A 262,744-nucleotide genomic window follows, 5' to 3' on the forward strand; every position below is an offset into this window, starting at 1 on the left:
GTTTTCTGCATCTGAAAATCATCACATCGGAGATCGAAGAAGGATTAAAAGAGCAGTTCCATGTCATACCAGGGTTAGGAGAATTTGGTGATCGCTACTTTGGTACGGACGATTCTTAGTTTGAAAGCAAAGCAAAAAAGATTACAAGGAGAAAAAACATGAACAAGTTGGAATTTATTACTATGTATAATATTCATCTGAATTACTAAACACACATATAATCATGAGCAACTACACACCAAGGAAGGAGAAATTTGACTTAATTGTCCAATTGGAACTTGACGAGGGTCGGGCATCATCACTTCATGTTTGTTAGTGAGCTTCGCTTCTGTTTTCCTTTGTTTCCGCCTCGGCTAAAAAGGGTTAACTTTTTGGATTCTTTTTAGTCTTTGATATGTATTTTTTGGAATTTTCTTTTGAAATGAGCCAACCCGGATCAACCGACAGTTGGTGGATTCAGTCAAGGTGGCCTTTTCCTTTTATATTATGTATAGTGTTGATTTGATTATTAAACATGCACATAATCATGAATAACTACACACTAAGGAAGGAGAAATTTGGGTTTATTATCCAATTGGAACTTGATCTGGGTCAATAACTACACCTTTGTGTTTGTAAGTTTCACTTCTGTTTTCCTTTGTTTCCAGCTAAGAAAGGTTCTTACTACATCATCAATTCTGTAACTGGTCTGATTGTAGTTGTACACCCTTGGTTTTTTGGTTTCAAATGAGTCAACCCGGATCCTATCAGCGAATTGATTAGAGTTTTTTTTTTCCGCCTTTGATACTCCAAGTGAATTAGGTCATGGGAGAAGTACATTTTCGATACCTATTTTTGCGAGGCAAAAAAGTTGTTTTGCTACCCCAAGATTCATTTTAACCTTCGTTTCAATTAATTTTAAGGGTGTAGACTTATTGATATTAAAATTAGAGTCTTTAAGGCGCAAACAAAAAAATGTTTAGCCTTCAACGCAGTAAACTACCGTAGAAAGGAGATAAAATGATTCTGGAACTAAATCGTGCCTTCAACGTTGAAAACTGTCGTATAAAGGAGAGAAAAAAATGTTTACCTTCAACGTTGTAAACTACCGTAGACTTATTGATTCCAATACATCTTTACCATTTCCTTGATCCGACCAGAGGAATCGTTATATATTCTGGATACACATTCAACGCATCAAAATTCACTTGAAACTCAATTTATTCTGGCACTTGGTAAATTAAATTACAACAAACAAACATTAGTGGGTTTGGTAGGAAAGAAAAACAAAATAAGAATGGTAAAAATAGAAAATAAAAATAGAGTGAGTAAAATAAATGATAAATCAAGTAAATTTAGGTGTGTTCAATTTAGGAAAAATTAAAGAAACAAAAAGAAAAATAAAGAAGAAAAAATACAAGATAATCAATTGTTTTTTATGACAGTTGTTGAAATGAAAACAATGAATTATTAGTTTTCTTTACGCTAAGACAGTTAGGAACGTAATCAATCAATTTTTTTTGTGAAAAATGTGATTACTATTCATTTCTGCCCCATTTTTTAAGAATAAAAAAGTACGAGACCCACTATTTTATTTCTTTTCCCCACCATTACCCCTTTACCAAACAGGCCATTTTCTATTTCTCACTATCTTTCTCTCCTTTCTATTTCTCCGCCATTTCTCTGCAACCAAATGAAGCGTAAGGATATACAAAACTATATTTCAATCTGCCAGACCATAAGAAAAAGTTGGGCGTAAGTTTGCAAAAGCAATTTAAAAGAATGATGATAAGAAACACAATGCCACAATCACACATCTGCTGTCGTAGTAACTACAGACAGAACCTTAAAGATAACATTTACGAGCAAAATAATTTTTCCTTTTAAGACCAATGATAACTTGTGATTATTGTGTAAGGCTATATTATGGATTTCAAAATTAAGTTACAAAAAGAAACTCTTGCCCCAGGAAGAAAACAATCTACAAGCCGCCGCATCAACTCCATACGAGCAAACGTTTTCTTAGAGATTAATTGTGTTTTGCCTATCTGCAGGAGCCACACATTGCCATAATGAACGGTAGGATGCAATATTGACTGCTTCAACCCCCAGTGCAGAGAGGTTACGGGCATACTCCTGGTGACAATTTGCAAGAGGAAGGTTACGTAAATGAAAGAACTAACAGAAAGGTTATGTAAATGAAAACAGTCAGAGTTTGCTGGACAATGACTCAAATTCAGAAGCAATGAGTTACGAGTTGTACTTGTACATGCAAGAATGAGAAAGATCACACTGAAAATGGTAATAATAAGTATCATGCCAACCTGAATATCAAGGAACAACTGCATACAGATTTTATCAGTATCAGACACATTGTTATCTGAGATATCTGAACTTGCTCCAGCTCGTCTTTGTGCACTCTGCCTAATTTTCTGGAGTGAAGACTCTGTCTTTCTTGCCTGCTCATGATAAAAGTTTATTAAAACAATTTCTAACAGAGAATCCAAGGGACCCAAAAATTCCATCAAGGCAATTTGGATTTGGACACTTACCACGCTAACAAGGTCAGAAGCTAATTCATAATAACGGTCAGTAATCTCAGTTGCAGCACAAAGGAGTATTTTATTCCTAATTTCACTGGCCAAATATCTTGTAGCTCTCTCCCCATCCAAAAAAGCCTGGGATGTATTGGAATGTCATCAATATACATTAATGCTTTTAGTTTTAGGTATAATATATGCACTCCAATTGAAAATTAAAAAAAAAAAAAAGCAAAAAAATATCAACACATTCGTACTTAAAACTTTTGGCTTTTTTTTTAAGAGGTCTATTGGATATGTTGATTGTAGACAACAAACTACCTTTCCGTTTTTTAGCATATGTTGTTTGTAGCAACAAAAGAGGGCTTAAAATTGTTGGGGAGATTCGAGGGGTACACCTGTGGACCACGAGCCACCACATAAGGAGACCTGACATCACACTCTAATCCAAAACCTTAAGGCTCAGGTTTATAGGTCTTCTCCTCACTTATATGGTGCTCAACCTTTCCACTTCTACTCGATGTGGGACTTCATCTCACACTTGTAACCCAACACATCTCCCCCTCAAGTGTGAGTCTCTTCCACATGGTAGCCTCCCCCTCTAGCGGAATACTTGCCCTGCCCGCTAGCCATTCTGGCCACCCCGCTCCACCTGCGGGGCACGCTGTACCGCTAACCATTCTGGCCACCTGCGGTACTTGCATACTCGTCTAAGCCGGTCACCAACTTGAACCATCGACTCTGATACCAATTGTTGGGATAGATTCGAGGGGTACACTTGTGGACCACGAGCCACCACATAAGGAGACCTGACACCACACTCTAACCCAAAACCTTAAGGCTCAGGTTTATGGGTCTTCTCCTCACTTATATGGTGCTCAACCTTTCCACTTCTACTCGATGTGGGACTTCATCTCACACTTGTAACCCAACACAAAAATTGGGCGCATGAATCATAATTCCCAACCACCATATCAAATTAGACTAAATTTGCATTGCATGAATGTAGTTTCACTAGATTCAGACAACCGGAACCAATAATGACTAAAAGTGACTTGCATTCCACAATGAAATGTTTAAAGGACATTATGTCAAACATGCTAAATTATAAAGCTTGCCCTATGATCATGCTATCAAGCTCAACCTTCTACCAAAAATTGATTTAACACTTTTAAAGTGAGATGTGTAAAGCAAGAAAGTAAAGATATATCCACCGTTGATTGGAATTGAAATTCATTGAAAAATTACATACTTTAAATTAAAGGTGAAGGTGAATTACACATCTTCTTACTTCAGAGAATCCAAATCCATTGGAGTATATCACCATTGCATTAGTTTGAAATGAAGCTACCCATGAAAAGATGGAAAACAGGGGAAAATAAAATAAACCATAATATTAATACTGCATACCTTAAGGGGACGTAATACCCCTGAAACATATGGTGAAGGCCTCACAGGTAGAGGTTTATTAGTCATCCTATAGGTTGCTGTTATCCCCTTCATTTGTCTCAAGTCCTAAATTATTTTTGAACAACAGAAAGAAATGAATGAATTGAAAAGGAAGAGAAGAAAAAAAAGGTATTCTCGAAGATTGGAAATATATATAGTTATATACAACCCCATATCTGAATAATGCAACCAATTTAAAGAATAAGCATAGACTATAACCTACCTCAACTGACTTTTCAACTAGTGACTCCACCACTGCTTTAATGACTAAAGGCTCTAAAGATTTTAATGATTGACCACCCAGTAAAATGCTCTGCCTTATTGGTTCCAGAACATCAGGGGAGCATGAAGACAAAAGCTTAAGCACATGTTGAAGGTAATCACCACGAACCTGCTCCTCCAAATATCGTATGTCATGAATAACCTACAAACAATTTAACATCTGTTATATTTCAGGTAAAGTACAGCCAATATCTTCATTTAGCATATCTGGCAAACAATCCAAGTAACGCTAATGTTATTTCATCATAGTCATTGTCAGAATTTTTTTTACCAATTCCTTACATGGAACTTCAGGAAAAGTCTAGTAGAAGACTTGAGCAAAATTTTGGGCATGTGTAGGTATAGATTATTTGAAGCAGCAAATTCAAGTTTTATTTCGACATACATAATGTGGATTAAATTAACACATGATGCATACAATAATAAAGTGAAGGCATGATGCATACAATAATAAAGTGAAGGCATGATGCATGCAAAAATAAAGTGAAGGCATGATGCATACAAAAATAAAGTCATCTATGACAGCTGAAACAGCCCATTCACACCCAGGGCTAGTGCTTGTGTTATGGTTTTTGCGAGCAGTCAGTCCAGATGACAGCCAACTTGAGTATCTGTAAGTTAAAAGAGAAGTTGGATTTTGTTCTGTCAGCACCAAAAAAACTTCACAGATTCTTAGCATCCCATCTTAAACTGACCTAGAAAGAAGCTGCAAGGATAGCCGAAGGAATCTGTCAGAACAAGAAAGAACCAGAACATCTTCTCTCCAGCATGATCTCAAACTCTCCAACAGAGTAACACTTTGCTTTAATGTTAAACCTTGATAATTTGCTTCGCCAGCATCTGAATTTAGAACAGGGACAAGACTGGATGTTGTAAGCACAGAATCTAGAGACCCTGCTATTTCCTGAAACCTGGAGCAATTGCAAATAAGATTTCCATGTCACAGAGCAATACAATTATTCCAAATTTATGACCATTGTAAAGCGGCATAAGCACCTCAAAGAGAAATATACTCCAATATTCCATCTCTTCATGAATTCAGTATAAATTGCTTCAGATCGAAATTTAGCAACAGATAATCTGGATGGACAGTAGCCTTGCATGAAATTAAATGTTAGAATATTAGTCAAAATATATTCTTAAAGACATGTATCAATAATAAAATTAGCAAATGAACTATCAAATCATAAATTAAACCAACAAAGTTCTTTGAAACTTGAAGCCCATGTTTTCTTTGTTCTTTTGAGTTTCTCAAGGTGAAAAGATGTATAAGGGAGATATGATTACTACCTTCTAGATAAGCCAAGAAATCTAAGCTTGATTTGTAATTTTTCAAGAACTCTGTTGGTCTTCCAGGAGAAAATGCACCTGGCTTTCCCTTCTGAATTGCAGAGAGAACCTCTTTAAGGATTGAATTGGCTAAGAAGTCAAAGACATGCAAACCTGAATTTTCTGCACAAGAGACCAAGTTTCAGATATGTAAATATAGTGGTCTTATATTTCAGTCTTTTTTATACATAGGCATGACATTTTCAGCAAAACCACAACATGACCACAAATGATCTAGCTAACAATACATGTAGATTAAAAAGTTGCTGATAAAAAAAATGTAGATTAAAAAGTTTTAACTTTTAAAGACCAAGAAGAACAGAGGAATGCCATAGCAAGGATTGACAGGGTCCAAGAAATCATTCCAGTTATGACAGCACAAAGCTCATATGGATGACTGTGGAAATGTAATGATCAAAAAGGTTCAATTTTTTCTTGGAAAGTATAGTAGCAAGAAAAAAGTCTGACAACATACCAGCTGAAGAAATTTCCAATAAAAATTTACAGTCTTTATCAATGCACTCCTTAATTAATTGATAATCATTTTCAAGACCATCCCCAGATGATCCAGCAACCACAGCTGATGATCCATGTGGGATAATCCTCTGTACCAATGGAGCCACAACAGTAGCTCGAAAAATTTCTTCTGCATTCTTGGTGTTATCTATAGCAGCATATGCACGTAAGCAATTGAAAATTGCAGTTGCATCTCGGTTCTCCAAACCATTTACAAAGCAATGTCCCAAGCTTGCATATACTGTTAGGCTTGCATTTTGAATCCTCTCCTCCATATTCTCAATAAAAGGAAGGTTCTGTACTGGCATAATAGAGAAAAAGAGATGAGCACAGAATGTACCAAAGCCTTAAACAAAAGGTCTATTTTACAATGAATCACAAAACTCAAACACTAGAAGACAAAGAAAGTTAAAATGAATAAATACATTAGCATTCATAAAACTTCCGCAAAATTTCAAGGCACGTATCTTCTATCATTTTAAAATGAATAAAAACATCAATATTTCTTTCAATCTATCTATATTTTCATCTATCCATGTGTATTCAACAAACTTAAAAGGCTACTAGCTAATGTAGGATCCAATAATGTGATTCTTAAACCAATTTTTTTTTCCAACATATCACTTTACAAATTTAAACTACCTTGTCTACACACAATTTAACTACTCACATCTCACAAACCTCAAGTCAAATCCTCAAAAAACGAATTGCTTATTTTCAATAACATAGCAAATTATACTGTATCAATGACAAGAAACAGTCTTCCTGAACATAAATGCTTCCTTTCTAGACTTCTCCACTCAATGTTTTACAATTTTTTCTGGAAATTATCATTCTTAGTATCAAAACACACACACACAAAACAATCAATAAAAGTGGAAAAAAAAAATTAAAACAAACCTTTGCATGTGTAACGTAGTACTTTAGTCGGTTCATCTCACTGGCAATTCTTTCCAGCAGCATGCTTTGAGTCTCTCTGATACTCATCTCATTCTCAACATGCTGCACAGAAACTCCATTGCTAAAGTTATTCCTCTCTGACAAATTTACATCTCCATTTGACCAATCGGTGGGTACACTAGGCAGCTCTTTTATTAGCTTCTCAACCTGCAATCACACAAATTTATCATATACAATATCCAAAGAATTTTGAGCAAACGCCTTCTGTCTAAATCACAACATTTCAAAAACCAAACCAAAACACAATTTATCAAACGCAATATCCCTATGATGAATTTACCCAGCTCTAGAAACCTCCATCGACACAAACAACATCCAACCTAAACCTAGCAATGAAATTGACACTAGAGACCCTCACTCATACTACACAAGTAAGAAGAAAAAAGAAAAATAGCATAGTCTATTATGCTGTGTTTGGATACGCGTCAATTCATCTGAAATTCACGTGCAATTATAAAATAACGCAGAAGCTAATACTAGCTACTTCCGTTTTGAAGCGAATCTATGGTTGTCAAATGAAAAAACCAAACACGCATTTAATCTTCCAAGTCAAGCAAATACAACGCATCATAGTTAACAAACAGTGAGATCAGACTAAGTTCATTGTGAAGAATTTCCATCAAAAACATAATAAATTCCATCAAGATCTTACATCAAAGATCCTCAATAGTCAATTCCATTCTACTAAATCTAATAAACAATTAGAGTCAAAACAAGTAAGGTGCTACCTTAGAAACGACGTGAAACGCATCGAGAAGAAGCTCCAAAGTCTCTCTAGCGGAGGCCACCTCAGATCTCTGCCGCAAGCGGCTCTTGATGGCGACAAGAGAGACCTCGACGGATCCTCTGAACTGCTCGATCTTGTCGCGGAGCTCGACGAGCGGGGCCCGCATTCTCACGACGACAGCGTCGACGTCGACGAGCTTGGTGCTGAGGTTGACGAAATCGGCGTAGTCGCGGTTGATGAGGTCGATGAGCTCGTGGTTGAGGGAGGAGAGGTAGCTGTTAAGCTCGGAGCGGAGCGTGTCGAAGGGGACGAAGGTTCGGAGCTCCGAAATGTAGGATTCGGAGTCGAAGTCGGGGGAGAGAAACGACGCCGGTTTGAACCACAGCGGGTGGGCGTCCAGCGGATCCGAGAAGAGTTCAGTGGCGGATCTTGGTGGCGCCGGGATCGGATCCGCCATTTTCGATTCGCGCGGGTTTGCGTGTGTTTGGTTTACGAGAGAAAATGGATTTTTCTGTTATATAGTTAGGACTTGGAATTGGAATCAATAACTGCAACTTCACGCTCGCTCGCTCGCACTGCACGGAAGCCGTAAACTTACCGGAGTGTACCTCTTAAGTCTTATATCTCTCTATGCTCCAACTCTATGGGCAATTTTATTTTTTATTATTGAATTTAGGATCTTGCTTACAAGTATCCTACGGGTATTATTTAACAAACATGAATTTTGTAATTTTTGTTTTTCAATGAAAATATTTATTATTTTAATCGATATCGTTAGAACATTAATTAGTATTTACCTTAAATTTAATAAAGTAAATGTACAGATAAAAAAGAAATAAACTTCAATTAATCATTTACTTTGTGTTGGTTAATTTGAAAAATCGAGATGATACTGGATAAATCTGAAGTCGTGTATAACACTTTCATATTGAATCAAATTTCGGAGTTCAACTAAAATTGTTCAATCGGATAAAATCAGAAGATTATAATTGAAGAATTTTGTTTTGGTCTTGTATGTTTTGTCACCCGTTATGCTTTCTGAACCAGAATGATTATTTATGATCAAAGAAAAGGTGGTTTTTAGCGGTTGATGGAAGTTATTTCTTTTTAAAAATTGTCGTTGATGAAAGTTTTAGTAACTTCCATGTAACTTCCAACCGTTGATGGAAGTTTTAGTAACTTCCATGTAACTTCCAAAATTTGCCTAAACCGAACATCTCGTTATTACATTAAAACAAGCGTGCACTCTTATTTTAACATAATAAAGAGATCAATTACACTAAAATGTCCAACAAACCTCCCCCATTTTAGTATAATTACCGATCAAATCACCAAAGTCATAACATACCACAAACTACTGCATAGATGAAATATCGTGACGATTGAATTTCATCTTAGCAAATTACACGTTTCAAATATTCGAATATCAGGGTGTCACTGAGGATTGAACCATTTCTATTCATAATGAATACATGAAGATAGTCTGCACAATAGTTTATAACATTACTCTTGCTCGACACTAGTTTACTAGCCTGTGTCCCTATCCTTCATAAGCATATCAAAGCCAAGTCTCAGCTTCTTGAAGTGGCTAAACTTCATGCTTATATAGGTAGCTCTTTTCTTTCTTGCACCTGCAAATGCAATTTTTCAAAAGAACCATTGAGGAGTTATACTCCAACCTCCTTAACTTACAGAACCGAACACATACCTTTTGGGATACTTTCGATGATGTGTTCCAATCTCTACATGTTAAGCTTTCCACATTGAATTCAGCACCTAATGTCATATTAGATGGGAATTGGGTATCTTAACATAAGAGATTTCAGATGGACTTTAATCCTAATCCCACAGCCGACCTTTTCACGAGATCTCTACTTAACCCTTTGGTTAAATTATCGGCCAAATTATGCTGAGTTCTCACAAACTCCACTGATATCACACCATGCATGATTAACTCCTGAACCATGTTCTGTCTAACACCCAAGTGTCTAGACTTCCCATTATACACTTGACTATATGTCTTAGCCAAAGTAGCCTGACTATCGCACCTGATAGACATGGGAGGTATAGGTTTGGGCCACAATGGAATCTCATAGATCAGATTTCTTAGCCACTCAGCTTTTTTACCAGCTGCTGCTAAAGCTACAAATTCAGATTTCATTGTTGAATTTGTAATGCAGGTTTGTTTCTTGGATGCCCAAGAGATAGCACCTCTTCCAAGGAGGAATACCCAACCACTTGTGGATGAATAATCTTCCATATTGGTTATCCAACTTGCATCAGAGTAACCTTCAATAACCGAAGGAAATCCAGTATATGTCAAACCATAGTCAATGGTTCCCTTTAAGTACTTGAATACTCTATTCATAGCTTGCCAATGATGAGTACTGGGATTACTTGTAAACCTACTAAGTTTAGCAACAGCATAAGCTATATCAGGCCTAGTACTAATCATTGCATACATGAGTGATCCTATCGCTCTTGAGTATTCAAGTTGAGACACTGCTACACCTTTATTAGGTAATAGCTTCAGGTTAGGATCAATGGGAGTACTTACCGGAGAACAATCTTTAAAATTAAATTTCTCCAATATCTTCTCAATATAATGTGATTGAGAGATGGAAATGCCATTGTTTCCACGTTTGATCTTTATTCCTAAGATCACATCCGCCTCCCCCATATCTTTCATATCAAACTTAGAAGACAAAAATGCCTTAGTTTCATCAACTTGATCTTGGTCGGTACCAAAGATCAACATGTCGTCTACATACAGACAAATGATAACTCCTTTGCCATGAGTATCAAACTTGTTGTATAGACATTTATCTGCTTGGTTTAGAACAAAACCACTAGACAACACAACCTCATCAAATTTTTGATGCCATTGTTTAGGCGCTTGTTTCAAGCCATAAAGAGATTTCATCAATTTACACACCTTATTTTCATTTCCTGGCATAACAAACCCTTCAGGTTGTTTCATGTATATCCCTTCATCCAATTCACCATTTAAGAATGCAGTTTTCACATCCATTTGGTGAATCACCAGATTGTGGATAGCAGCAAGTGCTAACAACAGTCTAATAGTGGATATCCTAGCAACAGGAGCATATGTATCGAAAAAATCAATACCCTCATTTTGCCTAAAGCCTTGGATAACCAATCTGGCTTTGTACTTGTCAACAGTACCATCCACTTTCATCTTTCTCCTAAAGATCATCTTACATCCTAATGGCTTACATCCAGGAGGTAAGTCAACCAATTTTCAGGTATTATTTTGCATGATGGAATCCATCTCACTTTGGATTGCTTCTTTCCAGAATACAACATCCCTTGAAGCCATTGCTTCACTAAAAGTCTTTGGGTCTTCCTCAACATTAAGGCAATATTGATATTGAAATTCAATATCATTCCTTGACCCTTCAACCAAATAGAGTTGAAAGTCATCACCAAATGACTTAGCCTTTCTTACTCTCGTACTCTTTCTAGTTTCAGTACTAGTTGAAGGTATATCCTCAATATTAACTAAGACTTTCGACATGGAATTCATGTCCTTTGGCCTAGGTATAGATGTAAATCTTTGTTCATCAAAGATAGCATCCCATGACTCTATAACCGAGTTCACAGCAACAGAATCATTAGATTCTAGCACATAGAATCTATATGCTTTAGAATGTTCAGCATATCCAATAAATATGCAATCTATACCTCTTTCACCTATGGTTTTCCTTTTAGGTTCTGTAAGCCTGACTACAGCCCTACATCCCCAAATTTTGAGATAACTCAAATTTGGTGTCTTTTTGTACCAAAGTTCATATGGGGTAACCTTATTCCTTTTGTTAGGAATTCGGTTCAACAAGTAACAGGCTGTCAACATAGCCTTACCCCAAAATCCTTCACTTAAACCCGAATAGGATAACATGGAATTCACCATTTCTTTCAAGGTTCTATTCTTCCTTTCGGCTACACCATTCTGTTGTGGTGTATAGGGAGCTGTAGTTTGATGTATTATTCCAGTAGACTGAAAATAAACCGGATCATAATACTCACCTCCCATATCCGTACGAAGAGTTTTGATTAGCCCATTTTGATGAAGTTCTACCTCTTTCTTATAAATTTTAAATTTATCAAGAGCTTCATCTTTTGTATTTAATAAATATACATAACAATACCTTGATGCATCATCAATAAAAGTAACAAGATATTTTTTATGACCTAATGATGGAGTAGCATGCAAATCACACAAATCACTATGAATAAGGTCTAAGACTTTAGTCTCACTTTCAACATCCTTAAAAGGTTTCCTAGTGATCTTGGTCAACATGTAAGTTTTGCATTTTTCAATGTTCATATCAAAAGGAGGAATCATACTTGTTTTTGACATATCTTTTAATCTTTTGTAATGAACATGTCCTAATCTAGCATGCCAAATTTCTGATTTTGTCATATTAGTTATAGAACTACACGAGGCCATACAAACAGATTCATGAACAAAAGGAACATCAATGTTTAATTTAAACATTCCATTACAATGATAACCAAATCCAACAAACGAACCATGTCTTGACAAGATGTACTTGTCACTTTCAAGTACTTGCTTGAAACCACAATTATTTAAAACCATTTCAGACAATAAGTTCTTACGAATACCAGGTACAAATAAGACATTATCCAGATACAAACTTTTTCCGGAAGTAAAAACTAAATTCACACAACCTAATCCTAGGATTGGTTCAGTTGCAACATTGCCCATCTTCACAATAGAGCCATCATCGATTGGTCTAAATTCCTTGAACCAACGACGATCTTTGCACACATGGCTTGTTGCTCTCGAATCAAACCACCAAGCAACGTCATCATCCTGCACATAGAATGCATCAGATATTAGTGATACATAATTTGAATTGGTATTCGAATTAAAATTATTCACTACAATCTGACCTTGTTGCTTTTCAGGATCATTAGACCCACTTGGACCAGCCTTGTTCTTTCCTTTGAACACCCGGCAATCCCTCTTTAAATGACCAGGTTTCCCACACTTCCAACATGACAATTTTGTCTGTTTGTTTGAACCTTTGTTCTTATTTCCTTGAAATTTTCGTTTGTTACCTTTAGCATTGTAATTTTGCTTAACTGTTCCACTTTCCTCTACCATATTAACGGAAGAGGAACCTGCTACGTTTTTATCATTGACTTTGTCAATTTCCTGAGCCCTCAGCGACTCCTCAATCATGAAATGACTACCGAGTTGAACCAGAGTCAACTCTTCCTTCTTATGTTTCAAGGTATGCTTGAAGTCTTTCCAAGAAGAAGGCAGTTTATCAATTATAGATGAAACTGCAATGGATTCATCCATTTTCAAATCATGTTGAGTAAACTGACCCAAAATCCGCAACAGTTCATTATATTGTTCCATAACAGGCCTCGAATCAATCATTTTGTAATTAAAGAAATTACTAACTAAGAATTTGTTACTTGAGACATCTTCTGCCATATACTTGGATTCAAGAGAGTCCCATAATTCCTTAGCAGACTCAACATTTTGATAAATATCAAAGAGAGAGTCAAACATACCGTTTAGAATGTGTCCACGACAAATGTAATCGTCATTCTCCCATTTCGAACACTTCCTTGTTTGATCCAGAGTTTCGTCTTCCATAAACACCGGCATCGGTGTACTCAGCACATACACCACATTCAATGTTGTCAAGAGAAAGTGCATCTTCTTCTGCCATCTTCTGAAATCCTGCCCTTCAAACTTGTCCAACTTCGCAAACTTGCTTGTCATCTTCAAACTATCGTTCGTCATCTCGAAAGATTTGATTCAATCTTTTGTTGGTTAATTTGAAAAATCGAGATGATACTGGATAAATCTGAAGTCGTGTATAACACTTTCAGATTGAATCAAATTTCGGGGTTCAACCAAAATTGTTCAATCGGATAAAATCAGAAGATTATAATTCAAGAGTCTTGTATGTTTTGTCACCCGTTATACTTTCTGAACCAGAATGATTGTTTATGATCAAAGAAAAGGTGGGTTTTGGCGGTTGATGAAAGTTATTTCTTTTTAAAAATTGCCGTTGATGGAAGTTTTAGTAACTTCCATGTAACTTCCAAAATTTGCCTAAACCGAACATCTCGTTATTACATTAAAACAAGCGTGCACTCTTATTTTAACATAATAAAGAGATCAATTACACTAAAATATCCAACACTTTGCGTCAATTTGTTTATCCTGCGTCTAAAATCTCTATATTTTAAGGTCTTGTATGAGTAATTTTTTTTATATTGTAGTCTTTGTTGTTAGTTTTTTTTAGTATAAAGATACCACAAAATAAAGAAATAAATATATAAATATATAACGACTAAAATGTAAAATAAAAATTGTTTGTATAAAGACTAAATCGTAGAACTTTTAAGTATTTGGACTAAAATGAAAAATTAATACAAATATGAGGATCAATTGACAAATTAAAATAATATAACTTTAAAATTTTTATAAAAGATGGGAAAATGTGGAATAAATACATTAGGCCATCTTTGAATTGATGAAAAGAAATAGAATGGAATGAAACCAAAAAAAATTATCATGTTTAAATAATGAATAAAACAGAAGAAATTATTTTTTTATACCTAATTATCCTTAACATAAAAAATAAAAATATTATGTGTTTTTTTTGTTGTGACCTGCTAAATGCCTGCAACGTGTTTTGTAAAATATTCTAGAAACTAAAACTGCACACTGCACATATCATATTTTAAACAATCCAACTACAAGTAACAAGGAGGGCTAGAGAGTTAGATTTGTAAAATGGTGTACTAAATGGATGGTTTTAATTTAGATGCATGAAATCTAGACTTTGTAAGATATGATAAATGAATATTTATTTTATTTTAATAATTTTCAATTAATGAAGAATTTATTTAATTAAAGATGACAAAAATATTTGATCCAATTTTTAATTAAAATTTCACATTAGCCATTGCCAATTGAGACTTGATTCCTTCAATGGAAAATCAATTCCTTGGATTTATTAGGATGTATTTGGTTTACATTTTTATTTTTTGTTTTTATTTTTTGAAAATTATTTTTATTTTCAAAAAATTAGAATTTTGAAAACATGTTTTGTTTTACGTTTTATTTTTTGTTTTTAAGAAATAAAAATACTAAAAATGCATTTTCAAAGAGAAATATATTTTTAGATTTACTTAAAATTATATTCTTTGTGCTCGCGTTTTCATTTTATCTAAAATGAGGTTCTGGTTTCAATTGAAAACACTACAAACGGGATTTTATTGTTTCCAATTTTTGGTTCGTTTAAGAAAATATTTTTCCTGAAATGAAAATGAAAACAAAAATTTAACGAAACACATTTCCATCACCATTTATTTTGAGTAAAAATAAAAATAAAAAACAACTAAATCAAACACCTTCTTAAAAATCTAAATCAATTCATTGCAATGAAACACCGCTCAAACACGAGATTTTTGCTTGAATAACTTTTTCTTTCAATTATAAATTTTTAAAATTAGTTTTAATTTTTTTTACTTTTACTATTGGAAAACCTAGTTTTTATTTTCAACACTCATTTTAAACTCTTAAGTCGGACTCATATAAGAGCCGAAAGTCTTATACAAAAAGTCTTTGACTTTTTTTTTGTCTTCATCAAGGTTGTCATATAAAATATATATTTGTTATTATATTGATTGTTTTTATTTTGGGGTTAGAAGATATGCAATTAAAATATCATTTCTTTTGATTTTTAATATTTTTATTAAATATATCATTCTCTTTTTATAGTTTGTATTGTGAAGATGATGACATTTTTATTTATCATTTATTGTGAAGATAAAATATTTTATCTTTTTACATAAATAATATTTTTTGGTATAATTAGATAAATAATCTATTTCTCTTTTGTAATATTTATTGTGTTTTTCTTTTTAGACAGAATACTCAAATACTATTTATTTTTCTTTTCAATAGTACTTTTTTATATCATCTATTATTGCTATTTTAAAGACTACAAATAATTACATTTACAAGACTTTATTTTCGTTCTCTTTATATGAATTTGATTATAAATAATTTGATAACTAAATGTTATTTATTAACATTTGCAATAGGATAAACTTAATTAAAACACTATATAAGATATGACAAATTGAGGTTTAAGACATATTAACAAATATCTCCTCTTTCCAATCACTCTTTTGTATATATTTTTTCTTTCTTTTCTCTTGTCTTTGTTTATTTGGACATTGTTAATATATGAATCCAAACACATTGCTGAATAAATCTTGAGAAACAAATCAAATATAAGTTGTACTAGAAATATGTCAAAATTCCAAGGCACTGACAATTGTCTTGATATCACATTATTATTCTTCTAATTATCTTAAAACTGTATTAATCTAAACACTAATTTTATTATAAATTTATGAAAATTCTTTATAACATGTTAGTGATTGAATTTTGTAATCTTAGGTCTTTAAAAAATGTTTAGTTTATTTTGTTACAATAAATTAAATATTTTTTAATATTATAATAAATTATCGCTATAATTAGTATTTTAGAACATGTATGAAATATAAAATTTGATATACATATGAATCATAATTTTCACAGTTTACCCCCCAAACATTGAAGTTTGGGTCCACCCCTGCTTGTTTTTGATTCGGTCTTCTTCAAAACTAGCAACAAAAGGTCATGTACAATAATCTTTCCTTTTTTTAATGACATACCAAACTTTGTGTTGATAAAAATATAAGGTATAGTAAGAAACTTCATAACTTTTTTTATGAAAAAATAAGAAAATTATTATTTATTGATTCTTATATAAAATCCTTAAAAAACACTTTAAAAATTGAAGGTATTTTAATTTAAATAAGTACGGTAATCATTTAAATAGGACCTTTACTAATTTCCCCAACTTGCTAGTAACATCTCATTTGACAATTTATAATAATAATAATAATAATAATCTCATTTGGTAAGATTGGGGATGTCGTCCCTTTACCATATTTCCAGAGAGTATTGAAAGTTATTAATCCAATACTTTCTTCTAACTCAAGGTTGAACGAGTATTCTGTATTCTTTTTTATTGATAGGAATCAAGCTCAGATTTCAATAACCCATACACATTACTCAACCAACTAACGGAGCAAGCTAGACCACTTGATACATTTTACATATAAGGGGAAACAAATCAGTCTATACAACTAGTGAGTAAAACTGAATAAATGCTTATTCGGACTAATTTCACTATTTTCTACCCTCTTCCAAGTTAGAGCACAAGTCATGAGTATCGTAATTTGATGACCAAAGAAATCTAACTGATTTATGGAAATGACAATTTTTTTCCCTCTCGGTAAGTGTATTATTGTCTGTAACGCGTGATATTATCACCAATTCATTTTAAAAGATAAATTCAATTTCTTGGGGAAAAAAAATCAAAATTGACCATAAAAGTCCTTACCTATTGACTTTTACAATTTTCTAAATATGCCCATAATTTAAAATAATCAACACAAGAACATGCCTCCTTACTAGGCGTTCACATTAACGCTATCCAACTCCAGAGTGGAATTTGGTGGCTAGTATCCCCGCAGGAATCAATTAAAAGAGGGCTCCAACATATGAGATGTACATGAAAGTGATAAAAACAGATATAAAAAGGATCTAAATGCTTATTATTCCAGAAAGAGACAACAAATATATGCACAGGATCACCTGACTACTTTATCTTTTCATCTAGTAGAACTTTTATAACTTGAAATAAAAATAAAAGGGCGTCCTTTTGGGATGATGAACAAAACAAAAGCAGCAGAACAGACCAAAATTTTTGAAGGCTCCACTCCTTAACTCCTTTCAAAACCCATCATCCCAAATGTAATAAAAGTAACTATAAATAAAAACCTATATTTCATTTTAGAAACGAAATGGCTCAACAGCAAACCCTTGGAAGCGATAAACATTAGCAAAACTACAAATGTGCAGGCTTCAGGAGATGGAGGCTGCAGGGGAGGGGGGACATGTCAGCAATAGAAAAACTCTCACATGAAATAGCTGAGTGCTTTCTTTACTCCTGAACCCCCTTCTCCATATAATTCATTCCATTGTAAAAGCTCAGTCATATTTACTGATTCAGAAGAAACACTTGCACATACCTGATTCAATATAATGTACGAAGTAACATATTACTAAAAACGAAAAGTCGGAGAGCTCAAAGGACTGGAGAGGGCTTTGCTTAAATGAAATTTCATTTCATACCTGCTGATGAGCATATTTAAAGTCTTCCATGTTTAAAGATCTAACGTCCCCACTGCTGCATAATGCTGGAGCTGGTTGGCCTTCTGCTAGAGCAGCAGCACGTTCCTGTCATGCATCAAACACATTAAGCATACATTAGCTCCTTTTAATCATAAACCCATATATTTTGTAAAGGATACAATAATTCCCCTTCATTAAAATTACTGGCTAACAACTTAATCAGAAATGAGTTCAAAATCTAAGATCATCAAGAAATAGAGAACTCTCCAAGTCTATTGTTGCTTTGTCTCAACCAAGGTCATAAGTTTAGAGCGTAATTTTCAACACATGCAAATAGCATGTAGACTTTATGGAAAGATTTATGCATGCAACCCAACTATAACTTACCATCAAAAGCAGTGACAAACCCATGGATACCAAGCATAACACTAACATAAAGAAGAGACATACCTTTTTTTCCTTTTCTAATATCTCTTTAATAGGCCGATGTGCTGCAGTTACACACAAATTCTGCAGTATAAGGGCAAGCATCAAATATTGAATAATAGTAACATTAATTTCAAAGAATAAGGTAACAGGAAAAAGAACACCAGCAACCTTAAGATCACTTCCGGAATATCCATCAGTCATACTTGCTACTGCATCTAAATCAACATCAGGAGACAATTCCTCTTTTGCCAGGATAACTTTCAATATTTTCGCTCTATTAGGAGCATCTGGCAAATTTACCATCAATCTGCCAAAGACAATAATTACAAAAAATTTACTTATGTTGGGCCTCCCCCTTACAAAATAATAGGAAGGGGAATTGAAGCACAGTTGAATATATTCACCTTCTTGGCATCCTCCTTATGACAGCCTCGTCAAGGTCAAAAGGCCTGTTAGTGGCTGCCAGCACAAGAACTCGCTCTGTTTCCTTCGTGCGTAAGCCATCCCAATTCACCATGAATTCATTTTTCATCTTTCGCATGGCCTCATGCTCTCCTGGGTTTTCCCTACGACCCAACATGCTGTCAACCTGAAACAAAGCTAGTAAAGTTACATCCAATGAATCAATACAAAACAATACCCTTAAGTTAAAAGGCTTACCTCATCAACAAATATAACACTAGGTGAAATTTTACTCGCCAGAGAGAAAACAGCTTTCACATATTTCTCACCCTCCCCAAACCACTGAAGCAAAGAGGGGCAAGAACATGAGTTGATATGCACAGCAAACTAATAAAGGTGAGATCAATATACACTTGGAGAGGGACAAATTTAACCTTAGAGGTAATACTTGACATAGAAATGTTGATGAAGTTTGCACCAGCTTCAGTAGCTATTGCCTTTGCGAGCATTGTTTTACCAGTTCCAGGGGGACCAAATAATAGGATTCCTTTGCACGGCTGCACAAAAGGTAATTCAAAGTTGAGATAACAGAATGGATAATATTTTGATAAAGAGCAAGTTAGATGGTCATCAAAATTATATTAGATTTATTAATTGTTGTATACCACAGAAATTATTTTAATGATTATGGATATAAAGATCCAAATTCTCTCCAAAAAAAAACACTTTCCCAAAATCAATTGCCTATCACAGAAGATTTCAGCTTTTACATTCCATGGAAAATTTCAGACAACAAATGAATTGCATATCCAGCAGAGTGCAGATGCCAATATCAGATATAAATGCAACAAATCCTAGATGTCTAGGCCAATCAAACATAGTTAAAAGTGGTCAGCAGATTCCACTTCCTTCTTTTTCCTCTCTTAGAGTGGGGACAAAGCAAGGGCACTAAAACATTAAAGCACATTAAAAGCGTCACAAAATCAATCGATCTATCAAATCAACAAATAGTCAACCAACATAAAGAGCATAAGCAAAAAAATCTGTTAAACAATAAAAACAAATTTCAATCTCTAACAGTATGTTTGGATGGAGCAATTCAGCAGGGAAATTCATTTTTTCAAGGAATTTAAAATGATTCATAATAAAATAGCTTGATTGGATAAAATATTTGAAAGGAGATTTAATTTTTGGTATTTTTATGAATCATTTTGATTGACTAAAACAGTAGGATTTCAAATTCTCTCAAAAAATATAAAATTTGAAATTCTATTTTCAGAGATGCTCACTCTAACTCACGTTCTTACTCGCGACCCTTTCTCGCTCAACACTAGCAACTACGGGTGACCAAAATTTTTACGGCCGACATCGATATAAGTTGTTTTTCATTGACGTTGGTTGAGGTTTTTCGGTTAGAATTTTTTTTTATGTCAACCAAAGTTATTTTTTGTCGATATCGGCTAAGATTTTTTTTTTTAGATGATGTTGGTTAGGGTTATTTTCTCACTGGCGTCAATCATGGGAATTTTTTGCTGACGTTGGTCAAGGATTTTTTTGACCGTTGTCATTCAGGTTTTTTCAATTGATGTTGACCAATGATTTTTAGCCAACATCAGCCAAGGCTATTTTATAACCGATGTTGGGTAGGGTTTTTTGTCCGATATTGGTCAGGACTATTTTTTAGCCAACTTTGACTAGGGATTTTTCGGTCAACGTTGACCAATGATATTTTTCGGCCGACATTGGATAGGTTCTATTGGTCAGCATCGACCAAGCTATTTTTTAGCCGATATTGGATAGATTTTTTTGTCAACACCTGCTAGGATTTTTTAGGCTGACGTTGGCTAAAAATAACCTTGGTCAATGTCGTTCGAAAAGACCCTTAGCCGGTGTTGGTCAAACAAACCCTAGCCGACATTGGTAAAAAAATCTAGCTAACATCAGCTAAAAATTAGACTCAACCAACGTTAGCCGAAAAATAGCCCCGACTAATGTCAGCTCACAAATATTCCCGGCATACTTTAACAAAAAAACCTTATTTGATATCGACCGAAAAATAGTCTTAGTTAATGTCGGTTTAAAAACATCACTTGTTGTGGTCAGGAAAAACAACCCTAGTTAAAATTATCAATATTTTTTATTTTTAAATTATTAAAAATTGAAAAATATTTTTTAATTAATATTTCAAAATTAGATTGTGTTTGTTTTCTATAAAGTTTAGTATTAAAATTTCATCTATTTAAAATATAAAATTGAGATTTTGCCCTATCCAAACAAAGAATTTAAAATTAAAGAAATTTGAATTGATTTATCCGAACAAAGCATTTGAAAAATGAAGGAAATTAAAATCAAAGCAATTTAAATTCTAGGCATTTCAAATTCCCGAAATTCCTAATCCAAACACAAGTAAAGGAAATGAAACCTTGGTTAATTGCCCCTTGCAAAAAAGTTCAGGCCTCTGTAAAGGAAGCATCACCAACTCCTTCAATGTATCCTTGACCTTTTCAAGAGCTCCAATATCATCAAAAGTAACATCGATGTCACTAGGTGGAATAACATCAGCCAAAAGCCTCTTTTCAAATTCATTTTCTGTCACAACATCCTGAGCAAGCAAAATGATTTAGAATACAGTGTTTATGAACTCTCCCGACAGAATAACTTGTAATAAGCAAAGCTGGAATCACATGTAAGTAGCAAAAGGGCACAAACAATCACCTTAAGAGATTTCTTCAGGCTCTTAGACTCATTCTGGATAGACTGCAAGATCCCAATTCCATACTGAATGCTGGAGGAATACCATATAATATCACCATTGTAAAATTACAATTTAAGTACATATAGTATTTCAAATAACAAGCAGTGTAAGCTAGCAATTACCTCTCACAGGACAATGCAAGCTTTGAATCAGGCTTAGCTTCTGAATTCTGCATGAGGTGGTGGCTTAAAGCCCAACCAATTATCTTCTCTGCATCTGCATGTAGCAAAAATGATATAGGAGAGAGATTCTAGAGAGATCCTAAAGCACTTAATGCTTCGAACATACTTTCATTTGTAAGTGTCTGATCCTTAATGCACAAGGTCTCAAGTCCTTCACATTCCATTCCACAACGTCCCAAAACCTATAAATAAAATTAGCTAGTCTGTAATTACAGTAAATTTAAACACCTCAACAGCAAATGTAAAACATCAAGTTTTACGTCACTACACAGTTCTACATCTGTCACATAACCCTATTATGCACCATTATCCAAAAAAATAATTGACTCAAGGGATTGGCTTTCAACTGAATCTGAATCATAAGAATGAACCTCATCAAATTAGTAGTTAGAAATATATTGGAGGATTTATATCAAAACAAACCAAATAAATCAACGGTCTAAATTCTCCTATATAGATTTGCAATTACATAATCAAATAAAGACCAGAAGGGATTCTAACTCGCTTCTCATTTTCTTAAATTTAAACCAAAAATGAAAATTCAAAGCAAAATGTCATCCTTGAAATAAAACTTAGAATGGGCAAATTATCAAAGATGGAAGAGAGAATGAGAGATGATATAGACAAAGGTAAAGCCCTTAGAAAAAATAAAATTCCCAGACCCTCCCAAACATCCTTCCACAACTGATACAAGAACACCATCTTCCATGGGAAAGCATAACTTGCATTGACTGTTTAACTGGTATCCCATCTATTCATATATAAATCATACTTTGAATTACTTAGTACCACAATGGAATAACATATTAAGTCAGGTACTATATAGCCTCCAACGCTGTTTTTGCAAGAAATATGTAGATGTTACCATAAAACATGCCTTTTAATCTGAATGAATTAAATTTACAAGCAAACACAAGGCACTCACTGTGCGCAGGTGATGTAAATTTCCTTTGATTTTGAGAGTCTCAACATCTCGATCCAGTTGCTGCTTCCAAGATGCTAGAAGAGCCTCATCCTATACCAGGAAATATATTATGAATACTGTATAAGGAGAGCAAAATTCATGGCAAATATTCCCCTGTATATACCTGTGGCATGTGAATTGTAATTTTATTTGGGAAAAGCTTGGTCAAAGTTCTATTTTGTTTCGGGACTTCCTTCCCCCTGTCATGCAATCGTCCAAAACTATCCTGAAAAGATTGAAGAGAGATAAGGTTTATTTACTCAGATAGCTTGAAAGAAATAATATAGGTTGCATGTAAGCATAATACGTGAACAAACATATGTCAGCAATTCCTGTTTCTCTGTTTCAAATAGAAGTAATAAAAGTGAAAAGGAGATTTAGTCATTACTGGGAAAGCCAAGTCAAGAAGGGCAGTCTGATTGCTACCAAATTTTGTAAAAAGCAAACCACCAGGATGTGACTGCAGGGAACAATAGTCATATATCAATAAATAATCACTTATGGAGAAATTTAGACCAGTGATGGGAAGGAAATTCAATCAATCAAATATATAGAATATTTCAGATTGTATCTTATAGCACTAAAGCATAAATCATTCACAACTAATGCAGAGCAAAAGGATACAGAAAGCCCACAACTACTAAAAAACAGTTCTTTGGAGACTGATTAATTTATTCTTTCAACAAAAGTTCATGCCAATAAACCAAATGATATCATACAAAGATTTCCAGGGTATCTTGCAATAGACTGTTGAGATTCAAAGCTTCTAATGCCTTTATATGCATGGCAACAAGTAATCTATACTTGTCAATTGCACCAAAAAGCAATGGTATAGCAGGACCACACGGCCGAGTGGCTCCTGGGTGCTACAGAACTTGAATAGTACCACAGTTTAGAATAGCAGCCGTGATAATGCTAGAAATAGCAGTATTTTGTAGCTGGAACCAGCACAACACTTTACTGGGAGATATTTACAAACAATAAAAGCAGAGACCTAATTGAAAATCACAATATAGGGTCCTACAAACTACAGATTAATTTAACCCAAAATACAATACCTTTTCCTTGCGACTGTCATTTTGTGTGTGTGAACCTATTACGACCACATTATCCGGAAGATTTTCAAGCTTACTTTTAAATGAATGTGAATCTCCATTTCCTACAATAGACTTCTCAGCATCTTTCATGAACAAAATGAATGGTGCACTTCTACTCTCACTAAAAACAACCTGGGGAAAAAAACAGAGTATAAATCTAATTGTAAGATTGAAGCCAAAATGATTACAGAACATTCTTAGACTACATGGTAGGGTAAATGGCAACCTCAAACAATGAATGAATAAGTAATTTGTCCAGTTCTTCTACAGCACTGCTTTCCAAACGAAGATCGGTGACTGGAAACAGAAAAATAGTAAGATACAAGACTATAAAAGATATATAGATCAAAATATAATAATATAGAATATCTAAAAATATAAAAGTTGTATTAGAGAAGTAACACATTACCATTGCAGAAAAATCCTTGACCTCCCTCACAGGCACCACCAAGATCAACTCCATCAGGTATGGGTTTATCAAATCTCACACCAATTTTAGACAAGGGATTATCATCAAATAGTAAGACAACCTTCCCCCGACTTCCATTAGACGGTCCCCTATATATGAAACCGCTAATCAAAATTATAATTTAAAAAAAAAAAAAACATTAACACTTGAGCATAGTTATCAACCCAGACAGCAATGCAGTGCAGCTAGTCCCAAAAATGCTGTAGTGGGACAACATATAGAAGGATGGCCACTATACCAAAGAAATCGTTATATTTTTACTAAGATAACCTGGTTCAAGACTTGAAGAAGAATATATCACTACATGGTTTACCCCTAACACGTTTCCTCTTTCAAAACAAGCAACAATCTGATACCTTAAATTCCTCCTTCAGGTCTGTCACAGCACATGTATAAAACACTATGACTGTCACACCATAGAACATAACTTCCTAATACGAAATTAACACAAACATTACTGCTCACTTAACAAAAACATAGCTTCCGAAGAGAACTTGGCCAATCAACTATACACATATTGATAAGCAACAGATAGTATACACGAGGAAACATGGTAAGGGAAGTGTAGGGGATCATCCCACTAGAGGAGTAACTAACTTAGTGGGGAATGTGTGATGGGACAGGTGGCAGAGAGAGAAAGGAGGGCTGTAACGTTATATGCTGAGGGAATAATCAGTAGTGGGGGGCATGTATGGATTCAGTTAGAAACTGCATGGGAGTTTTCTAAGCAGCTCGAAATGCTTAGCCTGTTTTCTGCATTTTTCATTTCCATTGTCCATCCATTGTAATTCACAAGTTAGATCCCATTTGAACTCTAACTTGATTTACATCAATAATATCTCCCATTTTCATCTTAAAATTGTTATTTTACTGTTTTATTACTTCTGGATATCAGATTGAGTCCTATCAATTTGGTATCAAGAGCCTCGGTTTCGATCTAAACGGTGGATGGTGGTTACGAGACACATCATGGAGAACAGAATCGATACGATGGAAGAGCGATTGGGAAACGTGGAAGCGACGGTGGTAGAAATCCGTCAACTGCTGCGGGAACAGAACGAGAGACCTCGCCGGAGACAGGGAAGACCTCTAGGTCGGGGAGATCCACGTAACAATGACGACGACGGGAGTGATAGTAGCACGTTATCACATGGATCACGTTTCCGACCACGACGGCACGGTGGTGGTAACGAACGGAGGTATTTTGGCGGGAGAAGGAAGTTGGAGATCCCTGTTTTTAAGGGTGATGATGCTTACGGGTGGTTAGTTCGTGTTGAACGGTACTTCAGGCTGAATGAAGTACGTGAACATGATAAGGTGGATGCAGTGATGATTGCGATGGAGGACAGAGCGTTGAATTGGTTCCAATGGTGGGAGGATCAAACACCATTGAGGAGTTGGGAAGAGTTTAAGGAGGCAGTGATTCGAAGGTTTCAACCGGGAATACTCCACAATCCCTTAGGACCTTTATTGAGTCTGAAACAAGATAGCACCGTCATGGAGTATAGAGAAAAATTTGAGATGTTGGTAGCCCCATTGAGAAGGGAGGAGAGGGGAATGCTTGATAGCATTTTCCTCAATGGATTGAAGGAGGAGTTGCAGGCAGAGATGAAGTTGTATGACTATCATGATCTTGCTGACATGATGGATCGTGCATTGTTACTAGAAGAAAAAAATGAAGCTCTGAGGAGGAGGGGAATTACTGGGAGAGATAGAACAGAATGGAAGGATAAAGGTGGAGGGTCCAAGTTTCGAAATCCTGGTGATTTTGGTAAGGACAGAAGGGAAATACTTAAAGTAAGTGGAGTAAGTGAGAAGGTGGAAGGAAAAGGGGTGGAAGGTGTGAGAGGTAGGAGACTGAATCCTGCAGAGTTAGAGGAGAGAAGTAAGAAGGGACTGTGTTTTAAATGTGGGGACAAGTGGAATAGAGAGCACATCTGCAAGTTCAAACATATGAGCTTGAGGCTGTGTGAAGGAGGTAGTGAGGAAGAAGAGATGGAAGAGGAGATAGAGAAGGTAGACAGTGAAACAGATGCTGTTGGGGAGTTGAAAACCTTGCAATTGTCATTACAAAGCAAGGAAGGTTTCACTTCTAATAAATCATTTAAAGTCTGGGTGACCATTAAGGAGAGGCAGGTACTTACCTTGATTGACTCTGGAGCTACCAGTAATTTTATAGCTTCAAAGTTAGTGGAGGAATTGGGATTAGAACTGACAGAGACACCTAGTTATGTCATTGAAGTAGGCAATGGTGAAAAGGTAAGAAATCAGGGGGTATGTGAAGACCTGCAGTTCCAAATTCAAGGTGTGGAATTCAAACAACATTTCTTCTTGATGGAGTTAGGAGGGTCAGAGATGGTGCTAGGAATGGATTGGTTGGCTAGCTTAGGCAATATTGAAGCTAATTTTGGAAATTTGTGCCTAAGGTGGGAGGCTGAAGGGAAGAAGTATAGCATTCAAGGTGACCCAACTATGTGTAATAGGCAATCATCTTGGAAGGCTATGATGAAGGCTCTAGCTGATGCAGGGGTAGGCTTTTACATACAGTCTATGGAGGCAGAGTTGGAAGAAGTAAGGGAAGCAGAAGGGTTCAATCAGTGGCAGCAGATACTGGGAGAATTTGCAGCAGTTTTTGACATGCCAACAGGTTTACCACCCATCAGAGAGCATGATCATCCTATAATGCTCAAACCTGGGGCTGTCATTCCTAATATCAGGCCTTATAGATATCCCTATTATCAGAAAAATGAGATTGAGAAGATTGTGAAGGAAATGATGCAAGCTGGAATAATAAGGCACAGTACCAGTCCTTATTCAAGTCCAGTTTTATTGGTTAAAAAGAAGGATGGAGGATGGAGATTCTGCACTGACTACAGAGCTCTCAACAAGGTGACAATTCCCAACAAATTCCCTATACCAGTAATTGATGAATTATTAGATGAATTAGGGGGCTCAGTTATTTTTCCCAAACTTGATTTGAAATCTGGCTATCATCAAATTAGAATGAAGGAGGAAGATATTGCTAAAACTGCCTTCAGGACCCATGAGGGCCATTATGAGTACTTAGTTATGCCATTTGGCTTAACTAATGCTCCTTCAACATTCCAGGCTCTAATGAATGAAGTGTTGAGACCATATCTGAGGAGGTTTGTGTTGGTATTTTTTGATGACATCCTTATTTACAGCAAGAGTGAAGAAGAACACAAGTTGCATTTGAGGGAAATACTGCAAGTGTTGAGAAGGAATCAGTTATATGCTAACAAGAAGAAGTGTTCCTTTGCCCAGAAGGAAGTGGAATATCTTGGCCATCTGATATCTGATAAGGGGGTGTCAGCTGACCCCAAGAAGATAGAAGACATGCTCAAATGGCCACACCCTAAGGAACTCAAGGGCTTGAGAGGATTCTTAGGATTGACTGGGTACTACAGGAAATTTGTAAAGAATTACAGTAAAATAGCGTGGCCACTCACCCAGTTACTGAAGAAGGATAGTTTCTTGTGGAATGATGAAGCTCAACAAGCATTTGACCAATTGAAACAAGCAATGACTACTGTTCCTGTGCTAGCTATGCCAGATTTTGACAAGGAGTTTGTGATAGAAACTGATGCTTCAGGGAAGGGTATAGGTGCAGTACTTATGCAAGAAGGAAGACCAGTGACATACATGAGCCAAACCTTATCTGACAGGGCTCAAGGTAAATCTGTTTATGAGAGAGAATTAATGGCAATTGTCATAGCCATTCAGAAATGGAGGCCATATTTGTTAGGGAGACATTTTCAAGTGCATACAGACCAGAAAAGCTTGAAATTTCTCACTGAGCAAAGAGTCATGGGGGAAGATCAACAAAAGTGGATTGCTAAATTAATAGGGTATGATTTTGAAGTTAAGTACAAACCCGGAAAGGAGAACAATGCAGCTGATGCATTGTCAAGACAAATGACTTATGCCACTATCACCACTGTGCAATGTGAAGTATGGGAGGGTCTGGAAGATGAAGTGCAGAATGATGAGAAGCTGAAGGTTCTGGTGCAAGCCTTAGTTGGTGATCCTCTCAGTCACCCAGGGTACCAGTTGAAGGGAGGGAGGTTGTATCATGAAGGAAGAGTAGTGATTCCCAAGAATTCACCCAGAATTGCTTGGTTGTTACATGAATTCCATGCTACTGCTGTGGGAGGTCATTCTGGGTACCTCAAAACTTATAAAAAAATTTCTGGATTAGTCTATTGGGAAGGCATGAGAAAGCAGATCAAGGAGTATGTACAGGCCTGTGAGGTGTGTCAGCAGAATAAGTACCAGACATTGAAACCTGGAGGGTTACTCCAACCCCTGCCAATCCCTAAACAAATATGGGCTGACATCTCAATGGATTTCATAGGTGGGCTACCTAAGGTGCAAGGTACTGATACCATTATGGTGGTGGTGGACAGGTTAACTAAATATGCTCATTTTTTACCTGTTAGTCACCCTTACACAGCTAAGGATATAGCTAGTTTATTCATTAAAGAAATAGTCAGATTACATGGATTTCCTACTTCCATAGTTTCTGACAGGGACAAGGTCTTTCTTAGTAATTTCTGGTCAGAATTGTTTAAGCAGGCAGGCACTAAATTGAAGTATAGTAGTGCATATCACCCTCAGTCTGATGGACAAACGGAGGTGGTGAATAGGTGCGTGGAAACTTACTTGAGGTGTTTAACTGGAAGGCAACCAAAGCAGTGGCCTAAGTGGTTAGCCTGGGCAGAATATTGGTACAATACCAACTACCATGCTTCACTCAAAACTACTCCATTTGAGGCACTATACGGGAGAGAGCCACCTATGCTAGTCAAGGGTGATGTCAGTCTATCTGCAGTGGAAGAGGTTAACAAACTCACAGCTGAGAGGAATGCGATGTTAAAGGAAATGCAGGAACAACTATTGAGGGCACAAGATGTTATGAGAACTCAAGCTAATAAGCACAGAAGGGAGGTTGTTTATCAGATCGGTGACATGGTATATCTGAAAATTCAACCTTACAAGTTGAAGAAACTAGCAAACAGGTTCAATCAAAAATTGAGCCCAAGATACTATGGCCCTTATGAAGTAGAGCAAAAGATAGGTGAAGTAGCATATAAATTGAAGTTGCCAGCTGACAGCAGAGTCCATCCAGTGTTTCATGCTTCATTGTTGAAGAAAGCTCTAGCACCTAATGTTGAGCCTCAGCCCTTACCAGCTTGCATGAATGAAAACTGGCAATTAGAGCCTGAGCCAGAGGAAGCTTTAGACACAAGGAAGAATGAACAGGGAGTAGTGGAAGTCTTGGTGAAATGGAAAGACCTTCCAGACTTTGAAAATTCCTGGGAGCCAGTGGAAAAGCTCAGATCAGAATTTCCTGGATTTCTTCTTGAGGGCAAGAAGAGTTTTGAAGGCGGGGGAATTGATAAGCAACAGATAGTATACACGAGGAAACATGGTAAGGGAAGTGTAGGGGATCATCCCACTAGAGGAGTAACTAACTTAGTGGGGAATGTGTGATGGGACAGGTGGCAGAGAGAGAAAGGAGGGCTGTAACGTTATATGCTGAGGGAATAATCAGTAGTGGGGGGCATGTATGGATTCAGTTAGAAACTGCATGGGAGTTTTCTAAGCAGCTCGAAATGCTTAGCCTGTTTTCTGCATTTTTCATTTCCATTGTCCATCCATTGTAATTCACAAGTTAGATCCCATTTGAACTCTAACTTGATTTACATCAATAATATCTCCCATTTTCATCTTAAAATTGTTATTTTACTGTTTTATTACTTCTGGATATCAGATTGAGTCCTATCACATATAAGTGCTTAAAAATAAAATTATCCAAAAATAAAGGCATATTTATAATTCATGATTGAAAAGTAAGTCTTAAAAAACAGAACTGTGAGAGATTGAGCAGTAGCACAGAGGGTGAATAAAAAAGGTGAGAGACCTACAATCTGCAACAGAAGTGTGAACAGCAGACAGATTAGAGATGGTATCATTGAGATCAAGAAGCAGGGGACACTGGAGCCTGGAGACCAGAGGGTGCCAGAGAAAGCCAGAAGTGGCTGGAGAATGAGATGCCACAGGAAATCAGTGGGTTAGAGCTCCGAAGTTGGACTCAGACAAGATGAACAAAGGCATGCTTCAAACCTGAATAACGGTTGGAGACAAACAAAGGAAGGCTTTTGATTTTTTGAAAATGTTGGGGAAATGACGAAAATACGAGAATTAGGGTTGAAAAAATCAGACAAAAATGGGGCTTTACCTTCCACGATGTAATAAGGATGAGAATAGAAGCGATTTTGGCTGTGAATCACAACTTGACAGGCACAATATAAAACCACTGAGTGTAGCAGCCTCTAGCCACATTGCCATAATTCACTGAAACAGCTACTATGCTATTACAACAATGCGCAATTGTAAACTAGGGTTTAGAGTTGGTGAAAATGAAGAAATGTTAAGAGACCAATGGAAATTAGGGATGGAAGTTACATTAAATGGTTCAGAAAACAACAGAGAATATGGCCGAATGAAATAGAAAAGACTAGCAGACTTGGAAACTGAAGTGAAAAAAAATAACGAAGTTGCTTAAGAAAAATTAGCAGATTGTGAAAATACAATACTTTTTATCTCCACTTTCTTGTTCCTTGTTTCATTTGTATGAGGTCCAAACAAGATAAGACAGTTAATTTCTAATACCTTATTTTCATCATACCAATTTTATTTCCCATCAGAGGTCATGGGTTCAAATCCTGAAAGTAGCCATTCCACTTTCAGGGGTAAGGCTATGTACACCTTCCCTCCCCAAATCCCCTTATGTGGGGCCTCGTGCACCGAGTTGCCCAATTTTTTGCTTCTTTCCCACCACATTTTCACCCAAACATGGGTTTAAGTTGCAACCTAGAATGCGAAGAACAGGAGAGCAAGAGATATACACAGAAAGAAAATGTGAAATAGGCAGTTATCAGCTTGTAGCACCATCCCTAACTTAACAACTAAAGGATCTATAGTAGTTTCAATTTTTGTACCCCAGTGCAATCACCATAAAGTAATTCTCCTCTCTCATTCTTGTTCAAATCTCCCAAAAGTGGTATAATCATTACATTTTCAATTAAATAGAAATTGCCATGTCATAATGTACAGTTATGCTTCGGTTTTGACATATAAAGGTCCATTCATTACACTACTTGTCTTACATAAAAAGTTGGGCCTGCATAGGTAGGTAGGTATTCATGATAACTAGGGCTCTATAGTTCATCTGACATGCAAAATAAAGTATAAAGCAATGTGTATCAATGAGAAAAACAAACTATTCAGAAAAGGTTTTAACAAATCCATACCTTGGAGATGTCTGATATACGCCACAAGAAGATGAACAGCTAAATTTCACCCTATCACCTGAATGATTATATATAGAAAATACAAACAGCTTCAGCTGAAAGTACAAAGCACATGCTCTGACACAATATGATGATGCAAATATTTAAAATTTAAAAATTAAGATTCATAATATCATAAATAGGAATAAGTTTCAAGATTTACGATATCTAGAACTCTAGATATATGTCATCTGTACCAAAATGAAATGAAAAGCAAATGAAATTGATATATGACAAAAGCACCCATCTCATTTCCTTTTTTATTATTAAAATTGGCTTAAAAGTTAAAAACTGGCTCAACCTCTGCATGGTATTTATTTATTTCACATATTCTAAATGGACGTGTCCTGGTGGCTGAAAAAAATTAACTTATATTAAGCACACGTGTTATATACATGCCCAACACGTGAACACCGGACCACAAGCCACGCTTGATGTAAAACCAAAGCAAAGGGGAAGAAATCTAGAAGAGCACACACCTAATTTGAATGAGCAACTTTTAGCTGTCCCAGAGGTGGATGGCGTGTTATCGGTTTCCAACTTAGGTTGAGACTCAAAGCCATATGATGTAGGTGCATTTGAAGGGCTAGGTGTCTCTGTTTCGCTAGCTAATGGATCCATGATCCTAGCCATGTCTTCTGTAGGACTTAGTTTAGTGCAGCGGAAGGATTTTTCAGCATTAAGTCCATCTTTGAGTAGCTCAGCTTCCTTGGAAGATAAACCCTATCATAACACAGCAAATGAAGATTCTTGTCAGAGTTTTAAGCAAAAAATACTTCAAGAAATCAGTCCATAAAGGAAGTCTTATCTTACACCCAAAAGCAAATGACTATCAAATATGAGCAGCTTAGCTCCAAAGTATTTTGCAAGTGCTTTTACCAACATCTCCTGATATATTTCAGACCCTGCAACCAGACAAAATTGGCAATTAAGGGAACAAATACTTACAGAAAAAGACGGAAAGCAGTAATATAATACTCACACACCTGCAGGTCCAGAGAGTAGAATACGAGGGTTTATGGTTGTAAGATCTGCAGTAAACTTTTCATGTTCTTTATGCATGAGGTGCATAAAGCAAGCAGCCACCAGGACATTTTTTGTATTCTCACTACAAAAAGACATGAATACAAACATAAATAAAGAACAAATTAAAAGTCCATTAAATAAAAGAGTATCAAGAATAACTTCAAGTCACATAAAGAATAGTCTTAATATCATTTAAAATTAAAAAAATCAAAGGAACCTAAGTAAATAATTTAAATTAAATGTCAAAAATTATGTCCTAGGTTCCTAACATACTAAATACATTGATATTTCAAGAAAGCAACATGAAAAGTGAAAGCTAATAACAAATTTGAAATCATCATTTATAAAAGCAGCACCAATGACTGACACATGGGATAGATTCAATTATTAAAAAGATAGGTTGCCAGATGAAATGTATTTTTGGGGACTTTTATGCAACATCATAGTAGATATAAAACAGAAGAAAAGTATACCTTAAATAGTAAGGGAAGTTGTCAAAAGAAACATCTATTTCTTTTCCATCCAGTATCGCAGCATTTACATCTTCTTTAAACACTGCACAGCGCACAGATGTACCCAAAGTCGATGCAGCCTGCATATCCAGTGTCCCATTTCTTTCTTCCAATACCTGTTTACAGATACTTTTGCTCAATTTCAGTTTACAACTAGGTCGTGCTAAGTTCCTTAAGAAAGGCCTTAGGAAATCATTCACCCCATAGATTTTAGCATTGCCTGCCTCTGCACCAGCATCTGGATTGCAATCCATTGTTGAATTATTATCACTTGTTTGAACATCTGCTGCTTTATCACTCCGCACATTTGGAGTTGATTCTGAGCCATCAAGCTCAGTTTCTGTACAATTATGATGAACAGTACGACTAGAGACATCGGTACCCTGGTGAGGTTTACTGGAGGTCTGAGATGGAGATTTCCATCTTGTAAGGTCCTGTCTGTTGGAAAGAGAAGCCAAAATAGAGGCCCCATCCACAGCTGAGGGGTCTCCACTTCTCCTTTCAAGTGGCAGAAATTTCCCAATACCACTTTGAGCTTCTGCACCCCTAACAGCAACCTCGGTATTTAGTTGCTGGAAAATCTAAGTTAAAACTTAATTAAGAAAAATAACCCACATAAATATACGTTTAAAATAAAACACCTTGAGAAAAATGAAGCAGATGATAATTGACAAATTCTATAACTGATACTTCTCATTTGAAAAAGAAAAAAGAACATTCAACTGAACAAATGAAAAGGATACATAAGAATGATTTCCAAGCACACCAAAAACCACTTCATCACCCGAGGTAAGTACACAGCTGGTATTCCTCTTGACATGCGTCCCATTTACTAGCACAGATCCTTTGCTACCCATACTTTCTAGCACAGCTACAGCACTCCCATCGCCCTGATCATTTCCAGAAACAACAGTAATCAAACTGCATATGCATATCGTACCGTATTCACCAACTAAAAACAAAAGACCAGAAAAAGCCATCCAAGAACACAATTCCAGAAAAGCTTTTATAGTGATTACTGTATATGAAAAACTTTGCATAGTAGAAACTGGGTAAAATGATCCACTACCAAGTGCATACTTTTGATCATAAAAAAAGAGCCTAACCACCCAGAATCTAATCCATGATCCAAAGTTTCATGAAGTAAACTTATATAGTCTTAAAATGTACCTGTGTATGTTTGATCCTGCATAAATTCCCACTTATAGTTTGATCATTCAGTGGAAAGTTGCAACCTCTATTAGAACCAATCGTGAAATTGGGTGTGCAAATAGCAACATTAGGATTCTGCAGCAGTAACACAAATTCCAAGTTAAAAAGTTGTGAATTAAACAAAAACACCACGCGCTTCACGTGGAGTTGACACTCAAAAGTGTGAACAGTGACTACTACAATCGCCACTTTTCTGATTCACTTCACTCGAACGAATTTACCTGTGCAGACTGCGACAAGAACCTGCACCACGGCGCACCTTCGATATTCGGATTTTGTTTCTGATAATTAATCCACGAAGAGAACGACGGACCTGCAAAGTAAACGACACAAAAGTATAAAAAAAAATTGTCCGAATCAAATTCACAACACAAGTAGCGATACCGAAACTAAAAAAATAAAAAATACAACAACAAAAAACGAACATATTTGAAGAAAAAAAGATCAGAGTGCTTACATGCGGCATCAGCAATCGGCGCCGTGACAGGCACAGCCGGCGTAGCGTCACCCTTGCCGGAGCTCACTCCATCGTCGGCAACCGCGCCGGCGATCTGAGCTTCGCCGGAGCCACATTCTCCGGGATCAAGCACGGGCTCCGGAGTAGATAAGTCCTTGGAATTTTCCGCCGGCGTCGGCACCGGTTTCTCCGACGAACCGCCATTGTCGACCTTAAAAAAATCGGAACAAATCGAAACGCGTCAATCGCAGAAAGAGACGCTAAGTGACGGCTCCGACGCCGGAAATCTCCGAAACCGAAACGCTCGGAACAAAGTGAATCGAAAATAAGAAGGGAAAGGGGAAAGGGAAGAGGAAGAAGAACCTTTTGGCGCTTCGGCGAAGGAGGTTTATCTTCCGAGGAGGAAGATCTTTTGGCAGAGACAGATCCACTGCGTCTCGTCGAAACCATGCTCCGTTTGTTCTTCTCCCTTCTGTTACTTCCTTTTCTCCTCTTAAGGAGGAGGGGATATCAATGATTTAACGAAATAACAGTACCTTGTAATAACTTTGTTATGATTATTATTATTATTATTAGTTAAAATTACAAATTTGATCCCGTTTTATTTCCTATTTAATCAAATCAAGTCATGTTAATTCTCAGCTCTCACAATTGGACTTTGATTATTATAAAAGATGATTGACATTTGCCATATTCATTTTGATTGCATGTATATTTGGATAATTCCTTTATAATGTCCAATTATATGTTTTATGGTTTAATTAAATACGAGCATAAAATTGATTCATAATTTTAATAAGAGACAAAATCTGAAATTAGAAGGAACACAAAAATATAATTTTACCTTATTATTATTATTATTATTATTATTATTATTATTATTATTATTATTTACTCTTTTAAATGGTGTGTCTCTCGCGATATGTGTCTTTGGACAAAATTAATTTTATTTTTTATTAAAATTTATTTTAAAAATAATATCATTTATATTTAGATATTTTTATTATAAAATTAAATTAAAAATAAAAATATTATAAAATTTTTAATTTAACGTATAAATTATTTAAAAATATTTTAACTTAAATTCAATTATAAATTCATAATTAATTTTAAATTCTTCTTTAATATAAAATCAAATATTTAAAAATATATTTAAAATTAATTCTCAATCTCAAAACCAATTTTTAAACTACCCAAATTAATCAAACATGTATGTAAAGTTAGTATTTTGGCATTTGATGGTTGTGCAGTTTAGGCAAGTACGTGCAGTGTTCGTCATTGTGATTATAATACGCTTTTTTATAATAAAAAAATACGAAATTAATTCGATAGAAATTTGTACCTTTACTAGTTGGCGTGATTTCCATGAAACTTTTATTTGTCTTTTATTATTATTATGTTCAACCACAACAAATACAACTAGTATAATATTCTTGCGAACAGACTTTATTCATATTTTAAAATTATCTGTGTATACATCTAAAACAATTTATTATTATACTATTATACATGTTTTAAAATGACATATTTTTAAGCTTAAAATGATTATTTTAAATATAATTTAAAAACTAAATAGTATTAATGTAAAAAGATGGAAGTGGAAAAAAGTAATATTAATGTAAGAACTAATCCTTCTCAAATAATTTTAATGTAATTTATTATACATATAACAATATTTACATTAGTTTCAACAAATGAGTTGTCATTGTTGTTTTGAAATATTAAGAATCTTTAAAACTTTACAAATTTAGAATGTCATAATGATTTGGATAGTTATTTAATTTGTTCATTATCCTTAACTAAGTAGTTTTTTAAAAATATAGAGAGAGATACTACGCGTATTTAGGATAGTTTACTGGTTGGATTGGTTAAAGTTTAGAATGAAATCAAATTAAAACCGATCATATTTAATTTATTTGGTTGGAATTGGATTTTAATAAAAAAAATTCACGTCCAATCCAAATTTAATGTCTTCTTTGTTAAGAAAAGAAGTCTGAAGTCTTGTAATGTTTCTAGTCATATAAGAAAGAATATATTTATTGGAATAAAAAGAATATATTTCAAAATAATATATAATAAAAATGATCATATATAAATTTCTGATTAAATAATAAAATGAAATTAGTAGATCGATTATAAATAAAATTTGAATATAATCATTACACAAATAAATATTTACTGTTATACTTGTATATTTGTGATGTTATTTAATGGTAGTAAAAATAAATGTAAATACAAAAAAGGAAAATATATAAAAAAAAAAAAACATAAAAGATATAAAATAAAAAAAAAGAAAAGAAAAGAAAAACATAAAAAGAAGATAAATGTCAAAAAAAAAAAGAAGAAGAAAGAAAGAAACATAAAAAAAAAGTAAAACATGAAGAAAAAAACAAAGATAAAAGATAGAATTAAAGTAAGAAAGACAAAAATTGAGAGAGAAAGAGAAAAAAAACTTTCTCAAAGATTGAAAAGTGTTCCCTTAAGAGGTTACCTTTTTTATAGTATACTCTGTATCTCTTTAAATTTTTTAAATAATAAAAAATAGAAATTAAATAGAATTACTAATAATATAAAAGTAATGAAAAGTTAATATAAATTAGAAGAAAATTTAAAATGTAAGACGTAGTTTAAATATAAAATTGTTCAATAAAATGTATACAATAAATAAGATAGTTCTTATTATTAATAGTTATAGATATTGACCGATACTCACAAATTTTAATGAAATCTTATATAATAATTTTGATGAGATAAAGACAAATTTTGTGTAATAAATATATTTGGAGGTCATTTTAGCTTAGTTTATAAGTTTTAATTCAAATAGAGATATTTAAGTCATTTAAAAAAAACGAGATATTTAGTAAATGAATTAATCTTCCTACCCTAAAACATTTTTTTTCAAATGCTGCCTAAATAGGCATTAGCTGCATGTATTGTTTCCTTTAATATTACATTATTTTGATTATTACACTACATTTTTAATAAAATATTGGCCTTTTAAATATCTTGTTATGTAGAAATATACACAATTTTCACATAACATCATGTGAAAACTTACATGATCTTTTAAATTGACACTTCATTTAAAATTGTGTGATCATATAATTTGATGTAACAATGAAATAATATGATAACGAAATTTGGTATAACGATAGTAATGAAGTTTGGAATAAAGGTAGTAATGAAGTTTGGTTCATGCATACTCCCTTACTCTAATGCACTCACAGTTTAGTACCATTCAAGCCCTGGTCCAATTTTAGTGGCTTCTAATGCACTCACACTGAATGATAATTAATGGTTTAATTAAATTTTTTATATTTAAAAAATAAATTATTTTTAGATTATTATTTAATATTTATTTTTTCAATCAAATACTTAAAAAAATTATATTTCAATTTAGTATCTATCATTAGTCTCATTCTCTTAAATAATGATATGACATATAGAATATTATATCATTAAATTTTATTATCACTCTATCACATCATAATTTCAAATTATGAAGGTACTTCTTTCTTATTAATAATATTAATATTAATATTTAATATTTATTAATAAAATCAAAACACCTTAATGTCTATCCCAATCCATTTCATGTTTTTAAAAGTGTGTTGATATCTTCAATACTATAAATAAAGAAAATATAATATTATGGTGTACATTTTTTTTCTATTTTATTCCTAAAATTATATTTTTATTTTTTTTATTTCTATGACTATTCTCTTTGACCAATCCACATTTCACTCATATCCTAAAAATTATCCAATAATATTTTTATTTTTCAAAAAATTTAGAAAGACACGAAATATCTTTTTTCCTACTTGATATCGTGACATGGAATCATCTTTTCAGTTGACGAATTTGGTTATGTTTTAAAGATTATCTATATACTTATTATAACATTTTTTTCACAAACACACGTCTTTTATACTTTTATTTATATATTTATTATAAAAACAATATTTTTCGATTATTAGTTAAATCAATATTAAAAGTATCAATAGTCCAGTATAATTCCCTGTATAGTAGAAAACAATCACCAAAAGTTTTAGAAATACGTACAAGAACCTATTTGATTTTTTTCCCTCGTAGTGCGTGAAAGTACATATTTATAGTTTGAAAATTTAAGTTTGATTTGCTTTACTTTATAAATTCAGCTTCCAGAGGCAACTATATTTTTTATTCTATTTCAAATTGAGTTTTAAGTTATAATTAAAGCAAAAATCAATTTGTAATTAGACCAATACAAAATTAAATAATAAGTATTTTCAATTTTACTTTTCGAATGTATGTTAAAGTCTCTCAACTAAAAACCAAACACATCTTCTACTTCATTTTCTTTCTATATAAAAACTATAGTTTTTGTTCTTCTTATATTCTGTGTCCTCTTGGAGGCATCACGCCCAAAAGATTTTGTTGTTTTGGGTCAAATGTGTCATGCTAAGTCCTTAAATTATTTATGACAATTTAAAATCACAAAAAATAACAATTGAGAAAGGAAACCAAAGACATTGAATAATAAGCACATATTGACTTCTCTTCTCTTTTTTTTATTGTGAAAGGAAACAAAAGACAAAATCACAACGCCATCAAGCATACTAAAGAGACATCTCTAGCATAAGTTGTCACTAGAGAATCTAAAATAAGCAATCATTGGCAGAGAACTGTGAAATCTTGATGACCCATATTAGTCAAGTGATCAACACACTAGTTTTCTTCCCGAAGAACATGCTAGATAGAGGTAGACCAATGATTATCTCGGAGCTTCTTCCTAATTTCCAAAACCAAAGAAGCCGAAAACGATGATTGAAACTGTTGTGTCTGAATGATTTGAACAACAATCGTTGAGTCCATATAAAAAATGGCTTGTTTGATGTTCAGACTCTTAGCTACATGGATACCAAGTTTTGGGCCCCAAACTTTAGCCCACAATGAGTTGCATGTACCTAACTTGAATAAAAACACTTGACCACATTGTCATGGTGGTCTCTTTGATAGGGAATTATCCAAGGAATAAGAGTTTGACTTGGATGGACTCAACATGAATGGACCAACCACTTGAGCAAGGAGTAAGAGATCTCAAGAAAAGTTTAATGGGAGACTAAATTCTCACATGGAGGAAAGAAAATAAGAAGTTAAGCCTATAAATTTTAGTCAATTTTTAGAATAAGATTTATTTTCGTTTTTAATTATATTTCAGGCCTATTTTTGGACTTGTAATGAGTTGCTACCTTTTTATTGTCATTTTTAAGTGTTTTAATTATTCAATTAGTTATTGGACCTTCTACCTAATTTAGAATTATTAGTAAAATCTATAAATAGACTCCTTAAATACTTTGTTGATAGTTTTTCATGAAATTTCATATTAGACACAGGTAGGAAAGTGTTTCTTTTGGTTCTTGTGTAAAACCTTGAGTTCTTATTAAAGAATTTTATTCTTTGTGGCGAATCATTCTCAACTTATCAATATTTAAGATTATGGCGTTATTCTTTCCATCTCCTTTTTTAATTTCAGTTTTTTCTTTTTATTTTTTCCAATTTTAGAGAGTCTCAAATAGGTTCCCCAGTTTGTTAATGCTAAAAATTGGATTCGCAAATTAGGATTCTCTCAATTGGTATACGCAAATGGCACAATGATTATGGGATTGGTAAGACCCACCAACATTTATCTTAAACTAGTTCGCGGGAGGTGTTGTCCAACTACTAGGAATTTCTTGCTTATGAGAGTAAATCCTAGAAGTAAAAAAAATGAAATCTCTATAGATGAAATTTTCCTATGCCATGACTTGATGATAAAGACCTAAAGGTAAGTTTGATTGGTTTGAGAAGATCAATTTGTTTCTATCACTCTAAATATAGTACACTACTACCCCAAGAATAGGAGGACCAAGCTATAACATCCATAATTCATGTATATTAATAATAATATATAAAATAGAGACCTTTTTATGGGATAGTCTTTGTATTTAATGGTAAAAGGAGACATTTTTAGCATTGTTAATGATAATTACCTCGTATTAGGAATTGATGAAAATAAGATAACAGGACCCAAATCAGGAGTTGAGGCCCAAGATGGACCAAGGTACACCCCCCTCCCCCCCCCCCCCCCACACACATAGGAGAAAGGATAGTTAGAGAGAGAAAGAAAAGGAGAAGAGGAAAAAGGAGAAGGACAAAGATCTTGATGCCTAGTTCCCATAACTCATTTCCATGTGTTCCTAGAGGTGAGTGCTTCCTTTTTTCCCCTTCCCTTAAGTATTTCAGTGATCCTTCCTTTTTCCATTTTTCACACTATCCATAGGGTTTAGAGACGATGATGATTTTGAGTTATTTTGCTTAGATAAGGAGTTTTATGTTGGGGTTTAGCGTTAGGAAACATTAAGGATGATTATTTGTGTGTTATTGTGAGTTTGGTAGCCTCATAAATTGTGTTGGAAGCTTGGATTCACAAGTTGCTGAAAACACAGTTTGGCTAAGCAACAATTTGTGACTAAGCCAAATTTTAGGCCAAAAAGAAGTCTATAAAAATTTGGCAAAGCAATAGTTTATGGCTAAGAGAAACTTGTGGCAGAAATGAAATCTAGAGAAATTTGACTAGGCGATAGTTTGTGACTAAGCCAAATTTGTGGCATAATAAAAGTCTTAAGAAATTTGGCTTAAACCGAAATTTGTTGCTAAGCCAGAATTTAAACATAATGTTTTTACCTTGAGTACTTTTTTTAGAGTTTCCAAACCGATTCCAAATGGGCATATAATTGTTTTATGAACTATATAGAAGGAGTAAAGTTACTTTTATGAGGATTATTCTTTTGTTTTGGATATTACCTTTCAAAGATGAATGTAGATAATTATGAATGCTATAAATATTGAAATAAATGTAGTAGAATTATCTATAAGATAAGTACTTTATTGTTGAGATGATTGGATGATTATTGAAATGTTATATCTTGAGAAGAAAAACTTGAATGAATTATCTAAATGTAGTATGTTGTCGATGAGATGATTATATGTATGACGTGAGTGTAGACTTAATGTTGGAATCAACCTTAGATATATTGAATGAGTTGTTATTGTTGTTGTTGTCATTGGTACATGTGTGTACACAAAAATGTACTCATGTTGTCGTTAGTACACAATGGGTGCACAAAAATGTATTGTTGTAGCCACTAGTACACGGTAGGCGCACAAAAATGTACTATTATCATTGGTATATGGTGTGTGCACAATTGGTGCATAGACATATGAGTATACTCGTAAGTCGAGGTGTTAGATGGGTTTTTAACCTAGTGTTGGAGGTTTCGTGGTGGTTAATAGGAATGAACCTATAGAATAGATGAGTGGGCAAATCTCATAGATGTATGATCTTGCAAACCTGCAAAGGTTAGCCCATATCCACACTTGTCTATATCCAATAAAACCACACTTCCTCCATAGGGTCGGCCTAAAAGACTCCCTAAATATTGTGTTGAAAATTTGTGGAGTATAGTCAGTGTTGAGGTTTAAGTTTGAGGTGACCTAGTTGGCTGCTAGTGTATGTCAGTTGTGATGACAATGACCTAGTTGGTTGTTGGTGTGTGACAGTTGTGATGTTTGAGTCTGATTAGAAATTTGAGGATTGATTGTTATATATGTGATTATGTTGATAACAATATGTCAGTTGTTGATGATGTTATTTAAGTCAGATGTTATGATGAATTTTGATGATTGGATGATGATGAAAACTTTGATAGTTGATGTATGAATTCACATGGTGATTTTTGGTGATTGATATTTAATGTTATGGTTCGCTAGTATATATTGATGTATATGTATAAGATGACTTTTTATGAAATGAGTTGGGTTATAAATTGTTGGTTTTTATATGCCTTTTTTTTTTAAGTATATCAACCCTAGTTTTATTTGTTCTTTCCTTGATTGGAATTTGCTTATGCTATGCGTATGGATGAGTCTAACTTAGGGTTATTATGCAATTGACTTGTAGAAAGGAAATATGCTTAATAGAGAGGTGATATGAGTCATAATTGTGTAGTTAGAAAAAAGAAGAGGTCATGCATATTTTCCAACCAATGAAATAATGAAGTGAGATTATAGTGAGCTGTAAAAAAAAAACAAAATGATGTTGATGTGTCATATGACACTAGTGGCCTTAAAGTTAGCCAAAGTGATTAACTTTAGGTACCTAACTAAAGTTTAAGGTATGGTCCAATGAGATGGATATGATAATGATTGATGGGATAATAATTGTGAGATAAAGTGCTTGAGAAAAGAAAAGGAGAAGCCATGAAAGTTAAGAAAATGATGTCTAAAATGAAGAGTCAATCTAAAGTCCTTAGAGCACTCACAACCTAAAGTCCTTAGTTTTCATGTTTTTTTTACAGGTTAACAGATGGATACCTCATGGGAGAAGCTTGGAGTTTGGAGCTACTTGCTTGGAGGAAGATTAAAGTAGTTTTGTAACTCTCAATGTATGGGAACTTGGTTCATCTTGTATGTACCTTGCTTCTGTTTTGTAAGGCATATAAGTGTTAATAACTTTGTTTTAAACTTGTTTATGTTATACATGTTTTAGTGTCTACACAATTAACTTTGACACTCTTATGTTCTAAGTTTACAAACTTTAGTAATATAAGAAGGGAAAAGGTAACATTTTTTAGGGTGTTACACAAGCAACACTATTTGTATGAACGTCCTGGATAGCAAGGTCAAAATGTAACCAATCATGCATACCAAGAGTAAAAATCTTTTCCCAATTACTAGGTGGGATAAAGGATGACCAAAACTCTCTGACCTTATCCCAGTTACACATAGTATGCCTGATGAACTATGGTTGGAGTGGGTAACGCAAACAAATATTCATGGAGACCATACGACTATATTTCCTTTTTGTATTAGTAAGAAGACGACCATGCGCCAATTTCCAAAGGAATACCCCATTCTTTAAGGGTCACTCCATCTCCAAACCATATGAACACATGTTTGAAGAATTTGAACCAAGTTGAACCTCTCATGAAAGAAAATCATAAGCTACTTTTAAGGAGAATAAGCCTAAGAAGAATTATGCCATATAGGCTTGTCTTCAGTACGCGGAGAAGGTGAGGAAATAACACTAATCTTGGAAATCAAGTTTGGTGGAAAGATATTTTGAAGAATCTCCAATCTTCAATTTGTCTTAATAGCACAAGTGAATTCTTTTATATAACAATAATATCATCATGAATCCTGAAATCCAAATATCAATCCAAAAGAGAGAAAACAAGTTTAGAAAATAAAAAATTTGGTGAAGTATAGAGGCGACAAAATAATTAAATATTTTTTAAAATATATTCTTATAAAATTAACAATATGTTTTTATTATTAAAAATCCCATTAAAAACATATTAACATCACAATACATTATTAAAAATATTTTTTAATTTGTTAACTATTAACACACCGTTTAAAATTTTTGTTATGTATGATCAAGAATTGAAGACTCGAGTTGCGAAGTGGGCGTAACGGGATCCCTCTCGTCAAAGGAAGAGTCCACAAACATTACTACAATTACAAGGTCCACCGGCCTTCGCTGTGTTGGTCCACACATATATATAGAGCAGAAAGTTAAGGTGTTGTTGGCGTCGCTTCAGTTTTCAAAGTGTGACACTTCCAAGAACCAAAAAAGACGCCAAGTCGTCCGTTCCAGTGGTAGTAATGGATGCACTGAATCCTTCTTCTTCCGGCGCTTCTCTGTTCCTCGCCAATCTTCCCTCTCGCGGCCTCTTCTCTTCCACCGTCGTTTCGTCCAATCCGGTACTGCAATTTCCATTTATCTCTTATCTTTTTCCGATTTCCGATTTTGAACATACCTACATTCATTGCGCTGCTTTCGATCTGTGTACTTTTGGAATGTTTTCCCTGCTTTTTTGCATGTACTCGCGAAACTAAGCGATTTGTTGTTTTAGGTTTTTTGTGTTAATCATCTGTGGATGGTTTTGTGTTTGTATCGTTTTCTTGCTTTTAGTTTGTGGAACTGCAAGATCACTTTGCTTGTTTTTAGTAGGGCAAAGTACTAGGAGAGATTGAAAGAACCGAAGTTTATTTTAAGGGATTCTTGTGGAATTTCAATACAGGCTTGTTGATAATGTTAAAATTTGTGGTGTGTTTGTGATTTATTTCACCGTGACAAAATTACTAGTTTACCTCAAAGAGAATTCGAGTTTTATATTAGATAGTTTAAAGGATCTTATTTTCGTCCTTAATTAGCATTTGTTCTATCTTGTCTTCCTTGTTGAGTAGTAGGCAATAACAAAGTAAAAGGTAATGTCTGATGTAAACTTGAGTAAGTAGGCAATGTATGATATGAAGTTTTCCATAAGCACTTAAATGAACTTGAGTTAATCAACTTATGTACTTCAACTTTCAGAGAAGTTAGATGAGAGAGTTTTTATAAAACTTAGTGCATAAGTTATTTTAACTTACAAGAGAAACTCAATTCATTTTACCTTCTTATTTTCTTTCCCTTAGTGTTAGTGCTTATGGAGAAGTTTATTCAAACATGGCCATATGACAGAATAGCTACTTAGCTATCCCTACTTTCTTCGTTGTACATGCTTTTTTTATGTTGAGTTGTAATGTTGTGGTGATTTTTTCTTTTGCCATAGAAAATTAGATTCCCTCCAATTGGTGGGACTTAGGATACCTGCTGCTGTAAAATTGAAGTTTATCTTTTAATATTTTCATGAGGTTATTAGTTATATGAGACATTATGTTTGAATTTGACCTTTTGACTGCAGGGTGGGATGCGGGTCTACGTATGCGATCATGATACCTCACCACCAGGTCTTCTCATTCTTTACCTTGTAGTATTTCAACATGCTGTTGCAACTTGTAAAGCGTATTGTAACAGTTTCAAATATTTATATTAGCTTGCCCCCAAGCCGAGACTTTAGGGAAGAAACAAACAAAATATTTTATCCATGTAGAAACTTTCTCTTCCCTAGAAACACCTGTAAGCTAAATAATATATTAGTATAATGTGTTGTTTAGTCACAATTTTCCTTATCATCACTATAGTTATTAAGAATGGATCTTTTTCATCCATATGGGACATTTTACTTTTCCAGATTGAAATGGTATTTGTATAAATATAATTTAATCTTAGAGGCTTGTCCACTGACTGCAACTTTATAACGAAATAGTTTATATGTGAACATGTGAGTTCATTATGTATTGGCATGCTAGTGTTTAGCGTATTTATTGCCACTTACCTTTGATTTGGTAGTCTTAATTTAGAGAATTCTTACATTATAAAATTTAGGTTTGAAAAATGCTGCCAACTTTTGAAGCATGCTTAGAGCTTTATCATCTTTGTTTCCCCAGCAGTGTATATTATGACATTGTAATTGAATTTCCATTCCTCTATTATGCTTTGTAGAAATTATGGTATCATTTAATATTGATGGATAAAAGTTCCTGCAATCCTCTTGGTCATAATGTCATAATATATACTCATCCTATAGATTTTATCTATCTCTTTATTGTTTTTTTAAATAGATAATTGTTGTAAAATAGAAATTTTGACTCCCTTGTTACTTGTTTATGCAGAAGGTCAACATATTAAGACAAACCAACAAAACATACTGATTAGATCACTCACCCTCAAGAAACAAAGGGGTGATTCCAGCTCAAAGGATGGATCTGATGGTTCAAGAAAGAGGTATTGTTCACACCTTTTATGGAAGAGTGATATTTCAAGTGTATGATATGAATCATATGATCCATTTACAAAATTCCCAATCATTTTTTGGCATTTTCTTTCTTTTGGTGAAAACTTATGAGATAATTTCTCTTACAGCTTGGTTACTTGTGAATAAGATATGGCATCTGTCTCTCATTCGTTATATTTTTTTATCTTGGCCCATTTTTATTAAGCCCTATCTCATCAAACTTTTTATCAGGAATGCTGAAAAGGGTTTGGAAAGAGCATCAGCCAAGAAAACAAATAACCAAATAAATTCCAGACAAGGTGGGTTCTTATGAGTTATAATCATTATAATGTGTTAGCATCGGGTGAAATCTGAAATAAAGATTTTTGTCATGAAATTCTTACACCTATATATGCATACATCCTTTTGTTTATGATAAAAATGTTCATTTTTTCTTGCGATTACTAGTTCAACTTCCTAATTCTCAAGTGGGTCCAGCATTACTCATATCTCACGGCTACTTTTTGAAGACTCTGATACATGTTCAGACATGCACATTGACCTCATTTTAAGTACATTAATAAACGTATTTCTGTCATTTTTTTTTTTTGTAAATATGGATTGAATAGACGAAAAATTCATGTTTGGTAATTTGTATTGAGTTCTATAAGGCATGTATTTATTAGTAGTTTATAAAAAGATGCAAGAGAACACGGGAATGTGAGGATGTTCTCAAATGATTGTGTAAGGTCATTTGATAACTTGCTTTTAGGTTCTATGTCCTCAAAGTGCACATTGCATCCCAAACTCTAGGAGTGTTTTGACTGATATGTACCAAATCATGTTTGGTACAGTGTATCAAGCTGTGTTCTTGAAAGGAAATTTAATTATCAGTAGTCTAGGAAAAATTTAAAATAGAACCATGGTCTGGTCATTGGTGCTGTGTATGTCCTTGTGAATTCAAATTTAAAATTTTCTCGGGGAAGACTTTTGTGTTTGAAGAATATAGAAGTCAGATTTCAGCTTGCTGGTTTATACTTTGAGCTTAACCTTCGGAATATAGAAGTCAGATTTCCATGCACAACATCATATTCTTTTCCTTTACTATATGTTTTGCATCCTAGAGATGCCTGTTTTTGTGATAGAAATTCTTATCAAAGTGGAGTTTTCACGTTTAATTGATTCATATAATTAAGAGTCACTAGTTGAATCTAATGAGAGGCAAGAACAACGACATTTAATATTAAAACTCTTTATAAGGCCAACGAACTTTCAGCTTGCTTTGCATGGCATGATTTTTCATGACTTTGATGTGGTGGATGTATTGGAGGTTCAATGCTCTAGCAGGGCTACCTATCCCCTTCTCTTTACGCATGCTTGCACCTCTAATATACCCACCACTTATGCACCTCTAATATACCCACCACTTATCCACCCACAAGGAGAGACTAATAAAGAATAATGTAAACAAGACAAGTTAAGTTGCCTCTTGAGCTTAACTCAGGTGATTTTGAACTTGTGATAGGTAAGGATTTGAGTTGAGTTCATATGTTCAAGCCATAGCAATGGTTCCTAATTTTGGAAGAGACTTGGTAGGCTGGATTTGTTTTATTCCACTATATATCAATTTTGTCTTATTATAATTTTAAATCATGCAGAGGGATCAAACAGTCAAACAACCACTAGGGACTTCCACAACCTGACTGTAGAGAGGCTTCGTGCTCTTTTGAAATCTAAAGGTCTTTCAACCAAAGGAAAGAAGGCAAGTATTTCTACAGTTTTAACATACATGCATACAAAAGTTGCATTGAAATAGAATATAGATAACAGGCATTTGGAAGAGACCGCTCACTAATTTGCTTGATGGTATTTTGTTTACTGGTCGCCCACATATGTCCCAATGTAATGGTTGCCAACTGGTATATTATGATCAATGATTGATGTTTGTCAAAGTCCTTACTTTCTCACGTTATCATCATTTGTATTTTTTGGGTGTTTGCTGTTCTAATGCGTGAAATAAAATCTTCAGGAGGAGCTTATTACTCGTCTAAAAGATGCAACTGGTTAAGCGTAGCATGGTGGAAGGAATACTCTGTTCATTAAGCATCCAAATGTAAGAGTAGCTAGTGTTTAATGTAACTTAGGATCTGGAACTCTAATATATATAAACCCAGTGCAAATTACAGTTACAGTTGAATATTATCGTTTTGGTGCTACTGTTTCATGACAATCAGCATTAATTATGTTTTTTGGTGCGTGAATTATAGAGGGCAACGGTGGCTTTCAAGTAATATTTACGATCCACAGTTGCATATTTTCCTTTTTCTATCCCATCTCTTGTTAAGTTAGACATGTAAATAGGTTCTATGGTGACCTTCAGTGTCTGTATTTTCTTGCATTAATCATTGTGTTAAGATTTGTACCAACATCAATTGTGCCATTGCATTTTTAACGCATGCATTCACGCCTTTAAAGGGTTTTACTTTTTAGCGGAGGCCGAAACTATTGGGGAATGCCATTACATTTTTAACGCAGTCATTTAAAAATAGGTCTCTTTTATTTTTATTTATTTATCAAACACTGTCTATAAAGAGGCAGCTAAAATTTACGACAATTTTGCGGATTTTAATAAATTTCAACTAACAATGATGCAACTGAAAGAGTTTGTTAACATTCTTTTGAAAGAAAATCTATATGATAATTGTGTCTCCTTGGCAAACATTATTAAATAAGTCTTACAAAATTTTATGAGTGACTGACTATAAAGAGAGAACCACAATTTTCGTACAATTGTGATTTATTTAATAAATTTTAGTTAATAATAATTTTATTGAAAGAGCGTGTAATAATGTTTAAAAACAATCTGTTAGCTTTTGTTTGTCAAAATTCCTCTCAATAAAATTATTTATTAAAATCACAAAATTATACGAAAATTCCTTGGCAGAAATTTGTTAGATGTTATTAAAAATCACAAACATTAATAAATCTCAAACTCATAATGAAAGGAACCATTAATAAATCAGAAGTGTTAACTCTCCCTTGACAGAGAAAATCTATAATGATTTATTAATAATTTACAGAAAAAAAAGTTAAGAATAAAATAGAAAATCAGAAGTATAAATAATTATAAATTAAAATTTATTTCCTTTAATGATTATAAATAAAATTAATAAAAGTAAATTCCTTTTTTTCTGTTAAGATTAATGATAATTTACAGTTTCTATTTTATTTACACTTCTGATTTTCTATTATTATCAATAAAAATCACAAACATTAATAAATCAGTAGTGTTAAATCTCCCTTGACATAGAAAATCTATAATGAAAGGAACCATTTTCATATTGGATTAATAGCAAAACTTTAGATGTTTATTTTTTTTTCAAGATTATAATTATAATTATAATTATATTGAAAGAAAAAAGTGGAAGTGCTATTATTTTGATAATTTAGATTAGTCCAAGATTATAATCTTAACAGGAAAAAAAGGAATTTTGACAAACAAAAGTTAACATTATTTTTAATAACTTTTGATTTTCTATTTTATTCTAAACAATTGATTAATGTAAATACTAAATTATTACAAATAGTTTCATACTCCTATTGCTTTATATATATATAAAAATATTTTAACCAATTCAAATAAAATTGGTAAGCTTAAAATTACTTTCCACATTCATTTATACTTTCTTACTGTTGACTGTTGAGTGACAAAATGATCAAGCACTTTTACAAAAGCATTTATCCTAACAGACATCTCAAAAAACGTGGCAATATGAAACACTCTAATAATTGTTAACTTGTTCATCTCCAAGCCATGAATTTGTTTTAGGGTACGTTTGTTTGCAGAAAAATAGTGAAATGGAGTGGGACTCAAACTTTTACACTCTACTTTGATTCAAAATATTCATCTCAATTCCCGAACGAACGGACCTTGTAGATTCAAACTATCAGATAGGCCGTGAAGAGCTTATGCCTTATAGTCTTTGATGCCCAGAGGAGAACAAATAAATAATAATATATAATTTAAGTAAATACAGTAAAATGAAGCTTCCTGAAGTGCGGAGACATTAGTGTAATCCTTGCATTCTACATGCCTGGGAAAAAGGACAAGGTAGATATCTAATCCATCTCAAATATACCATTGTGAAGACTTGATGCTCTACATATATTGTTGTTCTTGGCTCATTTTACCAAACTAGAATGGGTGAGTAGAAGAGTGGATGAGAAACAATAGGTACAGATACAACAGTTGAGGGACTCCAAAAATGAGCCAGGGGCGATCAGAAAATTCTCGAGTCAACGTACTGTCAGTACTCTACTCCAAAACATAAATATGAAGGATGGAATAGAAACTTTAGCAATGTTGGGACAAGACCTTAAAGTGGTATCAGAAAACTAACCACCTCCACCACCCAAGTGAAAAACAATTACTATTTCACAATTATCTCTCAGATGTTTCCAGGAGCATCACTTCGAGCATTTTTTCGGGTCAGGTAGCGAACAACAGCATCCTCAACCCTGAAAATATTAATAAAAGAACACAAACCAATTAGAAATAGTTTTTGAAATCTAATATATTTGAAGGCCTACATTACATCAAATGAATAAAAGATGCAAGACATCTTTGTCATATATTCTAGTTTTCCTCATATGTGCATTAGATAAGCTTTGAAAAATTTTGCTTGTATATTTATCAACTTTTGAGAATAAACACTAAATCTTTTGTTATTTATCAAAAAAATTGTCTAATTATTATAATTAAACAAACCAAAGCATCGGTCCTGATAAACCCCTTTATATCAACTACACCTACCCCTCAACCCATTCTAAAAAAATAGGATTTCGCGAAATAAGTTTTTAATATTGAACAATTCTTCTTAAAAAATAATTGTAGAAATCATAACATTTATCTATCCAACCATAAGGAAGATCAGACGCTCCTCCCCCGATATTAAAAAAATTATGATGAATCCTAAATCTCCAGTACTATACTATTGGATCTATATTAAATGCCAGACTACCTTTATTATCCCCAAATCAGACCTAAAATACACTAGTGTTATAAAATGGATTCCTCTGAAATGAGTTTGTATTTAAAGTAAGCAGGGGATGTATCTACTTTTTAATGTACTTCAAATCAAATCAATGGCCTATTCACCCTTGCTCATTTTGTAGGAAGCTTGTCAATTTCCTATCAGTAGTAGTTACCATCTAAGAAGCATGGAACAGACACTTAGCCTACAAAGTGCTGCGTTGCGTCTATAATCAGTGTCACACAGACACACTTTCTTTCTTAAACTGCCTGTTTCAAAAGTTGCCACTCTCTTCATTCTTCAACTCTCAATTTTAGCAAGCAAATGAATACCAACATTAAGGTCATATGTCAACTGAAATATAAAGCAAATACTATTCATGCATGCCTCACAGGCTCACACCACAAATGAAAATAGCCAAATAGGTAAGTAGCATAATGCTTACCACGGTTGATTGTAGAATTCAGCACATTGTTCATTTTCAGTATTCTGGCTAACATCTCCAGCAACGAGCTTCAGATCCTTGCTCTGAGAAGCGATCAAGGCATTAATAAACTCTGCTGGGGACTGACTAAAGCCGAGAAAAAATGCCCGTCTCCTATGATGTTCATGAATCTTCTTTATTGAATCACAGATCAGTTCATCAAAAGCATCAATATCTTTGTGCCTCTCAGTGCTTGCCAAGAATGCAGACATATCCTTCTCTAGGGGAAGAGGCACATCAACCTGCACATCATAACACGTACTTCCGGCTGGACCATTTCCAGAAAGCTTGATTTTATGCTCCAGGTGTATAGGCCGTGGCTGTGACAAATGCTGCGATATCTTCTGCGAAGCCACAGAGAATTTCATCTTGTCTTCCCCAAACACCTTCTGGAGAGAAGTGTCACACATGAAGAACGAAGGGTCATTCGGGCTCTGCAGTTTCTTAGCCTTCACATAGTGCCAAAGAGCAGCTATGATCCTAGCTCGCGAGTCAAACTCAACCCCTAAAACTCTAGCCAGTTGCGGAGAAACCACAAACTTGTCAGGCGAATAATTCATCGCCATCCTAACCACCGCAGTGAATTCCTTGTCTCCTTTCCTCTTCACTTCAAAACCATCGCGCTGCTGTGCAGCCGCAGAACGGGCACTATCCCACACAACAACATGGTTATCCTGGTACAAACCCTGATCCAAGTATATGGTAATCTTCTTGAAAAAAGCCGAGAATTTTGGATATTCCTTCGTCGAAATCCCTTCCGCCACAGAATCCTTACCATCTTCCAACACCCTTCCGGTTATCCTAAGCGCCCAAGAAGGCTCCTCCACACCATTCTTCCCAGGCTCCACTTTCACCTGATTCGAAAAAGTGTTGTAAACATAAACTCTAAGCGTTTTCCTAACACAGCGAGGGTTCCTAACATTCTCCTGCACATCGATTTTCTTCCTAGCCAAAGCAGAGTCTATTTGAGTCTCGAGTCCCAGCAACTTGGCGTAGATTGCGGATTCTGGCACAAGCTTTGCCACCTTTTCCGGAACCACCTTATTATAGGGAAAGCTTCTCTTTTTCCGGGGCGGCGCCACGGTAAGTTCCATGGTCTTGAACGCAGAGGATTGGCTGGCGTTGGAGGAGCCCTGAGGGCGTGAAGGGGGTTTCTGACTTGCACGCTTGGGAGGTGTGGGTGCTGCCACGTGGGCGTTGGTGTTTGCATTGTTGTGCACTTGAGGATGAGGATGAGGGTGTGGCTGTTGTTGTGGTGCGAGCACGTGGGTTTGGGGTTGTGAAAGCTGAAAGTGGCCGTGGAAGTGTGACGTGGCACCTTGTGGTTGAGGCTGCGTTTGGGAGAGAAGGTGGTTCATGGGGATGGAGGGTGTTCCAGGGTTGGTGAAAAACGACGGCGTTGCAGCATTCTTGGTTGGGTTGGTGTTGTTCATTGCTGAAAAATCTAATCTTAATCGCTTCTTGTTTGGGAGAGCATGGAAACCCTAATTAGATGGGGGATCGAGAATTGAATGAACCAACGAATGAGAATTGGTTAATTAATGGTTTTGAACTTCGTTGGTCTTTCTTCTTTGCGCCATTGCGCATCTCAAATTTCTTTTCCTCAAAACGACGCATAACATGCGGTTCCTCTCACTCACCCAATCATATGCATGGGCGTTGAAATGGGCCTGACCCATCGGGTCAGTCCATTTAACTTGCGCTAATTACCTCCTGCACCTCCTTATTTTCAAATATCCCACGACTGTCCTCCATGGAACCTCCGTCTAAAACTGCCACTACCGTTGCTCCCTTTTCCTCCGTCTGAAAGCGTCCAACACCATAGTTGCCTTCCATGGGTCATTGTGTGACATCGTTCGTTGCTCTACGTCGAAGAGGTAAATTCTAAGTTTTTTTTGGATCTGGTTATAATTCTGGATTGGAGAATCTAAAATAGAAAAAAATAAAATAAAATAAAGCACTTCTACAATGATTATTCCGAAAAATATGTAGCACTTGATTTGAGTGGTACTATGTATGATTCTTTTAAGTAAAGTTGTGAGTCAAATCTTGTGAATGAAAAATAAAGATCTTACTAAAAATAATCAATTAATAGTTAATCATCAATCAAATTAATGAATCATAGTGACCCAAAAAATATGTTTTTTTCTTCTTCTAAATTGTCCATTCTGAAATCATGTACAATGAACAACTGAGTTATGCACATGCATACATAATTCTGAAACGTGCAATCCAAGATTATATATGCATAATTTCGAAAGCAATTGCCTTAACTTGTTTCTTTTAGTGGGCTGCGCTAGATAGGATGGATCAAGAGGTCAACTTCTCTGGTGCTAATAATTTTCTTTTTAAATTAGGGTTAAATACTTTTTTTCCCCTATAGTTATAACTGCTTTTCATTTTAGTTTCTATGGTTTAAATATGCTTATTTGACCAATATAATTGCCTTTTTTTTTTTTTTTTAATTTGATCCTCGTCGTTAAAAATGCAAAAAATGTGGAACTCAGTATGCATTATGCAGTTCACAGTATGTATTATGTAGTCGATCAACAAATAAATACATTATGCAACAGTCACCACAATATACCTGAAACACACAATGCATTATAAGCCAAGGCCATGTACCTATTCATCCTTCTTAACTACTCATAAAATCAAGGGACGTTGTATTATTATCCTATTAAAATTTTTAAAAGAGGAGTAATGGAAAAAGCAGTCAAAAGAAAGGGATGAGTTGGTCTTCAATCCTTCTTTATCTTCTACCTTTATCATTTTTTATTAGAGAAAAAAAAAATAAAAAACTATCATGTCAATGTCCAATTCATTGAATTCAAATAAGGATATTTTTTTTTCTATAGCATATAATAATATGACACATCATCTCCACTTCACTGTAAACGACGTCACATCACAAAATTATGTAATCAGTTAGTTGCAGCGCAACCTCACAAAGGGTTAATATAGTAGTATAACAGTAATCCTAAAGTTATTTTATATTGTGTTTGGAGTAACGTTGGAGCTTACAAATGTAAAACCCATGCCCACTAATTACGAACGTGGTTTTCTAATTTTTTTGCATTGTCAGTTCAAATAGCATGTTAAAATCAAATTTATTCTTAAAAGTGCTTTTGATTAAAGATTAAAAATTTAACTCCTGTAATTATCGAGATTTTTCTATTAAGTTTTAGTATAAAATTATTTTTGAAATATTTTTTTATATTTCATATTAAATTCAACATTAATTAAAATTAATTTTACAAAATTAAGATTATTAAACACACTAACAGTCTCATACCTTTAAATTTCTATAAATAAATATACTTTTTCAATAAGTTTAATAATAATGTACTACCAGTATAAAAAAAAATTATTATTTAATCATAAATTATTAATATGTGACTTTTGAAGTGATTTTGTAAAAAGTTAAAAAATTATCATATATAATAATCTTATAATTAAATTAGAGTTTAAATTTATTAATTTTATATTGTCAGTCATGGTTTTTTTTCTTTTTTAATTTTTTGTTCAATTTTATTTAATGTGAAATCTTTTGATTCAGAATCCTATATTCTCCATTTGGTAGGAGGGAAAGAAATACAACAAATAGAAATAGGGGAAAAGAAAAATAGATAAATAAAAATAAGTGAGAAATAAAATAAATTCAAAATAGTTTGTTTTAAGAGAAATAAAGAAAAAAATAGATATGAAACAATCTCAAATAACAAAGCAATTAATGAGATTTATGGATGACATGTTTTTACTTTTCAGGAAACAATGGAGATCAAGTCGAAAGAAGAAGCATGCAGAGTATGGATCCATTCAATGGTACGAGATGCAAGTGACCAATAGGTGTCAACTCGTAGGATAGTGTAGTGCAAAATTAATTATATGTATAGTACATAAAAGTTGAAGTACATAAATTTATTTTAGCTTCTGAAAAATTTAATGCATTTTAATTTCTTGTGAGCATTTATTGAAAAATTCATCCAATCAAGATAATAATTTATAATCGCAATAGTAAATTTTTTAAAGGACTTCATTTTTCAGCCAAAGCTAATTGCTTCTTTAAGTAAAACTCTTACAACAACAAAATAAATAAATAAAAAACAACAACAACGGAAATTAAAATTCATTTAGTATCAGTTTTCTTTCTTCCACAAAAACAACAAAGTAAGCAATTCTGTATTAAAGTGAAACAGCGTTAAAATTGTACATTTGATTTCATTAAGTTTTTGCTATGTACGAGTACGGAGTACCAAAAGTAAGACAAATAAAGACAATATGCATTTGACTGATATTCAATTTAAATTTATGAGCTATTATAACTTTCTGATATTATTTTTTATTTTATGAATAAAAAAACTTAATTAATTAAATTAAGTGCCACTTTAAATTAACGTCCCAAAAATAACTGCAGGTTTATCCGTTTATGTAAAAGAGGCAAAAGAAAGTAGTAATAGACATAAAAACCAATGAATCATAATTATTTATGAAGGAAAAACACCCATCAATCATTACTGTCTTTTAGAATGAACAAAAAGTGTTTCATCCTTAAGATTCATGCACGATTTGATGACCAATAATTAACCAGCAGCACGCATATATAGTGATTCAATTATTACTCAATTCTATTTCTATGGGGGCGCAAAGCCCTCCCCGGCTCACATTAGTGTGGCCCATAGTAAAAACCGGACGAGGAACTAAGGTGTTTTTTTAATAATTAATGCAAATTTGGATAAGCACAGCGAACAGTAAGGGGAACATGCTCATCAATGCTGACAACTACCATGCATCGCACAAAATGTGTATCACCCTCGTGTCCGTACGATCTTACTCAAGTCAACGGTCAAGGTTAAAGTACAAAAATCAAACGGTGAAGATCTAAGGTGTAGGGAAGTTAATTTGTAATGTCTTGGTAGATTCTATGATCCTATTTCTTAGTTAATTATATTATAGTAATGTGTTGGAGAATAGTGATCTTATAAGCTTGTCAGCATCGCAGTTACAGAGAAAAAGAGAGAGAGAGAGAGAGAGAAAGTGTAATGGCAATGGCAACAATGGGAGAGAGTCCACGAAGCCCAGAAGCGAAGTTGGGGATGCGAGTGGAGGATCTTTGGGACGTTCAGGAGCCACAGTTGAGTCCCACTGAGAAGCTCAACGCTTGTTTTGAAAGCATCCCTGTCTCTGCTTTTCCTTTGGATCCTTCAAACACAGGTACTCATTCATAAAGCATCACCTTTATTCACATATTCATCTTTGATCATCAAAACCACGCCAAGGGTGATTGAATTACAAAGAAAAAAGTGATTTTGATTCTGCCCAGATGAAAATTGACACAGTATTTGATGAAAGTTATCTGATAAATTGAGTAGTCTCACGAGATTGGTTTAGTGGTGAAGAGAGGAGGAAAAGAGAAAAAGGTTGCAAGTTTGAATCTTCTTCCGCTAACAAAAACTAACAACTAACATTTGTCTATTCAAGAAAATACAAATTGAGTCATCTTATATAAGTTACGGTGTGTGTGTCCTTTATGGTTTGTTTCCTTTGGATTAGTTCTGAACGTGTAAATTTTTTTATTTTGTGTTTAGAAATTGAGATTAAATCAGACGCGACCCTAGCAGATGCTGTTAAGATATTGGCGCGACACAACGTATTCAGCGCACCTGTGGTGGATGTTGAGGCGCCTGAAGATGCTAGTTGGATGGATAGATACATCGGAATTGTTGAGTTTGCTGGAATTGTTGTATGGATTTTGCATCAGGTTAGACATATATCATATGTGTTACATATCAATTCAATTTTCTCATACCAATTCCTTTCACAGCCCTTAAACAAACAAATTTTGATTTCCTTAACTAATAATTAACAACTAATATTAGTCCATAAAAAAATAAATAAGGATGGGGAGGAGCACACATGAATCTGATACTTTTTATCACTGTTTGTATTTTTCGATTTATTTAATTCAAAATATGCCGCGAATTGAATCTAGTACTACAATTATATCTGCTATGAATGTACAATTGGTGCGTGATCAGTGTTTTTTTTTTACCTCCTCTGAGGTCATGGATGATTGCATTTATACTTTTTTATTGAAAAATTACATCTACCTTCCTTATATCTCTATTGTATTTTCAAGGGTACCATGTGTCTGGTTTGTGAATAAAAATAAGATGTGTAGTTTTTTAAAAATCATGAGTGTCAACGTGTAAAAATAATAATACATAAAATAAGAAAAGTAGATTTAATTTTTAAATCAAGAAGAGAATAAGTGTAATTAATGCTAAACTTAAGGGATGTTAGTGTAATTATCTCTTAAAAATGATATGATATACCTGATGCTGGTGGTTGAAGTCATTTTCTTTGATGTCTTAATTTTCACACTAAACCAATGTCACGATATTCTTGACAGTCTGAACCTACATCTCCTAGGTGTCCATCCACTCCATCCAGTGCAAGGGCTATTGCAGCTGCAGCTAATGGAGCGGCTTTTGCTCTAGAACTTGAAGCCTTAGGCCTCGGATCTGCTGCAACAACTGCAGGAAACTTTTTTGAGGATCTCACTTCTTCTGAACTTTATAAGAATACCAAGGTTATATATCTGCCTTTGCAATGTCAACCTAGAAGAGTTTTTCTTTTAAATGCCTCTTGTTCTAGCTATTTACTTATTTTGATTAATCTCATTTATTTATTTAATTATGAGTTTAATGGTTATGCATTGTCATGGTAAAAACTTTTACATTGTCAATCAATCAAAAATCATCGTTGGTATGACTTTTGAGATCGTTAGTCAACAAATTTATCATATACGTTGATTTGTGATTAGATCATTATGGAAAATCATTTCACACCATCAGTGCATAACAAATTTTCTCTATAATTATTTCACTAGCTAACTTTTTTTTAAAGAGAACATTAGCTAACATTTTAGCAAACAGGTTCGTGATATTTCAGGGACATTCCGCTGGGCGCCGTTTCTTGCTTTAGAGAGATCAAACTCATTTCTAACCATGCTCTTGCTGCTTTCTAAGTACAAGATGAAGAGTGTTCCTGTGTTGGATTTAGGCTCTGGTACAATTGATAACATTATTACACAATCTGCTGTGATTCATATGCTGGCAGAATGCGCTGGACTTCAGTGGTTCGAAAGTTGGGGAACCAAGAAGCTATCTGAAGTTGGTCTTCCCCTGGTGACAGGAAATCAAATCATCAAGGTATGATCCTGTCTTAAGTAGGAGTTTGGCATCAACTGATTGGAACTGGCATATATTAGCATCAAAATTAGTTAAGCCAAATTATATCACAATACACCTTCCACAATTTAAAATAGGACCGGTATAATGCTATACTCTACTGTAAAAAATTATCATATGGTGCATTATAAAATAATCCTTCTTACAGTATGCTATGCCTATAGTAACTATAATCCATTAATCCACTAACCCTCACAAACACATCCTTGCCTGCATGTACTGCATAGGCATAGTTTAATGCCTTTCTTGAACTACACTTAAGATGGTATACTTTACGCTCTCCACGGCATTGAACCATGTCAGGTGTGAATTTTCCATAATTTTACTGCATTTGGAGTTAAACCTATCCTACAAATCTTAAATTTGTATACATAATGACAAATACTCTGAACTTGGAAAAGTAAATTACTTCGTTTTTCCTTTACAAGTAAGCTTGTTGATCTTGATGAACTTCATAGTGGGCAATTTCTTTGTTTTCAGGTTTATGAGGATGAACCAGTCCTCCAAGCATTTAAAGTAATGAGGAAAAAGAGGGTTGGAGGGGTGCCTGTAATCGAAAGAGAGACCAAAAAGGCAGTTGGTAATATAAGTTTGCGAGACGTTCAATTCTTGCTAACTGCACCAGAAATCTATCATGATTATAGGTAAGTCATCACATTGAATCTGACAGAATGAGCTTGTTTAGACTGCATTGCCCATATCTTCTTTGTTTTGTTCTATCTATCTGTTTCATTTCTTGCATACTCATTGGATATTCACACTAAAACAGAGGTATTACAGTAAAGAACTTCCTGACTGAGGTTAGAAGCTACTTGGAGAAGAATAAAAATGCATCCCCAATGTTAAGTGAATATGTCACATGCAAAAAGGACTGCACAATCAAAGAATTGATTCAGCTGCTTGATCAAGAGAAGATTCATAGAGTCTATGTAGTGGAGGATGATGGGGATCTGCAAGGACTAATCACACTAAGAGATATCATCTCAAGGCTAGTACACGAACCGCGTGGCTATTTTGGTGATTTCTTTGATGGCGTTCTACCGCTGCCTGCAAACACCAGAGTTTAACAGGCAAGGTTACAAGGGAGAATAACCTGCTGGTGCAGCTTTTTCTTTTTTGTTTTTGAAATATTTTTTTCAAGTAAAAAGGGAAAAAAAATACAAATAGATCTATGTGCTTCTCTTCAGGGTTGAAGACGAGTGGTTGGATCTTTATATAACGTGTAGGCAGTTTGCAAGTTAATTGCATCACTTTTATTAAGTGTTAGAGTGAGATTTGTGTGTACTGTAAATTCTGGTGTAAGTGTAAGTAACCATAAGTTTTGTTAACTTTTGAAATGCATTTTCTTTTCCCTTCACTATGTGTTTCCCTTGCTACGATTTAGAATAATATTTGGCAAATTATATCACCTCACATCTTATTAAGATGACAGGGTGCTTAAACAGAAAACCAAAGCGAGGTCATTGGCCTAGGAGCTTATAGAACCGCAGTTATTGGTGACCTAGAAAATGAACATTTTGTAACCAATCATAACGAAACAAACTCATTTTTCTTGAGGGTTGGATTTGGAGCGTCTGTGACTTATGTTTCGTATAATGTATTCCAAGCAGTTGAGACTCCTTGTTTAGCATCCGTCGTGCGCGATGTAGGAAGTTGACAAAAACACAGAAAAGGATGACACATGAAAACCAGGAAAACTATCGTGTAAAAGTTGCATTGAAACTATCCCACCCTCCCCTTCCTTTCCTTTTCAAACTAGACTCTTAAAGTGAATGGTTCAACATGAAAAATAAAATAGAAAATTAAACTGTTATTATTTTCTCTCTAAAATGCACCCTTTAATTTAAAGAAAAATGCTAACCAGAATCTTAAAAGATACTAATTAAGAAATAAAAAAAATATAAGTATGATGTTTCATATTACTAAGATATTTATAATTTATTGATTTTTTATCCATAAATGTTGACAAGATTGTGCATTAAAATTGTCAAATCCGACTCTTTTTTTCCCAGTTACCAGTAGACTAGGTCGAATAATACTTCATCAATGACGCGGCAAATGACCAAAAACTAAATCGACGTGGTGTTAGGTTTACACAAATTAAGACACAACTCGTGTGTAATTTTGCTGCTAAGTGTGACTGGTAGCTAGCTAGGATGCGGACAGGTGGACAATGCATCGCCATATCATGCCTTCTCAGTTCTCACCGTGTAAAGTTTCTTAACCTAAACAGGACCGTTTCTTTCCTAACAGAAAACATGGTATTTTAATTTAATTGACGGTTCAACATCAAAGAATAATATGGTAAGAGTCCGAAGCCATTACATCTTGATTTTCCTGAATGAAAATGCAGATGCAATGAACATGCAACAATCTCTAGCTATTAAAACCGTAGGCAAACTTGACAAGACTTTCAACAAGTAAATATCCACTAACTTGCTAAACACGGGAGAGAATTCCACATGGGAAAACGACTTTTTATATTCCAATGCACAACTGCCATATCGGCAAAAATGAAGATTCATAAAAACAATAACGAAGAACCCCATTCACAAATGAACAGACAAATTATCTAGTTTCAGCAAGTCCGATGCAATAACATGAAGTCTCAATTCAGGTAAATGACTGGCTAATGTATACTTATGAGAGTTCATTTCAGGAGGAAAAAGTAAACAGAGTGCAACCCCTGACGAGTTTAAATGTTGCTCAGGTAAAACCAGGAGGCAAAGGCAAAGTAGCATTATCCACATGGCCAGAGCTACTAATTAAGATTTTAATATGAAGGAAGTCCAAACTATTGCCAAGAAAGGTGCACAAACGCATCATCTGAAAGTGCTGTTAGGTGTTGAAAGATAGTGAGATAAACAACGAATGGACAAAGAACATCATCGAATTAATAACTAATGCATAACTTCCAACAATCAATCTTATTGGATTATTGACAACATTAAATATGCAAGCTTTTCATGAGCAAATTTCAATCCTGAGTAGATTCAGTCTTCACTACTCCTATCATCAGCTAAACTATCCAGTACCACTACCAGGTAAGAAAATCAGTGTCCTTTGATTATAAAGAAAGCTGGCAATTATGCAAACTGCAGATATGTAAATACACAGGATCTGAATTTATGATAGCTAATGAGTGTACTGTTTCAACAAGTATAAACAACACAGATAACCTGTATCAGACACTATATACAAAAGATATTACAGTATTCGAAGAAACATGAAAAAAAAAATCTTGTTTGGATTTGGGGAAGGGGCTTGGAAGAAGAGTCGAATGTCACAAAATCCCATTCTAACATTAACACCTGTAAAATATAACACCTATCCAAGTAGAAATACACATGACACAGGAAACCATTTTCTAGTAATCCTCATAAAATGAGTTCACCTGCTAAAAGCATCTTTTATGATATACTATGTACTTTTCCTCCTTATGTGATGCAATACAGCCGGGGATCCTTCAAATAAATCTAATAGATAGGTCTCTAGATCCTCTGGTGTATACTTAATGTACTTCCCCACATGCCTTCCCTCTAACTGAATCCTAAACCTTCCCACAAACGAGCGGTATGCAGGAATCACCTTCTCTGATATAGATATCCGCAGCTCCTCCCGAAGCTGATCATCCGGTACCTTCCAAGCTGTCTGAACCCTGTAAATTTCTTCAAAACAAGCATTGAAACTCTTGAACCTCTCCTTCAAAGCCATCTTCGATGCATTATTGGAGCTCCCTCCAATCCCTTCATCCTTCAAACAAGATAAGGCCTTGCTCCAAGAGGCTCTGAGATACCCTGTAGCATACTGGCGTATCTGACCACGGCGTTTCCTAATCCAATTATCCCCCAAGACCCTCCCAAGGTCAGAGTCCTTCACTTTCCGCACGAGGTAATACAGATTGTTCATCAAAAACACCTGCTGCATCGCACTGTCTTCATAAAGCTTTGACTTCTCCTCAAGATTGTACTCAAGCTCAGACATGAGCAGCAGAATCCACTGTCCCAAGGGCGACATGGCCTCTAACTGCGAACCATCACCACCAAGATCATTTTTAAACCGATAGAGATCCTCCTCACTAAGCTCCAGAAGTGAATCCATAGGGTCACCATAATCAACAAGCAACCTGAGATAATTCATAACATAACGAGGCAAAGGATGAACATCCCCGGTTATGACCGGCTTCTTGGAAGTCTCATTCCTAATACAATTCTCAAACTCAGCAAAAGTCCCTTTTGCAGCCTCACCAAGCCCACTCAGCACTCCATTGGCCTCACCAATCACAAACTCATCAGAAACCATTGCCTGCAAATCAGGCATAGCATCCCTCAAAGCCTCATACATGTCCAAAATGCGAAACAACTTCTCTGGCGACCGCTTACAAATCGCGATAGCCTCACCGAAATTCAGCAACTGCATCACACAGCCCTTAGCAGTCTCATTGAAGCAAATCTCCTTCAAATCATCCAAATCCCCAAACAAACCATCACACAGCCTCTTCTCACCACTGAGAAGCACTCCAACAACAACCTTAACAGCCTGAACCCAATTCTTCATCTTCTCATCCAAACTCCTCCACTCAACCTTCTGAACCTCTTCAATACTCAACCTCTCAACACCGAGAATAATCAAACACTCATCCAAAGCGTCACGACGGACGCTACTATAAACCTGAAGACACTCTCTCTCATAACCAGACCTAACCATGCGATCGATGATTTCTCTGAGGTCCTGAACGGCCTCGGGACGCACCAAATCGACGAACAAGTCGTCGCCGAGGCTGGCGCCGCGGTCGTGGAAGCGGCTCGAGTCGACCTCGCCGAAGCTCTCGAGGGGGGAATCGTCGATTGCGCCGTCGTGCGAGCCGAACGAGAGCGAAACCCTCTTGATCGAGCCGTAGCGGCTCACGGCGTCGAGGGGGATCGTGTTGCAAATCAGCACGTGCCGCAGCTCCTCCTCGAGCCGCGACATGGCGAGCTGAATCGCGTTCTCGGCGCGGTCCGCAATGACATGGACGGTGCGTCCCAGGGCGGATGAAGGCGGCGGCGCGATCGAGAACTGCTCCATCCAGTGTATGATCTCGTCGACGGCAGAGAAGTACTCCGCGGGATTGTTCGGAGGGTTGAAGAGCGACGTGGATTGACGCGAAGGCTCGCCGGAGAGAGAGGCATCAGCGAGAATCACTTTCTCCGCGGCTTCAAAGCGGTCGAGGTCTTCTTCATCAGAAGACTTCGAATCGTCGCCGTTGATGAGGTCGGAGATGCCGGAGAGACGGTTATCGAAGGCGGAGAAGATCATAAGCATGTCTTCGCGATCCTCTTTCGCCGCCCTGAGACTCTTCACGATCTGCTGAGCCGTGGCGAGGACGCGGTCGTCTCCGCCGACGCCGCCGCCGAGACTGGTGGTGGTGGTGGCCATGTTTTCCTCCACCCAAACACGGTTCTAGGGTTTCTTAATTATTTTTTTAGTTTTTTTTTTTTTTTTGTCTGAGATTGGTGTGAAAGCAAAAGAAGAGGGTGAAGAAGAGTGAAGAGTTTGGGATTAGGGAATTGTTGGAGTGAGAAGGGAAAAAGAAGATACGCTGTTGGTGAGCATTATTCTCTGATATGTCAGAATTTTGTTTATTTTTTTATATATATAAAAAAAGGTGTTGTTGGGGATTGTTAGGGAAGAGAGAAAAAATGGGGGAAGAAATAAAGATAAAGAGTATTTTGGCCGGCTTAGTAATAGTTGTTGGTGTGAGGCATTGCTAATCACGCAGTGGACTTTTTATGGGACTTTGAAAGATTTTGCTTGCCTATACGATGACGTGCCTTATGGTATCGGTTCTTATTTATTTTTTGGGTAAACAAACTAACCTTTTCCTTTTACTAAACTCACACGAATCACAATGCCTTCTACACTTCTACGTACAAAATCTAAATTCTTCATTTTTTTAATATCTAAAAGTTTAGATAAATTGAGGCTAGAATTTTTATTTTCTTTGATTTGATTTTATTTCATTCCCTCTTGACTATACTTATGCTCGATTTGATTGAGTCAACTCAAGATAGACACAAAATGGTAATTTTTTAAAAAATTAGACTTGTTATTTCACTCTCAAATCCAAAACGAAAGTCTTTTTGTTTTGCTTTCAAAATCAATTTCCAAATGAGTGGAAGACCAATTAGTCCTCAAGCAAGAAGAGAGGTTCGTGATATAGATATTATCATCCAGTAAAGGAGAGTGAAAGACATTAATAAGAAGATCTTAAGTTCCCCCTAGCTGAGCGAGCGGATTAAGAAGGGGGTGAGTAACCTCTTCCTCCTCTTACCCTAAAACGTTGTGCCATTCCTCTTGAGGGCTTTGCTACTAAAGAGACTTATGAAACTCCGATTGACTTGTTTGCTTTACTCTATGCTAAGAAGCTGATTGTGCAATTTCATCTGTTGGAGGTGTAATCACAATAGTTAGGTCTACTCTAAATGTAGTTCCATTTGAATTTCCTTTTAGTTTTATATAATATCTTTTTATCACACGCACTAAACGTAAATATCATCCAGAATTTGAATTGTTATGGCTTTTTTTTTTTTAATATCCAATATATACTAATACATGTTAATCGAATATCTATCTACTTATATCTATATATCGGAACTCATCCGACAAAGACATGTCTCAAGTTTACTGGACACTTGCAAATATACTTACATATTACCAATCAACAAGATTATCAGATTTTGTAAATACGAATTTAATCCTTATCAATTAGACAAATATTTTAGTGGTTAAATTCTTCTTTTTATTAAAACAAAATCTCAATTCTAGACTTTTTTTATTCGTTGGAAATAATCTAAATTCTTTTTATATTATGGAAATATTCTAAATGCTGGACTATGAAAATTTAAATTAGATTATATTAATAATTAATTATATACATAGAAAATATAGTTAGAATTAATTTTTGCTTTGGTAAATCTGTTAAAAAAATGATTTTAAGACAATTTATTTTTAGATATAATAAAAAATCATTGTAAGTATATAGAAAAGAGCATGTATGACAATGAAAGAGAAAAAAATTGTTGGAAAATTTGAAAGTAATTTGAGGATGACGTCTAATTAACAATGAATAAAATCAAATACTAATAGTGATAATACTATACTATTAACAAACTTATAATCAAATCATAATAATAACTAGATATTCACAATCATATTAAAGATCATGTGTGACATTTATAAATATTTAAATATGCAATCTTAAATTTTATAATAAAATATTACTATTATTGTGATGCTTAAAGCATTTTTTTTCAAATTTCTTATGACTAGTTTAGCCCTTAAATGAGCGGAATTTTGAGCCGAAAAAAGAATTATGTGTTAGTAATAAGAAACTTTTAATTCAAACTATTTCAAATATAAGAAATTTCACATGATCAAACATGAGTCTACGAGCATGTCTTATAAGAGGAAAGGGGAAGGGAGATTTTTTGTGATGGTCCTATTTGACTGCAGTAAGATTGTTTTTTTTAATAGAAGATATATGTATTTATTTTAAAGAAAAAAGAAGAGGGGATGGAAAGAAAAGGGTTAAGAAATTAAAAATGAGCGAAATTCACCGTAAGAAATCAAGCTCATGCACTATTTCATCAAAATAAACATTTTTAGAAAGTATTTAACTTCTTTTTTTTGGAGAGGTTTCTTCTCTTTCAAAAAAGAAACGAGATCAAATATGCTTTTTAAAAGACTCTTTAAAATAATTGTTTTTAATAAATAAAAAATTCCAAAAAAATAAAATTTCTACTTAAAAAGAAGAAAATCTTTTTTTTTACCAAACACCACTAAGATGTTTGGACAGGATTATTTTTAGGGAATCTTTTTGAGGATAAAGTTTTTTTTTTCAGAAATTTATGTTTGAGAAAATAATCAAAGTGATAAAAAAATGTTGTTTCCTATGATATAAAAAAACGTTTTTGTTATAAGAAAAAATGCGGAGATTATAATTAAAATAATGTTGTTTTCTACCACAATTAATTTTTAATTAAATGTTAAGTCAACTGCTATATATATTAATTTTGTTTATACGATCTTAATAAAATAAATTATCTAAAACTCATTTTCCCCTAATATATACAAATATAAATCTTATTTGTAAAATTTATTCTAACAATAATTAATTATAGATAATTGATTGATAAAATAAATTTTTTCCATGGTCAATCTGAACACATGCCAGTAGTATTATCTAGTATTAGCACATGACTAATAATCAAACATAATGCTTATCCTAATATGCACACTGGCTTACATATTTTTAGTGTCCCTCCTTGTAAGTGTGGCATTATTTTGTGAATGGCACTTTATTTGACTTTCATGCTTTAGTATTGTTTTTAATTACTACTTATGTTTTGTCTACTTATAAGATTATTTTTATAAATTTTTTTAATATTATTTTATCATTTTTAAATGTATTAATTATTTTTTCTTATATATTTTTATTTAATTATTTTTTTTAAAACATTAATGAAAAATAAATAAGTGGACAGAGAGATAAGAAAATGATAGTTTTGAAATCATAGTATAATTAATTGATAGATTTAATGTGATTAAGTAAATTAGTTACTTTTTTAAGGAGCATGAATTAATTAAAAAAAATTATATTTAATGATGAAAGTAATATACTTTTAAATTATATTTTTACCTATCAATCTCACTTGATTAAATAAAGTACATAAGTTATTATAAATCTCATCACGTTGTCTTGCCTTTTGATTCCAATAAATAAAAACTATATTTTTACCCTATAAAACTCGTTTCTCTATCCTCTTTATTTTTTTTTCATGCATTTTTGAAACTCGTTGAAACGGCACAGGGCAAAACTCCCACGAAGCAACTAAAAACATTGTGACCAAACTTTTCCGAACTCAAGCCTCGACACCATTCATGCTTTCTCACCATTTTGTTCTCAAATTTAAGAATAACTTTTTTCTCATATTTTAACACTATTTTGTTACGCCGGAATTATCGAGTATATTGATTTTTTATTTTCCGTGAGGCTAATCCTGTTTAATTTTGTAACATTAATCTCTGATAATTTCTTTCTATCAATATTTATCGAAACATCATCTTTGAAATGTTAAAAAACAAAAAAGAGATAGAGCATGGAACCATGGTCAGCCACTGTAGTAAATAAATAATTGAAAAAAGAAGAGAAAGTAAGAAAATTACAAAGTCATCATCGTTGGAAACCTAATATGGTTTTGTAGGGTAGAACATAGAAGGACCTCTTTCAAATGTGAGAGAAGACGAAAGGAGAGAGAAAGGGATTTGCATTCATTAAGACGTGAGATACGAGAGAGAGAGAGGAGAGAGAAATAAGATTTTTATTTTTAAATTAAATACTAAATTATTATTTTATCCTTAAAATAAATTAATGAAAATAAAAAATAATAATTTTTTGGTGTAGATTGTTAATGCACTTTAACTGAAAAAGAGGCATGAGTATATTAATAATCGCCTTAATTATACTATCTATATTTATATAATACAATTTACGAAAATTATTACTTTAATTGTGTATATTTTAAAAGGTGAGTAAATATTAATTATTAAATTACATAATTATAAATGTCTATTTTATCTAAATTATAATGTGCATTATCATCTGAGTCAATACTAGAATATTCACGGCTGAAATATATATATAAAAAATTGTAAATAGTTTTTGACTTGAATAACTTTACCTACAATACTTTCCTTTCTTTAAATTAGTCTAAACTAATGGAAAATTATGTAATTTTATTTTTGAGTAAAGCCTCATTTTCTTGCCAAGTTCCGTTATTTCGTCTTTTCTTACATTATTTTCGATGCACCATTCTGATTCAACTGCAACCCTTGCCCTTTGCATGTAAATTTTTATTTTTTTAAGCTCTCGTACCCTATGCTGCTATAGATAATCAGAAAGATAACATCAAATAGATTAATAGTTAGATTTATTAGTTTTTTTACAAAAAAAATATTATGTAGTGTAAGAATAAAAGTTTGACACTTGAAATCAATTAATCTTGTTATTCTTAAAATATTTTATATTATTGTGAATTTTATTTAATTCACACAGCTTAATTTATTTAATGGGATTCACATTGAATTTATCTTAATGTGTTAGAAAGAATTTATTGTTAGTGTTTTAATTTTACTATTATAATTAGAATATATTTGTTCAAGTAGTTATATTAAATATTAAAAAAATACCGTTCAAAGTAGTATTTATTGTTTTCCAGGTATTTATGATCTCTAAGAAAATATTAATAGGATAAATACTTTTTAAATTATCAATTAATTATAAATTGACATATCATTAAATTTTTTTGACTTTGTAATAACTATTTTAAAATATATAATTAATATGCCATTTTATTAGTTAATAATATTCCAATTTTGATGCTAACAATATATCAAAGTTAGACTCTTTTTACCACTGTATATTATTTAATAAGAATTCATGCTAATTATACTTACCAGGATGATATTGATTTAAAAGCAATATATAAAAGAGTGATGCAAAATAATATATTAGTATTTTTTTTCAAATTTTAGTGTGTTTTTTTTACTACTTCCTCCATTTCAAAATAAAAATACAAATTAAACAATAACTTTTTTTTATTGATAATGTTATCAATATATTATACCATAATTTTTAATATATCTTTAATATAATTCATAATATAATTTTTTAATATTAATTCTTTGATTAATATTTTTGCAGTACATAAAAAGAAAAAAAAAACACTTTAATTTTAATAAAAGTTGGAAATAAAGTGCAAAATTTGGTTTTCGAATCGATCCAATTTTAGAAACTTCTAAATCACATTCTGAAATTCTAAGTGTGAAAGCATAATTGACAAGCTTGATATTTTTGGAACAAAGTTGATTCCGTCAAACATAAGAATCACTGAATTCATTGAAACATGCAAGATATGGAGTTTTAATTATATACGTATAGCATAGAGTTGACCATTGATTGATTGAATGCTCTTTGATCTCAATTTTTATTAATCAACCAACTTTCTGGTCAAGGGTCTATTTCAATCTTATCCTTCTCATCTGTTGCATTTATTTTATTTCTGGTAGAATAATTGTATATTAATTTTTCTAGTCATTCGATAAACAGTTTCACGCTAGGAAGTGATGATTTTAAGAATTATTAATAGTTTTATTGACTTACACAACTTTTTGTCCCGAATATTTTTTTTTTTAAAATACTATTACATAGTTTTATTTTCTGTTAAAAACCATGGTTTTATTTCATTATATTAAAATTTTATTAAATTAAAGATATCTTTATAGATTAAATTTGAAGATTATTATAAAATTAAATAATCCTAATTTGAAAAATATAAATTTTATTATTTAATAATTAAAAATAAAGTAAAATATAACAGTTTATTTAATAATTATTTTTTACCAAAAAAACTCTTTGTCAAAGTTTAGAATTATATTAGTATTTTCGTCGGCCCCATAAAAAAATTTGTTTAGGAAAATATTATCATGCTAGTATTTTATATTTAATTTAATAATAATAACAATTTTTTAAATTATATTTGATTAAACTTTTATATTTATTTATAATTTATCTATGTTTTTTTTCTTGATTTTAAGTTATAAAAACCACCTCGATCCTATATATATAAAATAAAAGGTAACATTTTTTTTCTAATTATAAGAAACATACCATTACTATATTATTAGATTTTTTAACCCCTAATTAATTGCAAGACGTATTAATGATTATATTCATCTTTCCATGGAAGCGAATGCATTTACTAAGCTGTCAAAAAAAGAAGAAGACATATTCATTAGTTGAAAAATAATCCTCTCTTTAATCATTAATATAATAGATAGTTTTAAATTAAAATTAGAATTTATGACAAATTAATTAATCTAACTATCTTTTATTAATTTTAATGAATTAGATAATTGTTTTTTTATAGGTGCGAAGGTATTACCATTTAGCAGCAGCCTGTGTTATTGTCTTTTATCTTTTTTTCTAATCTAATCATAAATTTTGCAACTTTCTTTTCTTTAGAAGGCATACGAGTTACATGTATCATAGTTACATGCAGTCAGAATTGTCTCAAAATTTCATTCTCTTTTATCTAAATGTAAAGTCGTCATAAGTACTTTTCAAAGTTTTGAAAGAGATAAATCAATCAAGTTACTCATTCTTTAATTAGAGTATCTAAGTTTCACGCTAATATCCAATTGTTTGAGCATATACCTCTTTATATTTATGAATATTCATAATGAAATGAAATAAGTATTTTTTTTAAAAGAGCATACGAAATCCTAGTCAAAATAATAATATGGCTTAGAGGGGTACTATAGCACTCCGGTCTTTATAATTTTCACCAAATTAGTTTGAAAGCTTAATTTCAATCTATATATGTTTTTCACTTTGACTTTTGTGTTTATCAAAATATCAATGACCTCACTTAAAATAGGTTAGGAAATACTATTTTCCACCCGAGTCCTAGCAACGCATTCAAATATAATCATTAATATAATAGAAAATGAAGTATTAAGATATTTTCTTTAGACCAAAAGTCTCCTCCAATCTACTAGGTTATAGATTAATCTTATTTACCGTGCGAATCTGTCATTAGTTCAAGAAAATCTTGCACATGAAAAAAAATTAAAAAATATAATTTTTTTTTCATTAAATAGATTGTTCCTCTATATATAAATGCAACAACTTTACACCATTGTGTCAATCCTATGATTATATTAGACTCGAATTGGTCATCGACTCGATTAGGATACTACTGAGTCAAAGGTCAATCCAATAAGTCACTAATTTACTTATATAACCTGATTTATATTGAAAAAAAAAATCTAAATACTTTCATAACTTGCAAACTTTTACACTTAAAGTTTAACTTAAAATGAATTTTCTCATATGAGATAATGTTGTTCAGGTAAAAAAATAAAATAAAATAAAAAAGAAAAAAAATTAAAATTAAAATTTAAGTTAAAGAGAAACCCATTTTATTTTATTTTTTCTCCTAAAAATAATTATGAAAAAATTTATCCAAACAAACCATCAAATACTTGTTCTAACCTAGTATGGACAGTGTATACCAAACGACTCTTCTAATTCAATAAGTTAATAACTTTCAATTAAAAATTAATTTTTCAGATTTGAACTATTTTTCTAACTATTCTCTTGTCGAGCTTATCCAAACACCAACTTGAAAAACCTACATTCTATCTAATTTTGCAGAGAACCAACTCCAAAATTTCATTTTTATAGGATTCAAGATATTCGTCAAAATAAGAACCAACTCTTGTTAGGTCCTTACACACATTTTACATCTGGTCTCACTTGTTCCAAAACTTCACTTGTAACTTTCATGAGTTTGCTTCTTGGGTTAGGTGGGCTAAAACTTTTGTATCCACATCAGTACCGGTATTTCCAGCATAACTCCTTCATTTGACACAAACGGGAGCTCTATATACTATATAGCCAGAGCATTTAGTCAACCAAAAATTCTCATATTTTTTGTTTTCTCTCTCAAGTAAGATAATGATAAGAAATTAAATGGTCCAAGGATTACATAAGATGAAGTTAAATATGTAATTTATAAAACAGTTTTTATTTTACTTGTGTTAAAATAATACGATGTTGGCACTTGATTAATTATTACCAGTTGATTGATATTCTTATAACTATATAAATATACTCAACTTTACCCATCATCAATCAATGAATGAAATATCTGAGTTTTATCTTATTTTCGTTAGTTTTCTTTAGCTTTAGTGGTAGTCTTTTAGGTTAATTTCCAGTAGATAGAAAATTGCTTTGTATCAGATAATAAGTTAATGATCATATAGGCAGAGCTCTATATGTGCATTCACGATAACAAGTTTATGATCTATCAGCTATTACTGGTATGAAGAGTAATTCAGCCCAAAAGTTTATGCTGATAAGTTGTAACTAAAAGCAAATGAATGCTTTTGTTGTATCTTTAACTGGCCAGAGGTATGTAATCCATCTACCCACTGTTATTTATTACTTAATAGTATATTAGTATTGTATTAATTTGGTATATATTGTACTATTGCAGCTATATAGTCTATAAGTCTAACATGAACAATAAGAATTGTACAGACCATGCTTACTCCTTGAATAAAGTGTAACTAATAACTTTTACTTGAGGGTACTTAAAAATTATAAATGTTTAAGCCATAACATTTGTTATGGCTACATTTTTTTTTTCAAGAAAAGAAAGACCAGAAAAGAAAAGCTACTAGAACGTGCATGTGTACAAAGAAGCAGTTCAAGTTGCTGAAGTGGTTGCTTCACAGCTATCATGCACACAGGCTAAGACATCTTTGTAATCCCTTGAAATGGTAAAAGAATCGTAGACCTTTCCATCACTGCTTTTCTTGTATTCAAAGAGGAGAGATGAATGACTGAATGCTGTCAACTTGACAAACCCAAAATCGTAGTCTCTGTAAAGACTCCACTTAGGGGTTACTTGGCTGAAATTTGACAAGTGGCTTCCTGCTCCTCCAGCAACAACATGAATTGTTCCATTCACAACACCGGAATAGTGAGACCTTTCATCATTCACACATTGATTCTGTATATGGATTTTGTTCATAAAAAAATTAACATTTGTATGGAAGTTATTAAAAGCTCACCATTGTAACAGTAGGAATAATAAGTTTACAAAATGAATGAAGCAACTATCCATAGACCATTTCAATAATTTTGATAAGGATAAAAAGCACACCACGAAATGCATACAATGAGGAAAACAAATCATGGGCTTACCAACTGTGCAAGTTGGTTTGAATTTAAATAGAGCCATGACATATTTGGCTGTTATCCTTACCTGATAAATGGGGCATGTCCTTTCGTAGTTATGGACATGGCCATAAAATGCAATATCTACTTTATATTTCTGCCAAAGTCTCTGCAAACTCTCTCTTCCCATTGGCTCTTCAAATGAACCCTCCACACCATACCAAAAATCAGAGGAATATCCAAGCACACGGTGAGCAGCAAAAATCAACCAGGGTTGTTTCTGTCTGTCTACTGTTGCAAGACAATGCTCAATGAATTTGTATTGTTCAGATCCTTCCCTCCAATCATGTTCAGTGTCAGCTATGCAGAAGCGAAACATGCCATAATCCGTTGCATACCTGGATATCCAGAATCTCGTTTATTATATATCAAATATGAAAAATATATTACTATATATCATTAGAATTATTGACACACATTTTTGTATATAACCAGGAATTATTCATTTAGAATACTAAAACATTTTTATGTCACAAGACATTTTATAAAAAAACTCTCACTGAGTTTAAATTAACTCAACTTTATACCACCTTTGTAACAAAAGCCAAACATGAATTTAAAATTTAAATAATTTTGTGGTGATATGTGTAGCATCATTCTTGAGGGCGAGTCCTGGTGCAGCGGTAAAGTTGTGCCTTGGTGACTTGTTGGTCATGGGTTCGAATCCGGAAACAGCCTCTTTGCATATGCAAGGGTAAGGCTGCGTACAACATCCCTCCCCCATACCTTCGCATAGCGAAGAGCCTCTGGGCAATGGGGTACGAAGTTTTATGTGTAGCATCATTCTTATAACTATTTGTAAACTTCAAATTTAAGAGTGTTTGTTTTGGATTAGTTCATATTGTGTTTGAAATGGGTAATCAGTATAATTTTAACAGATCTTTTGATGGGGGAAAAAAGATTATCCCTCAAATTTGATGTAATCCAAACATACATATAATTAAATGGTCAAATTTAAATTTTTCATGAATCTGAGTTTACCAAAAGTTTGCTCTGTTTTCAGCTGGAACAAAAAACATGTTCTGCGCCAAAACTCCGCATTCACCACCTGAATCTGTAGTGCTATAAAAGGATCCTGTGTTGGGCCAATCACGTTCATGATTACCACTGCATGATTATTAGACAATTATTGTTCAATATATATGTAATACATGAATCTAATTTACATGGCAACATAAGGTGAGGACAATAGGACAAACCTGGCAATCATATATGGCACTGTTGATGCAATTGGTTCCACTTGAGCTGTGAATTGGTCCCACTGCGAGAGGTATCCATTTGCATAAGTAATATCTCCTATGTGGAAAACAATGTCAATATTTTCTAAATCCTTGATGAGCTGGTCAGTGGTGTTAAGTGAACCAGGTTGATAGGCATTATACTCATTTGAACCATCACGTTCGGCCTGAAACAAAATGAAAGAAAAGTAAGTGCTTTTATCAATAATCATGCTCAACAGTCATCTTGCGACTTCATCATTTTTAACCTGACTATTATTCCAAATTATCAACAATTGTGCTCGGTTTGTATTGTACTTTTGCAGCTATGTAGTCTAACGTGTACAATAAGAATTTTACAGACCATGCTTAGTTTTTGCATACTAGGTTCTTCCTCCCAAAGACAGTTTCAGAGGGTCTTCTTTCTTCATATGAATTTTATTTTGAAAATTAACATTACCTTCCCCATGTCACCAAATATGATAACACGTTGCAATGAGTCCTGTCCAGGATATGGTGATGACTTGAATGAATATTTCTTGCTCCAAATATAAGAACCATTAGACAATAGATGCCCTAATTGATATGTATACCTGAAAAATATTTTTAATAAAAAATATAGAACAAACTTTGCCAGATCCGCATTGTGTTATAAACAGAAATGAATATTTGAATGCATACACTAAATTTGGCCAAAGGTTTTTGAGAAAACTTGTGTGTATGAAACCAGGGTCACGCCAACCAACAGTTCGTGCAGGTGAACCTGCAAGGGAGAGTAACAAAAGAACCACATTATGCTGCTATAGAAAAGCCTACTCCCAATTTTTCAAAAGAATAAAAAAGCAGCAATAAGAGTTTCCAACATTTACTTACTTCCAGCTGCAAAAGAATGCAATAACTTGCAATGAAATGTTGCAAATTCTATAGAAAAGATGAAAACGAGATTTGATGGCAATTTAAACAGGAAAGCCATTACTGGTTATGGACTTCTGGTTACTGAAAGCTACTTCTACTAAAACTTAGATTTTCAGTTCGTTATTTTGTACCCTCCCACCCTCCATTTCATAAGATGCTACTCTGGTATAATTTTCAAGAAATGAAGTTTGTTCTCCTTGATATATTCTGATGACACATTATGGGGAACATTATAGAAGGGGAAGATGTAAATAAACCAAGTGATTCCAGTTTATTCAGTTTTAAAGTAATTAATGCTTATGATGATTCCTAGTCAGGGTTCATACAATTTACAGAATGCTAAGCAGAGATTCAATTTAACATTCAGGTTTTCTAAAAAATATTAACTGGATCAGACCCTGTATGCAATAAAAACCCATTGTTGTGAGATGGCATTATGACCAAATAAACCATACCACACATGCTGTTACGACCGAATGTCAATGTTCCAGCAGGAGATTGCACTTGCGTTTTGCCCTTAGGACCCCACTCAACAAAGGGTGTAGCTTCATTTATGTCATATCCACTAGTCCAAGTAACTGTCATCTGCATAAGACAGGCCGAAAAATCCTAAAATCACTTCTGTAGTCCTAATAGTGGTTTCAGAGTGTTAAAACAAAATAGCATCAATTCCTAGTTCCGAAGTATCAAGTCAAACTTATAAAATCTAATAATGACATAATGTCAAACTAATAAAATCTAATGGTATCGTGTCAAACTTATAAAATCTAATGATATCTTGTTAGAACACTATCATCATTGGAGGGTTGTGCTCAAAATCTATTAATTCTATATAGGATACTTGTTAACTTGATGCTTCATATATAGCAACTGCATTGCTGAAGAAAAGCCATTATAGGAGAAATAGAAGTAATGAATCTTATTACTTGGGTGGGAAAAATATCAAGAACCTCAAAGCATGAAGATAAACTTACTTCATCCCAAGACTTTCCCTGAGCAAGTCTTGGATATAGAGGCACTTTAGGATTGACAAATGATATGAAATTGGAAACTGCCACAAGCTTAGGCTGTAGTGTTCAATCAGAAGACCATAAGTCAGCCCACAAATTATATACAAAGTCTGAATGAAGATAGGCTGGTTTCCCTATTAAGTGCATTAGTGTAAAATAGTGGCTGCAATGCTACATATAAGGTGAGAGTCAATTAACATGAGCATGCTTTAGTTAGCATGAGAAGGAGATACTAAATATAAGAACAGCAGAAAGAGTCTGGAAGCACATTTAACAGTCCGCCTGAAAATAGCGCAAAGGAGAAATCTGCACGTTGATTGATCAACTGGAACTTCAAAGAAGCTTTTCCTGTCTTCGTATAGTATGAGTTGGAGTAATTCATAAACTTGTACTGGTACAAAGTTTCAAACAAGTTACATGAGTAATGCATCACTTAGAAAAATAATCCAACCTGCCCTTTAATTCAATCAGAGATTTATGACACATACCTTAATTGGGGCTGAGCATATGTATGGAATCACTTCTTTTGGATCATTCACAGGTGGACAGGTTGATGCACTGCCATTTATAAAAAAGACTTTCACTTAGTTCTTTTAGCAATAATTAGATGCAGGCTTTGGAAACAACTAGATTTGAAAATTTCAGTTATTGAAGATTACTGCTAGGTACAGAGTTGAGTTCTAACTTTGCAATATTCAATATATGTCCATTTTGAGAAAGAGATGTGTAATTATTACTTGAACTTTGCAGGAGAGAAAACTCCAACCCAATCATCTGCAGATGGGTCAGGGTAATCAATATCTACTGTCACCCATTGTGTATCCTCACCCTGAAATCATACACATCAAAGCACAATTCAATGGTTGAAAGTTTTACATTCAACCAAACTATCAAGACTAACCGTTCGCAAAAAACAAATCCAATTATTTAATTTGTAAGAACTATGGCATGGTCCAACATAGAGTGTAACAAACTCTTTGACGCGAAAAATTATTAAATGGTTCTATAGTTCCGGTCAATCTCTACCTAACACTTAATCATGTCTTGTTAACTCTTTCATAAATTGAAATACTCAATTACATATAACGTGGAGATTGATCGAGACTATAGCATTCTGGTGGTAGTCTGAGACCATGTAATAATTTCTCCTCTAACAGACTCTTTTAAACACCTGTTTCACTATTGACGGATATATATTGAAAATCACAAAATTTGGTGGGTATTACTTCTTATTTAACGAGTGTATGAGTGTATACAAAAGAGTGTGTTGTTAGCACTCCTCTGGTTAAATTAGGAAAGTTTAAGGAACATGTTATGTTATGTTTGCTACCTTTGTGCCAAGAAGAGAAGGGGTGGCTGTGATGGAAGCGCTACTGTGGAGTGAAACAACAGCCTTGTGGATGGCAATCCTGGAGAGTGGTTGCTCTCCAAAACCATGAATGTGAGCAAAGCCATAAACAATGTTCAACTGGACCAACCAGGCCACTACCAGAACCAGATTCATGTTAACACGTTCTTCTATCTTCATCTTCATATGCTACTATTAGTCAAATTCACAAGAGATTGAATAAATAAGGTATCAATATGCATAAGAAAGAATCATTCCAATTTGACTTTTCTTCACAGTTGTGTTTATCACTCAACTATCACATGCTTCGGCAATACAGCGAGTAAGAAATTTGTGGGTCTTAACTTATTATTGCAGAATGCAGAGTTACCAAAGTATAGTCAACGATGACGGAAGTCCCGAAAGAGATGATGTTTTTTCTATTTTGGCTGTACCTCGTTTGTGTTAAGTTGCCCTAATTGCTTTCTGCATCTTCTTATTTATTTTTATTTTTAAATTTTAAATTTTATTTCAATAGTGTTACTATATACGAGTTTAGTTTTATTGTTTCAAAATTTAAATTCTACAAATCTATTTGTATATCTCAAAATAAAATTTTCAAAAGTTTATTTGTCATATATTTTCAACTAAACTTTTGAAAATTTATTTGTATATTTCAAAAGTTTATTTATGATACATCTCATAAACAAACGTTTAAAAATCTATTTGTATTTTTAAATTTGAATTTTAGAAAGTCAATTTGTTACATATTTTAGAAATAAAATTTTGAAAATCTATTTGCAAGCTTTGGGAAGTTCATTTTGATTAATTAATAATTTAATATACATAATCAAAATAGAAATTGAATATTTGAGTTGCATATATTTTTAAATCACTCGTGAAATAAGAATAGAATTTTCATAATATCTTTTGAATTTTTTAACATTAGTTTTTTTGGTATAGACATTTTTTAAAATTATTTAAATCTGGAAGATAATATTCACATTTTCTTAATGAATTTTAGAATTTTAATCATCGCAACTATATCACATTAGCTTTCTTGTAACATGAAATACGATATTCATTCAAACAACCAGATATAACTATAATGGATATTCTATTATTCAGTTTTATTATTATAAAAAACTATCTTCATCCAAATTAAAGTTTTAAAGATTGAAATTTCATAAAATAATTCTTAAAAAAAAACAGCAAATGAGAAATGAAAAGTGTAATGCTCGAAAATCTCATTGAATGAATGCAAGAGTGTCAAATAAAAACAATGGGGGCCATGTAATTAATTGGCAGTGACATTAGCAAAATACAAGGTGAAACTATTTTTTTTTTTTTATCAGCAAGGTGAAGCTAATTCTACTTAAGCAAGCTAACAGTGTCTTGAATCTTGCTGCAAAAAAAAAAAAAAAAATCAGGTAAATTTGTTTCATCTAAATTTATCAAATTTTTTTATACAAACCTATGACTGGAGTGGGTTTGTATTAACAACAGAACAGAATACTAAAGTACAAACAGAAAATTTTGACAAAATTTGGTTAAAATTTGCTTGAAATGTTGGTAACTTGGTAAATCAAAACACTAAATTTGTTATCATAGGGGAAAAACGAGTTTGATATTTTTCTAAATAAAAATCATGACAAACATTTGCTTGCTAGATAGTTTTAAACAAAAATCAAATTAACAATAAGTCATTTGTCCAAGTTCTCTTGGGCTCGGTCAGTTTAAGCAAGATCTCGGGTTCGAAAGTGGATAGAAAAAACATGATTGAGAGGAAAGATCCCACTAAAGATGCCCGTCAGGTTTTCTGACAAAAATTAATCAACAATAAAAACTAATGAATACTTCACACTAATATTATCATTGATAAAAAAAAACAAAAATCAAATTTAGTTGAAAGTATCATGTCTACATAAATTCTATTTCCCATACACAGACTTATTATTTTTTGACCACTTAATAATCGAAGGTAAGAAGATATTACAGCAACAGTATATTGCAAAAATTGTCCAGGAATATAATGTAGTTAATGAAGCATGTGAAGTCATCAACCCTAATCATGCATTTTTCCTTTTGTTTACGCAATATTTATTTCCCTCCGTCTGATTATTTTTTTTTGTCTTTGGATCGATTACACCTTTTATCTAATAAATTGACTATTAAACTAAAATATTTTTTTAGCTATTAGTACTCAATGTAATATAGTTGATGAGGCTCTGAATGTTCTTCCATCTATTGCTAGCTTATTTGAATCAATTTTTATGCTCAGTGTCAACTCGCTCTGCGATTTGTGGTAGGTGTTTGGTCTGAATCCAAGAATTTTAGTGATGAAGGGTGAGGACCCATCCCAAAACGGTGGCGTGGAATCTGTCAAGCAGAAGATAAATTTCACTGCAACAGGTTGATTTTTTTGTTACTCTTAAGATATCCCATCTCATACAAAAAAACTACGGCCTTATTATTACATGCTTGAACTAAGTTTGTAGACAGAGTTTACAAAAGTATCTCAAGTCCTACTTCTCTGAAATTGAGTTTTGAGACAAATATTTACTCTTAAACATATTTCTAAAGGATAACCAAACACGACTCCAAACTGATTTTATTCTCAAACGTATCTTTGGAACCCTCTTACCAGAAATCCAAACACACCCTTAGTCTAATGGGCATAGGTACTAATATATGAAAATTCCTTTAGGTAGGTAATCATTCTTTACGTGTTAATATTAGTTCAATTAGTATCAGCTTCAGTTATAAATAGATGTTTCGGTAGGCATTTGAATTAACTTGCATCATGAGAAAATTCATTAAGTTTTAAAGGTCTTTGATATTTGAATTAAATTGACGTTTTTACTATATGTAGGAAGCTTATTGGAGCAAGATATTTCTACAAAGGTTATGAGGCAAATGCAGGTACAAAACTGAATGCCTCAGAGCTTAGTGTACGTGACTATGAACGTAGCTGGTTCACATACTTTATCAACCGCAGGTGGTAACTTTGTTCCTGGAGCTAGTGTATTTGGCTTCGGCAATGGAATTGCAAGTGCTGGATCACCAAAAGCTCGAGTTGCAGTGTTATGAATGAAAACACAGAGCATGATGCAACAAAGCTTGAGGCAGAAGCAAAAGAAGAAGAAGAACACAGAAGGACAAAAAGGGTAATTAGTAAACCACGGTACCTCGAGGATTATGTAACCAAATGACGCTGAGCTGGCAATCCTCTTCTAGAAGCAGAATCCAGGAATTCCCCTGTGCCGTTAGAGGCTGTCTCCATGATTAGCGCAATGTTTATTTTCCTCCAAGGCATATAATGTCAAATTCTGTTAGAATATGTATCTAGAATGTGCACTGGAATATCTACATATATGAGGATATGTAATTCTTATAGAGGCAATAAAACAGTTTTATCCTTACCTTCTTCTCTGCTATGGAGGTCCTAGACCTCGAATCCTAGGTTAGCTCTGTAGTCTACAACATGCAGCCTAAGGCATGTTGGCCAGCTACGTTCGGTGGTGGATGTTTAGATGCAGACATTTTGGCTACTTTTTAGGCTGCCATAAGTAACGGCATTAACGCGATTTAGGTGTCGTTGGGTTCAGATATTGCATCGGAATGTTTCTAAGATGCTACTTCAATAGGGTCCTTCCATGCAGTTGCCAACGACATAACAGTAGTGGCTTCTGGAGGAAATTCAGGACCTTCTCCTGGAACTGTATCCAACAACGAACCTTGGATGCTCACAGTTGCAGCAAGCACAATTGATAGAGACTTCGCTGGTTATGTTACACTTGGCGACAAGAAAATTATCAAGGTAAACTATTTATTATAGAACCTTGTCTTGTTATATGAAAATATGTCACTTTAGTTTGTTATCTTTTTTCGTTTTCAAGTCAAAATTTCCAATATCAAGTACAAGCAGAAATCTTTTATCAGGATGCTGAAGAGGATCATGTGACATAAGGCACTAACCTACACTCCTGTTCGTTCTGTTATTGTTAGGGAGCTAGTCTTTCGGAGCATCACTTACCATCTAATAAGATGTACCCATTGGTTAGTTCTATTGATGCCAAAGCTAATGATGCATCTATTGTGGAAGCTTAAGAATATGCATACCAACTTGGCCTTCTAAATTAACTTTATATTGGGGATGTTCTCTTATAATTAGTCCATTCTTGCAGCGCTTATTGCGACTATGGAACTCTTGTTCCTGAGAAGGCAAAGAGAAAAATGTTGGTCTGTTTTGGTGGTGGAACTGACAAGGGTGTGGAAGTTATTAGGCGCTGTTGGATTGATTTTGAACCTCCATTTGCCTTCCTCTTAAGAAAATTTGATATTACATTTTAACTCAAAATTTTAACACTTGGATTTATGGGTCTTCTCTCTACTTCTATGGGATTCAACTTTTTCACTTTTATTCAATGAGAGATTTCACCTCACACTTGTACTCCAACATTGCAGACCCTGAACTTGTATATGACCTCAATATTACTGGCTATTTGAACTTTTTGTGTGGTCGAGGCTACAACAGTTCCCAGCTTGTTCTACGGCAAGCCTTACACCTGTCCAAAGTCGTTCAGTTTAGCAGATTTCAATTATCCAGCAATCACAATTCCTCAGTTAGACCCTGGACATTCTCTGAATGTTACTCGAACTGTTACCAATGTTGGGTCTCCAAGAACGTATAGAGTGCACATCAAGGCACCACCACAAGTTGTAGTTACGGTCGAGCCTAGGAAACTGAGGTTCAAGAAAAAGGGTGAAAGAAAGGAGTTGAGAGTTACCTTGACCTTGAAGCCGCAAACTAAGAACACCACTGATTATGTTTTCGGGTGGTTGACGTGGACTGATCACAAGCACCATGTCAGGAGTCCCATTGCAGTCAAAATAGCACATTAAGTGAGATTTATGTTGATGCTGCATTTATGAGTATTTGGAGTGGTGTGTACCCTTTTTTTATCTTTGCAATAAAGGTTTTTATTAAATTGTAAAAGTTTTCTAGAAATCTAGAAGTGAATATAAATAATCATGTTCACCTAGTGTTAAAGCTTCAAGATCTACATTTTCTTGGACTACAAGTATGAGATAAAATCTTATATCAAATAGAAGTAAAAAAAGTAATTACCATATAAGTGAGGAAAAGACTCATAACGTAATTCTTAAAATTTTGAAATTAAAGTAACTCTTAAAATTTTGAAATTAAAGTGTGATCGCTCATAGTTGGTGTCTCATTGCCATCAAGAAAAGGAAGAAGAAAGAAAAAGCTCAAACCAATATTAAACGCGAGCAAGCTATTATATAAGGTTGTACACAGTTTTCGAATTCATTCATTCATATTCCATACACATTATACTTAGCCCCAAAAATAATAGTGAAAGGAAACCGAATAGAAAACGCAGCAACGCAAGGTAGAGAGGGAAGGAAAGCTCATACGGCGAGAGAGATATCACCCAACTCAAGCTGAGCAGCAATATCCTCAAGCTGCTTTCTCACACTCATGTCAATCAATTTGGAGCCGGAATACCTGACAGTGAAACCCGCGACCAAACTAGGGTCAAGTAGCGTCTTAATCCTCACGTTCTTCGTCCCAGTGAGCTTCTGAACCTGCTTCGCGATCTGCGCCAGGTGCTGCGACTCCAGCTTCACCACCGACGTCACCACCGCCAGCTCCGTGTCGGTCAAGGAATTGTAAACCAATTCGAACTCTTTTGCGATCTCGTTGATGAGGTCGATCCTCTGCGCGTCCACGAGGATGTAGAGGAAGTTTCTCGTGTGGGGCTGGAACCCCGAAGATTCCGCAATCTCATCTATCAGCTTCCGCTTCTTCTCCACGGCCAAGGTGGGGTTGGCGAAGTAGTCCGACACCTGCGCCTCCGAGAATATCTCGTCGATTTTCTCGATGTCCGCGGTTGTCGCGTCGAGCGTGTTGTTCGCGGCAGCCACGTCGGCCAGGGCAGCCGCGTAGCTGGAGGCTGCGGTGGCTGACATTCTGGCTCCCGAGGCGCCGGTGGAGCGGCGGACGGCGCCGCCGCTGAAGAATTTGAGCTTGAGGGGGGTGAAGGTGGTGCCCGGGAGGGAGGAGAGGTTGAGGATGGGTTTCTGGGTAAGAGTGTTTCGGGGGATTAGGACGTGTTTGGATTGGAGGGAAGCTGTGGGGTGCTGCAAAGACGCCATTTTTGTGCGGGAGTGGAAGAATGAGGAATGAGTGTGTTGTGGGATTGAAACGAAGGGTCTTTGTGCTGTCTCTTGGTGGTCATCAACCAAGAGAGGCTGTGAATGTGATACGAAGGATTGAGAGGATCACCGTTGCCTTATCTCGCGGATAAGATAATAAACTTTGGATACGTGGACGCCTATGTGTGGAAGGAGGGTTTTTTTTTGGTTTTCTGATTTGGATTTTTATATTTTAGTGTTGGACTAAGTTTATTGAAAATTCTACCAAAGAGAAAAGGAGATAAGAAATGAGTTGGATTGAATCAATGTGTAGTAGTATCTTGTTTTGATTCAGTATATACCAGGAAGTGGCCCGCAAGCATTGCACGTTCAGTCATGGACAACAAAACTCAGCAGCAGATATACACTAGGAAGTGATCACCCGTATGCATTGCACTATGACAACAAAACTCAACAGCAGATAGAGTGAAGAAAAAAAATGGCTCAGCCGCTCAACATTGAATTACCGTTTGACACGCGTCTAGTAGCCAAAGAGATTTAATATAACTACTACAATGCTTACTTAGGGGGGTTGTTACGCTTCGTTCCATTGCATTTTTTTTTAGTATTGAAAATCAAAGTAAAATATTTTTTTTTTGAATGTTTGAAAAATGAGAATGTGAGATGAATAAATTGACTTTAGTTGGGGTGCATCTAATTTAAATTTAAAATTAATTTTAAATATAGTTAAATTGTTATTGTAAACTATAGTAAACAATATATATTTATAGAAAAAAATATATTTAACAGCCAGAAAAAATAAATTTCTATATTTGAATTAGATGATAATATTGTTTACTTGAGTTATAGTTCTACATGAATTCCTACCAAAAGTTAAAGAAGTAACTCAAGTCCTTGTTGCTATCTAGCAACACCAAATCCCTTACCGAAGAAAAAAAAATAGTCAAAAAAATTGCACTTTATCCATGATATTATATATAAGTAAACTTGATGTTTAATTGTTACAGAACATGTTCATTCATTTTGTTAACTAAATACTTACATATAATTTGAGTAATTAGCATCAACAAAAGAATAAAAAATACCTAGTAGCTTACTCTTTTTCGTTTTCTTGGAACATGTCTGCTCTTCAATTTAAGCATCATCTGACATAGTTGCTAGCATTGTGATCAATGGACATGATGTATGAAAGATCTGATGTTACCTTTGAAAAACTACATTTATGACCTTAGTCCTTACCATATGGTCTAGAGAAATATTTATTGGAATTAAGACTGAGAATCCTTGGGACTTCCAAAGAATCCTGGAGATTAATTCAAAGAGAAAAAATAAGGAAAAAAAAGTAAACATTAGATGGATATGAGTAATTATAAAGAGCACATGTTACAGTATTTATTATATAACTCAAATACAAGTAGCATTCTTGTACTCAGAATGACCTTCCAGTGACAAACTACATGCATTTCTTATATCAATTAAAATGTGTCATACCACCATGGAAATGATATTATGTCTAATAATTTATGTAGCTAGTACAACTATTAAATCCCTTGGCCCCTCCTCCCAAGTTGAAACATATATGTTAGCCAATATAGTTGTTTTTTTTGTTCTTTTAAAACCTGGCAAAAGAGGCTAAAATGCAGTTGTTTGTTTTCGTAATCATTTCCTGTAGTTGGTCCATAAAGTTTTTGTCTAGTTTTTCCCCATACCTTGAAGTTCAGTTACACTAACCAGTATCTGAAAGCAAGACAATGAGTATATAGTAGAAAAAAAATAAGGGATATTCCAACCTTTTCAAGAAATCAAGGGTGATCCACAAAGACACAATCAACTCCAATCTCTTGGTAATCATTTCTAATCTATCTCCTACTTTCACCTGTAATAGTAGCAAAACACAATGCATTTAACTATTGAACAACACAATTAGGCATAAACCTCTTCTACTAAGATAAAATTAAAAACATGACTTCATCACAAGATTTGCAAAATAAAGTTTTTTTTCCAAGTTACTGCTGAACTCGTACATACTCTCATAACAAACTAGTTAAAAACATTACCTGGGAGAAGGTTTCAAAGTTTCTTACATGCTTTGTTTTTTAACTTGTAATCTCTAATCATTTTTTTTAACTAAATCATTTTAAAGGCTTCAAATTTTCAAAAATATTCAAGAGAGAAGAAGAGTGAAAAATGATGAAAGGCCTCACCAAAAAATCTAGAAGGACCACCCAATAACACCAATAGGTTGCTAGAGAAAAAATGAATATAAAAAGGAGTTAAAAGCAATTAGAAACCTCAAACATGAAGAACAAAAAAGACATGCACTGAATGAAGGAAAAGAAGAAGCTCAACCATAAATGTTCATAGGTCAACATTCTTTGTTTTTAGAATTTCCTTTTCTCCCTATTGGAGCTTTAATTGCAAGGAGGAAAATTTATTGATAGATGAACATCAACATAGGATCATCCTTTTTGTTTTAAAGTTGATTAATTGATCTTGATAATTTATTTTGAATTATTGAACATAACTAAGATGTGTGAGTAAATTAATTTCAGCCACAAATTTTACATTAAAAGTTATGTCACGAGAGGAATTGATCCTAAAGATGCAAAATAATATGTCAAGTGCAGCAAAATTTATGATTATACCTGGAAGAATGATAACATATTCCTCCTTAGCAAGCTTGAAACATAAATCAATATCATCCCTAATATCCTCCAAAATTGAAAGGTTTAGTCTTACCTGTATTTCATTCAAGAATAAATATAAAGAAATTAATTGAATAAATAATATTAGAGTTCCTTTATTAAGACATTTTATTCTCTTCTCAAAGAACATCAATTGTGATAAATCCTTAGTTCCTCGCCATCATAGCCATAGTAGGACATTCACAATGAATTTTGTTGTGTCCTAAAGATTCAAACCTTGAGGAGCTAAGGATACAATGTGAACACTCACCATCACCATTCCAAATATGATCGGTAATAGTGCTTCGACAACAAGGTTAAATCATTTCATTTGTCTCTAGGAGGAAGCCCATCATCATCCTAATAGAAAGTTTGAGAACATAGACAAATAAACCACGTCTTTATCTGTTAATTACAAAACCAAAGATACTGTTGCTGGACAATTTTTGCAATATACTGTTGCTGTAATATCTTCTTACCTTCGATTATTAAGTGGTCAAAAAATAATAAGTCTGTGTATGGGAAATAGAATTTATGTAGACATGATACTTCAACTAAATTTGATTTTTGTTTTTTTTTATCAATGATAATATTAGTGTGAAGTATTCATTAGTTTTTATTGTTGATTAATTTTTGTTAGAAAATCTGACGGACATCTTTAATGGGATCTTTCCTCTCAACCATGTTTTTTCTATCCCTTTCAAACTCGAGATCTTGCTTAAACTGACCGAGCCCAAGAGCATTTGGACAAATCACTTATTGTTAATTTGATTTTTGTTTAAAACTATTTAGCAAGCAAATGTTTGTCATGATTTTTATTTAGAAAAATATCAAACTCGTTTTTTCCCTATGATAACAAATTTAGTGTTTTGATTTACCAAGTTACCAACATTTCAAGCAAATTTTAACCAAATTTTGTCAAAATTTTCTGTTTGTACTTTAGTATTCTGTTCTGTTGTTAATACAAACCCACTCCAGTCATAGGTTTGTATAAAAAATTTTGATAAATTTAGATGAAACAAATTTACCTGATTTTTTTTTTTTTGCAGCAAGATTCAAGACACTGTTAGCTTGCTTAAGTAGAATTAGCTTCACCTTGCTGATAAAAAAAAATAGTTTCACCTTGTATTTTGCTAATGTCACTGCCAATTAATTACATGGCCCCCATTGTTTTTATTTGACACTCTTGCATTCATTCAATGAGATTTTCGAGCATTACACTTTTCATTTCTCATTTGCCTTTTTTTTTAAGAATTATTTTATGAAATTTCAATCTTTAAAACTTTAATTTGGATGAAGATAGTTTTTTATAATAATAAAACTGAATAATAGAATATCCATTATAGTTATATCTGGTTGTTTGAATGAATATCGTATTTCATGTTACAAGAAAGCTAATGTGATATAGTAGCGATGATTAAAATTCTTAAATTCATTAAGAAAATGTGAATATTATCTTCCAGATTTAAATAATTTTAAAAAATGTCTATACCAAAAAAACTAATGTTAAAAAATTCAAAAGATATTATGAAAATTCTATTCTTATTTCACGAGTGATTTAAAAATATATGCAACTCAAATATTCAATTTCTATTTTGATTATGTATATTAAATTATTAATTAATCAAAATGAACTTCCCAAAGCTTGCAAATAGATTTTCAAAATTTTATTTCTAAAATATGTAACAAATTGACTTTCTAAAATTCAAATTTAAAATAACAAATAGATTTTTAAACGTTTGTTTATGAGATGTATCATAAATAAACTTTTGAAATATACAAATAAATTTTCAAAAGTTTAGTTGAAAATATATGACAAATAAACTTTTGAAAATTTTATTTTGAGATATACAAATAGATTTGTAGAATTTAAATTTTGAAACAATAAAACTAAACTCGTATATAGTAACACTATTGAAATAAAATTTAAAAATAAAAAAAAATAAGAAGATGCAGAAAGCAATTACGGCAACTTAACACAAACGAGGTTCAGCCAAAATAGAAAAAACATCATCTCTTTCGGGACTTCCGTCATCGTTGACTATACTTTGGTACTCTCCACCTGTATATGTCGAAGACCGAGACGTACTGTATGGAATATGTGGGCAATGTCCGAAAGGGTGCTCGACTTCATAGGGTATGTTGTATCAAGTGTCTGTATAGGGATCTTCTCATCGTGTTCAAATGTTTATCCAGTATAGTTTATAACCACTTATTCATATGCAAATGCAACATACAAATGCACAAATTCTTGAAACCCACAAGACCTCTCACATACCCTTGTAGAAACCCACTTCTAGAACCTTTGAGTGGCTCACTCAAAGAACTTTAACAACATGTAAAATTGAGTATGAGAATGATATCATCTAATATTAAATAATTTAGACAATTAAGAACACTTAGCCATTTCTTCTAGGTTGAGTCCTCAAAGCTCCATGAGAGATCCATAGCAAAATACCAAGTTTAGGCCCACTTTTCTCTCAGAGTAATTGTAAAATGGGTGGTATTTGATGATTTAGACATTTTTTTCTCAATTTTAGATCAACTTTGTGTAACCAAAAAATGGACTGACTCCTATTCTAAGAACTTGGTCACAAAGTTTATTATTTTTAAGTCAAAACTAAAAAAATTGATTATTTTGATTTGATCATCGATTGATTAAATCTTAAGATCTACTGGCACGAAACAAATTAAAATAATTAATTATATTTAATTATAATAAATTATTTACACACATAGAAATTTCTTCTTTATGAGATAATCAATTATCTTAAGCACTCATCAATTATCTACTCAACTCAAGTGAGACAATTCTCATATACATGACAAACAAATACAATCTATTATTTTATTCTTTGTTACAGTTTTCACAATTTTTGAAACATTAGGTTATCAAACTATAAGGCATCTACCCTTTATACATGAAACACACACGTAAAGCAAAAATAAACTAACACATATTATAGCTTGTGATTTCATTAAGAAGAAACTTGTCAAAACCATATAAACTAAAGAACACTATGATTCAACTTGATCTTGGTCATCACATTTTATTTAAAGCAACACAACATTTTCACCTTTAAAGAATTTATCTTTAATTTTCAATAATATTTACAATTTTTTTGGCGTGAAAATATTTATTAAATACTAAATTAATAAATAATTTTTTATTTAAAGAGAAATTCAATAAAAAAAACCATGGTTAACTATGTTTTTAGTCCTTCAAATTTAAAGTTACTTTTTTTAGACTTTAAAATTCTCAAAATATTCTCTTTAATCCTTCTGCACAAAAATATAATCAAACATAAAATAAAAAATCCACAATTTGTGACAATTGTTTATCACCAAAATTTAATTTTTTATTTTATATTTTAAAGTATACTTCTGGTTATTAAAAAATATCATAATAAAGTCATTAAAAAATTAAAAATCCATTAATCACTTTAAAAATTACTTTGATTTTCTTATTGACTTAATTTTTATAGTTTTAAACTATCAGAAAATCGTATTTTAAGATATAAAGTAAAAAATTAAATCATGATGGTAAAAAATATCAAAATTTGTGAGTTTCTCATTTTATGCCTGACTCACACATTGTAAAAAAAACAAAAAAAATATTTTATGAATTTCAAGAACTAAAAAAATAACTTTAAATTTAAAGGACTAAAAAAAATGACTCACATTTAAAATATTAAAAACAAAAATCATTTTTAAGCCACAAGATCATAAACGGTTAAAGAGTCATGTCAAATTCTTGAAAAAATTTAATCAAGTCTTTAGCTTTAAATTTAATTTGTTTGAATAAATGAATCAAATTTAAATAATATTTTTTAAGTCAAACTTAAACTTAAATTCCGTCAAAGTGAACTTAATTATATTCTTAAACGTCATGTATATCATGAAAACAAAATATTTGTACCCATATAATTATAGTCTTTGCATTTGCTGGATAAAAAAACTAATTAATCCCAATTGAATGGATCATTACATGTTAACTAGTATATATATAACTTTTAAGTGGTATTTTAATTTATCATGCTAATTTTATATAGCTAGAATTTATAATAAATAAATATTTTTTATATATAAATTATATTGTAATTGAATTTTATGAATATTTTTAACATATAAATTATATTTTAGATTTATGATATAAAATTATATATTATAATATAATATTAATTTTAACTATTGATAACTTTTTAAAAAAAGCATTAAAACTTAAGATAATTTAAAGAGAAAATTGTTGACTAGGAAGGAATATAGTGTGTGAAATGCACAATATTTAATTAATTGAGTGAGTAATCAAATCACATGATGCACATATTCAAGTAATTTCTTGTGGTGTTTATATGTGAGAAATGATTTATTTAGTGATAAAATTTATGTTTAATTTCCAAAAAAAAATCTCTTGAATTAGTAATAATTATAAATTAAGAGCCAGATTAATCTCTGATTCTAAGGATCAGAAGAAACTCATGATTTGACTCGGGAACAAAAAAATTAAGAGAGTAAACAATGAATAAAAAAATTAAAAAATTATTGATGAAATGAAGAAGTTGAGGTAAAATTATTTCAGCTTTTGCAATATTTTAATTTATAATTTATTTGTAATACAAAGATATAGTTAAGATTTAATATTTGTTTTCTCTAAATTTTTTGAATTTTTATTTTTAGTAAAAAAAAACAAAATTACACAAATAATTATTACTCATGAAAAAAAAATGTTTGATTTGATAAATCTTACAGGGGAGAAATCGTTAGTGCACTAAACAAATAAATGTAACGGCGGCCACGGGGAGGCTTGAACTTAGAACCTTTGCTGACCCTCGTGGAGTGATCCGGTGGACGCAATAACTGCAGGCAGCTCTGACTTCAGTGCAAGCAAGCATCAAAACATTGCTTTAAAAGCATCAATTCAGCGTTTCTGCAAGTTCCAATTTTCCAACTATCCACAGAAACGGTCGTTTGAAAAAAAGCTGTTAATTCGGGAGCGATATGGAGGTCGAACTCAAAGAGCTGTACGCCGATCTTCAATCTCTGAGCCAATCGCTTCCCGATCCATCTCACCATGATTTGCTCCGCAAGGTATTTCTTCTTTTCAATCCTCACTTTATACTCCGATCCCCTCAATGAAGCCGAAGATTCCGAGTTGTTTTGCTCACGAACAATTTCATTCGTTTATTTGATTCTGTTATGGTACATTATTAGATCCGATTGATATATATGATATTTTCGCTTTTATGTTTTTGAAGATTCAATTGCGTGTTGGGGACCTTGCGAAGCTTGCAGAGGCAGCACCTGTTCGACGCTCTAAAGTTGAGGTAATTGAATTGCCTATTGATCTGGAACATTTCTACTGTAATTTATTTGATGAATTTCTAGGTTTAAGTTTTATTGATTTATTGCTCCTCTTATTATTGTGTTGCCAGGATATGAGTGCTGAGGTTGTAGATAGCAATCCTTATAGTCGGCTTATGGCACTTCAGAGAATGGGTATTGTGGACAACTATGAAAGAATACGCGATTTCTCCGTTGCCATAGTTGTCTGTATTAATCTCCTTTACCACTCTTTGTTGCTGTAGCATAATATTTGAGACATGCATGCTTTTTTCTTTTAGTTATTTAAATATTTAATAATCATTTATTTGTATTATCAATGGCATAAATTAGTAAATTTCAAAGACCCAAGGGCATGTTGAATTACATGAGGACAAAACATTAATCGTCACCCTTCACTTGGGATTCATATTTTAGTTAAGGTCTCTTGTTAGTTCCTCTAGGAATCACCTTAACTTTGGGATACTACTTATAGTGACGTTATTATTGCTTATTAATTATTATGGTGATATGCTTTATAAAATGAAATTAGGAATATATTTCATCCAATTTCTGAACCAAGATAATAATAAGCTTGTTGGTGTATTTTTTATCCATTAGTACAATATCTTTCCAATATGACATGATTGATAGTGAAAATATTATTGATATGGAGGAGAACCTAATCTGTTGCTATTGGGACATATAATTAGAGTGTCTTTGGCAATCTTGTTTGAGTATGTTTGGAAATAATTCCATGTTGTATTTGTACTGAAAGGACTGTTAGGTGTGGTATTCAATGAGAATCACTAGCTAGCTATACTTGGATATAAACTTTAATCCACTTCATACTCACTGAGAGAATAGTCGATTTATGCCAAGAGTTTCTGTGGCCTTGCTGAATTTGTTTACTAAAAGGATAAACCTTTTGGTCATGAACATAGACAATGGATGAATAATTTTTTAAAGGATAAATAGGCAATCCGCGATCCTGACTATTTTAAATTTATCTTAAAGTTCCTCTCAATATATTTCTTCTTGGTGCTGGTTGAAATTGCTGGTTTTTGGTCAATTCTTGCACAATCACAGGGAGTAGGTGGTGTAGGAAGTGTTGCAGCTGAGATGCTAACTAGATGTGGTATAGGTAGACTTTTGTTGTATGATTATGACAAAGTGGAGCTAGCAAACATGAATAGGTTGTTCTTTCGTCCAGATCAGGTGAGTATCCAAATCTTCATTTTCTTGTTTTGAATTAATTTTTTGTATGTTTATTATTTCCACTCATTACGCTTTGAAACTGAAAGGGCTAATCAAATGAATGATTTTTAACATAAGTTCTCTTGGTTGACAGTAAAAATGTGAAATTTGATGCTAATAGCTAACTGTAAGAGTCGGAATTTCGTACAGACAAAGCTATATGTTAAATTATTAAATTATATTTTACATCCTAAAGTTTCAAGAACTTCCCTGTATCCATACCATAATTGCGCAATATAATGTTTTAACTTTCCAGGTTGGTATGACAAAGACGGATGCAGCTGTACAGACTCTTTCAGACATAAACCCTGATGTTGCACTTGAGGCAAGTATTTTGCATTGTATATAGCCACGAGTTCTTTTCATATATCTATGTGATTATAAGTATGAATCTTTATAACCAATTTGTTGATTGGTAGTTAATACTCTTTCCCTGCTGACATATTTCCTTTTTCCTTTTGATGCAGAGCTATACACTGAATATCACCACCGTCACTGGTTTTGAAACCTTTATGTCAAGTTTGAAAAATAAGTCATTTCGCCCAAATAAACAAGGGAGTGGTGTGGATCTGGTATTAAGTTGCGTGGATAATTATGAAGCAAGAATGGCTGTTAACCAGGTATATAATATAATTTCAAATAAAAAATTACTTTTCTTCTTTTTTATTTTCCCTGGGAATTCTCATGTCTGATTGATTTCTGTAAGCACTGCAGGCTTGTAATGAATTGAGCCAAACCTGGATGGAGTCAGGTGTTTCTGAGGATGCTGTTTCTGGCCATATTCAATTACTTATTCCTGGTGAAACTGCCTGTTTTGCGTGTGCACCTCCTCTGGTATGGCTCTTATATGAATTTGTGTATGATTCACAATTGATGATAAATGGCCTTTAGGGATTAAACTTGATTGAACCTGGTGTTATACAAGATCTCTGAAACTCAGCCATGTGATATAAATCACTATGCTATTTAATCCCAAGATATAAAAACTTCGGACGAATCACTATGTCACTAATCTATTGATGTGTGTTATTACATCCACTTTACAGTAAATGTGAAATTTTTATGCAGTATGTACAACATGTGAAGCATACATTTATGTTTTCCTTTTAGGTTGTTGCATCTGGGGTAGATGAACGCACGCTCAAGCGTGAAGGGGTTTGTGCTGCATCTTTACCCACCACTATGGTAAACTATGAGTCGCTGTATCTTACATTGGCTGCTTTTCTTCTTTATAGTTTAAAATTCAAATACTTTGCGAGGTTACATTTTTTCTTTTCAGTATAGTGAATCTTAGGGCTTGCAGACTTAAAATGTAAATTATATTTCTTTATAAAATTTCAATAAACATCTTGACACTTTCTAATGGCTTATTTATTTTCTGTTCATTGTTTTGAATGTGAGTTTATTGTTATCTAACGTTACAAAATCTTATTTGATTTCCCAGGGGGTTGTTGCTGGTCTTCTAGTCCAAAACACACTAAAATTATTGCTAGGCTTTGGACAAGTTTCTCCGTATTTGGTAAGTGCTGGATTGGTGCTTCCTTTGTTCTCCTTTCCTGAGTTGTTGCAAATGGTTCATCATATTTTAAAAATCAAATAAACAAACTGAGTTTATTCCTCAGAGGAATCTGGTGAGGCTACTTCAATGAAAGACAGTCTCTCTTTCATAAAATACATTTATTGTATGCTTATGTCCTCAGACTTTGGTCTGTTTATCTCTAGGGATATAATTCTCTTAAGGATTTTTTCCCAACTATGCAAATGAAGCCAAACCCTCAATGTTCAAATGTAGCTTGTTTGGAAAGACAGGTAAGTTGTTTATGTTTGGAATTTTTTAAAATAGTGGCAGGAAAGTTGTTTACAAATTACAACCATTCCCTAGTTGCACAATTTTGAGGTCATCAACAAACTCATTGCTCCTTCCAACTATGAAACTACATGTTATGCAGGAAGAGTACCTGCTTGCAAAACCAGCAAGGGATGCTGCAGCCAAAGCAAAAATGGAAGCTGAAGCACCATCAACTGAGGAAGTGCCACTTCACGAAGATAATGAATGGAATATAAGGTGTTTAATGATCTTGTTCTTGATCATTTTCATGTGTGTAACAGAAGATACAAAACACTTATCAATTGAAATTGATTTAATCCCTGATTTACTTGTTGCAATCATTTATGCTAAGGACCTAATAGTATCAAACCTCATTCCTTTCTTGAAATTTTAGCCTTCACATTTAGTGATGTTCTTTTGCTTAATTTCCAGTGTTGTTGATGATGTTGAGCTGGTTGGTCCGGATACCAGAAGTTCAGGTATTATCTTAATTTATATTCTGAAAGTTTAAATTTGTAAATCATAAGCTCGGAGAATTTATCCTTTCCTATTATAAGTGAATAAAGTGCTGAGTGTTTTTCTATGGGGTTGTTTTATTACTAGACAATTCAAGAGGTAAAAAATGTTGGCACTTAAATTTGCAAGGCTTCAATTTTTATGGACTTGGGCAGCTTGGATAAGTTTTTTTAACAAGTGTTTATAGTAGATGAAAATAAAATAAATTAAAAAGATAAAATGAATATAATTTCTCTCATTTTAAAATTATGAATCTCAACTTTTTCAGAAGTAAAATGAAAAGTTGAAGTACCTATGTTGATTTTAACTGGTAAAAGAATGATTCACTCTATTTGCATAATTCAAGCTTAATCAAACTGGGCCAAAGATGCATTTGTTGGTTTCCTAGTTTGTTGGAGCACAGGGGAAATTCTTCTCTTGGCTGTGGGAGGTTTTCTTTCTCATCCGGCTCCTTCTTGGAAATGTTTTGACACAAAAGTTGCTTTCTCTGTTCCTCCTTTACTGCGAAAACAAAAATTTCTATCCCCTTATAACATTTTGGTTCCTCTAAAGTAATGGTAAATTGCTATTGACAATATTAATTAGGAAACTGGGAAATCATATAGATTTTCTATCTGAAGGGTTCAAGATCTGTTTTATTTCCGTAGCTCATTTTCAATTAATATTTATATTAACCTTTTTCCAAAATCTACTTCAGATGTTCTGCCGGAAGGTCTCACACATGAACTTCCTACTGCTGACGAGTTTCATAAGGCAACTCTTGACGCTCCCGTAGTTGACAATGACGACCTGGAAGATCTTCGTAGGCAACTTGAAGCCATTAATTCTCCATAGTGTCAGCCAAGTTTTTTTCTTCTTATTTTCAGAAAAGAAAAACTTTTGAATTTCAAAGTTCAAACTGACATCATTGTTCAAGTAAGCCAGTTTAACTTAGCATCAGTTTGTTTTAAAATTGAGGAAAACTAATTTCAAATTATTGACCATAATTACAGTCTCAAAATTAATTTCAATTATAAATTTATATTAATCATACGTTTTTTATTAAAAATATTTAGAAAAAAAATTAATCAAAACAAAAGGCTTAAAAGTTTTAGTTTGAATCATGTCTTGCCCTTTTCAGAAAGTGGTTCTTACATGTATTGAAGCACAGGAGTTGCTCAGTTCATCATACTTCCTATATAAAACCAAATCAGCATATTGGTGAAGCGTTTGATTTTATATTCAATGATAACACTGAAATATGTTTAGTCCCTTAATTTTGGATAATGTTCTTTTTAGTTCCTTTCCATAGGATGAGCCAAAGAGAAAATAAGAGATTAATTTGTGATGTCAAAACAGTTAGAAATTGATTTTCTATTTTAAATTTTAAAATATAATTTCTTACTGTTTAAAACTGTTAGAATAAAATCAATAAAAAATAAAGCAAATTTTAAAGTAATTAATGAGTTTTTAATTTGTTATTCACTTGATTCTTGGGTTTTTAATTGTCAAAAGATCGTATTTAAAATAGAAAATAGAAAATCAATTAAGACCAATCAAAAGATGATACAAATTATGAATTTCTTATTTTATATTTGATTCACATTAAACAGATTATTATGCCAAATTTAGGGACTAAAAAAAATACCTTTAAATTTGAGGGATCAAAAGTAAAATGATTCAAATTTTAAAGAAAAAAACATACTTTTAAGCCTAAAAATAAACTTAACAACACAATGTTATTCTCAACAAAAAGAAAAATACAAAGATACGACTTTTTTGCGAACTTTATTGATAGAGCTGAATTTACTTTATTTACCGAAGCTTGAATAGCTCTCTGCACCGTTCATCTTGTAATGTTCTGGATTGCAGCCACGATATCTGCAATTGGAACAATCGTAAAAGGGCCAAATTTGCCTATCACCATCGGGAAAATGTGATATATATCAACAGAGGCAATTGTAGTTAGAAAGGGTCCTCAAGATACGGTTTACTTGACCTTATGCCCTACTACGTTAAGACCGTTTAGCATATGGGCATGGTTAATTTGCACTATATTTGCATTGGTCCAATGTTGAGACTATAGATGGGGTTTAATTTCACTTTGCAGCATGAGTGCACAAAGCAATAATGAAGGGCCACAAAGTGTTCTAACTGCCTTCATTGTTGCTTATAAGTTGCGGAGAAACACGAGATAAATGAACTCTTCTGCAATATTCAGAATCGATAAAACTATTATCCAGTAATGACTGTGATAAGAACCTTTCTCAGCAACAGAATTTAAAGGAAAGAGTTGCTGGAAAATTTCGAAACTCAAACCTAAAAACTACCCCAAACAGAGCCTTAAGCTAATTTAGTATGATGTTTTACATTGTACCACGTGGCTGAATAAAGACAACCGTTTTGTCCTGGGAAAGTTTCTGCCTGGGCGATGGCAGTGGTGAATCATGAATAGTGTGGTTGCAATGCAAATATTCATTCGTCCTCTCCTCCTCCCAGAGGCACAATAGCATGGGCTTCTAAATTTTGTTTAAATAAATTTATTGTAATTTTTTTCAAAATAATCCCACTTCAAGGAAGGTACGAGTGCCTCATATTCCCCCTTAGAATTAATTATCTTGAAATTTTATTCCTTTGACACACCAGAGAATTGTAACACAATTTGATGAATTACTAGAAGCTAAAGCTAGCCTAATAAAATAAAGACACGACACAGACAAAGAGCTTTCCTCAGCTTAATCCTAGCAAGTCATTCATTGACTTGTGGGGCAGACTCAACAGTTATTGGTTGACTGACCATATCCAAGAAAATGATGTTCACTAACCTTAAAGTGAAGCCATCATTCATAAAATAGCTTATTACTCATTTCATCACTATAGTAACCCTGCACTATATCATTCTCATTACCAGCACTTCAAATTACTCATTTCCATAATTCCGTTGATCCACTCCCTTTCCTGTTCCTACCATGGCCCTGATTGGTTGGTGGTGCTCTTCTTTCTGCTTTCCTTCAGGTTGCGGTTGACAGGCTTGCTTCTCGTCAAGTTCTTGACTTCTTTTGTGCAAGAAAACTCGATGAGATGCTGCTCGGCAAGCTGAACATCAAGCTGCTGTCCATTGATGCTCTGGCTGATGATGCAGAACAAAAGCAGTTCAGAGATCCACGTGTGAAAGCATGGCTTTTTAAGGTCAAAGATGCTGTGTTTGATGCAGAGGATCTCTTGGATGAAATAGACTATGAACTCGCCAAATGTGAAGTGGAGGATCAATCTGAGTCTCAAACCTTCGCTTACTAGGTATCAAATTTCTTCAATGCTACTTTCAGTTCATTTAACAGGAAAATTGACTCAAGGATGAAACAAATCCTTGACAAACTAGATTTATCTTACAAACCAAAAAGGTGCTCAAGGTTTGAAAGAGGCTACTTATTCTGGTGTTGGATCAGGTAATAAAGTGTCACAGAAATTGCCATCAACATCTTTGGTGGTTGAAAATGTTATTCATGGCAGAGATGATGACAAAGAAACAATCTTTAAATGGCTGACATCTGAAATTGACAGTCATAACCAGTTATCAATTTTTTCTATTGTGGGCATGGGTGGGGTGGGTAAGACCACACTTGCTGAACATGTGTACAATGACTCAAGGATGGAGGAGGCTAATTTTGATATAAAAGCTTGGGTTTGCATTTCGGATGATTTTGATGTTTTGACAGTGACCAAAACAATTCTTGAGGCAATCAATGAATCAAAAGATGATAGTGGAAACCTTGAAATGGTTCATAGAAGATTGAAAAGGGAATTGTCAGGAAAGAGATTTCTTCTTGTTTTGGATGATGTTTAGAATGAAAGACGAGAAGAATGGGAAGCTGTTCAAACACCTCTCAACTATGGGGCTCCAGGAAGTAGAATTCTTGTCACAACTCGCAGTGAAAAAGTTGCTTCCACTGTGCGGTTATGTAAAGTGCATCGCCTAAAGCAATTACAAGAAAATCATTGTTGGCAAATTTTTGCTAAACTTGCATTCCAAGATTATCACCCCAGTTGAATGCTGATTTGTAGGAGATTGCTACAACGATAGTTGAAAATTGCAAAGGATTGCCTTTGGCATTGAAAACAATCGGAAGTCTTTTACATACAAAGTCATCTATTTCGGAATGGAAAAATGTATTGAAAGCAGCATATGGGACTTAACCAAAGAAGAAGATTGTGAAATTATCCCTGCTCTATTTTTGAGCTATCACCACCTTCCTTGTCATCTCAAGAGATGCTTTACTTTTTGTGCCTTATTTCCCAAAGATTACGAGTTTGACAAGGATGGCTTAATTGAGTTGTGGATGACTGAGAATTTTATACAATGCCCTAGACAGAGCAAGAGTCCAGAAGAAGTTGGTGAACAGTACTTTGATGTTCTATTATGGAGGTCTTTCTTTCAACAGTCAAGCAGATTCAAAACATGTTTTGTCATGCATAGCCTTCTTATCGATTTGGAAAAATATGTTTCTGGGGAGATCTATTTCAGGTTGGAAGTTGATAAAGGAAAATGTATACCCAAAACAACCCGTCATTTTTTCATTTTCAACCGAAGACGTTAGATATTTTGACGGTTTTGGGAGTTTAATTTCTTACTTCTTACGTGTCTTATCTTTCTCTCATTGTTCTGACCTTAGAGATGTTCCTGACTCATTATGCAATCTTAAACATATTCTTTAGACCTTTCAAGTACTGGCACACAAAAACTACCTGATTCAATATGTTCTCTCCATAACTTGCTAATACTAAAGCTGAACTTTTGTCACAATTTGGAAGAGCTGCCCTCGAATCTGCATAAACTCACCAATTTGTGCTGCCTTGAAATTGAAGGTACTAAAGTGAAAAAGATGCCAATGCATTTGGGAGAACTGAAGAATCTTCAAGTACTCAGTAGGTTTTGTGAGGAGGACTCAATATTCATGGAAAGCTATCTATTGAGGAGCTGTAGAATATTGTGAATCCATCGGATGCATTAGCAGTAGATTTGAAAAATAAAACACACCTTTTGAGGCTAGAGTTAAAATGGAATTAAAACCTAATAGTATATAGTAGATACAGCTGAGTCATTGCTGGCTCAGCATAAGAGTTAGTTAGTTAAACTAACTACTTTTGTAGTTAGAATCTTCTGTATATATCCTACTGTGTAATTCTGTTGTAACTAACTAATTCAGAAATACAATAACAGCTTCACAGTAGTTTAGTTTTCTCTCTTTCTTTCTCACCTCCATGAATTTCTACAAAACCACATCCCTGATGGTCCAAGGAAAGAAAAGGAAGTACTTGAGAATTTACAACCTTCCAGACTTTTGGTGGATTTGTCAATCAGGAATTACGATGGTACACAATTTTCAAGTTGGTTATTTGATAATTCATTATTGAATTTGGTATCCTTACGGTTGGAGGACTGTAAATATTGCCTTCTGTCGGGCTTTTGCCATTTCTCAAGCACCTGGCTATTAGAGGGTTTGATGGGATAGTGAGTATTGGTGCTGAATTTTATGGTAGTATATCTTTACCATTTGCATCCTTAGAAACATTGATATTCAGTTCTATGAAGGAATGGGAAGAATGGGAATGTAAAGCTGTTTTTCTATGTCTTTAATATCTTACTATAGTAGAATGTCCGAAGCTGAAAGGTCTGTCAGAGCAACTTCTTCACTCAAAGGAACTAAGTATTCATAACTGTGGGAGGCTCGAAAGGATTGGGCACATCATATCTGATATTTCTCTTGAAGAGTTGAACATCATTTCTTGCCCATATTCGAATATTCCCATGAGTCGTTGCTACGATTTCCTCCAAGAAGTAGGGATCAGTGATGCCTGTGACTCTAATGATTTTTCCGTTAGATTTCTTCCCAAAACTTTGTATTCTTCGACTGTTCTGGGGTCATAACCTACAAATGATTTCAGAGGAGCACACTCATAATCATCTCAAGGAACTGGAAATTAGCGGGTACCCTCAATTTGAATCATTTCCCAATGAAGGATTATTGGCACTGTGGCTAAAGATATTAGTATTCGGGTATTAGAGAATTTGAAATTATTGCCTAAACGCATGCATATCCTCCTTCCATCTATTTTTCACCTATCTATAGAGGATTGTCCACAAGTGAAGATGTTCTCAGATGGAGGTTTTCCATCAAACCTAAATAACGTGCAACTCTCTAGTTTCAAACTTATCACCTCACCGAAAGGGACCTTGGGAGCCAACACCTCTCTAAAAAGGTTGTATATTCGAAAAGTGGATGTGGAGTCTTTTCCAGATGAAGGATTTCTGCTACTGTCTCTTACTTTTCTAGAAATACGTGATTGCCCAGATCTTAAAAAACTGGACTACAAGGGTCTCTGCCAACTTTCCTCTCTCAAGGAATTGAGGCTTGAAAACTGCCCCAGCCTCCAATGCTTACCAGAGGAGGGTCTGCCCAAATCCATTTGAACTCTTGGAATTTCGGGTTGTCCATTGCTCAAACAGCGTTGCCAGAGACCAGAAGGCGAAGACTGGGGAAAGATTGCCCACTTTGAAAAGCTGTATATTAAAAGGTACCGATGTTAAGAGTAGGATCAAGCAGTCAAGTGTCACAGAAATTGCCATCAACTTCTTTGGTGGTTGAAAGTGTTATTTATGTCAGAGATGATGACAAAGAAATGATCATTAATTGGCTCACATATGAAACTGGCAACTATAAGCAGCTATCAATAATTTCTATTGTGGGCATGAGTGGGGTGGGTAACACAACGCTCGCCCAACATGTATACAATGATACAAGGATGGAGGAGGCTGATTTTGTTATCAAAGCTTGGGTCTGTGTTTATGATGATTTTGATGTTTTGACACTGACAAGAACAATTCTTGAGGTAATCACTAAATCAAAAGATGATAGTGGATACCTAGAAATGGTTCATGGAAAATTGAAAGAAAATTTGAAATGTTATTAGTCTTGAAACATTTATTTTATGATTGGTTTTTTAGCTTTTTTATTTTATTTTTTAGCTTTTAGATTGATTGTTAAATCAGTTTAATCTCAACTTGTTCGATCCTGCAGTGATCAATTTTTGAACTTATGTAGATGAATAAAGGCAAGTGATGATGAAGGGGGCGTGGCAGACTAGGGGAGCAGAGCTGTAGTAGAGGATTATGATTATAGACTACTAATTAATTTCTGCTAAAGGTAAAAATAATACACCATCTTGCTTTTGTTGGTGGGTCAGGTTCGGGGTTCATAACGACACTACTTTCCTTTTATCACCTTTGTTAGGGGCTTTGAACTTATTTGTTCAAGTAAACAAAAGCTTTGCAATACTTTTACCAAATAAAATTCCATATGAATTTAACCAAATGGACTACTTGCTTACTACTAGTTGTGTACACATCTATGAGTGTGATTAACTTGGCCTTCCATTCAAAAATTTCCTTTTTTTTTTTCTTTTATAGATATGGTTTCAGTTTTGTTCTTTTAAATGTGCAATAGGTGACATCCAGGAAAAGATCAATGGCACCCTTACGTGAGCTTTATAGCTTTGTTACTGTCAAGGATTTTGCTAAAGCCTTTCAGATTTCCAGTGACTTTTGTACTGTCAAAGGATCCTTTGTGGGCTTATTCCCCTCCACCTTGGATCCTCAAATTACCAATAACCCCTTGTAGAAGTTGCTATCTGGATCTGGAAATGATTCTTTTATTACGATTGTTTAAAAAAATTGTATTGCTACTTCTCTTCCGGATGATGCATAAATTATTGGGTTTATGTACTTGTATTTCTGTTTATTGTGTACTCATTCCTTTTATGTACTCTCTAAAATCATATATAAGCAAAAATAATTACTTTCATACTCATTAAGAAAATTAGTTAAAATAATTTAATTTTATCAAATTTCAAATAAAAAATAAGGTTATTTCTCCTTCATTTGGAATTTGGTATTATGAATAAAGTAAAGTCCCTAAAAATAGAGTTACAATTAAATGAAGAATATTTTAAGAATGATATGATAGGTGAAATTAGTTAAATTTACTTTTTGAATCCAAGATACAAGATGTTTTTTTTTTCTTAGTTCAGAAGAAAAAGTACATCTGAGGGAATCAAAACCTTGTATCGGACAATTGATCCGAAGAAATTAAAATGGTCCAATTCTATTAGTCTAATGGCTTTGAAAATTTGAGTAAACAAAAATTCTATTTTTACCCTCTTTATTTCTCTTTGCTCTCTATATTTTGTAATTTTTTTTTACAAAAATACTCTTTGCAAAAATGAATTGCTGCAACCTATATTTAGAAATTTATAAACTTTCGTCATTTAGTTTCCGGGGTTTTACAATATTCTGGAAATTAATTACCAAAATGTATTAAAATTAATAACATTTCAAAATTTAGTTTTTGAAACAGTTAACATTTCAAAATGTTCCTAGTTCCATAATTGATGAGCTCACAAGGCTTCTTGATGTAAAGGTGGTTGAGTCATGACAGGTAGCTTGGCCTACCCACAATCATTGGCATATCAAAATCACAGGTCTTCCAGTTTGTAAACGGGAGTGTGGAAGAAAGTGAAAGGGTGGAAGGAGAAGGTTTTGTGGCAAGGTGGAAGGGAAATCCTCATTAATAGTGCAATCTATTCCCTCTTGCATAATGGGGTGCTTCAAGCTTCCACAGTCCTTGTGGGATGATATTGATAAGATGATGGCTAGATTCTTCTTGGGTGGGTCAGTTGATGAGAGGAAAATTCGCTGGCTTAGATGAAACAAACTAACAAGAAGCAAGAAAGGAGGTCTAGGTTTCAGAGTAGCAGCGGCGTTCAATAAGGAGCTGTTAGCTAGGAAGTGGTGGCACCTTATTAACTTTGAGGACTCTCTCGTGGCTCCTCTACTTAAGGCCAAATACTACCCTCATAAGGGTCCTTTGGAGGCCTCCCGTGGACATAGACTGAGTTACATATGGTCTAGTATCATGTCCTCTAGAGATTTGATGATGGATGGTGCAATTTGGAGGGAGAGCAATGGGAGCCAGATTCATGTCTACAGAGACAGATGGATGGAAAAAGATGGCAAAGGGATGGTCCTAGCTCCTCTAGAGGTACACGAGTATGATAATCCCTATGCAGCGGATCTCATAGTTCATGAGGTGACGCAGTTGAATATTAAGTTGGAGTCTTTGTTTTCTCAAGAGATTGCTAGACACATTATTCAAATTCTCCTACAAATAAAATTATCGACATTCACAAAAAGAATTATGACAACACAACAAAGATTATATTATAGAAAAAATAATAACAAACACAAAAATTTAATGTGATTTGATACCTCTTGTCTACATTCACAAAATCGTCTACAAAATATTTTCCTTATCACAAAAATGATTACAAGATTATAACTGACTCTAAATTATAACTCACTCTAAATAATGTATCACAACAAAATAAATCTTCACAAAATAACTTTGTTTCACAATCACTCTTCTCACACACTCTCTCTTCATGTGTTATTTTTCCACTAAATATCTTCTCTATTTATAGTAAAAATTGTCACTATCTATAATAAATAAGTTATCTTGAAAGTTAAAATAAAAATAACTTCCAATACATTCATTCAATTAAAATTCATCTAATAAAATATAATATTTCACTTTATATTTAAGTCACCTATATTTTAATTATAAAAATTTAATTCTTAATATGTATGCATCATTATTTTTTGAATTAAAACTCTACAATACAAATATATCACAGAGAGACACCTAAATCAAACCAGTTGATATGAAGACTATCTAGTGATGAAATTAAATCATTCAAATTGATATGATTTTCTAATATAAAAAAATTATGCATACTATGAACTAATACACATAATTATAAATCAAAGTGTGCATAATAAAAAAGAAACCATTTCTAGTCAAAATAAATTAAAAGAATAATTAATATTTGGTCATAATTAGTATTTCATAAAGAGAAGTGTTAAGTCAATCATTTAGAGAAAAAAATTATATTAAAAAAATACTTGAAAAATAAACTAAATCTGCGTTCAACAAGTGTGTTCGTATCATCGTTTGGAGTGGACTCACTTGCACAAGGTTACATAAACAACTAAATATACTGAAAAACTATCTTCGCTCGTCCATGAAGTGTATTTATAGTATCCTACACACAAGGCCTAAACAACTACTTCTACAAATAAAGAACTCTTTTACTGATGCTGAACATGATCATGTTCCACTTCTTTTCAGCCTGCACTATAGCAGTGGTGAGGTTACTATTGACTTGGTCAAAACCTTCTATCTGTCTTCTTTTCACTTTTTAATATATTATGAGCATAACTTTAATGTGAAGAATTTCCTTACAAAGTGAAAATTTAAGCCAAGCTTCAAAATCTAGTGCTCCTCAAACTTCAGATGAATTTCATTCATCAGTGGTTGATGTTTCCTGACCTGCATATAAGGAAATTCTTCACATTAAAGTTATGCTCATAATATCTTCTACAGATTGGCTAGAGATATTAAACACAAATATAAGGAACTAATAAATACAGAAGTTAATTATATTGAATCATTATCAGTAGGTATCCCTAAGCCAATTGAACTGAGACAACAATTTATTTACGTCCAAAAGTTTATGAAAATGTTACCTTTACACCAGCCAATGAAAGTAGCTTGTGAGAGGCAATATATGCAGTATCTGAATTTTCTAGTCTCTTCTCCACAAAATAAATCACTTCAGAAACTCCTGACTGCAAAAAGAATTTAATATATAATGCCCTTCTAAAGATTGAATAGCAAGATAAAGATGCCCCGCAATATGTATTAGTAGTCTAGTGGTGATAGTGCCAAAGAATCTTCCAAATTTATATAAATCAGACTAGTATTGAATATGATTATCAGCTAATACAAAAATCATAAATTTATTTATTATGTCATCAACATAATAATAAAGCAAAGCACTTTCTCATAAAAGTTATATTCTTTGATATAAAATGCAGATCTGATCTGCAGAATGATTCATCACAACATATTATACGTCAAGCAGAACAAGGTTACCAACCTGGATTATGATCTTAGCACATTCATTGCACGGAAACATGGTCACATATAGCCGCTGCATTGATCAGATAAGATTAAAAAAAAAAGTGTTAAGTGGAATATCTTAGTATCAGGTGGTTAAAAAACACTGTTTGCTTATAACTCAAAAGGAATCTTTAAGAAAATTCTTTTGTGTGCCAACTGGTGTGGGTGGTGTGACATGCTCACTGTGTGTGCCAATATATAGTCCAATTGGAAATTACGAAAGGAAAATGATAAATTAACCATAAGTCAGTATTTTCAATTAAGTAAGACACTTAAATGATATGTTTAACTAGAGAGTGCAGTGGAACTCACTTGTCCAGCAGCAGAGGCATGATTAGTGTTGAGAATAGCATTTACTTCTGCATGACAAACATAACTAAAGTAGACCAACAAAAAGAAAAACACAGTCAACAAGATCACATTTGATGAAAAATACAATAACTTGAGCAATAAAAGAATCCGTCTATTTAAAACAAGCCTATGGATTTAAGGTTTCAATCAACAAAAGTGAATGGACAAAGGAAAACACTTACGGGTACTTTGTCTCCAAAGGATTCCCAGTCCTGGATTTCTGAAACACGAAGAGATTTCTGAATGAGAATGTTTAATGAATACTCCAAAAAGAAAAGAAAAAGTCATTCTCTTAAATACCAACCTTTGCCCAGGGTAGCTTGTCATCAGAACAACCTCTTGGAAATCCATTATAACCAATTCCTGACAGAAGAAAAAGCAAAGTAAGAAACCTGCGTTTCAGAGAGAGAAAAAAAAAGAGTGAATAATTGGGATATGAGAACCTAATGAACTTACCAAGAATTACACCATCTTGACTCACCAAACAAGCCCCAACCTGAAATGTTAACAACACCAGATGCACAAACTTTTAATTTAAAAACCAACCCAAGCAAGCAAACCAAATTCCAAAAGCAATGGCATTTACAAAAATGAAATAAACATTACCTGCCTATTAGGGTCTTTGGACCTCTCAGCTGACAAAAACGCAATTGCCATAAAATAGTCATCCCACGATAAGTATCTGTAAAAATTATAAAATGTAAATTAAAGACAAAAAAAAAAGTCACATTTATCCATTTTTTTCAACACGAGAACTAAAAATTTACCCATTGCGCTTGGAGGGGTCGAAAGGGTCGCGGGGAGAGAAAACGGTGCCGTTTAGAGAGGATTTGGCGTGCGTTTGAGAACGGTAGAAGAAGCGGAAACCGATTGCGGAGGCCAATGCGCCAATCACCGTTGCCGTGGCCGCTAAAGTAGCCTCGCGAGAGTTCATGGAGTTCCCAACTATGAACAGCAAAGGGATTGGATTTGGGGCAAATTGAAGTTTCTGGGTTCAAATGAAAAATAAATAAATACTAGAGTTGGGAGCGGGAAAGAGCGCGGGAAATTTTGCGAGGGAATTCGGTTTACGGTAGTATGTAATAATGTAACTAGTTTGTTGTTTTTTCATATAATTTATATTTGATAACAATTAAATTGAAAACATAAGTTTAAAATCAATTAAAAAGTTAATATACTAAAAATTAATTTAATCAATATGTTCATTAATTTAAGTATTATAAAAGTTAGGTGTAATTTTTTTAATGTTTTTATTATTAATGTTGTTACCTGAATTCACACGTCTCTATAAGTTCTTTTTCTTTTTCACAATTGAGAAAGACATGCATGACCAAAAAACTAAAAGAGAAGAGAGAGATTGAAAAGAATGATTAAAAGGATTTGAGAATATCAACAGTAAAAATTAAGGTTTGAAATAATTATTGACTAAAAAAGTTAGTAAATCATGGTTAATTATGATTAATTTAATTAAAAGAATTAAATTCTATGAAAATTCTTCTCATAAACGTCTAAATAAGTTTTTGAAATGTTTAATTAAATTATGGTTTAAAAAATTAGTAAATATTGAATAATTTAATAAAACGAATTAAATTTCATAAAAAATAATTTTGCTAATGGGTGAAATTTTAGCGTAAAGATGTAGATGGTAAAAGTAAACTTTTTTATATATTTTAGATTATAGATTGTGGATAGATTATATATAATAGATTATTATGAAACTTTTAAAAAAATATTATCAATACAAATTACAAAGAGAAGCAATGATAAAAGTGTAAAATCTAAAACCTTTAATATATTTTTTTTGCTAGATATTTAAAACCTTCAATTGTAAACATTAAAATCAACTACAAATTCAAGAATCCACGGGAGAGAAATAATTAACGTGTTACTTTTTTATAACTAAATAAATATAAATATTTTTCTACCAAACAAACATGATATTTTTTCAACTCAAGATAAATGTTATATACATTAACACAAACAAATAATAATTAAATATAAAAGGGAAATATATATAAAAAAGTAAAAATTACAAAGAAAATTAAATAATTATTGCTTTGCTCTATTCAATTACTTTTTTCTCTTTTTATTTTGAAGTAGTTTTCAACTTACCAAATCTCTCACAATTTCATGCGTTAAACTTGCAACATTTCATTGGAGGAAACACCCAACAGATATTCAATCTCATCTCCCTTGGCATGATAATGTTCCTAAAAGATAAAAAATAATGACACACATAATCAATTTCTAATATATACGTGTCTTGGCAAGAAAAACAATTTTATTAGGCCCGAGAATCATATGGTGAAATGCAAAGTTGTACCTTATATCATATTTCATCCTTCGTGGCAACAAACATTACTAGAAAAATAACAAATAACATACAACGACCATTTTAAAATACATTTAAAAATGGTTTTAAATCGTCTTTGAAGCCAACGTCGTCAAAGGTCAAAACTTCCGATGACAATTCCATTAAAAATCATCATTCTATGATGGTTTTAAACTAAAAACCGTTTTAGAATTGTACTCTTCTAAGACAGTTCTAAAGTAAAAATTGTCTTAAAAGGGAATCATTCTAAAATGGTTTTAAAATAGTACACGATTTTTAGTTAAGAATCATCTTAGAATGATTATTTTTTAAGACTGTTTTTAGATAAAAATCATCTTAGAATAATTACCTTCTAAAACGGTTTTAAACAAAAAATCGTCTTAGAATAATTTATTTTCTAAGATGGTTTATTTGAATATCATCATGTATTCAATTGTTTTTTCAATAAAATAAATATCAAATACAATAAAATTAAGTACTCATTTAATTATTTTTTTTCCTTATCAAACATACATTAGATTTTAATTAAGTATTTGAATTTAGCATATATTCTATACCATTAATCCACAAAAAAATGAGTTGTGTGAGAATAAAAAATTAGACTAAACATATAAAAATACTTAAAACATTAAAAATACCTAAAATTAAAGACAATTCATATTTCATAAGAATTAGACTATACATATGTTAGTGTTTGGCCACTTGAGATTGTAGTGATATTCTTAGGTTATACACAAAAATAGTATTTCATGAGCACATAAGCAAAGAAAAAGGGAAGCTCACCGAACGAAGACAGTGGTGCAGAGTTGTAGGTCGCAGCAGAGTCGAGGGCACAAGCGTAAGGCCAGGGGACAAGAGTGAGGCCACGACGCGAGACTGAGGCCATGGTGTTGTAAGAGTGATGGATAACTAAGGTATTGTTACATAACACAGTGGATGCGAGAGTGAGGGATTTCTAAACGAGAATAAGTGCGAGAGAACAGTGTCAAAATTAGATATATATTAAAACTTAAAGACAGATTTCAAAAACCGTCTTTGTCTTCATGGTTTCTAAGACGGTTTTAGCACAAAATTGTCTTAAATTAACTTCCACTTAATTCAAAAAATGCCACTGATTTTTTATATAGTGATTTCTATGACAGTCTTAAAAGTAACCTTCATCATAGAGTTCATTTCAACTTCATTCCAGAAGCATTATATTTATGAAAATGTCACCGCTTTATATACTAAGATGATTTTCTCTCGATCGTCGTTGAAGGTGTGTCATAAAAAAACTTTTTTTTAATAGTGAAATAAGGTTGTTCAATGCTTATTTTATAAGTTATTATGCTATCATTTTTTCATTCATCAGGATACAAATTATGACTCTTAAAATTGGAAAGTACAAAAGATCATTACTACAAAATAATAAACCTGAAGGTTACCAACAAATGGCAATACAAATAATGGAATTATTAAATAGCAAAACCTTCTCTATCTTTAAAGAGTCTCTTGATATTTTCATCTTCAATTTATTATTAATGCAAAATGAGAATGAAGAGTTACACATGTATGGAGGATTGAAAAGAATTTAATATTCATTCAATATCAATAAAAAAAATAGAAAAGTAAGAGTTGCACATTTGTTGAGAAGTGTGGTAATTAATTGTTTCAATATCACTTTAAAGTTTCAATATGAAGAGATATTGTTCACATTTGTTGTGGAGTTCAATGCTGTCATTAGTTTTTTTTATTACATTTTTAGGTTCAACTAATTATCAAACTTGATAGTTAATTTACAATTGTACCTCCAAAAATAAAGATTGTAGAAGTAGGAACTTATATATATATATATATATATATATATATATATATATATATATATATATATATATATATATATATATATATATATATATATATAGTTGTGTTTTCTGATAATTTAGGTCAACTTATATTTTAGTAGTACATGTTAGAAATGGTCTTTTTGTGTGTGTGATTTGAAAATTTTAGGTGAGTTTGATCTTATAAGTTCATCCAGATCAGGACAAGTTTTAAAACTCAAAAAACACTTACAAAAATATTTATAAATTGTCCGCTAATTATGTCCTCACATTGATATTAAAAATCAAATTTACGTTCTTATGAGATATAAGTATATTTTTTACCAACTGATTCATCTTTGTTAGCTTATTTTAGAAAGGATTTGATTAGCTTTTAGTTATGATAAAAAAAAATACAATTTATATTATCTAGTGTGTAATTAAATTATGTTACAGAAGGCTAATTTAATTTTCGATGCACTTTACTTAAATTCAATTTTAAATAGTATAAGCTTCCTTTTTTCTTTAGATCGTTGGCCTTGTTAAATGGCAAGCTCTATCTTATGGCCTGTTTGGAACGGCTTTCCAAAATCATGTTATAGTTGATTGGCGTCAAAGTTAAGTACACAATGATTAAATAGGTGTATAAAAGGAACCATATAACACGGTGCTAAACATGGATCCAATACCAATAAGTTGATGATTCCAATAATATTAGACTTAAATTCTTCAACTAAAATTTTAAATTTAACTATTATAAATGAAGATACATGGTTGAAAGGAGAGACAATCATATCTTTTGTGAATCATATTTCCTACCTCACTCTCTTAGGATTCTATATTGCATTAGATTTATTTTCACCTACCAATGCCCACTTTTTATTGAGGCTCACTCTATGCATCTCAAGGATGCATATCCAGTCACAATAAATAGAATTCATTGGCCATACACATCACCTATTCAGAAAAGGAAAAAAAAAACAATAATGGGAGGTATCCCACAACGTGTGCCTATGTCCTTTTCTTACAAAAAAAAAACTTGTAAATTTGAAAAAGAAAACATATAACATCAATTCATTATTATTTAGAAACTACAACCAGAGACATGGCTGTTTTATTATACCTAGCTATATCCTCTTCAGTCTTTACAAACTTTATTGAGAGGCTTTTTACGCTACTTTTCCAATTATTAAAAGATTTCACTAGATTTGAACATCAACTGGTTATATTTTCCACAAAAAAGGACACTAAAAAAAGTAAGTTAGAAAAATACTACTGTTTTGTCCATATTTTAAAATTTAAAACAAAACCCATAACAAACAAACTCGGAACTTTGTGAGCTAATCATCATCGAAGCTAGAGATGCAAATCATGCCAGCTCCCGAAAGCAATTTGTACAAGTGAGCATATGGAGTATAGATAATGATGGCAAAACATAATAGAATGAACTTTTTAAGTATGAAAGCTACAAACTATTTAATCATCAATTAGAGGGCACCATAAAGGCAAAGAGGCCAACAAGTTCAAGATATGATAGTGCCAATAGGACAAGGAAATATCACTTTCGGAAAGGTTTTACAAAGGGTTGGGTGGGCATGATGCATGATATATTGATGCATGTGAAAGTTTGGGAGGTTTCGAGGTTGAATATAATATGCATATGCAATCTGCCCTAGCAGCATTGCATTGAATCTAACTCCATTATCAACTTTAGGAGCCTAAACCGCATAAGCACCATTTGAGGGAGTGATGGAGGCCACTTTAGCACAATGATTCATTTATCATGGCCTCCAACTAAGCCTTGTGTAACATATTGGTTCCTTGGGACCCAATTTCGTGAACCCCAAAGTCCTTTATGTTCAAGCAGAATTCTTTAGGTGCACTTTGCCAGTTGTAGCATAAGAGTGTCCTTAATATGGTTTTCAACTTTTCACAAGAACGGATAGGAAAAAGATCCCGTTGTACCTCTTCTTTTTGTTTCTTTGTAAGAAACTTTCCTATTCCCTTTGTCTGCGTTCCCAAAGAGTAACAACTTGTGACTCTGAATATTAAGGAACGGTGTAAAAATACGCTTTATTGGTTATAAATAAATAAAACCGCATATTCATTGTAACATAGTTAATAGTTTGATAAACTTTATCACATCTGGGTTTGATAATAAAATATGTATGTGTTGTATCTGAACTTTTTAATATATACGTACATATACAAATTAGTCGGGTGTTGAATAAAAGTTTAATATCTCCTCAATAAAAAAAAATTTAAGAATTTTTTTAAGGAGAAAATGTAATAAAAACATTTAGGTTTAATGTTGCTTTTAGTTCATTATATTTTATAGTTATTTTTTATAAATTAAGTTTTAAAAGTTTCATTATTTTTTATATTTTTGAAATATATCATTTTGGTCCTTTATCAATATTTCATAAGAAACATTAGTAGTATTTTATTAACTTTTAAATTTAAAAAAATCAAAATGATACATTTCAAAAGCATAAAAAATGATAATAAAACTTAATGTATGAAAGCGAAACAAACACAAAATATAATGAACTAAAAATAATATTAGACTTTTTAAAATAATTAATTTCACAGATTTTTTAAAATAAACAACTAAAAAATTATCATGTCTTCCAATCTCTTCCAGATCTAAAAAAGTAAAGAATACAACATTACACAGGTCGAACAACATCAACACATAATCATCTCATGAGAATCATCCAAAATTATGGTTACGTAAGGAGGTTGCAACATAGACGAACAGGTGAAACATCAATCTTTTTGAGTCACTGGCTAGAGGCGAAGCGACGGAAGGAGAAGAGACTCTTATCCATTATGATTGAGAATAATTAATGAATTAAATTATTATTGTTATTAAATAATAAGCTAGATGAAGAGAATAATACTAATAATAATATGGGAGTGAAAGTTATTTTTGGGGTTTTAGATTCATCTCTTCATTATTTACTTAGTGACTTTTAATTTTTTAAATAAAAAAGATAATAATGGACTTTAGTTGTCATTATATTAACTTAATTATTCTAAAATGTAAAACACTGAAGAATCCAAAATTTCTAACAAAAAAATTGAAAAAATATCGAAATGATACATTTTAAAAATATAAAAGAATAAAATGAAACTTTTAAAATATAATATACTAGAGCAAAAGAGCAAAATAACTGTGAAATCATAATGAACTAAAAATGACATTAAATCATTTTAAAATTTAAAAATTAACCGAACACTAACATTTTTAACACAAAATTGAAAAAAGGATAAAAATAATATTTAAAAAACACAAAATAAAACTTTTAAAACTTAATATATCAAAATAAAATAATTACAAAATATAATGAAGAAAAACAACATTAAGTCAAACATTTACGAATAGTTTGAATTAGTGATAGCAAATTAATTACTTGAGGTGTGGGTTTGACTAGTGTTCTGATACATCCAAATTCATGGATCGTACCGTAAGCTTTGCCGCGATTATACCACCAAAACGCCTACACATCCGTGACTAAGGTCATGGTTAAGTTTTTAGACTTAATCTCTATTGATTTATTTAAAATACGTAGGGAATTTCTGACATCATGTTGAGATGGCCGAGTTGGTCTAAGGCGCCAGATTAAGGTTCTGGTCCGAAAGGGCGTGGGTTCAAATCCCACTCTCAACAAATTATTTAGGTGTTTGTTTTTCTCAATTTGTATTAATTATTTTTTTATTTAATTTTTCTTTCTTTCTCCATGAACATGAAGTTGAGATGGTCGAGTTGGTTAAGGTGCCAAATTAAAGTTCTGCTTCGAAATGGCGTGGGATACATCCCACTCTCAACAAATTGTTTTTTAGATCCATTATATAAAAAGCTTCCTACCATTTCGTATGAACATAAAAGCTTTTTGCAACTTCTTAGTGATTGCAATTTAAATTGACTCTACATCTAAAATGTAATTTTTTTTTCTGCTTCTATTTCAGTAAATGCACAAGAGTCGTACCTTATTCTTCTTCATTAAACATATTATTTTTCCTAAACCAAGCATCCTATATTCCTGATCTTATATTATTAATTTATTATACTTAACGAAGCTAAATATAGTGATTTGGCACGCGGCAAGCACACAAAAACAATTGTTGTATAACTAAATAAAATTCCCTACTTCAATAAATAAAAAAAAAGACAACATACGAATGTAACCAATACTTTTTCTTCCCTTTTAACTAAATAAAATGGTAACACTTTTTTTTTCCAACTTCATTATCAAGAATATTTCATTATATGAAACATAGATTTAATTTAGTTTTATACGCAATTACAATTGGAAATTTATATTTTTTTATCTAATGTGAGTTCATATTATAATGATAATTATATTAATTATTTATATTTAGTAGCTACATTTTAAGTAATCTAATTATGTGAGTCCACATGTTTTGTTAAAATATTTAAAAAGATGTTATATTAACTTAACGTAATATCCTAATTTTAATATAATAACTGTTATTAGTTTTGGTTTAAAAATTATTAGTATAAGAATTTATTTTAATTAAAATGATTATGATTATGATTATGATAATATATATTTGAAATCAAGAAGTACGCTGAGCTGGAGGGTGTCGCCAGTGGCACAGGCGAGACATGCTGCTGACGTGCACTGATCTCGCTAGTTTCTCCTGCGAGACACACCCATATTAAAATGCTGGAAGCATGCCGCCCATCTAATTGGCAGTGCCAATGTAGAATATATATATTTGTCATTTTTGTATGTCGCCAATAACTTTGATTCGTGCGTTTTAATCGGAAAGCTTAAAGGAAATTGCTTATTGGTGGTACCAATTCGAGTCGCATGAAATGCTGCAATAGCTGATCACCCATGATTTCTGTTAATCGTCTTTTTTTACATTTACAATTGAGCTAATTACAACAAAAAATCTGCTCGTAAAGCTTTAGCAAATAACTCTCATAATGTGTTGATACAGAATGAATAGGAAAAAGAGTTATTTTATTTTATTGTGTTGATGCAGCATAATAGTATATAAATTTTTTGGTATTTTTCTTCAATTTTTATTATATATATATTTAAAAAAAATTGAAGAAAAATACCAAGAAATTTATATACTAAAAAAAAAACAGGAGCAGTAGCTCCTAAAGTAGAAATTGAAAAATGTTCTTTTTTGGTCCCGTAAGCTAAGAAATAAAAAAACAGAAAAGATAAATTCCTCACAAAGAACACTATTATGTTATATTTATTTCTTTGTAAATTTTCATCTGGCCTCCACCCCTTTTTACTCCAGCTTTCTTTTATATAATGTTGTCAGTAGTATAATACACTTTTATTTATTTATTTCATGTTTGGTTAAAAAAACATTCAAATCATATTGAGACAAAAGTAAATTAAGTGGAAAATGGCAAATTTACTGTAAAATGCTGGAAGCATGCCGCCAATCTAATTGGCGGGACATGCCCAATTAGATATGAATACGAAGTAGAAAAAAGAAAACATGTTATAACTTAATTTACAAAGAAATAAATAAATATATATAAAATGCTGGAAGTAAATTAAGTTATAACATGTTTTACAAGACTAAATTGAGTAAATTAAGTCCTACGACTTTCCTATCCAAACAAATACACATTAATTAAATTTACCTCCTTTAAAAAAAATTAATTAAATTTACCCCAAGTCCCAAACACTGCAAGGGAGATATACTTTAATTTTCTTGAAATATATACAAAATAAACTACAGCCATATAATTAAAATTATTATTTTTATATATAAAAAGCAATAGAAAACATGTCCCGCCAATTAGATTGGCAGCATGCTTCCAGCATTTTAATATGGGTGTGTCTCGCAGGAGGAACTGGCGAGATCAGTGCACGTCAGCATGTCTCGCCTGTGCCACTGGCGGCACCCTCCAGCTCAGCGTACTTCTCGCCATCTGCAATGGCGGAACACCTATGTCGCCAGTTCTTCTGGCGGCATCCATGAAAGAACAGACCCCCCTCGTAAAAAATTTAAAAATAGACCCTTTTTCGTAATTAGTTTTTAAAAGTACCCCCCTATAGTAAATTTGCCGAGTTTTCACAAGTAAGAGTTTGTTTGTGTGAGGATGTTTTACAAGTAGCTATAATATTGTTTTATGTTAATGATTGATTTATATGATGTTATAATGTTTTAGGTATGCCATTGTAAATTATTGTTGAATGTTCAGTGCATGGAATTAGAGAATTTATTGGTTAGTTATTTGGAATGATATTTTGTAATTATGTGTGAGTTGGTCATAACTTTCTAGGAATGGATGATGATGTACACTCTATTTTGAGAAATTAACATGAGATGTCTTCAGAGAAGAGGATGAGATCTATAATAGATACCTTCGTTTGTGATGAGGACGAGATTTACATAAATACCTTCATCTTGGATGAGGAATAGATTATGGATACTTTCATTTATAATGAGAAAAGTAGTAAGACATATGAATATGAATTCATATATCCTTTTAAGAATTTGAGATTTATATTTGTTCTAAAAATAAAAAAGTTGAATTTAATGATTATAGAAATCATTGAGTTGTATATGTAATATTTGTTTGTTAAAGAATTGAATACAATGAAGTTTTTATGTTTATTTGTTGGAGTGTTATTTCATTGTGCAAATAATTTGTGGTTGTTTTACAAGTATGTATCTATTATTTTTAATTTAATTTTACGGATATTATAGTTGAATTTTTTCGCTTATTGCATCAGCTAAGAACATTACTTTGTGAACTCTTTTAGAACTTGTTTTATTCATTAGGATTAGTATTTCATTAAAATTGATGTTTTTAGATACCAAGAAAAAAAATTAGACAAAGGAGAGTTGAAGATTTAATTTATTATTAATTAAACTTTGTACATGTAAATATTTAAGAATAAAATTATTTATTCATATAAAAACTCATTTATTTATAATATTTGAAATATTTCAAATCATTAAAAATTTTAAATTCTTATTTTATGCATGTTTTAGAGTATATTTTTCGTTACATATTATTATTGTAACAAATTTCGTTATACTTATAACAAGTGAATATCTTTATTGGTTCACTTTGACGTAATGAGAATTTTAGTGTCGTTGATAAGTAAGAGATCTTTTTGTTCCCTAATATATTAAGTGACACAATGGTTTATTTTATCTCCATTTGAATAATTAGAAATGTTTTCATTAAAGATGTTTTGATTGTGGAAGAATCACAAGAACATTACTCATGTTTATGGTTGATTGTTGTAAAGATTTCAAAAAAATTGTCAAAATTAGGTAAATTAAGAACCAACTATCAATATATTTATTTTAATTCTTAATAATTATGTTATAAATCTTGGAACCTTTAGTATGTTTTCTAGTTGTAATTTTTGGCTTCCACACAGATAAATAAATAAATAATACATGCTAAATATGAATTAAATTTTCAACAATTATTTTTTAGTTTAGATCCAATAGTTTTTTTAAAAGTTTACTCCTTTTTTTTATTTAAAACATTATTCGTATGCATTAAATTAGATTCGTTTAATTTGTATACATTATTAATGTTAAAAAAATTACATTTTCAATTAATTAAAAAATAATTTAGATATTTTTTTAGAATAATTATTATAGAAATTAATAATTTTATCAAACACATCAATTCATTGAAAATGGTATAAAAAAATAACTACATTGTCAGTACGTACTAATTAGATTCAAATTATAATTATTACTCACAAGAGAAATTAAATATCTTTGTTTATCTTCTTTTAAATTTGTGACGGTGTTTTTTTATAACATTTGCTTTCAAAATTTATATTTAAATTATTTTAAATTAATTATGTAATTTTTCTTATAATTTCAAATATCACTTCTTTTAAGTTTTGACTATATTCTTTAATCGCTCGCTTATTTATTTGAGGAAATATATTAAGCTGTAATATATATATATATATATATATATATATATATATATATATATATATATATATATATATATATATATATATATATATATATATATATATATATATATAATACATAAAACAAATGTTTCTTATTAATATACTTTATTTAAAAATAAATAAATATTAACATTTGTAATTGCTAACAGTGGCGGATCACACTTTCTTGAGGGCTCACTTTTAAAAAGTTACATGTTGAAGGTATATATTTTGTCTTTTCTAATTTTATATATTTGAACCTCATGTCTCTAATTTTTTCCTCTTTTTCATAATAATAATTATTAATTTTTTTTATAAATAATTTGTTCTCTCTAACTCAGGTCCTAATCCGTCACTAATTGTTAACATCCTATGTCTAAAAATAATAATTATTAATTTTTTTATAAATAATTTATTCTCTCTAACTCAGGTCCTAATCCGTCACTGATTGCTAACATCCTATGTCTAAAAATAATTTATTATTACACTCAAACAATCATATTTTTTTTATCAGATCAAGTCAAACAATCATATTAAACTTTATCAACAAAATAATAACTCAATAACTTGATGATACTTGTTAAAACAGTCCAGAAATTTTTAAGTCATATTTTTTTTCTCTTTAAATCTTTCTAACATTTAATAGGAGATAAAAAGGTAAAAATTTAATTCTCACATGTTTTCTCTCTTTAAAATCTTTAATATAAACAAGAGGCTTATTATAAAGTTTCTCTATCTCTCTTTCTCTCTCTTTTCTCTCCACACAACTAAACACTATGTTACATATTGCCATTTATTTTTAAAAATAATTTGATTTTAACTTGACAACAAATTATAAGCAACATGATAAAACTAGTAAGGATTCTGCAGGGTGGCAGTACAGGTAATTCTATCTTTTCACATTTTGTTGTTGTGCATTAGATTCTTTAACAACTTTTATTGGCCAGGTTTTCTCAATTAAGTTACATTACCTTTTTCTCATGCTAACTAGACCACACAGATTTGATCACTACTCTGCATGCATGTACCTTGTTTACATGTTGGCATTAGAAAAAAGAAAAGGATCGTGGTGGATTTCCCACCCACATGATGCTTAGATTTAGAAGATGAAAAAGAAATTGTAGGACCCCTACCCCTCAGATGAAGGGTCCTAAGTGTGAGAGTCAGCGAAGCACAATGATCAATCATGTTTAGCCCCTCTCTATATTACTAATATTAGGCTATTTGCCACTCTCCCACGTGCCAACCTGCCCAAAGCGTGGGCGTGGGTTGCTGAATAATTACGTAGAAAGTGTCTTTCCTTTTTAGCTCCCCACCCCAACCCTATACCATAAAGCTATAAAATTTCATTCAACCAAAATAAAATTTACACAACCCACAGTGCAATAAAACTCGACGAGGAAAATATATATTAATTTAAACATGAAAAATATATTTTTTTTAACATAATATAATTTTAATGATTTTGTTAAATTTTTTTTGCTTGGATTTTTTTTTGGGGGGGTGGGGGAAGGGAAACATATTTTATGAAATGTTATAATTTAGTTATTTTATACAATATTTACTGAAAAAACAATTAACAAAAGTCACAACATTAGATGTCTTAAAGTATAGTTTGTATTCCTTCTCTCCGAAAAATAAATTAAACACTTGCTCTAATATTTCGAATTTTCATTAAGATGATCACCACCTGAAAGCAAAGGACCAAGCTTATATTTTCAATAACTTCTAAAATATTAATTTTGATATGTTAATTAAAAGGTAATTTCTAGTTAACTAAGTATTAAGTCTACATGAACTAAACCAAATAAGAGAGTTTAACTTAATCAAGTTGAACAAATATATATAACTCAAAATACCTCGTGTTTTTTTTCCGCGGGTGTTTTAGTTTGACTAATGATCTTAAATTTCAATCTTGAATAAATAGTTGTATTAAATACTAAAAAAGAAAGTTTTATAACTTTTAATAATTTTATCCAACTTAAACAAGATTATTTGTCATGAATATATTTATGATTGTAAAAAAAAAAAAAACTAACTCAACCTGAATTCTATCTAGAATGTCCGGAATTAGAATTTTGGAATCATCACTTTAGAAAGGAACTTTATCAATGGCTAAAGATTCACGGCTATGTTTGTAGAGATACTTAGCAGGGGAGTAAGCGGATCAGGCATACTTTGTCCGATCCAACTCTACCTAATTAAAATTTTTGGATTTGGATTGGATCATTGAATTGATTTTATTTTTATGAATCTAATTATAATTGGATTGAATAATGGATTCAAAATTTTGAACTCAATCAAAATTCAACCCAACCCAACCTTCATGTACTAAAACAAACATAATAAGATACTAATTATATTTTATATATTAAAACTTAATAGTAATTTAGTAATATAAAAATTATAAAACTCTAAAGGCTAAAGTCACTTGGTCTCACAGTGACTTTATCACTCATTCTAACAAGCCGCAACAAAGTTTCTCCTTAAAACCTACTAGCATCGTGTTAGTTGCTAGTCGTCGCCGCCAGAGTTGTAAAATCATAATTGAAGGAGGCATGGATCAAAGGAACAAATGAATGGAGTTGATTGGCTTATCTTTTGTAAAGCAATATATTTATGGTTTAACTTCTTTCTATTTATCATATGAGTATTACAATGTTTTATGGTTGAGTTGGCCATGAGTACACTATACATGATGAACATCTGTTTTCTTGATTAATAATATATAAAATAATATGTTTATTATTTATATTTAGATTTTACATCTATTTTATACCTCTTTTAAAGAAAGAATGTAAATGAGTTAAATTATTTATGAACTATTTGGATTTGAATGTTCATTCAAGTTTTTTTTGTTTAAACAATGGTCAACCGCAAGGCTATCAAACTCGAGAGTTTATGCAGACTCATGAGAGTTTCATAGACTTGACTCGCGACTCAACTCGTAAATTCGTAAGAGTTTATTTCGTATAAAGATAATATCTATAAATAATATATTAATTAAACATTTCAACAATATAATAAAATAAAATAGTAAATTATAAAATTCAAAATATTTAATTAACCAAGCCTAGTAATAATACAACACTATTAGATAATAACTTAAAGATGTTATAGTAGTGGTAGATGATTCTCATCGAGAGTTTGTTGTTATTAGAGAATAAAGGTTTGATATTATTAAAGGTGAAAATTTTGTATTTGAGAATAATACACTAAATGAAGGTATGTTGAATACTATACAAAAAGAAAACAATAAAAAATGACTTACATTTTGGTCTAATTTTTTTAACTTGCTAACTCATTGACTTGGTGGTAAACTTGAGAGTTTATCGAGTTTACTCAGAGTTTATAGAGTTTGCCTAGAGTCTACTAAAAAAGAGTTTACTCGAGAGTCAACTCGCAGAGGACAAGTGAATTTGTAAACTCGTAAGAGTTAGCGAGTTAACTCGAGAGTTTGATAACCATGATCAACCGTATTAGTTCTTTCACTTATGCATGCTCATAATTGAATTTATTTGATCTAATAAAAAAAGCTCTTTGGAAAAAATGAACAAAATTGAATAATTATTTTATTTTTAAAAATATTTTGTTTGGTTTAATTTTCAATTTTTATTTACAATACTGAGGGAAACCAAGTGTTACTATTAGTTACACATTTTCTACAATTTACGTACTCGTAAAATAATAAATTTTAACCAATTATTTTTTATTAAACTTTGTTATGTTTTGCAAAGTAAATGCACTTATCTACAAAACAATAAAAATGAATATTTAAAACCTTAAGTATCATCTCTAGGACTTGTTTATATTTATTAAGTCAATTAATTCTTAGTTTTTTAGGATAATTCTTTAAAGAATAAAAAAAATGGTGTTAGATTAAAATACGATCAAAGAAATTAAGATGGATAAAAGTAAAATGAAGAAATATTCCAAAGATCGATTTCCTACAAGCAACTATTCACTATGGAAACCTGAGGTATCAAGTTTCATCTATGCAATCATTGACATGTTACCCAAATCAACTTATAATTTAATTTCTTCTTAAATAACAATCACTTATTCCAAAACTAGTAGCATCCAATGATTACGCAATAATGTTAATATTTCCCCCTAAATTATTATCTTTTGATGATCGTGCAAGACAATAATTAAGAACAACAACCCAATAAATTCGTTAATTAAATAAATGATTGAAAGTAAAAAAAAAAAAAAAGGATTTATTGAGGATGACAATTTTTAACATACATTTTATGTAACTCAGCAATTGAACCAAATTGTGCAGGTACTATAGAGTGAGCAAGAGTAAGGGATTTATTATGAAATTACCACTATTTCATTAATTCAAGTGAAGGAATTGATTCGGTACAAAAAAAGTGAGGGAATTTATTACAATTGTCAAAATTACGCTAAATTAGTTTAAAACAGTAGAGATTTATAAGAATAAAACTAACTTAAGTGACCAAGATATTGAGTATAACTTTTTTCAAATTTTACTCGAGTAATCAAGATTCAACCTAAGATATTGCAATTTCCCATAACGGCGTCAAAAACTTATAGGAGAAAATTGGAAGTGTGAAATTATCGTCGAATAACATATATTGAATCCACGGTTTGACTTTGCAAACAATATAATATATATATATATATATATATATATATATATATTCGATTGAAACTAAACAAAAATGAAAGAAATTTAACTGCATATTTGTTTGAAGAAATTATGTTGAGAATCAAATTAAAAAAAAAAAGAAGCAAGTAATTAAGTTGGAGGAAAATTCAAATAAGAGAAAACCTCAAAGATTTAGAGTTGACATCATGATTTCCTATTGACTAAATCTTTTTATCTTTATGTTCTTGTTGGTTTTCTACGAAGATAAATTAATCTAAGATAACATATTTTTTCTTTTAAGATATTAAGGTATATCTAATTAAATTAACCCATACTTTTATGGTAACTTTGTTAAAAATACTTTTGTGTTTTAATTCCTAAGCTTCCTGCCTAATAATGTTCCAACATGAACTTTTACTATAGTACAGTATTAAGTTATGAGTTTTCATTTTTCACTTCTCCACCAGCGCGCACGTGCGGTCATAATTATTACACACCCACATTCATATTCTCCATGTCCCTGCTCATCTCGTCTCTGTAAAAGAAAAAGTCAATATTAAGAAAAACTAAAAAGATAGCACCAACTTTTCACCATTTGAATTCTGAAATCTCAAACCCACGGGGTCCCTCTCTTCCCAATAACGTGATCCGTTATTTTCCCTCCCTTTTCCTCAATCTCATAACGGATTTTCCCACCCTTCCAAACCCGCATCCCTACCTTTTACCTAAATTACTCTCTTGTCCTCATGCATTTTTTATTCTTACTATTTACGGTTCTAAAGAGACAACCACAACATAACAAAGTCAAAGAAATCAGATTAATTATTGGGTGTAAAATGTTTGTGTACTTTTCCCCCTCACTTTTTCACGTGTAATAAGATTATATAAAATCAATTATTTATTCCTTCACCAACTTTTTTTTATACTTAAAAACGTTTTAAATTACCTTTAATCAAATAACTTTTTCCCCTAGTCACAACTAAATCAAAATATTTGAAAAATACAATTTAGCCGAGTGCAATCAAAAAACAACTAATAAAAATAGAAACAAATAATTAAGGGCGTCAAAATTAAAACAATGCCACTATATATTCATATTGCATCCCAAATTCCATATAACCCAATTATGAAACTCATAAGTTTTTTTTTTTTTTTTTATCATTAACGGCAAAATGACCCTACCAACAATGTCCTTGATTAATTTTTTTAACAAAAAAATATAATAGTTTAAATTTAACTAATCCCTTAATAAATAAAAATAAATAATTCTTATAGCAAATCTAGATAGAATATTAGTTATGTTGACCGTAGTTAACTTGCTACATACAGCTTTTCTTTTTCTTCATAAACTACAACAGTATTTTATTAGCATTGAACACATGATTGACATTAATTAATTAGTTTGTTAAAATTTAAATATTAATTTTAAGTTTGATTGAACATAATTACTTCTATAAAAAAATACTTGTGGTCTCTAAAAAATAAAAAAATATTTTAAATTTCTTATGTGATAACAGATATAATTATAATTAATAAATATTTAACTCTTTTATACGTTGGTGATAGATTTCAACTTTCACCTTGTAAACAATTTTTGTTTTAAGAAAGTAAATTTTTTTTAGTAGCACATTTTGGTGTCTGGAAATATTAAAATTTAACTACTTTCTGATAATAATTTTGGTTCGTACTAGAAAGAAAAAAATAAACAAATTCTATGATGATATTCTAAGAGGAAATTAACAATGCAAAACAATAATTAATTTTTCTCATATATATATATAATCTATGATGATATTTGTGACCATTTAATTTAATTTGATAGTTCTCCATTTAATCGAGATGATTAACCATATAAACTATTTTTAATAATAATAAATTATTTAGAGACTATTTTTTTTTTAAAAATAGTTTAAGGATTAAAAATTCAAAATCTCCGGCAGTTTAGGACTAAAAACTTAATTAATAAGGATAAAGTGGTAATTTAAAGTGGCGAAGTTGTTTATATATAGCTCCCGCTACGGGGATTCGGTAGTCCTAACTCCCTGTTTTCGTTACACTACTACTACCCGATCAAAACAGTTTCCTTCTCCTTCTTCTTCTCTCTTTCAATGGAAGACGAAGTCAACAGAGAACTCGACCTTCTGCCATCTTCGCGCTCCAACTCCTCCCTCCTCCGCCTCTGCTCGGCGGTCTCCTCCTCCTCCACCACAGACTGCGGCGGAGGCGGCGGCGGTGCCCCCTCGCTCGACCTGCAGCTCTCCATCAGCGTGCGGCCGCCGGCGGCCGTGCTGATGTGCGACGGCGTGGAGGCACTCAAGTGGCAGGCCGCGGAGCAAATCCGCCTCGCCGCGATGGAGAAAGCCTACGCGGAGCGGGTGAGGGAGCTCACCCGGCGCGAGATGGAGATGGCGCAGACGGAGTTCGCACGTGCGCGCCAAATGTGGGAGCGTGCGAGAGAAGAGGTAGAGCGAGCCGAGAGAATAAAGGAGCGTGCCACCAGACAGCAGGTGGATTCCACGTGCATGGAGATCACTTGTCATTCCTGTAGGCAAAGGTTCAGGCCCGCTTGAATTCAATTCATCCACCAAAATAAAAAAAAAACCATTCCAATGGTAAAACATTTCTCTGTTCCCGTTTTTTTTTTTTTTTTTATCTCTGTTTTCTAACCAACAAACTCGACCAAGCAGAATAACACCCCCTTTAATTAACCGTTTTTGCTTCATCACAAATTAGTTAGTTAGTTAGGATTGGTTAATTAGCATGTGTCTCTCTCGTGTGTAAATGTTTTAATTTAATTTCCTTTATGTGTTTTTGTTATATGTTTGGCGATGAACAAACAGACAGGACAATTAATACTCAGGTACCCGAGCAAGGTCCCATGAGAGAGGATGGGAGAGTTAATAATACCGAATCATTAATCAGTTTTCTTTAATTTTTTTCTGCGAATGAATCTGTTCTTGTTTACCTTTTTGAGTTAAAAGGATAAATCAGAGTCCAGAAATTGAACAACAGAACAAGTGTGATCGTAACTAGTGCAGGACCTGTAGTTTTCAATTTTTTCGTAAACTTGTTAGTTACATTACATCGTTATTATTACATATCTCGAGATGTTATAACTAGTACAGAATTTTCTGCGGATAGTTGAATTAATGCAGAAAATTAAGAACAAGGACGATCTTGGCTCAAAATCATTTAGATGGCTGTCTGTTCTATCTTATTCATCTGCGCTATGGTACAGTACTATTGTATTGATATTGGCCTTTTAAGCAAAATTAATATTTAAACATATAGCTATGTTAAAATTAAGGTGGTAATATATATATACACAGTAGTGAGAGACTGATCGCGAATAACGGAATGATGATAAACTTGGTGAGACAAGACCCCAAGTTGAGAACTTCGATGACGATAGAACAAATGAATCGGAACAAAAAGCATAGTATAGCACCAATCACCACAAAGACGAGATAGCTGTATCCACTTGTATTCAACTTCTTAACTTTTGCACAATATCACAGACACACCGAACACCCACTGTCCCTGTTCATTTTGGATCGGATTACTGACTAAAAGCATCAATATCAGAACAGTGAACAGTAGTGCTCCTTTTCGAAGATGTTGCAAGACTGGAATTAGCTTGATATGTCGGCAACCCCCCTTTTTAATTTTCTCTGTACCAAAAAAAAAAGGTTTAGATAAAGGAAAGTAAGCAAAGAAAGACAACTAATTTTGGTCTATATATATATATTTATCTATTGTATTCTCTGGGTCGAATTGTAATCTGATCCAATGATTTTATCAGATTCAAATCCAATCCAATTACTTTAAAAATGTCCACGTATCGAGATCCTCAGATACATGATATAACGTCTTCATACGCTCAACTTATTATGATTCCGGAATATTGGAATGGGGGAGAGTGGATAGTAGGATAACATAAAAACCTTCACTTTAACCTAGGAATGGAGATTAGACGTTACACTTCATTTAAATACTCTGGATTCCGTTGCCTCCACGTACTAGAAAACCTTTTCTAAAAAATCTACTTATCCTCAAATTCAATATTAGAATTCCAACTTAATTTGTAAAGAAATGAAAGTAAACCAAGAGAGTCAAAATTCGTAGTTTGCGATTGTCAAGCAAAGCAACCCTCTGAGTAATATAACACTCAGATACGTACAGTGAAAACGGTCAACAAGGGTGTGACACAATAATACAGTAGCCACTTTGATTCTATTATGAACTGAAAAAGTATCCAGTGGGCGCAAATCATAGACTTTGCGAAAAGTACGTTTGAGAAACGTTAGGGAAGGCATGGAGTCGCAATCCTGATGATAAGTCAAATTTGTATCTAGTCCTCCATTTATTTCCATATGATTTAATTTTATCATATTGAGTAATAATCCAGATATTATGTGCCCATCAATTGGCTTACTAACTACTACTGGTCTTTGTTACTAACTATTGCACGACATGCTTCAAAAGTAAGTTACTGCCTCGGTGTCCTTTTGATAAAACAACAATGGTAATTTTACATTATTTATTTATAGTGACGAAGGAAAAAGAAAAAAAAAATAGTGGGTTCGAATTTTTTGTTTATAAAAAACTAATAATATTAATAATTAATATTTGTTGATAAAAAATATTTATTTATAATATATTTATTTATATAAATTTTTAAAATAATAAAAGAAACATATATTTTAATAAATTTTTATTTGATATTTTCCAAATATGAAAGTTCAAAGAGTGATCGATGAGAAAAAATTATGTACAAGAATAAATAAATGGGGACTTAAGTTACAACGTTTGTTTGTTCTGCTTCTTTGTGGATGTTGGAATATTTAACAAATTAAAATGGCTTATTTTCTGCTCTAGGGTACTGAAATCAGCATTTGCTTTAATGCCACTGTTCTTTACATCCTAGAAACGTATCACCCATTAGGTATTATCATCAGAAGCAGATCTTTGTTTGCAGATAGTTGGCTCAACAGCTTCAATTATTATTTTTTCTTCTTTTGAAAATTCAAACTCATCAGAAAATAATGTATATATATAATCAAAACGGTTTCTCAAACAAAATAATTATAGTCTTTCAATATCAACACAGAAAACACAATAATGCTTAATTTGTGAATCCAAATTAAACTTAGATAAAACATTCATCTCGCCTTGGTCATGAATCATGATCAAACCGTACTCCGACATATGTCCAGCTGAATCACAGTTACATTGTCTTATATATTTTATTTGGTTACAATCATAGAAATGCTAGAACAATCAATCAATTTCGTTCAGAAAGTCGATAGCACGATAAAGATATATGTAGGACATGTTTTCCGATCCATCAAACTAGTCATCATGACAAAACCTTAACATTTGTCTTTTCAGGTTGTCCGCATATAATTGTCAAGCGATACTGTTTTGCTTGGATTGTGGAGAATCATATGTATATATATACGATGCTTACACATGCATGAACCATCACATATATATAGAGAAGATATCTTCTTTTAATATTTCATTGTTGATATCTGGGACAAGCAAATCTTCATCGACATTGCAGGGATATGCAGTGTACAGTTCACAACACCCGTACTTATGATTAGTAAATTTTCTTTAGAGTAGTGACATTCATCCACCCCATTTTGGGGTGGACTGAGGTGGAAACATGAGAGGTATTGTGAAAGAAAAGAACAAAAAGTTGAGATACAACATGATAGATGTAATAAATGATGTGATGAAAAAGATAGAAAAAAAATAGATAGAAGAGATTATTCATTTATATAATAACACCATGAAGACGAGTAGTATATATATTTTGCCACGTATATATGACATTTAAGTTCAATACAGTTAACAACAAATAATTTGCTTTAATTAGAATAAGAACTACTTTAACTACTAGAAAGTTGAAAAAATCTAGCTACCTAGGTATTTGTTAGGTTATAGCAAATAAGTCTGCTACAATCCAAGCTTGTCAATTAAGTACTTTGGATAGGAGAGGAAAAACCATAGCAATAAAAAATAATAATGAATGTTCATCTTGTCATGTGCAGATTCAGGTTCAGCGAAGATGATAAAAAGTTCTCTCTCTGACATAAAGGAGGAAAATATTTCCAAAAATGAGGGAACCATTTTTCATCTCTATCTAGGCAGCGAAGAAGAAAAGGAAAAAATGGAATGGAATGAGCAAGATTGTTCAATCAAATCATTTAGCCAATCAGGTAAAAAAGGTGGCTAGTTTTGGAAAGTATAGGAAAGTTCGGATCCTGTTAAACTAAAACCCTTGTAGAGTCACACCATGTGAGATTACTGTGGAGCACCCTTTAATTTCATTATTGGACTTTGCAAGTATTTGCTCTCTGGGGATGCTTAATTACGAAATCCAGGAGGAAAGAGATAAACTGAAGGTCTTGTTACGGCCACGTACATATTGTCGTGTAGGGATATCGATTTTACAAGTATAATATATATGTTCATTTATATAATGCCTCTTAATTTATTCCTTTCATAATACCACTATATATATCCATCATAGAGAGGGCAGAATAGGGGCTTGGGGCAGAAGAAGATGAGAGACAACTAAAAATATCAGCTACATTTTTCCCTATTAATTAATCATACTGCCACTTACCGAAAATTTAATTGAAGTTTTTCCCCATTAACTAATTATGAGATATAGTAGGGTACATATGATGTATATGATCTGAGTTCGGCAATGTAGGGTACATATGATATGAGCTGAGATATTTTGAGTTGCAGTAAGAAGTATTAGACGTAAGTTTCCCTTTGACATGTATCATGACTTCATCTCCTTTCATAATTTGTTTCAACCCAAATTAGTTTAATTAATCTGATATATAATTACTTATAATATTATTCAATTACAAATTTTTATATATAATAAATTTATTAAATTTTAAAATAACACTTTAAAAAACATTATAAGAATACTTTTTTTTAATAGATTGACAGCGTATAAGTTAAAAATATAAGATTAATCAGGTGGTTAAGAAAAAAAAAGAGAAAAAAGTTGGAAGTTTGATTCCTCTTATTAAAAAAAATTAACAAACTAAAAATTAATATTTGATGATAAAAAAATAAATTGATAATATATGTTTAAGTTTATTAATTCAAATTATATATATTTAACTCTGAATTTTCACCCTAAAAAAAACTTTGAATTTCTGATACAATTTAAACTTAGTTGTACTTTTTTTTGTCCCAAAGATTCTCAAGTCAACCCTTTAGATTGGTGCATAACAATGTAAAGTTTTACACTATTTGTATTTACTAATACGTTTTTATCGTCAACCCTAGCTAGCTAGAGTATTTCCATAAGAAAGTTGATTTTCTATTTCTCAGTCATAATCTTTTATATTGTAAACTACACAGAGTCAAAGATTAACCACGTTTTTTTCCTACATCTCATTCTTATATATCTTTTGCACATCTTGTGCTAAGTTGTGTACAAGTCATAAATAAATTCGTTTTGGCTTAACCAAAAAAAAAAAAAAAATTGCCACGTTTTGTCATATAGAATATTGCGGCCTTATTAGAAGTCTTTTCAGAGAGGTCCACGCCTCAAGCATTTTTCCTTTTCAACACCTACACTGAGAGATTATTAAGTGTTATTCCCCAATTGAGATTCATCAAAAAGTATCATTAGTCGTGCTTAATTGATTGAATCCTAACCCACCCAACATTTTAGGAAGACAAAGAATCTCCTATTTTACCATATGATTTCTACAATGATCATTTGTACTCTCCCAAATGAAATTTCTTTATCACTCCTCAATGTCTTTACATATTCCTATAGGGATTTTGGAATGTTGCATCAGGTTGGTCTTGGTCCCCAAAGCAAACATAGCCAAGAGCTATTTCATGTATCCTTTTCAAAATATGTTGTAATCGGATTTCTTTTTTCTCCAATCGTATCTTGAATGGAAGGGAAGAGAGAAAAGTTTAAAATAATAGTTGAAAGAAAGATAAAAGGAAAGAAAAAAAAAGTGAATTTTTGTTTTTAGAAGTCAACATTTTTCTCAATTTTCTTTTCACTTTCTCTCCAGTAGAAAGAAAAAAATAATATTGTTATCTATATTTTCTTTTTCTTCTATCCAAACATTACATAAATGGTAAGAAAATGAAACGGATTTGGTAGAAAAAATGCACTAAAACCGAAGCCACAAAACCCAAATGAATGTAAAAAAGTTTGGTAATCCTTCTTAAATGCTTTCAACTACAAAAGCAAGTCCAAAAAGTCGCGTTCAAGAGACCCAAAAATCTATCTTTTAGTTTACTATTGAAGATTTATGACTTTTTATTTTATTTTATTGGAGTTCCTCTTATTCTTTTATTGAACATAATGATGAGAACCAAGTTTTAATGAGTTTTCTTCCGCTGGCACATCTTGGACACAATCAAGATTTTAAACCTCTTTTTACAAGGATCATCCTTCTTTGAGTAGTGTAAAAGGAACATTTAATAGGATGAAAATAACTCACTCACTCTACTTCCAAAACGTTATTTAACATCGATTAATGGATCTCTCTTACAAGGTATGCTTTCCTTATGAGCTTTTACACTCTTCCATTTGAACATAGGTTACTTGAGCGTCAAAGTGCTAATAGATTATCACTTGTTACTCATCGTACAACTATGGAGTTCCTTCATTTCTATGATATTGAAGTGTCTCTTTGATTGAAGCTCCCCAAGCCTCTCTAACTCTATGTTCAAGCAAAACAAGTTCTAATATGTGACATCAAGCAATTCCGCTTTCTTGATATGAAAAACACATTGTTCAAACTAGATTGGAATGCTATGTTACTTTACATTTAAGGGTTTGAGCAACATGAGAAACACACCATTTATACCATTTGTTTTTGTTTTTTTTTATTATAAAAAATATCGATACTCTAAGCATTCGATTAACTACATTTCAATGTTCGAACAAAAATACGTACATGACTTAAAAAAAATACTTGCATTATCTAAAAAACTCTTAAGTTTAGCGAGAGGTAAAGCCATATAAAGGGGACAGATTTTAGCACATGGTATTACTCTGGTTGGTGGTGAACTGGTTTTGGAAAAAAAAATGTATTAATAGCACTATTTGTTGTAGAAAGGTTATAATTTTGAAGGTGTGTAGTTTTTATTATAAGTAAATGTTAGTTGTTAGGTTTTGTTAGAATATTAATAAGGGGATTTGAGGTCATGACCTCTCCCCCTTTTTCCCTTTTCCCTTCAAACCTTAAACCCACATTCTCCACCAAGCTAATAATCTTGTAACTCCTTGAAGGTTTGTAAATTATTGATAGGTTTTTTGGGAGGATTTAATTTCATAATATTTGGATTTGATAAATTGTTAAATAAATCATATTTGGTTTATGCTTTTGTTATGTATATTTTTTCAAATACTCAATCAAACAAGCATGTATAAGGTTATTACGTTATCTTTGAGGAGCAAATGTGCAATCATTTGCAGAAGATAGTGAAACAAGCTCAGGTGATCACGGAACAAAAAGCAGGATATTCAAGTGGCCGAAAAATTATTTTCCAAATTTCACGGGGGATGCCACCCAGCTCACTGTGTAGGATGAGACTCAAGCACCATCGAACAAGATGAACAATTACGTTACACTGCTTACTGTTTAGGATGCCTCACAGGGTGAAAAATATTTTGCTCTTGTACAAAGAGTGATACCCTCTACTCCCATATATATATAAATAAATAAAATATATAAAAATATTGGTAAACAAATTCACGTGGGTAAAAGGTTTACATTTACTTCATTATTATCAAATAAAATTTATTAAAAATATATTCGGTTTAAAACAAGGCCGTCAAAATTTACAAAAAATGTTTTGTTAAATCAGCGAGATAAAATAAAATAGACTACCATCATGCAATTAATATAGAACTTATGCCCTAATGTTACATTCTATTAAAGTATTGTGTCCCGACGTCTTTCAGCACAAGGTTCCTTAAAACAATTCACTAGTCATCTCTTCCCCCGAACACAAAGTTCAAGATTATCACAGGATCCAAACACAAACAACACACGGGGAGTGAGCTATAATATTCCTAACTAATAGAGAAATAAGACAACTAGATATACATATCATATAAATGAGATACAACTTACTTAAACATAACCCACGTAATTCCACCACTTTGTCATTTAGAATTCACTTTTCAATCATTAATCACATTACACATGAATCACACACTCCGATCAAGATATAATAACACATCAATTTCATAATAAACAATTAGCAAGCGTATGCAACAGTTATGCTAAGACTCAAGCCTACATGCAATGTAGTACTATGTCAGTGAAAAACCACATTGGGGCGCTTAGGAGTACATAACAAGACACACCACACAATGGGTATCTCAGGTCACTCTCACTAAGTAAAATCATAAGGAGACCAGTCAGGGTCACGCTGTTTTGCGAAAATGCTCCAACCATGTGGGATCGGCACAGACTTAAAGGAGCACTCAAACCGGGTGACCCCCAAGGCCTATGCTCCGAAGAGTCCGTCAGGGCCTCTCCCTCCTGACTCAGGTCCAACTCCTAAAATAATTTTTTTTACATGCAGACGCTGCTCATGAATTATACAATACCCACGACCTCACACTCGTGTTTAAACACGTTTAACACAATTGCGCTACAATTTAGCACTGGTTCCTAAATAGGAAACCTACATTTTCTCTTTAATACTGCGCATCAACACTTTTCTCAAGATAACACTGGTTGAGTTATTGTACAATTCACAACTTACAACACAAGTAATGTCACATTAAGTGTTAACCACACATTAATTCACAACCAAAACTCATTCACAATTTCACATCTCATAATGTCACAATCTACCATCACATGTTTACACGTATCTCACAAATTAACACATGTTCAACTTTACACTTATACTCAATCTCAATAACAATACTATAATCTCAAAGTAACATGTTATTCCATAATTCGTCATATATTTCATTTATAAACACTGTTCATGAATTATACAATACCCACGATCTCACACTCGTGTTTCAAACACGTTTAACACATTGCGCTACAATTTAACACTGGTTCCTAAATAGAAAACCTATATTTTCTCTTTAATACTGTGCATCAACACTTTTCTCAATATAAACACTGGTCAGATTATTGTATAATTCGCAACTCACAACATAATTATTGTCATATAAGTGTTAAACACACACTTATTCACAACCAAATATCATGCCCACAATTTAATATCTCATAATGTCATAATCAATTATCTCATGTTTACATGTATCTAGCAAATTGACACATTCCACTTTGTACTACTCAATCTTCATAATAATATTATAATGTTATTATAATAATTTATTACACCTCATAATTCATATACACATCACACAGTAATCATATTTGCATGACACAAAACACACACACACACATATATAGTAAATCAAGCTACATTGTTTTTAATCAAAAGAGCTTTTATAACAATTAATTTAATATTACATCAAAAGAAATTATCACTAGGCATTAACCTTAAAACTTCCTTTAATTTATTAATCGTCGTGGAAAAATTAGAACAAGATAATAATTTGTATAAAATAAGTCATTGGATAATATTATTTAGAATATAATTCACGCTAATAAAAAGAACTCAATTTTTTTAAGGGTTCACACTCAACACAAGAACACATTAATTTCACAGTAATTTCTCGTTAGGACATCATTGGTTCATCAAACACATATAATTCACTGTTATAGTTATAAGGATAAAATAAAAAATTGGAGAAACACCCAAAAACTCATTCCAATTGATACTCTAAGGATCACTACACATGTTCTCACTAATTCCCAATTGTGAATAACTCATCCTTATCTCTAGGGCTCACGTGTGCATTGTGACAGCAATAGCGGCATCTCTAGCGGTTTCCTGAGATTCCTCCACTTTTTCCTTCGACTGCTCTGATAGGGTTTCCAAACGTAAGAGAGAAGGAGAAGCGATTGAAGTCTCCATTTTATATTGTCTTCGTGCGATTCAGTTTTCTTTCTCCATGAATATTATTTCACAAATCTCAACGTTGAAGGTGTGAGGAATTGAATCGTGAACCACACATCAAAATTTCACGACAATCCAACGGTTAACGAGTCCAAGATTGTAGTTTTACTGAGACAATTTTGGATTTTTGCGGGAAAATAAAAAGTTGCGATAAAAAGAATTTTTCTCTCAGTTTCGACATCTTTTCGTAATTCCCAATGGTGAGAATGTTTGGAAATGAGTTCCGACCATGGTGCTCAAATTTAATGACGATCCAAAGGTAAATGAATCCGAGATTATCATTTTTTTAAGATAAGTTTGGTAGTATGCGGGAAAAAGAAAGAGTTTTGGGAGGAGGAGAGGGGAAAACGAAATTCAGAGAAAGAGAAGCATCCTGACCTAAATAAAATACTCTTTTTTATTTTCTCTCAAACCATTATTTTAATTAATAAAGTTATTTCTCCTTACTTATTTGATTATAAAAAAAATTATCATTTTTTAAAATAACAATCCTTTTTAAATTAGTTTACGAAAAATGGAATGAAATGTTACAAACTCTCATCCTTAATCACATTACTCTTGACAGTGAAAAAAAAACTCATTATCTATCTTAATATATTCACTAGATTTTGATCTTGCGAAAAATTTGAGTATTTTAATTTGAATAATTTTAATTTTTTATTTAACTATTATTTATTTTATTTGATTTTTTTTATCTAAATGATGTCAGAATTTTATCTTAAATTTGACTTAATTAATTCTAGTTTCATTTAGATTGACTTAATTAATTTGTTATACTATTCTGTTTATAGTCTTTTTTTCAAGTAAAATTCTGCAACTTACTCTCAACCATGGCAATATTCATGGATTCCTAAATGTTTATTCCCATTCTGCAAAATCCTGTCCTTCATTGGTATCATTGCCTATTATAATCGCCTTATACAAAACTATACAGATAACTGGATATCAATGTCCATCACTTTGGAAGCATGCTTTGATGTAATAACAAGAATTTTCTGATATGTATGCATGCATATCCTGTCTATTGTAAATTCCATTTATTCTTTAAAGTTATCCTCCAAATGGGATTTCTTAAAACTGGGACTTATCTTCCGTGTGCTTTCAGTTGCCATGAGAAGCCATTCTCTCCGTTGTACTGAAGGCAATAAAGTAATGGTTACCCTTTACTCCACTAATAAAGGGGTAAGTTCCTAGCTTGTCTTTTTCTGTTTGTGTTTGTGATAGTGGGTATAACACTAACTGTTAATCATCAAAATCTGAATGTAAGTCTCTGCAGTCATTTGTGGGCAATTCCATATGGTCCTTTTCCTGTGGGTCTTTTTGTTAAATTTTGATATTTTGTTACCTTTATGATTGGTTTGGTTGCAAGATCATTGGATCTGAAGGTTTGCCTAATTTTTAGTTATATAATTGCATGTCTTGATGATCATACTTTTCATCTTAAAAATGTATTCTTGTACTTTTATATCTCTGTTTTTACTTTCTTTGATATTTTCTGGTTTTTTTCTCTTTTCTTGTATTGTATCTATCAAATGTGTTATTCCAACATTATATGATTTAGTGTTGCGTTTGTATGAATTTACCAGGTCAGTGATGATGGTAAGTCTACTCCATCGTTGTTTGGCTGGTGTAGTAGCTATTAGTGTAGATCAGATTGTAAGGAGGGAAGTTTGTTAGAGTTGGATGTCTATATAATATATAGAGAGCATAGAGGCTATGTCCTCCATTTCTAACCACGAGTTTTATCTATTGAGAATCACATTACTACTTTGAGAATAGGAGAGAAAGCTTAATTCCTCAAGCCAATCTAGATCAACACAGTCATAGATGATAAAGTTACTTATACATGATGTATTTTTTTTGGTGTGGCTTATACATGATGCATGATCTGTAGTGTTTTATAATCCTATACGCCTTTTCAGACTAAATCTTACACGGTCTTGTTTGGAGGTCAAAAGGAGCTCAAAAGTATAGGAGACATCTATTAATGGGTTAAACAACAGATCTAATTGAGGGTTTGACACCACAGCCAAAACTTTAACACAAGGAGTCTGTGAATCTTTTACCTGTGGTCCTCTCAACCCATTTTGGAGTTTAGACCAATATGGAACTTCATTACTCGCACTCTATTTTCCAACATTACTCCTCCCCCCCTCTCTTTTGGTTATTGTTTTTGCTTCCATATATTCCTATAATATAAAGCTTTGAAGGTGCTAAGTGAATACGTAATTATGTATTAAGTGGCAACATGGCATTTGTGCTTATATGCAAAATACTTTTAACTTTTTTCTGAATCGCTCATGGATAGGTAGCTCAAAGAAGGTTGAGTGTGGTGGTGAACATGATGCATTTTCTATCTTATGGTCCTTGACTCTGTGTTGCATATTAGTATGCAGAGTCCCACCTGAACCTCTTATATTCTTACTGAAAATGTTAGTGCAAAATGTCATTACTTAAAGCGACATATTGTGGCTGCTGCAACTTTTATTATGGCTGATCAGCACAAAATTTTGTGCAATAACTGAGTGTTTCAGCGTGATTTTCAGTCTGGGGTTCTATTGACAATCTTACGTAGACATTGCTTTGCAACACGTTTATATTTTCCACTGGGCGCAACACTGTCTATAGTAGTATATAAAATACTGCAATATTCCCAACAAGTTACTTAAATCTAATTTCACTGTTTTGTTGATAAATGATTCATGTATTTTTTCATAATAATTCTTATTTTGTAAAAGCAATAGATATGCCAAGTTACCAACACTTATCAGTCACCTTGGAGGAAGTGATCTCTTTTCATCTGAAAAGAATTTTGCCTCACACTTTGTATCATGTGAGCCACTGTAATTGTATAGGCTCGCCTCTTCTAGATAGTCAGGGCATTGAAACTGAAATATAGTTTATCCAGTGGCACGTTTAGGGTGAAAAATGCTAATTGATTAGTGGTTTCTGTTTCTGTTTGTATATCATCTTTATAACAAAAAAAATTAATACTATTTCCCTATAGTACTACCTTCCTCAGCAGGGCAGAATCTTGTGGAATTTGAGTGAACTTTGATTCTGAAATGCCATAACTTCCCTTTAGAATACAACAAATTCCCATCACACAAGAACTCCCATGAAAACCATTTTTCTATCATACGATCTACATCATGTACTACTACATCTGAAGTATTTCCAGATCTAGCTAGTACACTAGCAGTGTAAATGGACCCCATCCTTCCTGGTGACTCTGGTGAATCCCCATTGGGACCATCTACCACCATGACATCCCATTTCTTCTCATACACTTGCGATGGCAAGTTTTTCAATGCAAGCTTGCATTTTGATTTTTGAAGGAATCTAGGATTTGGTACACATGTCGCTGGGTTCAGCCTTGCGTTCTTGAGAAGTTTGTAACCTGCTTTTGCTGGCATGTTATACTCAAGTTTGTATATTTGAGTGTTGTTGGAGATTTTTCTTACCTTGCTTATTTTATCAGGGTCTTCGTCGAGAAAGATGGTGCTACCAGCTGCATTCATGGAAGAGAGGATAAGGTACTGGGGTTGAAAGCCAAATATGAGGAGGTTGCATGGGGATTTAAGAGCAATGAGATCAGAAAGAACTTTGAATTCTTTCTCAGTCAGGGTGGTGGTGATGTTGGGAGTATTTATAGGCTGATCTGAGGATTCAGGTGCATGTGATGCAGTTTTGTTGCAGGTGGACAAAGGTTGAGAACAATTGTGTTGAGGAGCTGGGGACAAAACAGATATCCTAGCCGAAAAAGGCAAAGTCTTGACATTGAGGCTCAGAAGTCTGAGGATTGATATGACTGAAAGGATCAAAACAAGGATAGGGATGAGTTTCTTTTTGGTGAGATTCATCCCTTTCATTCCTTGCCAATATTTTTTAACACAAGGTTGATTTTCTAGCGCCCGAGATTGAGTGAAGGAGAAAATTGAACAAGAGGTGATAGGAGAGGACGAAAATGAAGCACATCTGGGGGCATCTTAATCTATTTTTTTTAATGCTCCTTTACTCTCTCCTTTGAGCAAACTGCTATTACATTACATCCCTCTCATAGTGTTGTGATATTTTTTGGTGATAATAACTGATCTTATGTGGTGCTTTGCATCTTGTTGAGTAGGGAGGAAGGGATGCCTTTGCTTCTATTATAAGTGTCAGTGTGTCACCTTTCTTTTCATCCAGCTGCTGGCAGCTACCTTATTGTTGCGGTTGAAGGTTAAGCTCAAGAAATTTAGCTCCATGTGTCGCATTTAGGAAAAATGTTTTCAATTGAATCATTTGTCTGGGCGCTGACATGCGTCCTTAAGTTTGGTTTGTGGTCAAATTTTCTTTTTGGATGCTTGTTTGGTGATCTTGAGTAAGCTTTAATATGGCTGGCGGGTTGTTGGTGGGTCTCTTTTAAATTTCACCCCATATGACTCAAGAGTCTTTGTCCTTTCATATGTTATGATTTGAGATTTGTGATAGTGAGCAATGATTGGTTATTATTTTACATTTCCCCTTTCTGGTGTTAGATTTTTCACTTGCAAACTGAATGCTCAACTAGCTAAGGTTTCCATGGGAAAATGGGCTAGGGGTTCATATCAAATGAAGAACATCTTGTTTCAACTAACTCAACTAGTCAATATGAAGTGGCAAACTTGCTTCAATAAGCCGAGTAGTACATCGTACCTCTTTTGGACTTCTGCTTAAAAAGAAGGCAGAAGAAGAAAAGAGAATAACAAAGTTTCATATCATAAAACAGCTTGTTATGTCTAGGGAACAAATACTTAATATGAGCACTTAATACAACGAGTAGTTGAAGTCTGTGTTGTTATCAATCCAAGATGTGAGAAATCATGTTAATTCTCAAATTCAAGGTGGTACACACGGAATAAATATATAGCATCTTGTAGAAAACAAAGGGTGCTAATATAATAAAATTTCTAAAGAAATGATGGCCAAAATTCTCTTTATAGTCCTTTTCAAGGTAAGCTTCGTGGAAAATCCTAAAATATAGTACTGTAGACTAATATAATATAGCCCGAACATTTTGTAATTTGTGTCCTCCAACAAGAATTATGGCATTTTCTAAATTCTTTTTGGGTACAGCACCAACGTTTGAGCCTAGTAACCGACAGCAAACTATTTAAATTTCTTATTATTAGTAACTATACTACATCCTAAACAATTTATTGGTAAATTTTCTTCAAAAAAGAAAAGAACTAAAAAGTCCAACATGGAATAAACATTTGAGCAGTTTACCTACAGCAGCGGGTAAGTCATTTCCAATCTGGAATCTCAAATTTCCCATTCATTGAATTATGCAATTGCACATAGTCATTCACTCATTTGTTTTATGTTTATGCCTGTTTGTTTAGTTTTATTAAATATAGAAGTTGGCATTATAAACGGCCAAATCCCCTCTGTCTGACTTAGTAAAAATCGATATATATATATATATATATATATATATTGGTGTGGAAGTTTTTCTGTTTTTTAATAATTTAGAAAGATTGTCAGTGGTCTATTATGGAGTGAGAAACACTACTGAGGAGGACGAACATACCCCTAACAATAACATATTACTTTGCCGGAAAAAAAAAAGCCTTATTTGTGGATTGTGTGCGCAACATTTAGCGCGAGACCGGGGAATATTTTAATAATCTCTCCTTCCAATTTTCAATTGATTATTATGCACCTCTATTATAGAAGCGTTGGTTTTTCATATCAGAAAATCATAACACTTGTATAGAAAAAAAAATCATAACATTGTTGACTTTCCTTTGGAGAAGTGTCTAAAATAATTTCTATGAGATTGTAGTCTTATATAATACTACTACCACCTTTGATTATTTTTATAAGAAACAAGTCATTTGTTTCTTTAAAAAAAAAAAAAAAAAGAAGAGAAGACAGGAGGTAGAATGTGTTTACTATTTTATACGCAATCTATCCAAGGAAGGTTCAAGTAAAAGTAACAATACGTTACTTCTCACAAAATTATATTTTGAAACATGTTATTTTAGTTACAAGTACTAAAACATCCTATAGGATATTTGAATAAACATTCTTTTTTAGAAGATTCAAGTTCTAAATATTGTTTTGTGAGGAGTAATAAATTATTATTTTTTTGTAATGGAACAAATTAATATTTTCTTAATTCACAAAAGCATCTGAAAATTTGAGGTTTTTATTGGATTTGAATCACATTCTAGAAACTCAAATTGAATCTGTTTTTTAAGCTGACTTGTTATAGTATGTAACCCATATCACGTCGAGAAGTTATTTTGCCACCAAATGTTGTAAAACTCAAGAATTGTCTTAGTAAATTTATTCATAATTAATAAAGAGAAAAACCAACAGTGAATTGTGTATATTAAATGTTGGATTGTGCAACCGACATAGTCCCATCAAGGTTAATTCATACATATACGTTTAAGCACTCACTTAAATACTCAATGCTTGGTGAGATGTGAACTATCTAACTAAGATTGTATCACCAAAGTTTACTCTAACCAATCAAAATAGTGGAACAGTTGGATATCTAATATTAGATCTCAGTTAGATTCCATAAATAAGGATGATCTCTCTCTTCTCATCCTAAGTACACACATTCTAAGATTTTGTGACGACTCTAGAACCTCGGCTTAAGGGCCTTTTGGACCCAGACATGAACAAATGTAAATAAAAATTTAAAGTAGGAAAATATTCCAACTAAGAATCCTTGCTTTGGTGAAAGAGTGCGCTATAAATTAATTCACTTTTAAGACTAATTTATTATACAAGATAGATTATTACCAAAATGTGGTCTTATCGCCCAAAACAACACTTTTTCATATGATTTTATATATTTCTTATAAGTTAAATGGTTTTTTCATTCATAGCAAGCATGCAACATCACCATTATGGGAATGTACATGCCGTAGAAAAATTACCCCAATCCACTAAAATATGGTATGCTACAAGTGAATATTTTTTACAAGAACCAAAGTGACACATTTTTTACGGTATACTAATTTCAGTGTAAGTATCAGTTTTAGACAACTCTTTAAATAGTAACAATGGATTTACGGTTGAATTAAATTTATGGAATCTGAATTAGATTTGGACAAGAATGTAACCAGCACATTGGTTAAGGAACTAAAAAGAAAAGAAAAAAAAGAATTATTAGAATATATAAAATTACACTGTCATGACTTTTTTTTACTCTCTCTCGTGATTTTCTCACTAAATATTTTCTTCTTTTAATTTCTTAACTAACTATTTAGGAAGACCCTTAGTTTTATGTTGAAGTTCATTGCATCATGCATGGAGTTTTAGACCAAATTTCTTTCCCAGTCAATTCCGTTCAGGTTTTTTTGCCGGGATTTCATCTTTAGCAGTCGCTGAAAATTACTAAAGAGTCTCTTTCAAGTAGTTAATCAACCAACTTTCCCAGTAATTAAGGAAAATTATAACAGTAACTCTGATATAACGCTTAGCAAAAAGATTCCGTCACACAGTTTCCTTGGAATCACACATGAGATGAGGCCATGGCTTTGTTGACATTCCCCCATTATTGTCAAATGGTCATTTTCCATCCAAAATATAAAATTCCCAGAGTGACGTTAGTGTACCAAAACCAATAAACAAAAATGGTGATGCCGTTGCCATTGGAAAGCCTCACCTAAAAACTCTCACTCATAACATTTACCTCAATTAATGGAGTTGGGAATCAAAGCAAGGTTGAAATTTTAAGGCCTAGTGTGAAAACCAATAATAGGTACAAATTTACAATACGGGAGAATACTTAGCAAACATGCTTATAGCAATAGAAGATGCCACCAGTTCATCATCACCTACTATCCTAGAGGGTTGCTATTGTCTTTGTCGGCTTAATCATTTTCTTTTAATTTGTTTAATATTTGATCATTGGATTCACTTCTTCAACAAGAAATGTCATTTTAGTAAGTTTGGCTGGACCAGGTCCTCTTTTCACATATGCTTGTTTTCTTCATATTTTCCCCCCTAATTCTTCTTTTTTGTCCATGGTACCCCCATTCTAATTAGCATGATTCCCTACCTTAAGCAGGTTTTCAATTAGATTGGATTCTGGCTGTTTATGGGTATTTGTTGGTCCAATTTTGCTAGGGGAAGAAATCGAAGTAGTGAAGACTAAAGACAAATATTGCTATGGGAACAAACGGCAAGGAGGGAGGATCTGGGGTAAAGTGATCAAAATTCAAGGCTATATTATTCATTTTATGCTTCTTGCTACTTGTTGGTTTTATTTCTACTGACAAAGCTTGAATAATTCTATACCTATATCAGGTAACATATCAAGAAATGGTGGAAGATGAAGCCAAGGACATTAAGAATGTTCCTTTAGGACCTATACACAAACTAATAGCAGAGAACACCAAGTCAAACAGTTTGGTTATAAAGGTAACTAGCAAACTCAGTTTCCTTGTTTCTTGTATAGACACATGATTTTTTTCTGTTCCATTGAAACTTAACCAATGGACTTAATTGGTACCAAAACAGAAACCACATGTGGTGATTCCTCCTCATATCATAGCAGAAGCCATATCAACGATCCGTGATATTGACATTAGATGGTCAGGTCCAATAACACAGAAAGAAATGGAATATGTTGAACAGTATGTCTTGGCAAAGTACCCTGAATATGCCGGCCTAATTGAAGGGGATGGGAATGGTATAGACATGTCTAGCTTTATTATCAATGAGGAGCCTTCAGAACCCTTATCAGATGACAGGAAGAAATCGCCAAGAGGGACCTTTAGAGAACCTTTGTTTGGCAGTAATCTCCCTGAAATGGATAAGACTCAATTGGAGCCATCAAGACTACTAGATATTCTCAACAAAAAGTCCTCCTTTCCAGGAAGTTTCATCTCAATCCCTGAAATCCAAGCCCAAAACAAGGTTTTGAAGCATTGTGGGTTGCCTGATGATGAATATCTGGTTCTCTTCACTCCAAGCTACAAGGATGCAATGATGTTGGTGGGGGAAAGCTACCCTTTCGTTAAGGGAAACTACTACATGACAATTCTTGGTGAAGAGAAAGACTATATCAGGGAATTTGCTTCTTTTAAGGAGTCCAAGGTGATTCTGGCACCCAAGACTTGGCTGGATTTGAGGATAAGAGGGTCTCAGCTTAGCCAAAATTTTAGGAGAAAGTGTAAGGTCAGCCTGAAAGGTTTATTTGCTTATGAAGCAGACGTGAACGGGACAAATCATTGGGTCTCAGAGGCTCATAGGAACTACTGGCATGTTCTGCTTGATGCTTCTGCATTGGTGCTGGGAAAGGACAGGCTACATCTTGGTCTTCACAGGCCTGACTTCTTAGTCTGTTGTCTTCATAGCACTCACTCCAATCCTTCAAGAATCACTTGCCTCTTGGTGAGAACGAAATCTTTTGGCACCTCCACTGCTTCTTCTCAGGTCAATGGCTGAGTGAGAATGAATACATGTCTGATACTCAGACAAAATTTGAACTGCAATGTCTTAACCTGTATCATGAACTCTCAGTTTAACAGTGAAATATCCTGGCGTACTTTGTAGATTGAATAAAACTTTTAACACAATCATAGAAAAAACCACTTATTACTGGTTTAGATGTAATATCGGTATATGTACTCGGGATTCCTGATCATTTGGGTGGTTTACATTTACCAGTTGTTGATACTGTCATCCATGCTTGGTTTTTGTGGCTAAACGATTTCTCCATCACAGTTAATCTGTTTTAAAGAATTCTTATTTCTTACTCTTTAACTTATAGGAAATTACTCAAATGGTCAAATCATATGCTAGTATGTTTGAAAATTCGTTAAGAAGGAAAAATTCATGTTTTGGACCTGAAAGTTATAACTTTTTCCTTATATATATATATATATATATATATATATATATATATATATATATATATATATATATATATATATATATAACATTCAAATTGTGAAACCAAACACGCTATGCAACTGACTAAAGACTGGTTTAATTACCACCAGGAAGATACTATCGTTAAAAAATGGAGGTGCATCTACCTGAGTTGTGGAAGAGGATAAGATGGCTTGACGGGAGATCAAACCTGACTCTGACAACATCATCACACCCAAGTTTTTTATGGAAAACGCAGGAATGTCTCGGATCATCATACAATCTCAGACAATAACACACCAGAACTAAGAAAAGTTCCATCTTTTATATAACTTAAAACGGATACTAAATGGAGATGAACAACAAAGCAACAGATAATGCATCAGAATTTCAACATGTGAGAAAGAACAATCACGGGACTTAAGTAAAAAAAAAAATACATATATCATTATATAGTATACAAGATTGTTTTTTCAAACTATCATTAAGGGTATATTTAAACATAATTATTATTCTTTCAAAACACTCAAGCTAACAAAAATAAATAACTTTTTTCTCAAAAAATAAACTGAACCGAACATGTAGTTATTTTGAGACTCGTAATAGGCATATAACCACTCATCATTGTTCTCGGTAACATTCAAAACTGATGATAAAGCCCAAAATCCTTTGAATTATTTTCAGAAAGTTCGTGCAAGAGACATGGATGGCTTCAAGTTGAATGAACTACATTTGGAAGATATAAAACTATAATCACGCCACCCATACCAGATGAACGCAAAACCATAATGAGAACTTCTAAACTGTCATGTGATTCAGCAAAAACAGGAGCTGTCAACTTTTAATGACCATAAACATCCAGTTCTTCCTCGGACTCAGCTGTTAGCCACTGAGTCACTGACTATTTTGGTCTCATTCTTCAGCTCTAGAATCAGAAACCAATCGAGCTAGTGGTAAATAACCAACACTGTTAACAGCCTCAATGTGAATTCAGAAACTCGCTAACGGTGACAAACAGGGAGGCAGATTCAATTGACCATACTCAAACTGTACACCGAGACATACTCGGGGGGGTTATAAAAGACAGTATACTCTCAAAGAACAATAATGATGACAAAGATAAAAAAAACGTCAACCAATTTTCCTCAAGATAATTATTTACGGTATACAATGAGCAGATGTACACAACCATTAAGAAGCCACCATAACGAAGAATAATCAAAACAACTATCACTATGAGATAAACGATATGCAGCAGTAGCAACTACAATAAAGGCCTGCATTGAATTATATTAACAAGTTGTGCCTATTATACTGTAAACCAAAAGAAATGCAATTTCCCCAACATGGCTGCTAGGAGCTATTCTGACTACACTTCGTCTTGAGCATGACTGGTACTTTTCAAGATGTTGTACTTGCAGAGGGGGCATGTAGCATTGATATGCAGCCATTTGTCCACACAGGCACAGTGAAAATGGTGGCCACAAGGAAGTTGTCTAAGTTCAACCCCGTCATCATAAGCAGAAAGGCAGATGCAACATTCCTACAGTTTGCAACCGACAAATTTTTCAGATTAGCAGAACAGAGGATGCAATCAGTTTTTTCAAACAATCAAGTTATCCTATCAAAATTATCTCTCATTTTCTTGAACCATTTTATCAAATTCCTTCTGGTGTAAAATTTGATTGAGAAGAAAGGCCAAAAAAAAGGAAGATAGAAGGCCAATCACACCAAGATATATACATAATGCATTCTCCAACGTGAGAATGTGTTCAAAACACAACTCTGTGCTGTGGTTTATAACAATAAAAGCCAAGCCAGAAAATATATTGAAATAATATCTAGTGACCGACAGAGCATAAAGAACACCAGGACAAGGGAGATAAAGGCCAAGCCAACACATAGCAAAAAATGTACAGCATACCGCATCCTCATCAGAAAGAACATGTTCAATGGGAGAATCAGCATCGCATTCAATCATTATTCCTCCAGCAGCTCCTTGTGTATTCCCAGCAAGTTTCTCATTAGTTTCAGTTCTTTGGAACTTGAATTTTGACAACTGCTCAATGTCTTCTTTTGATGCCCCTTCCTGCTTTTTTTAGATACCCAACAAATGAGAAAGAGACATTAAGGCACGGAACAGTACAATTAATAGACTACAATGATTATCTCACAAATAAATACTCTTCAGCTACAAGACAATGCCATCATGTTCACAGAAACACTCAATAACCAGTAATACATTCACAATGCACCAAGTTGTAGGAAAGCAAATCATATATGACAAACTTTACTCCTCGCATAGAAAGTCAACAATGTCAACCTGAATGAAGCACACAATTCTCAGGATAAAATAAGTTATCCCAAAACAAAACAATATAGGACATATCATATTTCATCATAAGTATATCATGTTATAATTCACCTCATCTCCAACCTAAAATATCTAAGAGACACATTCATTAACAGTCCCCATTCTCCAAGGTACTCCCAACAAAGCAACCTAAAGAACTTTACCTTTTACTCATCACAGTTGGTCAAGCCACCTTTCATATCATACATATGCAAATGTCTCAAAATTACTTGCACATCATCAAAAGTCAATTTTTCTTTTGCTTAACAAGTTTCACAGACTTCATCATAATTTTTCTCATACTATATGTATTAAGCATTAATTCACAACCAAGAAACAATACCATTTTCATAAGCCACACAGCAGGACTAGTCAAATTCCTCCAATAGTTACCCAGTGTATTTTATGATAGCAAAGCATTTCCTTTTATCCTATAATTCAAAAGACTGATTCTTTTCTTTTCTTCAAAAAGAAGGCAAAGGTTAGTAAAAGAGACAAAAATTAGTGTGTAGAAAGTCAAGCAAGAGAAACAATGAAGACAATCAGTGCTTCTGGTTTGTTACAGGTGCTAGTTCCCACAACAAGTCAAAAGAGCATTATCAAGCTCAAATTATTATGGTTTGGGTTATTCACCTTAAACAGTAGAGCAAATGTAAATGTAATACTTCCTTTGTAACAATTCATATGACTGACGTAATAGAAGACACAATATATCAATCTTCAACCTTCACGATCATTCCATTCATAAAGTCAAACCACAACAAGCAATAAAAATGTAAATTTAGGATTCACATATTTAATTTTGCTGGTGCAAGACAATGTTTCCTTCACACCCAAACCCATCCAATCTACAAAAATAGATCCTAGAAACTAGCATATGGATCTCTCTATGCCAAACAGCAATTATATATTCATTCTAATTTCATGCTTCCATTTCATTTAGACTCGTTAATTAAAAAAATTCATAATATTTGGATCCAGCGGTAAAGTTGTGCCTTGGTGACTTGTTGGTCATGGGTTCGAATCCGGAAACAACCTCTTTGCATATGCAAGGGTAAGGCTGCGTACAACATCCCTCCCCCATACCTTTGCATAGCGAAGAGCCTCTGGGCAATGGGGTACGAAGTTTATAATATTTGGATCCATAAACTTTACCAATTTTCTTTTAGACTCGGCAAATGGTGCTAAGTAGAGCCTAATTTAAGGAAATAAACACTTGAGCCACTAGATCCGTACATCCATACCAACTCAAACAAGAACCAGTAATGACACCATGAAGTACATGTACCTGGTCTGCAACTGCATACAGGAGTGCAATGATACATGGAAGACAACAGCAAACAGCAATACCAACGATGCATGCTAGTGCCATACAGAAAACGACAAAGAAAACATCAAAACCCAGGAAGGCTATACATAACCTGCAAGGCAAGTAGAATTTGTTAAACATAATCAACTAAAATAACCGTAGGTTTCCCAAAAAGAAAATAAATTACAAATACATATAATAAAAGATATATGAACAAGTTGCACATGCACATGTCAGGTTGAGAGCAAGAGAAAGAGAGAGAACAGACCAGTAGAGCAGGGGAGAATCTCGGACCAAAGATTCACTATCAGCTGACACCCAATAGAATCCAACAACCCACCAAATAAACGAAAACATTGTGTTGGCTGATTCCAAATGCTTTGCCATACTGCTTGGCAAAAAAACAAACATAAAAACCTATAACATTAAAGATAGAATGGTGAACGAATCAATAATTGATATTTACTAATTTTCCATGCTAATAAATATTGGACATATTGTATTATTGTTTCAACCCTTAGCTTTTGATTGTTTTGAATAGCTGAAACAAACGCATGGAAAACTTTTAAAATATCATTTTTTATGGACAAAAAAAACTGTAACAAACGAGCCCATATATAACCATTTTGGAATTAAATCAGGGAAAATGGGAAATAAAGCATTTTCCCCGGATCATCCAGCATTTTACATTTCTACACTCAGTCATCATGTTGTTGTGGTTCAAAGATCAAGTGTTACTAATCTATCAGAAAATAAACCTATAAATCTACTCCCGTGCTTGGAGAGATTGAATAAAAATAACTCTAGTATCTGACAATTCAGCCAATTATCAGATGAGAAAGCCTATATAATCTCTTCCTACAATCAAAGTTAAGTTACAACTTAAAACATCACTTTCAGTCACTCAAAGCAATTAGAGAGAGATTTTAGAGATCAGAAGAACTAAAAGGATTAAAAAAATTGAAAATCAAGGCCCAAAGTCTTTGACATATTTTGAACAGACAATTTTTTTTTTTAACAAAACAACTGAAAAACCTAAAATTCCCACGAGGGTTCTCTGAAATATGAACTGAAGGTTTGCTAGAGTTTTTAATTAACACAGCTACTTCTTTCTCCCTTAATGGCACTCAAAGCACTACCCAACAATTTCACATGCACATCCGAACAATACAGTTAAAAAACCGCGGAAGTCATGAAACTTCAATTAGTTCAACGGGCTCCTAAGTTTTAATTACATCAGCATGCAGGCTCCTCAAATTCACTCAAACCACATAAAGCAAACTCAATTCGTTTTAGTCCAGCGCCATCGTAATAAACACAATTTAAATTCAAAGTGAAAACGCAGCGTCGTTTATGGTTCAGACTTCAGAAATTCACCTTATACCATCGTCGTCGAACTGCGCCAACGACACGTAGTGTCCAGAGCCGTCCATCGAAGGCGGACCCAAATCTCCGCTGCCGCCACCCGCGATAGCGGCGGCGTTGGACTGTTCGCGGCGGCGTAGGCGGCGCTGGTACTCGACGCAGACGCACGCGACGTGAAGAACGCACTGCAGAGCGTAGCCTACAATCCACAGCCTGAGAGGCATGTTGGGATTCTCGTTGCGGCTGAGAATGAAGACGGTTGCGGCGGCCGCGACGAAGGCGAAGTTCCAGAGAATGTCCAAGACGACGACGGGCTTGGAATAGGCCCAATCGCTCTGCCTCTCCTCGAGCTGCTCCGCCGCCGCCTCCCGCACCACCATGGACGGCTCGCGCATGAGGCGGCGGCCGCTGGCCTGGCGCAGGAAGCGCGCAGCCTCGCGGAGACTCGGGCGGCGGAGGAGGCGGCGGCCGGAGGTGGATTCGTCGGAAGAAGTGCCGAGGAACGGCGTGGGATCGGCGGCGTCCTCGGAGGAACGATTCGGTGACCTTGTTGTCGTGGCCATGTGTGAGGGCGCTTCAGGACATCTGAATCTGAATCTGAATCTAGTTCTGACACTAACAGCGAAAAACAGGGGATTGAAATCGACGATTCGACGAGGGTGAATATGGAAAAAAAAAAATAGGTCTTTTCTGAAATCGGAAATTAAGATGGTGACATTGTAGTTTGCTTCTTTTTTTTTTTTTTAAATAGTAGCATTCATCTATGAAGAGAAACATGACTTGGTGATCAAGTTTTTGAAAATTAGAAAATATAAATTTAATTATTGTAATATTTAAAAATTAATTTGATAATGAGTTATAATTTTTAAGATCATTGATATTAAACTATCAATTTATTATTATGTTATTTATTTAATTAATTTGTCACACTTTTATTATATATATATATAGGTGGTAAATTTGAATGTTTTATTTTTTAAAACCAATTTATCAAGCTCCTCACACTTCTATGATGAATTTTATTTTATTTTTTTATTGTCAAGGTTTTCCAACGGTGTCATTTTTGGTTTTATTTATTTTGTTGTTGAACGCGCATTGGTTTTTCTCCCGCTAAAACCAAAGGGAAGAGTAGTACGCTGCATTTTACTAGGGAATTTCGTGAAAATTCAGAAGTCGCAGATGTCGGCGTGGTATTTATTTATTTATTTAATAGAGAAAGAATTCTCGAGTTTTGCTCTGTTTAAAGCTCGTTCACATTAGGCATCACGTATCACACAGACTCAGTTATTACTTGTGTTTATGTTTCGCTACTGTTAAGTGCAAACAGCTTCCTTTAAAGATGATAAGATACCCTACACTCTGTTTTATTTAAGGTATTTAACCGTAACAACTATTCTGATTTACTACTATTTGATAACTAGATGTAAATGATTATTGGCTAAATTACTCACGTCTGTCTTAACTTTACTTTCATTTCATCCTTTATTTATTAAAAGCTTTAAAATACTATTCTTTAAGGAATGTGTTTTATAATACATTTTTTTTCTTTTCAATATACTAATTATTATTTATTTATTTTGGAGCACAATTTTAAACATTTTTTTATTAATTTTGGTCGGAAGGAAAGAAAACAAGGAAGGAAAGACAAATTTAAAATTTGAATAGAAACAAAATTGAAGAAAATAAAATTTTCAAATTTTGTTTATAGAGGTCAACTTTGTCTTTTTTTTCTTTTTTTCTCTTCAGCCAAACAAAAAATGATTTGTTATATGCGTTTTTTTTTTCTTTCCTCCTATTTTTTCTTAAACCAAACATAAGTTATATGAAATTATGTAATCCAATTAATTTTTTGACCAAAAAGAACATAAATCTAAATATGATGAAAATCATATTAAAAATGAGTCTCACAAGTAATTTTTCAATTGATTTTGAGATGTTTGTTAATTTTTTGGTTGCTTTCACAACTTTTTAATATAATTTTCACCTTGTTTATACTATTTTTTATCCATACAACCCTTTTTCTTTTGTTTGCATTATTGGGTCGTAGCATCGTGTGATTGATAGTGTGTTTAGGGAGAGAGAGAAGGTTTGAAATTCAAGTTGAATAATAAATAAATAAACTGAAAAATAATATTTAAAATAAGTATTTTTCATTTTCTTTTTAATCATTAAAAAAAAGGCATTATTATCTATATTTTTTTCATAGCCTTTTCTCTCTTTCAAAGGCATCATATATAAATATAACCGTAATTGTTCCAACCCAATAAGGCCTAAAAGGAACCCATGACTCTTGTTTGAATAGTGAGGTTAGGTCATAGCTCATGTGTGGGGTTGTGGGGTTGAGTTATGGGCAAGGTACTTGGCTTACATCCAAGAGGGTCCATAATCCTTCAAGTGTGAACCATAAGCATAGTAACTTTGGGGTAGGTTATGATAAAATGCTCAATCTAAAATTGAAAAGGTCTACAACCTCTCTAGCCCAAAGCCATAAGAATAAGGATATTGGGTTGATTTTTGGATTAAGTATTCAACACAAATTTAGAAGGTTTCATAGCCCTTTAAGTCCTAACTCCTAAGCCATAGGCATAGGGACGAAGTTATAAGAATAGGATCAATTATTGACTCGATTGTGGTATTGGATTAATGGGTTATTGGTCGAACTCATGAGTCAATAGTTGAATCGCATGAAGTAGTATAAGTAACATTAAAGTTGTGTGTGTGTTTGTGTTGTAACACCACTAAGCGATTGGAGCAAGTCAGAAGGGACGCTCAAGCTCAACAAGAGGGTTTTAATACAATACGTCGATGAAACTTCCATAGCTTATCAATACCATTTTCACATTATATCATGCCATGACGATGAAACTAGGATAAAATAATCTTTGAAGGGTTCTTCACTATCACAATCTTCTCGAATAAATGAGATTGTTGAATGTTTATTAAGTTTTATGCTTGTTGAAATGCTCATCCCTAACCATGCATATCTCTTGCGAGTTAAGCTTGTAGTGCCTCCTCCCATAAAACATGCAAGAAAAGTGTTTAAGTTATTGAAACCATGTGTTGATCGGACAAACATTTATCCGCATTCAAAAAATGTAAAAACAACCTGATTCATAGACAATAATGTGTGACTTGGCTATTTTAAATCAATTTGAGTCAGCAATTTTGTTTGCTTTGATATGATTTTGAACCAAGTTACATGAGTCAAAATCACTTTTTATCTAATTTTCAATTGAACCAATTGGATTAATTTGAGTTTAGTAACAATGGAACTACTACTAATATTGTCATTGAGGAGTTCCTTCAAAACCTATAATAAGTAATAATCTCAAAATTTCTCTATTGTTATATATTATTCAGGCTCAATACTCAATTTGGTCCTCAAGTTTTATTAAAGTGTTCAATTGGGTCTCATGTTTCAAAAAAACTCCAATTAGCTCCTCAAATTTTTAAAAATGCATTAATGTTTCCTTTTTCGTGAATTTAGACTAACATTATTAAAACAATATAATGTTTCTATCTCCACCTCTTTTCCTTCTTTGTATGACAATCCCCCACCTAACACTGCCACACCACCCAAGCCCACTTATGGGAGTCGAGATCGTAGGACCTCCTTTGTCGTCCCTCCCTCATCCATGGTGGCATCAACAATATCTGATTAGTAAAGGTGTGTCTCGCTCTCAAAGAGAAGAGAATGTCACAATAGAAAGAAGAAGGCAACAACGCATTGATAATTGTTTTTCACGGTATGGGCAATTATCTTAACTTTCATTTAGAAAAATTGTTCATAATTGTGGATTTTGTTAATAAATTGTATAAAGTAGTGGTAGAAACTTAAAATGATAGTTTTTTATGTTTTTTTTTTTGTAAATTTGGATGTTACAAGAGTAGATTTTGATCATCAAAGATTGAAGAGTTGTAGAGATGATCTCGCCATAGCGAGATGTATTTTCACCACAACAAAACATAACCCTTGATTAGTTGGAAATAATGAAGATTCGTTACAACAAAGTTGAGCCTCGCCACAATGATTTTGCAAGGCTAAAGACCGTGGAGTTAACAGAAACTCACTCCAACGAATAAGGTTTAGAGGCATAAAGACCAAGTGCAAAGTCTTTAGTTCATAAGTGTAGTTTTGATGCAGCAAAAATTTTGAGGCACAAAAACTTAATGTAATCTCAATTCTGTTTAAAGAGCTTGTTGTATGGAATTTTGGTTTATTTGTGAATTATGAGAAATAGAATCCTAAGCTGCCTCTCTTCTTTTTCTTCCTTCATTGTTGCTCTTATGAGATTTTATTTAGATACTTCATGATCCAAATGAGCTAAATTTCACAATTGTTAAGTGATTGAAGTTTGTAATCTCTGTTTTCTTATCAATTATCGTAGTTAATGTGATTATATTCAGTTCTATGCTTAGATGCATGTTAGGAGTGATCAACCTAACTTTTTGAGATTTTGATTGTGTGGAAACAAGTTCAAATCCTATATCTGAATTGAAATTGTGCAAGGATTTGATGTCAGGAATCCATCAAATACTTGCATTTGTAGATATTCACTAATCTAACTTTGAGTTTGTAGGTCTAAATCACCTAAGGAATTAGGAATTTAGCTTGGAAGTCAAGGATTAATTGCTAAGGAATTATGATTAGTCATTTTGGTTGCATTAAACTAGGATACTGATTAGAAACGAGTTTCATATAAAGAATTCTTTGGATTTTATCTTAGCAATACTTTCATCTGTTTGATATCATTTTTGCTCCAAAAAATGTGTTTGAAAACCAAAAACAATTTAGTTTCGTCATAGTGAATTGACATCTCGTTGCAATGGAACATTTCTTTTCTAAAAACTGAAACTTCACACATTCACCACAACAAATTGACAACTCATTGCAACGAACGCATGTAAAATTTGTTGATTCCCTTTATGTTTCACATAGCCTTTTGTGGATACGATAACTCTTATACTTACTTTTTCTTTCTATATATTAGACTAGGTTCACTTGCCTATTATGTCTGAAGCACAACATACGTTGTACATATGGCCATCAATAGACATGGCAAGAAAACCCCGAATCCGTCCCGACTTTGACGGGTAATACCGAGTTGACCGGGTATGGGTTCGGGTTTTTCCTGACAACCAAAAGTCGGGTACGAGTACGGATATGGGAGATATGGGATTACTAGATCCGTCCTGACTCCGAACTCGAACTCACCCTGCCACTTAAAATCTTTAGAATTTTTGCATAATTTAATCAAAAGGCATAGAATTTTTATTACAAGTTAATTTTATTTTAGAATTTTTACATAATTTAATATTATTTTCTTAACAATTTTTGTAGACACATGCGCTATAATAAATTTATTGATATATAAGTAGTTAAAAATAAATGTTTAACAATCAATTTATTTTTCTAAAATCAAATTTTTAATATTTTTTTTACAATTTTTTTTTCTAATTTAAATCAAGTATGGGACGGGATCGGGGATACCCGATACTCAATGGGTACCCGACGGGTACGGGGATGAGATAATAAACTTAAACTCGTCCAGTATCGGATACGGGTATGGGGATATGTTGGAGAGTCGAGGTAAGAGATTGGGGAGACAATACCCGTACTCGTCCCGCCCCATTGCCATGTCTGGCCATCAACGAAACTGTTGGTTTCGTCAAGTTCATTGCCACTAATGCCCCCCGCAACACTATCGGCTTTGTCGATCTCCTCACTAGAAAGACCTACATGTCACTCCTGTGAGCCCTAGACCTCGACTTACGATTCAAATCTGTGTTTTCACCATCAGATCTTGTTTTATGCGCTCATTCTTTAGTTTTGTTTCATTGGATATGTTATGAAAAACTTGATGTAGGCTGCTTTTTTATGTTATTAACAGTTTTTACAATGGTAGACCATTGAAGATCTAATGTTGTATGAGTACTGGTTGATTGAAAATGTGTTGTTGTGAATTTTGTTGACTTGATGTTGTTATTGAGTGTTTCTTTTCTTATATATGATTAAGCTATGCCCATGCCTTCTTTGGGTTCATGGATGCCTGCGGAATCACAATGATCTTGGATGGTACGTCAATGTTAAATGAGGGGTTGTGAGTGTTAATACAATAAAGAAAAGGAGAAGGGGACACATTTTTAATGGTGTTTGTCTAAATTGACCAAAAGACAACAATGATGTATTTTTAAAGATTTAAGGACCTAATTAGATTTTTAAAAAATATGAGAATCCAATTGAACACTTTGATAAAACTTAAAGATCAAATTAAGTATTAAGTGTAGTATTTAAAACAATAACTAGCTTAGTGTCATGTGTGATACGCGGATATTAATTTTATAATATGTAAATTTTTATATATTATAAGTTTTTAATGTATTTATATATTATATTTTAATTAGCTTAGTGTCATGTGCCATACAAGTTTTTTCCCTCTAAAAACTCGGACAAATTCCCTCCAAGTTTGAAGTAGTTTTAGGCACATAGGGTTTGGACTTTGGAAAGGCTTATTCTCCGCTCTCGTCTGAAACCTGAAACCCTTTGTTCTTCGTCGGCGGAAGCATGTCATCGTCATCATCAAGCAACGCCTACGACGTGCCATGGGTAGAAAAGTACCGTCCCAGCAAGGTCGCCGACATCGTCGGCAACGAGGACGCCGTCTCCAGGCTCCAAGTCATCGCTCGCGACGGCAACATGCCCAATCTCATTTTATCCGTACGTCTCTCATTTCACCCCTTAAATTAACTATTTCCTCTTTCTCAATTTTTTATCCTAATTTCTAACCCTCTCATTTTAGGGTCCTCCCGGAACCGGCAAAACAACTAGCATTCTCGCCCTCGCGCACGAGCTTCTCGGAGGACCAAATTGCAAGGAAGCTGTTCTCGAACTAAACGCTTCGGATGATAGGTACGTTTTTGTAATTTCTCGATTCAGTTTTCAATTCTGGACGATTTCCTGTTAATTTATCCTTTCACTTTTGGTTATAGAGGAATTGATGTTGTGAGGAACAAGATCAAGATGTTTGCTCAGAAGAAAGTCACACTGACCCCGGGGAGGCACAAGATAGTGATACTGGATGAAGCTGATAGGTGAGTTTTCATGGTAATTTAATTTAATCCAGTTAACAGTGTTAGTTGCATGTTCTTATACCAACATTATGTTGGTTAGAGTAGAACTGAACTTGGATCACTTAAGCAAGTCTTAAGTTCTGAGTTTTGTGGATGAAAAAAAAGTGGTTGGAGGAAGACTATGACTCCACTAAAAGCTGCCAACTAGGTTCCTGGCAGAGTTTAGTTATTGCTTATTGGTAAGGCCGATGGATACTTCGTATCTATATCATTGCCTGCTGTTATTTTCTCTGGGTTTTAATTTTTTCCTTTCCCCTCCTTAATTCAGCATGACCACAGGGGCACAACAAGCATTGAGAAGGACGATGGAGATATATTCAAACACCACTCGGTTTGCCCTTGCTTGCAATACCTCAGCTAAGATTATTGAGCCCATTCAGAGTAGATGTGCCATTGTGCGATTTTCACGGTTGTCTGATCAAGAGATACTTGGTCGTCTCATGGTTGTGGTTCAAGCTGAGAAGGTACCTCAAATTTCTATCCTGCCTTCATCTGTCTTAAGGCAAGGCTTGTCGTATTCCTCTTTGTTAGAGGAGCATAGGTCTAGCATTTGTAGTGTTTGATTATATTTTTTTATTGTAAATGTCACAGTTGAAATTGCTTGACTCGATTGTCTTAAAACTTTAGAGTTTAGACTAATATTACAATCACTACTCTGTTTTCATTTTTCTTTGTAATTCATTCTTTGATATCAAAAGGGAAAGCTATTGATTTGGAAGAAAAAAAATTCTGTATTTTTTTCCATCTGCTTCCTAGCCTTCTCATCTATTCTCATGGCATCTGCCAATTTCATATCTGATGCTGTATTGTCTTTTTAATTTTGATATAAGTATCCTCCTTTTTGACTTTTACCCATCTTGTTTGGTCTTTCTCCACTATAGTTTTGCATTTCTTCCTCTCTGGGAAATTTTCATCCTGTGCTGTACAATGATTATTGTTGTATATTTTGGAAAAAAAACTAAATAAAGAATTTTGATTTTGGAAGGCTTACTAATTAGGATTATTGTATATTTTTGCTGCACCCTGTCAACTAAATAGAAGGGTATTCAAATAGTATTGGCACTTTTTTATTGAAAAAATGTTTTTCTTCTGATTAGTAATGTACTGGACCTTAGAAATGCACTACTTGGACTTTGACCTGCGTCTTTTGGATGATATGCGATATATTGATTTGAAAATTCTTGAAATAGAATATGACATTTTAACAAGTTGATTTTCCCATGGCGACAAACTTGATGGTTTTTTTTGTTACGTTTGAGGGACTTCAAGTCATTTGATCTCTTTTGAGAGACTTTAGATGATGTAGCAGTCTGTTTGGTTTGTTTTTCAGACACAAGCTAGCTAGCCCAATAATAGTCTATTTATAGCCATAGGCAGAGGTTTGCAGAATATTCTTTTTAAGTAAATTGATGAGTTTAAGGTGTTTGGTTATTTGATAGTATCTAACCAATGCCATTTATTCCTTTTGAGCTTAAAATCGTGATCTAAAATATTTGATTACTTGCCTCCTTGGTTGTGTTGCTGCTATGTGATATAGTAGTAAAAAGGTTTGCAGATAATTTATGGCAACTAAATGCTATAGGAAGATATGTTATGTGCATGCATTCTTATTTTCTCATTTTAGTTTTTTAAAAGGTGGCCTAATATATGAGGTTCCCACCATTTTTGGTTCTTTATCATAAATTGTTTTCAAAGATTCTTGTCATTGGCAAGGTGAAATGGTCAGGAATAGCTTCTATGGTTATAAAACTGTTTTTAGTGTGCCATGAAAATATGCTTTTTAGTAATTAGTGCTGATATATTTGATTAATTTTTTACTTCTAAATTCATTATTATTCTTGCTTATTTATCAGTATCACTAGTGAAATCTGTTAGAATTTCCATTATAGCTGCCATGAGCCACAATGTGAACAGTGCCATGCCATAGCACCATGGCTGCTATTTGATAAGTCTGGTTGCCATTTATTTGGTTTCGATAATATTGAGGAAATACATATTGAATTGTGTTCTTGTTAAAGGTTCCCTATGTTCCTGAAGGACTTGAAGCCATCATTTTCACAGCTGACGGTGATATGAGACAGGCATTGAATAACTTGCAAGCAACATACAGTGGGTTCCAATTTGTTAACCAAGCAAATGTTTTCAAGGTTAGAATCAACTATGATCTTTGATTTGTGTTTTTCACTGTTTACCATTGTCTTTTTTTTTAATCCATGGTTGGTTTCAGGTTTGTGACCAGCCACATCCACTGCATGTGAAGAATATGGTGCGTAATGTGATTGAAGGGAATTTTGATGAAGCTTGTTCAGGCCTCAAGCAACTGTATGACTTGGGATATTCCCCCACAGATATCATCACGACACTCTTTCGTATAATAAAAAATTATGATATGGCCGAGTACCTGAAATTGGAATTCATGAAGGTAGTTAATTATCCGTTGGCTTAGACACACATACATACATAAAGGATCTGGCTGACAGTTTTCAAATTGCAGGAAACTGGTTTTGCTCATATGAGAATTTGTGATGGAGTTGGTTCTTATCTTCAGTTGTGTGGTCTATTGGCTAAGCTTTCTCTAGTTCGTGAGACAGCTAAAGCTGTATGAGCTGGTCCTAAGTGCAACTGAGATGTCATTATTTTTAACTTTTCCGATAGTGAAATGTTCTGCTGATGTAGCCTTATATTTTTTATGTCCAGATGCTAACTGATACATCAATGTTTCGGCTTCTATAAATATGTTGTGTTTTAGCTTGGATCAATAACTCCCACTTTTGAAAATATTTTATCTGTATATTTAGTTATGATCTCAATGTTCAAATCTATGATGAATCAAGCATAACTCATTGAATTATCTGTTTCGTCTATAAAAAAAAACATCACTTTTCATGATATTAGAGTTAATGAGCTATATAGAAAGGTTGTCTGCGATGTTTGAATGTGGTGGTTAGTTGCTGCTGAAAATGAGAAGAGAAAAAGACCGAAAAGGTTTGCTGCAGTCAACGAAAATCTCTATGGTTAGAGATTAGTCCAAGACTTCATGTTAATTGTGATGCCACTTTATATCCCCTTTCCTTTCTTGGTCTTATGAATTAAGCTACGCCCACTCAGCGACACACAAGTTGTTTTCCTAAAAAAGAAAAAACAATTCGTTTAGTCAAATGAAGCAGCATACCTTGAGATAAATGCACCACGTATATGGTATCCGAAGCTAATTTGGTGTACGTTTTGCAGCACGTTTTGCCTTGGGATAGATGGCACCACAATTTGTCTTATTAACTACTGCCAAGTGCCAACTACTTAGAAAAGTTTGCGCCACCTATTGAGTATTTCTTGCAGAACCTTCAACACCATCATAACACATTAAATTAAAAAAATGTAAAGCAAAACAAAATACAATACAGGGAACAGAAAAACAATCGATGGAGATTCCCTTGCATCTTACTGCATCCAAATGTATTAACTTTCTGCAAACTTTGACAAGATCCAAGGCAATAAATATAATATTTTGTAATTTTAAACATTTTCACATGCCAAAATTTTAAATTAGAAAAAAGTAAATACAAGTGTTTCAAAGAGGCAAAACTATCCAATCCACGATTTAAATCATTAATAAAGCTCATGAACTGACAAATACAGATTTGACATGATACTAACTAGTACTAATTTCAGGACCTTAACAACAAAGTAGTAAAGACAACATCACCTGTAACTTGAAAACAAAAATTAAAAAAAAAAATAATCAGGGTGCCTAACTAATAACCATTCAGACCGTGATTGTTTGTTACAGGGGTGCAATCTTCAGTAGCAAGAATCCAACAAGAACCAATTGTAATGTTAGGGATTTTACATACTCAAATTATTACAGCCACAAGAGTAAATTTTTACTCAAATCATTGAGTGATTCTTATGTTATAAAAGTAAAAGACATAACATCGTTACAAGCTACAAATGAAGAAATTTTTTTCTCTTAATGGTGAATGATCTTACCATCAATAACTTATTCAAACTAAATTGATTTCTAGTCATTTAAAAAGATTCATATGCTGGATGTTCAAAACTTGATGTTCCACTATCTATTTGACTTAGAAATTCAACGATAAAAAAACACATAATAAGTGAAAGCAAGTATGGAGGGAATAACTATGTTCCAAATCTTAATATAATACTTTCATTTTCAAGATATTAGAACCATCATCTCGTGCTTTAGGGGTTGGTCATTTAAAAAAAATTCTTGTGGTTGGTACCGTTTCTTTATCACTCAGATTGGGTCAGGCATTTAGAAAAACCTCTTGCGTTTAGTACCGTTTCTTTATCACCCAATACTCATTAGAATTTAGAAACCAATGGAGAAGCTTTAGGAGATAACGAGTTGACTTTTGGTAACCTTGATAACGAAGTGTTGAAAAAGACAATGGAAATTTTTAAACTTTAGAAATTGCGATTCCAATAATGAATTGTGATTTTCTTTAAATTTATTTGTGGCTTTTGAGAGCCTCGCATATGAAAGAGATGGAATTTTCCAATAGCATTGAAGTGAATGTATCCTCCAGATCAGTAAAAGATAATTAATTAACACTTGAAAGTCACATTCCACTATACATAAAGGGAGTTAGTTGAGTGTTAAAACTTAAAACATTGTAAGAGAGGAACATAAGTGTGTAACCACTGATAGAGTCTGTTAGAATTGAAAACACACCAAAAGAAAATATTAATAAAGCTACCTTGATGGGTAAGTTATGGCAAGACAATACCAAGTTAGCTTTGTATTTTTTGCATTTGTTGGGACATCAACTTGCGACACCTGCCTCTACCTTCTCTTGGATATCAATTTACCATCTACATCATAGAATTGCAATTGTACCTTGATGGGTATAATATCCAAATAACTTGTCAAGTATTTATTCAATGATATTTTATAACATATCTAAATTTTTATTTAGTAGTATCCAATCAAATGCTTCCAGATTATCATACAGTCATACTGAGAAAATGATACATCACGTGGCAAGTTTCATATATACATCATAATCATACACTGAGACAGAAACATATATAAACATCTTTTTTTACATCGGTTTACTTAAAAGCACGTAAACAGTCTATAGGTTGATGATTTTCAACGAAAAAGTTGCAAATTCGTTTCACAAAAATAAAATAAAAAAACAGCAAAAGACAATGGCGTCGCCGGATTCGAACCAGAGACCTTCAGTGTGTTAGACTGACGTGATAACCAACTACACCACGATACCTTGCTACTTCTTAACTTTTTTAGAATTATATTCAATTAATCTTAAGATTAAATTAACTAGGAAAAAAATACACTTCATCTGTAACTTCTTTTATATGTTTTTTAAAAATAAAAAAATTATAATAGAAGTTAGTGGATTGACTTGTGAAGATAATTATAAGGATAAAATAATAACTTAAGAATATAATTATAATTATAAAATAGATATAAAAATGTATACATTAAAATACCATATTTAATTTATATTTAATTATATATTTGTAGATAATACAATATGCGAAGCTCTCATAAAATTTATATAATTTTAATTTTTAATACTTTAGAAATTTAAAATAAAGATATATAACTTTAAGGCTAATCAAAGCATCAAGGTTTCGTGGTGTAGTTGGTTATCACGTCAGTCTAACACACTGAAGGTCTCCGGTTCGAGTCCGGGCGAAGCCATTTGCTTTTTCAAAAAAAATTGTACGACTTTGAGATAGAAACTTCTTTATTGGAAGTATCAATCTATAGACTTTACAACGTACTCTTAAGTAAACCAAGAAAAATGTTTATAGAGGTTTCTGTCTTTATTTAAATTTCTCGCAAACTGAATCCATATAATAATTTTTTTCAAAAATCCAAATTGATGTTTCTTTTCCCTAAAAAAAATGATTCTAAAATCATTCGAGGATTAAAATGAAAGTCTACTTCAATATTATTTGTTTTGTATCATCTAATCAAAATCTTAACACTCTTGTTAAAAATTAGTTTACCCTCAACCCCAAATCCAAACATTTCATAACACACCCTTTTGAGTTGAGTATATTTAAGAATAAAATGATATACAAAAATAATCTGATTGCATTTACATTTTTTTGTTTTAATTATTTACAAATCTAAGTCAATTCATATATAGTTAAATTTGAGTGCATTCAATTCTACTTTAGTTAAAGGATTGATATTTTTGTCCTAACTGGTTAAATTATTTGATTTATTTCAAGGTTAAAAAATTATATCTGTAGTACAAATTAATTAAACCTATCTTGGGACTATTACGACCATAACTTTAATTTGCAAACCAATCCAATATTTTTCATAAGATCTTTATTAATAACATGTTGCAGAATTCGAGTAATGGATGCACGCCGGCGAAGGAAATTTTATTCTGATTCTCTTGGTATTTATGTTCACTGGCCAAGAAGAATTGAGCTTCACCACACTCTCCAATGCCTTCCTTTCTTGAGATTCCCCTGGTTGGCAGATAGTTATGCCCATCTTACAGTAAAAGAAATCATTATCCATGCCCATCTTCGATTTTACCGATAAAAAAAATGCATAAAGTGTGCAATGTAACTGACAAACACAAGTCTTAGGCTTTTGAAAGGCTAAGATAACAATTCCTTTAACGCAGTTCATCCAAGTAAAAATGACTTGATAGTTAGTAGTATGCACTGAATTTGGTTGTAGATTTCTAATGCTTACACATAAACTCGCAATGGAAGCTCAAAGTACAACCGGTTGGTTAGCAAGATCAGATGTTAAGACTATGAAAAATAAAAGATACATAACAGCCCTCTTAACATAAACATAACTCAATCAGAATCTGTATCCCACAGGCATACCAAGCTTGTCCAAACGACCAGAACCTGGATATGCTTTGTTGGTGAAGCTTGCTTGCATTGCCCTTTGTGTGGCCAATCTTGACATATCAAATCCATTAAGTGAGTATCTATTAGATGAACCAGACTTCTCACTTTGAGGTCTTTGTTTTGGTGCACTCAGAGATCTGGCCTTTGCCTTTGAAGATTCAGTGCATGCCATGTAACTTGGATAATCAGGGTAACCACGAATGTAGCTTCTAGAGCCATCACTCTTAGTAGGAGTAAAAGGGCTTCTTTTGAAGCCACCATCTTTAGAAGTGGCAGATAAATATTGTGGACTATTGTCAGCAGTGCAGAATGGACTCTCCTCAACCTCATTCACTTTTTGTGAGGTGTAACTGTGAGACTGAACCTCACAGCATGAACTTTGACCAGATTGAAGAGATGTTGATTCCTTTGTGCTGTTCAAACTCTTACTATAAAGATCAGAACCTGTGGAGAAAGAGAGATTTCTGCGCTTTATTGTGAAGTGTGGTTTTCCAGAATCAACTTCAAGAACTCTGTCATTTCTTTCATCATTGGAGCTGTATGTTCTATTCAATGATCTTCCTGAGTTCCATGATTGTTCATTCACTTGACTCTCTGATCTACTCCCACACATCTCTTGATAGCCATTGATCTGGACACAGGATTTGGAGCCATTTCTCTACAATGACATAAATGCTTCCATAAATATATACAACTTGAATTTAATAATGCACAAAATTCACCATCGTTGGGTAAGTTATGGCGAGACAATACCTTGAGTATAGGTGAGTGCTCATGTTTCATGCTCTTAGATCTGATAGGGCTTTCAAATTTTTCGGGTGTTTCTGGACCCTGCAAATGGTCATTCGGAAAACTGTATGATCATATCTTTTTTGGTGTACAATAGTCAAGAGTAATATGTATGCAACATACATTAATTGACGAATTTAAAAGATGCTCAACCGTGTGATATATTGGTTAACAAGAGAATGAGTTAACTTCCACATGTGCAAACCTAGTCTTGATTACTCATATCAACTTATATATTGGTGCATCAACCTTGATTGACAAAGTCAAATTTATATATTTAAAACAAAAGAAAAGCAATATTTTTCATTCTACAATAAAAAAGATAGTGAGGCTAATGGAAGTAGTAATTTACAAATAATACTTACATGGAGGTGGCTAGATAACTTTGAACCCGAAGGTGAGGCATGCAGGATCAACCCTGCAGAAACTTGTGGCTGTGCATGTAAGAGTACTTGCACTCTTTTCAGCCACTCCGCTGTGCGCTTCCTCTCAATGTGACCTCTCACCAATGCCTGCAACTTCACCAATCCCTTTAATGCTCGCAGTGCTCTCCTTGCCTAACAGTTTCAATATTAAAGAGTCAATGAGCATTGAGCAGAGTTATAATATCTTGAACGCAATTCGCAACAAGGTTACATTCCAAGTTATAGCAGGTAATGATAAGCCTCAGTGAATGTCTCATGGCATTCTCTTAATAAGAAATCAGATGAAGACTGCACACACTGCCACAATACAACAATCTAAAAAAAAATAAAGGGAAATTGATCCTAAGTTCCAACCGGGTGTCTCATTACAATATGTGAGAATGGTAACACAGTCCAATGACATAATTCAGGACCAAGTTATGGCATTCGTGTAAGAACTTAAAATTGAAGATTACCAAGGAACAAATTGAAGAACTTGTACTAAAGCACTCATGAAATCAGAATGAACTTTTTAAAATTTAATTTTTTAACAGATAATATCTCATTTCATTCTTGAACCAAACCGAAATTCTCGAGCATTGGTATGACAGAATTAAAATGCACTTTATTAAATATTTTAAGTTAAATAAAAAACAAAATATTAAATTATTTTCATACTTTTAAAATATACATTTTTTTTTTCTATTTTTAACTGTATTACATGTTTAGATACACAAAAACAAAAAACTTCCATTACTCATTACGACTAAGATGGTCAACCAAGAGCAAGGGCAGGAGGGTCCACCTTGGAACCCAGAGCTTGCAGATGGAAAAACCCCATAGTTTTATTAGTCTTGGAAAAATCATACACTACAATGCAAGCACATCTAAAGGCAACATCAAAATCAAACATATTTCGTTTCCTCACTCTAAAGAAGCAAATCCCCCTTCAGACTCGTATCTGTCCCCACAAAACCAAAAGGCCTAAAGCCCAATGTCATTATTCTACCAAAAAGACAGAATATCTCTCATGTGCCAGGGCAGAAGCATTGAACCATGTCGCACACCGCCTCACATACAATTTGGCCACTAGTGGGAAACCCAACATTGAACAAGAGTAATAACCACCTACCCATGCAATCTACCACCACTGTCTTGTCCTTGTACACAACATGGTACCAGCATCACAGTACATCACCCTTGATCCATAAAAAAATTTCACCCCTAAAAAATTATGTAACTTTTTTTTCACATCAATCATGGAGAATATATCAGATTTTACTAATAACTAATATCTGATCGAAAAATCTGACTAAACACCGAACTTAAAGAGACAAAACAGAACAGCTCAGTGACACAGAGAATAGAACTAAGGAAGGAATCAGCTCAACAACAACAACACGACCAGAAAACTAAAAAAAGAATTGTGAGTAAATAGCAGAGAAATTAAACAACAACAATAAAAAATTAAGAATGTTGGTAATAGTAGTCAAGAACACGAACCAAACATCCTCGAAAAGCGGCTTGGATCCTAACAGCAGCCCAATGTTGTCGAATCCTGGTGGGTCCAGCGTCGGCGCACCTACCGCTGCTGCTTGTTAGTCTCACCACGACGGCTGCGGCTTCGGCGGCAGCCACCGCCGCTTCCGCCACGGCAGCGGTGGCTGCTGCTACTGCCATGGCGTGGTTGTTGTTGTTTCTTTGTGGTGGACACGTGGCGGCAGTGGTGTTGTCTTTTTCAGTGTATGATTTAACGAAGCTCCATCGGCGTTTCTCTTTGGGAGGCTTGGCGGGTGGGGCAGTGTACTCTGTTTTTTTGAGACCGAAAAACCCGCGAAACCACTTTGTTGCCTTACCCATTATTTCTTCTAAACAGTTCTCAGAAGCGAATAGTTTTGGGTTTTGAGAAAAAAGTAATATTTATGTGTGAATGAATATCAACGGTGACGAAGGACAGAGAGAAAGAAGAACGTGGAAGTTGAAGAGGAAGGAGAGGGAAGAGAGCGTGGGAGTGAGAAATGAAAGAGGATGGCTTTGTTTTAAGTAAAAGGAGGAAACTGTGTCCCTTTGTGACGTGACGTCAAGCCAAACGAACTTTTTACCCTTATTTTTTTAAGGCAAATACTAACGTGTTTTAAAAATATTAGTTGATAAAAAAATTAATAAGTTTTTTTTTAATTAGGATAGTCTTACATTTAGAAAAACTTTATTATTTTAAACTGTTCATTGAAATTTTAATTTAGGTTTATCAAAGTATTATTTGTTCCAAATTTTTTTTTAGTATCTCTCCTTAAGATGAGAACTTGAGTTAAAATACATTTTCTAATCTTTAACATTTAAGTAATTTATTTTTTTATGAAAATAACGTTTTTAAAATAAATTGAATGGAAGATTTTTTTTTTTTAAATGTTAAGTATGGCTACTTAAGCTGTGTTGTATTGAAGTTAAGTCTGTTTGATTCCCCTTAAACCTGCATCGAAAATTGTAAACAACTTGAAAATAATCTTCTTTCTTTTTTTTTTGCATGCCCCCTACTATTTCTTTTCTTATTCCTCCTCTCATTCTAACTTTGATGATGAATCTTTTGACTTTAACTTCTGACTTTTGAAAATTATGCTTTATGGTTGTTTGATTCTATATTTGCTAGATTATTACTCATAACTACGGCATAAAATAATTCATATGCCAGTTTACTATGTGTTTCAGTACCTAACGTAGTTCTATGAAAAAAAGAATGACAAAATTATAAATGAACCTAACTCTAAAATTAGTTTTAAAGTAGTGTGTTAGACAATTCTTCATCATCATATTGTTATGTATATCTATGAAAATTAATTGCACATTACAATTTACAATTGAATATCTTTCATATGTAATATCCATTATTCTATAATTTTATAGATTGATTGTGAAGTAACTATTATTTTGAGGGTCAACATTCATAGAAATGAGTCAAGTACATGGTTTAACATTAGGGGAAAAAAATTCATACTCAGAAATGATGATTATGAGAATTATGAATCCTTTAAATTATGTTTCTTAAAAATGAATAAAATTTGTTTAATTGATCATTAAAAGTATTTAGATAAACTTTTTGAGAATCAAAGAGTTATGTAATATTTTTATCATTATAATAAGAATAAAATAATATTTGTATTATAGTAAAAGAAAAATTAAACTAAAAAAAAGTAAGATTCTCATCTTTTTTCATAAAAATATTTTTGTGGTAAAAAGTTAAAAACATCCTTTCTCAAAAATATTATTATTTTAAAATGAATATAAAAAAAATAAAATAAAATTCTCAACCTAATATTTTCAAAAAATTAAAAAAAGTTTCTCCCAAATCAAAGGTCTACTTAGTGGAAAGATGTACGTTTCTATTTTTCCTATAGTCTGCCACTTAATTATTATTTTTTTTGAAATGGAAGAGGGATAAACTCTAAGGAGAAAAGAAAACCAAAATTAGAGAAAAGTAATTAATTAGGTTAATATGGTCGTTTATGAGTTGCCCATGCCCCATAACCCTAGTCTACCGTATCTAGACCATGATGATCTTGTTGTTGATGACCAATCCAATGAAATGATAGATTGGTAATTTGATTGCATGGCACAATGGTGCAAAGGTGAGGTCCATAAGGAAATGAAAGAGGCTATACACAAAGTGAAGTGGCAGAAGCAGAGCAGTAAACAATGGATCAATTCCTGTGACAGAAAAAAAAGAGCTCGCGATCCGAGCAAGGATGGAACCACACTCACTATTCAGTAGTAGCCCTCACTCAACAGGGCTACAATTTCCCACACTTTATCGCTACATTTTTATTTAGGGTCCGAGTAACCAGTATTTTTAAAATATTAATATATATATATATATTATAAAGATAATAAAAAGACGTAAAAAAAATGAACCATATAATTTTATATATTCTAATAATAACTTTTTTTCTTTAAATTCCTTAAAATAATAATATCTTCAGATATGATATTGATTAATATTTATCTTTTATTTATAATAATCTTGCTAAGTATTATACTTAGAATATTGTTTGAAGAATTAAAATAAAAATTATGAATAATATAATTTTTTGTCTTTTAATATTTTTTTTTTACTTTAAGTTTTTTAAAGAGTGTACTTAGAATACTAATTACTATTCTCGTATTTGTAATCCCTTGTGTTTCGCTTGCCTTATTTAAATAAGGCTATTACAATTTATAAGTGATAAAATTCTTTATCGCTGTTTTATTTATTGATATAGCTGGATTTCATTTTTCTGGCTTTGTATTTCATTATTGGTGTACACTGTACAGAATGACACATGATTTGAATTAGAAGATAAAATAAAATGTAAAATAAAAATAAAAATAAGAGAGTGTGTTCTATATTATAGCAAAAAAACTATCCTCCTATCTGTATACTTGATATTTTTTTACTGTTTATTTCTTTAAATTTTTTTTTCTGAATTGAATTTTATTTTTTAAAAATAATTTTATATCACAATCTATATAATTTATTAGAAACTTTAAATACAATTTACATGTTCAAATATATTAATTTATTATAAATTATGATAATATAAAAACAAATATTTATCATCCGCAATATAAAACTAAAATACTAGTTTTGATTAATTTTAAATTCTTATTATTACAATTATAAATCCTCTGAAAAGTTAACAATAAATAAATCTACATATTTTAATTTTATTTAAAAATAATAATATATCATCACATTTTGTTGAAGAATTATATCGTCATTTGTGTTTTTTGAAAATCAATTTTATTCAAAATTAATTTTGTCCCCTAATTCAAACCCACACGAAAACATGTGACCATGTAATAACTCGAAGTTTTACTCACAAATAAAAAGAAAACTTCAATTCAAAAGATAAAAATATTCTCACATATAAAAAATAGTTTATTTAATAAACAAAAATTTCAAATTTTGATTGACTTCTACTTCTATCTCGTGGACATCCGTTACACCTTCTAGGGCTATAAGAGTTGGTAAATGTAACAATCTAATAACCATCAATTAGACATGACAAGAGAGCAAGGTAGAGTCCGTGGGTTTAGCTCTTTCCATCTCATCTTTGCTTTTTGCAGAGTGGGTTTGAGTGAAATTTATGAGAGATGGTAATAAATAAAAAAATTCAATCACGAGTTTGAATTCAATTACAATATCTACAAATTCTTTCCAAGTTGCACATTTTAAACGGAAGAATACTGTTTCTTATTCTTATTGGATTGAAACAGTTCTCAACATGGTCATTGCCCCTGCGTGCAATTGTTCCAGCAGCAGTGGATGTTGGATTAATAATGCTTATGAATTCAGGGCACCAACATTTTTGTTTATATATATTCTTGGTTCTTATTTATAAGATATCATCAATAATTTATTTTATCTCTTCTATATATTAATTAATTTTTACTAAAATATCATAAATTATCTCTTTCTCGCTCTAGAGACTAAAGAAGATAAATAGATTTCTAATAAAATTAAGAATAAATTTTAAAAAAACATATAATTATAAATAAATTTGATATTAATAACTAAATTAACTAATATTTTTAATAAGCTTAAATTAATTAACTATATTTTAATATTAAAGATGAAGAGAATAGTATATATACCGAGAAAGAATAAAACCAACAATAACATTATTTATAGTGTGTTTGAACAGTAAAAATCAATTCTACCTCATACCATGAAAAACTTAAAACAATTATGTGTTGCTTTACCTTTACTAGTTCACTATTAAAAATTAATTGATTATTTCTCATCATAAATCTAATGAGTAAATATTTATTTTTGTTTTTAAATTTATTAAGCGCTGACAATTAAATCCTTAAAAAATGAAAAATTAAAATTTTATCCCTAAATTTGTAAAAAAAATGTGACAAATTAATTTTAAGTTTATCATATAACTCAAATGACCAAGTCTATGTATCACTTTCAATGATGACATGATAATTGACGATTAATATGTTAAAAAGTTAACTTTTTAACTTAACAATTTATCGTCAATTTAATCTTGAACTTAACCACTGACTGACATTTTTGTCTCTAAACTTAACATGTATTGTTATTTTAGTTCCTAAAAACACTTTTAAATTTTCAATTAAGTCTCAGGTTACATGAAATTATTATCACAAACATTACCATATTCTTTCACTTTTGTTCTTTCTACAATTTAGCCATTTAAATTATATTATAAACATGAAACTAATTTATGAGTGATTATATCACAATAGTAAGTGTTAAATATAAAACATTACTAATAAGATTCTATAAGATTTCAAATCAAATATTTTACCCAAATTAAGTTATATTTTATGTGATACTAATGCGTGTAGAATGTTAGACAAATTAATTAATTAATCTATTTTATGAAATAATGTTAATAATGAAAATATAGTTTAAAAAAATTGACTCATTCTAACGATTGAGTATAACATGACATAAAAAAAGTATTGTACTATTTTTTTATATATATATTTTCAATTTTTACATAGTCATTTAAAGATTGAGTATTAGAATATATGACACATTATAAGTTAAAATATACAACTATAAAATTAAACATAAAATATAATTAACTCATTATATTATCAAATGAAAAGGTAACAACCACTTGTCATATTGGAGTATATGACCTAAAAATTAAGTTAAAAATATAATTCACTCACTATGTTAATCATGTTGGAGTATATAAAATATAAGGAAAGTTGAAAAATATTATAATTTTGTCTTAAATTTTGATTGAATAAAATGATCTATTTTATATTTTTTTTGCTTCTAATTTTCTCTTTAATTAAATAAATATACTGACTTCTACAAACAATTATTTGTTAATATTTATATGTTTACATAATCCATATTTTAATTTGATTCTTATTAAAATTAATTTATTTTTCATATATTTATTTATTTTCAATTTAGTTATGTGGTTGTTTGTGACAGTTATAACATTAGTTGTTAGAATTTTAACTTAATGAAATGTAATAAATAAATTAACAGTGATTATAAATATAAAATATATTTTTTTTTATTTTATACTTAATAATTATTTTTCATTTAATTTTTATCACCATAAATAGTTGTTATTATTGTAAACAAATGTTAAATATTATCACTGTGTCAATAATTTATATGTAGTGTAACACTTAATTAAAAATGCAAAAATGATATTAGGAACTAAAATGATAAAATGTAATTAAATTTAGAGATCAAAATATCGGTAAGTGGCTAATTTTAAGAGCTAAAATAACAATAAATTATTAAGTTTAAAAATAAAATAAAAATTAACTTTTTAATATGTGATAACTATCAATTCTCATATCATTTGAATTAATAGATAAAACAAACAATAAATCTAATTTCTCACGCTTTTATAAATTCAAAATCAAAATTTTAATTTATCTTCTAGTAAATTTAAGTACGAAAGTAGATAATTACCCCATATCCAATCCAAAACACACTATTAATCATTTTAAAAAAAGAAAAAAGAAATATTGGGGAGATGCATACATAGGGATAGGGGTGAAAGGTGAATGGTTAAAGAAAGGTGATAGGGCACGGCACAGAAAAGGGAGAATAACGTTACTGATTCCTACCCTATAAAGGAACCAATGGTTATACTTATAGCAGGAGCTAGGTAGCTAGGTAGCCAGTAAGTAGTAACATAGGCACTGGCCTCTGGGCATTACTGCTAGATCACGTGACTCGCGTAAAGTGGGCATGGTTGATGCGGACACTTGACAGAACGGAGGTCGGTGTTCGTACCATGGGAGAAGAAAGAAGCACGCAAGAATCATCGTCTTAACCCTCTGATCAAATCTGCCATAGTATCTTTGCCCCCCTTTCTCTTACGTAGCATGTTTTCTTCTTCTACATCAATTTCCTTTGCAATATTAAAGACAAAGAGTAAAACTGTGTGGGTGGGTCCAGCTGTCCATGGATTCTGAAACTCAGGCCAGTTTTTGGTGATTTGACATTTGCCCAAATATGGTCTGTCACTTGGGCTCTACACGCTCGTAACTAATACGTGGGAACCAAACACAATGCTTAATTCCACACAATTTTATTTGTTTTAGCAGTTCCATTTTAAAAAGCAGACAGTGTTTCTTCACGGGTGTTGAACTTTGTTAACATGCTTAATTCCATATTTTTGGGTGCATTCTACTTCTAGCATTGCATTCTAAATAATTAACCTAACCAAACAACACACTGAAGTCACAACATATACTGAATTTGTAAAAGAAAGATTTACGTTAAATTTCTACAAAATAAATATTATCATTAAGTTTTAAACTAAAAATTAATCTAAATATACAAAATTTTTAAGATTATCTTAGGATCTCACCAAAAAGTTAAAAATTCTAATTATAATCGTTAAAAAAACAAAAATCAAACTGACTGCTAAATTTGCAATATTTCTCCAAAACAAATATATATATATATATATATATATATATATCCTGTGCATTGTAGTCAACTCAAAGATTTCCTTCTTATATGGTGGTTAAATACGTACAGCATCAGTATACACAAGTCAGGAAAAAAATATATGCTAAAGCATCATGATATAGGTTAATTAAATCGTTTATGGGAGCCAATTATACTATTTCAATAACAGTTTACATAATATAAAGGTTTGCGGAAGTTTTTCAAACTCAATTCACCCAGTTTTGAGTTTGTTGGTCACTTGGGTTACAATTGCTAATGCATTTTTCCTAATAAATATAATAACAAAATTTCATGATACTGAAAGTCAAATTTGTTCCTTTTGTTAAGATTTGTCCAATGAAATGATAAACTAATAATTAACCAAACGTTTTCTGCTATTATTGATGGGAGAGGTGAGTGTCGCTAGGTACACTACTTAAAAGTGGTGACTGGTGCATATGTACGCAAGCTTCCTCCCTCACCTCTATACACGAATATGTATTAGGTATGTACAGTACATAAACATGTACCGATACTCCTAGGGTAACAATTTTGGAGGCTATGGAATACGACTTATATCACAACAAGAAAAAGAAAAGAAATAAGGACCACTTAGACTCAGTATCGAGTTGACCTTTGACAAAGATAAACTTGATCTAACCATCACTAAAAATTAATCAGATAAGTTTAATTCTGAAGTTTTGATTTAGACTGGGCTTGAGACGGGTTTGAAGCCTGATTCGTTAAACAAACTACCTTAACCCAAATTTCTAAGTTAAAATGTTGACTGAATTCAACATATATATAACCCAGATACAAGACCACCATAATGCACCCAAGTACAACACAACACAACGATCTTGAGTAAATTGATAGTGTCTTACTAAACAATAAACTAATATTACCCTTAAGATGCTTTGGGATCCATGTCGAACATTTAATCCATCTTAAATACTCTATAAACTAGATTTTAAACTCATGAGTTGCACGAATTTATTTAAATTATATTTTTGAATGTCATACGAACTTGTTTTAAAAAAATATTAAAAAGATTATTTTTGATATTCCTTTACTTATTTTTTTAATATGCACATAAATAAAATTATTAATTTTTAATTTATAGTAGTATATTAAATAGAAAAGTAAATATAATAAATATGAGTATTATGTTTGAGTGTTCTATATTATGGATATTATTTACCATTTAACTGATTTTTTGTGTTTATAATTAATCAATTTAAATTTATTATAGTAAAATTAATTTTTTTTAAATTGTTGAAATTGTGTGATTTTTTAATCCTTTCAAAGTTATTAATTTTAATCATATTGTTTAAATTTTAAGTTGATTAATCCCATCATGACATAATTTTCTACCTTATATGGATATTTGGTTAATAATTAAACATATATGAGCATGTTAAAGTTTAAACATTAGTTTCAGTGAACAATTAATACAAAAATAAAATACTCAAATAGTAGCAAATAGGACCTTTGCACACTTTAAGGGAATGAAGAATGAAACTACTTATTCTAAAGACTCAAATCATAGATGAAAAAACAAAAAGGAAGTCATTTTTCTTTTAAAAATAATAATGTACTCATTTTCAACCTATGTTATTAAAGAAGTAAAATAAAATACTCAAATTGTAGTATATGAGGAGGCAATTGATATTGAAAAAGTCATGTTCATAGAATTTATGAGAGAAATATCATGGGCCTCTCCAACATCACCCTAAACATTTAGGCTTCAATAAACCTGATAAATTTTATAGCACAAATTGGAGCATAATTGATAAGGTAGAACTCTGAAGATTCAAATGATGGCTGGAAATAAAAAGTCATTTTTTATTTTTTAAAAAATTCATCATACTTTATGTTATCATAGAAGAAAACAATATCAATTTATAGGAAAAAATAGGAAAAAAAGTAGTATTTAAGAACAATATAATGTAGAAACAATGTTTACCATGTAGAAGAATACAACTTTTGCTCACCTAAAAGTGATAAAAAAAACTCCAAATGTCCTCCAATTGTATAGAAGATAGAAAAGGTAGTAGAAAGACACACCCAACAATTCAACATCTTATAAAACCTGTACAAAGACTCTTCAAATGGATTTTAAATGGAGCATGTTGTTATAAAAAAAAATTCTTGTCAACATTAAATTTTTTTTTACTTACTTTTCCATAGCATTTTTTGGAAGTATCTATTTCGTTGCTCGAAATAACCATTGTTTCTTGATCTTGATCAGTGATAAGAGTATTCATTGTTCCCCTATCATTACTGGAAGTAGCCATTGCTACATGTGTGAAAGAAACTAATAGAAATAATATGCAGAATGCAAGAAAGAAATTAATTTTTGTGAATATCTTGTTCTTCATATTTATAATATTCATGTGGCATAAAAAATTATAAACGTATGGCTTAAAAAAAGTTACTGAAAAATAATGGCCACGAAGCCACCAAATAGGAAAAGGAGGAATAAACGTTCAGTTTTTTTGTTGGTATTAAATTAGTTTGATCATTTAATGAGAGTAAAAACTTTGAAATGTTATGTTAGTGTTAAATCATTTTTAAGAACTTGAATATGATTGGTTGAAGGGTCCTTTAATTACTATTAATAATAAACAATGATAATATTAAGTAGTAACATTTTATTTGTTATATAATTATTTTCAAATTAATATTTTAATATAAAAATTAAATTAAATATTTTTATATATGTCTACATATATTTGTATAATCCATTTTTAAAATTGATTATAAAATCAGCGAGTAAACAATCTATTTGTTTTGAAATGTTTAATATTTTTTTTACATTAAATTTCCGTTGAATAAAATCAATGGATTTGCATTGAATAAAATAAATGGTTTCTGTAAAAATGATTTACAAATCTAATAGTTATAAAATGTTTAACCATTTTTTTACAATTTTTTTTACCACAACCAAATCAATCACGATTGTGAAATTAGAATTTTGATCCAATGATAATATTAAATAGTAACATTTTATTTATTATATATAATTTTTAAATTAATATTTTAGTATAGAAATTAAATAATAAAATAAATCAACAAAAGTAAAAAATATATTTATTCTAAAATGTTTAATACTTTTTTATAAAAAAAACACGTTGAATAAAATAACGGACTTTTTTTTACAAAAGAATTTTGCAACAGCCAAATTAACGGCTATTGTGAAATTAGATTTTTGATCCAATGGTTAATAAATATTAAAGTATGCTAGACATTTATTCAATCAAATTAATAATTATTGTCAAATTAGAATTTTGATCCAATAGTTGACAAAGTTTCAAGCTTCTTTTAAATATAATACCAAATCAACGACCACTATCAAATTAGAATTTTGATCAAACAGTTAGCAAAGCTTCAAGTTTCCTTTATATATAGTATCAAATCAATAGTTGTTATCAAAGTAGAATTTCTATTCAATCGTTGACAAAGTTTCAAGTTTCCTTTACATATAATATATAGATACAATCAACATTAATACAAAGTTTCAAGTTTCCTTTACATATAATATATACATACAATCAACATTGATACTATCTTCATTACAAAATGACTAATGTTTATGGTTTTTTCACATGGATTAAGAATAATAATGAATAGGTTACTTATTAAAACAATTTTACCCAAATATTTTTACTTTCCATAAATGCATTACTTGTAAATATTAGATGATTAATGGTGGTTGTTGAAAAATTGATAGGTACAATATTCAAAATCATTATATTTATGTGACTTATTTGGGCAAATTTGAAAAAAAAAGTTTTAATACCTCCTTGAAAACTGAAAATATCATTTAATGTGATTTTTTAAGGCTAAAACATCAACCATTTTGAAATGAAGAACCATCCTACAAAAATTACTGTCAAATTAAGTGTTGAAGTCTTTTTATAAGTACTCAACTCATTTCTACTACAACTTTTTTTTTTGGTGAATCGGAGAGGAAACTACCCCCAAAAAATAATTAAAAATCACACGGAAAAACAACAAAACTTACATACGCTAAAATAATGTTTCATAAAAATTGAGGAACATCCTAAAAAATTCTTAATTATCTATCTAGATCTAGACCAAAATTGGCAAGCTTATCAGTTACTTGGTTACCTTTTCTAAGAGAATGGAGACAAACAAAACTTCCTCCTTGTTCCTTAAAAGCCTTGATATTTGAAACCATGCTAGAACACAGGTGAAATGAAGGGCAACCATGGTTCAAAAGTAAAATAGCCACAGAAGAATTATATTCTACCATGAATTGCTTGAACCCTCTACTTCACACAATATGGATTCCAAGCATAATAGCCCAAAGTTCTGCAATTACATTTGAACAATGGCCTATATCAATAGCAAAATAGAAGTTGACTTTACCATTAGAATCCTTGAGAACTACACTAGTAGCTACCTTCTTCATGTCTTTATTGATTGAACCATTAGTATTAAGTTTGAACTAGCCATTTGGAGGCTTACTCCAACTAATGCTTTTTTGACCTTGAACTCTAGCTTCATCGAGGGCAATAAATTTCATATAGTTCATACTTTCTGCCACTACATCAGCTTTGCCCATAATTTGGCTCGATATCACATTCGGTTGAATCTAAAAATTCTCAACTATCATTTTGTTCCGACACCACCATAAAATATCCAAGGCTACACCAAAAACCTGATTCCAAAATTCTGCTTATAACCAAAACATCAGATTTCCCATTGCTTGCCATCCATTGCCTGAAATCATTCACAAAGAAGTTAGAGGGCATATTCTAATTAACAGGTACCAGACAACTCTGGCCCTAGGACACCATCTAAAAATGTGATCTAAGATTTCAATATCTTCGCCACAGTTTCGACTAGAAGCATCAACCGTGAGATGTCTGGTTTTACGAACTTCATTAGATAAGAGAGCATTAGCTAAGATTTTCCATAATAACATCCTTATTCTTTTTGGACCCCGCCAACTTTACACCAACTTGTAATTCGTATTTTTGTTCAAATTATTAGGGTCCATGAGAGACTTAAAGGCTACTCCCATGCTAAAATTTTCGTCTATAGAGCCTTTCCAAGAAACTTGATTAGGTTTATTAGCTAACCTCAGGGGAGGAATGGATCGTATATGGTCAATGATTTCAGTATTGAGAAGAGAATTTAAATGCTGAAATTCCTACATACCATGATTATCAACATATTGAGAGACCATACTAGCATTCTGATAAGAAGGTATTGTAGTCAAGGCCAGATCTCAAAACTTACCACCAGCAGGGATCCAAGAATGGTTCCAAAACTCAATCTGATTACCATCACCAACATTCAAATACAAGTTTCAGTACACCATTTCCTAACTACTACAAATACCATTCCACAAGTTAAACCCTGCTCTATTACAATCAATAATAGGTACAATGCCATCACCACATTCATATTTTGTTCTCAGAATTTGGACCCATAAATCATCCCTATACGCACATAAGGCCCAACCTACTCTCATCATATAAAAGATGTTCACCATCCTAGTTGGCCTTAATCCGAACTCCCCAACATCTTTCGGCTGACATAGCTTTGTCCATGATACAGTATGAATATTTTGATGATTAATTATCATTGTCTCCCCAAATGAAGTGCCTACATTGCTTATATACTTCATCACAAACGGATCTATGAAGATGAGCAGATTGCATTGCATAAGAAGGAAGTGCTTGTAGGATAGATTTGACAAGCATTACACGACCAAGAAAGGATAGTTGTTTGGCTTTCCAAGAGGAAAGTCTTTGACTAACCTTAGAGAGGATGAATTAGAACATGCTTTTAGAAACTTTCTTGTGGAGGATTGGAACACCAAAGTATTTTCCCAAATCTTTAATGTGTTGGAACCCTAACTTCTGGCTCAAGTTGCTCCTCTTCTTCCACCTAACATTATGAGAGAAAAAAATCACCTATACTCATGCATCTGTTTAAGACGTAGGCATTGGAAAATGTTTATTTTCTAAAGAACTGGAAAATGACATCTAAATGAAATCATGTCTAGGAATAGAATGAGTTTGCTTAGCCTATTCATGCATCTCCATTCTTAATGCAATTTACTATTTTATCTTTGCAAAGAAATTTGGGAAAGAAAATAGATAAATTAGGCTCTTTCACTTGAAGGATCATGGTTAGAGTATCAGAGTAGATGTGGGTAAAAACTGGGATAATATTAGATAGAAAAAGATTATTAACATTACATATCAAGTAATTTGGTATGCTAGGCTCTAACATATTTGCATTTTGAATTCATCTTTCGCATTCAAAAGTTATTTATTTTTCTTATCTTCTATTTTTCTCTTTATTTCACTTACAATTTCTTATTTCTTCTACTCCGTCTATTGTTTAAAAATTGGGTTTACACCAATCTAAGTACAAACAGAGTCCCTGTAGACTCAACACTCGGACTTTTGTTTTAACTTTACTACTTGTGATAATTTGGTACACTTGCCAATGAGTTAACAATTGAAATCAATTATACCTTCCTCATTTAATGTTATATCCTTCACGCCTTGCACTGGTGACTCTGCCCTAACTGGAGGAACTATGCCAGCCTTAACCCTACCATCACCACTCACCTTCCCTCTAGGACCACCTTCTTCTCTAGACAAGCTTCGTCCTTATGACCATACTTCCCGCAACAAAAACAAATGGAGTGTAATCCTTCGTATTGCAGGCTTAGAAGGTATCCCCACACAATAATATTGGGTTAAAAGGGTTTATGCAAATCCAATTCCACACATATACTAGCAAACTAGCCTCTGACTTGGATAGTCGTCACCCTATCAATCTTTAACATCTCACCCAGTGTGGTTCCAAGCCTCCATTAAAACTGATCATCAAGCAACTCAATGGGTAAATCAGGAATTCTAATCCAAACTGGTAACCTCCTACCAATATTAGGGTTTTCCAAGAAGGACGACCGCTATCTTTGGACAAGAATATAGTGATTGAAAATGATCCAAGGACCCTTCATCAAGGCATAATTATAGTCCTCATCTAATGTAAATAGCACCCAGAAGTAATTTTTTGAAACATCTATAATCTTGATGGAACCTTTACGAGCCCAGATATTATTCAGTTTGGCTTCAACATCATATATCCTACTTGCTTCCCTAACATAGTCACCATGAGAAACCCTTTCCAAGGCTTGCACTAATCTGAAAATTCTTCGTCAGAGGCACCTCCTAGAACTGTTTTGTATCATCTTTAGAAACGGGAGGAGGAGGGATATCCTTATTAGGAGTACCTAAACGTCTTCCATCAAAAGGGGAGAAAGGAATAGCCCCTTTATGCGACAAAAGCTTGTTCTTGTACGGTTGATCCATCTCCTTAACATAACCTTCAGCCTCCTCACTCTTCTCATAAACTCCTCCTTCATCATCATTAGATTTATGTTTGACTTTTCTAGTGCTTTTAAGAAGATCATCATCTTCTTAAAAAGCCTCCTAGAAGTCCTAGTAGAGCTTTCACTCTCACACCCCATCTTCCCCATTTCTACTACATCTTAGTTACATCAAAAGAAAGTTCCACCACAAGCTCACCTTAAACAATGGTCAACGCTAACCAAACTTTAGTCAAAATAAATTAAATCACAAGCAAAAATAACTTATATGTCTTATACACAACAAATATTAAGATTTGTTTTTTGAAGGAAAAAAGTATTAAGAAAATAAAACCATAAAATTGAAACTAAACCAAATTATATTAGATAATGACTCAAAGTGAAAATTACTTTTATTTTTATTATTTCAAATCAGCTCATCAAAGGTGGAAATAGTCATATCCTTTTTGAGGAAATCATACACAGATATAAAATAAGTTATAAGAAATCAATGTTTATTATTGAATTCAACTAATTAAAAAGAAATTGATAATCATTAATCCTTATATAAAATCTAGAATAAGAGAAAGAGACTCATAATTGTCAGCTCTTCAATAATACCAACTAAGATAGAGAGATTATAGTTCTCCTTCATTATTGGGTGTTGTAGTTGAGCTGTTTTCAATTTGAGCACATTTGTTGAACATTACAGTACTAATTTGTTTATGTAGGAACTCTTCTAAACAAGCGTATCAAATTTCTATTAACGAAATGTTTTAGTTCTGTCGTGCATATTATAGCTAATATATTATTATACTCATTGCCCGAGTTGTGGTTGACAGTGGGGAAATTTCCAGTTTTCTCTGGTTATATATTTAGAGCTAAAAAAATTCTGACAAGCCCAAATCAGATTAAATCAGCTATTTTTATCATAACACAATGAAAATAAAAAAATGATCTTAATTATGTGATATCATAATTGATACAGATGTAAAAAAAAAACTTTAATTATCATGACATTATTACAAAATATTCACTAATTTTATAAATAATTAATCTTTATCTTAATCACCTTTAGTAAAATTTCTCCATTCAACTAAGTTTTTTTTTTTTTCTTCACAAGATTTGAATTTAAAATCAGGATCAAATCTAGTACCACTCAAACTAATAACTTATTAATACACATGCCGCGATTAAGTGAACTTCAACATAATTGTAAAAGCTGCACCAACACGGCTAGTTAAATGAAAGATTCCCAACTCATCCTGAACCTGTACAATAACCACTTCTTATTTTTTTACGGGTTTTTATCCGATAATTTTCCCAAACCACTCAGAATTCTTTCGTTTGTTTCAAAATGAAAATGTAAAAAATCTACCTTTTGTCTTTAACATAATGAAAAAAAAGAAGTGCCGAAGAGTTTTAATTCTTTAAATAAGTAACGTTTAGATACTAAATTATAAAATTTTACTGGAAAAATAATTGTTCATATTTTTCTGTTCAATCACTTACTTGCCAACGGCAAAATCACTAACCAGGTAAAGTTACTTTATAGTTTATCCACGCCTGATTTTGTCATTTATTTGTAACGTGTTACACATGGAGTTATCCTCTTTCTAATCACATCACCCTGGTTTTTTGTCTGGCAAACATTGCATCACATTTGGAGGCATATCGTGTTATTTAAATTCCATTTATACCAATATGGAATGCACATTTTTTGGCTTCACACCCAAGTTCTTGTTTTTTTCACTTGTTTGTTACGGGTCCAAAAGGTAAATAGGACAGAAACGTCGTTGACCTATGCTGTCCAACACCTCTCTCAATTGTGCATGTGAAAGCCTTACATGTAGTAGGGAGAAGGCGCGTTTTACGGGTGTTTGTTCTTGCATACGACAAGCCCAATTGCTTTATCACAACTACTAGTGAACTTGTAAGAATGTTCATAGACAAAGTAACACGTGAAATGCACTGCACAAGCTGATCAGTGAAGAGACTAAAGTAGGTGAAGGAGTGAGGACCACAGCTAAAGGAACGTCAGAATCAAGCATTGGTCAGCAATAAAAATGGATTCAAAGGAAAGTGATGCAACAATAAAGCGGTGTTAGTGTTAGCGGGTCAACGTAAACCCAAGCTGATTACTCAAAAAACCTTGCTTAATATCACACTACAGTAATCCAAAACCATGATTGAGCATGCGCATAAATACAGAAAGAGGTACATCAATAATGTAAGATATGCTCGAGTTTTTGGTGTCATTAAGTATGGTTCATTCCGATAGGCACGCTACAGATATTTCGACCAACAAGACAACAAGTGCAGTATAAAATAGATGAAGAATGAGCCGCATTCAACTAGAATTTGAAGAATGAAGTCATTGAAACTTCTTAAAAGGTACATCAAGGACAAAAGAGATCTAAGAACCACAGTAAAATATCATGATTGCTCATCCTTTATAAAATACTGTAAGTGGGGCATTCAGCATCAAGATTGCAGAGCCTTGTGTCCATTTACAATCACGGTGAAAAATGCTTGCATCCAAAGAAATGCACATATTTGATAAAGGAATTGAAAGACAGCACAACAATGGATCGTGGAACCAAGATGTCCACATGAAGCTCAGGGATACCATGGACACATAAAAGCATACTTCCAAGTTCTCAAGATTTGATGTGTTGAAGCTTTGCAATATATAGCTTTGTAAGCTTTCTGTCATGATTGAGCATGGCACTAACACTCTCAACCACCAGAATGATCTGCCATATGAGAAGTAAGAAGCATACATAAGTTTACAGGATGACAACATTATGAATCATTTAATTTTGATACAACTTGTCAACTTCAAACCAATTGACTCAAGTTTTAAGATAAATGCATTTTCAATGGCAATGAATTACTCCACTAGAGTGAGATGAGTTGCGGTACTTGATATCTTAGCTGTGTCAAATCAGGGAGATTGTTAATAGAACAAAACAAGATTCTTGAGGTGCCAGTGGTGTAGTTGAGTTAGTTTAGATGTATGGAAAGTGAAAAGGGTTTGTCAATACTTACAACTCCCTTCCTCTGCCCCCCCCCCCCCCCCCAAGTTCCCTACTACGGGGCCCTTGATTGTGTCCCAGATATATGCTAGGACCAGTGTTCATGAGGTTGCATCAGTCTTTGGTGGCTCACAATATAACGCATAAACAAGAAAATACAAATAACTTCTATTGATCGGCTAGAAAGACTTGTGATGATAAAAGATAAAGCAACAATGATTAACACAAGGAGGAAAGAAGGAAATATCAGTGAGTAGAGATAATGCACCTGCAAGCACGCATAAGCAATTGCAGTCGCAAAGTAAAAATTTGCATTTCCAGTACCCTGCCCATTTTATTACAGGTGAGGAACTGAGGATAACAACATAATAATCTATTTGAAAGGGTAGAACACCACAAAATTCCATACCCTCCATATCCATAGATTGTGCATCACAGGGCTAAGAAGTGAAACCCCAACATAGCCAGAAAACAGGAAGAATGAAAACTGCATATCTGAAAATCAAGGAAGTTGATTATTCAAGACATTATGCTCAATATAAAAGGTCAATAAGAAAGAGAAGTAACCTTTGAGTTCATATGCAAATAACCCAAGTAAACCCAAATACAGAGCTGAATCACCAACCTAGTTAAAAAAATAGTTACAGGGATCAATCAGATTGCAACATGATGCAAATTCACACAAAATAAACACAAAACTGATGGACTTTTTATGTATATAGATACATAGATGGATCAATCAGGTACCTATATGATGCAAATTCACACATCATTGATGGACTTTTTATATTCTCAAATTTGCAACTCCATATTTACAACTAAATTGATAGGTTTTTCCCTTCTAAGTGTGTATATGTGAATGTGCAAAGTGGGTAACATACTATTTTCATAATTTCTATTTTGGATTATAATCATTCAATGTCATGCATTGAACATTTAACAGGCTAACAACATCTCTACCATTCTAAATTTTAAAAATATTTTCAGTAACATTCAGTGAGATCATCATGATTAAATTCTAAGAGCTAATTTGAGTCTAGGTAAAAAAAAATAAAAATAGAAACTAATGAAAAAGTAAACAACTTACTGAAGGATAAGACTTCAACATAGAAGATATCACAATATATACAAAAGCTAGAAAGCACGGCCGGTGATTAAGCCGTAAGGCTAATGGTGCTATCATCAATAGAATATTCCCATGAAATACTATCAGGAAGAAATTTCTGAAAAAATCAAAAACTTCTGCAAAGAAGTACCTGTATGCAAATAGCATAAGAACGAAATAAGTGCCAAAGTCATGAGAGGAATAAAACATTCAAGTGTACACAAAAAGTGGCAGTTTCCCTTACTATAGAACATACCACAAAACACCAATGTTTGGAGACAGATCTTGTGTGGTAAGAATAAAGCCATAGGTTCTGCACAAACAACCTGGAAGTTTAGTTAAAAGATGTTCAAAAACTAACCATTCCCATGAAGGAAGAGATTGTGACAGTTGACATTCAACAGTTCTTGATAATAATATTAACGAAAAGAGAATAAAAGAAAAATAATACAATTTTCATAATCACAATCAATGTTCTTCAACAGGGCAAGTACAGTAAAACCTACCTCCTTCAACACATGGTAAATGCATTAATTATCATCACACTAAATACATCCAGAATCAATAGATACAAGTGTACAACACTGATGTTGAAAAACATGCATAATACATTTTGGATAATAGAAGAAAATATCATGCATAATATACACCGTAGCAGTAAACTGGGAAATGAATGATTTGACTTCCCAAACTGCATATTGGTTTTTACTTCAAAATTTCACACTAACAGTAACTAACTACCGGCATTATATGAACAGATAACAGTAATGTCCCTGAAATTTTCCAAATCTTAAGAGTCCACAAGGTAGCAAATGTTTTTATAAAACTCCTAAATGACTCTATAGTCCAAAATGAACAGGAGTTACAACAACCCAGTACTTTTGTAATTGCTTTGGAGTAATCATAATGGTGTACAACTATTTTCACATGATATTCCATAGATCTTTATTGACTCTTGAAAAAGCTTCCCCAGTCTTTACTCTTCACTTGACTCGCTAACAACAAAGCACAATTTTGCAGCTACCATAATCACAAGCTTTCAAAATGACCATAAAGAAACCTCTGGACACAATATATAAACAAATATGCAGATATGTTTCAGTGCTTGCAAAATTGTTGTCAGAAATGAATATTAGTAATAGTATTTAAACAAAACCTTTTGAACAACTCATGTAGACCACCATACTGTTGGACACATATGCCACAAAGGACCAAGACGTAGGATGACCACAGCAAAGTCCAGAACAAAAAAAACACCACTGGCCTCCATGAGAATACATTTGCCACCTTTAGCTGATTCTTTGCTTCCTCTTCTGAACAACTATCACTTGGGGTAGAGTTGCCAACTTCAAGGTTTTTCCTTTGACAGAATAATTTCCTAGGAGGAGCATCAGGACCATATCCCAATAGCAATATCACCTGGAAAAGAGGATAATATATGTATTTACTGGTAGATAAAATGTAAATTAAAGACGAGCACAAAGTTTTGCAGATTATGTTGAAAATGCTATACAATGGGTTTGAGCAACACCATACTGGGATAATAAGGATTGCAGGGTACAGAGACAAGTGTGTAGCCATGACCCACCCAAAAGCTGCCAGCGGAGCTAGTCCTGTTGTACATCAGTACAGTTTCAACATTAGATATATTGAGCTGTTGTTGTCTTAATCACTTAATTACGCAATTTCTTCACGAGTTCTCACTAGCATTTCCAAAATCTAATATGCTTGCTGCTAAGTATAGCAATAGGAAAACAGATGGATGAAGACTTGTAAATTCAATGGCAATGACTACAAATTAACACGCATGATATAGAAAACATGAAAAAAAAAGTTAAACATGATGGATATTGAACATCAAATTTGATATCAGACACGAGGCTCAAGCACATAAAGCAGAGGAATTCTTCTGAAACATAGTCTGAAAGTCAGCTAACATAATGGCAAAAGGAATATCAGACATCAAGTTTGATAGAAAACACACAAGAAACAATGATTGGTGGGGGGACTTGCTCCTTAAATTTGCCTAGGATGTTCAGTCTTTAGTACATTTCTCATGCATTATTGGTTTTTCATCACTAAACTGAAAAACAAAACAAATTTCTTTCTATTCAACACAGCCTAAGACCAAGAAATGTTCCCAGGTACACAGAAAAAGAGTAGAAATAAAAACCATCAGAAAAATTGTTTATCAAAGTCTATTTGTATAAAAGCAATCCTTCAGCTAAAAAGTGAGATTCCCACTGTCACTTCTCATCAGAACTTCCAGAAGAAAGAAAAACTGACTGTTCTTTTCAGCACACAACACCAAGCCATTTTCATTTTTTTCAATATTAGAGAGAAAATAAATCTTAACCAGAAAACAATCAACAAATATCAATGAAACTTGATAGGAGTGAGTCAGCAGAATCAGTGAAATATCTAAAATTCAGAAATTAAAAACCAAAGGTTATTAGCTGCTTACGTGAACATGCTCCATAGAGTGATAACACAACCATCAAGTTCTCAATTGCAGATGTGGATAGACCAACGCATGCCACTATTGTGAAAGGATTCCATAAGTATACAAGAGCAGCAAAATCTCCTGAAGGGAGACGCTCTGGAAAAATGAAGATACTATCAAAAGGGATGAAAACAAATTTCAAAAAAGATCCTCATCCTGAAGGGACAATAATTGCAAATATCCTGTTTCCTTCTCAGCAATTCAATCAAACACATTTTCTTTTTCTGGAAAGAGTGCTAGATATAAAAGTATCATGCTTTTTATCATCCAAACATGAGACTGACACAGCCTTCATCATCCATTTGTTCACAGATACCACACAGACATGTAATTTTATCCATAAGTTTCAACTCTGTAGATAGAACTACAGATTAATCCTTTTTCAATAAATAAATATATTCAGACTCTGATGTTGAAACCCTAAATAATGATCAATAATGAGATTCATTTCCTATCCTTTTCTTCCACTTCTAATACACTATCCTGAAAAAGGGAAGAAAAGCAAAGCCAAGAGTCAAAAAGGGGCACTCCTACTTCCATATCTAATTGTTAATACTAGTCAGTAATCTTCATGCAAGTACCATGCTATGATTATCTAATAATACAGCATGCACGAAATTATATATATTAAAAAAAAAACCTCTCTTGGAAGTTACAATATATCTTGCAAAGGGTCTTCAAAGTTCAAACTTATACACTAATTTTATTATCACTTTAAAATAACAAATAAAAATTGGAGAAGCACACCCTACCATAATCATCTGAAATTTAAACAGAAGGGTCACACTTGTAGCACATGCTAACAACCTGAATTCTCTGACAAATTATGAAGGCCAAGGGATTGCAAGCTTGAACTGCATGCCACCTTGAGTTTTTCACCAGCAGCACAAATAAGCATTGCACTGACCACATCTGCAATCACAAAAACCAAACTATATCCGGAAATGAGATGATTAATTACTGTTTAACTACCTAGTAAGCAATATACACCAGGAGGAAAACAAGGGTGAGGAACTACATATACAAGATACAATGGCAATCGGCGTTACATGTAAAGATCTTATCATTTCTTTTTTTGTTGGTGCTACTACACGCATGTTTTCTCGTCAACAACGACGGATATTACTATTGAGCAAGGGAGATCACAGCAATTATGATTCATAAGCTATGGAAATAAACAAATGAATAGATACTAATTATATGTAAACGGCGAAGAAAGTTACCTGCATAAAAGATGATCAGGTTGTCCTTCAATTCTGTAGCATCAACAAAGTATTCAAAGTCATTATACCATAGGAATTTCAAACTCATTGAAATTAAGCAACGAAACAAAAGCTGATACAATTGACAGCAGTTACCTTTTAACTGTGAGCGGACCGAGAAGTGTCAATAACAAAGGGGAACCATGGTACATTGATCCTGGCAACACGAACAAGAGCCTGAGATTCTATTACATAACACAAAATAATACTAGTAATCGATTAATGAACAAATCTGAGAAAAAAGTGAAGTGAAGTGAAAAACCGGCATAGGGTGACACCGACGACTGCTTCAGCCAGTAACCCTCGGCAACTGCGAAAAGAGAAGTTAAACTTGAGCACAAATCATTCATGTAGGAATTGAATATATGTGAATAGTTGGGGAAGAAGAGCATACGGCGACGGAGGCTGGTGAGGGGGGTGGAGACTTCGGGGCGAGAAGAGAGGTTGAGGTTTTTGGGAAAGTAGAGTAGAATGAGCCTCAAAACAATGGAACCAAGAACGCAAGTCCAGAACCATTGCACCTTCTTCTTCTTCATCGTCTTCGTCTTCAGATCGGAACCGCTTCGCTTGCCTCTGCCTCTGTGTTTTTCAGAAGAGGAGGGAAGACTACCATACGAAACGACTTCTACTACTGTCGTTCTGGTTCTTCTTTTTTTTTTTTTTAAGGTTAAATAACCTAATTCATTCCTGAGTGTGAGAGAGGATGATAAATTAGTTAAAAAAATAAAAATTTAATTTAATTTAATCTCTGAGTATAAAAAATATAATAAATTAATTCTGATGATAATTTAATAATAATTTAATCTTTAAATTTTATAATTTTTTTAAATTGATTTTCGAAAAATAATTTTTTTTATTAAATTAATCCTTACATATTATAATTTAATAAAAAATGGTTTTATAAATTTAACAATAGAATTAATTTATTACACTTTTTACATATTGAAAGACTAAATTTATATTATTTATCTTTGAGAGATTCATTTATTATCATATCATATATTTTCAAGAACGAATTTTATTATTTATTTATGATCTTTCGAGGCTCATTTGCTTTATTCAATTATGTTATTTCATTTTTTTTATGTCAATTTGGTTATTTTATTCCTTACATAACATTAAATATTAAATGATATATTAAGGTTGCATGACTCGTGGAAAAATTATTTCAATAATCTTTATAAATATATAAATTTTTATTTTATTTTTTAGGTTAAATTATTGTTTAGGTCCTCTAATTTATTTTTAATATTCAATTTAGTCATTTAATTATTAAGTGATTCAATTGAGTCATTTAATTATTTAAAATGATTCAATTGGAACATTTCTGTCAATTAAGTATTAATGTCATTAGTAGGTCACACACTTTAATGTCATATATGTGGTCGTTGTTGTTGGTAAAGTGTATTGACATTAACAATGTGAATTTTATGTATATTGGAGAAGAAAATGTCTTTTCCACAAATTGTGAGCACTTAAGGGTTTCATTTTTATAAAATTGATTCCACAAATTCCTCTCGTCGGGTTGGTTCGTCCACTAATGACATTCTTCCACGAGTCATAGTTCAAACCAACATTCAAGGTCTAGTAATAACAATGAGTCAAAGATTTGTCCCTCTTTGTAACTATGATAATGTTGCGATTCTATCATTCACGACAAAATATTTATATCAAGTAATATTATCCTATTGTGCACGATATTAAGTCACACAAAAATAGTTGCATTCAATCGAAGTGTCTAACCTTAATAAAAATTTTCATTGATGAATTCAAATATATACGTGTTCAACATACTCATGAATGTGAATTCCCATGATCTTAACTACAAATTAAATTTATATCAAAATATGTAGGTAATCATGTTTCCCTCAAATATCATTGTAACATATATAGACACACACAGAAAGAAAGGCAAAAATTTTGTAACAAAAATATTCATTCATGCATACCATGTCTGATGGCAAAGTGGGATTCTATCGTGCACGACAAAATATTTATATCAAGTCATATTATCTTATTGTGCATGATATTAAGACTTATATGCAAAAAACAGAGTAGTTCTCAATGATCGTAATTGTTTTAACTTAGCACATTATGCAGAAAAATTTGAAAATTTTCATATTAAAAACATTTCACTCAACCAAATCAATTTTGTTCAGCCAAAACAACCCACGATCTTCGTCTTCTTCTTCATTACATGGTCTTTTTCTTTTTTCCCCCAATTGTGTCAACAAATCCTAGCCAAACAGCCCCCTGATCTTCTTCTTAGCAACACGATCTTCTTCTTTTCTCAGAGAATTTCATCTCCCTCCATCGAATTTTTCACCACAAAAATGAGTAAAATTTCAAAATAACTATAACAGATTCACACTATGGGTCTAAGAGCTAAAACGACATTATTTTGTGCCTCATTGAAACAATATCGTTTTGTGCATCAGGATCTACCTATTAAAAAAACGACACATCAGTTGCCACATCAGATTGTCCTGTTAACTTTTAAATCCTAATTGACTGAAGAAAAAAACTAATTGATCCATTTTAAATAATTAGAAGGATTCAATTGAACCATTTAATAATTAGAGGACATAATTGAACATTGAAAATAAATTAGAGGACTTAAACAATAATTTAACCTATTTTTTATGACCAACTAATCAAAATTAGGCCATCTCAACTCAAAGGTGTTTGAAAGAGTCAAAGTTATCTCACATGGATGGCATAAATGATCTTATTTTCTCAATCCTTGAACAATGTCAAGTAGGGATTCATCCTATTTTTATCACAACTCTATGGTGTATTTGGAACAAATGTAATGATAAAATTTGGCCAAATATGCAACAACCTGTGAATATGCACATGTTTCGGGCTAACCATTTTCTTCATGAATGGAATATATCTTAAAATTCCATAATGCCAAGTATGAATATTAACACAAATGTTCCTTATGTGTGACATCCACCTCTTCTCGGGTTCGTAAAATGCAATGTTGATGCAGCTTTCTTCACCAACAACAACTATTTCTCTGCCGGTATGTGCACCCGCAACAGTCTTGGCAGCTTCATAGTAGCAAAATCCACTCTTTCCAATGACTTAGTTAGACCACCAGATGTAGAAACATTAACCCTATTTTGAGCAATATCCTGGACACTCGATTTTGGGCTGCAAAATGTTATATTTGAAACTGATTGTAAGTACATTGTGGATCACCTTTCCAATCCCAAGCCTAGTTCTTCTGACTTCAATGTTATACCCAATAAGTGTAGAACCAAACTTTTTTTCTCTCCAAACTCTAGGGTGAGTTTCTCAAGGAGGCAAGCAAATCTTGTGAATCATAAGTTAGTTAGGGAAGCAAAAAGTTATGCTAACATCCAAGTGTTTGACCATGTTCCCTCATGTATTTTCGACTTGCCCAGTAATGAAATGATATAACTTTCTTTCTCTAAAAAAAAACTCAAAGGTGTTGGTTAATCTAAACCGTGTGCAAATTAGGCTCATGGCGACCTTTTTTTTAAGTGAATTGGACATATGTTTTAAAATTTAGAGTATAGTAACTTTACTATACTGTTTAATAGGACAATACATCTTAATATGAAGTAAACTAATAAAGTATAATTTCTATGTTACTCCTAAAATTTTTGAGGGTTTGATTTTTTTTTTGGTGTGAACTTTTGAGGGTTTTGATATCATTGATTTTTTAACCAAAGTAAATAAAGTAGTAACGTTTAACTTTAAAATAACTTAACTAATCATATTTAATTGGTTTGGTTTGAATTTTGAAAAAAAAAATTGTCAATCCAAACTAAATTATGATTAAGATCGAATTCATTTGATTTAGATAATATGGTTGTGATAAAAAAAAAATTATACTTGTTCAAGTTTTCATCTTTAACTTTTGTCTATCTTATATTAATGAAATATAAAACTATTTATTGTTTTTAATGACTAAATATTTATTATATATAATATCTAATTTTTCCTGTAATTATCACTTTATATTTCTCATTAATTTTTAACTAAAAATATCACAAAAAAATACATAATAAATATGACCAAATTAAGACACTTAGAAATACTAGATAAGATCACAAGAATTTAAAAATGGATAAAAAGAAAAAAGAAAATGAGATAGAATTAAAAAGAAAAGTTTAAGTTAAAAAATGTACTAATCTAAAGTTTTAAAAAATATTTGGGTTAGGTTTTTCTTTTTTTTTTTTTTTACCGGGGGCTATTTATCCAGCTAGAAAAAGGAGATAAAATTAGAAAAAAAATCCAGTACTAATATATAAAATATAAAAATCAAAAGTAAAAAATAATAGTTTGTTAGATAATCAACTTATTCACGTCAGAAAAAAAAAATTGATACTTAATTCGATTATAACTAGTTTGATTCAAATTTAGCATAATATAAATTAATTAATTTATCAATCTTAATCAATTTAATTGATTTAATTTGAATTATCAATTCATCATACCAATTCAATATGATGAACACCTATAATGTCTTATATTAGACAATATATTAATCTCAAGTATCTTATAAATATCAATTATCCCAATAATATCAAGTAGATGTTTATTACATATTGTTCCCTTATCAACATATTTGTTGACTTGACAACCGGAAATAATAAAGGAAAGGAGACTCAAATGAAGTTTGAAAGAAAAAATGAGAAGAAAAATAATAATGTAGGAATAGAATAAGAAAATCTATATATAGACATTTTTATAAAGGTAAGTCCAACATTTCCACTTCAAATCATGAACAAAAAGGACATCTTAAATAGAAATTTGATTAACATGATTTCAACACAACCTCCTATATGTTGCCATACATTTATCAATCAAAGAATGGTGTATGTCTCCTTGACAAATACACCTTCACTTATGCAAATAAAGAGGTGTGACTCTAATAGGTATCTCTTACCTTCAATATGATATACACTTCGACACCGAGATAATACTCTTAACATGTTTTACTTTAGAAGCACATAGAGTTAGGACTAATTATTTAACTACCAAAATAAGACCACTTTAGGCCAAAGAAGTTTCAAGGTAAAAATCACTAATTAATACATTGACCAAAGTCAAACACAACTAATACGAGCACAAGAAAACTTTGATACACCATCTAGGAAGAGAATATATCTCGGCCTGAAGTAAATTAATAGTATTTTACTGTAAAAAGATGAAAACTCATCTTAGGAGGAGAAAACACCATCAACAACTCATCTTAGACATCGATTAATGCCAACATTAAACATCTTAAATGCAACAATAACTTATTACAGTTATAGTAATAAATTTAATTTAATTTAATTTTTATTTTTTAAAAATCTCCCAACCCCACCTCATGATAACATATTACTTTTTATTAACTTATGATCATATATTAATTTTTTAAATCAAATGCATTTTTTCCAAGTTTTTTTAAAGTAAAAAATTACATATTTTGTGGGTAATCCAATATCAATTCACCCATGAAAACAATAACTTTTTATTTTATTAAAAATAATAAGTTTTGAAATTTTTTCTAATACTCCTTTTACATTTTTTTTACTAATATTTCTTAACAAAGGTATGAATTCCTTTGAAACATAAAAAATATTAAAGATAGATTTTGATCTTTTTCGAATATAATATTTTCTATGACAATATAAATGGAATTTAATTTTAAATACATTATTAATATAATTTTTTATGCTACCAACTAATTAGAAATTATCTTAAATATGATTTTTAAATGATTATTATAAAATCAATAATTTTAATTATTTTATAATTCACAACTAGATAAAAAGAAAATCTTAATATTTTCATCATATCCCACTTAAATTCTTATTCATTTACTGTTCAAAGCCTCTCTCTCTCTCTCTTTTATTTTATTGAAACGTAATTGCAAAGTAAGTTGGATACTTGGAAGCATTTTGGGAGCATACTTGTTCACCAAGTAGAGTTGAATACAAAAACCATAACATAACATTGGAAAATAGTGTATATCTATATCATATCATATTATTAGGGAGTTCCAAACACTTTCTCACCCTATTATACTATTACCCAGTCCAGAAGAAACTATCCCTCTAAAGGCCCACCCACCTCTTTTTCTCTCTCTCTCTCTCTCTAAACACCCACAACACAACAACCGAATCCTTTTTTTTTTTGTTTTGTTAAACAAAACAGAGAAAAAAAAAGTTGTGAATTTTCCAGTTGCGTTTCTGTTCCATACAATTTCGATTTCAATGGCGAGGCCTAATCAGGAGGCAGTTGAGACGTTCGTCAGCATCACTGGTTTGCCAGAAGCAGTAGCGCTACAAAAACTTGAGGTAGTTTTCTTTTCCTTTTTTTTTTTTCCCTAGTTATAAGAGTGCTTATAGGTTTTAATTGGGATCGAAAGAAAAAATAAAGTAATGGAATTTGAATTTTGAATACAGTTAATCGATCAAAGTTAGGGTTTTATGCCTTGTTCAATGGCTTCAGTTATTTTTTAATTATTTATTAGTGTTTATTGCTTTTGTTGTAAATTTTGCAAAAGATGATCGATTTGCGTACCCATGTTCTTTCTCTTGGTGAAATTTGCAGTCGTAGTTAATTGATTTTTATTCTTTTTCACATATATGGATAGATTGTCCAATACTTTTTGGGCGGTTTGTAGTTAGTTCTACAATGTTGGTTTTACTAGCGGTACAATTTGAGTGCTGATAAGGTGAAGAGCTTGATCTTACCACTGCAATTTTCTTCTTCTTCTTCTTCTTTTTCTTTTTTTAAAAAAAAAACATGATATGGGGTTAAAAATGGGATTGCAGACAGGCATCAGCCTTAAGGCAATATGTTAAATGCTAGTTCTTGTAGATGAGCAATGAGGGCCACCTAACTTTAATATGCTTTGAAAGTTTTGTGGCATATATTATGACCAAGCTGATATGGGTCTCTAGTTTAGCCGTTTGTCTGACCTCTCGGATGATAATTGATCAGATGCTTACACATGAGCTCTTGGAATCTTATTGCTTATTGCAATAAGATTCTTTTTATAAGTGATCCATTACTTGGTCTACCAAGATTTTCTGATTGTTATCCTTTAAACTGGTATCTGGTAACTGGTTTATTTGTACAGAACAAGTTATGTTTAGCTTATGCAATTAAGACTTGATACATTTTCAGTTATATATCTCCTCTTCATTTGTAAATATTGTTTCATGTCAGGAGCATGGTGGTAATCTCAATGAAGCAGTCAATGCACATTTTACTGAAGGAGACAGAAATCTAACGACCGGGTATACTTTCTTTTCCATTTGTAAGCAAGTGATCATTGGGAAATGCAACTCGTAGTGTTATTAATGTTTGCATGCTAAATCTGTATTTTTAAGTGTTTGATATTTTTTGTTATTCTTCCATGGCCAGTTCTCACAACAGCTCTGCTGTATTTCCTCAAGATGATTTCATGGATATAGATGACGAACATGATGCAGAAATTCCCAGAAGAATTCCACCACTACTTCCAGCTTCTGCAGCAAATGTCAATCCGTTTTCTCTTCTTGATCCAACAATTGGGAGAGGTATATTTGGTACTCGTTTCGATTCAACAGTCGAGGCACCATTTGTTACACATCCAAGAGAGGTAAGGGAGATTCCTATAGAGGTTAAGGATGGTAGTCAATCCACTCCTCAAGCTGGTCATGTTCCATCCATTGAAGATGTCACTGGAAATGTTGATGCCCATGGTCCAGATATCCATGGGACTGTCATAATTGATGATGAAGATGACGAAAATATTCCACCTGCCCAGATTGCACATCAAGATGAGCAAACACACAAGATCTTGGCTGACACTTCACTCAATAGCAGTGCTAGGCCTAGTGCTCCTGAATCTGAGAATTTGCCAGATTATAGCAATGACATAGAAGAAGAAATGATTCGTGCAGCCATTGAGGCTTCTAAACGGGAGGCTGAGGAAAATTATAGAAATCACAAACTTGGCAGACAAATTGTATGAGTATTTCTTGATGGATTTTCCTATGCTTCTTTACACATAATGCTTGTATTAGTATTTATTTTTCCACTTGGTGCAGGACTTAAGTGAATCAGGATCACAGCCAAGACAATCTTATTTGGAGGATCCTGAGCTTGCCCATGCAGTTTCATTGTCCCTGAAGGTATCCCTCTAATTTGTATTTTCTTATTCCTTTACATAATCATCTTGAGGAAATTCACCAGTGTGTTATCACCAGGATTGACCGATAGACCAGAGCTTTGACTTTGACTTTTCTTTTTTTTATATTGTAAATTTCAAACCTGGATTGCTTCTAACATGAAATGAGTCCAGACAGCTGAGCAAGAAAAAGCATTGCAAGTACAGGGGGGAGATTCTGGATCACCAACAGCAGGGCCATCTAAGTCATCAGAGGCTGGACTAGGGGAAATGACATCAAATGGAAGGTACATTATCTCTTTCTTTTTGCTACTTGTGCATCTGTATGTATCTGTTGTACTCTGCTGCATTGACTACTCTGAATTCAGCATTTTCCTTCAAGGTATTTTCTCTTGGATTGTTAAATCTGAAAGGGCAATTATGGTTATTCTAGATTGCAGGCAGGAAGCTTGTCATTTCATGATGAAGCTGAAGATGTAGAGGAGCAGCCACTGGTTAGGAATAGATCTAGACATATGTCTTCAGGATCCGCAGGATTGGACAAAGATGTTGAACTTGCTGAGGCTAGCACACTACCAAGCACAGCAACAGTGACTGCAACACAGGATACTAGTAATCCTCATCATAATGGAAATTCCTTCCCAGATGAGGTATAGGCCTTCACTTTATCCTTTTCAAAAAGGATTAAAACTCTGTTATTACTTGCCATGCCATCTCAAATTTTCCCTGCCTCCCAATTCCCAATCTTTACTAAAATAAAATTGCAGTGGGGTGGCATTTCTTCAGAGGAGCATGATGAAGCAGTAATGCTAGAAGCTGCAATGTTTGGTGGAATTCCAGAAGGGACTGGGTATCGCTATGGTTATGCACCGCATGAGTTTATGCAAAATAGGGGTTTCAATCCCCGGCCCCAATATCGCCCTCCTTCACCATCACTGGCTGCTCAACGCTTGATAAGGGAACAACAGGTGTGACTTATTTTGTAAATACATCAGAGTTGTAGATCGTAAATGGTCTAATTGTAGCTATTGCTGTCTCTGTTTATTTATGCAGGATGATGAATATCTTGCATCGTTACAAGCAGACAGAGAAAAAGAATTGAAGGCCATGGAGGAAGCTGAGGCTGCTCGTGAAGAGGAAAGACGGATAGCAGAAGAATCTCGCAGGAAATTACAGGAAGAGCAGGTAGTGCGTTGTAACTGATTGCACCCCTTGCATAAATCCCTCCCACCTTGGTGCTGATTGGAGTCTATTACTAGTCTTCGCACTCTAGAAATGTCTTTATAGCTAAATTGCTAGTGTTGCAATTGATTTCCTTTATTAACTGTGTTTGGAAGTCCATTAGATCCACGTTGAACAGAAGTTTTACACTTTCCAATGCACAAATTGAGAAGCAAGGTGCGTGTTGGATTGACGTTGACCGTGGATTTGGTTCAACCTAATTGATATCCAAACACACACTAAGTCGTTGACACCTATCCCTTTATAAGGCATTAGTTTTCAATATTGTGTCATCTAAAGAACTGATCACCTGATTATTTCCATTGAATTTGAAGAGAGAATGTCAGTTGAAATTATAGACACTTTACTCAGTTTTGGAAAGTTGAAAGTTTTCAGGTATTAAAAGTGGAATTTTGATAGGCAATGACAGCATTAAGAACTGCCCCACACTTGGTCCATGAAAAAAATTGTATTCTATTCTTGATTTCTATCCTGGGTTGCCTTGTGCAAATACTAGCTCTGAATTCATAATTCCCTAGGGAAAGAAAGCAAACTCCTGTTTCCAAGTTGCTTACTCTTGCATTTTGCATTAATTGTGTCAGGAATTGGAAACAAAATTAGCAGCCAAAGAAGTCTCACTACCACCAGAACCATCCACAGATGATGATAATGCCGTGAACTTGATGGTAAAAATGCCAGATGGCAATCGTCGTGGACGTCGATTCCTAAGATCTGATAGGCTACAGGTAATGGCCTGTTAAGTATGCTTTCCCCCCTTTTCTTTTGGTGCATACTTATGCTAATGCTTCTGCAAATTTTCAGTCTCTTTTTGACTACATAGATATTGGTAGGGTGGTGAAACCAGGCAATTACAGACTGGTGAGAGATCCCATTGCCTTTAAGTCTTGTTATGCCTGTTCTTAATTATTGATTCTAATTATTCAGGGAAATGATTAATTTGTACCGTATATTTTTATTCGTGGGATAGGTGAGACCATATCCTAGGCGTGCTTTTAGTGATGGAGAAAGTGCTGCGACATTGGATGAACTTGGCCTAACCAACAAGCAAGAAGCTTTGTTTTTAGAGTTAATCTGATGCCTTGATGCAGTTTGCTACAAAACAAGCTATTGAAGTTTTTAGTTTATTAAAATTAAAATATGAATCACAATACACAGACGGATGTGGCATTTTAGTTTTAATCTGGGTTTCTACTGTTTGGGTGATGCAATTTATAAATTTACAGATCTATAAGATCAACATACAGTACCGTCAGAGCTTTACTTGTGATGACTAAATCGTTATGGCGAATGTTTTGTATATTTTGCGGTAGGATTGAAATAATTCATGATTATTGATTAATGAAATTGCAACTACCATTTTCCCTTATTTGCCCCCCTCCCTTCCTTTTGCAAAGAGCAACTCCAATTTAAAGGGTATTTGTGTTTTATTAATCTGTTTTTGGTAGAAAAAAGGTTTAGCTTACTTGTACCACAATTAAATGAAGCATCTGAGACTCAGTTTCCAATTTTGAGACGTAATTATTAAGAAAAGAAAAGGTTTACTTGTGCAATAAGATGGATTACTTACTACACCATGTGAGACGCAATTCTGCAACTCAAAATAGTGCCAAGAAATTGATTAGAAGCCTAAAAATTCAAAGAGAAAGTCCCTTGTGTCTATTTAGGCTTATTGGTGCCATACAAAAGACAAGACCCTGCTCATGTTAATCAAGTTTTTTATCCTAACAAGCCTGCTCTATTAATAGTTCAACGATATCAACAACTAATGTTATTATTGCATAATCAAGTCTACAGTGCTTCTATGCATGCACAATCTCTGGGCGGTTTAGGATCCTCTAGGATGGTTCCGTCAATAGCCCAGTTCTTCTCTTGGCTCCCATAGTTAGTTACTGGATTTGAAAGTTTCCTTTCATATCAATTTTTATTTTTTTTTATGAGCAAAGAGAAAGGAAATTTATAAAGCAAGGTATGGGGTACCAAATCCCATGTACAAGTACAACATATATGAGCGACATGAACCATCAGGAAATTCAAATGTGATATTATATTTAGGTTAAAATATGTCTGTGATTTCTAATAATTATTTGAATTTTATATTTGATCCTTGATAAAACAAAATTTTTATTTTTGGTCCTTGATGTTTTTTTTAGTCCTTGATAAATTAGTGATTTTGTGTTTGTTTTTTGATAAAATTGTTTGTTATTAGTTTCTTTGAAAAAAAAATTTATAACATGATTTTTTTATCAGGAAATAAATACAAATTTCGCTAATTATTATTGACAAAAAAAAGTGCTAAAAACCAAAAATAAAATAATTATTTCGTTAGAGACTGGATACAAAGAATAGACATAAAACTTGGGTATTTTTTCGGACCGAAAATATATTTTAAACTTATATTCATATTGGGAAGATAATATAATACACTAATAGATAACCAAATGTCCAAATGGATCGATAGAACAATAGGTACATAACCATACAAAAAGAGAATCCCATACAAAGTAACCCATCTTCCCCCACTGTTCACTGTTACTTGACAACCTCAAAGGCCAAACTAGACTTCCTAATGCATATGGCCTTTTCTAGGGTGATGACATTTTCAGGTTATAGGAAACCACCCTTGTTTGCAAAATGCTTTTTCTACATAGCAGATAAAAAGGGTGACTTTAATATTTTAGTGGATTAAACATTGGTGTTGCTTATTTTGTTAGGCTTGACCTTGATTTCAATTGTAAAATTGAACACTCGGTTGATACTCTTACAACCTTGCTCGCTCTCCTTCCTTGACAACCATAACCAATTTTTCCTCCCTTTCTTTGATCGTCCTTGACAGTGAGTTAAAATTTAGATAGAGAAGAGAAGTCGATAGATTTAAAGAGATGAACATTAGTATATGCAAAATACTAATTTGTGTACTAAATATGTCACTTCATAGTCAAACAAATTTAAACCATTTAATGTACACAATCCTCTCATGCGTACTTACAAGAATGAAAATTACTTTTTTTTAAATAAAAAACTATTTGTTCAATAAGATGAAATGATTGGCGAATATAATAATTAAGTACAAGAAAAATTATATATGTACATAAAATAGTAAGGAAAAATATATTTGTACAATATTTTTTGTATAAATTTTATGCAAAAATAATAAAGAAAGGAAAATATATAATAAATGTTTGATATAATAAAAATAAATAAATACAAATATAAATAATACAAGCGCAAATGATGTCCCACAACCTTCGTGTACACAGAGTTATTTTGGGCTCATCATTTCTTGTAAGGAGTAAGGAGTTGCTTGGTTGTGAGGTGGGAAGAGGAGAGGAGAGAAGAAGAGAATAGGTGAGAAGAGAAAAAAAAAAAGAGAGAAATAAAGTAAAAATGATAGTGATTTGGTTGGAAAAAAATATTTAACTTAAAGTGATTTGATAAAAGAAGAAAAATTAATATTAAATAAAATAGATTATTAACTATTTTTGTTATCAATAAAAATATTATTATTAGCATTGTTTTATTGTTATTTATTTATTCATTATTATTTATTTTAATATTATTATTTATTATTATATTAGAAAACGTGAGAAAGAGAGTAGGGAAGACACACCCAAGCAACAATACATCAATTTTTGTTCAAATCTTCCCCCAATCTTCTCAAATTAAAGTGAATAATTTTAATTGTGAGAACCATTATTTTTCTTTTGAAAATTTCGTTTCTCCTATGCACAACCAAATCACGCATTCTTTCCAAAATCATTTGAAATCCTGATCAATTCTCACCCTTTTTCTCCTTTTCATCGGTATCAAATCATCCCTAAAAAATGAATATGGTATAACGTCACTCTTCACCTATTGATTTATTTTACATTCATTTTGGTACATAAAATCCACGTTCATTCATTTTTTAGCATCTAACGTTGAATTATGCAAAGTAACTTTATTTTGTCGCTTAACTATACATTATCTCATTATTTAAATTATACTTTTGATAGATTTTTTATGAGGATTAAATTTTCGTATAATATAACATTGAATAACTAAGAACTATTAAATAAAAATAAAATGAATAATACAATAAAATTAAAATAATGATAACCTGATTACTATTTTTAGGATATAAGTAATTATTCTTCTACTTTTTAAACACCAAAATAACTAGAGCAGTCAAGTCGCCATAAGTGGTCAACAGGAGGTGGAGAATCCAATTCCAGGACCTTCTCGAATTGTGCGCCACGTGTCCCACGAGACACGATGATGACGATGAAATATACTCTACAAACTGTACTTATGAAAAATGAAAAGTTGTATTTATTTAATTCAGAACTATGATCCTTCTTCATAGAGCCGAAAAAAATGCTAGACGAATTTTTTTTCTTTTCGAGAAAAGACGGGATAATTATCATTTATATATATATATATATATATATATATATATATATGATATCAATTTGAGCTACGGAGATGCTTTGTTTTGTTTTTTTTTTTTATAAAAAGAAATTAGCTCAATTTTAGTAACAGAAAAATAAAAAAAATTGTATAAGTAATTTGATTATAATTATAGAATGTAAAAGTAACGGTCAAGTGAACGGATATTAGGGGACAGTACGTTCGACGTGGCACGTGAAAAGTCTCAGTGTCATGAATATCCGTACACCAACGCCCCCTTCCCAACGGTCATATTTCAGCGACATCACACAACGGTCATAAAAGTCCTCAGCTCTGGGCCGTTGGATCTGAATCGGACGGTGCAGGAGCAAAGTGTTTCCCTCCCCTTTGGCGAGCATGTTGTCATCATCATATTCCTTTGTTTTCCTCCAATGCTGGTAAATCAAAGCACTCGTAGGCCCAGACGAGAAGAGGGGAACTACTACCTACGGTGATGGAGACAGTGCTCGTGGAGTGGTGAAGAAGAAGAAGAAGAAGAAGTGAAGTAGTAGAAGTAGAACAAGGTGTGGTGGGGGAAGATCGCACGTAGTTGTGTTATATAAAGCAGCGGTAAAGGTTTGTGTTATCTTTTGGGTAAGTGAGAGGGGGGGGTGGGGGGGTTTCTTGTTTCAACCAAATGCAAATGCATGTTTAAAAAGTGTGCATATTCAGAGGTGGGGTTTCTGGCTTTTGTTGCTTCACCAGCTGCAAATGAAATGACGGACTTGTTCAACGTTTCCACTGCTAATATGGCTTTCACTATTTCTCCTCAGGACTACTACTACTACTACTACTACTTCTGCCACAAATTCCAAGGTGTATGTTTCTGTTTCTCATCCCTTCTTCTTAGCAAGCTAAAAACCACAACATCACACTACTGCTACTACTACTACTACTTCCAAATGTCCCTTGTTTGAACTCTTTTGGAATCCGATGATCGCTTTCATGTGCTAGCTAGCCTAGGCCTTTTCCATTACTATTCTTTCATTCTTTCCTGCATATAATAACAACTTCACATTCTTTTGTCATTACATTACATTTATTATTTCCCCACTTACAGATTCAGTATTCATTTAGGAAAAACATTTCGAATTTGTAAAGATAAAAAAAAAAAAAAACCCAACCAACCACAGCTTCTTGATTGTTCATTTTCTCCGTGTTTGTTAAATTAAATTCATCGGATTCCTCTTTTGTTGGACATAAAAGAATTCGTTAGAAAGAAAGTTTTCACACACTCACATAGATTGTCACACATTGCATTTTAGAAACAACACAAGGAACCATTTTGTTGCATAGTTAATCAAGTTAATTACTAGATAATAGAGAGAAAAGGGAAGGGAAAAAGAAGCAGCACATAGCATTGGGGTGAGTGAAGCAGCAGCAAGCGGCGTTACAAAAACCCTCAGACGATGTTGGCTGGGTGTTCTAGTTCGACATTGTTGTCACCGAGGCACAGATTGAGGAGCGAAGCATCAGCACAGTTTCAAGCCTGCCACTTCCAGCTACCTTCTTCCATGAGCACGCAGAGATTGGACCTGCCATGCACCACCACCACCTTCACTCGCAACAACAAAGACACCACCTCTTCACGCTCTGTTCTTTCAGTGGATCAGAAACCAATCGAAGCCAAGACCAGCACCTGTTCTCTCAAGCAACACATTCGACTCCCACCTCTGGCCATCACTGCAGCACCATCACCATTGGTGGAAGACTCCATCATCAAAGACAACACCAACAACAACAAGAGTTTGAAGAGGCTCGCGGCGGAGCACCAAGACGATTCCTTCACCAACAACATAGCCAAGAGGAAGAAAAAGAGTAGCAGCACTGAGTGTGATTGGTTTCAGCCTGATGTTGTTGGGACTACTTTAGGAGGATTTAACAATAACAACAATAACAACAACACTTCACTTGCTTCTTTCTCTTCAGAGGAAGACAGGGTTTGTTTTGTTCCTTCTGAAGTGGTTTCTCATTCTGCTCCTTTCCCTTTAAACCCTTGGCTGGAATCATGTGTTACAAAGATCACAAATTTCGGCGAGGGTAGCCAACGCCCTCACCACCACCACCACAGCGACCATGCCTCAGGCTCAGTCTCCAACGCTTCCTCGGAGAGCCAGAGCCTGAGGCTAAACGACAACATTTCAGAACACGAAGTGGGAAACGGTTCAGGGAACCCTTATTATCACCACGAGGTGGATACAGGGGAAGAAGACAACCACCACGGGTTCGAGCTCGTGAGTTTGCTCACCGGCTGCGTCGACGCCATTGGATCGAGAAACGTCACTGCAATCAACCACTTCATAGCAAAACTGGGTGATCTTGCTTCCCCCAAAGGAACAACCTCCATAAGCCGAATTTGTGCTTACTTCACAGAAGCATTAGCCATCAGAGTCACGAGGCTCTGGCCTCACGTTTTCCACATCACCACCACAAGCACTTCTCGCGACATGGTGGAGGACGATGAATCCGCTACTGCTCTGAGACTTCTCAACCAAGTAACCCCAATTCCCAAGTTCCTTCATTTCACATCAAACGAGATGTTGCTGAGGGCTTTTGAAGGCAAAGACAGGGTTCACATAATAGACTTCGACATCAAGCAAGGCCTTCAATGGTCAGGTTTGTTCCAAAGCCTAGCTTCGAGGTCCAACCCTCCGACCCACGTGAGAATCACTGGGATCGGAGAGTCAAAACAGGACCTCAACGAAACTGGCGAGAGGCTCGCCGGTTTCGCTGAGGCCTTAAACCTGCCCTTCGAGTTCCACCCTGTGGTGGACAGACTCGAGGACGTGAGGCTGTGGATGCTCCACGTGAAGGAGCACGAAACGGTGGCTGTGAACTGCGTTTTGCAGCTTCACAAGACACTCTACGACGGAAGCGGAGGAGCCTTGAGGGACTTCTTGGGTCTAATCCGCAGCACAAATCCCAGCGTTATCGTGGTGGCAGAGCAAGAAGCAGAACATAACGAAAACAGGTTGGAGGGAAGGGTGTGTAACTCGTTGAAATACTACTCGGCATTGTTTGATTCCATTGACGAGAGTGGGCTTCCGCAAGAGAGTGCGGTGAGGGTGAAAATAGAAGAGATGTATGCTAAGGAGATAAGGAACATTGTTGCTTGCGAAGGAAGGGAGAGGGTGGAGAGGCACGAGAGTTTCGGGAACTGGAGGAGGATGATGGTGGAGCAAGGAGGGTTCAGATGCATGGGTGTTACTGAAAGAGAATTGAGCCAGAGCCAGATGCTGTTGAAGATGTATTCTTGCGAGAGTTACAGTGTGAAGAAACAAGAGAAGGAAGGAGCAACAGGAGTTACACTTAGTTGGTTAGAGCAACCTTTGTACACTGTCTCTGCTTGGGGGCCTGTTGATGCTGCTGCGGGTACCTCGTCCTCGTTTTCTCAGCCAAGTTGATTTTGATTGGTGATTGGTGATTCTTTCTTCATAATTCATTCCTTCAGAGTATGAAATACAGACACAAGAAAGGTAAGGGCTTGGTCAGGGGAGAGTCGAGAGTACAAGAGTATTATTCTTTGTAGGTAGGGAAAATTGTCATTATTATTATTCTTTCATTCTTTGTTGCAGATAAGAATTTGCCTAGCCCAAAGATTAGTTGGTGCAATTTGTATCAATACAGTAATTGCCTTCTGTTCTTTATTTTTATTATTATTTATAGTCCTGATGATGTCTAGATGATAATATTTCATACATTTGAGGTCAATTTCTGATCATTGTTTTATTCTTTTGTTTATGTAAGCTGAAATTCTTTCCCAAGTCCTTGTGATTGAAATGAAATGAATGAATTCAGTGATTTGTGTCCCCTCTGGTTTCTATGTAATTATATTTTCCTATCTGTTTCTCATTTTGTAACAATGCTTCGAGGCAAAGAAAAATGACTCTGCTGCATCTATCAAACATTTTGCCCAACTTTTCACTTTGCTTAGATTTGGGACAGAAATTGAGAAGAACTGAAATGTAATGGAAAGAAATAAAATTTCTCTTGTTCCACTCTGTAATATATCACGTGAAACAAAAAATAAAAATATTTTTTTTACAAAAAGTAAGGAAAAATTATCTATTATAATTAAAATCAATAATCACTCTCAACAAGACCTAAGTAACTTGTAGTTTTTCGTTGATGTGATGACTAAAAGTTTATGAAATTTTATCTTTTTTTTTTAAATTTTATTTTGAAGTGAATTGAATGATAGATCATAGATGTGAATAAAGAATGAAAAAGACTAAGTAATTTAGTAAATTTACCCGTAAAGTTATTATGAATGATTACTTTCCTTTGGTCACAATTTTATTAAAAACTTATAGAAATTGATAATTAAAGCAAGGGAAATGTTGGCATTCGCCCTCAAAGTTTATTTTGAGCATTTAAAATGGTAAGATTTTATTGAAAAATAAAATATTTATTATAATTTTGTATCTTTTATGTAAAAAAAATATAGATTTTAGATAAAATTAATGATGAATGTACCTTAAAAGACAATGTCACATAAAAAAAACACAATGGTAATCCCTTTTTATAACTTTCTACTAGATTTATTCTTTTAAATGCTTATCTACCTCCCATTTGTTAATCTTATTTTCATTTTATCATAATTATTCTTTAAATCCTATCTAAACTTTATTTTCATTCTATCTTTATTGTTTTTTAAACTCTAATTTTAAAGATAATCTTCACCTCATATTTATTATATAATACATTTCTTGAATATATATATATATATATATATATATATATATATATATATATATATATTATTTCAGAAAGAGAAAACAGAGGTTTCCAGGGATGTAACCCTTTAAGGATATAATGGATAATTAAAATATAAAGGGGGAATGTGATGTACTTAGTAAAAATTGGGGGTTTAAATAGCAAGTACTTTTTTTTGTCATGAATGCTATTGGGCTTTCTCTCGTGAATACCATTGAAAAAAACCACTCTTTATAAAATTAATTATTAAATTTAAAATACTAATGCTGTCAACAAAAATTGACCGAAAAAAATCATTTTAAATCTATTCACAAACATAAATGATCAAATAAAAATAAATAAAAACATAATAAATCAAATTAATATTTTAGCTTAAAATGTTTCACCCACCTATGACATATCCATGTATCAATTGGCAAGGAGCACCGTACTGAGATCTTCAGTAGGAATTGTACCTTAACTTGAGCTTACAATCTTCCGGGAATCATTTGAGAAAAATGAATTGGGTAAACTTTAAGTCCCTTAAGAAAATAGTAGAATATATAAGTTGTTATTAACTATTTTGAGACAATTTATGAAAATCCTGTAAAAAAATTGTATCAATAATAATTCTCTTCTTTATATATATATATATAAACTCTTCTAGATGATTTGAAGTAAGCTACTAATAATATCCCGATGGTTGGGCAAACATCAATCTGTTAACTCTAGTATTCGCCGCTGATGTCTGCATCATTTCTAAGCAAGAAATGATACACTAAAGTTTGTTGTCTTTCACATCTTTTTGTTGTCACCACACATTCTAATGAGAGAATATTCTTTTTCCCAGTAAAGTGAACAGAATTAGGATTGGGAATTATTATGTTGATGACTGAGGAGCTTTTAGTGGTCATTGTATTCAGATTTTTTTTTTTTTTGTAATAAAAGACATTTTGATTAAAAACTAATGATTGTGGTACAAGTTTTACTTTGAAACATGCAATGAATTGGCCGCTTTGTTTCCTCATTGTATCATGACAGGCAAATGTCAAAAATTTTAAAATACATTTACGATTAATGTATCTAAAAAAAAAATTAAATATATGTGCTCCCTCCCCAATGTTAAGCCGAACATGTCAAATGCATTTTGTTTTCAGTCTTTTAATCTTTATTTGTTATTTTGAGTTGTGAATGAAAGATTGTGTATATTCTCAATTTCAGTCTAACTATAAGCTTCCTAAATTTGAAGCTTCAACCTGTCATGCCTATTTTCTAAATTCTATTGGGATCTTGGCCATGAATGAATATACCAATTAAGTTATTATTTAAAACTTTGATAATTAAGAAGATAAGATAAACGATAACAAAAAATCTATTGTCACTCAAATTAAATAATACTTATTATAATATTAGAATATAAGTGTGAAGTAAAATCGTATATTAAATAATAATAAAAATATTGAATATCATATGATAAGACTTAAATGATGAACATTAAGATTTTTGAGTTAAAATATATATTACTTTTATCTAATTTTTTTATATTATTAAACGTCTGAAACACTGTGTAACTGTAAATTAGATTTTACATTTTAAATAATTTTAATAAAAGAATACAAATGTTAATTTAATTTAATAAAGAAAATTAAAAGTAGTATATGCAGCAAAATGAGAAAAATAGGACTCAAATATATTATAAAAAATTCATGACAACCCACCGAAAGTGACCTACAACTAAGCAAACATGAAGTTTTAATTCTAAGATCGATCGTTGATGTCTACATCAATATTTTTTAGCTGGACAAGTTACCCAAAGACTTGTCGTCTTTTATTTCTGCCTTTGTTTTGTCACCACTCGTTCAATCATGTGAGAATTTTTTGTTCTGGTGGGGAGAATTAAGATAAGGGACCAAGATAAGGACCGGGGAACTTGCCATTAATCATTGAATCATATTTGTTTGTTACACGTGGAGAGGTTATATCTGAAAGATATTTTGTCCCAAGGCTAATGGTTATTTATGAGGAGTAAGTTTTACTATTTTAATAAGCAACAAAATGAAACTTTTAGTTATACATGCAGAGGTGATAGTCTGAAATATGTAGAGTGAGTTTAAAAACAAGTAAATCAAATTTCCGAATTTTGTGAACGTCTGCACATAAGTTTCACATATTAAAACAAATTGATTTGCTTAATTTAGAAAAAGAATTGTGATTGGATTAGACTGATATTAGCGCAACTTAAAAAAATATTTACAAGTCACACTACAACACAAGAATATATAAAAATGATACTAATTCATAAGCCGATAATTTTACATATAAAAAAATGAAAAGTTTTACATATAAAATATAAAAAATGATAAGTTAAGAAAATTGAAAGACACAATAATTTATTGCATCTATAAGACACGTAGCTTCGTCTCTAATTACAAGTGAAGTATGATACGTAAGACACAATAATTTATTGCATCTATAAGGCACGAATCAAGGGTGTGAAATGCAATAATTGTATGAAATGCACACACATCACATTCATTAAAAGCATGCAATTATTCGTTCCTTAAACTTCTACTTTTTCATACGATGGTGCATTTCTTGCATTTCATAATTGTATGTAATGACAGTCAAAAAAACAAATTGTATGTAATGCACACATCACATTCATTAAATTCCATCACCTAGAGTTCTCTTTGTGATACATTTGGCGTTTGGACAACCTTGTATTTTTTATTTTTTTTAGATCCGACACAGATCAAGGGTATCTTTTATAATTAGTAGTTATAGTTATGAGCCTACCTCTTCTTTCTCTTTGCGCCGCAATCCCAGCCTTTCTACCTCAACCACCGCTCCACCAAACACCAGCGATGTCACCCTGAACCGCCGCCGCCGCCGCCGCGCCACCCAATCGGCGTCGCCTACCGCTCAACCTCATCAGTGACCAATCAAATTTCTCTACATTGCACATATAATATTCCACTATCCTGCATTTAATAAATACATTTGATTCCTCCATGCAAAATGTAAGCAAAACCACGAGCATGTAGTCTTCTCCCTTCGCGAACCCGATCCAGAGGCACATAAAAGTAATATTCATCCCTTTATACAAGCCCCAGGATTCACAGACCATTGAGCAAAAGAGTAATCAAAATTGCTATCATAACTCTTGATCCATGAACATGAATTAATTAAAATGTCTTGCATAGTACCTGTTTGTGAAAAGTTTTACCTATGAAGATGATATTGTTGTAGTCCATAATACCCAAGAAATGCAATCCCACACACTCCTCCATCTATCATTGGTTCTCTTGTTCTCAAAAAGAATCAAGTATTGCCAAAAATGCATCCCAGCTGAAGCTGGAAAAATCGTCTTTACCTTAAACCACCATTTCCAAATATCCATTACTAGTGGACAAGTGAAAATAACATGTTCCATTGTCTCACTCTTCTCCTTAACAAATTATCTGGCGCCGTCAATTTGTTCCTAAGTACCCTCCATAAAAAGAAATGTATCTTTGGGGGGACTTTCATTGACCACAAATTTTCAACTGTGTCGTCCTCCACTGTCAAGCCTTCTATATTGCATATAGTTAAGTAGGGCGATTGCACCAAATACACCCCAACACATCCTGAACCCACCTCCATGAATCCGAAACTTCTTTTACTATTCTCACCCCCTCTAACCCCCTAAATAACTCTTCCACCACAACTATATTCCCACTGCTTATTATCTCCTTTATGAATATCCTGAAACAACTTTAAGTAGATACACATAATTCCCTTAAAAATATCGTTTTGAGTTCTATTTGAGCTTTAGAGCTACAAGTACACCCCAACTTCAATATATGAAGACGACATCATATACACAACTCAAAGGTATTCGCTCAAAACCAATTGCATTCTAACTTCCATCATCTGATCTATTTGATATCATCGAAAGAGGTGAAATTTAGATAACAATTTTTTTAAAAATAAAAATAAATTTAATTTGTAAAGTTTATTTTTCTTTTCTTTTCATTTATAACGATTTTTTTTCCACTTCTTTTCATAACTAAAATAATGGGGCCATATAGTTGCCAGTGTTACCTTGTTGGATGATGGGAGCTTTTTTCTTTCTTTTATTTTTTTTTCGGTGCTTCAATATATATAGGAAATGTTATTTATATGATTGAATTGTACGGAGGAATGGCCACGGATACTAGTGTCTGGTTTTAGTTGCATATAGTATATAGTATATAAACTGTAGCTGTCAGCTTTATGAGTTGTAAAATGAAATTGTGGAAGAGGCCGGTGGCGCGATATAGATTAGGTAGAGGATAATAATTTAAGAAGGACAAAAGTGGTGGTGGAATGGGGAATTAAAATACCATATAAATGGAATGAGAACCAGATTTAGTATTACCTACCAAGAATACACATCATTATATAAAAATTATTTCTTGCTTAGCCCGTTTGCCGAAAGAAAAATGTGTTTGTTTTCGCTTTTATTTAATTGATAAAATCATGTATTTTAAAATGTTTAAAAGCGAGTTTTTTTTTTAATAGATGATGACTCGTCATTGAGTCAAATTATAGAAGGTTCACACCAGGAGTTCTACGGAATATATATATATATATATATATATATATATATATATAAACGAGATGAAGGGTGTGTCTAGTACGAAAGATAAAGATTGGTGAGAAATATGGTAGATAAAAATAGAAAATAGAAAAGAAGTGAGAAAAAGATAAACGGTACAAAATAAAAAAAAAATACAAGATAATAAATTATTTTTTGACAATCAATTGTTCAACTTCGGTAATCGACTATGTTATAGGAAAATTAGTTATTTTTGTTTTTTTAACAATGAGACAATGAATTATCAACGAAAATACTTTCTCAAATCCTTTTTAATTGTCATATTTTTTTTAAGTATTCCTGTTTTTATTTTTCTATCGTCTTCAAAGCTCAAGATATTATTAATTATTTTTTTATCAATTATATCCTTACTTTTTCCCTAATCTTTAATTAATGTAAAATATACACTTATTGTAAAATAAAAATAAAAAGGATAAATAATAACTATTTTATAAGAATAAAAAAATATTTCTTAATTTCTACGTAAAAATGTTAATTTATGTATATACACAATAACATAATTCATGATTTCTATTTGATTACTTATAACTTTTTAATTGAATTTACATATATTAAAAATATTATTAAATAAAAAATATAGTTATATCAAAATTTTAATGCTATTCATATATACATTATTTCATAATTTCTATAAGACCGGATTAAAAAAAATTGGGTACCAGACTGAATCAAATTTTGTTTAAAATTACAATTTCTATATTTTTATTGTGAAAAAATTAAGACATAGAATTATAATTATAAGTTAAATTCTAATTTTACTGAAAGTGATGATAACCCACGTATTAAGGTAGTGTTTAATTAAATTTTACCAACATAATACTTTTATCGTATTAGTTATTATATTAGTAAAGGCTAAAATATGTTTGGTTACTCTTAAATTTTAAAAAATATTAATTTGATTTTTATAAAAAATTATATTAATTTGACTCCTGTCAAAATAAAATATATATTTTGTTGGTCCATGGTTATAAGTCTGTTATACAATAATTTGACATGACAAATAAACTTATATGTGTAATTTAATTATAAATGAATTAAATAATTTATGACGATTATAAGTTAAAATTTCCTAAAAATAAATTAAACAATTTCTTATGGTTAAATTCTCTCAAAACTTGTAATTTTTCATCACATACATGATTTTCTAATACTTTAATGAGATTAGAAAAAAAGATGAAATAATAGTGAGGTCTACTATTTTCTAAGTGTGTTTAAAAAGGTAAAAAAAAATTAATTAAGTCATTTAATCATGTCAAATAACCATTTAAGAAAATTACCATCAAAGATCAATAAAAATATTTTTATTTTTATAGGAACTAAATTAATATAATTTTTTTATAAAAATTAAAATTAATATTTTTTAAACTTTACAGGAACTAGTAATATATTTTTAGTAGAAAATATATATTTATTTGAGTCAACAGAGACTCTTAAGTGTAATCATAATATAATTTAAATTAATTTATAAATATGTTGATATTTTTCTATATCGTACTATTAGTTATTATATTAGTAAATGTAATATATTTTGAGTAGAAAATATATATTTATTTGAGTCAACAGAGTCTCTTAAATCCAATCATAATAAAATTAAATGACATCATGGGTGTATTTGTTAAATATCTGTTATAATAAAATTATTTAATGTCATTGCTTAAATTTGTAAAATTAAAGTATGGTACTTTTTAAAGTTTTGTTTGGTCTTATGAGATTGTATTATTTTAGTTTATTAGTTTTTTTTTTAATTTGTGAGATCGAAGCACTTTAAATTTACATTTAGTTTCTAAATTTAATAATCTCGATTCATATAATTGTGTGAAATATTTGAATAATTTTAATTTTGACCTTTAAATTATATCTTTGAAGAAATTATTAAAAATAAATAAAAATTATAATCAACTATGGTTTAATTTTTTTACTTATATCCATGTATATTCACAAGTATCCACTTAACAATTACTTGTACGCACACAGGATGAGCAAAGAATGGATATTTATCCATGTGGTAGTCATTCTTAAACTTAAAATTATGTTTAAGGGATCCAAGTAAATTTCATTCAATCTAGTATAATTTACTTTTTTTTTATACTGTTATCATTAATTCTTAATATCTTTAAATGCAAGTTTGACTTGGAAAAAATAACTACTAGTTTCCAATATTATATTTTATGCTAACCCCTTTAACGAAAAAACAACAACCATTATCCCGATTGTGACCTGTATTTGTTGAATTACAGTAATTATCAATAATGAGGCATGCTTTTAATATTTATTAGTTTTATTTTTTTAATCCTTCTTATCAATAATATTAAATATTAATATTTTTTAACCATTATAGTTAAAGTCTTTGATTTTTTTTTGGGACTTTGAGATATCTCACGGCTTAAGAGACTAACATTCAATATAAGATTTAGTCACATTTGAATTTATCATTTATTTCCAAAAATATATTATGTGGGGTCAAAGTTGAAGTTTTCTCTTATTAATTCACTTGTGTTACCAATTGAACTGCATTTATTAGATTAATTATTAATATATTTAACTACAAGTTTAATTGAAAAGAAAAACGACAAGTTTTTAATATTTTTTTAACCTCTTTAGGAAAATTGGCTTAAAAAATAAGGATAAATGATAATTTTCATTCTTGAACATGCAAATAGTTGAAAAATTTATCTTTAAAAGATTAAAATTCAAAATTTAACCCCCAAAAATATAAAAAGTGTGAAACTTATCCGATTCTTAACTTTCATCAGTTATCGCTAATAAAATAGCTTAAGTGACAACAAAATTGATTGTCAATGTGACCATGTTGGATAGATTATACAAAAATGTCAGTATTTATTTTTTTTTTTAAAAATATTAGTAACTTTTTTTACTAAAATATCAATAAGTTTTCATCGGACAAAAATGTCAATAAGTTATTATTATTGAACCAAAATGTCACTAATTTTATATTGTATCAAAATGTTAATAATTTCTTGTTAGATTTAAATATGAGTATGTTTCTATTAGACTAATTTGTTAGACCCTAAATTTCATTTCATTTAAGTGTAAAATATAATTTTAGGCTAAATTTCTCTCAAATTTTGAATTTTAATATTTCGGGATGAATTTATCATCGATTTACACATTCAGGAATGAAAATGACTATTTATTCTTTTTTATTGGCAACTCAAAATGTGTGACTCATTTGACTTGAATTTGTAGAATTGATATGATACACTAAATAAATTTGGAAAAGAATAAAAAACCTTAATTACAATTATATTTTAATCAAGATTGTAAGGTTATTTTTTAAAGAAGAAGATATATGTGCATAAAAAAATTGCCTAAAAAAACAAATAGTTTTAAAAAATTTACTTTATTATTATTTAGAATGTAAATGTATTCATTCATTTTAGGTAAATTAAAATGATAGTTTAAAAATTATGAAATTTATAGATCAATTTAATATATAATTACTTTATGAATTTATTTCATTTTAAGTCTGTTATACTTTCATTTGAAATATAATATATATATATATATTGTTTATTAAAAAAATAGTGACTTTTTGATATTTAGTTTTAATATTTAAGTATATGTTATTTAATTTGTTTCAAAATTTACAATAATATAAAACACCTAAAGAAAAGTGCTTGATTACGTTAATTAGATTTTTATTGGAAAAAATTTGTTATTTAATGTTTAATATTATATCATATTTCAGTCTTGTATTAATTTTTAAACCGTTTTATATAATCATATTAGTATATTTGTTTTACTAATAAACATTTGGAGTCTAATAAATTAATGTAATAGAAATATGTTGATATTTAGGTTTAATAAAAAATTACTAATATTTAATGGAAAGGTATTGACATTTTAGTCTAAAAAAAATTATTAATATTTTCATTCAATAAAAAATACTAATATTTAAGTTCAATAATGATTACTTCGTGACATTTTTGTCCAATTTACTTAATATGATCACATTAATAATCAATTTTGTAATAAATTCGTTCTTTTGTATCTTATAAAATATTTTATTAATGGTAACGGACGAAAATTAACTCTGAAATAAATTTGTCACATCTTTTACGTTTTTGTAAATTAAATTTTAAATTTTAATCTTTTAAGAACGAATTTATCAATAATTTACAAATTCATGAATAAAATTGACTTTTTTAAAAAAATAAGTTTTAAATATTTTGATTTAAACCTCTTTAACGGAAAGAGAACAAACAATGATTATCGGGTTAGTATTGGTACTAGTTACGGTTGAATTACGGCAATTATTACAAGATTACAGTGATGGTATATAATTGAGATGCGCGTGCATTCCGTCAAGTCCAAGTCAGATACCGCTGTCTGGCGGAAACAGAGAAAGGCACAAAACCAAGTCCCTCTTCTTACCTACAAACTCACAACCTTTTCCTTCCGCCATATAAAATCTACTATTATTTCTCATTTTCATTTCAACGTAACGTTGATGGGTCTTCGCTTTTCGTCTTCCGAGGCGGCGGCGTCGGAATCGGCATCGCCATCGTCCAGTTTGGGCGAATTGCCCGAGAGCTGCGTCGCCCAGATCATGACCTACATGGATCCGCCCCAGATTTGCAAGCTCGCAACCCTCAATCGCGCTTTTCGCGGCGCTTCCTCCGCCGATTTCGTCTGGGAGTCGAAGCTGCCGCCCAATTACGACATCCTTCTCCGCCGCATCTTCGCCGATTTCCCCTCCCATTTGGGAAAGAGGGGGATTTACGCCAGGCTTTGCAGGCTCAATTCTCTCGATGACGGCACCAAGGTAATAATAATATTAATAATAACATTGTTTTGGTTTTTTGATGTGATGAGAGGAAGTGGAGTTGAAGAGAGAGTTTTGTGTGTTGTGCAGAAAGTTTGGCTGGATCGTGGCATGGGTAAACTGTGTTTGTGCGTTTCGGCCAAGGGACTCTCCATAACCGGGATTGATGATAGAAGATACTGGAACCATATCCCCACTGACGAATCTAGGTAACATTTTCATTCCTTTTCTTTTATTATTGATTTATATTAATTAACTAATTAGTACTGTGTTATGCTGTTTGAGGGAGGGGTTGGGAAAAACTAATGATGACAAAATAGACAACAAAAGGAGAGGGACAAATAGAATTTGGTTAAGGGTCTGTTTGTGCTACAAGATCATGAGAAGGGGGGGAAATTAAATGTTAACTCATTTTCACCCTTGGTTGCAACTTTGCTTCAAAATCATTACCACTCCGTCCTGAATTTTCTTCCCCCTTCCAATGTTTCAACTGCTTAATCAAGCCAACCCTGGGGCCTCAGTACTCGTCACATAGCAATCCTTAAGGAACCCCATCTTGGTTATCTACCAACGTTAAATTACTCAAACATAAAACTCCTAATAATCGAAAGTGTTAAGTTAAAAAAACCCTACCTTGTAACCGTGAAGTACTAAAGAGGTTCCAAAATTACAATCAATTGAATCCCAAGTGTATTATACCATATACCTAATGCTGTTATTCATATTCCATTCCGCATCCTTTATGATGATCCATTTATCTGCTAACCTTTTAGTTTATAATTTTATCCCTTGTTTGAAGACGTTAAAGATGCTATATATGTTATTCAAAGAGTGTGACTATTTTTGCTACAATCTTTTGTTAAAATTTATTTCCTACTGTGTCACTCTCTGCCACTGGATTCTTTTGTATTCATTGCAATAATGAAATCATTTCAACCATAGGATGAGTTCAATAAACTGATTAAAGATTTTAATCTTTTTTTAATGCGTGAACTATGAAGTTAAAAGAGGCTAACTGGGATTGTAAAAGGCTTTAAATTATGATTGCGACTATGTTGTGAAAAATTGCAGACGTATGTGGATGATGTCACTGTAAATTGTAATTGCAGTTGTGGAGGCCTAAAAGACTTTGTTATTGTGGTTGTGACCACAATTTAAAACCATGACTATTGCAACAAATATGTATTCATGTTTTAGTGTATTATTACCTAGAATTTTTGGTGACTATTATTTTCCCCATGTTCAGAAGTCTTCTGGCTGTAAATTCACCTATCATGACAAACTTGTAGCTTTTGGTATTGTTCTGTGTTGGCTGAAATTTGTTCTTGACTTGTGATGCTGTGGAGGAAAACATTTACATGCTAATGAAGATTGCACTGCTTTTTCTATTGTTATTCTGGTTGGTGATGCAAGTTCTAGTAGTTTAATTGCCAAAATAAGTCTAGTTTAAATGTCGAATTGCTTTAATAGAGCCTTGGAGTAAAGCCAGTGTGATCTCCTTCAATTGCAGATTCAGCAGTGTTGCATACCTCCAGCAAATCTGGTGGTTTCAAGTGGATGGGGAAGTTGAGTTCCCATTTCCAGCTGGGAAATACAGCGTATTCTTCAGAATACATCTGGGGCGAGCCGGCAAGAGGTTTGGACGACGAGTTTGCAACACGGAGCATGTTCATGGGTGGGACAAAAAGCCTGTTCGTTTCCAGCTATGGACTTCAGATGGACAGTATGTTGCGTCCCAGTGTTTTCTGAACGGACCAGGTAAATGGATCTTTTACCATGCAGGCGATTTTGTTGTCGAGGATGGCAATGCATCAACAAAAGTTAAATTCTCTATGACTCAGATTGATTGCACACATACTAAAGGTGGTCTCTGTTTAGATTCTGTGCTCGTATATCCAAGTGAATTCAGAAAGGTTAAAGCATTTTTAAACTACTCTTAACCTTTGCTATAAATACATATGAATGTATACTAGTATTTATATGTATAGAGCGTAGGCCGCGTCAGGAGGAATAGAGAATCGAGTTTTTAATATGGTTCTTTAAGGTTTAGAATTTTGTAGAAGCAAGAGGTGATGTTTATATGTATAAATATTTGTTTAATTTGTTTGGAAGACTGGAACATTCTATCATAACCTTATCTGGTGAAGAATATTATATACTTGTGGCAGATGGAACAATAAAGACCATTTGATGACAATGAAACGTGGATCATAGTGGAAGAAAACGAATTGAGTGGACTACTTTTTGGGATAAAGTCGATTATACTTTATAGTTTACTTGAAACTTGATATTCCTTTCTACTTGTTCACTGCCCCCACGTTTTAGGGTTTGCTTGGTTTTCTGTCGGGAGAACCTCGACGTATTTTCGAAAAATAAAACTGAAAAAGTCTCATGTTAGGTTTTTAAGTGGATCCGATTATAAATTGGGTGTTGTCTTAATTTTACCTTAAAATTCAGTTTGAAATGGAAGAGAAAAATGATTGTTTTTGTGAACTCAGTTTTCAAAATGAAACTCGTTCGAGTTTTGAGTTTGGAAATTATACTTCAAATATGTACTTAATATAATTCAAGTTAATCTCTATCGTTTGAACTTGTCTGGTAGTGTTTGGTTGATCTTTAGCGTGCATTTTATATTCTACTAGTAACCCTATTAATTCTGTGATCGGTACACTTATGGAGTCAACCATCAACCTCTGTAGTGCGTCCAGTGTGTCATCAATTACAATGGCTAAAAATATTAAGATATAACGTAAACAACTCTGTAAAGAGAGTATAACAAGAGTTTTTTTTTTTTTTTTTTAAAGCAAAGATAATCATCTCATTTCATTCATAACATGAGAAAGAATACAATGTGAAATATAATGTATATTATTTTCTTTTTTTGACTACTTTTTTAAGATATGTATGATTTAAAATGGATGAAAATTTGACATATTTTTATTGTGGAAAGTTTATCATATTAATAAGTTTCATAAATTTGATTAGCTATTTTTTAATATAATTTAATTTAAATGATGAGAAAAAGTATATAAAATTTAATGAAATAATATTTTAGTAAAATAGTAAAGATCAAACCAAACCATAAAATATTACTTTGATTCAAATTTTATTTTAAATAAAAACTAAATCAAACTAAATCACATGTGTTTTATAAGTTTAATTTAAATAATTTTTTTTGAATAATCAAATCAAACCGAATCATGCACACTTTTACTAAAGACTATGTGTTTGAGATTTTCTGCTGGCATTTAAATGCCATAAACCTGGTACTTCCCATACTTTTTTAACTTTATCACAACCAAACATTTTCAATATTTGAATTGCAGTAAGAGCAAAGACTTGTACCGCTAACACCTTTTTCTGCAAATGGTGTCTTGTTGGAAGACAATAACGAAGGAGACGCTAAAGAAACTGCTTTACCTTAGGAGGGATGTTGAGACGCCATACCAAAGACTAGTTGCCTTCTTCTTTGAGATTTATTATAAGGGTTTTAATAAGTTTTAAATGTACCATAAACAAGAGCTCTAAACATAAAGAGATGATATATTTACAATCATTTTTACAATAATTTATACAACATTTTTATGTGTTTATCATTTTCTGCGATATCATTTATTACATATCAAAATTTTCTCTCTTCTTACTTTTCTTCCTTTCTCTTTCTCTTCGTTGTAATTTTTGTTATACAAATATCATTTCTCAAACATAAATACTTGGTATATAGGTAAAACTGAATGAGACAATCAATTTTTTTAATTAACATAATTTAGATCTTTGATTCTCCTGTGTAACCTTAAGATATTCTAAAAAACTTAAATTTATTGAACTGATTATATGATTACTTATCAATTCAAGATTTAGTTACATTTAAAATTATATGTCCCTCTGTTTCAAAAAAAAAAAAAAAACTTCATGTCTCTCCTCAATGATATATTTTTTAAATATAATAATCTTGGTTCTAAAATAGTAACGTATCTAAATATTTTCTTTTATAATAGGACGAAATTTAGGTACAATTTTTAAGATGTTTTTTTTTTATGTTCTTCCATTAAAATTGAACATTCACTTCAGCAATCAACATAATTTTAAATGTTAACTTTTATTGTGCAAACTATCGAGGTAAATTTTGATTTTAATTTAGAAAACATAAAAAACATATAAGAAATTTGTATTGAAATATTATTTTTTATAAGACAAAACCCAGGTACAAATCTTTACTTATTTTTTATATTTTTTTCCAAACAAAATTGGAGCTTTACCTCAGTATTCAACGTATACTTTAAATGTCAACCTTTATTGGATGAGTTATCAACGTGAAACTCTAATTTTAATTAGACAACACCACCAAATATATCTTAAAAACTATATATAAATATTATCCCAAGTAAATGATAAACGACAAGAGGTATCCAATATAATGCTACCATAATATGTTGGCCCATACTGCTGAGTCGGGCTAAACTCTAAATTTCCACCCAAACGTTGCAGGCTATTGCTTCCTGTACTTCCCAGTTCAGTTGCTTTCTACACTTCCTTTTTATCTTTTGGAATAGTCAATTCAAAATGTAAAATTACATTCTAGAATATATATATATATATATATATATTACTTCTGGAATGACCAATCCGGATGATAAAAAAATCATTTTAAAAAGAGTGCAGGAAGCAATTTGAGAAGTACAGGAGGAAGCAACAGCCATCGTTACATCCTGCGGCCTAAATTGATTAGTTTGGGATTTAGTCCATTTCCGAGTTCCATCTTTCTTGGGCTTCTGCGTGAGATCTTGCAGTGAAATCATTGGCCAAGATACAACATAATAAAGGGAGTTGCTATTCTCACCCCCTAAATATTTTCTTGTCATTTTAAAGCTGAGTCATTTAAGGGTGCATCATTTAAGGATCGTCTAAAATTATACCATTGGAGCAAAATATGTATGAGTTATTTAACTATGAAGTAACATTGTGGGAGTCAATTAACAAGAGATAAAAACTTAAAATGAGTTGCATAAATTGCACCCACTGAAAATATTCTTATTAAAATAAAAATCAACCGCTTATTTATTGGGTTTTGTTTTACCCAAGAGCATAAAAACGTTAGTACTAAAGTTGAGCAAAATCCCTGCCAACTTGAGGTCACAATGAGAACGGGTAGGATTTTGATAAAATCCTATAATATTCATTTCCATACTTATGTCTAATAAAAAAATACTCATACCTGGTCACATATTCACTTGGATAATAACTTTAATATTAAATACCTATACACCTATATTCATACTCTGTGATCCATAATTATGTATAAAGTTAATAAATATATAAAAATATATTAATAAGGAAAATGACTACAATTGTTTTTTTTTGGGCAGAAAAAACAGGTTTTATTTTGTTTTACCAAGAACAATTAATTGGATTAAAGTTTTAACAATCGTAAGTAAAAAAAAAATAGACGGAGTTTCCAAAGAAGACAGTACGAAAGATCCGTAAGAAGTTGAGGTCACGCAAAGGAGGATGGTATTACCGTATTAGGAATTCCAAAGTTAAGGAAAGTGATAGGTAATTTTATCAGTGATTTAGGATTTGAATTATAATTAATTTTTAGATATAGAATAAATTATGATACATGTAATTATAACATTTGAGGAAGTTTATTAAGAGGTTCAATCGAGGTGTGTTCAGTTGAAGAAGCCATAAATAAATCTTCTTAGCTTCCATCAAATCTCACACTCTCATTCTTAGAGCCATGGCCATGGATTCCATGGCCGCTTCCATCGGAGTCTCGGTCCCCGTGCTACGCTTCCTCCTCTGCTTCGCCGCCACCGTGCCCCTCAGCTTCCTCTGCCGCCTCCTCCCCCGCGGCCTCCCCAAGCACCTCTACTCCGCCGCCGTCGGCGTCGCCCTCTCCTACCTCTCCTTCGGCGTCTCCTCCAACCTCCACTTCCTCGTCCCCATGTTCCTCGGCTACGCCTCCATGCTCCTCTTTCGTCCCCGATGCGGCATCCTCACCTTCTTCCTCGGATTCGGCTACCTCATTGGCTGGTTCGTACAATCGAGATCTATTTTGTCATAATCTCATCACAATTCAATTCTACTTCTCTTTGACCTCGCTCCGCGTTTGCGTTTCTCTCTTCTGCAGCCACGTGTATTACATGAGCGGTGACGCATGGAAGGAAGGTGGCATCGATGCCACTGGTAAGCGCCAATTAATTATTTATTTATTTTTTGAATTGAGGAATGAGGGAATTGACTGATTAGTAGTATTTCACTGGTAACGTTATTTTTTGGTGATGGTTGGTTGGTTTGGTCATTAATTGTGGTTGGTTGGTTTCGGAATAGGGGCTTTAATGGTTTTGACGCTCAAGGTTATCTCCTGTGCGGTTAATTACAACGATGGATTGCTGAAAGAGGAGGGTTTGCGTGAGGCTCAGAAGAAGTACCGTTTGATCAAATTGCCTTCCTTGATTGAGTACATTGGTTACTGCCTCTGCTGCGGGAGTCACTTTGCTGGTCCTGTTTATGAAATGAAGGATTATCTTGATTGGACTGAAGGAAAAGGGGTATTGTTTATTATTCTGATTCTGGTTAATAAGAATTTAGCAGATTGCACTGGCATTGAAATATTGAATGCTGAATTCTCCTTAGATTTGAACTGAAGAAATTCAGTAGCAGAGCAGTTACTCATTTTTTTTTATGCTGACAAGTTATGAATGACTGTTCTCATATTTGTTATTTCAATTCCTTATAGTCTTTATTGTATGCGGTTATTGGCAGATTTGGAGCACTGAAGCAAAAGGGCCATTGCCATCACCTTATGGGGCAACCCTCCGGGCTCTTCTCCAAGCTGGTTTTTGCATGGCCATGTATTTGAACCTCGTGCCTCATTTTCCTCTGTCCAAGTTTACTGATCCTACCTACCATGAATGGTGTTTCTGGAAAAAATTAAGTTATCAGTATATGTCTGGCTTTACTGCACGTTGGAAGTATTATTTTATCTGGTCAATTTCAGAAGCTTCTATTATAATCTCTGGCCTGGGTTTCAGTGGCTGGACTGATTCGTCCCCACCGAAGCCTTGCTGGGACCGGGCCAAAAATGTAGATATAATAGGTGTTGAGTTTGCAAAGAGTGCAGTTACTATTCCAGCTGTGTGGAATATTCAAGTCAGCACCTGGCTTCGTCATTGTGAGTTTCTTGCTAATGAGATTGAATGCTTTTATTGCAGGGTTTGGTTTGCTAGCTCAGTAGGATATAATAGCCATCATTCAATTTAGGCATGGAACTTAGTTTACGGTCCTAGATGCATCATTTATAAGTTCTGGTAACAATTTGGCCATAGTATTTTTTAGGTGGTAACATGTATGGTTCTTTAATTAACATCTGAATTTGGATGGACTTATCAATTAGCACTTAATGGAAAATATAATAAAAAAAGGTAAAATGAATTTAGTTTATCCTATAAGTTAATCAGCTTTTGGAGAAGTTAAATGAAAGAGCTTTTATAGAAGTTGAAGTACATAAGTTGATTTTTGACTTGTGAAAGAAGCTTTATTAATTTTACTTTTTTTATTTTATTCTCCTATAACTATAAGTGCTTACTAAGAAGTTATAAAAAAAGGACTTAGTCTGAACTTTGTATCAGGGATTAGTTGGGTCATATTAATAACCTCTCTTCTTGAGTTAGAACATGGTTTTTGTTTACACTAAATTATAGCATGATCAAGCTATCAACAATTGATTTTCAATATTTTATTTTTTTGTTCTTATACTGTAGACTTAGCTAGATGCAAAATTTCACCAAAAAAAAAGCTATATGCAAAATTGATGTAGATTACATATTTACATGTCATTCATAAATCTTGTTGTTGTTTGGGTTTTGGTAGATGTTTACGAAAGGCTTATTCAGACTGGGAAGAAACCTGGTTTCATTCAGCTACTTGCCACCCAGACCGTTAGTGCTGTTTGGCATGTGAGTAAATTTTATCTGTATTTTTAATTGATTGTTTTTTCTATTGCTACTGTATCTTGGTATCTGCATCATTATTGCTTTGAGCTTACTATAATTGCAAATGTATGTCTGGTTTTTCTTTGGAATAACTAATTGTTAGACAAAACAGTTATTGCACTTGTGAATAAGCAGTATGTGATAGTTGATGTGAGTTTTACATATATCTATTAATTTCTTCTACTACGTTATTTGGAAGAATAAAAAAGGATCCACTTTAGAAAGTTGAAGAAGAAACTGTTGCATGAAACAACTTTGTGTGCTGGTATTTTATATTGTCGATTGATTTTTTATGTGTAAGGATTTGTTACATAATTTTTTTCTGACATTTTGATTTTATCATTGTAGGGCTTGTACCCTGGATACATAATATTCTTTGTTCAGTCAGCATTAATGATTGCTGGTTCCAGAGGTATATGTTGAATTTTGCTCATTTGCTGTTCTTTCTTTAGTAAGTTAACTTGAGTTGCTGTGTTTCTTTTGAAACAGTCATTTACAGATGGCAGCAAGCCGTGCCTCCGACGATGTCTCTGGTTAAGAATGTGTTGGTGTTTACAAATTTTGCTTATACACTTTTGGTTCTAAATTACTCCTGCGTTGGTTTCATGGTTCGTCCTTTTTCTCCCCTGCCACCCCCCGCCACCCACTGAAACACATTAACACACACACACATTCAATATCTCTTCTCAGACTAAAAACATACCAATATGGATTTCAAAGTTATTTTTACAAGTTTTCTATATGTTTGAATAGGTGTTAAGTCTGCATGAAACCCTTGCCTCATATGGAAGCGTGTATTACGTTGGAACTATTATTCCTGTTGTTCTGATTCTTCTTGCCAAAGTAATCAAACCTGGAAAGCCTGCCAGATCTAAAGCTCGGAAGGAACAGTGAGGTAGAAAATGCTGTTTATTCTTGTTGGAAATTTTGAAATCAGATTAGGAGAAAGCGAGAGAACGGGTTTCCAGTTTCCACAGGTTTTCTGCCCCTGGTTTTCAACCTTGTAACAGCTCCTTTGGTCCTGAAAATGGTTGGGCGCTTTCATACTCTTGCCTTTAGCATTGAATTGTATTTCTGTGATAAGAAACATCTTGTTGGCAGGTTTGATAAAAGCAGTTATTGAAGACATGTTAGAAACATTTGTATTTCGGTGATTTCTCTCTACTTTCAGCTCTGATTCCCAACAATTACTGCAAGAGGCTCTAGTTTTCAAATGTTAACTGTAGACAAATATGCAGATACTCTGATGTATGACAGTATAACTGTACTATCTAGTATTCATTTCTCCAAGCCACTTTCTTTTCATTTTGTACAAAAATGATACCCGCCTTGTTGGACATAAAGTATGGGCACTGTTACTAAGAAAATTTTGGATCGGAACTGCCTATCATAGGTCTTCAGAATTTTATATTTTTTCCTGAAATGTCTGGGACAGTGCTTACCTAACTGACCTAAGGATATCTAAACTCTGTAGGTTTAGAATGCCCTGAAAATCTCTTTTGCCTTAAGACTGAGATATACGATAAGGTGAGCTAGTATTCTTTTGCATGTATGGCCTCTAATTGCCTATTTCAAGTGTTTCTAGACCATGCCAATAAGAAGAAAAAAAGGAACAGGGAGGGAGAGCGAGAAGTCTCCATAACGTTAAGTTTGTTGAAGGTGAAATGAGATATTCAATCCAATCGAAGTACCATTCTCGTCTTAATCTATTCCTGACGTATCAGCTGGTTTCTCTGGAATTTTAGTTCTTAAAATGTCACTAATGCAAACAAATGAACATGGTGTTGGACTTATTTTATAATGATGATGGGATTCCAAGATTTCTTTTTGTGTTGGTGAATAAGATTTGCACATCCTTATAACAAATTTCAGTATTTTTAGAGTGAAATAAGTGTTACTCATTTTTATGCAGGCATGTCTCTTATTACTTTGTGACATATGCCTATTTTGTGATATATTTCTATTATTAGAGTGAAATAAGTGTTACCCATTTTGTGTCTTGTGTGGACCACTTAGTGCATGTGCATGCCTTGTATTACCGTTCTGTTGTCTCCAACTTCCTGTATTACTTTATGCATTGAAGTGGCATTGGAATTCATGCCACCATATTTACAACGTCGATACAAACACGCCCTTTGCTAACTTGGGTGATCTTGTTTCGCTTTCTCCTTAGGGAGGTTGTTGAAGGCTTTTCTTTTCCAAGTTCTATTGTTGTTTAATTTATTTTTCTGGGCTGTTTACTGTTTAGCTCCTCTTTTGTGATAAAAAAAAAGACGTGCCTATTAAACTTTATATATAAATTTAAATGATTTGTTTTCTTTTCAACTAATTATTTATTTAATGAGTTTATAAAAAAAATATTTATTTAATGAAGATTTTTGCTTTTGATATTAAATCTTTTTTTAAAATTCTAAAATTGAAGGATTTAACTACTTTTATTTTTAATTTTCTTATCATTAAAATATTTTTTTTGGCAATCAAATTAACGTTTTCACTTTATAATTGACTGCCTTTATTTAAAAATACTCACAAAATCTCATATTTGTAACTATTATAGAAGTAAACTCCCAAAAGAAAACTGGCAATCCTAAAAATACTATTTCAATGCTGGAAATCATCACAATTTCAACTTTGTTAGCTAAAATGAAATCACAGGCGTGTAGCCCCTTGGAGCTAGTAACAATGCTGATTTTTCAGTACGGTCGGTGTTACATTTAGAAAATTTTAAACTATTATTAGGTTAATGAAATGTGAACATATTTAGCATAAGTGTACTTTATTTTGAAAGGCAAAACTGTAATTTATTAATGAATTGTGAACATATTTAACACAAATTATGTTAAAATCTGCACAAAAAAGTCCCAAAAAGTACAGAGTGTATATAAGTTAAGCGATGTTAAACATATATATTTTTTTAAATATTTTTAATTACTTAATAAATATAAAGATCAAATACAAATATTTTGATATAATAAATATATAAAATAAATGTTTTCTTATTTTTTTTTATTTCTTTAAACAAAAGTCGTGATTAAAAAGTCTAACCATATTTTTGGTGTTTAAAGTTTTGAAACCAATCATTATTAATAGTGATGGCATTTGTTACAGCCTTCAGTGTACAAAGAGGATAACCACAATGCCATTAACATTGTAAACATAAAGTGAGCGTAAAATTGTGAGTGCCCATGCAGCCATTAATCGTAGCTCTATTGATTCTCTATTGAGTAGGAATATTCTTAATTTTGCCTAAAATGAGCTCAACACTCAAGTACATAAACAACCGCAAGCTGGCTCCAGATTTCGCTATTTTTTCCCTGTACCTTTCCCCTTCTGTTTTCCATGGCGTGTAACTCTGTTACTTATGCCATGACAATTATGTACAAGAAATTATACTTATAGATTCATAATTCATTGTGTATAGTTTCTTTTTGTAAATAGGAGAGATATAAAAAGAGAAGGAAAAAAATATAAAATGTATTGTAATGATTTTACATAAATAAGAGAGATATTTCAGTAGGTGATGTGAAGAAGAGCATTATGCAAGTATATGGTATTTTTTTTTTACAAAATAAGAAATAATTGAAATTTTAGCCAATACAAAATATAACCATTAAGGTAGACAACAAGATATTATAAAAATTAACAAATTTATCATAAATTTTTTTAATAAGTTCTTAATATTTTTTTTCTTAATTCTAAAAAAATGAAAAAGTGAATTTGATGTACAAATATTAAAGAATCTAACTCAACTGATAAGTAAAGAGTGAGTATTATAAATTTCTTAATATCTGAATTGAATTCTTACATATAAAAAAACAAAAAACATGATGTACAAATGCAATAAGTGAAACAGAAGAGCAATAACACACAATTTATGGGTTCTATCTTTTCATTAATATCTTGTTCAACCTTTTTATTGCGAAAACAGTTCAACACAATAAATTTGACGAATGAAGACAGTGTAGTAATCCGGGGTGAAACCTCCGTTTTGGCTCACCAACCACAGATTTCCCTTCTCTGTCTCTTCCTGCGCGTTACCAAATTTGATTTTACCTTTTTCTCTCTTTATATTCTTCTCTTCAAATTCTGACACTTTCTGCGCCGGCCACTCAGTTTCTCTTTCGTTTTTCTTTTTCTTTTCTCCTTTTCTTCTTCTTTCACTTATCCTATTAGTATTTCCCTCAGTCGGTTTATTCATTCTCTCTGTTTTTTTCCTTCCACCGACTGCTAGTTTTCGTTTACACCACTAACTTCAAGGTTGGTAGCATTATCTTCTCCTTTAAATTATACTAATCTTACTTCCCTTAACTTTCGTTTGGTTTTTATTCTTCCATTTATTGTATTTTACATCATGAAGAAGAGGCTTTTGGGCAAGTCAAGGTTCTTTCTTCTTTCCTCGGTTCCCTTCCCTCCAAGGGAAGAACCTCTTTAGATACCCTTTTTGCTCTGAGAACACATACGACCACACTCTCTTCCATTTCATCCATAAAACTTGGAGTGCAGTCAAAGAGTCAAAGATTCACAACATGTTTCCGAGGGGCAGAAGGAGTGACATTGGTGGCCATGGCAACACAAACGTGGCTGAATGGGAATTACGGCCAGGAGGAATGCTCGTGCAGAAACGTAACTTGGATTTGAATCAAAATTCTGCATCTAAATCTACCATCAAAGTCAAAGTGAAGTATGGCTCATCCTATCACCAAATTCAAATCAGTTCTCATGCAAGTTTTGGTAATTCCATCCTTAGGCATTTGTCTCTTCATTTTCTTTTAAAAAAATAGTTTTTACACTACAGTCAGAAATAATCGTATGGTTGTTATTGTAAAATTCAATAAACTTATCATATATGACAGTTTATTTGTGTTTGAATGATATTGTCGTATTTGTGATTGTATTGCCCTTTATACTGCATAAACTATATACCCTCTTTTTAATTGATTATTGATGGACTATTGGAAGTTGGTTCCTGGGGGTGCAGGGGAATTGAAGAAAATGTTAACAGAACCTACAGGATTGCACATTCAGGATCAGAAATTGATTTACAAGAAAAAAGAGAGGGATTCAAAGTCATATCTTGATGTCGAGAGGGTCAAAGATGGATCAAAATTGGTGCTGCTTGTGGACATTGAGAGTAGAGAAAGAAGGATACTTGAGACGTTAAAAATTGCTAAGAAGGAGAAGACATTAAAATCCTTGACAGAAATAAAGGTGGAGGTTGATAAACTTGCCAAGAAGGTAATAGCACCTAGTTTCACACTATTAATTTCTACAACGTGAACTGGTGTACCTATTTTTGCGACTAATTAATGTCTTCAATTCAATGAAATTGGACAGGTAGCAGCTTTGGAAGCTGCTACTTCCACAGGTGGGGTTATAGCAGAGTTAGATATAGAGACTTTGACAGAGAATTTGATGAGAACATTGATTGCATTGGATGAAATTTATGGTGAGGGTGAACTGAAATTGCAGAGAAGAGAGCAGGTACTAAACTCTTGATTTTCTAAACTGAAATCTATATCAAATGATATTTATGTGTGTCATTAACGTTGTACGTTTTGGGAAAAAAAAATATGTGAAGATTAGGAGAGTTCAGAAACACATTGAGACTCTAGATATGTTGAGGATGGCAAGGGAAAACTCAATTTCTCTGAAAAATGAAGAAAAAAACATGGCACGTGAGAGCAAGGTGCATTGTGGTGGTCACATGCAGGGGAGACAGGGAAATCCTAAGAAGCAGCAACCGTTAAAACATCCTGACTCGGTTGTAGTCACAACAAAATGGGAAACTTTTGATTGAGGCTTTTAGATTTGCAACGAAAATGCCTCACACACCTTAAGAGTGCAATATTCAGTGAGTCATCTAGTTGTGGGTTGCTTCTGCCATAAAAGAAATTATTATTTTTCTCATTATATATCTGCAAATTAGAATAATGTTTGGTTCACATTATTTTTGCTTTACATCTACTTGCACCCTTTAAAGCATAGAATCATTTCATAGGACGAATAGCAAAGGTAAAAAGCTGTTTAATAGTAGTTGTAAAAGTATGTGGAATAAAAACTGACTTGAAAAACCAAGAGGCTAGTTACTTCAGCAATGGGTAATTCGTGTTTCATTCTCTTTTATTTGTTTTGAATTATATCATTCACAGAAATTTTTCTTCCAATTTTTTACATTACTATAATTATTTTCTTTATTTCTTTCATAATAGTAATTATCTTATTACATGTTGTTTTCCTTCTCTTCCTATTTGTTGTATACTTTATTGAACAAATAAATTGTATATATAAATACAATTTGCCATTTGTTTTCATGGTGCGATGTTCAGCTCTATCCAATTTGTACACGTAACAAAATGGTAAATACTGTTTGCATGAAAGGTTTTACGGAATCGTAGTGGCCTAGTGGGTTTCCAAAGTTTAGGGTTAGAGTGAAAACTTTAAGTTGCAAATTTTCTATGGAGACAACGGAAAAAAGATATTCAGCTTCTTCTGTGGGTTATCTCTGCCTCCGAATTGGTTTTCCTGTCTGTCGGTGTATGCTTGTGCTTAGCTGTGAGCCTTTTCTTTTCTTTTTCTTTTTCTTTTTCCTTTTTGATACAGTTGGGTAGGGACCATGTAATTAATTATAGATTCACAGGCTTAAAAAATAGGCGCTATTAATTTTGACATAAATGATCGTTCTTGCTAGCTTGAAAATATTGTTGCTTTTCTCCCATCACTTAGTGGAGTTTGGGAGCTAGTTTTTTCCAATCTAACATAAGAGTTATTTCTTCGTTTGGTGCTTTGAAATGTACAAAAGAACTTCTAAAAATCTTATAACGTTAATTCAAAACACACCCTTAAACTAACTCGGGAAAGATTACTCGTTCTTTATCACATCACGTTTAGAAGCTTTTTCTTGTGTTTATGTCAAGTTGTTAGAACGGGCCTAGACTAGGTCATATTTTTTAAAAAATAAATTAAATCAAAATTTTTATTAAAACCCATTTAGTTGAATATGTCAAACTCTAAGTTATTAATTTTTTTTTACCAGTAGTCCAAGGTTGTAAATCTAATAATTTTTTTGAGAGATTAGACACAAAACTGTAGCAGTAGCAGTGTCAAGGTTTAGCCAGTACAAACAACGCAAAGAGAAGAGTAAATAAAACTACAAAATCCCTACTCTCAATGCAAAATTTATGATGCAACAATAATGCTACCATCCAATACAGAAGGGATGTGAAACTGAGTTAAATGAACATCAATAGACGACAATGACTCTAAAAATCGACATATTGGCTAATAGAAAGAGGTGAAGAGTGTAATGTCTTTTGTTACAGAAACAATTCATAATAAAAATATGTTAAAAAGAATATTAAAATTTTAAAATGATAATAGTCCAAAAGCACAATATATTATAGATAAAATCAAATAAAAGGATTTTTACATAATATTTTTATTATCTATACTTAATATTTTAAAAAATCAACCACTGTTTTCTCTTTTTTTTTTTTCTATTATTATCTTTAAACCAATTATCTAATAGATTATTATACTAACATCTCTTTTTTTTTCTTTTACTAAAAAGATTAAATAACCCTATATTTAAATAATTTTTATCTAAATAATTATTAGGTGATTTTAGGATGTTATAGACAGCAGTGCAAGGATATATATATAATCACCATATCCCCCACACCTCTTTTGATTCTTCTCCAACATGGATGTGTTTAGAAATACTATATATGGACCATTCTAGGATTTATGTCTTTAGAAATGCTTGCCTTTGCTGATATGTTGAAAGAGGAAAGTGTAAATAAATTCTAAAATCTATTTTTCGATAAGAGGATATTTTGGATAAACAAATTTAAAAGGTGAGTGCATTAGTAAAATGAAGAGTGGAAATAGCAATTGTGGTCGAGCATGTATTTCTCTTTATGTGCTAAGTACAACAACAAAGAAAGAACAAGGCCTAACATTGCAAGGCATAAACAAGAGCTATTGGGCTTCTTTTTGTCTAACATTGGGTCGTAGAGGGATCATGGATCTTGTTATTTATGCCCCATTTTTGTAAGACACCCCGTAATCTCCTTTTTACCTCTCAATTATCCATTATACTCTTTTTCTTAAAGAAATACACTTTTTTTGCTTTTTAGAAATGTCTTTTCAGAATTACATATATTTATTTCAGAAATACATTTCGGAAACTATGATTTATAGTTTTGGAGATATACTTTTAAAATATTTATATATTTTTTAATAAAATATCACTTAAGAATTAAAATGTTTGACAAGAAATAAAAAAATGATAAATGTTTATCTTATATTCATATTTTTTAATCTTATTTTTATCCTATCATTAGTATTTTTTTAAATCCTATCTACAATCTTATTTTCATCTTATCTTTATTATTCTTTAAGTCTTAATTTTAAACTATCTTCACCATATATTCATTATATAATAATGCATTTTCATCATCAGTGTACAATATTTTGGATTATCCTTCATGTGACATTGCATTTTAAGGTACGTTTATCACTAACTTAATATATTATACATCTTAATTACAAAGCAAAGCTTTTGATGATGGTTTCTTTCCTTTAAGTGTGTTCATTCATTTTCTAATCCAAGTTTACATCAACGATTCAGACTGCAACAAATCTTAAGTACTTTAGTTAAGGTATGATTTTTTATTATCGAAAATGTCTTTCTAGAATAACATATACCATTATCGAAAGTGTATCTCTGTAATTGTGCACACATGGCTTAAAGAATAATAAAGATAAGATAAAAATAAAATTTTAAATAGTATTTAAAGAACACTAATGATAGGATGAAAATAAAATTAACAAACACGAGTATAAGATAAGTTTTTATCATCTTTTTTATTTATTTCTTGCCAACCATTTTAATTCTGAAGTGATATTTTATTGAAAAATATATATCTATTTTGAAAGTATATATATGGAACTATGAATCATAGTTTTAGAGAAACATTTCCAAAATAGGTATATATAATTTCAGAAAGAGATTTTTGAAAAGCAAAAGAAGTAGAAAGTAGGGGTATGAGGGTGTACTTAAAAAAATAGGATGTAAATAGTAAGAGCCAGAGATCATTGGGCTGATGCTTTGAAGCCCACAAACCAGTCCGAATACAAAATAATGGTGTATCAAGTACAACCCTCCCCGCCACACTTATGAAAACTCAATTAATCTTATAGTTAATAAAATTTAAACAATGAAATCATAAAAATAAAATAATACAACCCATGGGATTAATATAATGGTGTAAGATTTGTTTACTTTCACATGTGAAAAGATCTATTTATTTAACATGAAAATTCGTATTTAATTTTATTTGTGTATAAAAAATTCCTTTCTATCAGTGATAGTTATATGTAATAAATAAAATTAATATCTAATCAATGGATTGAAAGATATCCGTCGTATTAAAACTTAAAAAAAACAGTACATACCGGCTACCGCATATACAAATTCTAGTATTAATAAAATCACTTTGTAATCTTGTCAACGTTTTCTTAAAAAAAAGTTAAAATTGAATTTTTCTCCCTTGGCCACTTCTAGAATGAAAATAAAGACAACCCTGATTCGGTGGAATAAATTAACTCCAACTAGAATTAAACCTTCTTATTATTGGCTTAATCTATTCTACTCATATTTATTTGTGTCAAATTTGCCGTCATTGCAGACAGATAGTTAATGTAATTTTCATTGAATGTTTTAATTCAAAGATATTAAAAAGGGCGATGTTGCTCTCGTCAAGTTCATCCTCAGCTGTACTATTTGGACAATAATAGACAAAATTAACGCGTAAATATACAATTTCACTTAGCAATGGCTGCAATTCTTCTTTTGTTATTTTCTAATATACAGTTTTCTTTTCTAAAAGTTAGCAGGTAGATAAAAACATGCATTTTACATTAAAAATATTGTTATGATTTAAAAGATGGTTTTGGTTGGAACAAACAAACTAGAAGAAAACAACGCTAACGTACGTGTGTTTAGATATTTGGACGGAAGTGAAGAAACAAAAAGAAGAGAATAAACTAAAAGGTCCTATCAGTTATTATGCTTGTTTAAAAAATTTTAAATTGATAAAATGAGAAACAAACATGCTAAGGTATGTTTAGGCATCAGCTTGGACAGGTGTGAAGCAACAAAATCAAAGGAAAATGGAAATAGAAGACAAGATGCATGGAAGACAATAACTAACAGGTTCAAGTATGAGTTTTTCTTTTCTTTTGCCGGAATGCTGGAAAAGTCTTCAAATTGACAGAAAATTGAAATGTTCATACGAATAAATACAAAGTTTTAAAATTTTCACAGTTTTCTTTCCTTGTAAAACTCTTCCATTGATGATGAATGTTTACTTGAAACAGTGTGTACCAATTTTAAGCTGCTATTCTTACCAGTAGTTATCAACATTTATGCGTCTGATTATGCGTTTATTATAAAGAATGATCACAAAATATGACTCGTTTTCAATATAAACGCCACCTAACGTTAAATTATAATAGTTGGCTAGGAGTATGGATTCATTGCTAGAAATTAACAAGTGTGATGGCAAACGCATTCATATTGTAGGAGTGTTATATATTAATCAACATTAATAACGAATAGTCAAACTTATCCAAATTTCATAAAGAAATTGTCGCCATCCATTTTGTTACTTAATTTATCATATTATACAATGGCTGCACGAGACGTGCATATTGACATGGATAATTAAAGAATAATAATATATAGCAAGTTTTATGTTTTAATTACATTTCAAGTGACGCACATTTTGTGCTGTGTTTGGACAATGTATGGAGTAGTGGAGTATGAGAAGTGTTATTAACATCTCAAGTGACTACATATTACACTGATTAATTAAGCTATAGTAGTGTGTAAAATGTATTTGCTTATTAAAAAAATAGTTGAATTTTCTTTCATAAACTAAATTCAGTAGAAGAGCCAACTATTTTTCCAGCAGCGCGCAATTTATCAATATTTTTCAAACCCCCAATATACATTTACATCATATATAAAATATTTGAAATGTGATATCGGTGTTTGAAAAAACAATCGACAAAAGATATTCAAACAATTTTCACTAGGAACTTGCGTCGATGTGCCACATGCATGTCTTGCGACAAACGGAAAACGAAAAAAGCGTAGGAGTATAGAAATAGAAAAGGAGCCAAAATTGAACAGTTAGTAGTTGGCAAGTTGAGGTATGACTGTGAGTTGTGTTGGGATGCAAAAACCACTCGGTCGTTATTAGTTTGGTCTTTAACTCATTAATTTATATATACTATGTATATATGTACGTGACAGTTTCTGGGAACTCCCATACGTTAGTTATTATAGGGATATACAGATACATGTTTCGCTCTTTTCAAATTTCAACGAGTTTTCATCACCTCCAATCCTAAATTCCTATCATCAGTATGGCGTGTACAGATTCTCCTTTAATTTGGTATTTCATGAGCTAGGCTATAATTGATTTCTTACGTATAATAAAATGTTCGGCTATTCTAGCTTTAATTAGTCTTCTCACAATATTATTATATATATTGTATGTGTGTTTTATGAACAAGTTTCAATCCTAACATATGGTGAACCTGTAGCTAGCCTGATATACATCAAAATTAATTAAAATCCTAGCTAGTGTTACTTGCAGAATGTAGATCATGGATATGTGCAAGGTCCTCATCGACCAAATACTAACTAGTAATTACAATGTGCTTGTATATGAAATGACCAAATACTAACTAGTTTAATATTCTTTCTTTCTGGCGGTTCAAAGACTTGTTTTGAGAATACAAATTTATGTTTGGAAGTGTAAAACGAAGAGACCGAATTGGATTTGACTCTAAGATAAAGATTCTTAAAAGATGAAAGAACGTATATATATACCATGTCGTCGAGTTCACGCTCTCTCTCAATGTGAAACTTGCAGATAATTCCATGCCATTAATATGCGTTAGACAACTAGGTTGGCTTATTAATACATCAAATACTCTAAATAAGTACTAATTTTCTTTCTTCAAGGTAACACTTGATAGTTTTAGTGCGAAATACTATTTAAAATAATAAAAAGAAAACAATTGATATACGAATACTAATCAAATTGTGGCTGGTCAATTTTTGTTGCCAATAACCCGACATAAGACTCGACCAGTTCAGAGAAGGTAAATGGTTATTTTATTCTCAGTTTGCTTGTATTGGCTTGTATATGACTTAGTATTACTCGAAAACCTAGTATTATTATTATTATTATTATTGCTGCTGCTGCTAAATGATATGTATTTTGTTAATAAAACTTTTGACTGAGAATGATTATTTGAAAAGTCACATAATTCTATTAAGAATATTAGCATGCATGCTAGAACGATGTAGAATAATGAATCAAATACCAAAACCAATTGGTTATTGAAAAAATTTTGCAATTGTGAATTTTCTAAAGAATGTTAAATTATTCATTTAATTTTTAAGAGAGGTAAAAGGAGGAGCTGTTAAAAACTTTCAAAAAAGGTTCACATGGTTTTCAAAACAATATAAAAATGCTCTCTGTTAGTTTTAAACAACGCAAAAGGTTGTTATTATAAATTCCTACACAATTTACTCTAAATAAGAAATAAACCTAGATAATTAATTGATAAGGGTCATGCTATATTATTTTAAAAACAACTTTATTAATTTTTATATTATATATTTGATTTTATATTTTTAAACAAGAAAACATCTCTTATTGCTATTTTCCGGGTTTTTTTGTACGTATTTTCCTTTGGAAAGCAATCCTTTTTACAGCATGAGATTTTAATTTTAAGTTTCAAGTTTCAACACTCACTTTTATATTTTTTAAAATTTAAAGTATTAAGTACTTTCAATTTTTCCTGTTAGTATTTCTTTTTCATTTCCTTGAATTCCAACTTTGCCTCAGTAGGTCCTTCCTTTTGACAAAAAAAAAAAAAACAACCCTAGTCCAAATGTCCATAAGTGGAGTAAATGAATAGAAAATCATAATAGAGGAATTGCTTGCAAAGGTGAATTGACTACACCTGAAATAGGAGATCACACAATAGAATGATTTTGAAATAGATGATATTTTTTGAAAGGTTCTTTTTTCCTATATAATTAGAAGGTATATGAAACTTTTATTTAGTATCTATTTTTTTTTTCAATCAGGTCAACCTATTTTAAAATAAAAAGATACATTCAATTACAATTTTATATCTAATTACCGAAAGACCAAATCTCATACTTTAATTAAGACACTCAAATGCTGAATTATATATTTCTACAATTATTGTCACTCTAGTTAAAATTCCTTCTAACTTGAATGTTAAAGTACCGTTAGAGATATCCCATATCTACTACAAATCCTCATCATGCTATACATAGAAACATCTCATAAGGAAGGAGAAGGCTAAAAATCTCATTTTAATATATACGGTCACAATTTACTTCTCTCTTGAGCGCATGCATTTTATTCATAGGTATGACACTTTGGTTCCCGTTAAAAAAAATTAATAGCATGATGAACTCGGTCTCATGAAGAGTTTTTTTTTTTTTTTTTTTTTTTTTTTTTTTTTTTTTTTTACACACAAACTCAAATTTAAAATCAATTAGCTTGTATCATCTAATTTAATCGGTCGTTGGTTTATTAGATCATACTCTTACGTGATATATATGTAATAACTAAGAAAATATAATATAGGCATATACGTACATATGTGTAAGTATAGCTTATTGTTAAAAGAATATTCATTTTGTTTCGTTTTATTTATTTAATTTAGAAAGGTGATACATAATATGGCTATATATATATATTTGATTATAATATAAATATTTTAAATTTTTTAATATGATTTATACAATTGTTTCTCTTCAGTTTATGAAAAATAGGTAAAATATTTAAGAATCATGTAATGACAAGAGTATACGGTATAAAAAAAAGGATAATTGTTTTAAATATCTAAATAGACAGATAAAAAAATATCAATTTTCCCTCTAAAAGTAGACAAGAAACGAAAGGAATAATAAGATTTTTTGTAGGTTGAATTCATATAATCTTATTTCATTTCTCAACTCACCAAGTAAAAATAAAATGATTAAATACAATTATGATTTCCCTATTTTATTCCATTCGTAATTTTAGTTCCTTCATTTTAAAATTGAGACATTTGATTCTCTTATTTTTAAAAATGCACAATTTTAATCCTTTCTTTTTAAAATAAAGACATTTAATCCTTTTATTTTACAAAAATTATAATTTTGATCAAATTCTCAATTTTGTCAATAAGTTTTATTCATTTTTTTTGTCAAATTAAACTCTAAACCTAACATATTTAAGCTATCATCAAGAAATAATTTAATTAATTAGAAAATAAGAAATAAAAGAAGTAAAATGTAGGCAAAATTAAAGATTGAACAAAAATTATATTTTTTAATAAATTTGGAAACCAAAATTAAGAATTTTTTAAAATATCAAAACCAAATGTTTGTATTTATAAGGAGATCAAAATTGTGAATATTTTAAAATGGGATGATCAAATGTTTTAATTTTAAAATAAAAGAATCAAAATTATATTTAAGTAAAAATAAAATAAAAAAAATTCGGTTAAGAATAGATAAGAAAGAGACGAAAAGAAAACAAAGTGATGCCATTCTCCCGGCAAATTAGCTCGAATTCCTTCCACTCTTAATATAAATGGCGTCTATTGTTGCTTGAACTAATGCAAAACGTGCTCATGACGTGGAGCTGGTGTGGCGTTTACAATTGATCAGAAAAGAAAGTAGCTAGTACATGCATGCAAGATCAGCTTAATCATAGACGACAAAATTAAGTACTAACATCCCACCACAAAAAGCAGTAACTTTGATCATTTTCTATTTTCCCCTTCTTCAAAAAACTAGTATAAACTAAACCAAAATATGTGAATCGAAACAATTAACAAAAAATAGGAATCATGCATTTAAATTTAATTTAATTTAATTTAACTCATATCTCTAGGTTTGTTTTCACCTTACAATCTCTAATAATAACTACCATTCTCCTGTCCTCAGTTTTGTTTTTTGTGAACAAAAAATAATAATCCACTGTATAGAAGAATAACTAAATTAATCTTCTGACCAATCTTCAATTGTAATAAATCCTTGCGGAGACTATGTATTGTTGTGACTTGTGACAAATTAAACAGAACCTTCTTTGGTGGCACAAGATCCCAAAAACCCTTCCTCCTCCTGTTCTTCTTCTTCCATTAGATTTTTCTCCTCACCAGAATCAGAGTCTGTGAGCTCCTTAGCTCTTAGCGCTTGACCCTCCCAATTGGTCCTTGCCAACACGAACATCATCGTCATCATACACGACCCTTGCGCCGCCAACATCCCCAGCCACAACCCTTTGAAGTCAAACCCTGCAAAGAAGCCCAACCACACCGCAACGGGCATTCCAACGAGGTAGAAGCAACCCAAGTTTATGTTGGCCCCCAATTTGGGCCTCGCTGTCCCTCTCAAGACGCCGCACACCGTCGTCTGGGGACAGTTCCCGAGCTCGCAAAGCCCAATAATCGGCAACACCGCTGACGTCAAAGCAATGATTTGTCCATCGAGTGTGAACATGGAAGCCCAAACATTCCTCACTGAAACTGCGAACGCCAAAGCAGAAAGCCCGAACACAAAACTGAAACATAGGCCCACCATCGCCGCGAGTTTCGCCCTCCGAGGATTCCCGGCTCCCAACTCGTTCCCCACGCGCGTGGACACTCCGAAGCTCAAAGAAGACGGAAAAATGTATATCAAGGCCGTTGTTTGAATCAGAACCCCCATGGAGGCCACACTTGCGTGAGGGTTAACTAACAACCCGCAGAGCAAAATCATAATTTCGTACCACCACCATTCCAGACAAACGGAAACGCAACTCGGAATCGCGAGATTCATTAGCGTTTTCCATGAATTCCACCCCTGGAAGCACTCGCGCGAAATACCCGGCCACGTTTTCTTGTGCGTGCCGGAGACAACTACGTAAACAATCAACAACCAGACGAGGTTGAGGTTTGTGACGACGGCGCTTAACGCGACGCCTTTGATTCCGAGCTTGAGGATTGAGACGAAGAGGTAGTTGATGGGCACGTGGAGGAGAATCGAAACGGCGGCGCAGCATGTGAGAGGGAGCGTTATTGACTGGCTCCGAAGGTAGATTCTCAAAGGGTGTAACAGCGATTGTAGTACAAGATCAGGGAGAGAGTAGAGTATGTAGAGTTCTGCCTCGTTGGCTATGTCTTCTTCTTGGCCGCAAAGGAGTAATATTTTCCTCATGTTGAGCCAGAAGAATAATGAGATGAGGCATGAGGTTACGAGAAGAAGGAGAACGGTTCTCTGCATGGTGAGGCCGAGAAGTTTGAATCTTCTGGCACCGAAGGCTTGGCCGCAGATGGGTTCCATGCCCATGGCGAGGCCAGAGAGAACAGAGTAGCCGGTGATGTTGGCGAAGCCGATGGCTAAGGAGCCACCTGCGAGGGCGAGTTCTCCGAGGTGGCCGAGGAAGAGCATGGAGATCATGGACCGGGAATAGAGTAATAAACCAGTGAGGACCATGGAGAAGGAGATGTTGGCTATGCACTTGGCTTCGTTCAGGGAAAGGGACAAATGAGTGGTGTTATTATTATTATTATGGTGATTTTGCATTTGTTGTTGTTGTTGACATGTTGGGGATTTGGGGATCAAGGTGGCTAACATGTTGGGCTCATCTTGTACTTTGGGATTTGAGGTTGGTGATAACTGGCGCATTTTTTTTGACAGTTTCTCACAAGAAACAAGAGAATGAAAGAGAGAGAGAGAGAGAGGAATTAACGAATTAGAGTGTTGTGTGTGTGTGTCGAATTGTTGCACTTTGCAAGGGTTTATAAGGGGAGGGTTTGCGCTAGTAAATTTGGAATGTTCGAACCTAATTTGGAGTATTGCACACGTAGGTAGGGTCGACACAGCACTAATGCTATTGCTAGATACAGCCACCATTTACCAGCTCAAACGCTTGGAAATACTTTTTTTTTTAAAAAAAAAAAAAATTTCAATTTCAAGCCTCTTTTGATGACCGACCAATAACATATACCATAGTAATTCACTATTTGGCCTGCTAACACAGAATGGGGTTAGAGAGACAGAGAGGTGGTGGCGGAGGCATAAGCGCACTGAACTTGCACGAAATGGAAACTAGTACTATAAAACAGTGAATGAATCAATTCTGCCAAAAATGGGTCAGACGTGTACAAATGAGAAAAATGATTTAAACGGTGAATGGATTTTCTCGTTTCTATCTTTTAATATTAATAATTAATATTAATTAACTGTTACATTGAATTCATGAAGGTTACTGGGCAATATATAGTAGGAGGAATGTTTTCAGATAGGAGTACATGAATCAAAACAGGAAAATACATAAGTTTCTACTTGTACCTATACATTATTTTTTAAAATTAAAGTTCTGGGATTTTATGTATAATATTCATGTGAAATCAATGCCATGCCGGCATTTATTAATAGGAATTAAAATCCACCTGGGCTAAATCCCAGCCGTATAAATTGGAATTCATAATACACTTGCCATTTTACCCCAAACGTGGCATCGCTATAAATTTTACCAAAAAAAGCATATTTTGATTATGAAGATTTTGGAATCTGATACTTTGGCTTTATTCCGTTTATGGTAATGGAGACATTTGTTTGAGTGTTTGCATCTATCCCATTTCTTTCTCACTTGTAGTTCTACGCGTCTTACAATTCAGCACTAAAACTCAGTCCAAGTTGGGTTTCACATTGGTGAATTGTGGAGAAACATTCATTGACACTATATAGAAGTGTGGTAACTAAGTGCATGTTTGAGGCACCGTTTGAACTCATTAAAAAATACATTTCTCTACAAGTATGTTTAGCATGCACCCTCCAATAAATTTATAACCAGCTATAATCCAATATCCAAACATAGCTGGCGGAGTCTATAAATTCTGATGTTCACAACATTTATATTCAAAGAATCAAAGAGTAATTTAATGGTTTGTAAAATTGTTGTTCAAAGTTTAATTTAATATAGTTTGTTATTTTTTATTATTAATTACAATACTTTGAATGAAGGTTTTAAAATAAAATATTTCTAATGTTTTATTCTCAATACACTGTATAAAATAGGAAATTTATATCTTTTAACATAATTAAGCTCAAATAAAATTTAAAAAACCTTTTCAACAATAGAAACAATTTGTAAATAATATTTACAAGTAATGGATGTATTTGAAAAGAAATATAATCTTTTAAATAATTTAATACTTTTAGTGTAATTTTGGTACAGGAAAAAATTTTAGTTTCCTAGGAATTTTAGATTGGAAATCTTTTTTATTTTTATTTTTTATGTTTGGCATGTTTATCCTAAAAAATAATATTTCTGGGAAAGAAGGTTTTCAGGAATTTTTTTTAGCTAGTATAATTATTTTTTCTTCTTGCAACATCTATATTTTTGAAATACAAATTAAAATCGATAATATTATAATAAATTAATACACACTTGATTTTAAAATCTGTTTTTAGTGCTGAATTGAACATGTTTTCAACATAATTGAAATATTTTCCAATTCATTTTCATTTAAAGTTTAAAATTTTTGGGATTCAAATAATTAACAAAAAATATGATTTCATATTCTAAAAATTGTTCAAATTGATTTTCAATACAAGAAGTAAATTGAGTTCATATTCTAAAAGTCCTTTAACTATTTGATAATCTTTAAATAGGTCACTGAATTATTTATTTTTTAAAATTAAATTTCTGAATTTGTATTTTTTATTTTGAATAAAAAATGTAAACATATCCAATTTTTGGTGTATTCAAGTGAGAAAAAAGAGAGAGAAAAAGTAATGATGGATATACTCTATCAATACCTTTCATATATTTTTCTCTCTTTTTTAATTAGTGAATATTAATTATTAATTATTGTTAAAATAATTAGTGGAGAATTTAAATCTACAACCTCACTCTATTCTCCCTTCAACCTTCATTTCTACTATCAAACCAATCTTATAATTTTTTCTACTATCAAACCAATCTTATAATTTTTTATTATCAAATAGTCATATCAAATATATAAATTAGTTATCTCCCCTTTCTTTCTATCTCAAACACTCAATAAGTGTCCAACAATCATTATTCATCATAATTGGGTTAAAATGATGGCAAAGAAATTAACTATATGTTAAAAAAAGTCGATTTTGAATTCCTGAAGCTCTTTAGGGCATCAACAATATCACCTAAATCATTTCCAGTCCCTTATGTTCTTCAAATATAAACTATTCTCCATCATTCTCTACTCCTCCATCTTACTCGAATTCCTCTTCTCCTACCCTCTATTTACCGGCCGCCACACATACTTATTATTATTAGTATCATTTTCGCTTGGTTATCCAACCCTCCACTACCATCAACAGCAGGAAGGAACGCCCTATTATCCTCCATCATCATCCTCATATGTATGTTCCACAAAGACTCATCTTAACTTCAATGCCTTCATCACTTTCTCCCTCCTCACCCTGTTTCCGGTTCATCTCAATATCTCATGCAGTCATGCTACAAGAAGAACAGAACGTTGCAGTGTTGGACCATTTTTGTTGTTGTTTGTTGTTTTCTCATGCAGTCATGCTACTGAATTCAAAGATTCAAACATTGGCTCCTTAAGAAAGATAATAAAAATGATAATTTGCAAAATGCAAATATGAGGTGACCAAACAAAATTATACCGTGGTTAGCTCTTAGTTGAGTTACTTAACTGATTTTGAACTTTAACTAAGAAATGGACATTAATCGATGATTAGCCAGCAACATTTTATTGACATTAGATTCCTAACAAATTTTCTCTTATCTACAACGGAAAGAGTATGACAGAGAAGCAATAATCTCTTAACATTTTGTCATGGTGATATAGCACAGTGATGGCGGTGGTTGACAACGGCACAATAAAATGTTGAGATATAGCGCAACAATAGCTGCAGCATTGTAACAACGGTGGGGGAAAGCTGCAGGTCTGTTCTTGGAGAGATATAGCGAAACAATAACGAATGGGACTCTTCGCATGTGATAGAGCGATGCAATGGGCTAGGCGACAACAGTGGCGAACAATAGCAGGTCTGTTTGTGTGAGACACTGGAAAGATGGAATAGCACTTGATAACTAAAATGTTAAGGCTCTTAACCACTAGAGTCACATGCATACATTTAAATGGTTAATCTCAGCTATTAATCTTAAAATAAAACAAATGATTCAAATTAAGAGTAATTCTTTAAAGTTGTTCTTGGAGTAATTGGATTCTCTCTCATATTTAAATTGAATTATTTTTGTTTTTAGAGAATTTAGGATGAAATTTCTGTCAAAGTAATTGGTAGAAGGAAAGAATGATAACCAAAGACATAAATTACTTACTTCAAGAGATAAAATAATTTTTTCTAAACCTTCATGATATAAATTTTTGAGAATGTGTTTTCTATATATATATATATATATATATATATATATTATCTAAAAGATTTTATCATTGAATTAATAAATATATAATTTAACCTTTAGGATCATGATCAATTTGTAAGTATGTCTATATATTATGTTCTAGTCTTAAATATTATATGTCTTAGTTATTATATTATGATTATAATTATTGTTATATATATGGTTTCATATTATTAATTGATTCTATTATTATTGTGATGTGATTTTGAGAATTATTATTGGATACATGAAATTAGAAAATTTGTTGATAGTTTTTTATATAATGATATTCTTATAATTTTATGAGTTGATCATCACCTTTTATTATGAGATTATAATGTTAGATATTTTCATGTGAGATGAGAATGATATGTATTTATAGATACCCCATCTAGGAAGTGGAAGACATCTGGATATCTTTATATATGATGGGGAAGAGATTTTGGATACCTTTATCTTTGATGAGAAAAATAATGTGACGTCATTGCATGAAATATAAGTTTATAGATCATTTGAAAAAACTGAGATTTAAATTGGTTCCAGGAACTAAAGAATTAAGTCTTGTGATACTAGGAATCACTAAGTTGGGTTTGTTATATTTATTTGGATGCGTTGAGGTATAATCATTTATTTAAGTCTTTTATTTATTTAAAACTTCATGAATTGTTATTGTTTAATATAAATTTTATTGGTGTGTGTTGATGGATTGACAAGTGTACCAATTCGTCCCAAGTAGCAAAGTTAAAACGAAAGTTCGAGTGTCGAATTCACAGAGACCTTTGTTTATACTTTGATAGATGAATATTTTATTAATAAAAGATGTTAAATAAAATTTATTTAAAAAGATTATGAGAAAAACAGTAATTTAAATTGACAGAAAATAAAATCAAACAAGAAGAGAAATTACATCAAGAATAGTTGATTGCCAAGTTCCCAACAAAGAGGGTTTAGCCTCTCATTGTCATAGAGGTTTTACAATTGCAAGAGGAGAATATTTAGTAAAGGAGGAAAAAATAAGAAATGGAATGGAGGGAAGGAATGACTCGCAATGTTTGCTTCTCCTTCTATTAGTCTTTATCTTCTATAAGAAATTGTATTCTTTTGAAATTTCTATGTGTCTTTTCCTTCTTCTCTCTTTTTCTTTTATAAGTGCAGATTAGCGGATTTCTTGCATTAAGTCCACCTTTACTTTTCTTAATTATTATGTTTTCCTTAATTATTCTTGCTTCCTTAATTAACATGTTTTCCTTTATTAACATTATTTTTCTTAATTAGCCTTCTTTCCTCAATTAGCCCTGTTTTTCTCAATTAGTCATGCTTTTCTCAATTAGCTTTATTTTTCTTAATTAGCTCGTTTTCCTTAATTATTCCTACTTTCTTGGGCTTTTTTTTACTCGCTAAGCATCATAACTTCATCACTTTTAATATTCTTTACACAAAAATTTAATAATGTTAATTTAACAATTATTTGCTCAAAAAGAAAAAATTAGAAAAGAGGAATTACAAATTCCTATATAATTTAATCCTTAAATATACTCATAATCGACAATTATCAATATGTAAATACATACATATATAATCTTATTTTAAATTTAATGTGGATATCATAATTGATTTTTCAAATTATCGCATCGATTGAGAATAACATTATTTACGAACTAATGTTAGTTGTTTTATTCACTGAGATTGTCATCTCATTATAAATGTTGTTTTTAGAGTACATGAAATAAATTGTTAAATTTAAGGAGACTTAAGACATAATTTACTTAATTATATTTATTTTGGCTGGATTAATAATTTAGAACAAGATATTAGATGTGATAACTTTTGTTATATTTTAGTGTTTATTTAGTTTAAACTTATTTATTTCACTTTATTTATTATACATAAGATATTTTGAGAGTAATAGAATTTTGAAATTTTATATTTTTTATTGAGATATTATTTTAATGAATCACGTTACAAGTATTCCTTTAATTTTGGTTTGATATATTCTGTTAAATTTTTGCTTATGCTAGAGCACCAGTAACTGATGCGATACTTGATTTAACCATTTTGGGTGTTAACTGTCCTTAATTTAGGTTCTAATAAAACATTATTCCTTGAAGGGAATTCAATTTTACAATCCAGTAATATGCAACATCCTCTTAGTGTTCGCGTTATTTTGCATCAATTTTTTGACGCTTAGTAGATATACATGGCATGAAATGAAAGCATGGCCAATGCTCCATGATTGTTTGCTGGCTCCCATTCCATGAGAATTAGGAAGACTTTTATGGCTGACCCAACTATCAAATCAAACTTTACTTTTAGTTTAACGCGTGATGCTTTGAAAAATTAAGAGTTAACAAAGTGTAAAGTCTTTCAAACCTAGACTTAGGCCTTTAATTTTATAGCTCCACTATTTGTGGACGTGACCAATATGACACACATTAGCAGCTCTTACTAGGTCAAAACATCCGGTTTTATTTTTTATTTTTTTACATATATAGAAGTATAATCGTGTTCAAGAGAATGTGTGCACTTGCGTCCAATCTATCTAATGCTCCACAATGCTATGACCCTTCATAAAGTATCAGTCTGTACAGGAATACAATTTGTAGAAAATCCTTTGTAACTGTTTTTTTTTTAACTCAGAAAAAAATATTATATATAAAAAAGGTACCAGTAGTATCGAATTACAGAAAAAGTAGCAAGATCGGGTTACTAAGTATTTACACAGCATATAAATACTCTACTCAACCTTTTTCTTCTCTTTTGGTTTTACGAAGGTCTAATTGGAAATGGGAAAGGAAAATGTGGAAGATATAGGTTAGGCTCCACAATATTATACTCCTTCACGTCCATTTGATTGGTATATAATTTTATAGAGATTTTTTTGCCTAACGTGAGATGACCGTTGTTATTTGGTTCTTTCATTGCTAATGTTTATTGTCGAACTTCTGTTATATTAAAGTAAAAAGAACAATCAAATCTGAATGGACATATTAATGAGCTTTCGACTTCTGTAATCTTGTTATCATTTCAGTTGTTATATAAATAGTGGACTACACATGCATCATGTTTCATTGTCAACTAGCTGAAGGGATCGATCTGAATAACGTTTTGCGTTCTTAATATAGGTGTAGGGTTTTGAATTCATTTCCATATTCAATAATAATCCTTCTTATTTTATCTATTACACCAGGAAAGAAAAATGATAACTACATGGAATGAATATAATTTCGTACAACGACTTGCCAAAAGATAAAGTGAAAAATGTTTCCTGTGTTTTTGGTCAATTATTCATTTATTTTTGAATTCAGTTTTTATACGTTTTTTCTTCCAATAGTAATTAATTAATTTTGAGATATTGGAATCATTTTAATATGAAAACTTTTCCAAAACATTGATAATACGGGAAATCCCTTGATATCTACTGTTATGGTAAGTAGTTTCAATGTAAAAAGGATAAAAAATCTATGACAGTGCATGGGAATCATATAATCGAGTGCGAAGAAAGAACGATTAACGATGCTTTACTTTTTTTTTTAATGATTCAGAAAATAAAGAACAGAAACAGAAAAAAAAAACAAAAAAACTAGTGCCTAACAAAAACCCTACTTAAAAGTTAGAGTTGTTTTAAGCCCTACTTAAAAGTTAGATCGAGTTGTTATGTTATTTAGAGGTAGCTATATTGGCTTGTTTGAATGTTTTCTTACAAAATACATTTCTAATTAAATGAATCTTTGTCTAAGTCGAGCCATTAATTTAATGTTAGTGTTAAAAAAAATACTTATAAATAAGTGAAATTAACCCATTGGCTCGTTAAAAATCACACACATATACACTGATCAATCTTTTGATAGGAAGTTATTTAAGCTAAAAAAACAATGATATATATAGACAGTACTCTTTACATACTAAATATTTTCACGTTCTCTGTTTCTCTCTAAGTATCAATAACTTTTATAGATTATTTGCCACAGCAGTATAATCTAGCGTGATTGTCCTCCAACTTGCTTCTTGTTTTTCCACCAGTAATCCTTGTTTTGGTCTAACCAGAGACAAAATCAAAACCAACTAAATTCCGTTCAGATTGCACCTATGGCACGACCAGGTCGTTCAGTTCACGTTACAATATTTGGCATTTTGGCTTCGTCTTAGCAGTGCCTCAATTCCAATTTTTTTAACCTATATTAATTACTGTAAAAGTAATTTTTTAACAGTCTTTAAAATTGTATAGGTTGGACATTTTAGCTTTTAAATTTTTAGAAACCTTTTGTTAATTATATTTTAATTTGCTAAAAGTCATTTTAGCTTTTTAAATTTTATTTTTACTATCATTTGACGATGAAAAAAATAAAGTGAATAAATTTTTGTAAAGTTAAGTTTATTCTTTATTGTAACGATAATTTTTCGGAAAATTCTAGATGATTTTGAAAGTTTGAATTCCATCTATCTGAAAATACAGCTAAGATATACCTTATTAGCACTACCATAAAAGTATACTTCAATCAATCTATTATAAAGAGAAAAACAATCAACTTATATTTTAAGAGTTCTTTTTTTTGGTTTAAGTTACTTTATTCAATAAATTTTATAGTATTAAATTTTATTAATCTAATCATTAAATTAATTTTTTTATTGAGCATATTATGTCTACAACTTTTTATAAAATTTTAAAACTATTTGATATTTGATTAAATAAACCCATCACAAACCTCCACGGTCTAAATTTATAGTTACCTTCCATTAACACAAACATCCCAAATGTTATGATTCATAAAACAAACGATGCACTAAAGTGTCCCTTTGGACTTCTCTTTACACATAAGTAAGCTCATTCTTGCTTCTCACATGCTAGGCCACTTACATTGAAATACCACCCTAACCTAATCTAGTCTCTCACATACTAGGTTACCTATCTTAGTGATATCTAATCATAAGATATTTCTGTTGATGGATTAACAAGTACACCAATTCGTCCCAAGTAATGAAATTAAAATAGAAGTCTGAGTGTCAAATTTATATGGATTTTATTTATACTTAGGTAAATGAATATTTTATTAATAAAAGAAGTTAAAAAAATTGTTTTGAAAATGTTATAAGAATAATAGAAAATTAAATTAAACAAGAGGAGAATTTAAAAAAAAATTGATTAATTAAAGACAAAAAAGATAAGAAAATTCAATATTATTGTAGAAAGAAATTCAAAAGATGGGAATGTTGGAAACTTAACCTCTAAGAGTTACTCTTTGATGTAATGTTAATGATTTTTCTCTATTTATAATTATTTTAATTTACACATGCATTTACTAGTATAGTTTACCTTTAGTCCCCCGCATGAAAGAACTTAATTTATCTATTTTCTCTCACAAATCCCTTTGCAAAGCTAAAATAGTAAATTGCATTAAGAATAAAGATGTATAACAAGCTAAACAAATATCAATCTATCCCTAGTGATGACTTTATTTAAATACTATTTCCCAGTTCTATTAGAAAATAATGTTTCTTAACGCTACCCCTAAAACTTACCATGCAAATGTGCGATCAAGTCACAAGCAATAATATTAAGTACAAGAAATGATAATGCAAATGTAATATTATTAAATAGATAGGAAGAGAAATTACATCAAGAATAGTTAGTTGTCAAGTTCTCAACAAAGGAGATTTAACCTCTAATTGTCATGGAGGTTTTACAATTACAAGAGGGGAATATTTAGTAAATGGGAATAAGATAAGAAAGGAAATGAAGGAAATGAATGACTCTCAATGTTTGCTTATCTTTCTTCTGGCCTTTGTCTTCTATAAGGAATTGTATTCTCTTGAAATTTTTGTGTGTTTTTTTCCTTCTTCTGTCTTCTTCTTTTATAGGTGCAGATTAACTTAGCTAAGCGGTTTCTTGCACTAAGTTCGCCATTACTTTCTTGAATTAGTCTGCTTTACTTAATTAACCTACTTTTCTTGGACTTTATTTTACTCACTAAGCATCACAAATTCATCACTTTTAATATTTTCTACACAAAAACTTAAATGATGTTAATTTAATAATTATTTGCTCAAAAAGGAAGAATTAAGAGAGAGAAATCATTAATTTTATATAATTTAATCCCAAATATACTCATAATTAGTAGTTATCAATTTCACATCATAATATACGGTCTCATATTTGGCCACGCATATTGTTAAACAATATCAAACACTCTATACAATCACATGTTTCCAATAAAGGAAGGTAACATACTTGCATTTACTCAATGACGGACATCCTTGAGACACATCTGGTAACAACATAGACATTTCACATTCTTATTAAAAGATCCTACACATCTCACAATATAATTTTACATTTAAATTCACCAAACATCTAAATATTGTCAACTTGTATTATTTTTCTAATAGCACTTGACTTATATATATACTTCTCAAGCATTAGGACAATACATGCATATTTAAGAAACTAATTAAGCAAGTTCACTAATTGTTACATTTTTGCTTAGCCACACTTATTTTTTGCTTAATGAGACAAGCTCTCTTAACAAATTAATCTCTTTGTTTTACAGTTACATTCTAGCTTAGCCAAACTAGTTCACTAAGTCAAAGTGGTTTTTCTAGATAAGCTAGAGTGGCTACCCAACCATCCAAGATCACCCTAAAAGACTTATAATTGATTATTTAAGCTTTTAAACATCAAACCAACACAAAATACCCCATTAGTCGTCACACAATCAATAGAAAATTCTCACTCTATAAGTTAGGGCTCATAAGCCTATATTTTCTCCCAAATTCAATTAGAAAACAATCCCAAGAACCCTAAAGCCACTCATAACTCTACAAATCCCATCAAATCTCTAATTTAGGGAAAAATAGGAAAAGTAAAGAGAAAAAGAAAATAACAAAAATTATAGGGAAGGACAAGGAAATCACCTCATGGAGGAAGGAATAAAGATAAATCTTAGGAGCTTGGGGTCTCCAAAACTCCTCCTCTTTCCTCCTTTCTTTTCTCTTTTTCCTTCTATTAAGTGACTAGCTACTAAACCTAAATTTTTCCCTACATCACATTCTCATAACCCATTGGTACACTTGGTCTTCCATTGGGCCTTAGTTCCTTTGTTTGACTATGATTAGCTTGTTCCTATTATATTCACATACTATGGTATGGTTAACAGTAACAAACCTACTAATAATAATTACTACAACAATAATGATAACAATAATAATGATAAAGATAAAAAAACAATAATAATAATTCTTAGGATATCTTTCATCCAAGCACACCTTGTCAAAGTTTTAATAAAATTTTTATCCTGCTTTATTTCTAATACTTGAAATTGGGGGTATTATACGAGCTATTTTGTGGGATTAATTTGATAAAATATTTTTTTAAATATAATTTGATAGTAAAATCATTAAGAGATTAATATGATGACACAAATTTGAAGAAATAATTTGAGGATTTCTTCGTAAAAAAACAAAGATACAATTTTTATAATTTTCAATTTTTTAAAATATAAAATATTATATTGATATTTTTTTTTAATAAATATTTTTTATATTAAAAATATTTTTGATAACTATATGTTATCTTCTTAGTTGACTTTCATTTATTTTTGTCTCTTCATTTTCATGTTTTTTAATATTAATATAAAAATAATCAGGATGCATAATATGTTGTATTTAATCATCAGCTATTTTCATCTTTCTAAAATAGAAAATAAAAATATAAAAAATAACAAAAATATGGAGAAAAAAGTAACTTTGTGGGATTGTTCTACCTCAATCAGAGATCTCAAATTTCAGTCTAAATATACATTTACATTAAATACTTGTAATAAGAATTTTATCGTTCATAATTATCCATCTGAAATAGAAATGTCTTTCATAAAAAAAAATTTGTGATATAAAAGAAAAGAAAAGAAAAAAAACATTGGTGTCCTAGGATATCATTATGTGGCGTTTGTGTCTACTACTCTACATGCACTACTAAAATGCGAGACACCCAGCACTGTTCTCCAATTTTCATTTCATTAGCCTTCTTCAACATCCACCGTCACCACAACATAACAAGGAAGTGAAGGAACAAATCCAGTTGACGGCTAAATCTTTCTACAGCCTGTTATTTGTGTGTGTGTTTTTACTTTTTACGCTTTGCCAATAAATACTATTTGTTATGAGAACACATGAAGGCTCGTGTTTGCTTTTTTTGTTTTTTGTTCAAAGTGTAGCCTTGTATAATGTTTTGCTGCATGGGATTGGGCCACTGGGCACTAGCATGTGGGTCCAATGCTTGCTGATTGGGCCACACTTATAAAGATGGATCCATCATTACATACGGATTTGGGCTCCAACCGTGTTGTTTGCAAAAAAATTAGGTATCAGAGTTTAATTTTGTACTATTAGTGTAAAAAAAGATTTATATTTCGATAACCAATTAGAATACAAGTAAAAACTTTTATATCTAACCAATAAAAAACATCATCAGATTGAATTTTAAAATAATTGTTATAAAAATTAATAAATTTATCGTACATAATAATTTATGATTAGATGACTTAAAAATCATTGTATTGTTAGTATATAAACTATTTACTTTAAGTGAAAGAGTCCATTTTTCTATGAATTGTTAATATAAAAAAATTAATATCAATCAATAAAAAGATAAGTGTGTTGAATGCGTTTAATTCTAAAAAAAATGATGACAGGGGTTCCTAATGTTTGGTTTTTGCCTTTTGGGGGTGCTATTACATTATGATAGGAATATAAGTATTTTGGAAGAAATACATAAAACATGAAATAAAATTGAGATTACTTAAATGTGTCTTTGTTCCTTAAAATATAGTTGTATTTTCTTTATGGCATCTATTTTTTTTCCCTTAACTTTTGGCCCCTGAAATATTTCTTTCCTTTTCCCCAACCATTATAATAAATCATTAATTTATAAGGACTTAAACAAAAATCAGGTATATTTATATAAGACAAAAACAAAAGAAATAATATTTTAAGGATCACGAGTCAAGCAAAAAAAATTCAAGGATTAGAAATAAAATATGAATATATTTTAGAGACTGAACATATATTTAAACCAATTGAGATACCTACTAAAAATAATAATAAAGGTAAGATATAAATAAAGGATTGTTCTTTTATTTATCATTTTTATGCATGTATAAGGTTTGAACCATTTTTTCTCTCTAAAGTTGTTAGTACCATTATTTTTCGGTTTAGTATGCAAAGTTATTTGAATATTGAAGCCATGGATGGCATAGGTCTCGGATTAAAAATAAAATATTTCTAAATTGAACTAAATTACGAAATGTGTAAATTTGTTTCATTTTGAATGTGAAACTTGTTCACTACCCTCAAATGAGCATTCTAACACACATTACTTTGTTACTTGTGTTTTTATAAGCATTGTGTTTACTCCTCCCAACACTACAAGGAATGTTGCCTATAGTGACACAAAAAAGTGTCACAATAGGTATAATATATGTAGGTATAAATCTATTAGGCATATATCCATATACAATTTAATGTGAATTTTGGAAGGGATTCAACCACATGTAATATGTGTCACTATAGTATATGCCTACACTTTCTAGCAAATATAAGAATAAATAATTAACATATGTCAACATGTATTATGTGTCACTATAGTTTATAGCTACACTTTATTGTAATTTTGAAAATACATTTATTTGCATATGCCAACATGCATTATGTCACTGTAACATACACCTAAATTATGGATAATAGTTTTAATGTATTTAATTTAAATAGTTAATTAAATTTATTAGTAAAGTCATAAATAAATATATTAAAACTATCTATTTAATTACCATATGAAAAATAATATTGTCATCCATCCATAACAAAAATTACTAACATGAAATTTAATATCGTAGTCTCATATATCCATAACAAAAAAAATGAATATTTCATTTCTCAAAAAAACTATTATTGTCTATCCATAAAATGAAAATGAATAATCCTTGAGGAGTTTCAATATGTATTGTTGGGCCTATCAAAATCCAATTATTTATTGATGGTTTTTGTTCATTTCATGCAAACAAATTTTCAACTTTGTCAAAAGGAATTTTGAGAAATAAAAAAGGAAAGAAGAGTAAAATAATTGAACATATATTAAGTGAGAAGAGAGAGAGGTTGCTTACCTACACTTGATTGGAAGTTACAACAAGTTCATTAAAGCATCTCAAAATAGTCTAGCAAACAAAAAAAGGCATCATCATGAACACATCAATAATCAAATAAGTAACTTCAATACTTAGGTGAACATATATAAAGCAATCCTCAACGAAAATCAAATTATAAAAGTACATATAGATCAATGAACATATAGAAACACCCACAAAGTTTAAAAATAAACATTATAAAAAGAAAAAAAATTTAACCATATATCATTAAGTTTTCCTACTAAAACTTCTTACCATTATCAATATCACTTAGCTCCTACCACTTGTAGTTTGTTGTATGTTAGTATCACTTCAGTCACTTGCAGCATCAAGTATCTAAACAAAAAATTATATATGTTTGTAAAATATCATATCATATTATTGTTAAATCTCTTTATAATTAATTGATGAAGTTCAATTGTACGAGTTTATATCTCTTGATCTACAACCTGTATAATATCATTAATTTCTTGATCTCTTGGAAACTGTGTTTGAAGAAAAGAAACAAGATTTTCAAGTACCTTCTCTAATTTTTGAAATCTAACTTCTAAAGTAAAACTGAGATAAAGTATTTGAACTTTTAGGTGGAAGTTTGCCAAGACAACTTAAATGCCCTCTTTTTTCATGCCCTTTCACTTTTGAATAGATATCATTTTTTCAATTTGTATAGTCAAGAGCGCTTGAGAACCTTTTGAACTGGTGCCTCTACCATGAGCTTCTTTAATTCATCCTACATGAAACTCATTTAAATAAAACAAATCAATTATTTAATGTGTCAATTTCAAGCTCTCAATTAATTAACATGAATAGTTTATATTGTGCTTAAAAAGAGAAATCCTTACAATCACATTGGATGCCTTTTCAGTCGCAATGCTTCCATTTCCTCGAGTTCGATTATCAATGTAAATTTCAGCTAGTGAGGGTTGCGCTCCTTTATCCTTTTTTTCTAATATAAGTAATGAAATCTCAATCATATTATTTGAATTATGGAATACCTATAACATATAATCATGTAGCATACTAAAAAAGTATTGTTGAAAGAAACAAAATTACCTCATGAATAAACCTTGGAAGATTCTTGGTACCCATACAGTGTAGATCTTCATATTTAGAAATTAGAACGACTTCTTTTGTTCTTATTACTTGTGTCCTATATCCAAGTTTAAGAAAAACAAATAAAAAAGTGTTGAATGAATGCTATACTAGACAATATATTAATGACTTTATATATACACACTTGTCCTCTTTTGGAGGATCAACTCTTTTAACTGGGAGGTTGACAACCATTTCTTCCTCGGTCATACTTGCATCATATTCCTTTGATTGCAAATCATGCTTCATACTGACATAGCCATGTTCAAAGAACAAACATTCTCAAATTGAATCGAATTTGGATTTCAAGCAAAAACACATGCACACTCAATATCCCAAGTCACATTAAGTTAAAACCCTAATGCAAAAAAAAACTCAAGAAGCAAACTCACTGTGTTCTAAAGCTATCTTTCTTCTTAGGTTCAACAACAAGCTTCTCGAAAGGCACCGCAACAGCGCCTAGATTCCCGAACCTGTTGAAGACATTCGAGTAATCGAACTTGGAGCGTCGAACGTCGTCATTGTTTCTTCTCTTGTTGAGTTTTGGAAGTTCGAGGATCGAAATCGAGCCTCTGGTGGCGGCACAGAAAATCTTGCGGTAGTCGTCGAACTGATAGGAGAATCTAGGAGCATGGAGCTTGATCGAAGTGGAAATGATGCCATCGTATCTAGATCTTTTGGGGACACTGTAGCCACCGCCGTTTGAGAGCTTCTTTGTGAGAGTTGTGATGGCAGCTGTGAACTCCATGGCAGTGATGACGATGACGATGATGTTGAAGTTCTCCTTCTTCTTCTCTTTCTTCTTGATTACGTTGTTTCTCTGACTTTGCAAATTTGGTTTAGCAAGAGTTAGAGATACGAAGAAGAATCAAAAGGGAAAGTACTGAACCCTAACTTTTCTTTGATTAGGATGAAAAGTCAAATGTGATAGATTTATGCAATGACGAGGTCGAGAATAATGAACATAATGAACAATGACGACGGGGGAAAACGACGATGATGAAACACGAAGACAAGGGCACGAGCATCATAGGCAATGACAAGAATATGAGAGGTTCAAAGAAAGATGAACACGAGAGTGAGGAAGATGAATGAGGTTTGAGTTGAAATTAGAATTCTCCAACAATGATGGTTTTTAATAAAAACTGTCTTTGAGCACAATAAATAAAGACGATTTTAATAGAACCGACGTCGTCCATTTCATTTTAATTACGATATTGCCATCGTCTTTTTTTCTACTACAATTTTTTGGGAACCATCATTGATATTGCGTCGTGTGATACTATTATTTTAGTAGTGAACATGAGACTTAACGACTTTTACTGCACCTCAAATGATCTAGCTTTTACTCTCTCACTTACAAAACCCACAAAATAGGATAGATATGTCTATTTAACTTAACTTTAGAAATCATCTAATCTAACGATTTTTTTCTAAACTCTATTAAAAATAGGTAAATACTTCATAAACGCTAAATGTTTGCATTTATCTTTTATTTGTTAATTTTCTATCCTTGACTCTAAAAAACCTTTATATTTTCCTTGTTTACCTCAAATCGAATGTAATTTCAACAGTTGAAAGAAAGAAGCTAAATCCATATGAGACGGTTATGTTATCACTAGTACTTCTTCTGGGTAGCTTTGTAGTAATTTCACTTACTAATTTCTTAATTGAATATAATATCATGATGTGGATTGTTGTCATCATGACCAACTTGACATTGTTACCATTTGGAGAACTGAAGTAGTGCTTAAAAAACTATCGAATACCAAGCATTTTTCTAAGAGTGCTCCTTTCAAGTTGGATAACTATGGCAATAACATTTGGCTTCGATAGGTCATTAGTCCTGTTTAAACATTGGACTATGTACTCTTGTTTTTGTCTTTGGGTATCTAGTAGAACAATTCTTGAACATAATAGATGTTTATTATTTGCAATACCTTATGTGATTGAGAAATGAAAATTGTTTCTAGTATTAATGAGTACTTGTTATCCTTCCTTCAATATTAACAATCCCAACTAGAAATTATGCAAACTGCATTATGCATGATTCCATGCATTCTTGTGCATGTGTTCATTTTTGTGCGTATGTGCATTCATGTGCGTGTATGCAATTTTCTCTTTCTACATTGAAATTAACAAGAATGACAAATAAAAAAGAATATTGAAATTAAGATAAGAAATTTTTTACTTACTAGTGTTTTGCTAACTACACACTAAACTAGTAAAATGACCTTAAAACTATCCTATATGATTTGGAACACTAATGATTGCAAACTTAGACTTAGTCAAATATCAAAGATTTTATCTCTTATACAAACACCTTCACCTTCGGATATATTTATGTCTCATTTGCATTACATTTTTTAATGGATTGAATATCATACATAATTTTCTATTTTTTTTTATTTGTGTAGGCTACGACAAAAAATGAAGAACTTCGAGACCAAATAATTCACCTAGAGAGATCACTCAAGGATGTTGGTAAAAAGTTATAAGAAGTGAGTATTGTTGATTGTTGTTTCAATTCTTTTAAATTATATTTTTAATAATCAATAAAAGCTTGTACAATAAGTGTGCATTGTTTGAGTTTAGTATTGGAGTACATTATTTGAATTGCATAGTTACTTTATTATTTGTCACTTTGAATTGAATTCATAGAATGTGGATTATGTTTGTTGACACTTGACTTATTTGCATTAATTTTTTAATGGATTGAGTATCATAATATTTTACACTAAAAATTATTTATTTTCAAGATCACATTCTTTCTATAGAAAATACAAAACATAAATACCGAATAATTCATCTTATGTGAGTCATCTTATGTGAGCAGACGAGAATGCTAATCTAAAGTTTGAGAAAATGACTACCACTTATTGGTCTTTCAATTCTTATAACATATGTGTTGATTAATAAGTAAATGTGCATTATTTGAGTAAAGCAAGTTCTTTAGTGTGCATTACTAGACTATTTATCACTTTGAACTAAATTCAATATATTACTGATTAATTTTTTTGTCATGCCCAAGTGTTGTCTTTTAAAAATAATTTTAGTCCTTATAAAATTGTCACTTTTTTTTTATTTTAGTTTTCAAATTCCATTCCAAGTCCTTAGTTAATTTTCAATTTCGTCATACTTTAATCATTTTGAAATTACTATAATATTTTTTTCATTCATTTTTATTTCACCAATATGATCGTCAAACAATATTGTTGAAAGCATTATTAAGAGTTAACGACAAAGGGGAAAGTGGAACCAATGGCCTAAGCATCCACCCTATCTGCTTGAACACATTTTAAATAACTTAAACTTATTTAAACCCTAATCTACCTAAGCTTAAAGTCTATGTGTCCAAAATTTTGGAATATTTAATACTATATTTTTTCCTATTGGAATTCTCATCAATCAATTATGGTTGGGTTTAGGTTCAAAAAGTCTAAAATGTGACAAATTAATTAGACTTACTTTAAACTTATGCTATTTTGACTCTCCCTTTCATTTTTCTCTCCATGAATGAAAGTTTTTCTATTTGGTGTTTTTACTGTGAATAACCCTTAGAATTTCTAAAAATTAGAGGTGGAGGAGGAAAATCTAACTAAGTCTTCAAGTGTACACTTTGATCTTATTTTGTAATAAAAGGAAAAGAATTGGACTTATTTTAGATCCATTTTTTTAAGCTTTCAATTTTGGTTAATTTTGAGTTAAGTGGGTTAAGGTATTTTATGTGAGTTCAAGTTGGTTGGCTAATACTTGGGCTTGGTAGTTCCACTTTTACCTTAAAAATAATTTGAATGATACATAACTATATTGATGATGAGATAAATGGATGAAAAAAAGTTAGAAATTTCTAAAATGACTTGATATAAGACAAAATTAATTGAGGACTAAAATAGAAATTTGAATTTTTTTTAGGAACTAAAATCGAAAAATGACAATTTTATATGGACTAAAAATATTTTTAAAATAACACAACTTCAAACATAACAAATCTATGAGACTATCACATTATATGCCCATAAGTGAGAGTTGCAATTCCATGTGATGATCTCACATGACATCCATATCATAATTACTATTTAAACGTCATGTTACATAAGAAATTTGCACAGGAAGTACTAACATGTATTTCTATTAAACATGATATCAATTCAAAATTTCAATTTAATCAGATAAATTAAAACTACTAATGAAAAAAAATGAAAAATTAAATATATACACACAAATTTACAAAGAATAAAATCCAAAATTTGAAATTTTATAAACTCTAAAAACTTAATAAATCCAACCTTATTTTCTTGTAGTGAGCCGTGATAATAGTCACATATATGTGAATATTGATTTGTTCTGCTCATGTAAAGAGAGTTGATTAGAAAAGTAACACGTTACATGTATACAGCCGAATGACAACAGTTATTCATTAAAAAGAAAGGAAATAAAGATGTGACATTAAGGTCTTAAAAACTTTGATAGCTGCGGCTATCCAGTGTGTGGTGGGCATCATCTACATGTACTACAAAAAATTCACATTTCCTGGTAGTGAGTTGTCAAGTGGATTTATTTCCACTTGTCGTTGTCATT

The 262,744-nt window shown here is 32.2% G+C and overlaps 24 protein-coding genes, 1 long non-coding RNA gene and 3 other non-coding genes across 39 annotated transcripts; 15 read left to right on the plus strand and 13 right to left on the minus strand.

Annotated features, from left to right (window-relative positions):
• Positions 1 to 1,730: 1,730 nt before the first annotated feature.
• LOC114412050 (conserved oligomeric Golgi complex subunit 2-like) lies at positions 1,731 to 8,410 on the minus strand. The gene is made up of 12 exons (XM_028375817.1): positions 7,784 to 8,410; positions 6,996 to 7,202; positions 6,055 to 6,391; positions 5,541 to 5,702; positions 5,247 to 5,346; positions 4,946 to 5,161; positions 4,753 to 4,861; positions 4,192 to 4,392; positions 3,930 to 4,034; positions 2,532 to 2,657; positions 2,304 to 2,438; positions 1,731 to 2,115 (listed from the first exon to the last, which is right to left on the minus strand). The coding sequence occupies exons 1-12, from the start codon at positions 8,237 to 8,239 to the stop codon at positions 2,002 to 2,004; spliced, it is 2,268 nt and encodes a 755-aa protein (XP_028231618.1). The 5' UTR covers positions 8,240 to 8,410; the 3' UTR covers positions 1,731 to 2,001.
• Positions 8,411 to 17,436: 9,026 nt separating this feature from the next.
• LOC114412051 lies at positions 17,437 to 35,450 on the minus strand. 2 transcript variants are annotated; one of them, XM_028375819.1, is made up of 28 exons: positions 35,297 to 35,450; positions 34,934 to 35,144; positions 34,698 to 34,789; positions 34,435 to 34,551; positions 34,008 to 34,154; positions 33,465 to 33,845; positions 33,226 to 33,380; positions 32,713 to 32,834; positions 32,540 to 32,631; positions 32,206 to 32,449; positions 31,688 to 31,745; positions 24,291 to 24,439; positions 24,108 to 24,178; positions 23,843 to 24,013; positions 23,173 to 23,244; positions 22,909 to 23,010; positions 22,746 to 22,835; positions 21,927 to 22,002; positions 21,761 to 21,854; positions 21,599 to 21,668; positions 21,306 to 21,485; positions 19,318 to 19,440; positions 19,142 to 19,225; positions 18,886 to 19,070; positions 18,650 to 18,788; positions 18,503 to 18,562; positions 18,053 to 18,157; positions 17,437 to 17,949 (listed from the first exon to the last, which is right to left on the minus strand). In XM_028375819.1, the coding sequence occupies exons 1-28, from the start codon at positions 35,381 to 35,383 to the stop codon at positions 17,836 to 17,838; spliced, it is 3,591 nt and encodes a 1,196-aa protein (XP_028231620.1). In that variant the 5' UTR covers positions 35,384 to 35,450; the 3' UTR covers positions 17,437 to 17,835. The 2 variants fall into 2 exon arrangements, with proteins under 2 accessions (XP_028231620.1, XP_028231619.1); XM_028375818.1 differs by having other exon boundaries at positions 33,226 to 33,845.
• An 8,968-nt stretch (positions 35,451 to 44,418) lies between these two features.
• On the plus strand, positions 44,419 to 48,947 carry LOC114412052. Its single transcript, XM_028375820.1, has 6 exons — positions 44,419 to 44,719; positions 45,703 to 45,748; positions 46,514 to 46,625; positions 46,867 to 46,934; positions 48,273 to 48,376; positions 48,644 to 48,947. Exons 1-6 carry the CDS (start codon positions 44,621 to 44,623, stop codon positions 48,680 to 48,682), a joined length of 468 nt encoding a protein of 155 aa, XP_028231621.1. The 5' UTR covers positions 44,419 to 44,620; the 3' UTR covers positions 48,683 to 48,947.
• Positions 48,948 to 50,517: 1,570 nt separating this feature from the next.
• Positions 50,518 to 53,881, minus strand: LOC114412053 (SWI/SNF complex component SNF12 homolog). Its single transcript, XM_028375821.1, has 2 exons — positions 52,093 to 53,881; positions 50,518 to 51,132 (listed from the first exon to the last, which is right to left on the minus strand). Exons 1-2 carry the CDS (start codon positions 53,562 to 53,564, stop codon positions 51,063 to 51,065), a joined length of 1,542 nt encoding a protein of 513 aa, XP_028231622.1. The 5' UTR covers positions 53,565 to 53,881; the 3' UTR covers positions 50,518 to 51,062.
• A 3,224-nt stretch (positions 53,882 to 57,105) lies between these two features.
• Positions 57,106 to 60,741, plus strand: LOC114412054 (SNF1-related protein kinase regulatory subunit gamma-1-like). Of its 2 annotated transcripts, none has more exons than XM_028375822.1 (6): positions 57,106 to 57,345; positions 57,720 to 57,892; positions 58,544 to 58,723; positions 59,070 to 59,345; positions 59,865 to 60,028; positions 60,154 to 60,741. In XM_028375822.1, exons 1-6 carry the CDS (start codon positions 57,174 to 57,176, stop codon positions 60,449 to 60,451), a joined length of 1,263 nt encoding a protein of 420 aa, XP_028231623.1. In that variant the 5' UTR covers positions 57,106 to 57,173; the 3' UTR covers positions 60,452 to 60,741. The 2 variants fall into 2 exon arrangements, with proteins under 2 accessions (XP_028231623.1, XP_028231624.1); XM_028375823.1 differs by having other exon boundaries at positions 57,203 to 57,345; positions 58,564 to 58,723.
• A 1,745-nt stretch (positions 60,742 to 62,486) lies between these two features.
• LOC114412055 (exocyst complex component EXO70B1-like) lies at positions 62,487 to 65,083 on the minus strand. The gene has a single exon (XM_028375824.1). It carries the CDS (start codon positions 64,800 to 64,802, stop codon positions 62,805 to 62,807), a length of 1,998 nt encoding a protein of 665 aa, XP_028231625.1. The 5' UTR covers positions 64,803 to 65,083; the 3' UTR covers positions 62,487 to 62,804.
• Positions 65,084 to 73,509: 8,426 nt separating this feature from the next.
• On the minus strand, positions 73,510 to 79,160 carry LOC114412057 (probable inactive purple acid phosphatase 27). 2 transcript variants are annotated; one of them, XM_028375825.1, is made up of 12 exons: positions 78,705 to 79,160; positions 78,112 to 78,203; positions 77,863 to 77,932; positions 77,643 to 77,765; positions 77,339 to 77,431; positions 76,820 to 76,949; positions 76,131 to 76,212; positions 75,910 to 76,042; positions 75,432 to 75,637; positions 75,214 to 75,339; positions 74,261 to 74,570; positions 73,510 to 74,005 (listed from the first exon to the last, which is right to left on the minus strand). In XM_028375825.1, the coding sequence occupies exons 1-12, from the start codon at positions 78,906 to 78,908 to the stop codon at positions 73,700 to 73,702; spliced, it is 1,875 nt and encodes a 624-aa protein (XP_028231626.1). In that variant the 5' UTR covers positions 78,909 to 79,160; the 3' UTR covers positions 73,510 to 73,699. The 2 variants fall into 2 exon arrangements, with proteins under 2 accessions (XP_028231626.1, XP_028231627.1); XM_028375826.1 differs by having other exon boundaries at positions 78,060 to 78,203; positions 78,705 to 78,843.
• A 3,347-nt stretch (positions 79,161 to 82,507) lies between these two features.
• Positions 82,508 to 83,768, plus strand: LOC114412059 (subtilisin-like protease SBT5.3). Its single transcript, XM_028375828.1, is given in 2 exon segments — positions 82,508 to 83,247; positions 83,249 to 83,768. Coding segments are annotated over 2 exon segments (477 nt in total). The 5' UTR covers positions 82,508 to 83,128; the 3' UTR covers positions 83,607 to 83,768.
• A 196-nt stretch (positions 83,769 to 83,964) lies between these two features.
• LOC114412058 (ATP synthase delta chain, chloroplastic-like) lies at positions 83,965 to 85,012 on the minus strand. Its single transcript, XM_028375827.1, has one exon. The coding sequence runs from the start codon at positions 84,879 to 84,881 to the stop codon at positions 84,135 to 84,137; it is 747 nt and encodes a 248-aa protein (XP_028231628.1). The 5' UTR covers positions 84,882 to 85,012; the 3' UTR covers positions 83,965 to 84,134.
• Positions 85,013 to 92,331: 7,319 nt separating this feature from the next.
• On the plus strand, positions 92,332 to 97,471 carry LOC114412060 (ubiquitin-like modifier-activating enzyme 5). Its single transcript, XM_028375829.1, has 13 exons — positions 92,332 to 92,653; positions 92,821 to 92,889; positions 92,998 to 93,111; positions 93,974 to 94,102; positions 94,398 to 94,466; positions 94,609 to 94,761; positions 94,856 to 94,975; positions 95,252 to 95,326; positions 95,586 to 95,660; positions 95,864 to 95,950; positions 96,091 to 96,206; positions 96,402 to 96,448; positions 97,183 to 97,471. Exons 1-13 carry the CDS (start codon positions 92,564 to 92,566, stop codon positions 97,317 to 97,319), a joined length of 1,281 nt encoding a protein of 426 aa, XP_028231630.1. The 5' UTR covers positions 92,332 to 92,563; the 3' UTR covers positions 97,320 to 97,471.
• Positions 97,472 to 98,267: 796 nt separating this feature from the next.
• Positions 98,268 to 104,250, plus strand: LOC114412061. Of its 2 annotated transcripts, XR_003666580.1 has the most exons (3): positions 98,268 to 99,761; positions 103,565 to 103,666; positions 103,967 to 104,250. It is a non-coding gene; the product is annotated as an uncharacterized LOC114412061 (long non-coding RNA). The 2 variants fall into 2 exon arrangements; XR_003666579.1 differs by lacking the exon at positions 98,268 to 99,761 and having other exon boundaries at positions 100,335 to 103,666.
• Positions 104,251 to 106,448: 2,198 nt separating this feature from the next.
• LOC114412062 (deoxycytidylate deaminase-like) lies at positions 106,449 to 108,882 on the minus strand. Its single transcript, XM_028375830.1, has 9 exons — positions 108,658 to 108,882; positions 108,497 to 108,572; positions 108,347 to 108,386; positions 108,195 to 108,253; positions 108,073 to 108,110; positions 107,852 to 107,915; positions 107,517 to 107,570; positions 107,104 to 107,205; positions 106,449 to 106,906 (listed from the first exon to the last, which is right to left on the minus strand). Exons 1-9 carry the CDS (start codon positions 108,822 to 108,824, stop codon positions 106,850 to 106,852), a joined length of 657 nt encoding a protein of 218 aa, XP_028231631.1. The 5' UTR covers positions 108,825 to 108,882; the 3' UTR covers positions 106,449 to 106,849.
• Positions 108,883 to 115,616: 6,734 nt separating this feature from the next.
• TRNAL-AAG lies at positions 115,617 to 115,697 on the plus strand. Its single transcript has one exon. It is a non-coding gene; the product is annotated as a tRNA-Leu (tRNA).
• A 10,931-nt stretch (positions 115,698 to 126,628) lies between these two features.
• On the plus strand, positions 126,629 to 127,520 carry LOC114412063 (zinc finger protein SHOOT GRAVITROPISM 5-like). The gene is made up of 2 exons (XM_028375831.1): positions 126,629 to 127,194; positions 127,423 to 127,520. The coding sequence occupies exon 1, from the start codon at positions 126,691 to 126,693 to the stop codon at positions 127,150 to 127,152; it is 462 nt and encodes a 153-aa protein (XP_028231632.1). The 5' UTR covers positions 126,629 to 126,690; the 3' UTR covers positions 127,153 to 127,194; positions 127,423 to 127,520.
• A 12,124-nt stretch (positions 127,521 to 139,644) lies between these two features.
• LOC114413806 (glucuronoxylan 4-O-methyltransferase 2-like) lies at positions 139,645 to 140,523 on the minus strand. Its single transcript, XM_028378336.1, has one exon. It carries the CDS (start codon positions 140,521 to 140,523, stop codon positions 139,645 to 139,647), a length of 879 nt encoding a protein of 292 aa, XP_028234137.1.
• Positions 140,524 to 144,416: 3,893 nt separating this feature from the next.
• On the plus strand, positions 144,417 to 146,383 carry LOC114412064. 3 transcript variants are annotated; one of them, XM_028375833.1, is made up of 4 exons: positions 144,417 to 144,601; positions 144,708 to 144,841; positions 144,947 to 145,060; positions 145,160 to 146,383. In XM_028375833.1, exons 2-4 carry the CDS (start codon positions 144,809 to 144,811, stop codon positions 146,087 to 146,089), a joined length of 1,077 nt encoding a protein of 358 aa, XP_028231634.1. In that variant the 5' UTR covers positions 144,417 to 144,601; positions 144,708 to 144,808; the 3' UTR covers positions 146,090 to 146,383. The 3 variants fall into 3 exon arrangements, with proteins under 3 accessions (XP_028231634.1, XP_028231633.1, XP_028231635.1); XM_028375832.1 differs by having other exon boundaries at positions 144,417 to 144,582; XM_028375834.1 differs by having other exon boundaries at positions 144,417 to 144,582; positions 144,767 to 144,841.
• A 1,243-nt stretch (positions 146,384 to 147,626) lies between these two features.
• LOC114412066 (E3 ubiquitin-protein ligase At1g12760-like) lies at positions 147,627 to 152,272 on the minus strand. Its single transcript, XM_028375835.1, has 5 exons — positions 151,555 to 152,272; positions 150,446 to 150,565; positions 150,157 to 150,289; positions 148,440 to 148,604; positions 147,627 to 148,058 (listed from the first exon to the last, which is right to left on the minus strand). Exons 1-5 carry the CDS (start codon positions 152,103 to 152,105, stop codon positions 147,885 to 147,887), a joined length of 1,143 nt encoding a protein of 380 aa, XP_028231636.1. The 5' UTR covers positions 152,106 to 152,272; the 3' UTR covers positions 147,627 to 147,884.
• Positions 152,273 to 157,987: 5,715 nt separating this feature from the next.
• On the plus strand, positions 157,988 to 161,474 carry LOC114412067 (replication factor C subunit 2). The gene is made up of 7 exons (XM_028375836.1): positions 157,988 to 158,260; positions 158,343 to 158,452; positions 158,533 to 158,634; positions 158,942 to 159,137; positions 160,692 to 160,820; positions 160,901 to 161,095; positions 161,168 to 161,474. The coding sequence occupies exons 1-7, from the start codon at positions 158,108 to 158,110 to the stop codon at positions 161,276 to 161,278; spliced, it is 996 nt and encodes a 331-aa protein (XP_028231637.1). The 5' UTR covers positions 157,988 to 158,107; the 3' UTR covers positions 161,279 to 161,474.
• Positions 161,475 to 163,849: 2,375 nt separating this feature from the next.
• Positions 163,850 to 163,922, minus strand: TRNAV-AAC. The gene has a single exon. It is a non-coding gene; the product is annotated as a tRNA-Val (tRNA).
• Positions 163,923 to 164,291: 369 nt separating this feature from the next.
• On the plus strand, positions 164,292 to 164,365 carry TRNAV-AAC. The gene has a single exon. It is a non-coding gene; the product is annotated as a tRNA-Val (tRNA).
• A 907-nt stretch (positions 164,366 to 165,272) lies between these two features.
• LOC114412068 (protein IQ-DOMAIN 14-like) lies at positions 165,273 to 168,765 on the minus strand. The gene is made up of 4 exons (XM_028375837.1): positions 168,249 to 168,765; positions 166,707 to 166,898; positions 166,306 to 166,383; positions 165,273 to 166,210 (listed from the first exon to the last, which is right to left on the minus strand). Exons 1-4 carry the CDS (start codon positions 168,603 to 168,605, stop codon positions 165,500 to 165,502), a joined length of 1,338 nt encoding a protein of 445 aa, XP_028231638.1. The 5' UTR covers positions 168,606 to 168,765; the 3' UTR covers positions 165,273 to 165,499.
• Positions 168,766 to 184,777: 16,012 nt separating this feature from the next.
• LOC114412069 (phosphatidylinositol glycan anchor biosynthesis class U protein-like) lies at positions 184,778 to 191,097 on the minus strand. The gene is made up of 14 exons (XM_028375838.1): positions 190,854 to 191,097; positions 190,722 to 190,769; positions 190,556 to 190,616; positions 190,421 to 190,453; positions 190,005 to 190,129; positions 189,159 to 189,293; positions 188,231 to 188,307; positions 187,851 to 188,113; positions 186,951 to 187,007; positions 186,677 to 186,845; positions 186,157 to 186,214; positions 185,999 to 186,084; positions 185,858 to 185,914; positions 184,778 to 185,307 (listed from the first exon to the last, which is right to left on the minus strand). The coding sequence occupies exons 1-14, from the start codon at positions 190,993 to 190,995 to the stop codon at positions 185,212 to 185,214; spliced, it is 1,407 nt and encodes a 468-aa protein (XP_028231639.1). The 5' UTR covers positions 190,996 to 191,097; the 3' UTR covers positions 184,778 to 185,211.
• Positions 191,098 to 196,470: 5,373 nt separating this feature from the next.
• LOC114412070 (plant UBX domain-containing protein 8-like) lies at positions 196,471 to 201,213 on the plus strand. Its single transcript, XM_028375839.1, has 11 exons — positions 196,471 to 196,782; positions 197,660 to 197,730; positions 197,858 to 198,443; positions 198,526 to 198,609; positions 198,780 to 198,892; positions 199,039 to 199,255; positions 199,373 to 199,573; positions 199,659 to 199,790; positions 200,429 to 200,572; positions 200,649 to 200,705; positions 200,815 to 201,213. Exons 1-11 carry the CDS (start codon positions 196,699 to 196,701, stop codon positions 200,920 to 200,922), a joined length of 1,797 nt encoding a protein of 598 aa, XP_028231640.1. The 5' UTR covers positions 196,471 to 196,698; the 3' UTR covers positions 200,923 to 201,213.
• A 3,391-nt stretch (positions 201,214 to 204,604) lies between these two features.
• On the plus strand, positions 204,605 to 208,082 carry LOC114412071 (scarecrow-like protein 28). Of its 3 annotated transcripts, none has more exons than XM_028375840.1 (2): positions 204,605 to 204,866; positions 205,046 to 208,082. In XM_028375840.1, the coding sequence occupies exon 2, from the start codon at positions 205,682 to 205,684 to the stop codon at positions 207,674 to 207,676; it is 1,995 nt and encodes a 664-aa protein (XP_028231641.1). In that variant the 5' UTR covers positions 204,605 to 204,866; positions 205,046 to 205,681; the 3' UTR covers positions 207,677 to 208,082. The 3 variants fall into 3 exon arrangements, with proteins under 3 accessions (XP_028231641.1, XP_028231642.1, XP_028231644.1); XM_028375841.1 differs by having other exon boundaries at positions 204,605 to 204,848; XM_028375843.1 differs by having other exon boundaries at positions 204,863 to 204,946.
• A 9,818-nt stretch (positions 208,083 to 217,900) lies between these two features.
• Positions 217,901 to 220,616, plus strand: LOC114412072 (F-box protein PP2-A12-like). The gene is made up of 3 exons (XM_028375844.1): positions 217,901 to 218,392; positions 218,483 to 218,601; positions 219,903 to 220,616. The coding sequence occupies exons 1-3, from the start codon at positions 217,916 to 217,918 to the stop codon at positions 220,330 to 220,332; spliced, it is 1,026 nt and encodes a 341-aa protein (XP_028231645.1). The 5' UTR covers positions 217,901 to 217,915; the 3' UTR covers positions 220,333 to 220,616.
• A 3,352-nt stretch (positions 220,617 to 223,968) lies between these two features.
• LOC114412073 (lysophospholipid acyltransferase 1-like) lies at positions 223,969 to 228,209 on the plus strand. Its single transcript, XM_028375845.1, has 8 exons — positions 223,969 to 224,428; positions 224,526 to 224,581; positions 224,726 to 224,946; positions 225,161 to 225,569; positions 226,268 to 226,353; positions 226,738 to 226,801; positions 226,879 to 226,997; positions 227,143 to 228,209. Exons 1-8 carry the CDS (start codon positions 224,133 to 224,135, stop codon positions 227,281 to 227,283), a joined length of 1,392 nt encoding a protein of 463 aa, XP_028231646.1. The 5' UTR covers positions 223,969 to 224,132; the 3' UTR covers positions 227,284 to 228,209.
• Positions 228,210 to 230,304: 2,095 nt separating this feature from the next.
• LOC114412074 (BAG family molecular chaperone regulator 1-like) lies at positions 230,305 to 232,512 on the plus strand. Of its 4 annotated transcripts, none has more exons than XM_028375847.1 (5): positions 230,305 to 230,646; positions 230,747 to 231,120; positions 231,368 to 231,624; positions 231,724 to 231,870; positions 231,968 to 232,512. In XM_028375847.1, the coding sequence occupies exons 2-5, from the start codon at positions 230,916 to 230,918 to the stop codon at positions 232,184 to 232,186; spliced, it is 828 nt and encodes a 275-aa protein (XP_028231648.1). In that variant the 5' UTR covers positions 230,305 to 230,646; positions 230,747 to 230,915; the 3' UTR covers positions 232,187 to 232,512. The 4 variants fall into 4 exon arrangements, with proteins under 4 accessions (XP_028231648.1, XP_028231649.1, XP_028231647.1 ...); XM_028375848.1 differs by having other exon boundaries at positions 230,750 to 231,120; XM_028375846.1 differs by having other exon boundaries at positions 230,305 to 231,120.
• An 8,872-nt stretch (positions 232,513 to 241,384) lies between these two features.
• LOC114412075 (protein DETOXIFICATION 49-like) lies at positions 241,385 to 243,233 on the minus strand. Its single transcript, XM_028375850.1, has one exon. The coding sequence runs from the start codon at positions 243,164 to 243,166 to the stop codon at positions 241,571 to 241,573; it is 1,596 nt and encodes a 531-aa protein (XP_028231651.1). The 5' UTR covers positions 243,167 to 243,233; the 3' UTR covers positions 241,385 to 241,570.
• Between the last annotated feature and the right edge of the window lie 19,511 nt (positions 243,234 to 262,744).

The sequence above is a fragment of the Glycine soja genome, chromosome 5, assembly GCF_004193775.1.
Source record: "Glycine soja cultivar W05 chromosome 5, ASM419377v2, whole genome shotgun sequence".
Taxonomy (NCBI): Eukaryota; Viridiplantae; Streptophyta; class Magnoliopsida; order Fabales; family Fabaceae; genus Glycine; species Glycine soja.

What these genes read in the sequence shown, in the direction of transcription:
- LOC114412054 (XM_028375822.1), top strand. Translation starts at nt 57,174, where the DNA reads ATGGCAATGGCAACAATGGGAGAGAGTCCACGAAGCCCAGAAGCGAAG. An exon ending in TTGTATGGATTTTGCATCAG is followed by an intron (nt 57,893 to 58,543) that starts GTTAGACATATA and finishes TATTCTTGACAG; the next exon opens with TCTGAACCTACATCTCCTAG. An exon ending in CAGGAAATCAAATCATCAAG is followed by an intron (nt 59,346 to 59,864) that starts GTATGATCCTGT and finishes CTTTGTTTTCAG; the next exon opens with GTTTATGAGGATGAACCAGT.
- LOC114412070 (XM_028375839.1), top strand. Translation starts at nt 196,699, where the DNA reads ATGGCGAGGCCTAATCAGGAGGCAGTTGAGACGTTCGTCAGCATCACT. An exon ending in GCTTGATAAGGGAACAACAG is followed by an intron (nt 199,574 to 199,658) that starts GTGTGACTTATT and finishes TTATTTATGCAG; the next exon opens with GATGATGAATATCTTGCATC. An exon ending in AACCAGGCAATTACAGACTG is followed by an intron (nt 200,706 to 200,814) that starts GTGAGAGATCCC and finishes TTCGTGGGATAG; the next exon opens with GTGAGACCATATCCTAGGCG.
- LOC114412055 (XM_028375824.1), bottom strand. Translation starts at nt 64,802, where the DNA reads ATGGCCACCACCACCACCAGTCTCGGCGGCGGCGTCGGCGGAGACGAC.
- LOC114412058 (XM_028375827.1), bottom strand. Translation starts at nt 84,881, where the DNA reads ATGGCGTCTTTGCAGCACCCCACAGCTTCCCTCCAATCCAAACACGTC.
- LOC114412074 (XM_028375846.1), top strand. Translation starts at nt 230,916, where the DNA reads ATGTTTCCGAGGGGCAGAAGGAGTGACATTGGTGGCCATGGCAACACA. An exon ending in TTGATAAACTTGCCAAGAAG is followed by an intron (nt 231,625 to 231,723) that starts GTAATAGCACCT and finishes GAAATTGGACAG; the next exon opens with GTAGCAGCTTTGGAAGCTGC. An exon ending in AATTGCAGAGAAGAGAGCAG is followed by an intron (nt 231,871 to 231,967) that starts GTACTAAACTCT and finishes AAATATGTGAAG; the next exon opens with ATTAGGAGAGTTCAGAAACA.
- LOC114412075 (XM_028375850.1), bottom strand. Translation starts at nt 243,166, where the DNA reads ATGCGCCAGTTATCACCAACCTCAAATCCCAAAGTACAAGATGAGCCC.
- LOC114412062 (XM_028375830.1), bottom strand. Translation starts at nt 108,824, where the DNA reads ATGAACTCTCGCGAGGCTACTTTAGCGGCCACGGCAACGGTGATTGGC. An exon ending in GTGCTAAGATCATAATCCAG is followed by an intron (nt 107,206 to 107,516) that starts GTTGGTAACCTT and finishes TTCTTTTTGCAG; the next exon opens with TCAGGAGTTTCTGAAGTGAT. An exon ending in TTTCATTGGCTGGTGTAAAG is followed by an intron (nt 106,907 to 107,103) that starts GTAACATTTTCA and finishes CCTTATATGCAG; the next exon opens with GTCAGGAAACATCAACCACT.
- LOC114412063 (XM_028375831.1), top strand. Translation starts at nt 126,691, where the DNA reads ATGGAAGACGAAGTCAACAGAGAACTCGACCTTCTGCCATCTTCGCGC.
- LOC114412057 (XM_028375825.1), bottom strand. Translation starts at nt 78,908, where the DNA reads ATGAAGATGAAGATAGAAGAACGTGTTAACATGAATCTGGTTCTGGTA. An exon ending in TTCTCTCCTGCAAAGTTCAA is followed by an intron (nt 77,933 to 78,111) that starts GTAATAATTACA and finishes TATAAATGGCAG; the next exon opens with TGCATCAACCTGTCCACCTG. An exon ending in GTGCCATATATGATTGCCAG is followed by an intron (nt 75,340 to 75,431) that starts GTTTGTCCTATT and finishes ATAATCATGCAG; the next exon opens with TGGTAATCATGAACGTGATT.
- LOC114412066 (XM_028375835.1), bottom strand. Translation starts at nt 152,105, where the DNA reads ATGGCCACGACAACAAGGTCACCGAATCGTTCCTCCGAGGACGCCGCC. An exon ending in TTCGACGACGATGGTATAAG is followed by an intron (nt 150,566 to 151,554) that starts GTGAATTTCTGA and finishes TTTGCCAAGCAG; the next exon opens with TATGGCAAAGCATTTGGAAT. An exon ending in TGTATGCAGTTGCAGACCAG is followed by an intron (nt 148,605 to 150,156) that starts GTACATGTACTT and finishes TAAAAAAAGCAG; the next exon opens with GAAGGGGCATCAAAAGAAGA.
- LOC114412052 (XM_028375820.1), top strand. Translation starts at nt 44,621, where the DNA reads ATGGATGCACTGAATCCTTCTTCTTCCGGCGCTTCTCTGTTCCTCGCC. An exon ending in TCTGATGGTTCAAGAAAGAG is followed by an intron (nt 46,626 to 46,866) that starts GTATTGTTCACA and finishes ACTTTTTATCAG; the next exon opens with GAATGCTGAAAAGGGTTTGG. An exon ending in CCAAATAAATTCCAGACAAG is followed by an intron (nt 46,935 to 48,272) that starts GTGGGTTCTTAT and finishes TAAATCATGCAG; the next exon opens with AGGGATCAAACAGTCAAACA.
- LOC114412069 (XM_028375838.1), bottom strand. Translation starts at nt 190,995, where the DNA reads ATGAAGAAGAAGAAGGTGCAATGGTTCTGGACTTGCGTTCTTGGTTCC. An exon ending in TAATTTGTCAGAGAATTCAG is followed by an intron (nt 189,294 to 190,004) that starts GTTGTTAGCATG and finishes TCATTTTTCCAG; the next exon opens with AGCGTCTCCCTTCAGGAGAT. An exon ending in CTGCAATCCTTATTATCCCA is followed by an intron (nt 188,114 to 188,230) that starts GTATGGTGTTGC and finishes CCTCTTTTCCAG; the next exon opens with GTGATATTGCTATTGGGATA.
- LOC114412064 (XM_028375833.1), top strand. Translation starts at nt 144,809, where the DNA reads ATGGGAACAAACGGCAAGGAGGGAGGATCTGGG. An exon ending in GCAAGGAGGGAGGATCTGGG is followed by an intron (nt 144,842 to 144,946) that starts GTAAAGTGATCA and finishes TACCTATATCAG; the next exon opens with GTAACATATCAAGAAATGGT. An exon ending in CAAACAGTTTGGTTATAAAG is followed by an intron (nt 145,061 to 145,159) that starts GTAACTAGCAAA and finishes GTACCAAAACAG; the next exon opens with AAACCACATGTGGTGATTCC.
- LOC114412050 (XM_028375817.1), bottom strand. Translation starts at nt 8,239, where the DNA reads ATGGCGGATCCGATCCCGGCGCCACCAAGATCCGCCACTGAACTCTTC. An exon ending in GGAGTATATTTCTCTTTGAG is followed by an intron (nt 5,162 to 5,246) that starts GTGCTTATGCCG and finishes CAATTGCTCCAG; the next exon opens with GTTTCAGGAAATAGCAGGGT. An exon ending in TCCTTGCAGCTTCTTTCTAG is followed by an intron (nt 4,862 to 4,945) that starts GTCAGTTTAAGA and finishes TTTAACTTACAG; the next exon opens with ATACTCAAGTTGGCTGTCAT.
- LOC114412071 (XM_028375840.1), top strand. Translation starts at nt 205,682, where the DNA reads ATGTTGGCTGGGTGTTCTAGTTCGACATTGTTGTCACCGAGGCACAGA.
- LOC114412068 (XM_028375837.1), bottom strand. Translation starts at nt 168,605, where the DNA reads ATGGGTAAGGCAACAAAGTGGTTTCGCGGGTTTTTCGGTCTCAAAAAA. An exon ending in CCGCTTTTCGAGGATGTTTG is followed by an intron (nt 166,899 to 168,248) that starts GTTCGTGTTCTT and finishes TGAAACTGTTAG; the next exon opens with GCAAGGAGAGCACTGCGAGC. An exon ending in AGCACTCACCTATACTCAAG is followed by an intron (nt 166,211 to 166,305) that starts GTATTGTCTCGC and finishes ATGTCATTGTAG; the next exon opens with AGAAATGGCTCCAAATCCTG.
- LOC114412073 (XM_028375845.1), top strand. Translation starts at nt 224,133, where the DNA reads ATGGCCATGGATTCCATGGCCGCTTCCATCGGAGTCTCGGTCCCCGTG. An exon ending in TTCGGCTACCTCATTGGCTG is followed by an intron (nt 224,429 to 224,525) that starts GTTCGTACAATC and finishes TCTCTTCTGCAG; the next exon opens with CCACGTGTATTACATGAGCG. An exon ending in CCGTTAGTGCTGTTTGGCAT is followed by an intron (nt 226,354 to 226,737) that starts GTGAGTAAATTT and finishes TTATCATTGTAG; the next exon opens with GGCTTGTACCCTGGATACAT.
- LOC114412053 (XM_028375821.1), bottom strand. Translation starts at nt 53,564, where the DNA reads ATGAACAACACCAACCCAACCAAGAATGCTGCAACGCCGTCGTTTTTC. An exon ending in GAATTCTACAATCAACCGTG is followed by an intron (nt 51,133 to 52,092) that starts GTAAGCATTATG and finishes TAATATTTTCAG; the next exon opens with GGTTGAGGATGCTGTTGTTC.
- LOC114412072 (XM_028375844.1), top strand. Translation starts at nt 217,916, where the DNA reads ATGCGCGTGCATTCCGTCAAGTCCAAGTCAGATACCGCTGTCTGGCGG. An exon ending in CTCTCGATGACGGCACCAAG is followed by an intron (nt 218,393 to 218,482) that starts GTAATAATAATA and finishes TGTGTTGTGCAG; the next exon opens with AAAGTTTGGCTGGATCGTGG. An exon ending in ATCCCCACTGACGAATCTAG is followed by an intron (nt 218,602 to 219,902) that starts GTAACATTTTCA and finishes CTTCAATTGCAG; the next exon opens with ATTCAGCAGTGTTGCATACC.
- LOC114412067 (XM_028375836.1), top strand. Translation starts at nt 158,108, where the DNA reads ATGTCATCGTCATCATCAAGCAACGCCTACGACGTGCCATGGGTAGAA. An exon ending in TGCCCAATCTCATTTTATCC is followed by an intron (nt 158,261 to 158,342) that starts GTACGTCTCTCA and finishes CTCTCATTTTAG; the next exon opens with GGTCCTCCCGGAACCGGCAA. An exon ending in TTGTGGTTCAAGCTGAGAAG is followed by an intron (nt 159,138 to 160,691) that starts GTACCTCAAATT and finishes TTCTTGTTAAAG; the next exon opens with GTTCCCTATGTTCCTGAAGG.
- LOC114412051 (XM_028375818.1), bottom strand. Translation starts at nt 35,383, where the DNA reads ATGGTTTCGACGAGACGCAGTGGATCTGTCTCTGCCAAAAGATCTTCC. An exon ending in AACTTCCCTTACTATTTAAG is followed by an intron (nt 32,835 to 33,225) that starts GTATACTTTTCT and finishes GTCTTTTTGTAG; the next exon opens with TGAGAATACAAAAAATGTCC. An exon ending in ATGACAGTCGCAAGGAAAAG is followed by an intron (nt 23,245 to 23,842) that starts GTATTGTATTTT and finishes TGTTCCCTGCAG; the next exon opens with TCACATCCTGGTGGTTTGCT.
- LOC114413806 (XM_028378336.1), bottom strand. Translation starts at nt 140,523, where the DNA reads ATGAAAGGGATGAATCTCACCAAAAAGAAACTCATCCCTATCCTTGTT.
- LOC114412060 (XM_028375829.1), top strand. Translation starts at nt 92,564, where the DNA reads ATGGAGGTCGAACTCAAAGAGCTGTACGCCGATCTTCAATCTCTGAGC. An exon ending in ATTTCTCCGTTGCCATAGTT is followed by an intron (nt 93,112 to 93,973) that starts GTCTGTATTAAT and finishes GCACAATCACAG; the next exon opens with GGAGTAGGTGGTGTAGGAAG. An exon ending in TGTTCTTTCGTCCAGATCAG is followed by an intron (nt 94,103 to 94,397) that starts GTGAGTATCCAA and finishes TTAACTTTCCAG; the next exon opens with GTTGGTATGACAAAGACGGA.